The 244,366-nt window shown below is 44.7% G+C and overlaps 2 protein-coding genes across 4 annotated transcripts; one reads left to right on the forward strand and one right to left on the reverse strand.

Moving 5' to 3' along the window:
- Positions 1-25,678: 25,678 nt before the first annotated feature.
- RCN1 (reticulocalbin 1) lies at positions 25,679-38,276 on the forward strand. Its single transcript, XM_045808556.2, has 6 exons — positions 25,679-26,201; positions 30,281-30,474; positions 31,549-31,727; positions 33,415-33,475; positions 36,051-36,250; positions 37,134-38,276. The coding sequence occupies exons 1-6, from the start codon at positions 25,948-25,950 to the stop codon at positions 37,239-37,241; spliced, it is 996 nt and encodes a 331-aa protein (XP_045664512.1). The 5' UTR covers positions 25,679-25,947; the 3' UTR covers positions 37,242-38,276.
- Positions 38,277-43,281: 5,005 nt separating this feature from the next.
- LOC123799451 (uncharacterized) lies at positions 43,282-212,847 on the reverse strand. 3 transcript variants are annotated; one of them, XM_045808557.2, is made up of 4 exons: positions 212,671-212,847; positions 170,217-170,373; positions 131,168-131,413; positions 43,282-43,726 (listed from the first exon to the last, which is right to left on the reverse strand). In XM_045808557.2, the coding sequence occupies exons 2-4, from the start codon at positions 170,222-170,224 to the stop codon at positions 43,342-43,344; spliced, it is 639 nt and encodes a 212-aa protein (XP_045664513.2). In that variant the 5' UTR covers positions 170,225-170,373; positions 212,671-212,847; the 3' UTR covers positions 43,282-43,341. The 3 variants fall into 3 exon arrangements, with proteins under 3 accessions (XP_045664513.2, XP_045664515.2, XP_087711512.1); XM_045808559.2 differs by lacking the exon at positions 170,217-170,373 and having other exon boundaries at positions 212,671-212,846; XM_087855386.1 differs by lacking the exons at positions 170,217-170,373; positions 212,671-212,847 and adding an exon at positions 212,099-212,634.
- Between the last annotated feature and the right edge of the window lie 31,519 nt (positions 212,848-244,366).

The following is a 244,366-nucleotide window of genomic DNA, read 5'->3' on the forward strand; positions in this document are numbered from 1 at the left end:
CCCACATCCGCACTCGGAAGTTTCAAGGTCTCTCATGAGACACCAGGTTCCCCTGTGTTAGCTGGGAATAAAGATGCAGCTGAGAAGAAAACGAGTTCCTTAGGTATTTATCATTACGTCTACTTAATGCCATTTTCCCCTTCCCCTTCTCTGGCTCTTAATGAGATATTTCAAACTTCTTAATAAACCCCAAGTCTAATGACAGAGCCACAAACAGCAAACAAACCAGTGTTTCCTCGCGGTTACTTCATAAAATGACAGAGACTTAACCCAGCTGCAAAGAGGGGTGAGCTGGTTAAATTGGTTTTTTAACAAAAAGAGGAACCCTCTTGCATCCTGTTTTACTTCCAACAATGTTGAAGGCTATTTAATAACTTCATGCAAACCAGCCACGTCTGGTTCTCAAGTCGCTGCCTTCCCTAACGTGGACACTGGTTTGGGCTGTCGGCAGTTCGGCAGGATCGCTGGGCTGCCGGGTGTGCTCTGGAGAGAGAGAGAGTCTGCCTGGGTTTGAGCCCCACACTTGTTATGGGACCTGGGGCCAGTCACTCAGCCTCCGCGGTAGGCTGAAAAATGGCCCTCAAAGATATCCCTGGAACTTGGGAATGTTACTTACATGGTAAAAGTTTTGCAGGTGTGATTCAATTAAGAATTTTGCCATGAGAAGATTACGCTGGATTGGCTGGGTGGGCCTTGAATGCCATCACAAGCAGCCTGACAGGAGAGAAGCAGGAGTTGACGGCCACAAAGAGAGGGCAGCTGGTGAAGCGATGGTGGGGGCAGAGAGACAGATTGGAAGACGCCCTCGGCTGCCTTTGAAGATGAAGGGAGGGGCCGTGAGCGGAGGAAGACAGAGGGAGCGGGTTTTCCGCCAGCGCCTCAGGAGGGCAGGGAGGCCGGCCTGCACCTGCTTTCCATCCACTGGACTGCTGTTGGACCTCTGGCCTCCCGAACTGAGAGTACATTTCTGTTATTTTAAGCCAAGAGGCTTATGGCAATTTGTGATCGCAGCCCTAGCAAACTAACACAGCCTCTAGGGGTCGTGCAGGCATGACCGCCAGACCCCGGATGGGCTGGGCAAGGCGAGCCGGAGGTGCTGAAAAGTGAGATGGGGAAGCTGACTCCAAGAGCCCGGCGGCCGTTTTCGAGTCACACAGGGCAGCCATCGACACATCCGTTCAGAGCTTCTTGAGCATAGGGACCTCGCGTAACTCTACACAGATCCTAGTGATACGGCCTCCGCCGTCAGACGCTTGCTTTGCCTCGGGGTGACCTGGAGCAGGCTACTGAATCCCACGGGCTCCGTGACCTGAGCTGCAAAACGTGCTACAGGTGGTGACAGAACAAAGGACTTAGTGCCTTCCCTGGCACAGAGAAGGCAGCTCAGCAAGGCAGGTTTCCTTCTGGTCCTCCCAAAGAACCGAGAAGCAGGAGGGCCTTCTCCGATCCTCCTCTCCGCCCCTTCCAGCCGGACACCAGTAGCAGGAGAAATGGCCTGCACGGTGTGTATTCCTATGGCGGGCCACGAAGGCCAACCTGCAGACCGAGAATGATCCCTGCTGGAGTGCCCGGTGGCCCTTCGGTGTTTGCTGAACACGTCTGTTGAGCACCTCCTGGGTCAGGGCACAGCTCCCAGTGAAATGTTTTATTTATTTATTTTTGAGAAAGAGAGAGAGAGAGTGCACTCGAGTCAGAGGGCAGGGAGCAGCAGAGGGAGAGGGAGAAGCAGACTCCCGCAGAACAGGGACCCCCCCCCCAGGTGGGGCTCCATCCCAGGACCCTGAGATCATGACCTGAGCCGAAGGCAGACGCTTAACCGACTGAGCCCCCCAGGCACCCCTCCCAGGGAGATGTTTCCAAGTAGAACAGTAGAGCGCAGGACCACTGCCAGCTCCCACAGTGTTTTGTGAAGCCTAGAAATAGTTGCCATTTCCGAGCAGGCACAGCTCTGTGGGCACACAACTTAGCAAGTAGGAGGCCCTTTTGTGTAAAGAAAAAAGTGTCCCCTCATCCAAGTGGACACAGAGCAAGCAGGGCCCATGGTTTGGCCGAGTGAGGACTGGGTTGAGGCCCCGCGTGCCCTCCACCAGGGGGCCTGGCTGCGCATAAGTGTCCTGTCAGATGCAGCATCCACCCGGTCATGCTTTAAAAAAATTTTTTTTATTTGGATGGAGTTGGCACATGGTGTCCCTTTAGTTCCAGGTGCACAACATAGCGATTGAATTTCTCTATACGTGACGCTGTGCTCACCACCGACGCTATTACAATACCATTGACGCGATCCCCTACGCTGCGCCTTTTATTCCCCTGACTTGCGCATTCCATAACTCGAAGCCTGTGTCTCCCACTCCCCTTCACCCATTTTGCCCATTCCCCGGCCCCTTCCCTCGGCACCCACCAGTTTGTTCTCTGTATTTATAGGTCTGATTCTGCTTTTTGCTTTTTGTTTATTCATTTGTTTTTTAGATTCCACCTACGAGTGAAATCATACGGTATTTGTCTTCCTCAGTCTGACTCACTGCACTTAGCGTAACGCACTCCACCCACGTCGTTGCAAACGGAAAGAGCACGTCTTTTCATGGCTGTGTAATACTCCATGGCTCTACACCGCATCTCCTTACCTGCTCCTCTGTGGACGGACACGGGGTGGCTTCCCCATCTCGCCGCAGTAAGGATCGGAGCGCACATAGCTTTTCGAATTAGTGTTTTTGTTTTCTTTTGGCAAATACCCTGTGGTAGAATTGTTGGATCATAGGCTATTTGTATTTTTAATTTCTTGAGGAAGCTTCATATTGTTTTCCGTGGTGGCTGCACCAGTTGGCATTCCCACCCACGGTGTCGTGCTAAATGTGCTTTGGTCTAGGGCTCCTCTTTTATTCTCTCTTTCAGACATGTGAAAATGTCCTTTCATTTGTGAAATGATGGTAATAGTAGCCGGCAGTTGTTTGTTTTACCTCTTTTGTGACACGTTCAAACCTAACAAAATGAAGTTGGCAACTTTGTCGGTTCTGTTTGGGACATCTGTCTGGCCTGTAAAATACGTAACTTTGGAAATCCCTGCCCAGTGGGAGGTGCTGCATGGTAAGGAGCCCTCTGATCCAGCAAAGGAAACGTCGTTGCAAAACACAGAGCCGGGCAAGTTGTATATTCACGGCAGCGTCCCCGAGCCGCAGCGATCGGCATGACATCTCGGAGCTGCTGGGTTGCTATGGTTATCACTCTACCTATGTAATTACCTAGGAAGTTGCTGTCTGTGTGACATATGAAGCCCATGCCATGCGGATATTCAAAAAAGAAAGGATTTTTGTGTCTGAGAAACGTACATGCGAGCAACAAACGCCATTGCTGGAATGCAGCTGTATGCACACGTGCAAACATTCACGCACACGGGAGAACCACTGTCTCTTGCATGATTAGATGTGACAGATGTGAAGCCCACACAGCTGTGGGGGAGGCAGGCCTCGGTTCCAGAGATAAATCTTTCTCTCTTAGTCAGGATTCTTTCAATTGCTAGAAGCAGAAAACGGGTCTCGGTGAGAGGGGAGTGAATCGGCTCACCCAACTGAGAACAGAGTGCTTGTGTCAGGAATAGCTTGATCCAGGGGCTCAGGGACTGTAATAGGACTCGGCTTTCTCCCCGCCCCCCTGACATTCTGCTTTCCCCCCGTCATTACTGGGCACAGGCTTTCCCCTGTGACGGCCTCACCACGTGGTGAGTTGGCTGCCAAAGTTCTAGCCTTGGGTCCACCAGAAAAGAAAGAAAGCTTATCTTTCCCAACAGTTCAGACAAACAAAAGTTCTGCGCCTGGGTCTCATTAGCCTGAGTTAGATCATGTGTCCATCCCTGAACGTCTCACTGTAACCAGGGGCATGCCGGCCCTGGAGCTGGGTTGAGGGGGAGCCTTAGTTCTTTGGAATATGCTCAGGGTCAAGGGAGGTGGCCAGCCAAGCTTACTTTTACTCCCAAAAGGAGTAAGTTCTAAGAAGTTAGTCCCCAAAGCGACATCACCCAGGCAGCTCATTCTCCCTCTGCCTCTGCCTGCCACCTTCCTGCTCTGTTCTCCCCTCTCAGCTGCTGCCCTGTAGGGACTTCATCCCAAGGCCCCTTGTGGGCTGGGCCCTGATTGGATCAGGCAACAAGAGGCACAAGCAGGTGATCTGAGGGAGGGAGGGCGGGAGGGAGGAAAGAGAGGTGGGGGTATTTCTTCCCTGCTCCCTTCCTGCCCTAGTGCCTGCCAGGGTCCCATTCTCACTGGGACGCCAGTCATGCTTCCTCCTCTTGCCTGGTCAGCCTCCCACTGCTATAGTCTTCGGGCACATCAGTGCCCCTTGTTTGTTCCTTTGATCCTGCCCGTATAGGATCCTGTCCATATAAGGACCTGTACATGGTCCCTTAGGGTCTTTTCATTTATTTTTCTCTAAGATTTTATTTATTTATTTGACAGAGACAAAGAGAGAACAAGCAGGGGGAGCAGCAGACAGAGGAGAAGCAGACTCCCTGCTGAGTGGAGAGCCTGACGTGGGGCTTGATCCCAGGAGCCTGGGATCATGACCTGACCCCGAAGGCAGACGCTTAACCGACTGAGCCACGCAGGTGCCCCAAGTCCTTTCATTTAAACCAAGGGTAGCAAACTTTGGCCCACAAGCCAAATACCTCTGTCCCTGTCTCTTTGTGTAAAGACAGTCTTACTGAACAGAACTCAGCCACACCTGTCACCCATCACTTAGGTGCTCTGTGTGGCCACCTGCGACAGAGACTAGGCGACCCGCAACGCCAAAACATTAATATCTGGTCCTTCACAGAAAAAAAATGACCGACCCCTGGGCAAACCATCCCTGATGGATTTTGTTTCCTTCTGGGACCCTGCCTATTACATTTTCTTATAAAATTTAAGAAGAGAGTGCTAGTTTTGCTGTGAGATTTGTATGTAAATATTAATATAAAAGGTTAACCCTGCTGACCCAAGGGGAGACCTCATAGGGGACAGAGAGGTGTGGCAACCTTTTTTTTTTTTTTTAATCAGTGAGCCCTGTTCTCTCCCAGCCCTTGAGTTGAGGGGTCTAGGACAGAGGCTGCCTCCGGTGCTGGCCCCCCGGCCCGTGCTCGGCCGGAGAGCACACCTGCGTGCTCCCACTCCATCGGAGCGCGCCAGTGAACGGGAAAATCAATATGTAAAGAACCAAACCGAAATGCTGGAAGAAAAAGATGAACATTGCTAGGTTTAGAAAATAAAAATGTTCTAAACAGATAAACAGTAAGCATCACGCTTTGATTTGTACTGTTTTCCAGGCCATAAACCCCTAATATCCACCAGCGTTTCATTAAGAGCCTCCGTGGCACCCGGCGCCTGCTGCGGCTTGAACAGATTGCCGCAAAAATGTTATCCGAGCTGCAGACCCAATCTTTCGCAATGTTTTACATGGGTGCTAAATGGGGGAGAAGTCTGATCAATCATGAACACAGCTCTAGTTTAGGGGAAAAGTAAATGCTGGAGTTAAATGAACAGTATCTATCATTCTGCGCGGCCGTTCTTCCAGTCAATCAAAAAAAAAAAAAAAAAAAAACCACAGTAGGCAAAGAGCATTTATTGGAGTGAGGAGAAAAAACTAAAATAAAAACAGCAATGAATACATGCAACCGTATCCTTCGGCTTTCAGAAACAGGGAGGGTTTGTGTTGTGAATTATAACTTCTGTGAAATAAATCTTCAAATTATGTTGGAAAATTGTTCATTTGGACTCCTAGCCTTTTGCAATCTCCAAAGCTAATAATACTCCAGCTTATGAAATCCCTTACTAATCTATCAAAGCCCGATCCTCTGCTGTCTTACTCATCCCCCCCCCCCCCCCCCGCCCCCGGAGCCCCCTGGGGGCTTTCTGAATGATCAGCAGAATTGAAGGCACTAGATAGGAGGCTTTTCTTCGATGATCTCCATTCCGTGACTGCAAGGAAGAGGACAAAGCCCTAGATAAGAACCCTGGAGTGGATTCCAGGCTAAGCTGAGGAGCCTCCGACAAATTATTAAATCACTCTCTGAGCTTCAACTTCTTTATCTGTAAAATGGGACCAACTCCCTCTGCCTCCCACCACCTAGGTTCTTATAAATTCATCTATTTCCATTTGATGACTATTTACTAAGCACCCTTTACGTGTCAGGATGGTGCTGGGCGAGGAGGAAGATGCCGCCCCTGCCCCCTTGAAGCTCACACGCAGGGAAGAGAAGGCCAGTGACAGCGCGCTGTGATAAGCCCTAGCATAGCCAGAGACAGTTCTTTAAAAGCACCCAGAAGGCACCTGTGGGCGAGAAAGAGCCTCTGGAAGGAAGGGATCTCTAAATGAATTCTTGAAGAATAAGTCAGAGAGGAGGGGTGGAATGGAGGCTATCATCACCGCAAGGAAAATGAGAGGTACTGGAAACATCTTTGCGTGGCCACATCCTGCAATTCAAGGTGGGGAGGCAAGAGCCCTAGGAAGGAAGGAAAGCTAAGCAGGACCCAGCCATCAAGGGCCTCCTGGCTCTGCTGCAGAGTTTGGACTTAAACTTGAAGGCACTGGGGAGCCCACAGAAGGGGTTCTGTTGGGGGAGGCGACCTGATTAGCTGTGTTTTAGGAAGGCTCTCCCCATCCACAATGGCTGCCAGGTGGAGGACTTAGAGGAGACACTGGAGGCAGGGAGACCCGTAGGCCAGGGGAGGTGCTCAGCTGCGGAAGTAAGAGAGAGGGAGGGGGGAGGAGGGAGAACAGGCATGAAGGAGGCATGGAATTGACAGCAGCCTGATGGCTTGGTGCGGAAAGGAGAGGAATGTATCCAGAAGGATGCTAGGGTTCTGGGTTGGACAAAAGGGCAGAGGCTGTCTCTATTCACTGAGAGAGAGCATGCTTGACCGTGGTGACTGGCACAAGGTAAAGTACACAGTCGGTGCTCAGTAAGTGTTTGCTAACCCAAAGCAGAATCCTTATCCTCCTAGCTTCGTTCTCCTCCCACCTCTGTTACCCGCCTCCGGCTGCCCCCACCCACCCTACCGCATCCCGCACATCACTGCCTGGTAAATCTTCTTGAAACACCAATTTGTCTGTCATTTTAAATGGCTCATTGAAATGGCTCAGGATTTCCCCAGGCACCACTCAGAGCCCCTCCGCTCAGCCTCTCTAATCCAGCTCCCCGCACCAAGCAGCCTTGTTTCCGTTCCGCTTCGGCCAGGCTGTCCAGACAGTGGCCCCAGGACCTGCTGGCCTCTAGGTCCTTGTTCAGGCTGCGCTCCCCTCCCCGGAGCACCCACCTCGCCTCTCCTTTTTTTCTGCCACTGCAAATTCCAATCAGAGAATCACGGTGGAGACCAGGAAAAGAGAAAACAATTCTCTCTGTACTCCTGTGACTTCTGTTCATTCAAGACAGGCTTAGTTCTTTGACATCTAGGCGACTCAACAGGGTCTGTGGTTAAGGAAGTTACAAAAGAAGAGAAACGAGAGGTAAGTTTATCCAGATTATAAATAAATTGGCTAATCAGATGTGTCCTAATACATCCTCCTAGCACATTCCAGACTTTCAGAGTCGTTTTGATTTTTGAAATGGATTTTTAAAGCACGAGTGGATTATGATTGTCTGGGGGGGGGGCGGGGAGCAGTTTTCTCATAGGCCTTAAGCTGTAAAAACTGTTATTCCCGTTCTTCCCGCAAATGAACCCACTTTAGTATGTCCCGCTGGGAAATGAAGCCAATTGCTTTATGCCTGGGAATTACCAAAGATTTACTTGAAAGTGTTACCTCACACTCAGTGGGAAATAAGTCTAAATGAAAAGGAAGACAATTAGTCTGAATGTGCTAACTTTAACAGGGTTGGTTGGCTGGTTGGTTGATTCTGAAAGCCCTTTTTTTTAAATTTTATTTTTTATTTTTTAAAGATTTTATTTATTTATTTATTTGACAGAGAGAGACAGCCAGCGAGAGAGGGAACACAAGCAGGGGGAGTGGGAGAGGAAGAAGCAGGCTCCCAGTGGAAGAGCCTGACGTGGGGCTCAATCCCAGAACGCTGGGATCACGCCCTGAGCCGAAGGCAGGCGCTTAACGACTGTGCCACCCAAGCGCCCCAGAAAGCCCATTTTTATTTCTAGAATCAAAAGGTGCAAAAACAAACAACAAACAGCAAGACCCCCAGTAGTTGTATGGTCCACGGAGGAGAAGCCCCTGGGGCAAACGCAGACAGAGTGACTTTGAAGGGCGCCCATCTCTGTGTCTGAGCCCCTCCCAGAACCCTGGAAAGGGCTTCCCACTGAACAAATTGCAATCCCTCAGGCCAAGAAATCTACAGAGCTACCTGAAACAACCAGCAGACCCCAGTTCTGCTGTCTGTCCGCCAGGCTGCCCCGCTGCACAGGACACGCCTCCTGCCCCAAACTGGCTTTGCTCCCTTTGCAGCCACTGGGGCGGCCTTTCTCAACCTACGGTTGGAGAACCACCTCCCTTTGCATTAATGCATGCTCCCTAGCCTAGGCTTCCTGAGCCCAGATCTCTGAAGGTGGATTCACGCTCCAATACCATTTGTGTGCAGTCAGACTAGTAAGGCTCCTTTTTTCTCCCACGATATTGGCAATTTCCTTCCATCGTCATCCTTATCCAACTCAGGGTATCTGGGCCATCGTTTTATTCTAAGCATCCTTGCAATACTCCTGTGCCCTGCAACTCTACTCTGTTTCCCACCTCAATAATGTTGTTGGATCTCTTCTATTCTCTGCAAAATACAATTTCCTAATTACCAGTCCCACAACCTTGTAGCATTGGACTTCACTCCCTAATTCTCCAAGGCTAGAGGCTACCAAATGAGAATTCTCTCCTCCGTTAGATACCACACACACACACACACACACACACACACACACACACACACCTGTCTCCAGTGGCCCCATCCTTCACCTTGACTTTGGATCCCACCTTGCTGTCCTTCTCAGAACCTTTACACTTTCATATGCCTCCTCTCTCCTGTGTTTTTAGTCCCCTTCTCTTAACTGAACCTTCCCTTTGGCTTTCTTTTCCCATTGTAGAGCGTCGCTAGAGTAACAAATTAGTATGAGGATTCTCTCCAATGTCCCACTCGGGGAATAATTGCCTCGATAAAGACATATTCTATACTCAGATACCACACTTGAATGTTGTCCATAAATCCTTAATACAATGACGAATATGTTTTAATACAGCTTTTAACACTTGTGATTATAGAAATTTTCAAATATATTCAAAAGCAGAGAAACTAGTATAAGGAACTCTCACTTACCCATCACCCAGCCTCAGCAATTGTCACCAGCTTATGGATGTGTTTTAAAGCCAATCCCAGGTATCAGGCGATCGCAAGATGCAACTCCAGATGAAAGGAGTATTTCAAAAAAACATAACATCCATCCACTATTAGAGCTAAACACTGGGCAGCGATTCCTTAATACCATCTAATACCCAGTCTATATTACATTTTCTCAACTGTCTCAAGATGTTTTTATGAGTTGGGCTGTTCAAAATCAGGATTCAGTCAAGAGTCCCATATTGTATCTCATTGTTCTGTTCCATGTTGTTTTTATCCTGTAGTAGTTTCCTTGCCTTTATTTTTTTTTAAAGATTAATTTCTTGGGCCATTTGTTACATAGATCATCCCAAATTCTTGATTTGGCTGATCATATCCTTACAGTGTTGATAACTTGTGCCTCTATCCCTCACATTGCTGGTATACTGGTAATTACATCAAGAGATTTCATTAGATTTGGGTCCAGTCTTATTTTAGTAAGAGCGCTTTATAGGTCATACTTTTTAAACATGACATAGTAGAGACCACTTTTAGAAAACTCTCCTTCATGTCATATCTTCTTCCAACTATCGACTTTTCTATCTCCTCCCCATCCACAGTCAAACATTTCCCCAAAGCAGCTGTCTTCACTTGCCAAATTTTTTTTAGCTTCTACCCACTCTAACCCACTCAGATCTGGCTTCTGCCCCTGTTGCTCCTGAAACAGTAATGACCTCTGTAGCACCAAATCAGAGACTTTTTTTTTCAAGTCCTATCTTGTTCTAGTATAAAATTTAGAGCTTAAAATAAGAATTTATTTTTATCTCTCATGGTCCTGTGGATTGACTGAGAACAGCTGGGCAGTTCTCACTTGGAGTCTCTCAAAGAGCTGGAATCATCTTGACGTTCAAGATGGCTTCTTTCCTCACGTAACTGACACCTAGGCTTGAATAGCTAGATTAACTGGGGTCTGGCCAGGTATCTCTCTCTCTTCTTTGTTTCTCTCTCTCTCTCCCTGTCTCCTTCCATGAGGCATTTTCACAGTTAGTTTGGGCTTCTTCACAACGTGATGGTCTAAGGGCAAAAAGACTTCTTACATGGTGGCTGGCCTCCCTCTGAACAAGCATTTCAAGAGACCAAGGTGGACAGTGCAAGGATTCACATGACCTAACCTAAAAATCACATAGTGTCCCTTCTGTGCAGTTTATTGGTTGAACAGGGCCAACCTTCTTTCAACGTGAAGAATACTACACAAAGGTATGAATTTCAGGAGGCATCATTCATTGAGGGGCCATCTTTGGAGACTAGCTGTCATACTACTTTGACTTTTCAACAATTATTAGAGCCTTTGTGAACTATCCATTTTTTGAAATACTTTATTCCCTGTTCCCATAACACATCGAATTTCTGTTCTCTTTCTGCCTCTCTGACAAAAACCTATCCATAGTCTTTGCATGCCTCATCTTCTTCTGCCCTTGTCCTCCAGGCCTGGCCCTAAGCCTCTTCTCTTCTAGGTCTCTTCTCTCCCAAAGCTATTTCATTGTCCACAGTGTTTGCTAATTCCTAAAATGTGCATGATGAAAATATTAACAACTCCAGCCCCATCTATCCTCTGAGCACCGTACCCCCACTTTCTTGAAACCTCCCATTGAATATCCAAAAGTACAACCAACTTAGCATGTCCAAACTGAACTCTGAATGGACCTCTGCTGCCAACTGGGGCCTCTTCCAAAATTTTCTATATCATCTAATGACACCACCATTTCCTCTTTTTGCACAGAAACCCAAGGGTCATCCTCAATACCTCTCTCTCTCTCTCCTTTATTGGCTCTATTCATTCTTTCACGAAAACATTATTTCTAAAATATTTATGCCCCCTCTTCCCCACCTCCATCTCCACTATCAGCACCTTCTATCCAGGCTACCATCTCACGCATGTCACCTCTAGGGCTATCCTTTGCAAAGGGTGAGACCCAGGGCAATGCAAGGCAGCGCAGAGTTCTTAAAAAATGCTGGCCCTTGAAAGGAGGCCATTCTGCATCGGCATTTTTTATTGGCCCCCTTAGATCTTGTTAAAAACAGCAACATCAAATTGAATTTTAGGGACGCTTGGGTGGCTCAGGAGGTTAAGCGTCTGCCTTCACCTCAGGTCATGATCCCAGGGTCCCGGGCTCGAGTCCCGATCAGGCTCCCTGCTCAGGGGAAGCCTGCTTCTCCCCCTGCTTGTGCTCTCTCTTTCTCTGATGAATAAATAAGTAAAATCTTTTAAAAAATGGAATTTTAATGATGTTGATTAAATGGTGCTCATTCTGCAGCTTCCCACCTTGTGTAGGGCTCAACAAGGTTCTCCACATTCACTACCCAAGGGAGAGGCCTCCTAACTGGTTTCCTTGCACCCACTCTTGTCTCTTTAGAATTTCTCCATGCAGCAGCAAAAGTAACCTTTTGCAAAATGAAAATATGGATCATGCTCTCTGCTTAAAATTCTCTAATGACTTTCAATGGATCTTAGGATAAAGGTACAAAAAAAGAAGAATCCTTAACATAGCATCCAACATCAATAAGAGATATAGTCTATCCCTTCTTTCTTATTATGACATTTTGACCACAAGTAAGAGACACTCCAACTCAATCTGGCTTGAACAATAAGAATTTCAGGAATTACGTATCCCCTATAACAGGAGGTCCTGCGGTAGGGTGGCCTTCAGGGCACCTTGATTGAGCACCTCAGCCTTTCCATGTGTTCTTTCAAGGCAAAAGGTTCTTTCCACGTGTCTACTCCACCTTCCCTGATGCCAGCTCCAACTTCGGGAGGAGAAGAGGGCTGCCCCCCGCTGCCCCCCGCTTCCCATCCAGATTTGACAAAACTCAGAGAAACAATTAAGGACCATCTTTTCTTTTGAGTCACTCTTAGGAGCAAGGAAACTTTTCTTGGAAGTCCACGGGAAACTTTCCTTCTCTTAGTTGCAAGAATCAGGGCACAAGCTGAAAAGTAAACCAAATTGCTGGGAAAAGGATCACTCCCTTAAACTGGGAGTGAAGTTAGTGTCCCCTGAGGCAGAACACTGTGTTGGGGGATGTCTGGATTCCTGAACAAAATGGAGATTCTGTTGGGAAGGAAGAAAGGCGTAGGGGATGCTGGGCAGGCTCTCCAGTCCTATCGCACTCCAAGTTCCCCTGGTTCTCTCCACAGAAGCTACACGAATCTTCTTTCACGTTCTTGTCTGGACTTGCTTCCTTTTGTCAGAGTTTTCATACATGTTCTCACCTGCCCCAGGTGCTTCCCCGTGGTCAATCTAAAATATCCTTCCAATCTCGGCTAAAGCATTACTTGCCCTTGGAGTCATCCGTGCCCTCTGCAAGAAGATGAAATCTCCCTGTTACATAAATGCTCTGAGAACCACAGCCTTCTCCCTTGTAACCTTCACACTGCTGTGCTTCCACCTTGATTGCTGTGATCGCCCCATCAAGAGTTCTCCCCTGAAACATTTCAGACGGAAAGCAGGGAGTGAGTTAGATTTTGCTCACTACTGGGTTGCCAGTGCCTAGGACAGTGTCCGACACATAACAACCCCCCCAAAAAACCCCAAAACTCAAAACATCATGAGTTGCATGAAGGAAGGAGTTTGAAATCAAAGGGAATGATTTTAGTTAAGGTGACTTTTCCCTGGGCATTATAAAATCTCTAGTCCAAGATGGAAATCTTTCCAGAGTGAAAGAGGAGTTTGCTTAGTGGGTAAACCAATATGGTTCCATGAAAACCAGGATCTGTGTTTACCTTCTCTGTCCCTCCACATTGTCTAGATTCTTTCCAGTACTTCTGTTGTTGTTGTTGTTTGTGGGTGTTTCTTTTTCTTGGTTGTTTCAAGTTTTTCCAGTACTTCTTAAGGAAGGACTAGAACATGCATTTCCAAAGGACCACACTGGGGTACCTCTCTTGCAACTTCCAAGGTGAACTTATTTTTCCTGGTTTATGTCTATGAACCTTTGGGGCACATCATACAACTTCAGCACAGACCCCTAGAGTGTCCATAGTTTGCATAATATTTTTTCTATACATCATAGTCATAGGGGAATCTGCTCTGTCATTGCCGTTAATGGGAACGGAAACTGGTATGCCTTTTCCGGAGAGCAATTTGATAGTTTATCTTCAGAGTCTTCAGAAAAGGATTTACCTAGCAATTCTCCTAGGGGTTTGTTTCACAGAATAATCAGGTAACACTCAAAGATATTTGGGGGTTTTCTTTAGCAGCAAATATATATATTTTTTTTATTTAAATTCAATTAGCCACGGGGCGCCTGGGTGGCACAGCGGTTAAGCGTCTGCCTTCGGCTCAGGGCGTGATCCTGGCATTATGGGATCGAGCCCCACATCAGGCTCTTCCCCTGGGAGCCTGTTTCTTCCTCTCCCACTCTCCCTGCTTGTGTTCCCTCTCTCGCTGGCTGTCTCTATCTCTGTCGAATAAATAAATAAAATCTTTAAAAAAAAATAAAAAATAAATTCGATTAGCCAACATATAATACATCATTAATTTAGATGTAGTGTCAATAATTTGTTAGCTGCGTGTAACACTCAGTGCTCATCACATCACGTGCCTTCCTTAATGCCCATCACCCAATTATGCCGTCCTCCGACCCACCTCCCCTCCAGCAACCCTCAGTTTGTTTCCTATAGTTAAGAGTCTCGCATGGTTTGTCTTCCTCTGTGATGACTTCCAATTCCGTTTTCCCTCTCTTCCCCTATGATCCTCTGCACTGTTTCTTATATTCCACACATGACACTCAAAGATATTTGTATAAGAATTTACCGTAAAAAAAAAGTCCCCAATTCTTCACCCCTCCCTAGAACCACACCATTTGCCCATAATTGTGCCGAGCCATTCTACTCTGCACAGGTGGCCACATGGCTCGCTTTGGCCACCAGGATGTGAGCAAATATGCCACAAGCAGAGGCTTGCAAAAGTGCTTGCACATTTCTGCTTAGCTGTTGCTCCTCCGAATAGCCATGAGAACAGGCCGGGGCTAGCCTCCTGGAGGGTAACTCACCTGGAACAGACCAGAATTGCCTTGGTTGTCCCAGCCACGAGCATCCGAACGAAGCCAGTAGCCAGCCAGTCGCGGACACAGGAACAAGTCAAAATGAGGACTGCTCAGCCAACAGGCAGCTGACTGCAAAGCTGTAAGTGAGCCTGGACCAGCTGAACCCCTGCAATCTTGTAAACTGAACAAATGTTAATTCTTGGATGCCACTGCGATTCTGTGGCTGCTCCCTACGCAGCATTACTGTGTCGATGGCTTTCTGGAACAACTGCAGTAGATCCAACAATTGAGGAATGGCAGGATAGCACGGAGCCACTAGGAATGTTGTATAGATGTAGCCTGACTTGCAGTGTTCACAACGGACTGATAAATTACAGGAGGAGTGCGAAACATTGATATAATATGACACCATTTTCATAAAACATACATGTCGGCACCTGCAAATAGAAGTGTCCGGTGTGATATACAACACGACGCAGACATGGTTATCTCTGGATGGTAGAATCTGGGGTGCTTTTCATGTTTTGTTTATCTGCCTTTATAGTTATTCTATAAGAACATGTGTTACTTGCATAATTTTTCATGGGGAGAAAAGAATATTTGTTACGGAGTACGACATCTGTTCGAGTACCTTTTGGCTTAACTGTAATAATCCTGAATGTTTTTCAGGTACTTTTTGTGGATAAAGTCATGGGTACTTTATTTCTACATCTGGTGCAGGAAACTTAGAAACATCGCCTCTTCCGATTCACTAAGAAGTGCAGGCGGTAGGGGCGCCTGGGTGGCACAGCGGTTAAGCGTCTGCCTTCGGCTCAGGGCGTGATCCCGGCGTTATGGGATCGAGCCCCACATCAGGCTCTTCCGCTATGAGCCTGCTTCTTCCTCTCCCACTCCCCCTGCTTGTGTTCCCTCTCTCACTGGCTGTCTCTATCTCTGTCGAATAAATAAATAAAATCTTAAAAAAAAAAAAAAAAGTGCAGGCGGTAGAACAGGCTTTTCTAAGCCCCCATCAAGCCTGAGAAGAGAAGCTCTGTGGGTGGAGGTGGCTTTACAGCAGCCCCAAAGTTTCCGAAGAAGCCTGCTTCCAGCCCCCCCGCCCTTAGAGTCAGGATACCATAGAGCTCCCTCCCCCAGAGACGAGTGCTGGGGAAACTGGGATCAGACCAGAGAACCCTGGCAACTTCCTGCCTACAGGGCTTAGTTACAACCCTTGAACAAACAAAAGAAAACCTGTTCTCAATGCCTACTAACAGGGTATCAAATTTCATTTATTCAGAGTAAGAAATTCAATGCCCCAGGGCAGGCCACGCATACCTAACACTAACCACTAACTCTTCCTTCCTTCCTTCCTTCCTTCCTTCCTTCCTTCCTTCCTTCCTTCCTTCCTTCCTTCCTTCCCCCCTCCCTCCCTCCGTCTCTCTCTTCCCCCCTCTTTCTTTTCTTCCTGCCCTATCCAATATTTTGCAGTTAGATCCTCATTTAAAATCAGCCCTAGTTTATAGCAACTCTGTCCTCACACTCTCCTTGTCGATCCTCAATTTGTAATAAATCCCACATCCATTTTATTTCCGCCACAAGTGCTGCTGCTTGCACCCGCCTCACAGAGCTGGTGAGATCACACATCAGGCTGAGGGCCTCTACAGCAGCCATATAATAATAGCATTATTATATGTAATCCTCCCCCCCCAGCTGGCTGTCCCTAAAACCCTGGATTACTTTTTTCGCATTACTACTTATTTCCTCATTTTTTTCCCCTAATTTGAGTGGATCTTAACCTTTCTATGCCCCAGCACCTCTGCTCCTCCCTTCCTCATACTCCATGGAGACATTGACTTTTAACATGTGAAGTCCAAAGACTGGCCGTCCTCCTCCTCCAACTGTCTCCCTGCCTCCTTGTGTCCTGTTAACTAGCCCCCCGCCCCCACCCCCATCGCCCTCCAAAGTTCCTGTTCCCAGTCCAACAGGTTTCCCCAAGACGGACGGCAGTCCATAAGGCACTCCAGGTGATCCATGAATCTTCTGAAATTAATGCAGAATTTTGTCCTTATGTCACTTTTTAGGTGACAGTCCCTGGCCTTCATCTAATTTCCAAAGGGTTCTATTGATTGAGGACTTTGCTTCATCAGTTACCTACTTTTTCTTGCATTTTAAGGCTCTTCCCTTTTCTACTGGCATCCTCTTCCCTCTCTACAAATAATCTACGGTCAGGGACAAGCATAACGTATAATCGCCAGGTACATTAGTCTGTTCAGGCTGTCGTAACAAAATACCACAGGCTGGGTGGCTTTAGCAACAGAGATTTATTTTCCCACGTTTTGGATGTTGGACGTCCAAGGTCGGAGCACCAGCCTGGTTGGTTTCTGGCGAGCACTCTTCTAGGATTGTAGACAGCCACATTCTTGCTATATCCTACTAGGGCCTTTCTTTGGTGTGTGCATGAGGCAAGCGGTAAGGGGGAGATCTCTCTCTTCTTAAAATGCCATGAGTCCTATCAGATTAGGGCCCTACACTTATGCTCTCATGCAACCTTTATTACCCCCCTGCAGACCTCATCTCCAATTATTGTCACACTGGGAGTTAGGGCTTCCATGTATGATGGACGGAAGGTAGCAGGTGGGAAACAGTTCAGTTACTAGCACCAGGGATAAAAATAACTTGGTTTGAGGTATCAAAGTTGTACTCTTTGTTACATTGGCAATGGTTTCCCAACTTACCTCCTTGCTCTTTAATCTACACTTCCTGACACAGTCATCATGAACTGGAGCGATGGAGACTGGAAAGTGTCCTTCCTCCAGGGGGTATAAGGCTCTGGAAAGTCTTTTTCACTGGAGAGCAGTTGTTTGTAATGGAGAACACTCTGGGCATCATGGTTACTTATGGTTACTGGGTTCAGAATGGCTACTTTCCCCTCCTGCCTGCCAGAGACAGAAGGTGATTTTTCTCTTGACCCTTCACCATGAGACCTAGTGGGGTTCATAGAGGTAAAACCCAGAAAAGTCTGATCCCTGTCCTCACGACTTTAGCACCCAGGAGATTCTCACTCTCCCTGTAGTCGACACATTGCCTCCAGCAATTCATCAAAATTGCCATCTGAGCGCTCCTATCAGTTTCGGGTTCCAGCAGCTTCTGCTCTAGACAAGCTGACCTTGGCTATGGTTCTCTGCAGTCACCTATCTGTCCAGATTTGATGGTGCTGGTTTGCTCTGCAATCTCAGTTTTCTGGTGGGTGCAAAGAAAAGTCACCAAAGATTCTCAGTTTGTTTAGCTTTTTTTCTTGTTGTAAAGTCAGGAGTGACAACCTCTCAGCTCTTTATTTGTTGAAGCTAAAACTGGAAGTCATGAAACAGGCTAGCTTTTCATTGGCCAGTTTGGCTTTGACCATGAAATCCAACAGTTGGTAGTAACAGGCCCATCCCCCTGAAGGATACACTTTATATTACTTGAGTCCATTTAAACTTATTGAGACTTGTTTTATGGGCCAGAAAAACGTTCTTAGTAAATTTCGTGCACTTGAGAATAATGTGTATTCTGCTGTTGTTGGGTGGATGTTTTTTAAGACGTCAATCAGGTCAAGCATTGCTAGAGGTGTTCAAGTCTACTGTATTTCTGCTGACCTGCTATTTGTTCCATGAGCTATTGAGGGAGCATTTTCTAAAAATCTCTGGCTATAATTGTGTATTTGTCTATTTCCCTTTGCTATTTTTTTCTCCATTTATTTTCAAGTTTTGCTAGTAGGCGCATAAACATTTGAGATTGTTATGCTCGCTTGATTAAGTGACCACTATGTGATTGTGAAATGGCTTTCTTTACTCTTGGCAATATTCTTTGCTCTGAAATATACTTTATCTGATATTAATACAGTCACTCTAACATTGCTTTGGTTAGTGTCAGCATGCTCTATTTTTTCTATCCTTTTAACCTATTTGTATCTATATATTTAAGATGCATTTCCTGTACGCAGCATATCAGTAGGTATTGCTTTTTTACATAATTTGACGATCTCTGCCTTTTAAACTGGAGTGATTATACAAATTACCTTTTTTTTTTTAAGATTTTATTTATTTATTCAACAGAGATAGAGACAGCCAGCAAGAGAGGGAACACAAGCAGGGGGAGTGGGAGAGGAAGAAGCAGGCTCATAGCGGAGGAGCCTGATGTGGGGCTCGATCCCATAACGCCGGGATCACGCCCTGAGCCGAAGGCAGACGCTTAACCGCTATGCCACCCAGGCGCCCCTATACAAATTACCTTTAATATGACCATTAACAGGGTGAGGTTTGAGTCTACCATCTTGCTATTTGTTTCTATTTGTCTCTTCTGCTTTGGGTTCTCTTTTTTCTCTTCTATCAGCCTGCTTTGGGATTAACTGAGTACTTTTTATGACTCCGTTCTATGACCTTTGTTGGCTCATTTAACTCTTTGCTTTAATAGTTTTGTGTTGCTTTAGGGTTTAGAGTATCCTTCACATTGACAATGGAAGTTGAAGAGTCAATCGCTAAAGATTGAGACTCGGGGGACTCAAAAGGGCCATGCTTACAAAGCTATAGGAAAAGGATATACATAATCACCACAATAAATACATAACAACAGCTAAGTAAACACATGCATCACAACCAAAGGTTATCTCACAGTGGAGGGTCTGGAAGTGTCAGAAGGAGTCTTCTACTGTCTCCCTTTCTATAAGAGCCACAGCCAAACGCAATGTCTCTTTTGGACCGGGAATCACTGTTGTGTACACAGAGCACCTCAGAACCAAGTACCCCCACCTGGCGCCTTGTCCAGTCACGTAGTCGTGTTCTTGCTACCTGGCGATAGACTCCTCCAGCCGTCTCAATGAATGATGCTGGAAATTTGTAAAAATTGCCCCCAAGTTTCTTGGACCCTTGGTTTCAAGGCAATACTAGGAAAAGGTATGTTTCTTGCCTTTACTAGGAGTCATGCCTTTACTATGCAGACACTTTAGCAAAATGGCTCAGAGTAATTCCTAGCGCACTGGAATTGACCCTTCCAGCATACTCTTTAATATATCATGGTCTACCATCACGTGATAGTTCACCACTTCATGTGTAATATAAGAACATTAAAACAGCGGACATCCATTTCTCTCCTCACGGCCTGTATCCTATACAGAGTTGTCATTATGTGTTTTACTTACGCAATGTTATCAACCCCACAATACACTGTTACTAACCTTGTTTGAGAAGTCGATTACATTTTTTAATGTTTTTAAATCATAAGAAAAAAACGTCATATGTATTTACGCTTTCGGTGGCCATTTTTGGTGCCTTGGGTTTCTATGTGTTCAGCCAGATTTCCAGATGGTGATGTTTTCCTTCTGCCTTTTTTGTCTCTCTAGTCCTCCTTTACTTCTTTCTTTGGCATTAAGTGAATGTTTTCTATGTAGTATTTTCAGTTCCTTACTGGTTTTTTTTTTCACCGTATATTTTTTTAGTTGTTTCCTTAGTCCTTGGAACTTAGGCACCAACGGGTGCCTTAGTCCTTATGCTACACGTCTTAACTGTTAGAACCTACTTTACATTTAAGAACTTAACTGCAGTGAAATATAGAAATGTCCATTCTCTCTAACTATTCTCTTTTCCCCCTTGTGCTATTATTTTTACATGTATTGTATCTACAGATATGTCACAAACCCAACAATACATTGCTATATTAGTACTTTATGTAATTCTCCGTCTTTAAAAGGATCTGAGAAAAGAAAGTAAAGCAAATATATATTTATAGCTTTTGTCATATTTACCTTTTATTTGCCATTTCTGGTTCTTTTCATTTGTCCTGTGGCTTCGATTTTATTTGATTTATCATCTGGTCTCATACGGTCCAATATAGCTTTGCTCCTACCCACTTCCTTTCAACTGTTATTGCCAAATGTATTACAATACAACTAGATACATATTTTACATACACATTTTATTTTATTTTTTTTAAAGATTTTATTTACTTATTTGAGGGAGAAATGACAGAGTGAGTGAGAGAGAGAGAGAGAGAGCACGAGCAGAGGGAGAGGGAGAAGACTCCCTGCTGAGCAGGGAGCCCAATGTGGGGCTGGATCCCAGGACCCTGAGATCATGACCTGAGCTGAAGGCCGAAGCTTAACCGACGGAGCCCCCCAGGCGCCCCTACATACACATTTTAAAATCAGTTATGGGGAGAAGAAATAGGCATTTATATTGCCTTTTATAATTACGTTATTATCTTTACTGGTGATCGTGTGTGTGTGTGTGTGTGTGTGTGTGTGTGTGTGTGTTTGAATCGTTTTCTTAGGTCATTTGCTTTCTGCCTGAAGAAGTAGTGTACTTCTTCTAAGATGGGGCTCCGAGCAATGAATTCGCTGGTTTTGTTTATCTGGGAATGTCCTTATTGCATCTCTACTTTAGAAAGGTAGCTTTGCCATTTCCAGGATCCCTGGCTGGTTGGCTGTAGGATCTGGTTTCTCTCACTGGCACTTTCTGTTGCCTCTGTTTTTTTCCTGTATAGGAGTCATATTTTCATATCTCTTTGCATGTCTTGTCTTATTTGAGATAACACACCGTAACAACTCTAGGTACTGGCCTTCCCCCTCCAGGTCTCCTCGGCGTTGTCGGCTTGCTTCTGTGCGTAGGAGTCCAGCTCTCTCGGGGAAGTCTCTTCCCCACATGGTGAAGCTTCTGCCTTTGCTCCCTGGGAGGTGCTGCCTCAGACATGCTCGCGGTCCCCCTGGAATGGCAGAGGTCTAAGCACAGCTCCCTGAGTCTTTCCTAGGCCGCAACCAACTCCAGGCGCCACGAATTGCTGGCTAGTTAGTCTATAGTTTCAGATAATGTCCTGAGGCAAAGACGGCTCGCTGGTCTGATCCCATTAAACTCATAATCCTTTCCAGGGGTAGTTTCTTGAGATCCTGTGTGAGGTGAGCTCTGACCCCAGGAGAGCTCTTCTCAGTTGCTTTTTCCTGGTCGTCTCTAGTAAACTAGCTGGCCTGTGATTTCATGTGTGTTCTTATTACAAACTAGCACCCTTTCTTTTCAGCTCAAAGAGGACCCTTTAACATTTCTTGTAAGGGCAGTTTATCGGGGAACTCCTTTAGCTTTTGCGTTTCTGGAAAACACTTTATTTCTCCTTCACTTCTGAGTGATAACCTGGCCAGGTGGAGTGTTCTTGTTTGGAAGCTTTTCTCCTTTCAGCGCTTGGAGTGTATCATGCCACTCCCTTCTGGCCTGCAAAGTTCTTGCGGGAAAATCTGCTGATAATCTTAGGAAGATTCCCCTGCAGCACGTTTTTTTTCCCCCTCTTGCTGCTCTATTCTCTTCTTGTCTTGAACTTCTGACATTTTGATTGTGTCTTGGTGGGGGTCTCTTTGGGGTCTTCTTAATCGGAAACTCTCTGGGCTCCCTGGATCTCGATGTCTATTTCCTTCCCCCAAGTTAAGGAAGTTTCAACCATTATTTCTTCAAATATGATTTCTGCCCCCTTTCTCTCTCTTTTCTCTTTCTGGGAGACCAATGATGAGACTGTTAGCCCATTTCATGTTGTCTCTTAAGTGATCTCCACTCTTTCTCACTCTTTTTTTTTTTTCTCTTCGCTGCTGTTTGGGTGAGTTCATCTGCTCTTTGAGTTGACTGATCCTTTCTTCTGCTTCCTGTGGTCAGCTGTTGAACCCACTGGTGGGTATTTCAGTTCAGCTGCTGTATTCTTCAGCTCTGTGGCTGCTGTTTGGTACTTTCTTATTCTCCCATCTCTTTGTTGAAGTTCTCACTGTAATCACCCACTCTTCCCCCATGTGGCGAGCTTCCCCCACCTTTGTGACCATTACTTTGAACCCTTATCCGAGATAAGCATAAATTACTTATCTCCATTTCACTAAGGCTATTCTGAGATTTTATATTGGCCTTTCATTTGGAACATATTCCTCTGGTTTGTTGTTTTCATTTTGTTTGACTCTCTGTGTTGGTTTCTAGGTAGTAGATGAAACGGTCCCTTCTCCCAGTTTTGAAGGAGTGGCCTTGTGTAGGAGACGAACCCACACAGCCCTGCCTCAGCTCTTTGTTGTCTCTCAAACCAAGCAGTACCTAGTACAGGGTCAATGGCTCCCAGTAGTTGAGGGTGTGCCCAGACTTGATCTCAGCAGCTAAATTCAGCCTTACTGGAAGCCAGACCCTCAGGCATCAGTGTCTAAAAGTACGCAAATATATATAGTCCTGTGGGATCACAAGCGCAGGCCCCACGGGCCACCAGAGCCAAGCGATGGAAAGGTGTCCCCTGGCAGCAGCCACCCAAATGGGCACCCGACACGGGTACCCTCCAGGAGGGAGAGCCTAAAGCTAGAGCCTGCCCTCCGAGGTCTCCGGAGAGGGTCACAGTTAGCCCTCAGATGCATGTTTAATTAGAAGCCTGCTCCTCAGGTCTCAGTCTGATGATTAGCTGGTAGGCCTCTTTCACAGAAAGACTGAGCTCCTGGGGCTACTGCTTCTTGCTGTGCCCTGGGGGTGGCAGCTGTTTAAGAACTCTGTTGCCTTTGGCTATAGTCCTGTGGACCCACCGGAATAAGTCCTCCTGGCCACCAGAGCCAGGCGATGTAGAGGTGGCCCTGGCAGGAGCCACAGAAATCAGGGCACCAGATAGAACTATGAGCTCCTTTCTGGGGGACACCAATTATTACAGTCCCCGGGACAAGGATGGCAAGTGGCCTCCAGAGCCAAGGGAGCAAGAGACTCCCAGGCCACAAAAGCAAAACTCAGGGCACCATGTGTGTAAAAACCCGCTTCCGAGAGATACGGGTGCTCTGGCGGATGCCTTCATATGAAGAGCTGAACCTCCTTCACTCTTGGACTGGGTGCAATCGACCATCCCTGAGCTGGGCCCTGAAGCTGCTGAGTCTGAACCCTTGAGCCCTTTCACAGCGGTTCCTTAGCTCACTACAGGCCTGTGGGCCTTGGGATATGAGCCCCATCGGTTTTCAAAGTTAATGTTTTGCAGGCTTGTCTCTCAAGTGTATGTCCTAAAAGTTGGGATGCCTGATGTGGGGTCAATGTAGGTGTACTGTTTCGTTGGGTTTTTTACTTTAAATACATTGAATTTTTGAAATGGTAAAGAAAACCTAAATTCAAAATAAATAAGGTACTTTTAAAAAGTAGAGGGGGGATGGGAAGAATAGTTATTTTGACATTTTAGGTTCCATCAAAAGAAACAAAAACAGCTTATGCCATCCCAGGGGAAATCATATAAACTCTTCGGATTCACAGCAGTGCTGGAGTTCTCTGGTAATTCCCACAGGAGCCAAGACTACCTCTGGAACAATTTAACTATTGGAAACCACTGGTGTCTGGCAGAAAGCCAACTAGAACAGGGCAAAGGATATGCTGTCCTCAATCCTGAGAGTCTGGATCAACCCCAGGGGCCCAGGCCTGCCTGTGGCAAATCGGTGAACAAGCAAAGCAAAGACTGTCTCCAGTCTCCACCCACTTCCCTATTCCCTTTCTAATCCTCCTCCTCTTTAACCTTGATCTCTTCCTGTGCCTCCTCCCACTCCTCCTCTCCCCTACTCAATTCACATTCTGCTTGTGTGATGAGCACCGAATGTACAAAGCCACCTCCCTCGGGGCCCTCGCATTTTAATAGGGAGCTCCTCTAACCCGAGGTAGATAAGAGTACGTCATGTCTCTCTATCGCTAGAATTTGAAGCCTCTGTACTGACGACAGGAAGCGCGTCTGTTCTCAAGCACCACGCTGCCCGCCCCTGGAAAAGTCAGCTCAGGTTTGGTGAGGCACCGAGGACTACATCCCCGCATCTCACTGTGGGCAGCCTGGGATACACAGGGTCACAGGGATATGACCTCAAACTCCACCGCTCTGTGCCAGCTCACGCAGGACCTCGTCCTTCCGGCGTAGACCCACACCCCTGCGTCTGGCTTAGCTTGCTCTCCTGCAGTCTCAGTTTAGATGTCCCTTTCTTCGGGAGGCTTTCTCAGTGGATCCCAAATCTGGGTCTTGTCACTCCGATGTCCCCCCATAACACCAAAAGCCTTCCTCCCTCGGCACTTGTCACACTGATCTGCTACTCGGTAAACCAGTGCCCATCACAGTCTGGTCATATAGCACGGGCGTAGTTTATTGACTGATCTCTAAACACCAGAGCTCTGCAGAGACCACAACTGTCTTGTTCCCAATGTCTCCTCCTCATCCAGTCCAGTGCTTAGGCCATGATGGGCACACAATAATTATCCATTAAGTGAAAGACGTCTTCATAAAAAAGGTATTTGAATCTATGTTGATAATCCCTGGTATCCTTATTGCAAGATGCAGCTCTGTGACCTTTTCTAGATGGTCAGGATGGGGACAGAACAAAATAAAGGAAAAGCTCTGCGAGTGCAGCTGTCCGGGGCTGTGGGAGTGGGGTCCTCTCTTCAACCACGGCTTTAGTTTTCTAGGGATGCTTAATGGAGGCTCATCAGTAGGGCTGCAGAAAATCCATGAATCTTCTGCCACTTTTTTCAAACATTCATGCCAGTAGCTGCATGTGCATTCTTCTGGAAGGAGGCCCACGGTTTTCAACGAGTCTCAAAAGGCTGTGACACAGAATCATTGCCCTAGACCTGCACTGGCCAATATGATAGCCGCTAGCCACATGTAGCTATTTAAGTGTAAATTTAAATTAAATTTTCAAAGCCTTCCTAACATTAGCTACTTATCAAGTGCTCAATAACCGTGATCGGACAGCCCAGATGCAGAACATTTCCACGACTGCAGAAAGTTCTACAGAGCTTCTCTATGTTGGTAGCATTACTCTGCATTCAACGTACGGACAAGATTTATTTAAATCACGTAGTGTTTTGTAAAATGAGTTGCCATCGTTTGGAAGTGAGAACATTGGACATCTGAAATCTGATTTTTGGGGGGAAACGGAACTATCTACCTTGCGCTCCTGGCAGCTGGCATGCACAAGACTGCTCAGTTTAGCGGGCCCCACGTCCTACTGAAGCTGCTTGCTTGGCCCTCCTAGACATTTGAGTTTGCGACCCTCGCTTCTGGGGGACTTCAGCCACCCTGGTTTCTTCCCAGTCTCTTGTGTTTGTAACCAGACTCCAAGTTTGGAGAAGTGGGGTTGAATTTGGTTTAGGAGCGCATCTTGGGACGGGATCTAGGGCTGGGATTCGGGCGCCCCGCTGGAAGCTGGGGAGGGGCAGCTCCTCCCTCCCTCCCTCCCTCTTTTCAATTCTCCGGAACTGGAAGAAGAGAGAGGGAATTTTATCCCGAACATCTGTTGCTCGACAAAGAACTTCTTCCCCGTCTTCCTAAGAGCCCTCCAGTCCCCAGCCCAGTACGCCTGGGCCCGCCCCTCGCAGCGAGATCGCGGGGAGGGGCCGAGGCGAAACCCGAGCCCCGCGCCCACCACCCGGGCTGGCGACGTGGCTCGGCTGCCCCGGCCTCCCCCCTGCAGCCCGCCGGCCAATGGGCGCGTGAGCCGGGGCTGCCCGAAGCTTCCCTGCCCGCGGCCCGGGGCGCGCCCCTTCTCTCCGGCGCGGGGCGGGCCCGTCCCCTCCCCCGCCGCCGCCGCCGCCGCCGCCGCGCTGGGAGCCCCCACTCCGGAGTCGCCGTCCTCATCGCTCGCTCGGTGCCTCCCCGCGGGCCGCTCTCCTGCCCTGACGATGGCGCGTGGCGGCCGCGACCGCCTGCTGGGGCTCGCCGTGGGGCTGCTGCTGGCGCTGGCGCTGGCGCCCCGGGCGCTGCGGGCCAAGCCCACCGTGCGCAAGGAGCGCGTGGTGCGGCCCGACTCGGAGCTGGGCGAGCGGCCGCCCGAGGACAACCAGAGCTTCCAGTACGACCACGAGGCCTTCCTGGGCAAAGAGGACTCCAAGACCTTCGACCAGCTCACCTCGGAGGAGAGCAAGGAGAGGCTGGGGTGAGGCCGCGGTCCGGGCTGCGCTCGGGGGCGTCGCAGGTGCCCGCGGGGACAGCGGAGCGGCCGCCGCGCGGGACGCGCGCCGCAAAGCGAAAGCGAAATCGGGTGCGCGGTCGGAGGGCGGGGACCAGCGGGCACGGGCGCCGGGGCCGCGGCGTGGACACCGCCACCGCGCCCCGGCCGGGGTGGCTTCCCGCGGGGAGGCAAGAACGTGGCAGCGGCCGCGAGAGCCAAGGCGGCGAGGGCCCGCCCCCTCCCCTCGGTTGCATCAGAAGGGAGGGCAGAGGGTGTACAAAAGAAGAGTTTGTGCACAGTGGCATTTTAGTGATACGAGCTCTTCCCCACCCTCCCAGTTTCCTTGTTCTCCCCCCATTCCCGGAGTGGAGGGTTTGTGACACTGCTGAGAAGGTCTCCGGGATGAACATAAATGGATAGAAGATGAAGGGGCAGAGGAGGGAGAGGCTTGATTCCTGGCCCGAGTTCCTGGGCGGGGGCAGAGGTGTTCTTGCCTTCCGGCTGATAGCAGAAACAGGGATATAAAGATCCCGTCAAGAAGAGAGGGGCATCAGGGGATAGGGAATGGGAAGTGAGAATGGAAACTGGTCCCCCACTTTGTTTCCCGCAGATGTCTGCGGAGGCACCCAGTCCTTTGGCAAGGAGGGCAAAAAGCTGGAGGGTGTGGTGGCAGATGGTGAATTTCACTGGTGAAGGCAGTTGAATTAGGAGCCAAGCCTGGAAAAGGAAACTTTGGTACATCTCTGCACCCTCTCCAGGCCCCCTGGGGATACAGCTGGGCTTGTGCAAAGGTATCTGGGAACCCTTCCACAGAGCAGTCAGCAGCCAAGACCCGGTCCCAGGTGGAGGCTGGACTTGGCTGGCGTTTTGGGGGGAGGGGGTCCCAGTAGTTCTGCCTACTGGGCACCAGGCCTCCCGGAACCTGTTTCCTGGGGGTGGAAGATCTTCTTGTCCTGCTACATGAGAAAGAACACAGCCATCCCTGTGCTGCCGGGGGCTACCAAAGGCCAATGCGGTTGGTTAAAAGAGGAGGCGGAATTACACCTATTGTGTAGGTGCCCCGGCTGCCTGCTCGGATAAAACGATCTTTGAACTTCAAAGTCATCTCCAAACAATCACCTTTTATTTCGCAGAGAAGTACTTTTCTCTTCTTGTTCGGGACTTCACAATGGGGGCCATTGATGGGTTCGGCCTGTTGTATTGCTTTGAAGCACTTGGTCACTGATGTCTTCTGGGACCCTGAGAGAGAGCCATTTGCAGCACTGCCACCAGGGAGGAGGAGGAGAGGTCTTGGAATTTGGAGAAGGGAACTCTGCAGTTTGCAGTCCTAACAGCTTCCGGTTTTAATGCCTTTGTCATGACAGGCAAGCCTAGTGGAGAAACTAGTGCTGGTGGTTGGTCTGTGTTTGATCCTTGTATGACCACCTCCCCTTCATTCATTGAGTCATGCAGCAAACATCTGAATGGCTGCTGTGTGCCAGGCCCCGGGTTAGAGACCTGGCAGATACAGAGATAACACCTTATGCTCTAGGCCTCAAAATCCTTACACTCAAAAGTAGAGGAGAGCGACACAAGCAGACACTGTGCAGAGCGGCTATGATGGCGGCTCGTACAAACCACAGTGACCACACTCGGGAGAAGGAGCGCCTCGGGCTGCAGGTTGGAGAGAGGGGCTTAGGGGCTCGGGGACGCCACCTGTTCAGAACTGGTGGGATGGCTCAGGTTGCCAGGTGCACCAGCAGGGTGAGGCATTCCTGAAGAGAAAACCACCTGCTTGTAATGGGTATTGAGACCTGTTCTGGGGGGTGAGGAGTGTTGGGAGAGTAAAGGCACAGGGTAGGAGGGGAGGTGGGCGTGGAGGGGAAGCAAAGGGCAGACCAGAAAGGACCTCTGTGAGGTGCAGATTAGATGTTATCCTGTACACAGTCCAAATGTCATCATCCCCCAAATTTGCTAGGAACGTCAGACAGGCAGTAGGACAGAGAACATAACTGAGGCACGGATGGGGAGACCAGGGGGCAGGGGAGGGGCCATGAGTGCCTGAACCAGGCCCAGCTGGTCCCGAGGGCAGGAGAGGGTGAATTCAGACACATGTGGGAGGTAGAACCATCCGTACTTGCTCTTGACTCAGTGTGGGGGTGGGGAAGAGGAGGGAGGAACCCAGGGGGACATCCGGTCTCTGGCCTGAGCCACGGATGGGTAGTGGACACACCACTCACCTGTAAGGTAAATCCAGGTAAATCCAGGCTAGAGGTGGAGGCTTGGAAGCCGTGGGTGCCGTCTGGGACAGGATGGAGCGTGAACAGCCGCCTCTCTGTCCACAGCTCCTGGTGCAGCAGTCCCCCCACCCCAAGCTTGGGCAGCTGAGGGAGGAGTGTGGCTGGATCGTTAGATTCTGAAAAGATGACCATTCTAAGGCCTGTGGAGACACCTAGGCCAGGGGGCTGCCAAGTGGAGGCCCATAGGCCACAGGCAGTCACAGACATGCTGCATGTGAATTACCATCTGCGTGATGTCACATGCAGACCTGAGTTCTGGTTTCTCTTGACACGGTCGACTTCTGTTTCCACGTGGCAGTCACTGTCTGGAGCAGACATGCGCAGCCTTGCAGGCACTGGCCCCACATCTCCAGGTTTGCGCAAGGCCCTGCCGGGAGGCTCTGCTGGCTTCTGTTACTCACTGGGTGTCTGTTGAGTTCTCTGTCCGCCTGTGATCGAGATGACTGTCCTCAGTGAGGCCACGTACACATTCTCTCCTTGATTCACCACAACGCCCCTAGTAAAGCAGGTGTTCCTATTGATAGGGAAACTGAGACCCCGAGGAAGGCAGCCTCGAGGCTTGGTTTATTGGGCTTGAGACCTGGTAAAATGGCAAATGAGGGGACACCTTAAAGCTGTGGGGAGCGCTTACGCTGTTCTGAGCAAGAGAAGAAGCTTGGACACCCAGACTAGCTGGAGACTTTACACTCAGCCCCCATTTCTAGTTAATCAGAGAGTGACTGTCAATTAGAACTTCTGTTGACAGGAAGGAAGTTTTACTACTGAGTTGACAGACTGCAGCCCAAAGCAAAGAAACGAATCCCGAATTAGCCTGGGTGACGCCATCCCAGGTGAATGGACCACTAGAGCACAACTTTCTTAAAAGCATTAGAAATAGCTTGTGGGTGTCCTCGAAGTTCCCCACAGGGAGAGCATCCCTAGCTTGGGACCCTCGGGCCTCGAGGTGGACACCGGTGAGTTCCCACCCTGAAGTTTGCCCTGGACGAGGGTTTGGGGTTCCTCGGTAGCGTCTAGCGGGCAGTCGCTGGCCCCGGGGCCGGCTGTGGAACAGGAGACCCCCCCCCCCCTGCCGAGGACAGGGGTGCAGGCTCCTGCAGCTGCTCGGCTGGTCAAGTCCTTCAGTAGTTTCCGTGATGTGAAGACTTTCATCCCTGACATCTTATGCTTTGGCCAACAAGGTCTGGGCTCTTTCTGCTTTGCGTTTCAAGTCTTTGAGTCCAAAGATTTAAAAAAAAGAAGAAAAGAAGAATTCACTTATCTTTTGGTGTATCTAGAATTTTCCTTTTTTTCTTTTTTTTTTTTGCATTGGCCGTAGAGCCTGGAGGTATGGGTTCTTACCCTGGTCATAGCACATACGAGCTGTGTGATCTCGGAAAAGTCATCTCGTTTCCCTCAGCCTCGGTGCCATCGCTCTGAAACGAGGGAGGACTGCACCTGGAGAAGACTGCCAGGTTTCACCTTACAAATCAACTCGGACCAGTTGGGGGCGTCCACCTGCAGAGCGATGTGTTGAGAAGGATTCTGAAGCACATCTGGGTTTATCAGGACAGAGGGCCTGGCCCACACTGGTTGTGTCTGCCATTGGCACTGGGTGGGGAGAGGCATATTATCTTCAGAAGAGATAAACTTTAAGATCCTTCCTGGCATGATCGGATCATTGATTTTATTTCAGCTGTTTATGCATTTCAGATTCTGCTGTTTGATCTTTTTCTGGATCGGGATCACACAAGCCTTGATAATAGCCTTGTGCATTTTGTTTTTTTGTTTTTTGTTTTTTAACTACAGGAAGATTGTCGATCGAATTGACAGTGATGGGGACAGCTTTGTTACCACTGAGGAGCTGAAAACCTGGATCAAACGAGTGCAGAAAAGATACATCTACGATAATGTCGCCAAAGTCTGGAAGGATTATGATCGGGACAAAGATGATAAAATTTCCTGGGAAGAATACAAACAAGCCACCTATGGTTACTACCTAGGTAAGAGTGCCGCCCGAGTGCTTGCATAGCCGGGGCCCTCCTAACAGGCTCCTGGTGTGAGCCTCTCTTCTCTCTCGACACATCTCCTGCCTCGGGGAGATGTCACAACCCCCTAAGTCGAACCTGCTTGGGTAACGTCCCCTTACTAAGAATGTACAGAGCTGCTTACTCGGAGTGAAGCTGTAGGTGGTGAGTAGTGGGAGGGGTCCACGGTCCAATAAAAAGTGACTTAGCCTGGGTGGCTCCGTTGGTTAAGCATCTGATTCTTGATTTGGGCTCAGGCCATCATCTCAGGGTCGTGAGATGTGACTTAGGTTGCTGCCCAATCTGAGCTTACAATCTTGGAGGCACAAAGAGAACAGAGCAGAGATGAAGTGTGTACAGTTTCAAAATGCTGCCAGGTTTCAGACAGCAAAGACCCGAGTGGGCTGGAACAGTCAAAGAAGGCTTCCTGATGGAGGGTGGTCTGGGAGTTGGGCCTTGAAAAACGGATATATATTTGGAGAGATAGAGACAAGAGGGGAAGGTGGGTCAGCCGGAGAAGCAAAGGGGCAGGAGTGCATTCAGCAGTGGACAGGGTTTGGATAGAAGACATGCTTGTTAGTGGGGAATGATAGAGGGATGTGTGCAAAGCACAGGCTGTAGCCCCATTGGGTGCATGGGAGAGAGAGCTAGCACACAGGTCTAGCGCTCCTGGCTGGGTTAAGGGAGATCTTAAAAGCCAGGCAGAAACATTTAGGCGGAATGTTGTGGGTACTGGGGAGCCTGTGTATGTTCTAGATCAAAGAATGATATGAAAGCAGCGTTCTGCAAAGAAAAGTATGACCATGTGACCGAAAGCCAGCACTCTTAACCGCTTGCTATAATGCCCTCAATAAGCTGTTAGGGCCTGGATTGTGGGGGCGGGGGGAAATGAAGGGACAGATACTAAAGGCATTCTGAAATGTTTCAAAGAACTCAGTGGCTCAGGACCTTTTGTCCTGTGTGTAGCATTTGGGCATGAAGGATGAGTGATCTGGAAGGAAATGCTTTCTGCAGCAGCCCCATTCAGACATTTCTGCACACATCCTGCAGGAAACCCCGCAGAGTTTCAGGATACTTCGGATCATCACACCTTTAAAAAGATGCTGCCCCGCGACGAGAGAAGGTTCAAGGCTGCAGACCTCGACGGTGACCAGACGGCCACTCGGGAGGAGTTCACCGCCTTTCTGCATCCTGAGGAGTTTGAGCATATGAAGGAAATTGTGGTTTTGGTAAGATCATTCAAGAGCCTGAGCTGGGGAAGGACCAGAGCGAAATCTGTACGAAGTCTTGTCCCTTCTTGCAAAGAGAGAGCATTCTTCAGCCTGACGGGTATTGGAAAACTCACCCTGACAGGAAGTGGAGAACAAGAATACTTGTCTACCCAATAGATGGGTCAGGGCAGGCTAGCTGCTGTAACAAACAGCCCCAACCCCGGTCATGGGAAACAAAGCGGATTTTTGCTTTTACCAAGTCCAGTGCAGATGGTCCGAGTCAGGTGGGCCCTCTGGGCCCTTCTCCGAGTACTCTCAGGTACCCAGGCGACTTACAGCTTGTGCTGTACCATCTTGTGGCTTCCAGGTCATCCTGGCAACAACCAGCTGGGAGACAGAGGAAAAGAAAGGAATGAAGAGAAGGCAACAGTCTGCCCTTCCTGTTCTGGCCAAGAAATGAATCATCCCTTCCTCTACCTTCCACGGGCTCCTTCTAGATAGGACGAGGCTGGGAAATACAGTTTAGATGTGTGCCGAGAAAGAGCAGATGGGTTCAGTGACCCACTGTCCCATTTTGCAGCCTTGTGGGAACTAGAGAGAGACTCTGAAAGGGAATGTGTGATTGTTAAACCATAGGGGGACTTAAAGTAAAACTGACAGGAAGGACGCTCCTCTTAGGAAGGACGCTTGGGGGAGGGTGCCTGGGTCTGACTGAGGCTCTGAGGGATGGCTGTGCGTTCCATAGTGTCTGGTGGGGTCCCAAACGTCTTCATTTTCCATGACAGTAAAATAAATGCCATCATCTAGTTCCTGGGCAGGTGCCCCTGGCCAGTTCTAACTGCTTCCATGCTGGGAAACAAGTGGCTAAAGTTTTAGTTCATAATCAGCTCTGGACTATTGTAGCTGCCCCATTGGTGGATGGGGCCCACTCTTGCCTCATGCTTCACTGTTGTGATCACCGTGACACCGAGGACTGGGCAGTGGCTCTTAAGAATCCTTTCTTTTTACCACCCACCATCCATGTAGTGACGGCCGCTTTGCCAGAGGACGATGACGATGGGGCAATTGTCCACAAGTGCATTACATGCCTCTGGATTGGCTCTCTGCCCTCGGGTCGGCCTTGTGCTTCAGCCCAGGATCCTCTGAGTTGCTGTGACAAAGCAAATTCTTTAATTACTCACCCTAGCAAGAAACCTCATTAAGAAGTCAAATGCACTAAGTGCAGAACATATACGTCCAAAAGTCCGATATACTTTTATTTTTAATTGTCCATTGTTTTCATATTTCATATCATTAGTGTTCATCGTCCACTCCGCCCTGGAATCTATTTTTTGTGATTACCCAGTCCAGTGGTTCTCAAGCTGGGTTCCTCAGAGGTACCGCAGGGGATGATCTGGCTGGATGGTGGACATGGTTGGCCTGGCCGGCTTCTTGATAAAATCAGAGTCCCTCTGGGCTTTTACTGACATTTGCATTTGAAGAGAGTGTTCTGCTCTTAAAATTGGGGGAAGGGGGAGGAGGAACAGAAGCCACTGCCTATTTTTTTACAGATTAGAAACTAATGCCCAGAGAGGTAAGGAGATAAGCCAAAAGTTTCCAAGCATTTTTAGCCATAAAAGCCAGACAGAGGACAGTAGGTAAAATTCTCAGATTTACTTAGAGCATGGCGCCATCTTGCCTTCTCTATTTCCCCTTTGCTTCCTAGGAAACCCTGGAAGACATCGACAAGAATGGGGACGGGTTTGTGGATCAGGACGAGTATATTGGTGAGTGTGGCCTGGAGTCTTGCTAGGCCGCCCCCACGGGGCAACATTCCTCCACCCACTTGTCGAGCTCCTTTCCGCAGACGACTTTTAGCAACAGCTGCATGTCTGAAGTTGTCACTCCTATGCCCTCCCACTGGGGAGGGACTTGACCCCCCAGCCCCAGGGTACAGTATCAGGGAGGCACTGATGAGACCTCACACAGCGGCCAACAGGGGGCCCCATGGCTCTGAGAGGTGCCCCGCACCCCACTGTCTAGTTTTACCTTTGCGTAATGGGCCTCAAAGCACTGAACAGATGGAGCTGTGATGGACGCGACTGTTTACGTGCCCAGGCATCTGCAGAAAGGCCCTCCTTCTCAGAGAGGTGACTCCTTGGACAGAGCGCACTGTTTCCCAGTGATGAGCCGGTTTGTGCCTCTGCTTTTTGATGCTTTCACTGGGAGTACCGCACCTCACAGTGCGTTCTGATGGGCTCCACTCAAGCATCGAGAAGTGGGTTTTCAGTACCTGGTGGAGCGGGAGTCAGATTCGTGCAGCTGGGTCAGAAGCCGCCTTGCCAGTTAGAGCCCTTCCGAGCAGCCCGGTAGGCCTCGCAGCAGAAAGGACTGGGGCCGGCCACTTGGAAATTTCCGTTTGACCCTCACCGCGGTCACTCGGATGCTCTGGTACGTGGCTCCCAACAGCGGTGCCTTCTCCTGGCAGCGCGTCTGCTCCCAAGTGTCGATGAAGTAAAAGCTGGAAAGTCACTTGAGGGGTGGGGTGCATATACTTTCTGTACCACAGTTAATAGAGGCGGTTAATTACCTCCGTAAAACTGAAGCGCGCGTCGCCGTCGGTCGCTGGTCCGTGCTGCGTTCCCTTGCCAGCCCACGCCTGCGGTCACGAAGAGCAAAGTTTCTTCTCATCAGGGGAAATTATATTGGATCTGAAGGCCCGAGTGCCGTCTGTCTTCGGGTGTATGGTGACGGACAGGTAGCTCTCACCGTAGTAATTAAAGTGATCTCGGCGGCACTGCCTTCGGGAATAACATGCTGTCAGGCCCCTCGTCGGTGCGCGCCCCGTGTGCGTGCGAGGGACGGTCCAGAGCTGCGGACGCCTCACCTTGACAGTGGTGATGGAATTAGACCGAAAGCTGACGGACTGAAACAAGCCATGTAGCACTTTTGATTAAAAGTGTGTGCTCTTCTTGGCCCTCCTGAACTCTTGCACTGAAACGGTGCAAAGTCAAGGGCAAAACTCTGAGTGGCTTTGCCTTAAGGAAACACTCCGTTCTTTACACCACGGAGGGAGGGAGGTGCGGGGCATGGTGCTTGAGAATCCAGTTCCGAGCGGCTCGCCGTCAGAGAGGCTCGACGTGTGGACTTGTCCAGCAAGTGACCTCATTTACAGAGCGGCCGTCTTTTCTGCTGGGAGCGAGCGGAAAGCCAGTGGTGCTAAGTGCGGTGGGAAGAGCCCTGGACTTGGGAGTCCTGGCTTCTCCACTTACTAGCTGTGCGATCCTGTGGGAGTCACTCCATCATGATAAAAGCCTCAGTTTCCTCACCCGGAAAATGGGAATACACAGCACGCACACTTGCGGGATTCGATGAAGCCCAAGTTAGCTAATAAATGGGACAGGCCTTGCTTGAAACCAGTCTGCAAGTGTCAGGTGTGGCTCCGCCTTGTGGCGGAACCAAGGGTCTTGCCTCTCCTTTTCCTCCATTCACTACCCGCTCTCTCTACCACCTGGCATTTCCAAGCTGTGTTTCCATTAAAGAGAAAACTGCCCACAGGGTATCTGTCTTTTCCAAGGGGATCTAGTGACTTAGCAAACAGTGCATCTAAACTTTGCCAACTTTTTCCTGTCCCGGTCATTTTAAGATAAGGATAATAATTCATCTTACAGAGTTGTTATAACGATGAAATAAAATGATCTATGGGGAAGCCCTTCGGAAGTGATACAGAACAACTAGGAATAAGTGGTTACCAGGGCTAGAAGCAGAGTGGCCCTGTTCCCGTGCAGCCTCGAGCCCAAACTTGCTGTGGGTCCTTGGCCTAAGGCTATGCCTCAGTGTTTTCATCTATAAAATGGGACTACTAACAGTACCTACTTCTTGGGATTATTATGAAAGTTAAATGAAAAAAACTTATGTAAAGTATTTTATATATAACATCTGGACTGTAGGAAGTGCTTGATGTCGATCCTTATTACCGGTTTTTCACCTAGATAGTGCCGGTTTGGGTTGTAGTTTTTTTCACTAAGTATCCATTTAATCTTCATAATAACTCTGTGATTTATAAATTAGCACCTCCATGTTACAGACAAGACAATTTAAGATTTACTCACTGAATTAAGTAACATAATCCCAGTCACTGCACTAAGTCATGAGCTAGGACTCATCTTCTGGCTCCTGAGCTCCGTTCTTTCTGTTCCATGAGGCAGCCTGCAGAGTGGCTAAATCCCTGCGTCATTATCCACCAGACATTTGGGTTAGGGCTCCTGATGGGTCGTCATCTTTCCAGAAACTCAGGAAGTCAGGTTTTCCTTGACTTACCTTCCGCTTGTCTTCATAACCAAGAACCACCTTCCCTTCTAGCGGATATGTTTTCCCACGAGGAGAACGGCCCTGAGCCAGACTGGGTTTTGTCAGAACGGGAGCAGTTCACTGAGTTCCGGGACCTGAACAAGGACGGGAAGCTGGACAAAGATGAGATTCGCCACTGGATCCTCCCTCAAGACTATGACCACGCTCAGGCCGAGGCCAGGCACCTGGTGTATGAGTCAGACAAAAACAAGGTATTCACGTTCTCCTGGAATCGTTCCTTGAAGGGAGACAGTTTACACAAGATTGATTCTGTTTGCTGCTTTGGTGATAGCATTGGCCCGTGGCCCATGCGGCCGCGTCCTTATCGACGTCCCTCATTCTTGCCCTACAGTAGAGACTTGTGAACTAAGCCAATACCGTGGTAACCCACAGTGAACTCTGACTAGGGGCCCAGACATCCCTGCATGGTCCGCTAAGGGCCACACACTTAATTCCCTCCACCTCCTAGGATTGCAGAAACGGTAACTTTGCTGTGGGCCGGGCGTGGATTTCAGAGGAGTTGCCCCAGAACGGGTTTGTTCAGTCAGTCAGTCAGTCAGCAGGTACTTCTCAGATAGCTGTAATGTGTCAGGCACAGGGATGCCCATCCCACGACATCCCAGGCCTCCTCAGGCAAGCTCGTCCCGCTGGCTCGGATACCCGGTGCTTCAGTATCTGGTAAATATCCACATCAATAAACAAGAGTTAGAAAGAAGTCCTGCCTCTTCCCAGTTTGATCACTGCTCCACGTTCTTGGGAGACAGGAGAGTTTTGCAGTCAGGCCATCAAAGGGGACTGGAATTCTTCAGGGCCTGTTCTGGGGAAGCCAGCACTGCTTGTGGATATAACTGGATTCCAGCTTCGGGATCCCCTGAGGCCTTGCCTGATACGCTTTAGCGCAGCTTTTAAGCCGGGGGGCTGTGTGCTTTGGTTTTGCAGGGCAGTGATGGTAGAAGGGGGTGCCTCGCAGCTTCTTCATTAGGACGTTCGCTATTTCAGATGTTGAGAATCCACGAAGTGAAGGGAGCTTGACGCGGAACAGTTGCTCAGGGCTACCAGAATTTCTGTGACAGAGGCCTTTCCTCTCTCTTGCAGGATGAAAAGCTAACGAAAGAGGAGATACTGGAGAACTGGAACATGTTTGTCGGAAGCCAAGCTACCAATTACGGGGAAGATCTCACAAAAAATCACGATGAACTTTGATACCTCCTCCGCACGGTGCATACAGCAGGCTGTCACGGGCTTTCTTTTACTGTCTTGGATGGTTGCTACAGTTGTCTCATTTACAGCAGTTGTGGACCCCCAAAAAGCAAGTTTCTAACCTCGGATTGGGGTCAAAATTATTTTTCACTCACTGTTTACTGGAAGATAGTCGTCGCTATCGTTTCAGTAAGGCTTCTCTCCAAACACATTAAAATCTTGGTAAATCGCCACACTGTATGGGGATATATGCTAAAACATGATTTTTTAGCTTTTTCCATTAAACATAAACGAAAGGGGAAGAAAATGTGAAAGACCCCTATATTCAGAAGTTGGGGGGGCAGTATATGGAGCAACTGCTGTGTATTTTAACTGCACATTTTTTAGATTTGCCACTGTTGAATAGTCGGTGAGAGAAACGTCTGATGGAGCTACAGTGGTATCCTATGTAGGCTTATTCCAGAGCACATCTAATATTCCAGATTCTTCCTTCTTGACTTTATACTCTGTCACTGTAAATGCTATATAAAACCTCTGTGCATTTTTCTGTACAGACCTGCTAATGTGCACAACAAATCCCTATCTTTGTGTTTTTTGTTTTTACAATAAGAAGCAATCAAGAAAGACAATGTGAAAAAGAAAGGAATTTTAGAGGTAGGGAAGAAATGAATGTCAGGCATTCGAAGAACTCTAGGAAAATGATAAACACTTTATTATACTTGAGAACATTTTCTTGACATGTAAATGAGGTAGGTCTGATCTTTGAAAAAGTCAACAATAATAACAAGCCGTTTCCTCGCTGATCACCAATAGGAATGAGGCAGTGGGATCCTGGGGAAGCCGGTGGTGTGGAGCCCTGGAACCCGCTCCATCTGGTCCCGGGGAATCTGCGACCCTTGGACCTGCCCTGAGGACTGCTATACCGGAGAATTAGGACAAGGTGATGTTCAAGCCATTGGCTGAACTGGTAGAAACAACTCTTACGGGTTGAAATTTCACCTCACAAACAGTGAACAAAATAAAGGATCCCACTGCGGATTTTCTGCTGTGTCCTGTGGTGTTTGACCTCACATGTACTGTTCGTGACATTCTTGTTCAGATAGAATTAGCAGTGGGATGGGATTGCATGAGTAAGATGATAAAGGCTCTGGGCTTTTAATCCGGTTACTGAAATGTTTAGAATTTGCTCACACTTACCTACGTAACAAATGCATAACTTCTTTCTCTGCTATTAAGGGCATCTGCGAGTCCTTGTAACTCTTAAGTCTCTCGGAGACAGGTTTCAAGGCCTACAAGGCCCGACAGGACCTTTGTTCCCTTCCTGCGTCGGCATCTCCCTACCACTGTCCCCTCCACCTCCCAGAGCCATTGACTTTCTGGTCCTCCAACACACAAAGTTCATTCCCAGGTTGGGCCCTTTGCACTTGCTGCCCCTCAGATTCACAACCCGCATCTCCCACGTCCTCAGGGAACTCAGACGGTACCACCACAGTGGGGCCTTCCACACTCCCAACATTTACGGTGGTCCCATCTGAGTTCTGTTTATATTTTGTCTCATGTCCCTGTTTTATTCTCTTCTTGGTACATTTTAAGCCATTGTTTCCTGGGGTTGATGTACACATTACCACAAAGAGGGAGGCTTACAACAGCAGAAACTTAAGTCTTTCACAGTTCCTGAAATAAAGCTGTTGGCAGGGCTGCACTCCTCCGGAGCTCTAGGGAAGGATCCCTGCTGCTTCCAGATTCTGGTGGCCCCAAGTGTCCCTTGGCTGTGGCTCACAACTCCATTCTCTGCCTCTTTCCTTCCTCTCTGTGTGACTTACAAGGACCCTTGTCATTGGACTTAGGGCCCACCTTGATAATCCAGGATGATCCCATCTCGAGATCCTACTTAAGTCTGCAAAGACTATTTTTCCGAGGAAGGTCACATTCACAGGTTCCAGGGTTAGGCGGCACACCTGTCTTTGGGGCCACCCGCAGCCAGCCGAACCGCCTGATGTGCTCTTGTTGGACACCGTCCGTGCTGCCCAAGCTGCAGTGCGAGAGTAGCGGTCTGCTCGGTCCTATCTACCGCTGTTGCCCGGGACCGACAGCAGGACAGCCTGGTCTACAATAAGCACTCCGCAATTATCTGCTGAATGAATGGGAGTGGTTAGCTTTCATCAAAGAGAATGTTCTTCAGGGGGAAAAATTAAAAGGGTGTAAATAATTTAAAATAGCTCACATTTGCTGAATGAGAAATTAGGTAATTTGCCTGACTCCACAGTGATGAAATGGCAGGGCTGGAATCAAATCCAGGTGCTCCTGGCCCCAAATCTCTACTGGTAGCCCTGTTTTACTGCTCCAACCTTCAGATCTGATCTATGTTCCCTTTATTTCCTTGCTCAACCATGGTGTATGATTATTATGGTCAGGGAATGAGAATAACTCCTCTTACCCAGGAAGAGGCTCTTTTTCTTTTTAAGCAATGAAAACCTGTTTTTTGAAAAATGAGAAAATAATATCTTGTAACCTAATTAGGAGCATAACACTTGTAAAAGGTGCTAACATTATTCTTACTCCAAAAAAGGAATGCTGGTTGATTTACTAAGTTATGCATGGTAAGATGTTAAATGTATTTTGAGCACTAAATTTTTCCTTTCAAGTCAGTGCACATAAGAAGAGAACCCTCACAGAGACTAGTGCTTCTGGGGCTGAATTTAACACTATTTAAAGAAAGAAACCCTTAGCTAGGGGACATAACTGTTAACATGGTGATTTGTAAAGCCTTAGATTTCTAATAGGGTCTGACTGTTTCAAGGAAAACATATTTTGTTTCTAGGTAACATTTCAAGTCGGATTATGGACAAATGCTACAAAATTGATCTGTAATGGGAAATACTGTAATGTCACAAAGCATTATTTATATGCTTAATGTGACTGAAAGCATTAATTGCTAGGAGCCAAAATCTGTCCAAGCAAAACATGAACACACATTTCTTACCTCTTGTCTCTTACTATAGGTTTTTGAATGAATTCGAGTGTAACAAAAAATGTAGCTAGAAAATCAGCCACACCTGAAGGTTTTCTTCACCTGCTTGGATTACTGTAGTCGTGTCTTGTTAGCAAAGGCATGAATCCTCTCTGCTCAGAAGTGCTCAGCAAACGAGAGCGACGTGGCTCCTTGTTAGCTGCCCAGCAAAAACATCTTGTGAGTTAAGTGGTGGATGGCTGACTGGATGTTTTTAAAAGTTCTTCTAAATTGATTTTGCCACTTTTATAATAAAATCTGGCTTCCTCCCAAGTATATGCAACTAAGATTTGGCTCTCTCTGAAATCTTAAAACAAGTTTATAATGCTAGAATTTCCCACTAAAAACCAATGAGTGCTGTAATGTTCACCGCTTTGGCTCACCCTCAAGTATTAAAAACGTGGGCAGTGGAAAGATTCTGTCATCAGTACTTAAACTCCCACGATTTACATGAACTTGGAGCCCTTTGCACAGAATCCAACCGCACTCTCAATTCGGGTCCGTTCCAGAGTCTGAGGCTGGCTCAATGCACCCTAGGTATAAGGCATCCCACCATCCCCTGTGTTTTCAGTGCCTCTGTCATTTTTCTCATAGAAAATAGAAAACAGGGGCGCCTGGGTGGCTCAGTCGGTTAAGCATCAGACGTTTGACTTTGGCTCAGGTCATGATCTCAGGGTAGAGAGATCGAACCCCACGTGGGGCTCCGTGCTCAGTGGGGAGTCTGCTTGAGGAATCTCTCTCTCCCTCTGCCTCTGCTCCTTCCCCAACTCATGCTCTCTCTCAAGTAAATAAATAAATCTTAAAAAAAAAAAAAGGTAGAAAATAGTGTGCAACTCACCACTGAGGCACGGGAAAGAAAATGAATGTAAGGCTTGGTTACTTTCCTGTCTTGGAGGTGCTGGTGTCACGGGAGCACGTAGCATTTCTCTTCTCTTACGCTAATGGCCGCCAAGTTCTCACACACATTTCTCCCAGAACCCTCACGACAACCTGTGAGGTTGGTGCTCGTAGGGAAGAGGGATACACGAGTCTGTGCTGTGGGAACAAACAACCCGACCACCTCAGTGGTCTAAAGAGTCCACTCCAGGCCAGTCATCCACGGCAGCTGTGCTGTGGGCGTTCAGCAGTGTGGGGGTCAAACACAGGCTAGCCAGTGTGGTCACTCCTGACAGCGTCAGAGAGTGTTCTAGTTAGAAACGGCAGGGCCAGGATACAAATCCAGGTGTCTCGGATGGGGGACCCACCCTCTTAGTCACCCCACTATGTGGCCCCCTATTAAAGAGCCTCTTGGCGAATCCACCATTAATATTCCAACCATTTTAAACACTGGTGGCCATCCATGGTGTAATTTGAAAATTCAGGACCACTGGGATAAGATGCAGAGCTGGTGGTATGGAAAGACAGGTCCAAAGGCCTGGCTGGACTGAGCTCTAGCTCCACGACACAGAAGTTCTGTGATCTCCGTAGGTCACCTTCCTCCTGAAAGGCCTGTTCTTTTTTTTTTTTTTTAATTTTTTTATTATGTTATGTTAGTCACCATACAGTACATCCCTAGTTTTTGATGTAGTGTTCCATGATTCATTGTTTGCGTATAACACCCAGTGCACCATGCAATACGTGCCCTTCTTAATACCCATCACCGGCCTGTCCCAGTCCCCCACCCCCTCCCCTCTGAAGCCCTCAGTTTGTTTCCCAGAGTCCATAGTCTCTCGTGGTTCTGACGTGGATGATGATGATAATAATAATAATAATAGTACCCAGCTCTCAGAGTAGTCACAAATATGCATGAGGTAATGCACATGCAAGAACCACAGGACTGAAAAGTGACACCCAGAAAAGGAGTTTTTCCTAGGTTTTTCCTTTCTGAGCAGGTCACATGGCAGTGGCAGAGAGGCCAGGCCTGCAAACACCAGGCTGCTGGTTCATAGTCTTTCCTTCTTGTGTGAAGTGTTCTCAAAAGCTCCAGATGTATCTACTACTGGAGGAAACTGATGGGATGAAATGACAAAGGACTCGCTCTCAGCACTGTTTTATCGTGAGGACAGCATTCCAAAGCTCTGTGTGTATGTGGCAGGGATTTAGAACTCAATTCAAGAGCAGATCAAAAGAGCCTCTGTACTTTCAATAAAACATCCAGGGACCCAACTAAAAAAGGTCACTCGGGGTCTTGTTTTCAGAGGGGAAACTGAGGCTCAGAAAGAGTCAGCTTGTGGATTTCCCTTCCTCCAGACCGAGGCAGAGGTTAGACTAGAACTCCTTCCCCTACTCCAGCTGTTCACTTGGAAGCGTCAACGATCTCATCTGAAAAATGGCGACAGTAATCCCTACCTTCGAGGAGAGGAATAGGGATTGATCAAGGAAATGCCCACAGAGCATTTCATGAAGCCAGTGCGTAGCACACGGTGACCATTTTTATGAGTCTGCCAAAGCAGGGTCCTCACTCGGTTCAGCAACATTTATTTGTTTGTGGGTTTCTTCGTGCTCACTTTCAAGCTTCCACCCACGGCAGGAGCGAGTGAGCGGGGCTGTGGATCAGAAAATTGTCAGAGGCCTGTTTGTTGTTTTAAATACATGAAAGATGAGTTTTTTGTTTTTTGGGTTTTTTTTTAAGTTCACATCTTTAAAAAAAAAATAGAGGTCACATGGTTATTACCTGTAAGAAGTTGAGGAGATTTACCAAGTCCTAGCAGAAGGGATGATCCCAAACCAGGGAAGTGTGTGGCCGGGCTGCTAGGACATGAGCCATGAAGGTGCACGGAGAGAGCACACCCGGGTGACTGAGTCAGACGGACTCGCCAGCTGGGTGGCTCCAGGCCCACTGCTTCTACTCTGCAAGCCTCCTTTTCCACTTCTGAAAAAGGCAGTAAGAGCAGAACCTGCCCCACGGGGTGGCTGAGAGGCTCAGGGAGACGCTGTGTAAAGCTCTCTGCCCCTGGCCTGACGATCGGTAGAGTCAGAGAACTCAGTCATACAAGCTTTTAGAACTGACAGTCATTTTAAGGGTTAAAAGATATGCCAAGGAATCTAAACAAATCGTTTAGAAATTCATCTGAATTTTATTTTCTGACAGGCGAAATGCCACATACCCATGATTCACACAGAAGCTGGGCTCATTAGCCTCAGGAGGCCCTCCCTCAAGTCTTCTGGAAGGCCCGTTGGCTTGCTGGTGGCTGGATTCACAAAGACATGGACTGAAGACCCGGTGGTACAGGCTGAAGAGTCAAAATGGGCCAGCTTGGGGTGGCCAAAGAAAAAGCCATCACTGAGGTCCCAGTGATTTACAGAAGGCAGCTCCTTCGTGGCCTTAGGTGGGAACAGAGCCAGGCGGTAATGCACGCTGGAGTGACCCACTTTCTCCACAGCCAAAGCAGCCACTGGGACCTGAGGAAAGCTGATGGGCGCGTGGAAGGTACATCGATTGGTCACCATGAACCCCACCATGGGGGACGTCAGCAAGCCGGTTGTCAGGCCGCAGTATCTAGAAGGTTGAATCACAATGCTTATTCTAGGGCCCTAGGACCCTCTCTCCCAGCCCAAGGATGTGTGTTTCAGAGAAAAGGGCTCTAGCCTCAAAGGGCCACCACTCGCTAGCTGAGTTACCCAGGCAAGTCATTTCACTTCCCTGTACCTCAGTTTACACGACAATAGAATGTTCATAACCGTAATTCCCACCCTGGAGCCTAGCAGTGAGAATCAGTGATGCGCGTCATTTAACACAGCCCCACGCGCTACACGAATAGATCCTGGACATAGTAAGTGCTCATTAAACATGGGCTATTGTTAGCATGATCATTTCCATCTTATCCCTGCTTCTTACTGTGAATAGCCAGGAACTTTTGCATTAAATGGAAAATGAAAACTCACTTCTTATATAGATGGTTACTGTGTCTCTCATCTCTGCCATTAGATGATAATCTCTTTAAAGGAGAGTGGCTGTATCCTGTTTATTTTTTAAGTTGGTTGACTAGAAACGAGGTTGCACTTGAGATAAATGTGGAGGTTGAACAGGGTCAGAAATAAAAGCATAATGCTGAATTACAATCCCCACCACCACCTAACAGGCCCACTTACGACCTAAACATTTTCACGCACTGTCTTATTGTCTTCTTTTCTTGAGATAACTAACAGCAACTGTGAGAACCCACTGTAAGGAAACAGTCAGGGGTTGTATGAAGTCTTTACTACGAAGTCATTCACTGAAACTGTTCACGGAAACAAGCTACCAGCCTGAACCCAGGGAGACTGCCAGCCACCCTGGGCAGCTGTTGACGTCGTCCATCGTGACATGAGATAACGTGCATTTGCTGACATGGAAAGCTGTTCAGTGAGAAAGATCAGATACAGAACGGTATGTACCATTTGATCTCATTTTTCGTATAAGACCTTTTGGTCGATGGATGTACTTTTTGCCTAGAAAAAACTTTGAAAGGATAGACTCCAAAATGTTTTCAGTAGTCATCTAGCAGTAGAGTTTCTGGCTAACTTTTTTCTTCTTTTTGCTTGTATGAATTTTCCAGAATGAACATGATTTGTCTTTGAAATAAGAAAAAAAACGTTATTTTAAAAGATGTCTGAATACGAATGTTATTTTTTGAAAAAGCACTGGAGTGATGAGCAGCCTGGAAAAACAAAACTCCTTCTACCCATTAGGATCCTGCCCCTGGCTACCCTCGCTGCGAGGCTTCCCCAGGAATACCGGGGAGGGAGAAGGGAAACATGGGAAGAAGAGCCTTGGCCTCCAGCGTGACTCCGAGATCCAGTGAGAAGCTAATTCTTGTGTTTTCAATCGCATGCGTCTTTGTTGTGTTGCTTTCCTGTTTCTCTGCCACCATTTTTCTCATTCTTTTAGGACACTGACAGTAAAGAAACAGTGCCTCTTCCCACGGGGAGAGCGGTATTTCATGAGCTCCCCGTATCTCTGAGCCCAAACACCAAATCTTGAAATAACAGAACCGCAGAGGTACTTCGAAGCAATGTCCTCTAGGGGCACCTGGTCGTCAGGGCTGAGCAGCAAGGCAGGTCTCAGTGTCCCCATTTTACAGGAAAGAAAGTCAAGTGGAGAGGCTGAATAAATCCCCCACAGACCTGGGCGCAGTAAGCAGTGGCTCGGGCCCAAACTTCAGGCACTTAAGGGCCAACGTTCACACTTTCCCCTGCATTCTGGCTTACCAGATGGTGAAGCCCAAATCTCTATTTTAGTCCAGTGGATGAACTGCATTCTAAGTCTTTCTCTGACTTTCAGAATTACATTTTCTTCAAGTGTTGCTAGTCAGTTTCATCATATTTGGACAAGAGATCCCCTACTGGGCAAGTTCATAACCCAATCTGATTTCGCTGTGGTAACAAGAGGGTACTTGGTGTGAGATTGATCAATTGTTTCTTCTTTTTTTTTTTTAGATTTTAATTTTTATCAGACTTTATATACATGTACATACTCTAAAAAGTACATTGCTCAAGGCTTGTTACAAAAAAAAAAAAAAATAGCAGTTCTCTGACTTGTCCTGCTATGGGCTATAGTCCAGGTCAAGAAGTTCTTGGAATGACCTCCACGGCACACCTACTCTTTGTTAGAGACTGAGGACACAGCACTGAATAAGAGAATGCCTGCTCTCATAAGTGCTCAATTTTAGGAGATTGGGGTTGAGGGTGGGATGTGTCAGCTCTGGTCTTCCCTTAGGCAAGAAAGAGGTGCTAGTTGTGCTCCTTTCTGGTTCCCCTTCCACGCTTTCCTTCTTTTTCTCTCCCTTTCCTCAGCAAACTTTGTGCACTACTCTGTTCCAAGCATGTGCTAAGCGTGGAAGAGAGAGCAGGGAACGAGCCAGACCGTGACCATTCCTGCCCTTGCGGAGCCTTGGTCCAGAGAGCATGCAGTCATGCTGCTGTGTGGTGAGTGCTATGCCAGGGAAGGCCCAGGGGCTCTGCGAGCTCGTAGCAGGGGGCCTGACTTGATCTTGCGTATCAGGGAAGACTTTCTGAGGAAGTGACAGCTAAGTGGGACATGAAGAAAATGTAGCAACTATTCAAGTGAATAGTAAGGGGAAGAGTCCCCCAGGAGGAGGAATGGCATATGTGAGGACCCGGAGGCCAGAGACAGTAGGGCACATCCCAGAGATAACACAAGTCCCAGGTGGCTGGGACACGGAGAGCCAGAGGAGGCTGGGGAGGAGGCAGGAGCCAGACGGGGGAGGATCTTGCTGGGGAATCTATCCAGGGCCAACGGGAAGCCAATAAATGGGCTGCATGCAGGGCAGAGGCAAGACCCAGTTTGTTTAATGAGCTCCGTGGCTTTGAAATGAGCAATGGGTTAGACCAAAACAATAATGTCCGCAGGAGAATAATCTGGCAACTACCACAGTCCTGGCAAAGACGATGGTGGCGTGGGCTAGGATGGTGGCAGTGAGATGGAGAAAACGGAATGGAACCAAAAGAGATTTTTGCACAAGGTCTGATGTCAAGTCACATTGAGGGAGATGAAAGGGCCCAGGATGGCTCCCAGTCTTAGGCACTTTCTGGTGATTTCTTTTGTGGAAAGAGAGAACGGTGGAGAGGCTGGGGGTGAAGGTAAAGAAAGTGCTGAGTTCTGTTTTGAATACTGAGGTGGGGCTGAGCTGCCCACAAGACCCCGAGAGGAGGTGCACGGTTGGGATAATAATATCACTCATGTTTACCCGGCCCTGCACTACGGGCCAGGTCTTCCATTGAGTAGACAGCTGGATTCTGTCTCCAAGAGGCATGTGGCTATATGGGCCTGACGCTCAGAAAGAGGTTGGGGCTGGAGACAGGAGCTGAGATGCTGCATGAAATCGAAAATCGGGGTCTAGGCAGGGAAGGTAAAGCACTGACGCCGCACGGGCGTGGTGGGCCCGTGGTGAGCCAGAAAGTAAATACGTGGTCTGACTCCACACCATTCAGACTTTTAAAAAAATACTGGGCTGACTAAATAAAACTCATGGGTGGCTAGGCCAGGTTTGTCTTTCTGGTCCCCTGTTTGTGACCTCTGGGAGAGAGGTAATTAAGCCATGGGAGAAGGAGGGGTTGCCTAGGAGAGAAAGTAGAAGGGGGTGAAGTCACACATGAAAAACTGGCTTTGGGTAAGCTCCTGATTGGTGATTTCTTGGGGTGCAGCAAGCAGCTGATAAAGTGTCTGATTCTGACGCTGCCTGATCACTGTGTGAGGCAAATGCCTACCATCTGTGCTTTCTTACCGTCGACTGGGCAAACGTCAGAACACAGGGACATCAGGGAAGACCCCTTGTGTTCATCTAGTATGGGGGCTCTCCAACACTGGTGTGCATCAGAATCTCCTAGGGAACCTGGGAAACATCCAGATCCCCAGCATTCTCCCAGACCTCCTGAATCAGTCTGCAAGGAAGGGCCTGGCATCCTGATTCTGACAAGCTTCTAGGTGATTCTGATGCACACACCTAGCACAGCAGTGGCTCCTGTAGGCCCACCGCTTTGGGTGAGGAAACAGCTCAGAGAGACGAAGTAAGTTGCTCACCTGCATGCAGCTAGAAAGGAACATGGGCTGCCTACACTCAACTGGTCACTCCAGCCCGTTCAGTTGGGTCCATTAACCCTTCACACCCAGACTCAATCCCAGCCCAGGGGTAGGGACCAATGGGTCGCTGGTATCTTCATGGCTCAGGATCAGACCAGCCATGCTCATGTTCCTACCCTGACTTTGTACCCAACTCCAATAGCTGGATTCAGTCTTACCTCACTCCCCTCTTCCCAAGCTCCTGCTTCCTTCCTTGAGTCCATAACTAGGCTCTACTTGAGCCCTGTGCTGAAGCCCTGCATCGCTATCCCCCGGGCTCTGGGTGCCCCTGGAGCAGACGCGCGCACCTGAGATACACCATGCGTGCACCGTGGTGCTGCTGGGTCTGCGTCAGAAGCCCTGCTGCCATGCGAGGTCTGGAGAGAAGCATCTTTCCGATGCTAGGAGACCTTAGGCATATGGCACAGGCACACCATTCAAAGGGATGAGGCTATTTTTTGTCACTCACTATAAATAGCAGAATCGGCCTTCACTTGTGGTCAGTTACCTGGAGCGCCAGGGCAGGATTCTGGCAAAAAGTCTATCCCACACTCCCGAAACTAAGAATAAGCACAAGCTTGGCAGCATGACCTCATGACCATGCCAAGTCCTCAAGGAGTGTCACGTGGGCACCTGAAGGGGATGTCAGCTCTTGGGAATCTGCACAAGGAGGCCCCTGCCTGGGTGGCGTTGGGAGGTTCTGTGGTTACAAGGAGACACACAGACATTTAGAAATGTGGACTTGGGAGAAAATACCTTACATGGGAGCATGTATGAAGTTAAAAGATTAAGATGATGAAACTGACACTTAGGAATACACTGTGTGTCTCTCTATAAGTAATCTGTCTTCAGTCAAGCCTATTTTGGATATTGCCTTTACAGGACGATTTCGGACAGGGGCTAATTGAAATTAATCCAGAGCAAGTCCCCGTGTCAGCCATTCCTCCCCCTCCCCCTCCTCCGCAGCCTGCACATAGAAAACTGGGTAAGAGCTAACATCGTCGTGAGACCTGGGTTGGTATCGTGGCCCTGCCGCTGTATCACTGAGTCACTCAATGTCCCAGAACCTCGTTTTTTTCTCATCTCTAAAACAGAGATGAACACTCAGAACACAGTTCTGTGTTCTGAAAATTAAACAAGGCAATGCATATTTTATATGTCTTGGCTGATTTCTCGAACTTAAAATTTTTTGTTGTTATTGTTGCTTGTTTTGTTTTTAAACCTTTGTAAACAGTTTTGGCCTCTAGGGGAGGAAACTTACATTCGTCTTTGGGCCAAACTTTTCCTTTATTTTGAGAAGACTCCTTGTGTAAGGACCCAGTAACCAACCGGAGTATGGACACTGGCGATCTCCCAGGGGGACTATTGAGAAAGGGCTCTGCCTTGTTCCCTCCGGTGGTTTCAGGACAGGGGACGTGAGAACTAGACAAGCAGCAAAAGGGAAAGCATGGGCTGCATGAGGCCTGGCGGCTACAATTGAGGAACTTCTAGGAAGAGCCAAAGGATGCTTCGAAGGGGAGAGAGGATGGGTCCAGCAACTGAGTCAGAATAAGTCTGAGCCAGTGTAATTTGCATAGTAAATACTAGAACTGAACTGATGTTTACTGCGTTGTTATAACAGACAGGAATTGACTCGAGAGGCACAAAGTCTTGCCTGATCCCTTTAGGCAAGGATGCAAACACGCCCATAGCTCATTCTCCTCAGTGGAAACTGGTAAATCAATCTAGACTTCACCTTGAGTTTTTCTGACTTAACCACATCTCTGGGTTTGGTGCTGGTGATACAGCAGGGACAGGTTCTCTTCTCTAGTGGAGCTTACACTTAATCAAAGAGACACAGCAGTGACTATGTGGATACAAACCGAAGGTGGGCACTCAGCAGGAGGGGGATATGGCTGTATGAGATGCCGTCACAAAGGAGTCTCCCCCAGATGGAGGCAGGTGGGAGCGCAGGGCTGGAGGGGAGCATGGTGGCAGGTGACGTGGGAGACGAGGGTTGGGCCCAGTCGTGCACAAGCTGGATTTTAGCCCTAACAGAGTGAGGAGCCACTGTGGAGCTTTAGGGGGAAGCAGAGTCATGAAGACGTTTGCATTTCTAGTGAGCCCTCTAGGGAACAGACTGGTGAAGGCCAGAGTGGATGGAGAGGCACCGGTGAGGAGAAGAGGGGATGATGAGAAGTGGCCTGGGTGGCAGTGGTGAGATGAGATGTTGTGTCTCCAGAGGTACTCACGGAGGGGCTCAAAGGACCAAAGCCTGGGCCTTCCTGGCTGACTGGCTTCCGCCTCTCACAAAGGTCAGCATTTGATGGTAACAGCACCTACAGCAAAAGCGGGCCCTCCTCCAACTACCTTCTGGTCCTTGGGGCTATTTTCTCACTTTCTAGCCGAGTATAATTTTAGGTCCAGGTTTTCCAAGTTACTTCGAGAAGAATATTATTCCCAACCTAAAGGAAATGACCATGCAAATAAATTCCTTTGTAAACTTTTAAGCTGTTTTGTTTCCCAAATGGATGAAAGGGAGACTTTGAACAGGCATGACCTGAAGAATACGGAGTTTTGCCTTTGGTTAGTTTTCAGCTAAAATCCTGGCTTTATTTTAAAGGACAAATGATATCAAGAAAAAACAAGAAAGATCCCTTAGAACGAAGGTCCAGGAAGACATGAGCCTGAACAGATATCTAAGCAAGCCCTCACCCCATGCTATGTTTATCCTGTCACTTGGCAATACAAAAAAATAATAATAATAAAGATGATATTCTAAACCAGGTTGCCTGTCTCCAAATACAAGAAGCTGATGTAATGAGCTGGCGGTCGCTCACATTAGGAAAATGCCCAGACCCAGTGGGCTACAGATCATCACCCCTGCAATTTCCACAGCGTCTGCACTGGGTCCCCAAACTGAGCAAAACTAATGACGATCATCTGCTGTCAGAGCAGAACAATTTCTTCGCAACAGTGTTCTCGCACGAAGTTCATTCTGGTAAATCAGTGTCAAAATGACAAGAGAATCCAACATGTCTCAAGACGTGCAATATATAACAAGCAAAAATCTCTAAACCTGTGTTCAGAAACTGAACGTTAAAGGGTCTGATGAAGAATTCAAGACAAGAAAATGAAGGAAGTGTAATAAATTCATTAAAACATTTTGAATAAAAACAAGAAGACCGTGACATTATGCTCAATTAACAGGAAAACACAGTCTTAAGGGGTAAACATGGTAGATGATGATCTGATTTTTTCGGACATCCAGAAGCCGAATCAACCATTAGAGATGGTTCTTCAAGACAGACTAGGGTAGAGAGAAACTTCTAATCTACACACTAACGATATCATTACTGTCGTGCTTTTTGTCTTTGCTGGAGTTGCTCTTGGAGGGAGAGATTTCAAAGAAGGCATCTCGGAAAAGCGATTACTCCATCTTCCAAGCCCCCAAAGTCAGCAGGCCAGGGATGTAGTGGTCAGTCCTGCACCTGCTGAGAGCAGGTGAGAGTGGAAAGAGAAGGAGGGGCGTGATGCTTCCCACACGCACAGCACTCAGTGAGGGCCATACAATCGAGCATCTTACAATTAGTTAGGGAAAACTGCAGGAGACTGCGAGGGCAAGCAGTTGAAAAACCTCCCTCAAATGCACCAGGTAGCAGGAAACACTGAGGACACATGAAGAGCAGTCGAGAATACCAAGTACACCAGAAACGGCTCTAGCTTGAGAAGACTGAGTAGGAGACAGAGGATGGAGGATACAGAGTTTTTCTTTTTTAATCACCACAGGGTGATACTGGAAGTTGACAGAATGCCGAGCTTCTACCCGGAAGAGGTTACTGAAGAAGACGAGTACCCCAGCTTAGAGGGCCCCCATCAGTCCATGCACGTGCGTGGCTTTACAGCTTTTTTTGTCATTTGTTCCTTCACATTATTTAATAATTAAATTTATAGCACAATTAATGCATGCACAGCATAGAAAAAGTAGAAAACATAGATAAACACGAAGAAGAACATTTAAATTACCCTTTATTTCCTAACTCAGCAATGACCAGAATTGACATGTTGGTGCACATCGTTCCAGACTGTGCTTTAGAACAGGAGATGTTTGTTTTGTTTTGAATAAAACCAAGATCATACTGCAACTTGCTCTCTTCATTCAACTATATATCATGAACTTGTTTTCACATCAATAAATAAATTTCTTATCATTATTTTTAATCACTGCCACATATGACTTTGTATGGATATAACATTCATTGAATCAATCCCCAATTCTAAAACTTTTTTGTCTTAAAATACTTTCAAACTTTTTTAAAAAAGATTTTACCTATTTATTTATTTTGAAAGAGAGCGAGCACAAGCAGGGGGAGGGGCAAAGGGAGAGGGAGAAGCAGACTCCCCACTGAGCAGGGAGCCCGATGTGGGGCTTGATCCTAGGACCCTCAGATCACGCCCTGAGCCGAAGGCAGACGCTTAACTGACTGAGCCAGCCAGGTGCCCTGAAATACTTTCAAACTTAATGAAAAGTTTGCAAGAATAGTACAAAGGATGCCTGCATAGCTTTTTTTTTTTTTTTAAGATTTTATTTATTTATGTGACAGAGAGACAGCCAGTGAGAGAGGGAACACAGCAGGGGAGTGGGAGAGGAAGAAGCAGGCTCCCAGTAGAGGAGCCTGATGTGGGACTTGATCCCGGAACGCCGGGATCACGCCCTGAGCCGAAGGCAGACGCTTAACTGACTGAGCCACCCAGGCGCCCTGAAATACTTTCAAACTTAATGAAAGGTTTGCAAGAATAGTACAAAGGGTGCCTGCATAGCTTTTATACAGTCATTCATCTGTAACACTTGCCGCAGATGCTTTATCATTAACTTACATTACTTGTGAACTACGTGAGGTTGTACATATCATGGCACCTTCCCCCCAAACACACAATTCAGTGTATATTTCCTAAAAACAAGGAGAGTCTCTACCATAACCATAGTATAGTTATCACACTCAGGAAAAGCAATATATTTTATCTAATCTATAGTTTACATTCCAACTTTGCCAGCTGTCCCTATAAGGTGCTTTATTTAAAAAAAAAATTGAAAAAGGAGAAGAAAGAAATTTCTTTTTTTCTGGTGCAGGACCTGATCTAGGCTCATGTATGACATTTAGTTGTCATCCTTTAACCTGGAACAGTCCTTACCTTTTAAGACATTGATTTTTTTAAAAAGATTTTATTTATTTATGACAGAGAGAGAGACAGACACAGTGAGAGAAGGAACACAAGCAGGGGAGGTGGGGGAGGGAGAAGCAGGCTTCCCACTGAGCAGGGAGCCCAATGCGGGGCTCGATCCCAGGACCCTGGGATCATGACCCAAGCAGAAGGCAGACGCTTAACAACTGAGCAACCCATGCGCCCCATGATATTGATATTTTTCGAGGAATATGGGCAGTTATTGCATAACTTGACACCTATTTGGGTCTGTCTGGTGACTCCTCAGGGTTGGATTGAGGTTTTCATTTCTGCTGGAATGCTACGTGAGTGCTAATGGGCCTTTCTCAGGTATCACACCCACAGGCCCATGGTGTCCATTTGCCTTTGATCAATAATGTTAATTTTGACCCCTTGATTCAGGGGTCATTTATTTCTACTGTATAGTTTTTTCCCCTTGTCTATTTTTTTCCCGTGGTAAAATATACACAACACAAAATGTATCATTTTAACCATTTTTAAGTGTATAGTTCGGTGGCTGCAAATATATTCACGTTCTTGTATATCTACTCTGTAGTTTGGGTTTTTTTTTTTTTTAATTTATTTATTTGAGAGAGAGACAGTCTGCACACATGAGCAGGGGGCGAGGCAGAGGGAGAGGGAGAGACAGAATCCTCAAGCAGACTCCCCACTGAGCACAGAGCCTGACACGGGCTCGATCTCAAGACCCTGAGATCATGACCTGAGCTGGAATCAAGCTGGACGTTTAACTGACTGAGCCACCCAGCCACCCCTCCTCTAGTTTTTATTTTTCCTTTTAACAAGTATTTTTTGGGGCAATACTGAGGTTTTATTAGTCTCATTCTCAGATACTGTCCTTAATAATCTTTCCATCCACCTCTTACCTCCCTATTTAGTATCCACCAATGATCTATGCCAAGACAAACGAGTGAGGCCCTACGTTAACTCCAGCCCTTTCCCCTCTGCCTTTCCCTCCTTCTCGAGACAGGGGTAGAAAGTTTCTACAGTCACTGGCTCTGAATCTGGGTGAGGAAATGCTCACCTGGATGATTTCTAAGAGCCATTTCTTCACTGAACTGCTATAATTATTCTTCACAAAAATAGTCATCCCTCGTCCGGTACCATGTTTAGATCTTCAAATAATTCTTGGTTCTACTCTGAGCCAGACTCTATGCTGGATGTCAAGAAAAAAAAGTGCATAAAGCGACAGTGGCTCTTCTTGGGCTACTTGCCTTTTGAGGGGAGAGACACAAATGGTACTTTCAGTGCAATGTGGTTAAGGCCGCATGACACTCTGGGCATGGAGGTCGCTCCCAGAGTTCAGCAGGAACACAAAGAAGTAGGAAGTCTCACAGCTAGAGTCGAGGCGCATGGAGGTGAGCAAGATGTGTCTGTGGGGTTCGGGGAGTCTGGGGTAGGGAGGGAGTGTGTTCCTGCACATATAGTATCAGCAGGGAGCAGTGGGAGACGAGGCTAGAGCGGAAGCAGAGTCAGAGCGTGGAGTGCCTGGACGCGAGCTTAGACTTGACCTTGAAGATGATACAGTACAAGCAAAAGATAACCCGACCACCAAGGTTTGATGATTCACCCTACAGGGAGCAGAGAGGTCAGGCGGGAGGGCAGCAAATGCAGAGGCAGCAGACCAGTTGGTAGGATCCTGCAACAGTCTGCATGAGAAAACAGCCTGGCCTGATGAGGACACTGGGGGTGGAAGTCATGAGGAGACAATGGATTCAAGAAATATCTAGAAGTGCCTGAGTGTGACAATGACTGTGAAGGAAGAATCAAGGTTGACTTTCAATTTTCCAACATTTCAGAGAAAAAAAAAGTCATGAACGATAATTACTTATCTCAAGTTGATCACTAGAACCACGCTGTCCAATATGAGCCAGTAACTATGATACCCATTCTACAGATTATTAAACTGAGATACAGAGTCAGAATGACTTGTAAAAGGCCACACGACTGTTCAGTGGCACAGCAGAGATACCAAGTTCACATAGCACATGCACGAAGAGATGATATAAAATTATTCAAAACGCTGGAACTAGAGAACCATATGTAAAACAAAACAACGAACTTGGATCCGTACCTCACGTAATACACAAAAGTAAAAAATGGATCATAGATCAAAATTTAAGAGCTGAGGGGCGCCTGGGTGGTTCAGTCCTTAAGCGTCTGCCTTCAGCTCAGGGCGTGATCCTGGCGTTCTGGGATCGAGCCTGCTTCTTCCTCTCCCACTCCCCCTGCTTGTGTTCCCTCTCTCGCTGGCTGTCTCTGTCGAATGAATAAATAAAATCTTTAAAAAAAAAATTTAAGAGCTGAAATTTAAAAGACGTATAGAAGAAAACACAGGAGAAAATCTTAGTGGTTTTGGGTTTAGCAAAGTTATCTTCTGAAATAGGATGCAAAAATACAAGCTATCATGAAAAATATCAATAAACTGGACCTTACCTAAATCAGTATCTTTTGTTCTTCAAAACCCACTATTATAAATAATGAACAGGTAAGCCATAGACTAGGAGAAAATACTGGACAAACCTCTCCAACAAAGGACTTGGATCTAGACTATAAAGTATCCTTACAACTCGGTAATAAGACATATACTACACTTTCAAAATGTGCAGAAGATTTGAACAGATACTTCACCAAAGAAGACATATGACTGGCAATAAAAACACAAAAAGATGGTCAATATCATGAGTCATTAGGAAAATGATAATTACAACCCCAAGGAGATACCCATTGCACACCCACCAGAATGGCTAAATTAAAAAGATGGACTATACCAAGTGACAGGGATGTGGAGGATTGGAAATGTAAATCCTGATTGCTGATGGAAATGTAAAATGATACAACTGATTGGGAAAATACTTTGTCAGTTTCCTGAAACAAAGTGAATAAGGCACCTACCAGATGACCCAGCCATTCCACTCTTAGGTATTTACCCAAGGGAAATAAAAGTATACATGCACATTAATTCTTGTATATGAATATTTGCAGCAGCTTCATTTATAATAGCTGGAAACAACCCAGATGTCAGTGCATGAGTCCACAAAGTGCGGTACATCCACGCTATAGAATAGGAGCCATCAATTAAAAAGCAACGAACACATGACAATGTGGATGAAACTCAAAATAAATATATGCTGAGTGAAAGAAGCCAGACAAAAAAAAGTACATACCGTATGACTCCACTTACATACATTTTTGGAAAATGCACCTGAATCTCTAGTGAGAGAAAGTAGATCAGTGGATACCCGGGGGTGGGGGGGATCAGGAGAACGACCAAGGGGGCACCAGGAAACTCTGAAGTGACATTCATTATCTCCGTTGCAGTGATGGTTTCACAAGCGTGGAAATATGCCCCAAGTCATCAAATTGTACGCTTTCAGTATGCATAGTTGATTTTATGCCAGTGATATTGAGGTTGTTTTAAAAAAATAATACAATGTTAGGAGATAAATAAATATCTTAGTAATAGCAAATATACCAATATCTTTTTTTTATTATGTTGTTAGTCACCGTACAGTACATCCTTAGTTTTCGATGTAGTGTTCCATGATTCATTGCTTGCATATAACACCCAGTGCGTGCCCTCCTTAATACCCTTCACCAGGCTAGCCCATCCTCCCATGCTCCTTCCCTCTGAAACCCTCAGTTTGTTTCCCAGAGTCCATAGTTTTTCATGTAAATATACCAATATTTTAACAAAATCAGGCTCTGATCATGGGATTATGGGATTATTAATGATGATCCCTTTCTTTTTTTATCTTTTTCTGAATTTTCCAAATTGCCCAAAATGAGCATGTATATTACCAAAATAAAAAAAGCTCCTTTTGTGGGGCTGCCTGGGTGGTTCAGTCAGTTAAGTGGCTGGCTCTTGATCTTGGCTCAGGTCATGATCTCAGGGTCCTGGGATGGAGCCCTCTGGCGGGCTTCCTGCTCAGCAAGGAGACTACTTCTCACTCTGCCCCTCCCCCCCTTGTGCTCTCTCTCGCGTGCGCTCTTTCTCTCTCTCTCTCTCTCTCTCAAATAAATAAATAATATCTTAAAATAAGTAAATAAAAATACTTTTGTGGAAAAAGAAAGAATTAGGTGTACAGAGAAATTTGGAGAAAACAGTCTGTGCTTATGAATCTTAAGACCATCGGTGACAAAAATCAAAGACATGACACTTTTCAAACGGCAAAGATCCTCTATTCTTTCAAAAGCTATGGCAGGCCAGAGGGGACTATGAGAGGGTTTTACGTGTTCCACAAGAACAAAAATATCTAACTCTAAAGCAACCTACAGAGAAGGCACCACAGTAGCAAAATGTCTCATTCGGCTGGACTGTCCAGCTCAGATGTCTTCCGAACACATCAGTGGGAGACAGATGCAGGGGACATGGAAAAGAAGGAGACAGTGCCAGAGAGCAACAGAAGGTGAATTATTACATGATGTCATGACCCATCATTTCTTGGGTTCACCCAGGAGTATAAGGATTAAGGGATAATCCAACATAATGAGTGAGTGAACTGCATTGTATATCCTTAAAAAGAATACACGCTGCAAAGTGCAAGTTAGACCACGGAAAAATGCTATTCCACATCTCACCAAATATGGTGAAGAATCGTTTATCTGGGTTTCCACTCTTGGAAATACTTGCTAAATCTGTCTGTACTGGGCTTAGGATTCACTCTGGGTTTTTATTAATAGTGAAAATAACAACTTTTTAAAAAAGTTCTCAGGGAACATATTTCATATTTCACCTTCTTAGATGGTAAGCAATGTTTTAAAGCCCTCAGTGCACTAATTATTTAGATATCAAGTATTGAGTTTTATCAAGTAATTTTTTTATGTTCATTTACTCAACAAAAAGTCACTGTTAGCAACTGTGCTATGTCCTAGGATATAAAGAAGCAAATACAACCCGTGCCCTCTCGGAGCTCTTAATGTAAAGACTAAGAAATCTATGAACAGTTGCAGTACAAAGTGTCTATGGCTTGGGAGAATAAAAAAGAAGTCAGAGACACTATGGAGAGGATGTAACACTGAAGCAGGGTTTTGAAGGGTATGTAGGAGTTCTCTGCTTAGAAAAAGAGAGACGCTCTAGGCAGAGAGGACAGCACAAGGCAGGGATTACCAAGAACGCTGAATTATTTGGTAAATGGTAAGAGCTTTGGTGAGGATTAAGAAGAGGATCCTCTTGAAGGTGACAGGACGTGAAGACGGAGGCCCTTTGTCCCATGCTGGAGGAGTTCAGGCTTTATATTAGCAGGAACAAGGAAGCATGTTGCTTACAACTCTTCATTTTAACAGAAATGAATTCACTTGAGAGAGAGAGAGAGAGAGAGAGAGAGAGATGGTCATATGTCTTTAGAGACCCCAAGGGCCTCATGCAGTCAGGCTAGAAAAGGGCTGGAAGCTTTCCAGAGGAACTCTCCTCTACCTTTTGTCTTATTTTTCTTTCTCTTTTAACATCTATTTTATATTAGCCAGGATTCCTTTGGTCATAAGTGACAGAAATGTAACTCAAAACAGTTCAAGCCAAAAGAAGTCTACTGGCTCTCCAAAGCAGGAAGTCTAGGCATAGGTTACAACCTGATTGAATCTTGAAGACGTGGTAAGTGAAATAAACGGCTCACAAAAGGACGAGCATTGTGTGATTCCACTGACATGAGGTCCCTAGGGTTGCCAAATCCACAGGGACAGAGAGTAGAATGGTAATTGCCAGGGGCTGAGGGGAGGGGAGGGTGGGGAGTTGCTGTTTAACGGTTTCAGTTTGGGAAGATGAAAAAGGTCTGGGATGGATGGTGGTGCTGGCTGTACAACACTGTGAATGTGCTTAATGCCGCTGAACTATACACTTAGAAAGGGTTTAAATGGTAAATGTTGTGTTACATAGGTTAATACAATAAAAAAATGAGGGGAATCTAGGTTGAACACAACTTCAGGCACTGCTAGAAGCAGGGGTCAAGGGCCATCATCAGGATCCTAACACTCTATTCCACTTTACTTTCTCCTGTGTCAGCTTCATTTTCCAAAGGCCTATCCTTAATGTATAGGCAAAGATGGCCTCTCTCCATTGAAATCATCTGTAGAGCTAATGTTCGCAGCCAGAAGCAAGCCTCTTGTCTGAAAGTTCCAGCAGAAGTTCAGGGGATGACTGATTGGCCTGGTGTTGGGCCATGCACCACTTCTGAACCAATCACTATAGCCAAGGAGTGGAGGACCCTGGTTGGCCAAGCCTGGGTCATGTGTCCAAGCAAATATTGCCATCCCCAGCTCAAGTTACTCTTTCTCTCTAGTCAAGAACTTTTAGCTCCAATTCAAAGTCTCTGAGAGAATGTGACCAGTGCAGTTTGTCCAGTAAGTCGTGATGGTGAGAATGGGGATCGTCTTAGGGATAATATGGCAGCTATTGGCCCATTTTTGTGCATTTGGGGTAAGTTACAAGGGTTACCAGAGCAAGACAGATAGCTCAAGAATGTCTTTTACAACACATAATAGACAATTTTACAGGAAAGTGATGCGAGCAGTGTGTATGAACATAGTTCTGGAAGCTAGACATACGATAGGCTGGAGCAGGAGAATCTGATGACGACAGGATGAATCACAGGACTGATGCAAAAAGAGGACTCTGAAATTTCTAGCTTAGGAGAATGGAAATAGAGTTATACCATCCACCAAGAATGAAACTATAAAAGAAAGATCTGGTTTGGGGTGGGGTCGGAAGAAAAGGATGATGAGTGTGGCTTCAGAAGTATTTCCTTCAAGATGCCTGTGGAACAGCCTGGTGGGGAGAAAGAGAGCATAGCTGAGGCCAGAGCTTTGGGAATTGCTGGGAGACAGAGGGGTGTTGAAGTCATAAAGCATGTGGCAGGGCACGTGGAGAACACTGAGTGGAGGCAGAGAAGAGAAGAGAACAGAGGGCAAACCCTGACTTCAGGGGCCGTGGCGGATGCCCCCAGTGCTGTGCCCATTTCTGCTCAGTGCTCACTGTTTCCAAATGTGCTCATGGCATCTTGCTGACACTCTCCTCCCCAGGGCCTTCTCTCAGGTTGAGCTTGCTGCAGCCACAAATGCCCAGGCTAACAGCCCTCAGCCAATGACGGATGGGAGGTAGAGGGGAACAAGCTTAGCTTCCGCATTCCAGTGTGTCCCACACAACCTCCATCCAAGGATGGAGCCCCACCTGCCCACAGCAGTTACCTCCTTATTCATATCTGCTCTGGCTTCCTTCACCTCACTGCCTCAAGTGTCTACTCTACTTGCTTGTCCCAAGATCACCTCCTAAATAAACCACTTACACTCCAACCCTTGTTCCAAGGTCTGCTTCTAGGAGAACCCAACTTAAGACACAGGCACACAAAGAAGAAAGCTCCGAGAAGAATAAGACTGAGGGGTCCAAGTGGTGTGAGAATATCCAGGAGACAATGATTTCCTAGGAGCCAGGAAGGAGAGACTGAGAGAGGAGGTAGGGCTCCACTGGAAATACTTGAGTACTGATGGATCTCGGAGGAGGAAGTTGTTCCCAGACATCACAAGCCAAATGTATCCGAATCTCCTCTCAGGCCTGCCTGGGCACCTAATATGTCCCCACTTTATAGATGAGGAAACTGAGGCTTGTCTAGAGTCACATGACTAGCGACTGATAGCAATGAAACCCAAACATACGTGTATCTGACTCTAAAGTCCATCTCTCGAGACTACCTCACGAAGAAACATGTATTTGGTTCAGAAGAATGCAGGGAATTTGTGAAAGAGGATTGTTTTGGAAATGGGCTAGAAAAGGCTTGGCGAAATTCCAGATGGGTCAATTCTCAGGTGAAGGCCAGTCAGGCAGGCAAGCAGGCCCACGAGAAGGGAAGGGGAGTCTGTGATTGGGGCACAAGGGCAGGTCTGGAATTGAGATGCGGCTAAGGGCAAGCACGTGGACACAGAGGTGGGGACAGAGAACTTCCGGTGCCAGGGCTGCCACAGAAAGCACATTTCGTCTCATCAATGATGGTTCGTAATGATGAAGAAATTGTGAGCGCAAGCATCTATAATCCAATTAAATGGTTTTGTGATGGGAAATGGAGCATACTTTTCAAGTGGTATCCAGTCAGAGACTAACAGGAGGTGCCGGCCCATGGCTGCAAACAGTGCGGGAGGATCGTGAGGTCCGTGGCATCTGCGCAGATGCTACAGCTAGTGAGGTTAGCAAGGAAGCCGGCGGAAGGCGGCCTCCGAGCTCGTGCCTAGTCTCTGGAAGAGCAGAGAGACCGTCACGGCGGCAGCACCCTTCCTACACGGGGCCTTTTACGGACTCCAATAGCCAAAAGGCTCTGGCTGTGAAGTTTATCACTGGGACATAAACCTCGCCCAAGCACCTGACTGGAAGAAACTCAGCCCTGTTTTCCCCAAAGCTCTTTCAGTTACAAGTGATAGAAAGTCAGCTTAAAAGGCTTAAGCACAAAAGGAGAATTCATTGGCTCATGAAAGTCGGAAGTTTAAGACCAGCCTCAGGACCCTAGGGATTAAAGCAATGTTCTCAGAAATTAGCCCCGTCCTGCTGTCCTGTCTCTGCTTCTGCTTGCTCCTACGGACATGCCCCCTGCAGCAAGGCTGTATCGTCCCAGCTCAACACTCACCCAAAAGGGAGTGAGCTCCAGCCTGCCGATATCTGAATATGAACTCCCATTGGTCCGCGTCCAATCACGTGCCCATCTCTGGTCCAATCAGCGAGGCCAGGCAGATGGGAGTCGTGACCGCCCAGGCCTAGTTGGTACTGAATTTGCAGCTTTGTCAGAACCACATGGAAGAAAGCGGCACTTCTCCTCACCAAGTAAGGGGGTGCTGTTACCTAAAGGAGGAAGGGGGTGCTGGGTAAATAAAGGCTGAAGTCCCTTGATTAGCAGAACTTTCCAGGTGATGCTCAGACCCAGAGCAATGGCTAATATCAAGGCTATAATGATTAAGAGGCCAGGGCCTTCGTGTCTTGACAAGACAGTGAGGAGGGAAGAGTCAGCAATCACAGGATGTCGACTGTGTGAGAGTTCTTGTCGTGCGCACACGGCCTCATCTAGTTTTTGTAACTACATCAGCTTCATTTACGGATGAGGAAACAGGATCAGAAGGTAAAGTAATTGCCCGACGTCATCCAGCTAGTGAGTGTCGGACCTGGTAAATGGAGGTACAGGTCTCCACCCTCTGGAAGTGAGGAAAGTGTTGATTTCCCGTCCTTAGCAAGCTTCACTGTCAGAGCCCCACGAATATCTTTTGTGACCCTCCAACCAGATGTTCTTTGGGCTGTTTCCAAAACTCAAGGTGTGCAAGATGTCTCCTCTTTCATCTCTGATTGTAGGAGGATGAGATGTGCTATCACAATGTCCCTGAACAGACACAGAAAGAATTAAGAAAGTGGGGTGCGGTGGTGTTGCTTACACTACCAAAGTGGTCACAGGGTCTGTAACCAAATTAACCAGCACTCTGCCTGGCTCTTGAACTTCCCCGATTCCTATACATTGTGGGACAAATGCATGTTGCAGACCTAGCACATCAAATAGAAAGTAGGAGATTGGACTCAGTCCCAACTTGTCCCTAGTTCCTGCATCTGGTTGCTGCTGGCCATAGGACCTTTAACTAATTAGCCTCAGTTTCCGCATCTGGAAAATGGGAAGGATCACACCTGTTTTAAGGATGCATTATCCTCATTCCTGTGGTTTTGCCTACAACTTCTGTCCCTTCTGGCCACAGTGGACCAGGGACATATTTCTGACACAAGGGAAGAAAAATCACTAGCTGATAAGAAACCACTGATGTTCCACAGAGAATTTCAACTAAGAAGGGAAAGGCGGTTGCCAAGCCAGTGGTGGGTGCTTCAGGCAAAAGGCCCTCAGTGAATGAATGGGGTTAGCACAGCTCTTTGGGCCCAAGCACAAAAGAGATGAGCAGAGGAAGCCAGCCAAGAAAAAAAGAGAGCTTTGAGATAAACAGATAAGAAAGAGAGAAGGAGAATGAGAACAATGGCATAGCTCCTGAATGAGAAAAAGAGCATAGGACAGCCTGCCCTTGGCTCCTTTTTCCTTGACTTGAGTGACATCCCAGTCTTCATTCCATGTGAAGTTTCCACTCCTGTAACAAAACAGTACAGAACACAGCAGTGAGGGGAGCAAAGGAGTGTTGTGAGAGTTCTTGTTTCTGACACATAGTAGGTGCCCAATAAACGTAGTTCTACCCCTGAACTTAACTGAGGGAGCTAAAACTCATTCACACTAGCCCCATGTGACTACAGCTGGTCCGTATTTTGGGTCATCTTCCCTTCTGTTCCAGAAACGACGGGCAAACTAACTCTGCAAGATATACTGCACAATTAGCGTGCACCTCTTAGCCTTGGCTAATTACCTCTTTTATCAATTAAAAATATTTTCCCATTAAGCCCAGGAGTTGAGAGGGAGAAAGGAGTCTCCTCTATTTCTAAAGCCTCTGAAAAAATCCAGCAAGATAATGTCACTGATTTGGTTAATTTCAGGTGCACATCGGGCCATTCAACCTAGGTGAATTTAATGACTCAGGACAGGTTGGGCGATGAATGTCCCTGTAAATCATTTATAATTGCAAGCATAAAAATTAAAAATCAGTCTGAAGAGCAAGATAACGTAATGCTAATGACGGAGGGCAGTAATCTGAAGATAGAGGTTCCCAGCTTTAATCAGGCCCATTCGGATGACGGAGCACTAAGCCTCTAGGGGATTGTTCTGGAAACAAAAGGCTGGGAACCTACTTCAGTCTTTAATGACTCACCATGATAAAAGAAATTAACTGAATTTTCATATTATAATTATAAACTTAATAGGGAATTTTTTCCCCTTCATACTTTTTATTTTTCTCCTGGTCAAGATAAACCAACATACAGTCTATTCTCCTTACAAGGATGACTTTAAAAGGCCAGTTATGTTCAGCTACATCATGTTGAAAGTCCAGTTAATAAATTATGTCCAGGGAGAGGAACTGCCAATGCTATAATGGAGACAGTTTCTAGAGGCCTTAAGAAACTAGAAAATTCTTTGCCTTATTTTCCGTGTGTGTGTGTGTGTGTGTGTGTGTGTGTGTGTGTATAAACATACAGTAGCCCTCCAAGTCAGTCAGAATCAAGAACAGGATGAGGAACAAAACATCCAATTAGTCCCTTGGGATACTTTCAAATCACAAATTAAACACCCTCTTTCCCTCATCTTTTCTGACTGGTGGATACCTAATCATATTTCCAAGTCTTGAATTCAGGTGGAACTTTTTCCAGGAAGCCCTTTCTGACCACCACCCTTCATTCCCCTTTTCCTAGAACTTTCCTACTCTGAAGGTTCATCACTCTCTCTTCTGGGTTTCCTCTGAACCTTGTACACAAACCTAGTCCCGGACTTCTAACACTGCATTATATGACACAATGTAGTTGAGACTGCATTTCTCTCCTACAAAACTGTAAGTTCCTTGAGAGGAGACTATCTGGGAACTGTGACCAACTGACCCTCCAAACGCCGGGCCCATTGTAGGCATTCAATAAATATTTGTCAGCTGACTGAGATTTATCTTAACTATAGGCTAACCTAGGATAGACAAGTGAGAGAAAAGTCAAGAAAATGCCACGCCTTTAAGCATTGACGAATAAAAATTACAAAGAAGATGAGAGGGGAGGGGAGGGGAGGGGAAAAAGGTGGGTTTTTTTCAGTAGATAAGCTTCTGTAAGTAGACACACATGTCCACACACAAATTCTTGCTCTTGACAATAAGAAAAAAACACGGGTATTTTATCTGGAGCTTTTAAATATTTCCAAGAGTCCTTGATAAAATTACAGTCTTTTCCTGAGCAGCTGGGGTGACATTGCTCCATATAATTTCCTCTCTACATGGGTTGCATATAGTTACATTGTGAGATGAGGAAGTAGGGATGTTTGAGCTGCAAGCAAAAGAAATGGACTTCAATCAACTAAGGGGAAAAAAATAAGTCAGGGCATACTTTGTTATGAGGACATAGAAGTATCTCAGCAAAGCCAGGAGAAGGTCCATGGCCAGCTGGGCATTGGGAGGCATGGAATTGAGAACTGGGAAGTTATCCCATCCAGAGAAGCTCTCCCTTTCTCTCATGGATCATATTCCCTTGGTCACTTTCACCCTCTATACCAACTTAGTGTGGGTCAGAATCACCTGGAGGACTTGTTAAAATGCAGATTGCTGGGCTCCTCTCCAGAGCGTCCATAACAGTAGGTCTGAGGAGGGCCTGATAATTTGCATTTTTCACCAGTCCCCAGGCAATGCCGCTGCTGCTGCTCTGAGCACCAACAGAGAGAACCACTGTTCTCTACCTATCAGTGCACAGGGCAGGAAGATGGCCACCAGAGCCGCTATGTTTGCAGGTCACAGCTCTAGCCACCAGGAGAGACTCACTCTGGCGCCCCTGCCAACTTCCTGGGAGACAGAACTGACTGCCCTGGCTGCAGTAAGATATCTACCCTGGGCCGTCAGCTATGGCCAGACACACAGCTGATTGTGGACGTGTGGTCCAGTTCCTAGCAAGGAGGAGCTGGGCAGACAACTCAGTGTGACTGCCATGAGACATAAAGAAGTCTTTCGTTTTTACTGGACTAGTAGAAGCCCAGATGCCTTTATCACCAGGAAAGCTCAGGACTCAGGAAACCCACCCTCAACTGAAATAAAACTTGGAGTTGCTCCCACCTCGGCAAACAATAGCCCTATCAATGTAGAGAGGCAGGAAGGAAGTGAGCCTTGCATCAGATCGTGTGAGACACTCCAGCAGAGGGTGGAGAGCTTGGTCTAGAGCAGTGGCTCTAAACCAGGGAAGACCGTGCCACCCACGGACATCTGGAAATTTCTGGAGACAGTTTTGTTTTTCACAACTCTGGTTGCAGCAGTGGGGTGGGGGTGGTGGGGTGAGGTGCTTCTGACAGCTAATGGGTAGAGGCCAAAGATGCTGCTAAACATCCTATAAGGCACAGGACAGCCCCAACAAAAAAAGAATTTTCTGGATCAAAAATGTCAATAGTGTCAAGGTTGAGAAATTCTGGTCTAGAGCCTACAAGAGCCTCAAAAACAAACAAACTAACAAACACCTACAGCCTTCACATCCATAAAAGGGACAGCAGTGCTCCCTATGGTTGAGTCCCAGTCCCACCTGCTGAACTGGGATGCTCCATGGCCGCTTGCTGGCTGAGTGTTGCGGGGAAGCCACAACACCTCTGAGCCTCAGTTTCCACATATATAAAATGAGATAATAGTGGAGTTGGAGGGAATTCGATGAATTAATAGTTGTAAACAATTTAGCTCTATTCCTGGTACATAGTAAGTACTCATTATAGTTGTTACATACCAATATTTCTTATTCTTTTTCTTATTATTAATCTGTGAATGGAAATAAGACTATCAACAGATTTCTCAACAGAAAGTTTGCAGGCCAGGAGAAAGTGGGACGATATATTCAAAATACTAAAAGAAAAAAAAAATGTCAACCAAGAACACTATACCAGCAAAGCTCTCTTTCAGAAGTGGAGAAGGATTTTCCCCAAAAAACAGAAGCTGAGGGAGTTCATCACCACCAGACCTGCCTTACAAGAAATGCCACAGGGTGTTCTTTAAACTGAAATAAAAAGATTCTAATTAACAAAATACACGTGAATGTGTAAAACTCAAAGGTAATAGTAAATATATAGTCAAAGTCAGATTCTCTAAAGTTGTAATGGTGATGCATAATTTACTTACAACTGTTGTCTAAAAGTTTTAAAAAGTATCTTAAAAACTATGTTAAACATATTAAAAACAATTACAATAACTTGTTATTAGATACACAGTATAAAAAATGTAAATGTAATGCCAATAACTTAAAATATGAGGGGGAAGAAGTAAAAGTATAAAGTTTTTGTACTATGGAAGTTAAGATGTTATCAGCTTAAAATAGAATGTTATAAATATAAGATAATTTATGTAAGTGTCATGGTGACAACACCAACAGAAAAACCTTTGGCAGATACACAAAAGGTTATGCTAAAGAGGTTAAAACATACCACCGCCACACACACACAAATCAAAGCACAAAGGAAGGCAGCGAGAGAGAAAGAAAGGAGCAAGTAATCTACAAAACAGTCAGAAAACAATTAACAAAATGGCAATCATATATTCTTGCCTATTCATAACCACTTTAAAAGTAAATGGATTAAATTCTCCAATCAAAAGACACAGAACAGCTAAATGGGTAAAAAAAACCAAGATCCAGTAATAAGCTGCCTATAGAGATTCACATTAGCTTTTAAGGATATACAAAGACTGAGAGTGAAGAGATGAAAAAAGATATTCCAAGCAAATGGTAACCAAAAGAAATCAGCAATACCTACACTTATATCAGAAAAGACAGACTTTAAGCTAAAAATGATAAGAGACAAAAAAGTCATTCCGTAATAATAAAGGGGTCAATCTATCAAGAATATATAACAATTCTAAATATTTATGCATTCAGCATCAGTACATCTAAATATATAAAGCAAATACAGAACTAAAAGGAGAAATAAATAGCAATCCAGTAAAAGCTGAGGACTTTAATACCCCACTCTCAACAACAGAGAGATTATCCGAACAGTGAATCAGTAAGGAAACAGGGGATTTGAACAACACTATAGACTAAATGGACCTAACAAACATATACAGAACATTCCATCTAACAGCAGGAGAATATACATTCTTTTCAAGTATATATGGAACATCTTTTAGGATAGATGGTATTGTTAGGCTACAAAACAAGCTTCATCAAATTCAAGAAGATAAAAACTATATTGGGCACCTGGGTGGCTCAGTCATTAAGCATCTGCCTTCAGCTCAGGTCATGATCCCGGGGTCCTGGGATTGAGCCCCACATTGGGCTCCCTGCTCAGTGGGAAGCCTGCTTCTCCCTCTCGCACTCCCCCTGCTTGCGTACCCTTTCTCACTGTCTCTCTCTCTGTCAAACAAACAAACAAACAAACAAACAAACAAACTATATCAAGTATCTTTTCTGACCACATGATATGAAATTAGAACTCAGTAACAGGAGGAAAGTGGGAAAATTTGCAAATACATGGAAATTAAACACATTTCTGAAAAACCAATGGATCAAAGAAGAAATAAAAAGAGAAACAAAAAAAAATCTCAGACAAAAAAAAATGAAAACACATTATATCAAAATTTGTGGAATGTAACAAAAGCAGTTCCAAAAGGGAAGTTTAAATAAAAAGAAAGATCTCCAATAAAGAACTTTACATTTCTAAGAACCAGAAGAACAAGAACAAATTAGACCCTACATTAGCAGAAGGAACGAAATAAGAAAGATTAGAACAGAAGTAGATGAAATAGAGAATAGGAAAAAAGGGAGAAGATTAATGGCACAAATGAGAAATAATAAAGGAATTAAGTCAAGTTGCAAGATATAAGAATCAACATAGAAAATCAGTTGTCTTTGTATAAACTGACAAGAACTATCAGAAAAAGAAGTAAGGAAAGTGATCTCATTTACCATAGCATCAAAAACAATAAGACACTTAGGAACAAACTTAACCAAGAAGGTGAAAGACTGACACTGAAAATTATAAGCATTGATAAAATAAACTTTTTTTAAAGATTTATCCAGCCATTTGACAGAAAGAGAGAATAGAAGCAGAGCAAGAAGCAGGCAGAAGGAGAGGGAGAAGCAGGCTCCCCGTGTGGCAGGGAACCCGATGTGGGGCTTGATCCCAGGACCCTGAGATCATGACCTGAGCCAAAGGCAGACACTAAACCGACTGAGCCACCCAGGCGGCAATAAAATAAACCAACAGATAAATAGGAAAATATACTGTGGTCATGAATTGGAAGAGTTAATACTATTACAATGTCCGTATTACCCAAAGCCATCTCAATGCAATCCTTATGCAAATGATTTCATGGATATGACACCAAAAGTACAAGCCACAAAAGCAAATATAAACAAAGCAGGACTATATCAAACTAAAAAGCTACTGTATAACAAAAAAGAAAAAAATCAACAAAATGGGAGAATGGGAGAAAATATTTGCAAACTACACATCTAATAAGGAATTAACACCCAAATTATATGAAGAACTCCTACAACTCAATAGCAAAACAAAGGAAAAACAAACAAAAACCCAAACAATTGAAAAAAATGGCAAAGGATCTGAAAAACATTTTCCCAAAGAAGACATACAGATGGCCGTCAGGTACGTGAAAAGGTGCTCAATAACACTAATCATCAGGGAAATGCAAATCAAAACCACACTGAGACAGCGCCTTATTCCTGTTAGAATGGTTATTATAAAAAAGACAAGAAATAAGAAGTGCTGGTGAGGATGTGGAGGAAAAAACCCTTGTGTGCTTTTGGAGGAAATGCAAATTGGTGCAGCCACTAAGGAAAACAGTATGGAGGTTCCAAAAAAAAAAAAAAAAAATAGAACTACTATACGATCCAGCAACTCCACTTCAGGTGTTTACCTAAAGGCAACTAAAGCACTGACTTGAAACGATGAATGCATCCCCATGCTCACTGCATTATTTACAAGAGCCAAGATGGGAGACAACCTAAGCTATCCATCGACAAATGAAGGGATAGAGAAAATGTAGTATGTATGTGCCATGGAATATTATTCGGCCATAAAAAGAAGACATTTTGCTATTTGCAACAACATGGATGCACCTTGAGGGCATTATGCTAATTGAAATAAGTCAAAGAAAAACGAATACTATATGATCTCATCTACATATGAAATCTAAAAAAAACTGAAGTCCTAGAAACACAGAGCAGGTTGATGGTTGCCAGGGGAGGGAGGCAGGAGGAATTGGTGAAAGTGGTCCAAGGGTACAAACTTGTAATTGTAAAATGAGTAAGTTCTGGGATGTAATATACACAATCATGACTATATTTACAATACTATATATCTAAAAGTTGCTAAGACTGTAGATTTTAAAAGTTCTCACCACACACAAAAAATTCTAACTATGTGAGGTGATAGATGTGTTCCCTAATCTTATCGTGATAATCATTTAAGCAATATGTACAAATATCAAATCATCGCACTATATACTTTCAGGTTATACCATGTTACATGCCGATTCCATCTCAATAAAGCTGGAAAAATCTAATATTAAAAAAAGGAGGTGAAGCTTTTCTAAAAAAGAATAAATGAGGTGGGGGGGGCGCCTGGGTGGCTCAGTTGGTTAAGCATCTATCTTCGGCTCAGGTCATGATGCCAGGGTCCTGGGATCGAGCCCTGCATCAGGCTCCCTGCTCAGCAGGGAGTCTGCTTCTCCCTCTCTTGCTACCCCTGCTCATGTGCTCTCTCTCTCTCTCACTCTCTCTCTCTCAAATAAATAAATAAAATCTTAAAAAAAATAAATGTTTTAAAAAAAGAATAAACAGGGGGTCGGGGAAGGCTCTCGTTTTTCAGAAAGGAGACGCTAGTCCTTGCGCTCAGCGTCATTCTGTGTTCTCTCCCCATCTCATAGCGAAGTGTTCTTATGTTGGCACTTTTCATACTGAATTAGGGAAAGTGAATATTAATCTGAGCTGATACTAATAACCCATGACAGAAAATTCCCACTCTGATCAAACTTTCATAACATATTAGGAGTAAAAAGCCCTCTCCTGCCTCTCACAAGTCAATCTCCATGCTGCCTGTAAGTGTATCGTAATAACAAGCATCTGTCCTTCTGCAAAAGGCTCCTTAACACAGACCGGTGACAACGTGGAATTGAGACTGAAATCAAAATGGTAAATGGCCAAGTGACAGGCCAGTCTCCATCACAGTGGACAGCAGCATCCAGTGTTTCGATTCTCCAGGATGCCAGCATAGAGTTCTGCCCACCAAGATGCCACATTGGGAAAGCCTGACCTCTTGGAACTTCTGAGTTGAAAAGACTTTAGGTGTCTCCTAATCCAATTCTCTCACGTTTGAGCTATCCCTTCAGGAATTTATCTAACCCCAAGAGAGTAAATCCTCTGTAGGAACTAGACTCTAACGCAAGGCACAGGAATCATCTGAAAGTCTCCGCCTTCTAATGCAATTATGATAGCCAGCCCTTTAAAATGTGGGGCTTTGCGGTGTTTTATTTTTACTTAGTTTTGGTCCAGTCTGACAGTCTTTGCCATTTAGTGGGTTAGTTACATTTCTTGTGATTACTGAATTGTTTCTGCCTTTGTATTTTGTTTTTCCCAGTAGTTAATCCATTTTCCTGCCTTCTTATCTCCTCTCTTTTTCTGGCTTCTTTTAGATTGACAAAATGTTTAATAAGTCCTCTTGTTTACTCAGTTAGTTTATAAGCAACAGATTGGATTGCTATTCTTGTAATGGTCATCCTTACTATTTTAACCTACCCACTTCACTGTATATTTGCACAACAAAGTCACAAATTACTCAGTAGTTCTATCTTCTTCCCAAATGTGACACAGCTGTTAGCATGTGAAAATGACCATATGGCCCTGAAACCTGAAATACTTCCTATCTGGCCTTGTCAGAAAAAAATTTGCAGACCCCGGCTTTAGAATAATGGTTTCATGGGGTAGAAAAATTCTAGGTTGGCAGTTACTGCCCCTTTGAACATATTCGGTGTCTGCTGGCCTCTATTATTGCGTTTAAGAAATTATACCTTACGTATTGCAGTTTTACTATGATGTGTGTAGATACGAGTTTTTCTTTATATTTACTGCTTGGAATTTGGCATGCACTTTGGACCTAGGGAGGTCACGTCTTCAGTTTCTTTTCAGATACTATTTCTGTGCCATTTCCTATGTTGTGGTCCTTGATCTATCCTCCATGTCTGATAACTTTTTTTTAAACCTTGCTCTTTTATTTTATTAAAATGTCCTTCCTGCTAGTGCCACATTGTGAATTATCTCCTCAGTGCTATCTTCCAATTCATGAATTCTTCTACTGTGTATAATCTGGACTTTATCCTATTATTTTTTTTATTCAGTGATTATATTTTATTTCCAATATTTCTAATTTGTTATTTATTGATTGATTGCCTTTCATTGCTTGCTCAACTCCCCTTGTCTGACAGCTTGCAATGACCTCCATAGAGGCTACCTAAGTCAGATCTTTTAATGGTATTTCAGGGCCCCTGTCCCATGTATTATTGGGAAAACATGGATTCAGTCATGAGGGAGTGGGCAACTTGGTTAAGTTCTTACTTGGGAGACTCTATGTTCTCCAACCTCTATCATATTTATAGCCCCGTGATTTCAACCAGGGCTGATTCCTCCCCCTCCCAGGGCATATTTGGCAATGGCTGGGGCATTTCTGGTTGTCACAATAGGAGGTGATGTTTGCTATTACTAGCATGTGGTGGGTCAAGGCCAAGATGTTGTTAAACATCCTATTGTTACAGAATAACCCAGAATACTACAAAGAGCTGTCTGGTCCAAAGTGTTAACAGCTCTGAAGGTGAGAAATGCTGGCACAGCCCCAGGCAGTGGTCAGCACTTTTAGCCCCTTCCACAAAGGAGCTGTATCCTAGCTCCCAGCTTCAAGCAGCCCTGAACCTGGCCCCATGAACACTATTCATCTTTTTTACTTCTCACGAGTGGACCTCCTCATCACCCTTGTTGACTTCCAGATCCAGAGTCAAAAAGCCCAAGGACTCAGCCCCATTCATGTTGCATTTCTTGTCCACATAATTATCTTATATCTGAGCCTAGCCTTATATACCTTTTTGGTTTTCTACTTTAATATTTTATCTCTTATTACTGTGGATTTGGAGCAGAGATATTGGGCTGAAGCATGAACAACCCACTGAGCCAGCTTGATCCAGGCCAACTTCCTAATGGGGCAAGTCTACCCAAATCAACCATTTTTTTGCCCTATGTATGTATGTATGTATGTATGTATGTATGTATTTATGGATAAAAATATCAGATATCATGCAATATGCTCTGAAACAACTCATGGTATGAGATACTACCTCCCAGACAGAATCTTCTCAGTTCCTTCTTAGCAGCCAAAATAGGCCTTTCAATAGATCTCCATCTAAAAAGCTTGTAGCTGGCAGGTGTAAAAAAAATACCTGTGATGAATGCCTGCACCTTTTGCAGGAGCTTCTAGATTTATAAGCTACAAGGGACTTAGGGTGGAGATTTTTGAGAATTGCATTTCAAGAAACAGAGATGCCTCCCCTGCGACATATGTTCCCGCTTCCTTGTGTCTTGGCAATCCCGTGACAACTGCTGAATGGAAGAGGGAAAACTATGAAATACCCAAGGCAGAGGTCTCCATCTCAGATGAGATATTAGGAGCTGAGTGTGGAAAGGATTGACCCCTTTACCATCATATAGTGACTTTCTCTGCCTCTTTTCACAGGAGACCCTAAGGTTTTCTGACACTGGATGGAGCTCAGCTGTCATTGTCAGCCAACATCTTGCTCTTCCAAACCCACTGGGTCTGAGTGGTTTAGGGGCAAGACCAAGGCTCAGGTCCCCATAGCATGCCACACAGCTTTATCTGATTCAGATGCCACGCGTCCCTGACAGTGTTTCCCCTTTAAAGAATGTCCAGCCCAGGCAGAGGTATGTTTCCCAGAGATGTACAGCGTCTCCCCCCAGAACCCTATTTATCACGCATCTGCTTCTCACTCACTCTGTACACATCTGATCGCCTTCACGGGACACCTGGCCCAACTCACTTCTTTCTCTGAGGAAACTGAGTTTGGGTCATGAAGACATGGTCATTGACCTATGGGGAACCTAGCTAGAAGGTCATGTGGAAGACATTATGCTGGGTTCACTAAGATTAGATCATGTGGACATAGGGTCAAATGCATGAGAGCACCCGACTGGGGGGCAAGTGAGCCCCAAACTCAGCTTGCTATGCCGTGTGCCCGGACAGGGGCACTTTCTCCTGATTTGCGCAAAGTTGTCACGTGAGCTAGCGGTGGGTCTTCTGTGCAAGTGGATGAATGTGGGCAGACACCTGTGGTCTGCAAAGACAAGAACGTAGGAAATGGGCAGCAGTGATGAGAGACATGTAGCTCCAGGGAGAAGGAAAGAGGAAGATGTTGCCTGTGCTCTGAAAGTATCAGGTGCTTTGCTCCAGTCTCTGTAACAACCAGCTCCACTTCCTGCCCTAGGCTTGTAGGAGATGCCCCACTCTCCTTCTGAGAAGCTCCCTGAATTAGCTTCAATTAGTGGATTTCTGTTTCTTGCTGTTAAAAATATTGTTTAAATATATATATATATATATATAGAGAGAGAGAGAGAGAGAGAGAGAAATATATATATAATATATGTTATATATATGTCATATATATGTCATATATATATATATATATATCCTGTTATGATTAAGCTACAGGAGGGCAGGGGCTGTATCTCATTCATTACTGTATGCTCAGTGTCAGCACATAATAGCTGCTCAATAAAGATTTGCCAAATAATGAAACTATATATATTTTTAAAGTTTATTTATTTTTAAGTAATCTCTACACCCAACATAGGCCTCGAACTCATGACCCTGAGATCAAGAGTCACATGCTCCACCCACTGAGCCAGCCAGGTGCCCCAAAGATTTGCCAAATAAACGCCTGGATGAGAAAGTAGTGACATGAGCGGTTTAGGAAAGTGGCAGCATTTGAGACTCCTCACCAAGTGCACCTGGAACAACAGAAGGAGGAGGGTTTCTTGAGTGAAATTAAATCAGTAACATTTTTCACCTGAAGCCACTGCCAAAATTTCAACAGTCTGAAGAAAACACAGTGTGAGCCCCAATATTCAGAAGGCTGTGAGGCAAACAGAAAATTTACCTCTGTGGTAAAATAAAACCCTTGAAAATGTTTTGCAATTTAAAAAAAATCAATAAATAAATTGAAAAAAAAATTTTAATTCTTTCTGGAATCATAGATATTACAGTTGATATGATTTGCAAAAGATCAGTCCATCCAGCACTACTGTTTGAAGCAATAGCTCAGAGAGGTTCAAGAACTTGCACAAGGTCACACAGCAAGAACAGGGGAAGAGAGCCTAGATCCCATGTCTTTGGCCTCTTCGGGCAGTGTTTCTGCTATACCAAACTGTCCTTGGCAAAGGAGGTTCTTATCTTTTCTCATTTCTCTGCTACTACAATTAAAAAGACACCTCTTATGATCCCCATTGAAACAGTTCCCATTTACTACTTTCAGTTCTTTTAATCCCAATCAAATGGTTGGAGAAATGACTACATTTATACATTTATAAATTGAGCACACATTTAAGAAACAACAACCCATCAAATATGTCTGCTTCATTGCAGCTAAAGTTTTAAATGACCAGGTTACAAAAAAAAAAAAAAAGAGTGCAATTTTCTACTGTATTATTGCCTGTGAAATATTACAAGTGCAAAATGTAATTACCTTAATGCTATTTTTGATATCATATCAGCAAATTATGCTGGGTCCCCACTGTGACATTTCTATCAGGGTAAGCATTATCCTGTTGTGAGTGTCGATCCCTGGGGAAAATGAAGTCGCTCTCAGGGTTTGGAAGCTCCAGCAATTAGCCACCTCGAGACTGCCAGGAAGGGCTGATTCTGGGGCACTTACGGAATGTTTAACCTGTAAACATCTAGGACATTTACCTCCTGTTTGTTTTTTTCCCAGTGAAGCCCCAGAGAATCCTCTTGATGCAAGCAAAGGATCGTTTTACATAATAAGAACTTTAGTCCCTCTCTTTTCCTTCCTAATCAAGAGCAAATCCCCTTCTGCTATTAAAATGCACACCACGAAAACTGGAAAAAGAAGAAGTATATACCGTGCTGAAGACTAATACACAAACGCCATGAGGAGAAAAACACACACGATGAGATGTGTTGGAAGATTAGCTATCTTCACATTGAGCGAACAAAAATAATAACTTTCAGCAACCTCTGGAGGCCAGTGATTTGTTTTCTGAGGCTCAGAAGCTTTAACAGGAGATTAGAAAGATGCAAAACACACACACACACACACACACACACACACAGGCTTTGCAAAATAGCTTTTCGTTGACTTTGGGTGTAAATACACAGTGGGCTGAAGTCATATACAACTTAGAGTTTAAAAAAACTGGGCAAAAATGAGCCCGGGTGCACTTAATTTACCAATATCATGCAGACTTCTAAACAGTTTCTCTACCAAAGTGAAGGACTCTATCCTCACCTCACTGTCTCTGAGTTCTGTTAAAAATTAAACTGGAAACACCTTGTGATATAAATGCGATAGTAAGTTGTTAATATAATTCAGACTTGTGATTGAATTTGGTAAAAATTGAAGTTTTGAGGCTGGAGATTATTCATAAAGAACTATTTTCTCCGCAGTAAAAAAACCAACCCCTGAGAAAAGGAACAGTTGCTTCCAACTTGGCAGTCTTTCCAGGTGTAGTTGCAAAGATGAAAATATTAAGGTCGGTTACTAGATTTTGAGCATCTCTGCATTTGCGGTGTCTATTTTAGGTAGAAAATCACCCCTTAGGCTGCCATTCCATCTGGAAAATGTAATTAATAAATCATCAGCTCTCAGCTCTGCACACTGCCTTATAAAGTGACCAGAGGAGAGAAAGAAAGACTAAGATCCATTTATTATGTATCAGCCCCTGGTACTGCCTTGCAGACTCTAAGTACCCCTGGGTCTCTGGGAAAACAGGGTGCTTGGATTTACCTGGACAAACTCGGTCCTCTCCTCCAAGCATACAGAACCGTCCCTGCATTATCCTGTTATGAGCGTTCTCCAGGCACAGGCTTACCACCCATCTCAACCACACAGCCGGAAAGGGCAGCAGGAGGATGAAGTACCCCAGTGGGGCTCCAGGGCCAGCCCAAATGCCCTTCCTTTGATGACAGCCTCAAGAAAGCCCAGAGAGAAGGAAGAGACCTGGTTGAGAAGCTCCAGCAGCATCCTTAAATCAGAATCGGAATCAGATTGAACAGGTTCAAATGCAGGCTCTGTGTGGCTGTGAACTTGGGAAAGCGACTTCACCTTTCCAAACCTCAGTTCCGCTCCAGAGTAAGCACCTGACTCTCAGCTATTACTGTGATTTAAATGAACTTATTTAGAAAAGAAGCAACAGCATCTCGCGCTCGGGAAATAGCCCCTGGTGGGTTCTGATTCCTCAGGAAAAATCATCTCCGGATGCTTGGTAGAATTTGTTCCGCAATGCGAGCGAGTATTTTTATTTACATTTTTAAGAGGAAACTGATGCACAGAGATGTCAACAGCCAGGCCAAGGTCAAGGCGGTAGCTCAGCTCCCTGGTTTCAAGTCTGTCCAAGACCCCAGGGTCCCACCCTCACAAAGGCTTCCCTCTTTCCATCTAATCTGAATGAGTCTCTTGGCATCCTTAGGCCAGAAGAACTGGTTTAAAGCTACATTAAACCTAAAGCTGACCTTTTTTCCTGGTTCTTCTTAGCTTCAAATTTACAATATTTACCCACTCTGCATGCAGTACTGATTAATGTCTGAATTCGACCGTTGCGGTGTGTGTGTCTGTATATATTTACATACAATCCCAACCCTCCACAGCTAACCAGAGTGTGATCTTACTGGGCTTCTGGGTTTCTGTACCTCCCTGCTTTAGAGCTCCAGGTATTTGGGATTAAATCCAGCCTGAAATGTTATTTGCTCTGTTTAGTGCTTTTATGATGATTCTCTTATTATCTGCATGTGCTTCAGTGCTAATTGTACATCACAATGGTTGTAAGCAGGCTGCCTGCGAGCAAAACAGGATTGGGGGGGGGGTGGCTGGAACAAGCTGCCGTTCCATAGAATCCAGGCAAGAAAGGGCCAGAGGAAGAGACGCCAAAGGAAAAGAGAAAAGGGGGCAACCCGACCTTGCGGTTCTTTGAAAACACGGCCTTCTGATGTCCCCGAGGGCTAAATTAGCTGTTTTACAGGGGCATGTAGCAAAATGTTCCACCAAGAAAATATTTAAAAGATAAAAATGAGTGCTATTCCTAAAATCCTAGGAGGGTGCCCAAAATAAACCCGAATCTTCAGACTCTAGAATCCATATGGTTATATTCAAGGGATGTTTAAAAAGGGAAATATACCATTTAAATTATTAAAACAGAAGAAAGACTTCAATGATAGCTGGCATACCAACACAAGCATGAAGATTGAAACAGTCAAATAATAAAGTCCCATCCTGAGTTTGAAAAAGACATTTCTTTTTAAACATTTTTTAAAGAATTTTATTTATTTATTTTTTTGAGAGAGAAGGTGACCACGAGCAGGGAGGAGGGGCAGAGGGAGAGGGAGAAGCAGACTCCCCGCTGAGCAGGGAGCCTGATGGGGACTCCATCCCAGGACCCTGAGATCATGACCTGAGCCGAAGGCAGACGCTTAACTGACTGAGCCACCTAGGCACCCTTTTTAAAAAAAAAAAAAAAATTTTTTTAAAGATTTTTATTTATGAAAAGAAATTTCAAAATCGCCCTTCTGATATTTATGCTACTAAAAGAACTCACAGGAACAATTATGCTTCACCCTCTACAAAACTATTTCCAATAGCTGAGAAATCACAATGGGCCTCCAAGTCAGGATCTCTAGTGAAAAACTCCATTTATGTTACATGTAGCTTGCAAGTTATTTTAAAAGACCACATATGGCATTATAATGCATCTATGGAGTTTGATAAATTGCATATAGAAAACAAATTATGTAGTAGTTCTTGACATTTTTATTAGCTTAAAAATTATTTTAGCATTGACATTTTGCACAGTGTAATGAAACACAAATGATAATTAGAAAACATCTTGGTGTTCATTCTCAAATTCATCTTATGCAGTTCCCAGTTTTCTGACAACTGCTCAGCCACCGGAGATGAGGGACAACCATTACCAGCCTTAAACTGCGCTTCCCCACCCATCTCTAGGATTTCAGCTCCTTCCACATTTCATACTGATCTGGTCCGGACCACTTTACATGAGGCTCCTGAAGCCCCAGCTTCAGGCCCCTTCACTCACTGGGGTCCCTTTCAGGCCCTGGATCTAATTTCATATTCGACGTTTTGTGTTCTCTTTTGTAAATAGGTCTTCCCAAAAACATATATTTCAAGCCCCATAAAAACTGCCCCTTGGTAGAATGGATGAACTTTGTCAAAGCATCTCAGTCAAGTCACGGAGAGCAAAACGCCAGCCCCTTCCTTATCCCTTTGCAACCAGCGCGCGTGTGCCTGAAACTGTGTCACATACAGATACGTGCAGAGTGGCTGATACCATGAATGACAGGGTCGGTGGGTGACTCTCTTGTACAATGTAGGCCAACAGTATACAGGAAAAGATGGTTTTGTGAGGTATTTTTCTTTTGTGAATAGAAGCTTTTTCTCAACTAGCCCTTGTTTTTCATATGCAAGGAAAATGTACACATAACCTCTGGAGTGAACCTTAGCATTCCAAAGCCATGATTTTGGCCAATTTTGAGCAAGCATAGGTCTTTTAAAAATTTCAAACTTGCAAAATGGTATAGAGTTTGGCTTTTCATCTAAACATTTGAAAATTTCCTAAAAATTCCATTTCTAATTTTACTTTGATTTAAAATTTTAATTTATGCAAGCACAGCTCAATCCAAAAAATGTTTTGCAAAGTTCATAAAAATATCTAAAATATCTAGTCTCTTTTTCATTTTATTCAAAAGTTTGCAGATTTCACAAAATAATTATTTCTCTAAAGACTGTCTGGAGTCTTTTTAAATCCCTAGGTAATTACATTTCATCTTAGAACTTCTTATGAATACAGCGTTAAGAGAATGGGTTAGAAGATCCAGTTTTATTGATCACTTCACTTTTCCCAGGTATTTGCTAGTCTATAGCTAATGTAAGCCTCAGAATAACTTCACGAGGTAAATACAACTATCCTTATTTTACAGTACTGGAAAGCGAGGCTCAGGAAGGCAATGTAACTAGTTCAAATCAAGTCATGTAACTAACTAGTAACTGAACAGGTGTGGAGTCCAATCAATTCCATTACACTAGACAGCTAAGTATTTGAATACATACCAAACCATTTTCACAGTATGCATGAAGAGAATCACTAAGAAAAGTACAGAATTTGGGGCGCCTGGGTGGCACAGCGGTTAAGCGTCTGCCTTTGGCTCAGGGCGTGATCCCGGCGTTCTGGGATCGAGCCCCACATCAGGCTCCTCCGCTATGAGCCTGCTTTTTCCTCTCCCACTCCCCCTGCTTGTGTTCCCTCTCTCGCTGGCTGTCTCTGTCTCTGTCGAATAAATAAATAAAATCTTTAAAAAAAAAAAAAAAAGAAAAGTACAGAATTTGTCCCCAATCTATAGTTCTCAAAAACTAATATATACAGTTTGACAATTCCACCATGAAGAAGGTGAGGGTTTAGGGAGGATGGGAGCATCATCGAGGACGAAGAAGAGTGAAAAGTGAAGCCTCTCTATAGAGCAAATCTTTCCCAATTTTGTTTTAGAGAGAGAGAGATTCTTAAGCAGGCTCCACGCCCAGTGCAGAGCCCAATGTGGGGCTCAATCTCACGACCCTGAGACCATCACCTGAACCAAAATCAAGAGTTGTGGCTTAACTGACTGAGCCACCCAGGTGCTCCTTCCAATTCCGGTCACGTGTTACTAGCAGTGTGACGGGCAGAAATTGTGAAGAGTGGAAGACAAAGGATAATACGACATTTCCTTGAAAAACAAACAAATAAAAGTGCTGAAATTCTTGGGTTGCTGCTAAAAACTGATGAAGGTTACCAAGTCCTGCATCTGGAAATCATGCTTGATGCTTGAGATTTCAGAAAGAAACAGATACTTCACAGTAACCAAGACCAGAGGGTATGGGGGATCCCTCCTAGAGGCACTGGGCTTGGCACCAGACCCCACACTCTGAGCAGAAGAGAAGAGGTTGTCAGGATGGAATCAAGACAGGGGCGCCTGGGTGGCTCAGTCGGTTAAGCATCTGCCTTCAGCTCAAGTCATGATCCCATGGGGCTCCCTGTTTGGCAGGGAGCCTATTTTCCCTCTCCCTCTGCCTGCAGTTCCCCCTGCTTGTGCTCTCTCTCTTTCTCTCTCTCTCTCTCTCAAATAAACTCTTAAAAAAAAAATAAGGACGGAATCAAGACAGTATCTGTTTAGAAGTAAGTTAAGATTCTGAGGCTGTTAAGTCGAAGATCAGAAAACAAGGTCATTTATTCCAGAAAGAAATGTCATTGAGATCTCTCAGTGGGATTCAGTGGAGATGGAGGAGTGCCCACCCAGTTATAAAGCTAGAAACTGACAGACTGAATGAGAAATGGACAGAAGCCGAAACACCAAATCAAGGAAGATGGACAGTCTTTGGCAAGAGAAGAATGGAACTCTAAAATGAATTTGGGACACACGGTTGATTTTAGGTCTTTTGGCATCGATAAAAAATGACAGCAGCACTCAATTTGATCTTGAGAATCAATGCCAATTCCTTATTAAACTGTCAATCTTTCTTAGTGTCAACCTTAAAGATCTTGATTCTGTGACTGTACCAGTGAACCTGAAAGCTGCAAGTTTCAACAGCCCTCCTTGAAAAGTAAACACCAACCTCTTACCCAGAATTTCCGGAACTTCTGGTGCCATGTGGTGCCACTTTCTTACTGATTTTTCTAATAAGCTGCACTGAACTATTTACTTCATGAATAATTTGCAGAAAATGTCTAATCATAAAAACTACTTTTAAAATAAATAGCTGGTATTAATTTCCCTAGAGCCCCCAAACAACTAAAACCTATCACTTCCCAGCCCTCCACCGTGGAAAATTATGGGAATGGCCACACTGGCAGTTGGAAAATCTATAAGACCTTGATAAATATAAGTAACTTTGTCCAAATCATTTCTCCCTAAAAGATCTTTCCGTGTCATCAGCCTGCTTGAGCTCCTTTGGGGCTTTAGAGAAGTCAGAAAAAGGATTCAAATCTGATTTCTCTTTTGGGAGGAGAATATAAGGAATTCCTTAGCTTTGCAGCTCCCAAGAATATGTGGTGACTTGGGTCACTCACTGGTCTACATCGAACTTTAAATTAGGCCAGTTCAGATAACCCAGAGAGCGGGGGCGCCTGCTGGGGCTCAACGACAATTCCAACCTTGGTCGCCAGTCTACACCAGACACACAATTCTGAATTTGTCCCCTCATCATTCTCATTTCAAATCAGGGCAAGGCAGGTATATTTACATGCAGGGTCTCCTCACTTCTATCCCAGTGAGGCAGTGAGGCAGTACTTCTCCAGCAAGAAGGAAAGATCAAGAACATTAAGGACAATGTGGTCATTGATGCAGATGTACATGTAATGTAGAAATGCATGTGCTTTGTGCCAGACACTGTGCTAAGCACGTTACCTACACAGTCTTTGATCCCAGTGCCTGGCACTATCCACATACGTCTGCCCATATAAGCCTGTGGCCCTAAGCACCTACTTGCCTTCTTTTAAAAAAATATTACTTGAATGCCTGCTGTGTGTCACACATGGTGCTGTGGCCAGCAAGTATAGCGATGAGCCCTGCCCTTGGAAAGTACACAGTCTGGTAGAGAGGACAGGGCCATTAACAAATACACTAGCATATGATCACGCATACATCAAAGCAGACACTGCGTATAGGAAACATCCCTCTGTCCAGTGGGACGGGAAGTGACTCTAGAAGTGACTCCTGACACTGGGCCAATGGTTAGGCAAGTCCTGGAGGTCATTCAGCCAGGCAGCCTGAGCACACACATGTGGGGTACATCTTTCCTCATCACTGGATCACTTTTTTGTTTCATCGGGGTAGTCCTGCTAGGCATTACACCTCAGAGATGCGTTGCTTGAAAGCTAACTCCCATAAGCATCAGAGCTGCTTTTCGGAGGCTGTCTATGGACCAAGCATGCCCGCACTACAGAGGGGAAGCCCGTCTCGGGCTCCTCTTTCTACTGCGGCCATCCCACTCTGCTCTGCTGCTGTGACTGCCGTGGTTCAACCCAGCCCTGACCAGCAGACCCAACTCAACGGAGGCCAGAGTGCAGCGTGTAGATCGGGCTTTGCTCAAGGACAGTAACACAGAGTAACACAGCAGAGAATCTGGATTAGGAGAGTCAGCTTTCTTTCATTGCCAACCGTGTCCCTTAAACCCTTTCCCCACCTGCTTCCAGCCAGCCTTTGTGTAGCAGAAGCCACATTCCCTATCTCTACCCCAGAAGCATCTTCAGGCATATCTAGAACCCTCTTTGCCTAGATCCAAAGAGATGGGCTCCCTTCTCTAGCTTCCAAGGCTTCTTTCCCATCTGAGTCTCCTCGTTTCTGGACTTTCTAGAATGATCGCCTTTTTCAGCAGAGACTTTGCCTTTTACTCTCAGGTGTGTGACCTTACTCAGAATGTCACATTAGGATATATCTACAGAAAGGCCACCAACAAAGTGGCAACACAAGCTGTGAGCGTTTGCCGATGGCCACTCTCAAAGGCAGGTTTAAGTCATGATCTATTCACTTAAAAACAACACTGAGAACTCTTTCTGGCATACGAAGCAAATGAAATGTCTCTGACCTCGAGAGAGGCGCTGTCCAACAGAAACAGAATGTGAGCCACGTAGGTAAAGTTAAATTTTCCACATGAGTAGCCACATTAATAAAAGTAAAAAGAAATGAGTGAAATTAAAGTGAATAGTTTATTTTATTTAACCCAATATATCAAAACATTATGGTTTCAACATGTAATTAATACCAGTGATTATGAGATACTTTAGTTTTCTTCATACTATATCTTCAAAGTCCCACGAATAGTTTACATTTACAGCTCATCTCAATTCAAACTAGCCACGTTCCTCAGTGGCCACTGGTGGCTACTGGCCACTACCGGACAGTGCAGCTCTACACCTTACAGTCAAGTGGAGCTGAAAGCTGTTGCCATTCTCTACGTAACACAAAGTGATGTCTGAACTCAGAATTTGTCTCCCCCCTTAACCCAGGGATGGTGGCCCAGGACTTTCCAGCGTGAATTTCCTTAGGCTGCCCTTTAACGCTACTGCTCTATGGACTAACTGCTCTATTCCAGGCAATGGAACAGACCCAAAAAGGTGGGACACGGCCAGTGCCAGGCACTGTTAGCACCCCAGACTGCCCAACCCCCAACAGCATCACCCTCCTTGGGATTCCTGCTATGGCTACTTTCTATAAGGGGTAAAAAGAGCCTTATGATACTAACACAACTGAGCTATCCTACGCAAAAGCTTTCACAATTGCTTCTTTGGCTAAATTTCATTCTATTATTGATCTCTGACCAACTGATTCTAATATATACGACTTTGGTAATATTAGTAAAGTTAGCGGTTAGAACACTTCAGTTGCGGGGCGCCTGGGTGGCACGGCGGTTAAGCGTCTGCCTTTGGCTCAGGGCGTGATCCCGGCGTTATGGGATCTAGCCCCATATCAGGCTCTTCCTCTATGAGCCTGCTTCTTCCTCTCCCACTCCCCCTGCTTGTGTTCCCTCTCTCGCTGGCTGTCTCTCTCTCTGTCGAATAAATAAATAAAGTCTTTAAAAAAAAAAAAAAAAAAAGAACACTTTAGTTGCAAGTGACAGAAAAACCCATTCAAACTAATTCAAGCCAAAAATAGGAAAGGGCACGAGTGCTTTATCAATCCACGTAAGTAGAAGGCCCGGAGAGGGCGAGCTTTAAGGGAGGCGGCATCAATTTCGCCAAGACCAGAGTTCACAATCTCTCCACTCCGCGTTCCTCCGCACTGACACCATCTTCAAACCTTACTTAGTGGCTGCCAGCAGCTCCAAGAAACCACCTGCGTCGCAGGATGGCTTCGACAGCGGCAACCTCACCTCCAGCTGAAGAAAAACGGTCTCTTCCCTAGTTCCCCACCAATCCTCGGAGTCATTGTCTGCCATTGGCCAGAATCGGGTCACATGTCCAAGTCTGAACCAATAACTGCGAAGGACCCGTGGCCTACTTAACCAGCTTAGGCCAATCAGAGCCCATCCCGGGAGCCAGAGGCGGGATTCATCCCACGTGAACTCTACACTGAGAATAGAGGGGGACTCCCACAGGAAAAATCAAGGTCCCCGCGTGTGAGAAGCGGAAGGTAGACACTGGGAAGGCCCCTGACAAACATCCACTATAAATGTGTCCAAGGTTGTTACTTTATCCTGCCTGATGTGTGGGGATTCACCGGGAGAACTGCTGAATTCTCTGGTACCTTCAACTATGTCTCACTAAGTTGATTTCAGTCCTTCCAGAGAACGTTCGTAACTCCCGGCCGCCTTTAGATAGAGAAAGATCTCCCGAGCACAGAGCTTTTAAGAAAGCAAGCCCCCATTTTGGATGGGTTTTCTCCAGCGTGCTCTATTGAAATACTGAATATAATCCAGGGGTATTAAAGACATAAATGCCTCACAAGAGTTAAAAACCACAGAAATACTTTATGACCAAAGCTCAGGTGTTACCAGCTAGTACCCTCAGATTCCACGAGTAAGCCTGTGCAAGCACGAGGCTAGCGCATCTTTCAACAACTAGTAAAAAGATTTAAGGAAGCCCGTGATGTCAAATTTCTGTGATGGGCTCTTCAAATAAATTTTTTCTTAAGCTCAGAGCTTGCTGTGCTAGTTCCTTCTGGTGACAAGAAGGCACCATGCACGTAAGAGGGGGAGGGGGAACCCCAGAAGTAGGCAGCAAGGGATGGATGCACCTTGAGAAAGAATAACTCTTGACACTAAAGTATCCTTTAGTATATTTCTGCTCCAGAGGGTTTTAAACTATCACATTCATTTGCAAGATGGAATGCTCATCCTAAGTTTATAATCTATAGCAATTACTGTAATTAATAATCAGTGACATCCATATGGGCAGGAACTGCGTCTGTTCTGTTCACCGCCATGAACCCAAGTCCTGGAACACGATAGGCATTCAGTAAATATTTGATGCAATGAAATCAGATTGAATTTATTTGGAAGAAGCCAACCTATTTTAACACACAGCCCTGGCCTGAAGACTATTCCACTATTCTAATATAATTCCTCTAGGTGGCTGGGATTGAGGTGAGGCAGATGGTGACGGTGGTCAGGGAGCGGTCAAGAACGGAACGCTTAAAGGTGACCTAAAAGCAATCATTCCAACAATTCAACTCCAGATTGCTCGGTGTGGGGATCCAGAGATGGAAATGACACAAGTTCGTAGATGCTCGGGGCAAGAGGAACACCTGTGTAGCAATAACACAATGGGATATATAACAGAAGGAAGTGTGAAGTGTTACGAGCACAAAGATGAAGGGGCAACTGATTTTCCCCAGCAGGATCAGGGAGGATTACGAGAAAGAATTTTGGCTTATAATTGTTCTTACCAGCAGCCTCCACAAAGACAATATTTAAGGTCTCCAGAGACCCAGAGGAGTGGTGTGGGAGGTGGGAAGATCAGAGGGGCCGTGTAATCCCTAGAGCCTTTAAAAGTGTCTTCACAGATGAGTGATTCCCCCCTTTGCTGCCCTAAGAACCTTTGCATATGTACCCATCACAGGCCCAAGGAGTCCCAATCCGTTAGAACAAAGCCCCAGCCAGGAGACAGCCCAGTGTCCCAGGCACTGAAGAGTTTAGCAGGGACGGACAGAAAGTACTTGCTTTGAAAAGAGGCAGTGGGTTGTTTCTGCCATGCTATCTTGTTTCTAGTGAAATTTAATAAACAGTGGTTCAGAAGAAGGGACCACATCCTCTCTGCTAGATAGATCTGTTTTTGCCACATGGTTTTCAGTGTTCCTAATGAACTGTTAACAAGCTGTCAATTAAGTGCACAAATTAGGAGAGATGACACAGAGAGGTTTCCACAACAGAGCATGCTCCCGGGCTGCAAACTACAGACCCTTCCAGCAAGCCCAAGGGCCTTGCATTTGGGCTTTCCAACGAACACCTTTGACCTGAATGGGGGAATATGGCAGTTAGGTCCCATTTTGGGGTGGGGGCGGGGGGTTAAGACATGAATTAAAAGTAAAATTTTTTTTTTCTTCAAGTGCTGAAAAAACCTCTTGGCTTCTAGCAAATCAAACAGTTAATTCTCTGCTGCAACTTGTAGACCTGTTTTACTTAAATGGGTGCTGACAGAAGACTTTATTCTGTGTGACTTTTATTGTCATTTCTTTTCCAGCCAATTGGCTCTGTAGGCTTTCTGCTGTTTATCAGGCCCCTCTTCAGGGAAAGAACTCCACACAAAGGAAGAAAACCGCACAACTTTAAATGTAATTATCCCTGCTCTCTGCCTGATGCTCCTTCCCCAGAGAGTCTCCTACAAGTGCATCTTACTGGAGGAGCCCTAAATCTCCCCGGCCTGGTTTATTGCCCGAGATGGGATGTTAAGGGAATGGCTGAGGGCAGCGCTAGGAGTGCAGAGGAGAACGATGCAGCTTAACACATCCTGGGGGGCAGTGTGAAGCTCTCTCCCACAAAGGGACATGAAAGGTTTTCCGTAGACTCGAAAGAGAAAGGAAACAAAAATCAGAAATGCTTCCTCGGTGAGAATTGTTGGAAGGGTTCCTCACACAGAAATGGGATAACAAAAAGACCAGTTACTGGTTAACTCAAAGAAAGAGCTGGACACACTGGGGAGAGGGGCGGACTTCTTAATACAGTCAATGAAATGGCCCCACCAGCCCATTTGTCAAAGGAGTCAGTGGGAGGAATTCTGGAAAGGAGGTGGGGAGGGGGAGAGGCTGTCCTTAAACACATGGGGTTGACAGGAAAGGACTGTTCCCATTTCACACCCCAAAGTCAATCCTTTCCCCCAGAAAGACATGGGAGCCTCTGCTGGCTGGGCCCTAAGGCTTGTGGGGCTGATTCCCTACCAGCCTAGGCCCTCTGAAGACTCAGTTTCCCCACCCACTGAAGGCCTGGAATGATGCTGATAATCCCCAAATGAAAGGAGATGCCAGAGGCAGGACCTTTCTCCCTTCCAGAGCAGAGAGGCCAGGCTGGGAGGAGGGCTGAGGCCAGCCGCAGGCCCTCGGCCCTGGGAGGCCCCAGGGACCTTCTTCCCTTCCTGGGCCACTGCTGCCTCCTGCTGTCCTGCCTTTTAAATTGCAGATTTCTCCCTCAGTCTGGTTCATCATCACCACCCTCACACCCTCACCCCGTCAGCCTGCGCAAGCCATGACCCTCTTCCAGTCTGGTCTGAGGCCCTCACCCTACCCTGCTGTAGGGCAGGGGTCCTGAATTTGGAGTCTGAAGACCCAGGTTCAGGTCCTAACTTTGCCAATCCCTGAGTGACAAGGAAGACATTTCTGGGACTCCCCAATCTTTGCTTCCTTTTCTGAAAGCGGGTCACAGAGAAAGAAAGCTGTTATGAGATTCAAATGAGAAAGTGGAAAATTTTATAACCTAGAAGGCAATAAACTAGAAGTTTAAAAATTCTTCTCCCTCTTTCTTTCTCTTTTAGCAGCAGCACCCTCTGTTCCAAAAGGCATCTTCAGTGGAGCCCCAACATGTAAGAGAGATGAAAGGCAGAGCCCCACCCCCTCTGCCGCACCCTCTAGGTCTGTTCCCAACTTCATAATCTGAAAACCACTCCCCCCCACTAATAGTCACTATTAATAATTGCTAATCAAAAGCATTTTGAAAATAAAATCCATGCCCTTACGGATAACAGGAACGGAAGCTAGCCCACTATGGCCTCCAGGTGCTTATTCACATCAGTCCTAAAGAGGGGCAGACTCGCACCTCTTTGAGGATAAACCTCTTCTCACAACAACCTGGCATCCTCGTGATGCTGCTTATCTCATTCACCATATTGTCCTGCTCTCTCGTTGTCTTATACCCACGGTTATTTAGCCTTTAAAAGAGGTATCTTCTGTCCATTTAGTGACTCAGCCCTGTACACACATACGTGCACACACACACACACACACTAGCTAGATAAAAGTACAAATTTCTTAGAACCAGTCCAGGAAGAATGGGATACAGATTCATTAATAAGAATGCTTTGGAATCCCCTAATGATCCCTACCACCAGCCAGGTTTCCCAAAGTGACTACAAATAATTGTCCCCGGCTGACCAACGTCTCTATAGTCAAGGATGGAGTCCGTGGGACAGAGGAGGGGCTGGCGGGGTAGGACATGGCAGCAGAGCTCCCCTGATCAGCCTCACCTAGGCCCAGCTTTAATTCACAGCAAGTGTTCCTGCAGGACTCACCACTACCTCCCCCTCTTTGCACTCTGCCCATTTCATTAAGCAATTCTTCCCCCAGATCTAAATGCTAACTGTCTGGCAGGCTGCAAAGCCGCATTCCCTACCCCCAGCCCCTGAGAGGCCCAGAGGGAAAGTCAGCAGGCACAATTATAGCTTTCATGTGTCTTTCTGGAGAGAAGACTTAAGTGTTATTTTATATATTTTCTCTGCACCGTGTCAGTGATTTTTCTCGGGAAGCACAAGCCTCAGGCTTTCTCCCCCGCACCCCCCCATGAAAATTTCATAGAAAACTTATCCAGACTAAGAAAGGCAACATTTTTTTCTCCTGAGAGCTATGTGGGCTGCTTTCTGCCCCATGCTACTGTTATAAACAGAGTCACAAACAAACCGAAGAAGACAGAAGAGTGGTGTAAAATATGAACATGGAAGAGAAGAGGGGAATTACAGAAATCAAGAGAGAGCCCCTCATTTATAGGAAAAAAGAATAACAGATTGCTTTCTTTACAAATGAGAGAAACAGGCCTACAAGGGGCCTTGCTTCCATTCCCAAAACCAGCGCGCCAGCCCACGGGCATCTGTGGCTCTCTTGTGCCCTCTAGTGGACAAAGGTGGTCACTGTTTTTCCTTGAGTGACAGCCAGAGTCTCTTATGCACTTGTCGGCCTTCTTATTACATCATGAATTTTGATAAGCCCATTAGCCAGCCAGGCAGCCAGGAGGAGGATGTCTTTCTCACTTGATGACTACACAATGAGGAGTAATATATTTTAATTTAAACACCATAAACCTATTGAGTGCTTAATTAACTTTAACCGTCTTTAGGGGAATGAAGCCAATTTGAGGGGGTCAAAAGGAGTTGTTTCAATATCAAACAGTTTTACATAGTCAATCCATTCATTCGGCCTACAGCTACTGATTAACACACAAAATTAACATGTTAGTAAAAATTCATATTCAGGCCTCTAGGGAAATTAAGATGCGCATGCACGGGGCATGATTAGCACAGCTATTGTTTTCTCCCAACAATATAATTTAATGGGTTTTTAGAATTACAGAAAGAGAGACTTGGTGCTGGTTTGAATTGATTATTTACCACAATGCTTTGAAATATAGAAAGGAGAGAAAACATCTCAAGCCAAAAGGGCCAGCGAACAGAGGCTGATGGGCTCAGAGTGAGTGCATCTTCCCAAGGAGCTTGGCCAGGATGAACTCATGAGAGGCAGGCTGGGCACCACAACCAGACAGGAGCCAGGGCCAACGAGAGGAGTGGGGAGAGGCTTTTTGGCTGCATGAAAAAGCACAGGAAGAGCTGCCTTCCCAGGGAGGAGGAAGTTATTTCATTTAAGATTTAATCATATTATACACCCAGCCTATTTCCCAGATGTATCTCAGGTATGTACATTACTCAAACACACACAAACAGAATAAATTTAAAAAGACTTTTTGTTTTTTAAATAAGAAGTCAATGAGAAAGAGAACAGAGAGCAATAGCATAAAGTAGTTACCACCTTCACAAAGCAAATTTAGTTCTGAGCTTCCTGGTAGCCAAGGAAAAAGTGGTAAGGGCACTGGGATATCTAGTTCTCATCATTCTCTGATGTCCTTAAGGTAACATGCACGTTTGTCTGAATAGAACATGTTTCCTTCCTCGCCCTGATTTGAGAGATCGATTGTGAGATTGCTTACAGAAAGGTCATTGTGTAAGAGGGACTGTCAGTGTGTTTATGGCTTAGCAAAAGATATCAAAGTGTTCTTCAGAAAGTACTTCTTATGTGAACGCTCCATAATAGGCAAGGACAAAACTTTATATTGAAACTGGCAAAACCATTTCTGTAGGGTATGAAAATAATACAGTCTAGGTATATGCTTTCTGGTGACCTTTCTAGAATCCCCCTGGTAATAAAAGCTTTAGGACCCAGACAAGCAGGAAGCAAAAAGGACTTTTTCGTCACACACAATTTACAGGATCTTCATAAGAACCTCATAACTGACTTGATTGCCTTCAGCCTCTCCCTGTCTCTAAACCATCTCTACGTAGCCAAGAAACGAATCCTTCTAAAACATTTACTTTAATACACCCCCTTGCTCAGAATCCTCCGGGGCGTCCTTGCTGCCCACACGGGTCTACTTTCAGCCTCGTCTCTCAGCACCACCTCAGAGAGATCCTCCGGCCAACCAGGCTGGTCACTTACCAACCCTCACCATGCCCCCAAAGCCCTGCTCGCACCATTCCCCCTTTCCACCCCGCCTTGCCTTTCCTCACCTTCAAATCCTTCTTCCTCCACCAAACCTTTCTCTGCTCTCCTCAAAGACTAATTTTCCACACAATAAATAGTCAAGGCCCTTCATTAGCTGACCCCAACCTCCGCTCCTGCCGTTACCTTCTACGCATCCCAAGCTTCAGGCTACGAACACCTGCTTCTCCCCAAACTCACGACCAACGTCTTTGCCCACATCATCCTTCTGCCTTGCTGTCCATCCTCTGCTTTCGACCTGGCACACCTCCTTCCAGACGCGGCTCATCTGACACCCCTTCTGTGAGGTTCCCACCCGCTGGCAGGTCTCCTCCACCTGCCCGCAGCTCCGCCCTCACCTCTCCCACACCTTCCAGGCTACTGTGAATATTTAGGTGGGCTTCCATCTCCCCGGCCACCACTGGGAGCTCCTCCATGACAGGCTGGGCGTTCACGTGGCTTTTTCCTCTTCTTTTTAAATCTCCTGTGGTTAACAGTGCCTGGCCCTTAACAGGGTTAGTTGCATGAAATCACTAGGTAATCCTCCATCACAAGCACACGCACACGCACCAGACTCGAAGTTCCCGGGCGGCAGGGCGGCAGGGCGGCAGGGCTCTGCTTCTCTGTGTCCCTCGGGCTGCTCCTCCATGGTGGGAAAGCAGTCCTTCTCTCTGCTCGCTCTTGTAGGAAGACCCCCCACGGTCTGTCTGACCAGCTATCTATATATCTGTCTGCCTTCTTCTCTCCCTTATCTCTTCTCTCTCCTCTCAGGAGCTTTTATTCACCAAAGAAGCCTGACAGGGGCTCAGTTGGTGGAGCAGCTGACACTCGATTTTGGCTCAGGTCATGATCTCAGGGTTGTGAGATCGAGCCCCGAGTCGGGCTCTGTGCTCAGCAGGGAGTGTGCTTGAGATTCTCCTTCTCCCTCTCCCTTGGCCCTACCTCTCTCTTGAAAATAAATAAATAAAATCTTAAAAAAAAAAAAAAAAAAAAAAGGAAGAAGCAGCCTGGCTGGCAAAGAGGACAGATACAAGGAACCAGACAGAGAAAAAGATAGTGGTTGAGAGGACCCATGAGCACAGCCTCTTTCCTCTTTGACCCAGCTGACCTTGTTTCCCGGCAAAGTGAGCAGGCCAGCAGCAGTCGGGTCACTTTAACAGGCTGGGGGCAGGGCGACAGAGACAGGGACTGGCTTGGCCCCAGCACAGGAGACAGGACTGAGGCTTCTGTACAGGAGAGCTTGGGATCTGGGAACTGCGTGTGTGTCAGGTTCATGAGGCTCAGACCCGCAGGGCAGGAGGGAGAAACCTCATGGTGTGCTGACCGGGCTGGACTAGGCTGGCAGCCTGTCCCTGTCAAAGAGAAGATGGCATCTTAGTGTCTCAGGGACCCTGGTCTCCTTCCCCTCCTCCTAACTCTTATTCTCCATTAACCACTTGTGTTCACTGTTTTTCCACAAGTTTCAGAAGATGCAAACATTTCAAGCCAAATATGTTCACGGGGACATTTTCCCACTCTTGGATGAGGTGGCGAGGGGTGAGCCAAAGCTGCTCAGAGGCACACCCCCAATTCTCTGGCTTCAGTCTCTCTGTTGGGCTTATTTTGTTGGGTGCATCGCTTCCCCAAACCGTCTGACAGAAGAGGCCAATCCTATCCTGGCACGTGCTTTGGGGTCTCACACTCTGATCCCCCCCGCCCCGGCCCATCTCTACTGCGCTATTCCACAGAATAAGCGAATGCACACGTCATAGCCATCGGATAAATCGATAGGGGGTGCCGAAGCGGTTACAGAGCCACCAAAGGGCTCAGCTCTCCATCGCAGGTGCAAAGGCAAGGTGGCTGTCCTGGGCATCTGAACGGACCACCCCCGAGGGCACCCCTCAACCCTGACGGGGAGACTTCCAGAGGGGCAGTCTGGCATACTCATTTAAGTCTTAAAGAGGTGTGCGTTCTTAGGAGTCTCAGTTCATTTAGGAATTTATGCCAAATTAATCATCATGGATGTTGGTCAGAGATTAGCTCTACAGACATTCATTATGGTATTTTTTAGTGAAAGGCTGGAAGCACGCTCACTAATAGGTCGATTAGTTAATGAAATTGTGGCATCCATTCAATAAAATACCAGCAGTCTAAAGGAGCTTAATATTTATCAACAGAAAAAAACATTCGTCTTCTCTTATTAAATCAAAAAAGCATAGAATAAACGTTTCTTTAGCATAATCCCATTTAATTTGGAAATCTGTGTGTGTGAACAGACACAAAAAGTTCTGGAAGGATAGTTACCAAGATATTCACAGCAGTTATCACCATGAGATGGAGTCACATGTAATTTCAATTTTTTTTTTTTTTTGCTAATCTGCAACTTTAAATTTTCTAACAAACAAAATTGTGTTGCTTTTGTAAAAGGAAAAAGACACTAGGAGTTATTTGTCATTATTGTTTTAAAAGCTGATCATGCAGCTTTATAGCTGTTCCATTCCTTTATTACCAAATATGATCCTGGATTTTACAAAACTGTTACCTTACTTGGCTAAGACTGATTGCCACCTGGTATGCATTCTGCTCTTCTCTGGTAACAGAACCCCAGCGTTATCCCGGGTGACAATCACTCAGCTAAATGACTGCATTTTCCAGCCTCCCTTGCAGAGGCCGTGGCCTTGAGACTAAGTGCTGCCCAAAGAGATGAACACAAAAATGCTGTGTGGGTCTCCCAGAAAACTCTCCGAGGAAGCGGACTCCCCTGGAAGTTCTGCCCACCATCTGTCCTTCCTGTCTTCCTCCTACTTGTGGCCACAAGGGCTGAAGTTCCAACAAGATTTCTAAATCCACTTTTTTATATGAAAAAAAAATTTACGTTCTTGTTTAAGTCCCATTATTTTGCATTCTCTGCTCTGCACAGGCTTCCCTACTCCTCACTGCTACGGTGGGTCAACAGTTGGGGAAAAATGAAGGAGGAAAAGGACTTGAAAGTCTCAATTGGGGTGGCAGAGAAAGCCAGCAAATACTTCAGGGCTGGGCTTTCACGTGCCATTATTTAAAACTGTAAATGCTGACATTTATGCAACTGAGGGAGGAAATGCCATTATTGCCAGCATTAACCGCACAGAGCTATGGCAAGTTGTTTCATTTAGGTGATGTTGAACACGGGTACTGTGATTGTCACTTAATGGGTCAGGGAACCAAGAGAGACCTGCCTTTGTCTGTTAGAGCCTCCTCTCTGCAGATCACAAATATTTCCTTTTATGTTTAGGAAATGTAATTATGTCTCATGCAAATTACAAGCCAGAATCCCTCCACGATTCTTCTCGCTTTTGTGGGGCTTTCGTCTTTTCATTATTTCCAAACACTGCGGCCCCCAGAAGGCAAAGCGTAACTCAGGACCCTCTGGAGAACGTTTAATCATGCCCTTTGTGGAACCGGTCACTGAGCGTAACACTGACGCTGGACAAGGCTTCCAAGGGGACTTTTTAACCCTATCCTTCCTCAAACTGAAGCTTTCAGACACCTCCTTCTTGCCTTTTTCAGGTCCAGTGTCCCCTCCTGCAGGTAAAGCTCAGTTAGGGGCTTGTGTCTGGCATTCCCATAATCCCTGCGGCCAGCCTCTCATCATAATAGCTGCCACCTATTGAGTCCTTACTATGCACGGGCGCTGGGCTAATCGGGGCCTTATCTGGGCCATCACACGTAACCCTCAGAGCAGTCCTACGAGCTGGGGACATGTACATTTTATAAGTGAGGATACCAGGCTTAGAGAAGCTAATAACTCACCCTAGGTCTCACGGTATTTTTCAAGGATTATGAAGTAATGATTAAACCAATCCACCTGGTCCTGGACGCAAGGTCATACTGTCTTGTAAAGCAGTGGCAGCCTCTCCCTATGCTGTGTGCTTCCCATCCCCCACGGTGCTCAGCATCCAGCAGGCTCTCAGGAAATGTCAGCGGAATGACTGGTCCATGGTCAGTTCATTCCTATCCAACTCTACAGACTTGGGTTAAAAATCACCAGATGGAAATGACAATTAGTCCCCATGACTGGAAGAAATAACCTCAGAGAGATGTGGTTGAACAGAAGTCTATTTACAGGGAGCGTGGCCCGTAGTCGAGGACAGAACCTCCTTTCAAGATGCATCTTTATATTGCTGAGGGACGAGTGGCTGGGAAGAGATCCACATTTCTTCCTCACAATTCTTCACAGAAACAAAACAGAACCAACAGCAGCTTTGAAAGCCCATTAAGAAACAGCAACCTGGAAGCAGGCCCAGCCCTGTGCTCGGATTCCAGAAGACAATGGCTCCAAACTCAGAACAGGATTTAGAGGGCGTCCCTGAAGAGGCTCCCGAGACTCGCAGTGGAGATGCAGCTGGGGCTGAGGCCAGAAAGGGCCCCCCCAGTAAGGCTCCTCCTCAGCCTCATGATGAAGCTTGTCTGCGGCATTCCTATAAAGCTTAGTGCTAAACTCTTGTTTAGTGTTATGCCCCCTACCGAGGCCTCATTATGCACCAGGCACATGTTCCTGCCCTGGGAAGGATGTGCAGATTCGGGCGGAAGAGAGCCTTTACTTCCCCCCAGGACACTCTTAGAAACCAGGACGTGAAGCATCAGGCAAAATAGAGGGATTAGGTCTGTTGCCACTCCTTCCCTTTGAGCCCTCAGAGAGAGCTTTTTCACAGGACTTTCTGACCCCGGTTTCTCTCTCTGAGACCACCTCAGCAAGCCCTTCCATGCTTGACGATATAGTGCTCACCAGTGGGGAGACTGGGCCCTGTGGGGCCAAGCACAGGATGGCCGCCATGACAGGGGGTGAAGCCAAGTGGAAAGCACTATTTCTAGCAGCAGCACCTGGCCTCCTAGCAACTCCCCAGCCAGGCTTGGATTTGTGCCTGAGTTTTTTGTTTCTGATTTTTAACAACTCCCCCCACCCCGCTTCATTTTTTGTCCAAATAAGGTCCTCTTGACAGAGACCTCCTGTCGCTTTGTGAGGGGCCAGACAGCACCAGTCCTGAAAGGCTGCCCTCATTTGACTATGGAAGCTATGTCTGACTCCTTCGTCAACCACAAGGTAAAATCTACCCTTCTTGAAACTGCCACTTTGATTCCTGAAATGACAATGAAACCCCTTTTCCTCTGGCAGTCTACCAAGGCTGCTTTTGTCAAGGTAGTGCGCTTGTGGGCAGCTCTCCTGTTCAGCAACGGACACCGGGCAGCATCGGCATGGGTCTCAGCAGTGACCTCTGTGAGGCTTCAGCCTCCTGAAGAGGAACAAGGCAGACTGGCGACTCAGAGGCAGATCCTATCACCAGGTGAGGTCTGGGCCAGACACCCACCATCTCCCCAGTAGCCTTCCTCCTGTGTCACCAAGCGCTGTAAACGCCATGTCCCCAACAGCAACTTTATAGCCTCTTCTCCATGCCCAGCACCAGAAAGCCAGCCGTCAACATCTGTCTGGGCTGCCGTAAAGACTCCATCTTCCCTCCACCCTGCCTGCCTACGCAGTGTGATCGTGTCTCCCCCACCCTTCTACCACCACACCACAATATGGCCCACGTGAGATGTTCCATCCTCATCCTCACCCTTGACAATTCCTGTCCCGGCCCTACTCTTGTGCTGTGTCCCACTGACACCTACCTACCTGTTTGTGGTGGACCCCTGCCTAAGGCCATTCCTCACACTCTAGTTGTGCTCGTCATTCTTCACAATCCAGGTCACCACCACCCTCTCTGGGATGAAGACTGCCAGACTACACACTGCCCACTCCAGGCCGAATAAGTAACTCCCTCCCTCCGAGCTCCAGAACACCTTCACGCCTATTTTGTCTACCTCCAGAGGACTGTGAACTCTGCTGAGTCTAGAGCATGGTGGGAATTCATCTTTGCGTCTCCAGCACTGATATGGCATCTGTCTTACATAGGGACGCTCCATTGTTCCTCTGTCACCACAAATTCATCTTGATGGAAACCAAGCTCCTCATCTTCAGTTCCCGTCTTCACCTCTGACAGCTGATCAGTAACTGGGTTATGCTGTTCTCACCTCCACGGCCGTGCATACTCCTTCCCATCTCCCCTTCCCATTTCTACTTCCAGGGCTCTCAGGAGGACCACATCATCCTGTACCTGACCTGCAGAAGTGACCTCCTATGAGTTGATTCCTTTCCTAAAATACAAGGTGATTCTGTCACTCTCTTGCTCAAGATCCTTCAGTAGCTCCCCACTGCCTACAGAATAAAGTTCAAACACTCTCATTTGTCATTTAAGATCCTCTAATGATTTAGTCCCAACTACTTTTGTCATCTCATTTCTAAGCACCCATATACAAGGGTCTCGCCCTCCTTGCCAACAGAATTATCACTGATCCTTTCAATCCAGATAAAATATCCCCTTCTTTCCGGGTAAAATCAATCCTTCCATTCAAAGCATATCTGCAACACAGTTTACATGTTAACTGAGCTCTCCTTTATTCTGCCTCTTATTTCATTTGGTTGCTTTCATCGCAGATTGGCCTGCTAGACTGCAGGCTCTCAGGGGCAAGAATCCTGCCTCCACCATCTCTAATCCTCCATGTCGTCTTGAGCACAACAGATGCTCAGTGTATTTCCATTAACTGCAAAGGAAGCAAATGAATTGAAGTTATGAGTTGTGTTTAAATAGGTTCACGCGGGTTTGAAAAGCACTACGGTCAGGATCATGTTAAAAAGCAGTTCTGGATGAGAAAATGGCTCTTCAAGAGCTCAGAGTGTATTTGAGATAATACAGGTGACCATCCAGACATGAAAAGCCACAAAGCCATGTAGAGAAAAACAGTGTTCTTCAAGCATGCATGCAAAATGAAGCAGAGACTGCATACAATTGATGAAGCCCATGGAGGTGTTTTCATGCCTTGGTTCTGAATTATACCTCTAGGATTTAAAATTCTATCAGCTTTGTTTGGAGAAAAAAGATTCTCTGAAACATCATCATATTGTTGCACGTAACTGTTAGACTGTGTAATCACAATCAGTCCATACAGGACGCTCTCCTGGGGCAGCGCTGCCTATCGGTTAAGAGCCAGACCACCCGAGTTCAAATCCCAGCTCCACCGCTTACTCATTGGTGACTACTGGGCAATACCTTAACCTCTCTGCCTCAATCTTTTCCTCCTATAAATGGAGAGCATAATAAGTAACTACCTCATTGGCTCTTTTGGAGAACTGACTGAATTAATACATATAAAGTGCTGAGAACATAGTAAACCCTGTAACAACACTGACTATAATTTTTAAATAGACCAACTCTCCAGACAGGGATGGAGACCACCCAGCTAACAAGCATTTGTGTAATATCTAGTATTGAGGTACTATTCTTCCCTTCTCACTGATTTCAGAAACTACTTTTTAACAGGAAGTTTGTTTTTTTTAAGAGGTTACCATTCATTAAGGGTTGACTCTTTTCAAACAGTCTTTCAATTAATCATGTAGGAACACAAGATAGCAGCTAAGAGCTTGGACTAGGTAACCAGGGTGCCTGGATTACCTAGGCGTGTCTTCACCACGTGACTTAACCTTTCTGGTTCTTGGTTTGCTTGTTTACAAAAAGGGGATAGGAATAGTAATCTATCTCTTGCCATCCTTGTGAGGATTCATGAGTTGGGACAGGTAACAGCAATTTGGGATGTTGTTAGTGTTCAGTAAATGTAGCCATTTTTCTCCAAGCAACAGGTACTGAGCACCTGCTGTGTGCCAGGCACACTGTGCTAGCTGCTGGGGACCCAGCAGCAAAAAAAGACAAAGTCCCCACCCTCTAGAGATGTAGGTGCTATTACTATCATCATCAATCTTGAAATTGAGTCTTAGGGCACATTTAAATCTGCCTGAAGTTACTTGCTAGTAAGGAAACAGGCTGTGGTTTAAACCCAGCCTGGGCTTAGAGTACCATCCCCACAACACGGAGCCTTCAGTGGCCAGCATTCACTCTTTCATAACCCTAGAGACCCTGCTCACTGTCTACAGAGTTAAAATTTGGACTCCTTAGGCCAGATTCCAAACATGTCGACCATGGTACCATCTTCATACTCCTTACTGTGGGAAGCAGCCCAAGGCTGACCCCAAAGCAGTCCAACTGTAGGCTTCCCAAGACCCACGATGTGAGCAGCACAAAAACTCTGCTCAGTAGGGATAATGGTAACTACTGAAGCCAATCAGACTCAATGTCCCTCCAGGATGTGAACAGAAAACTTCAGAGAGAAGCAAGCCAACGGGAAAGAGGACCAGGAATAAGAAAACACTGAAAAAGATGCAGAGAACACATGGGGTGGCATCTCCCTTGTTGACAGAGGACAGAGGTGAAGACCTCAAGTTCCAGGTACTGAGGACGAGACCTTGGATACAGGACAACAGTGAATCCATGAGATCCCTACCCACCTACAGACCCCACATCCCGACAAGAAGCCCGTGCTTTCTGAGAGAGCTCTGAAAACTCTGTTCCCTCTAGCTGTGTGCAGCCATTCAAGACTCTCCAACCCCAACTTCCCTGTCCTGTTTTCTCCTCTACTTTTGCTCTACACATAACACTCCGGGGACCCAAACAGACCACGAGCACCCCTGCTCACTCTCTTCCAAGCCCTATGCCCACATCCTTCAGGGCCCAGCCACACTCCCCACCTGCCTGATTTCACCCTCAGCAGGTGTGGCTCACCACCTGTGACCTCTCCGACCTCCAGTTTCCTTCTTTGCCCACGAACACAAGTTCTGTCTCCCCAGCATGACTCCAATCATCCTGTGCGCCTAGTGCGTTCTAGCATGTCGCCTTGTGCACAGCGCTGTCAAACCCAATAAACATTTGATGGTTGGCTGGACTTCTGATAATGCGAAGTACCATAGGGCTAGAGAAGGAGTTCTCAACCTTCAGCCCCAGGGGGTGATTTGCATCCCCCCCATTCCAGAGGATATTTGGCATTGTCTGGAGACATTTTTGGTTGTCACTAGTGTGGGGATGTGCTAATGGCATATAGCAGGTAGAGGCCAGGGATGTGCTCAATGCCCTCCAATGCATGAGACAACAACGTCTCCACAATGAAGAATTACACGCCTGAAATGTCAGGAGAGTTGACATTGAGAGACTCTGGACTAGAGCCATAAGAAAATTAAAGAGAGGGGTGCCTGGGTGGCTCACTCGGTTAAGCATCTGCCTTTGGCTCAGGTCATGATCTCATAGTCCTGGGATCAAGCCCCACCTCGGACTCCCTGCTCATCAGGGGGGGTCTACTTCTGCCTCTGCCCCTCCCCCTGCTCGTGTGCTCTCTCTCTGAAATAAATAAAAATGTAAAAAAAGAAAATTGAGGAGAAACAAGATTTACAACAATGACACATTGTTAGAAATAGAATGTTTGGCTAGACTATATTCCTCTGAGTAGCGTTTATGATTTTAGATAAACTACAGTAAAACCCTGTGGTCCCAAGCACCCAGGATAATGCTAATTTGGATATTAGGCAATCAACAATCAGCAGCAAATTCACCCCAGCAATTCCATTCACCTCTCAATAAGCAATAACGTGACCCTACATTTTACAGGGTGGAGTTTTTGGACCCCACTGATAGCATCACGGCGGGGTCAGATTGCAGCTCCACGGTGTTCGCAGAGATCATGAGCAAGCCAACGCCATTCTGGCTGGCGTGACCATCTTTCATCCAATCTGTGGGCTTCACTGGGTTTGGTCCTATTTACCTTCTTTTTAACTTGAACCGCATTTCTCTCTTCGTGTCAGTCACACACACGGGTTTGGAGAAGACAGGCAGACTCCACCCCCAGTTTTGCCAGTAGCCCAAGCCTGCGCAGTCCCGAAGGGCAGGACTCCGCCTGTGCCTGTGGCCACTGCACGCTCAGTGTGCACGTTCAGTGCCTGCAGGGCGACGGTGCCTGGGAAACGCTCCATTCTCCAGCTATCACTAGAATAGCCACCCATTCTCTCTCCTCATTCAAACTCCGTTTCTTCACCTATAAGATGGGGGAAAATAGCACCTAGGACAGCAGTTGTTGCAAGAATTAAATTAAATGAGATCGTGTATATCAAGCTCCTGGAACAGAGTTGGACACACAGTTCAATTGATGGCTCTTATCCTTCCATCTTAAAACTAGAAAAAACCTGCTAACTCTTTCAGAATCCTGAGAGGTCCCACGATGTCCTCCCCAAACCCTCTGTTCTTCAAAGAGACACTATCAAGCCAGAGGAAGCTCTAAAGCGCCGGGAACGGACTAGGTTTATTTCTCTGAAACTAATTAAAAATCAAAAGTTCTGCCATGATTTCCAAGCCAAATTTATTCTCACATGCGGGCTTCGCATTTTAAATCGTAATTTGATTATGCACATCTCAGACTAGCAACAGGAATGGATCAGGGCCAGGGTTCTGTCTTTTTATATTTTCTCAGCATTACCTACCTAGCTGCAGGTGCCTAATAAACAGTAAATGAACAAAGGAAAGAACCACAAACTCAGGTTCTAGCTACCAGATCTCCTAAGGGTGAAGCCGAGTTATACAAACATGAAAGCTTCTCTGCTTGTACTCTGGTTCACAACTGGACATAAAGCCATCAGGATGAAAGAGTTTAATGGTAGCATCAATTTCAGATAAAACCTCGCAGACCACACAGCTGCTGAGAGAATTTCCATACGGCAGATCTGAGCACGCACAGACCGGAAAGGCTGCGTGGCAGAGCGGGCGCAGGGCTGGCTCCCCACCAGGCTGGGTCCAATCCCTGGCTCCACCACCACTTTCTCACTGCAGTTTCAAGTCTGCATTTCCCCCTCTGCAGAAGAGCGCCAATCCACCTGCCGCTCTGGGCTGAACTGTGTCCCCCACCCCACCCAAATTCGTATGCTGACACCCTAACGCCCAGTACCTCAGACTGTATGTAGCTTCACTTGGAGAAAGACTATGTACTCTAGTTTAAATGAGGTCATGACGGTGGGCTCTGCTCCAGTCTGACTGGTATCCTTCCAGAAAGGGGAAATTTGGAGACAGACAGGCGCATGTGGAGAATGCCATGTGAAGATGAAGCCAGAGATTGGGGGGATGTTTCTACAGGCCAAGGAACACCAAAGATCACCAGCAAACACCAGGAGCCGGGGGAGAGGCGTGAACAGACTCCCCCTTCCAAAGGCGCCAACCCTGCCAAGATCTTGATCTCAGACCACTAGCCTCCACGACCATGACACAACAAATCCCTGTCAGTTAAGCCACTCAGTGTTTGGTACTTTGTTACGGCAGCAAACTAACAGAGAGCCTTGCAGGGCAAAGTGGGCAGCTGTTGGTCTTACTGATCAGACTATCATGAGTGGAACATAACACAGCAGATGCACGTGTACGGTGAACACAGGAGACTGCATATTGTCTGCATATAAAGCAACTCCCTAACTGGCAATCTCCCATTTTTCTAATGAGAAAACCAGGAGGAAAGTCTTAGGGATAGAGAGGAAATAGCCAAATGTCTCCTGGAGATATTCAGTTTAACTTAGTTACACATACATAGGTAAAATCATATGTATAAGAAAATAATACGTTGATTTTAGAAATGCTTTTTCTAGTTTCATATTTCATGAAATAATTTTATTCTAACATCAGTCTTCATCATCCTTAAAATCTTTTTTTTTTTCTGAGTTGTTTTCAAGATAACTTCATCTTGGTTTCCATCTAAGTTGTTTGAAATGCAGCACTTTTGAACCTGTATGTGATGCTAACATGAAAATTTTGCCCTAATCCCCAAGTACTATTTTCACATACCATGATAACTATTGTTTTTTTTTTCACATATTCGTGCTTTTACGTATATTCGTGACCTTCGCCGTGTAACCACAGTGCTGTGTAGCATGGTTTCTAAAAGGTGCATTGAAGACAAATCGTAACAGTTGCCATTGTGAAGTCACACCTGAAGGAAGAATTCCTAAATCACTGCTGGGAGTGTCTGCAGGCATCGAAACTAACCTTGATTTAGGTCATTTCAGGCTGATGTGATTCTTCAAAATAAAACAATGGAAAGAGAATCCCATAACATGAGGGAAACTGCAAGACTTGAATATAAGACATCTTTTTCTTTTCTGAGGAGCAATTCTTGGGGGGAAATCCATTACTTTAGTTCAGACTATAAGAAGCTTATGCACAGTGGGTTTTATCAATCCTGATGCTTTTTTCTTATGTCCCACTGATTCTCATCCTTCAAGGCCAAGTTCAAATGTCCCTTCCTCTCACCCACAGAGTTGGAATAAGTCTCTCATTACTTCGTTCCCCACTGCACACCTCTTCCCCATAGTTTTCTCTAGTCCTGAGACTGAGCCTTTTTCTTAACCACTCACACACACACACCTTGGTTTGCAAATAAAAAGTACCTTTTGGGGGGTTCCTGGGGTGGTGACTGACTCTTGATTTCAGCTCAAGTCATGTTGTCAGTATTGTGAGACAGCCCCGCTCCGGGCTCCGCGCTGGGCATAGAACCTACTTGAGACTCCATCTCTACTCACCTCCTCAAAACAAAAGGTCCCTTTTTGTTTAATGAAGAGAGAAAATAACGATTATTTTCTTCTGATTATAAAAGTAGTACATATTTATTGTAAAAAAAAAAAAAGTCAGGGGCGCCTGGGTGGCACAGCGGTTAAGCGTCTGCCTTTGGCTCAGGGCGTGATCCTGGCGTTATGGGATCGAGCCCCACATCAGGCTCCTCCGCTATGAGCCTGCTTCTTCCTCTCCCACTCCCCCTGCTTGTGTTCCCTCTCTCGCTGGCTGTCTCTCTCTCTCTCAACTAAATAAATAAAATCTTAAAAAAAAAAAAAAGTCAAATTCTATAGATATTTTGAAAATAAAGTATGTCTGGGGCTCCTGGGTGGCACAGTCAGGTGAGCGCCCACTTGGTTTCGGCTGAGGTCATGATCTCAGGGTCGTCAAATAGGGCGGCCTCTCAGGCACTGTGCTGAGTGCGGGGTCTGTTTGTGTTTCTCTCTCCCTCTGCCCTTCCCCAACTCTCTCTGAAATAAATAAATAAGTCTAAAAAGAAAATAAAGTACGTCTTCCAAAACTCCCCCGCTGTTAAATTTTTGTGTATGTACTTCCAGAATTTTTACTATGTGTACACACACATGCTCATAGACGTGCATACGCACACATACACACAGACACGTTTTAAACAGAGGAGGACTCATGCCATAACATGCTGTTTTGTAACCTGTTCTTATCATTTAATAAATTATGTAATCTTCCTATGTAAAGAAATATAAATTTATATTATAATTTGCAATGGCAGCATAGTATTAGAATACCAAAATTTATTTAATCATTCCCTTACAGATGGATCTTTCAGTTGTTTCGCATTTTTTTAATCACAATGAAAAGCTTTGAAATTACAGCTTAGAAAAATGATCATTTCCTTAGGATAAATTCTGAAAAGTAGTATGCTGGTTCAAAAGGGTATACTTAATGTCAGTTTTAACTACTCCCAGTAACAGTGCAAAAGAGTGTTTCCCTGGGTCCTCACCAACATTAGTGCTACCATTGTTTTTAATCTTGGCCAAAACGAAAGGAAAAAAAAAATGTCATTGCTTTAATCCCCATTTTCATTACTAGTGAGTTTGAGCATCTTTTTGGTTAGTTCAATTATACAATTGTTTATTGTACAATACAATTATTTGTGTTATATTAAATATATGTGAGCACAGTACATTTATTGTATAGTGTGATTATTTTTTATATTATACTATATAATTATTAAGTTCTTTATGAATATTTGCACAATAATAACAGCTAAGACTGACACTGCAAGGCACTGTTCAGAGCACACCTCCACGTGGTCCCACCTCCTCTGGGCTGGCTGGGTGCACTCACCATTAACCTGGTGAAGCTTATCATTTAGTTTGAAAAGGAATCTACATTCGTATATTTGAAATATGATTGCGTTTGAAAGAATGTTAGTATTTGTTAAACATTTTACATACTTTTTCTTATTTTATTCCCCCAACAATCTCACAAGGTTGGCACTATTACAACTCTCACTTTACAGCGGAAGAAACTGAGGCATGATTCAAGGTGACTTGCTCAAGGACACAGATCTAAAAGAGATGGCCATGATTTGGACCCAAGTTTTCTGATCCCAAAGCTTCCATCCTTAACCACTATACCAAGCTGCTAGTGACAGAAACCCCTGGTAGGGACATTTACTGTCTCCCAACAGAAGTAGTGGCTAGTTCACAAGGTCCCTCAAGACGGTCTTGTCTCTAAGTCAAAAGGAACACTGAAGCCTTTAAAATAAAAACAGTAAGAGTCAGAGACAGACTGGAGCACAGGAAGCCTCCATGCTTGCACCCGGTGCTTCAATCTCTTCATCAGTTGCAGAAGAGTCCCCGAACCAGAGACTGGCTCAGGGCTGGAGACAGTCCCCGTGGGAGGTGGGTTCCCTGCAGACAGAGGTGGAGAGAGGGTTGGGTAGCCCAGCACCTGAACTGGTTGGGCCTTTCCACTCAGAAACTGGGACTAAGAAGTCCTATTAGTCAAGTAAAGAGACCAGGAGAGAGCAAAGTAACAGACAGCAAGAGTGAGGGAGAGAGGGAGATAAATAAGGTGACATTTTCTGAGTGCCTACCAGGCACCAAGCTCCATGCTATTTGTTTTTGGTTCTGTCTTATTACTTAGTCCTCCCAACTCCCTGTGAGGAAGGAATGAACACATCTAATGTGCAGATGATACTTGCACAAGGTCACACAATAGAAGGATGAGGATTCAAAGCCAGTTCTTCTGACTCCAGTCCAGGAAGGATCCTGAGGGTTCCATGGATGCCCTGGGTAGGGTGAAGGGCAGATTCATGGGGCAAGGCTCGGGGCCTGCCCCTCATGTCCACCAGGCTCTGTTTGAATCTGTTTTAGAAAGAGCAGCCCCAGCTAAGGGTTTACTGGAATGAAAGGATTCCACTGTTTAAAAAAGAATGTTTTTAAGCACTATACCAATCCATATCTGGTTCATGCCCACTCCAACCATCAATCGGTTGCATGAAGTAGGCACATATTCATCACCGACTGTGCGCAGTGCTCCCTGTGCTGGCAGTAGCGTTATGAAAACAAACCACACGTCAAGACATGGCCCTGACCTCACACCTTCCACCTTCTGGTAGAGAAGAGAAGTACTGCACCGAAGAGCAACCGTGCAAGGCAAGCACGGCAAAGCGGAGTGTAGGAGCCGGCTAACGTGACCAAGTGCACGCAACGGGGGAAGGTTTTGCTGCAGACGCAGGTGAGAGCGGGTCAGAGAATTTCTTTGTACTCAGGAGGAAAGGGAGACTTTGTGAAGGGGAAGGTGTCCTGAAGAGGATAAAAAGCCGTCCATATGTCATAAGCACAGAGAGGAACACTTGGAGTCAGAGGAGACAGACGAGGCTTTTTAGGGATGAGGAACCCCCCAGACCGGCAGTCAACGCTCTGGGAGCCTTTGTTCTCTTTGTCACATCCGTTTACGAAGCTAGAATCCTGAGGAGGAGACGCTGAGGAAAATGAACAGAAGCTCGAGTAAGGTTTGTAGCTCCCGGCCTCACTGAGTCTGCAATGCCTTTTCACGAGCCGGGTGAGACCACCACCTTCTCTACGGAAGACGAGGCCAGAAGAGCCTCAAAGTGAACAGAGCTCTTTATTTTTATTTATTTTTAATTTTTAATTTTTTTTAAAACAGTGAATGGGACTTGAGGCTATATATTAAGGTGTTTTTTTTTTTAAATAAAGATTTTATTTATTTATTTGACAGAGCCAGAGCCAGAGAGAGAATACTAGCAGGGGGAGAAGCAGAGGGAGAAGGAGAAGCACGCTCCTCACCAAGCAAGGAGCCGGATGCAGGACTTGATCCCAGGACCCTGGGATCGTGACCCGAGCCAAAGGCAGATGCTTAACCAACTGAGCCACCCGGGTACCCCTTATTTTTAATATACAATTTAAAATGTGCATTCCTTTTGACCTGAAAAATTCTCCTTGAGAAGAGACATCTGATTGCAGCAAATATTATAATAACATAAATGTCCAATAGCAGGGTGCATGGCAAATCTGTGAAGATATCACCTACCCTCACACACTGTCCAGCTGTTACAATTAGCACTGGGGGAAAAATACTAACATGAAAGATGTTCGTGATACTGTTAAGTAAAAGAAATTAAATTAGGAAGTAGTGTTATGGTATTATTCAATTCTTACAAAAGAGAAAAAATCACAGAGGCTACTGATTATTGATGAGTGTACAATTACTGGTGCTTTGGGCTTATCTACATTTTCTGACGTTTCTATAATAAGGATTTATTACTTTTGAAAAAAGAAAAAAAAACACCCAAGAAGTGAATTTTAAGTGTTCCTCCCAGCCAGGATCAAGACCAAGAACAACACATGGCAGGCTGAATTCCCTGGCTCTTCTTTCTGTGGCCAGGCTTATTCCAGGGCACAGAATTCAAGGCTGGGTAACCGTGATGTGAGTAACTTCTTTGCTGAACCAGAGTGCAATCACCCATTTATCTGTAGTCTGATTTCATCACACTGGTTAGACTGCAACCACAGGCTGGCTACAGATACAAGACCTCAGCAACACTCCACGAGAGCACTCTGTGATAATGAGACTTAAATAAAGTATGTTGCTTAGGTCAATATTATTTGTAAGTTGTGAGCTACACCTCTTTTATGTCAGTAAAATTTATAATAAACTTCTTTCTCCTGGATAGTCACTTGTTACACATTCAAAACCTACCACTGCACAGAGCTATGGACAACTTAGACAACTCCTTCAGTGATAAATTCTCATAATTGTACAGACTAGGGCCTAGTAGTCTCAATTACCTCCCAGGGAAGTGAGATCTCAGACCTGCCCTTTCCTGCAAACACAGGTCCCAGTTCCCAGCTTCTTCAAGTCATGTGAACTCTGGGCCCATCTTTCTAAGAGCTAACCACAGGTCAGTCAATAGAGAGAAACTCTCCCCTGGACCAGGAGCTAGAAACAAAACAAGCCTGGTGAAACAGGAAGCTTTCCTGAGCACCTTGAGAGAAGTTTACCACACTGTCTTCTTAGTTACACGTGAATATCTCATTGTCACATTTACCACGTGACATTGCTAGTCACTGATCTACATGCCAATCTCCTCTGCTAGACCTTGAGCTCCACGGAAACTGGGTTTTCTCTTGTCGAGGCGTTGCCCAGCAAATGGTCAATGTTCTTGAGCTCGTGTAGGAATGCCTGAGCAGACAGAAGTAGAGAGGAAAGGATCTCCTTTACAAACCTGGCATTGGCAGAATTAACACGTCTCACCGTGTTATTTAGGAATTTCTTTTATGATTCAAGAGCAATGTTTTGATTGTGAGGCTATATCCAAATGGAGGCAATAGCAAGTCAATTCAAAAAGTCATCCAAATTTTTCAAAATATGCTACATATATTTGTTATTCCTACTATACAAGGCACCTGAGCATCACAATTAATGAACAACATCCATGGAGTTCATACAAATAAACGCCTTTGCAGATATGGCTCCTAAATCCCCAAATGTATGGACAAAGGCACTGTACTAGACTCACCACTTCAAATTCCGTATTTGTAGAGAAGAATAAAGAACAACCTATCAGTGGTTGTGAGGCCGTGTGTAGTGGGAGCAGGTCTCACATGTATAATTTTATCCAGAGGGGATTATGTCTACCTTGTTTCAGAGTATCTGGGAACCCATGCCCAGGACACTTGGTGGACAGGAAACTGAGCTGCAGAGAGGTACCAGCCACTCTCCAGAGCACAACTGATCCTGACAGCAATCACAGGCAACACATATTCTTGACTTGGCTGCAAAACTATCCAGAGCTTAGACAGTTTTCTAAGTTGTGCCTGAAATTAAAAAAAGGGGGGGGGGCATGCCAAGCAATACACATGATATAATTAAGTCATTGTTTAATTCAATCACTAAAATAACAGACACCAAAATAGCACTAGAACTTTCTTTCAGGATCCATATAGATTTTGGTATTGGCCCACTTTCCTGACTTCCATGCTTTCCACAGTTTTTAATTTCTCCTTTCAATGACTGGAAACCAAATACACGATTTTATCCTTTGAAATTCTCTCTCGCTAGGAACTGGGAATTTTCTGACCTCTCAAGCTAATCAGAACACGTAACTACGGCAAGGATTGCCTTGCAGCTCACCTGGCATCTAGGGGTTAATCTCACACATCTCCTGTCCTCCCTTAAACAGGAATAATAGGAGCCAGGAATTGGCTTTCATGACAACCTTCCTAAGATGGTACTTCTTCAGAGCACAACAGTTAAAGAAAGAAAGAAGAAAGAAAGAAAGAAAGAGAGAAAGAAAGAAAGAAAGAAAGAAAGAAAGAAAGAAAGAAAGAAAGAGCCGTGCAAATGGAGATGAATGGTACGCAGGCCACCGAGGTAATTAAAAATGTATTTTCCATCTCCTAGTAATTGAATTGTGTACAAGCTGCAAGTTAATGAGGTCATCTACCCTCGAGCACTGACAGGAAAGCAGGAATAATTATCTTTCAATTTTTTCTTATGTAGCAATTAATTTTAACCATTCGCTTACACCCCACTTCCACTCCCCTCAATCCAGTCAGTCAAAGTCATGGCTAAACCGAATTGACAAGCAATTGATACGGTGGCGGCACGGGGCTGCCGAGGCGGGCAAGGTAATCAAGGGGCTGCAGCTGTTGAGGGCTAAGCGCTTCCAGGTGAACGTCGCCTGAGATTTCGCGTTCTGCCACTCGGAGGACACGGGACACACAGTGGTGGCTGAGAGAACATCTGGTGCCAGGTGGGCTGGGAAGAGGCACTGCTGACTTGGGAAGGCAACAGAAGGATGGACAAGGATTGATGGATGGACAAGACGTGGAAACAAAATGTCACTTATGAAAACTGTTATCCAAAAACGGGGGAGAAATGCTCAGCCACTCGTTAAACTTGTCCTGAGCTTATAGCAGCGTCGAGCTTCTGGGAGGGTTCTGGCTCCCCGTCAGGAGTGGGTCCTAATGGCTAATGCTTCCAGAAACTGGGAGCAGAAAAAGTTTCTTCACTCATTTAGCTCAACCATCGTCATTCTGAGCCCACGGTTCCGGTTCCGGCAGTGCTGGGAGCGATTTAGTCCAGTTGTGCTGCTATTGGATCGACTCAGCCCAGAATGTCTCATGGTAGAACAGCTAGTGGCTGGAGCTTGTCCATCTGTGACACTAGTGTGACCGATGCTTCGATCAAGCCCTAGTCACTCCACTCACTCCCACCACTTCTCTAACTGGTGCTCTTAATATGAAATATGGTGGCCAGATTGCCCAATTTATATCTGTTGTCCTGATGCTACTGTCAACAGCACCAACTTTCGTTCTTGAAATCATCCCATTATGGATGATAACTTACATGGCCACCTGGTCATGGGTGCCCTGGGGTGAAAGATGGGATATGGTGAGGTTACAAGCGGCCTCAATGTGAGAAGCCCTCCTGACTCCCTGAGAACAGGTTGCCCTGTCTTCTTCTTTTCTTCTGTATGTCTCCGTAATATCCAGCACGAACACGGCAGCCTTGTGCTAAATGCACGTCAATGACTTTGTGAATCCCACAGATTAGAAGTCAGTACAGGGAAGTGATGCCATCAGGCAACGTGGTTTTTCTATGCGTCTCTGTGCTGAAAACACAGATCAGAGATAAAGTTAGTTTCTCCATTCCCGAATCAAGTTAGGCTTTTTCAAGAATGTTGAGCCAGCAGAATACGTGGCTGGAAATCTCTACACATTCCCAGATACTTGCAAATAAGGAATTTCCTTTTGAAAGTATGGCCTGACAGTTCTGAATTAAAGAGAAGGATCATTTTGGAGCAAAGCAAAATTCCTCTAATGGTATCCATTAGGAAACCAAACAAAAGGAGTGTCTTCTCGTCAAGTGGAAGGGCAGGATGCAACATCTTTTTCCTGTGTTCCTGGGGCTTTGTTTTATCTGCATTCACATAATGTCTATGCCATCGCCCCAAGCAGACCACAGATGGGAGGGGACCTCAGATCTAGCCTTACTCTGATCAATGCAGCGGTGACCCTCTTGCTCAGCTGTGATAAGTCTTTAGTTCTATTTTGACCTTCAACAGATCGGACGAGGCCCACTTACATTATAGAGAGCAATCTGCTTTACTCAAAGTCCTCTGACTTACAGGAAATCTCATCCAAAACACCCTCACAGAAACATCCAGGATAATATTTGACCGAATATTTGGGCACCATGAACCAGCCATGTTGACATAAAATGAACCATTATAAGCACATGGGAGTGACCAAGCTGGTATCATTCCAGAACATCTCCTTGGCTAAGACCTAGAGGAGGTAAGACTTCTGTGCAGCTTCCCGCCTTTGCATCTTTTGTTTGTTTGTTTTCGGTTTTCTGTTTCCTACTCAGGAACTGAGTAGTGAAAGCATTTAGGATGTTCATTGGGAAAGACATATGCTAAAAGGTGATGGAAGAATGTTTTAAAGATCAGAGATAGTATCCACATTGCAGGAATGATCCACTGGAGATGCAGAGAGGTGTAATTCAGGAGGGATAGGCAATGGCCAAAGGAACCAAGACGAGGAGCTGCTGGTAGAATCATAGAACCCCAGAGCTAATGGGGACTTCTGAGTTCCCCACATCTTCTACCCACCAGAACAGCAAGGTTAACATAGGCAAGACTATTCATCCAGTTAATGGCAAAGGCAAGTCTTTTTAATGACTTGCTGTTTATTGAGCACTTACTATGTGCCAGGCATTTATTTTACATAGAAGAAAACTGAGGCTCAGAGAGGTGAGTTGTCCCAAGTTAGACACCTACCAGGGGCTGGAGCTGAGATTTGAACGTGAGAATGTCTGACTCAGAGAGTTGAATACTTACTCTCCACATCAGACAGCCACCCAGGTCAGGGATACCCTGCAGGGGTGAATCACTGGGACTCTGGAACTCCTCACCTGTAGCTACTTGCACCTTTTCAGGAAGAAACAGAGTGTCCTGACTCTTGGAAGACAAGGGATGATTCTGTCTATATCTGTGACATATAGCCACATGGCCTCTCAAAACAAGAGACAAGAGTAAGATCAGATGCTTGAGGGAGTCTGTCAAGACACCACACACATGTACACACACGTGGAGGTGTTCATGAACAGACGGCACCACTAAACGTGGCTCTGTGAAAAGGAGAAGGGGCCACCAGCGGGGAGCTCCATCATCACCTGCCAATGACAAGCTGTTCCGTCCCCGTGCCGAGCCCTGGAACCAGTGTGCACTCAGACACAAAGAAGCCTGGCTTCATTTTAGCAGCCAAATCGCCATCCAAAGAAAAGACTTCCCAGGACAACAGATTTCTCTGGGGGAGAACACAAAAGGGTGGGCAGGTGGTTTCCCATCGAAAAGCGTCACCCGTCACTTTCTCTCCAGGCTCCAGGCCGCCTGGTCAGGCCTGGAGAGGAAGACACAAGCTGGCTCCAAACAGAGACATTTTTTTTGGAATGCAAATGTACCTTTTGAGTTGTTTGGGCATTTTGCTTTAATAGATAAAAGACATTTCTTGGAAAAAAGTAAAATGGTGATGATGATAGCTACTACTGATTACACTTGATAAGAATGGTAGCGGCGATTTATTGAGCACTTACCACATGCCGGGAACCATGCTTCACCTGCCCTCTTAAACCCGATCTTCACAGCACCTCTGTGAAGGATATTCTATTCATATCACCATTTTCTAGAGGAGGAAGTGCACGTTCCGATAGGTTAATCCACTTCCCAAGGACACCTAGTGTGTATGTGCAGTCACTGAGGGTTAAACCCGAGTCCACCTGTTTCCAAAGCCTGTGCTCAGTGTGTGTGTGTGTGTGTGTGTGTGTGTGTAGATGACCTAACATAACATGTAAAGCACCCTGGCCATTAACAGCACGAGAAACAGGAAGGACACAGAATAAAGTCAAACTCTCTCCTCTCTTTCTCCACTAACAGGTCCACACGCTGCGAATATGCAGGCAAGTGCCCACAGCGCCCCTGTCCTCAAGGGGCAAAGGTGGAGGGGCCTCCTGCCCTACTGCATTTCCCCAGACTTTCTCAGTGTTCCAGATATTAGTAAGACACGGGTTCTCTGGTGCCCTCCCCAACTGCCCTCATGATGTCCACTCACCACCTCCTGACACAGCCCCCCGATATCTTCGATCCTACTTAGAATGAAACCCAGTACCCTTCCCTGGGCCAACAAAGGCCTGCGTGACCCGGCTCCGGTGCGGCCTCTACACTGCTGAGCTCCCCCCATCAGCCCCAGACCCTCCGCCTGACTGCTGGGTGAGAGGGAAATAAAGCTTTTACTTGGCTGAGGCACGGCACTTAGGAGACTCCTGTCAGAGCAACCTGGCCAATATAGTACTCCTACTCTTGGTCTCTGACCTGATGCTTAAAATTTCTCCACTCTCCTCAGATCTCGGACCTGCCCTACCCACGTGATCCCACAGAGTCAGCGGACGACTTGATCTATTTCAGACAGACAAGGAGGCCAGCATATAGGAACTGTCTCTCGGCTTCCACTACATAACCTTTTTACGCGACGTCTGCACCCAGCCTGCCCCTCCCCTGCCTGCTGGGACTCCATGGGGATGTCCCCCCTCCTGTCCTGGACAGGATTTCCATCAGGGCTTGGGTCCCATGTCTCCACTTGCCCCTCAGGGAATGCTCATTCTCAGTCGTCCCTTCTCTTTCATAATTCAACCTCTCCCTCTGAACTGTGTCCACAGCAGTATTTAAACATGCTCCTATCTTTCTCATCTTAATGATAAGATAGATAGATAGATAGATAGATAGATAGATAGATAGATAGATAGATAGATAGATCACACCGCCACTCCTTACTCTCAAACCATCTCTTAATCACGTCCCAGAAAACATCGTTTAAAAGAGCTGTCTAGGGCGCTTGTGTGGCTCCGTTGGTTAAGCGTCTGCCTTCTGCTCAGGTCATGATCCCAGGGTCTTGGAGGTTGAGTGCTGCATCATCGGGCTTCCTGCTCAGCGGGGAGCCTGCTTCTCCCTCTCCCTCTGCCCCTCCCCCACTCGTGCACGTGCACACGCTCCCTCTCTCTCTCAAATAAATAAATAAAATCTTTTAAAAAAGAGTTGTCTACGCTTTCTGTTCCTAATTCTTCAGCTGGCATTTACTCTTAAACCCCCAGCCTCCCTCCCATAAGTTACACCCCAACACTGCTCTAAGAGTCCTTGTTAACATTTCCAGTGACCTCATGTCAAGAAATCCATTCTTCATCCCATTGGCCTCATAGCAGTGTTCACCCTTGTTATTCCTTCCTTGAAACTTTCCTCCATGACACCATCCCCTCCTGATTTTGTTCCCACCTCTCTTACAATCCCTATCGTATTTAATTTTAAGCAAACCTATGAAGTAGGACTATTCTTCTCTCCATTCTAGAGATAAAGAAATGTAAATCTGAGACACTAAATAAATAGCCCAAAGTGATACAGAGAATTGAGAGATCTAGGATTGGAACCCAGCCTGCCTGACACCAGAATCAGTATTCTGAACCTCCACGTGATGGTATGTTCTAGACTCAAAGAGCTGGAAGCATACTGAGTTTGAAAATAGTGGATCATTTCTTTCCCTACAAAGCAAAAGTTAGCATGTAAAGAAGCAGCAAACTCTTTAGCAAGGGCATTTTGCCTATTCCAAGACTGAGTTTTCTAGAATAAACATGGTCAAAGCATGCGACCACATCAGAGGTTACCTCATTACAGTGCGGTGGCATGGCTCCCACCTTTGGAAACCCAAGTGGCAGAGTGGAAAGAGACTTGAACTCTGGTTTAGGTTCTGCAGTTAATTACCTATGTGACCCTGAATGCTACTTAACCTCTCTGGGCCTCAATTACCTCAAATGGAATGACAGTACCTGCCTTCTCACCTCAGGCAGTCTTTGTGAAGCTCAAGTGACCTCATACAATAAAAGATCTTTGACAAATGGAACACACCGCTCGCATGCAAAAAGAAGCAACGGGAAAGAGAAACTTGCAGAATCCCTAGTAATGCCTGAGTAATGAATTCCTGTCCCCACCTTGTGTCTCCTGGAGAAAGGAGAGCATTCCGAGTTCTGATCCACAGAGCCAACTGGCCTAGATCAGGTGGTGTCCTCAGCCACTCATTCTCTGATCTGTGGTTCCCCTTCCCCAAACCCAGGTACTTCTGTGGTATCCCACTCCCATTAGAGACTGAGCCATGCCCTTGAGGAGCCGGCTATCAGTCACTGGAAAGGCACCCCTCTCATAAAAGCACGGGAATTAGGGAACCTCGAAAGCCAGTGAGAAGAGGAGAGGAGTAACGCGTGACGGGAGAGGGGATGTGTGGGGCCATTCAAACTGCACCGGCAGGTGGCTGGTACCCTGTGCAGAGCAGAGTGAGAGTGCGAATAAGACAGCAACAGCAGCTGATACGTAGCCAGCCCGGTCTGTGGATGTACCGAGTGTTCTGTTAATGCTTTACCCAAGAATCCCCTAAGGTTAGTGTCATTATTACCCCCATTTTCAGCTGAGGAACCTGACACACGGGGAGGCTAAGTACTTCACCCTGTCCGCCATGATTCCAACCTACATGGTCCGCTCCAGCACTTGCACTGACGACTTCCATTACCCAACATGGCAAGAACAAGGATCTTTCCATTTCCCAGGGCTTCTCGCCCTTATCAGACTCCTTCTTCATAATTACAAAACTTACAAGGCATATCAGAAATGAAGCAAAACCTTCCACCACTTCTCATCCATGATGCTTCCCTTGCCGGTAACGGCAGGACAGGAAAAAGAGCTACAGAAGCAAAAAATAACCTCAGTGTTTTATTTTTTGTTCTCTTCCCATTTTCCTTTGCCAGACGAACTATTCTTCCCAAAGGGGCTCCTCAAAAGATTCTATTCGTGTACCTCTTACCCTTGACTTTACAACTCTTGGCGATTCAAGAACACAGTCAGAGACAGAGGGGGAGGAAGCGTGATCAAGGCTCCACACCCCCTGAGCGGCCAGCAGGCTGTGAGCCCTCCCATCAGCCTCACTGCTGAGTGGAAGGCTTTCACATGAAGCCATCGAGGGGACCTTGCTTTAAAAATCAGCCCTAGGGGCTAATGATGGAACAAAAATCCATTTCTAATGTGGAATGAAAATCTATTTCTTTTTTTTTTTTTTAAGATTTTATTTATCCATTTGACAGAGAGAGAGAGAGACAGCAAGAGAGGGAACACAAGCAGGAGGAGTAAGAGAGGGAGAAGCAGGCTTCTCACTGAGCAGGGAGCCCGACGAGGGGCTTGATCCCAGGACCCCGGGATCATGACCTGAGCCGAAGGCAGACACTTAACAACTGAGCCACGCAGGCGCCCCTGGAAATCTGTTTCTAATGCCAAGTAAGGGAAAAGCAAGTATGTTTTCTCTGTCCGTTATTTTAACGTAACACACAACCTGAGAAGAAGGTCTTCCCTAAATGGGCCTTACTGAAGAAGTCCATGTATAAATGCTTCCGAAGCCGTGAGCAGGTGAAGTGAATCATTCCCATGCTACCAAAGTGGTAAGTAGAGCTGCTCACGGCTGCTGTTTCGGACTAGCAAGTCACCTGCGTGCTTCCTTCCAGCTCTCCTCTGCTGTTTTATCACACAGTCATAAGCAAGTTTAGTTCCAGAGCTCTGGGGGATTTCAGGGCCGGGCAGAGAGGGAGGAGGCCCTGCAGCATTCACTACCACCAAAGCTAAAGTCTGCAAAGACAAGAGGATGGTTTCTGCGAGCCAAGCTAAGGCGCCCGTTCTGGTAAGTCTTCCAGAGCAACACAAACCCAGCCTGCACCTGAAAGCAGAGTGCGTCTCCCCCCCGGGGCACCTCTGCAAACCAGCCACGGAGTGGGTGCCTCTTATCTCTTGCTGCTGGGGCTGAACACAGGAGAGGCAGGAATCTCCCCTGCGGTGAGAGGGCTAAACTGAGTTCTCTTGCAAAATGGGGAAAGAAGCCCAGAAATACTGGCTGCTTCACTGCACCTGCAGAAAGTGTCATGGAATCATCAGGGCCTTTATTCCCGCTCCCTCCACCCCAACCAGGCACTACCACCATCATCATCACCGTAGTTACTACTCTTGTGGTTCCAACACATTTCCACGGCCCCCTCTGTAGTTAACAGAGAACCTTGAATACAGTAGTCCCCTTATCTGCAGTGTTGCTTTCCACAGTTTCCCTTACCTGCCGTCAACCGCGGTCCCGAAGCAGGGGTGGGGTCAGAAGGTCAGGAGGAGCCTCACGCTACATCATCGTGCCTACGTCACTCACCTCACTTCCTCTCATCACGTAGGCGTTTTATCATCTCACATCCTCACAACAAGAAGAGGGAGTACAAGAAGATAAGGGTACAGAACGATACGATAGAGAGAGAGAGACCCCATTCACATCACTTTTATGATAGTATATTGTTATAACCATTCTTTTTCTTATTAGTTATTGTTGTTCATCTCTGTGCCCAGCTTAGAAATTACACTTTAGCATCGGTGTGTATGTACAGGAAACAACACAGTATATATTAGGTTCAGCACTATCTGCAGTTTCAGGCACCCACCAGGGTCTTGTTGGTAAGGGGGGGCTGCTGCAGAGTAGCAGGGCCGGCTCAGGGCCTTAGTCGCCTCAGTGCTCCTTCCTCCTCACCAGGTCGGTCAGGTCCCACCTGGGTCCTCTCAGCAGGTAATGCTGTGAGGTCTTCCTCCGCACCCTCATGCTCACCTGCCCGGATGCCGCAGTTCAGTGGTTCTACTTTGCCTGACCCCTCGACCCCTGCACTTCAGTTTCATGACCATACAATGCAAGCAACAGATACATAATCTCATAGGGTTATTGTGAAGATTTAAGTGTAGTATATAGATACAGATACAGACATAGATATATATTATCATCAGGGTTTTGCACTGCAACCCGCAGAAATGAAGTCTGGCTAATTTAGAATGAAAAGGGATTTATCAAAAGGATTCTGGAGAGCCCACAGATCTCTAGAAAGGCCAGGAATAACACCCAAAATCACATCACAGAGCAAGTCCCTTGAAGAACCGTCTGCCGCAGCCACCATCCCCAGACACACTGTGGGTGTTGACACCAGAAACACGGTCATGGCTCCACCACCCTCAGCTGTCCCCACCCCAACACATCAGCAGCTTCCAGGTCTCAGCCTGGGGCAGATGCATTGGCAAAGCCTGGGTCACTCGCCAGTAGCTAGGATGCCACAAAGGAGGCTGGGAAAACAAGTATCTGGCATTTTCAGCTTCTGAAAGGTATGTGTTGTGGGGGAGGTGATTCCCGTAGTCATAGGAAGTGTGTTTAGTTTATCAGCCAAAAGGAATGACTAATATTCACTAAGCAAGTGAAATACTTAATCCAGTACCTGATGTGTTATCACCCAGTACCTTATCTCACTGTACCTTGTCTGTGTTGACAAGTCTGTCAGAGCACCACACTACAAAGATATTCACAACTCCCCCCACTCTTCCCCTGAACATGCCCACAAAACTTCCAGCCTGTAAAACCCATCTATTTCCACACATCGGTCTCTTTATTCTTCTCCCCAAGAAGTCACTGGTTGTCTGATAAACAAATCCCTGCTAAATGTTTGATAACCGAAGATGGGTTACTGCAATTTTCCCCCCGAATCTTTCATTTTCATAGGAGATTCCAGGAGCCATAAAGCTTCAAACCCAGCAGAATTTCAATGAAATGTACCGAGGGGAGTGTGGGGTCTGCAACGAAGTCTTTCGACTGAGGCAACTGCTCTTGAATAAAGAACCTTAGTAAACCAGTATCACCGACTCCCTAACAACCCCTTACCTGTAGGGAGAACTCACGTGCTTCCCCAGGCTTTACCTCACCCAATGTTCCCACCAAACCCATGTGATCTTCAAGGTAAGTGTTATTACCGTCATTTGATAAATGACATACCCTGAAAGGATGAATGAATCTCCCAAGGGACTAAATCTGGTAAACAGGGGAGCTGAGATAGGACGCGGGTTTCCTGACTCCTAATCAAGTGCTTTTCACTTTCTCCAGTCCCTGGCCATCCTTCTCCAGAACCACAGTAGTGTCAGTGAATAAGAGAACAAGGGCAATCCAAGAGACAGTCCCTGGGAGGCAGGAAAGGCCGTCAGGGGAGAAGAAACAAGCCCAAGATGATCCTCTTCCTAGAGCAATTCCATTCACTTTGATTTAACTGGGAGTGTTTTCAACTGGGTTCTGATTCCAAAACATTTACATTCACCAGGAGGACTGAATATAATTACTCCCTTTGTGTCTCAAACATTGCAAAACTTAGGGGATGTACAACAACCACAGAAGGAATCCAGGAGCCGAGGTGGGGGTAAGGGTGGAGGGAGGGAAGCCCAATCTGCAAAACCAGTGTGAGCCTTTCTAGCCGCAGCGATGGGGAAAGTGTGCTGTCTCTGAGCTCCATGATTAAAGCAACTGCAAATTAGTTTCTGCAAAGGTCTTTCCCCTTAAATTGAAAAGCACCGTGTAATGGAATTTCATAGACGCTGCTTTGGAAATGACTTCATACCTCACTCTGTTCAGAGCTGAGAGGTGGCTGCATGGCATGAATCATAAGAGGCTGAGGCTCTCGAGGGGCTGCCCAGCCTGCTCCCACTTGCACATCTACACCGTAGCGGGCTGCGCACCCCATCCCTTAGCCTGGGTCGGGAATCAGGAACTCAGACAGCTGGAGCCACACTGCTAGATGATTAGCAGTCTTCTCCTACCCCAAACCAGGCTATCTACCTGCAAACCACGCTTTCCGAGCGGAGTCAGGCTCCTGGGGTTGCTAGCTGCATGAACCTAGCCAGGGGACACGCATTTTAAATAAAAGGCTTTGGAGAACTATGGGGTTTCCAGGCTCTTTAAGATTTCCAGTAGAAGCCATGAAGTCAAGGTGACAAAGATTTAATGAATGCCACACCGTTTTTTTCACTGACCACCTGTGCTTTCTTCGGGGCACCCCTCAAAAACATAAAAATCAGATTTCCAAATTGTCAGCCGCTTTGCAGTGAATCAAACAGGTTGCGTTTCAGTGGCAAGCCTGATTGACTAATATTTCCAGACAGACCAAACCCTTAATGCACCCGTGCAAGAAAAATGTATTCAGACCTACTATGTGCCAGGCCTTGGGATTCCACAATGAACACCGCTATTAGTCACACAGCTCTTATGGTGCTTGCAATCAAACGATGGGGACAGGATGCTTTCAAATAATTATTCCAACAAATGAAAACACCACTCTGACAGTGCTACACGGCAGGCAGTGGGTGGTGCTGCGAGAGCCCAGGAGAGGGGAGTAGACCTAGTCAGCACATCGGGGAGGCGTCCCTGAGGAAGTGACCTTTCAGCTGAAAACTAAAAGGAAACGTTAACCAACAGAAGAGAGACAGGGAAAACCCTTGAGGCAGAGGGCCTGGCAGGGGCACAGCCGCACCCGGGTAGGGGTGTGCTGAGGACTGGGGAAAAGGCAGTACACATTCAGCTTGGTGAGCAAGGAGGAGCACAACACCAGAGGAGCCTGGAAAGGGACCAGACCCTGCGGGGCTTTGCAGGACAAGCAAAGGAGTTTTGTCTTTATTTGAAATGCAAATTGATGCCAAGGAGAAGTTGTAAGAGGGAGTGAGGGTTTAAGGACAGTATTGCGCCATTAGAAAACGTCTGTTTGGCTGCAGCCTGGAGGACATACTAGGAGGCGGGGCGGGGGACTGTGAGCTGTCCGCCAAACACCCATCGAGAGGTTGTTCAGAGCCTCATCCGCCATCGCGGAGACCTGACTCACCCACAACTCCAAGGGAAACGGCACAGCCAACTCAGGAATTCAGGGCACCAGGCTCCTTCCCCAAAACTCTTTCCACTGTAGCATTACCTAGTAGCACAATTTTTAAGGTATGCTGTCACCTGGGGGTAAGTTGGTAAACCAGGCAGCACATCCCTAGACCTCTCTGGAAAACCACCCAGCGACACAGACAGCAGCACTGACAGTAATAAGTAATCTCATAATCAAACAGTAAGGTACTAACTCCAATAATGGGAGAGCAGCACCCACCTGGTGGTCTCTTTCCAACTATCTCTGTCTGCATAGCCTATGGCTAAAAGAGAAGGTCAAGTGTGTGCTCTTAAAAATGATAATAATAAAAACAATTTAACTTCCAGTCACTATCTATGTGCTCATGCACTTGAGATGAGGGAGAGAGCTGGTCACCCAAAGGACCAAAGCGTCTGAGCACAGGCTCACCTTATGTAGAGACTGATGTATTTAAGAGTTAAAGCACAATGTGCTCGGTCTTAGTCTGGGCTGCTACAATACAGAATACCATAGACTGAGTGACTTACCGGATATTCACTTCTCACGGCTCTGGAGGCTTGAGGTCCACGGTCAAGGTGCTGGCAGATTTTGTTCTGATAAGGGCTTTCTTCCTGGTTTACAGTGGCCACTCTCCTGCTCTGTCATCTGTGCTCATGAGGGCTCCACTCTCATGACCTCATCCAAACCCAGTTACCTCCTAAAGGCCCTACCTCTTGATACCAACCCACTGAGAGTTAGGACTGCAACATAGGAATTTTGGAAGGACAAAACAAAGCATGTTCATTTTCTTTAATTATTTCTTATTTGCTTATCATTTAATAAAAAGATCTACCTAAGATAATGGTATTAATTTTTAAGCTGTCAATATTTTTTCTATTTATAAAATCCTGCTATAACACCGTGTTGCACAAGTAGAGCCCACCCAGGGCGCTGCCCCTTCCCCTCTGCCGATCTGCTAGAGTAGCTCACAAGCTCTCCCTCTGTTTCTGTTAAAAATTCATAATTATGCTCCTCGGAAGAGTTGCACATGAGCCCATCAGCTTCCTTTGACCGCATCAGCACGGATTAGATTATTTTATTAGTTAGAAATCAGGGCTCTGCACAAACGGTGGAAGGCAAGACAGATGAGCTTTGATAGGGAGGCAAAGGAAGGTGGACACACAAAAAAGCAGGCCTAGGTGGGTTCCCAGGTGGCAACCAGCAGTCTTGAGAGCCTCAGGTGCTAGTAAAGGGAGGTACCAAATCTCAGGTTCTGGTGTATCCTTGGTTTGTCCTTGAAGAAGGTCAGTGTGGCAGGATGCCTCATGTAGAACAAGCTCCATCTCCTTCTTCTCCTGGAGACACGTCTAGACTACATTTCCCTTTCGGTTAGGTGAGGTCACGTGATTTCTGCCTGGCAGAGTACAGGCGGAATTGATGTGCGCGACTTCCAGGCATGGCTTATAAAACCCTCTTGCAGAGCCCTCCCTGCTGTACTTGCCCACCTCCTTGATGAACATGGAAGGTTCCACAGATGTAGAGCAGTGGCTCTCAACTGGGGGCAATTTTGTCCCCCCCCCTCCAAGAACATGGGGCAATGTCTGGAGACATTTTTGGTTGTCACCCTGGGAGAATGTCCTACTGGCATCTAGTGGGAGAGCCAGGGACGCAGCTGAACATCCTACAACACATGACAGCCCTCCATCCACAAGGAACTAGCTGGCACCAAAACGTGAGAGTCCCGCTACTGTGAATTCTGAGCTAGAGGCGGCCAGAGCCACGAGGTGGGTTCTTGAATGACGGCATGGACACACTCATGTGCATGCGCGCGCACGCGCACACACACACACACACACACACACACACACACACACACACTGACCTGCGTTAGCGATTTTAACAAGAAATAAACATTCACTGTGTTATGTCACTGAGATTGGGGGTAATTACAGCAGCAAGCATCATCAACAAACACAAGTGACAGAGGTTTGTCTTTCTGTGGAGGACAAGTGTACCGTAGCAACAGAGTCATATCCCTTGACAGGTACCGTGAAGGTGTGTGGGGTAAGAAGTGAAGCGCAATGAATGCTGGTCCTACCCGTTAAGTCATTAGGCCTCACACCCCCACGGCAGTGAGTAAGGTCAAGAATGCAGTGGACTCTTCATAGCTCTTTCATTAATGACCGGGGGTGGTACCTTCGGGGAGAAACTCTTAGCAATGCAGCAGAGGAACACGGGAGGAACCCACACCTGTCCAGGAAAAACAGACGACCCGCCCAAAGCAGAAGCAGGGCTAACCTGTCTCATTTTCCTCTTTCCCTCATCCCTTTCTTGTGTGACAGACTAGCTGACGATAACCAGCAAGGTCCGTTTAGTGTATGGGCTGGTCTTGCTGTGACTAATAAGATGATTGGTTGTATATATCCTCTTTATGGTTGTTCATTATATCACCCTAACATAAAGTAATTTAATTTCAGTGGGATAATTAGGGTATTTCTAATCTAACTGATAGTCTGAATGAAATGAGATTCTCAGAGGGAGATTTGTGTATCAGGAGACTGGTGACCTCCGGCCCCAATTTTCACACAATGTATTAATCTGACAGCCCTACTTCCCAGGCATACTGTATCCGTACATTCCGAGCCCGTGGGTTATAGAACACACCCGCAAATGAGATTACTTTATTTATAATGAGATTTCCTTGGGCTCAAGGAGACAGATCATAGTATTTTAACTGAGGCCTTCAGACTGACAGAGGCTCCATCTGTTAATAGAAGCCCTGAGATGCAAATGTACTCAAGAGGGACTATGGCTTTGTCTGGGTCTGGGAGACGCCGCTCCGCAGGAGAAAGGACAACGAAGCCCCCCAGGATGCTCAAGGCCTCCCCAGCAGGGCAACTGCAGGACAGCTGTCCTCACCTGCCCCCAGGAGGAAGCAGCGCCGCGGAATCTGCTCATCGAGCCCGAGTTGGGGAATAAGGGACGAGACCATGGGATAGAGGAAGCAGTAGAGGCTGGTTGAGGGGTCAGCAAGGAGGGCAGCCGAAGAGACCTACGGGCTGCTCCTCAAGCCCCCAAACACACCCCCAGTGGCACACCCACTCACCTCCGTCCTCCACCCTGGCTCCAAGCCGTACCGGTAGAGTCCCTCTTTTATGCCAGTCATCGGCGGCACGATGCTGCCTCTTACAGACTCTGCTACTGAAAACACTTTCCATATTATGCTTTTACTCATCGAGCACCCAAGGCGCCAAGCACAGCTCAAGCCCCAAACAGACAAAACCCTTCTTTCCAGGCTATTTACATCCATATGATTTTATGGTTCAAGCCTGCTTGGGAAACTCCTTTGAATTCCTCTTAGAATTTAATTTGAGAGAAAAAAATTGTCCGTTTCTCTGGAAGAAATACCATGTTTTCTTCTCTCAGGTAATGACAATTGCGTGGCCATCTCATTCTCCTGTTTTCTTGGGTGCCAGGAAGCTCAGGGTTTAATGTCACGCTGAATAATCTCATAAAACACCAGCATTAGGATGATGTTTTAGGTCTTCTTCTTCCTTATCTCCAACTTCTTATTTTTTATTTCTAGTAAAAAGGAATGATTTATATGCATCTTATTTGGTAAGGAATTTCAAGTTCAATTTGGAAAGAATATACTTTATTTTCAAAAATAAGCAAAGATAACCTGAAATAATGTAACATTGTAGGCCAGCTATACTTTAATAATAAAAATCTTTTTAAAAAAGAAAACACATAGGAAAATTCTTCACATCCTCAAAGAAATGTATTTCCTCCCATTTTCTTGGAGACACGTGGCCCTACTGATTTGTCTTTTGCTTTTCCATTTTTTAACAGATACAATAAATGATAAAATAAAGACATATAATAAAACCAAAAAAATAAATAAGCAAAGATAGCCCATTGACTTACAAAAGGCCACTGTTAAAAATTCTTTAATATTTACTAAGTGCCTGTTAATAACTAGCATCCGCTGAACACATGACCTGGGCCCTTTTCTAGGCACTTTGAACCTCACAACAGCCTCTGCTCTAAGTTCTATGGTTGCCACTTTGGAGACGAGGGAATGAGGAACAGAGACACTAAAGAGTTTGCCTAGGTTACACATTCAGTAAGGAGCGGAACCAGGACTGAAACATGGGCAGTCTGACACCGAAGGCGTCCTCTTAGCCAGTGCTCCTCGGCACACACAGCTCCCGTGCTAGGCGACGGAAAATGTACGTTACACATGACAGACGCCTCTGCTGGGCTGCCTCATATCCCCTGAAGCTTCCTTTCTACTCCAGCCTAGCCGCAGCAACTGGCCATGCCAAGGAGTGACCTGACGGCCCTCGGCCTCGGTAGCATGAAGAGTCTCTTCTGCCCTGGGGGCCTCTGCCCCAACCTCATGGGAGGTGGCAGGAATCTGCTCAATGATTCTTTTTTTTTTTTTTTTCTTTTTAAAGATTTTATTTATTTATTCGACAGAGATAGAGACAGCCAGCAAGCGAGGGAACACAAGCAGGGGGAGTGGGAGAGGAAGAAGCAGGCTCACAACGGAGGAGCCTGATGTGGGTCTCGATTCCATAACACCAGGATCACGCCCTGAGCCGAAGGCAGACGCTTAACCGCTGCGCCACCCAGGCGCCCCTGCTCTATGATTCTGACCCCTGCAGAGACTTGGAAAAATCAGGGAGCTAACACCGTGGGGGCAAGCCTTGATCAACAAGGGATGGAACTGGGAGATAAGGGCTCCCCATTTCTGTCCTGTGGGCAGACAATTCTGAGGCCCGGTCTGCATGGCTCCTCAGGGATCTCCAGTGGAATTCAGTCACTATGCCCACACTGATGATTGGCTCACTCACGTTGGGCTGGCTTTCCTTCTTCTAGTTCATACTCTTAGGTCCCCACTCTTGCTCCTTGGGATCCATTTCTAAAGCAAACTGCTTGCAGGCAAGATCTTGTCTCAGCTCTGCTTTTGGAGGAAATCGAGGCTGAGACACTAAAGTTCCTACCTTGAGGGGTTCAGATTAGGGTGACAGGTCATTACAAGAGGAACAACTCAGTACTGGTAGATTAATAATCTATGCCCAAGTAGCCAGAACAATGACTCAAGCTACGAAAACACAAGAGCACAGAGAAAGTAGAGTCAGTAGGGAGCTACCATATTTTCGTGGACACAGCCACGTGTTCGTGCATATGCCGCCCAGGGCTGCTTTCCCACTACAACAGCAGAGCCGAGTAGGTGCAACCGAGACCCACGGCCAACCAAGCCTAACATACTTAGTAACTGGCTGTTTACTGAAAAGTTTGTGGATCTCTGACATAGAAAATGCAGGAGCCTGTGGGAACAGCGAGAATGGGCACAAATTCTACTTGACGGGGGGTGGTGGGATGGCCACCGAAAGCTGGGAAGCGTCAGAGCATGAAGAACAGGAGCAAGGGCACGCCAGGGGATGGCAACAGGTGGGCCAAAGGCACAGCTGAGCATCAGCAAGCTGCTTGCAAGCAATCGTAGGCAGCTTGCTGTTGCGCGAGAGGAAAGAACCGCGAGGGACGTGACGGGAGATGAGACTACAGGCAGATATTTCGTTAAGGAAGTCGTTGCTGGGTTATTTCTCTCATTTGGAGATTTTTCCTTCAAAAGGCAAAGACACTCTAACGAAGAGTGACTCCGGAGCCTGGTGTGTACCTCCCACTGAAGGGAGTTTACGTGAAGTTCGGAACGCTCATGCTCTTCTGATGAACGGTGGGAGCCCCCGCTCATCAAGCAGCCCGCTTTGCAGCTGGACATTCCTGACATTAGAGACCCACTGCTTTGCCCTCCTCAGGTGGCTTGCCTCGGAGCAGGCCAGCTGGGGCCTCCTGCTGCACACACAGCTGACCCATCACCATTACGGTCAGACCCCGCTGGGGGCTCCGACGGGTCTCCCCCACAGGCCTGCTTTGCAGTTTCCTGATAGGAGGACAAGGCAGTCACGAGGGACAAGCACAACCATGAGAGACAGACCTACTGCACAGCCCCAGGAGGGGTGCTTCTTCATACCGGTAGGAAGGAAAAAACCCCGGTGATCCAGCATGGTCGAACAATGAGTTATTTTGGGTAGCTCTTTCAGGGAACACTCACTGAGGACAAAATATGCGCCTGGCAAGGCAATATACTCGGTATATATAAATGACAAGGTACCGCCTGCCCTTGAGGCGCTCACAGTCTACTGGGGGAGATGGACATGCTCTCCCCAGGGCGGGAGTGTGGTCCAACTCCCCTCCGATGGGAGTGCAGCTCCTGAGAGGTAAAGCACGGGAGGATATTAAAAGCTTGATAAACAGCTTAAGGGAATATGCTCTAATGATTATTTTGGAATGAACTACGGTTACATCAACTGCTGACATGCAAAGATACACACGAAGTACTGAAAGATACTCCAAAAGTTTATTCCCCTTAAGAGCTCCACGATGTCCCTGACAATGCTTATTTGTACTCTTGACTGACGAGGTGAACCGTTTCTGAAAAGGCAATGCAAAGGTAAATTTCAGTCCCCAAAGGACAGAATTTTAACATAATTTGGAAAACAACCTGATAATACCAAGTTGCTGGCATGTAGCTACCCATTTTCAATTGTTCCAGATTTGGCTGTAAAGCCTAAGATGGAGAAAACCAGTGGTGAAGTTTTTTTTTTTTAAAGGAAGAACAGTTAACATTTACCGAGTATGTGCATCTTGTCAAGCACTGTGCTGAAGGCATATGCGTCATCTCCCTGCACCTTCCAACAATCCTCTGAGGTAGATTCTAGCCTCCATGTGACAGACGAAGCAACAGAGTCGCACAGAGTGAGTAACCCGTCCTCCAGCCATCCCTGGAAGAGGCAGGTGTCACCTGACAGTTTGCCCACCGGGGCCGCACCCTTCACCACCTCACCAACTGTCTCCCCTCACGGGCCAGGCCCCCGTTCCCGCCCGGGACGGCTTTTTTTATTCCGCCCCCCCCAGTAGTTTTGCCCTGAATAGGCTTCAGGATAAGTTCCTTCCTTGTGATAAGCAGGGCCCACGATCTCTGACAGCTGTTCCCCGCTCCTCATCATCCTCTGAAACAATCAGTAAGCATTAGAGAGCACTTTTCCCTTTACAAAGGTGATAATTAGATAACAAGCTGAGATTAAAGTAATTACAGTCAGACAGCTGGCGAGGCAGCACAGTCATGTTGAAATATTGTTGGTACTTCAGCATCTGGTTCTAATAACAGCACAGGCTAAAGGATTTTACATTAATTACAGAACATAATTTAATACAAACATATTTAATTACAATTGATGAGAGATAAACTGTTCAAGAATGACTTAACCCCTTCCGCGTGTCAAAGTGATGGGAACTTTGGGTAGGCTGCAGCCTCTTCTGCTGTCTCTCTCTGCGCCCCCCCACCATGCCTTCCACAACTCCCTGGTTCTCTCCTACAGAAAATCCCCCTCAAAGATGGAATGTTCTAGACGGGAATGTTGCTCATTGACTATCCCATGGGTGTTAGGTGCCCATCCAGCACTGCCCATCTGTAGAGAGCCAGGTGAAAGGTGAGTGTGCCAGCCAGGCTAGGATGTGTTGCTTCCACTGGACCAGCTGCCCTTCCTCATATTACCTCACATTGGTGAGACAAGGTTGGTTCTCCTCAGCTGGTCTTCCTCATGTTCTCACGCCTTTATGTGGTGCTGGCTTGGCTTCTGACAGTCAGTGAGCCACCTCTTAGACAATCCTCAAATCTCCAAGAAAAAGTATGTCATGACTAGGAAGTCCCTGGCCACGGTGGCCAGGGTTTTCATATTTTGGAGTAAATGTGTAATATCTGGAGACCCCTAAATGAGAAAGGACACTCTGTTCTGTCAGGAATTCTTCCTTACATGCTGCTAACCCTTATCCTTCCCCCTCCAAACTGGCAGAAACAGGTCTTGTGTGAAACAGTTTCAAACAAACTGGGACCACACAAACACAACCCTCAATCGATAAAGGACTCACTCGATCATCATTATCTACACATCGACTTCCCAGATTCATAAACGAAAGATATTCAAAAGCCACAGACATGCCATGTTATGGATGGCATGACTATATTCTCCCCAAAATTCATATTTTGAAATCATAACCCAGAATAGGGTGGTATTAGGAGATGGACCCTTTGGGAGGTAATTAGGTTTAGATGAGGTCAGGACGGTGGAGCCCCCATGATGAGATTATTCTTAAAACTCACACAAATCAATAGCAAAAAATCAAACACTCCATTTAAAAATGGGCAGAGGATCTGAATAGCTCCTTTTCCAAAATTGCCAACAGACCATGAAAAGATGCTCAATATCATTCATCATCAGGGAAATGTAAATCACAACCACAATGAGAGACCACCTCATACCTATCAGAATGGCTATTTCAAAAAGACGAAGAATAACAACTTTTGGCAAGGAGGTGGAAAAAAGGGAACCCTTGTGCACTGTTCGTAGGGATTTAAAATTGGTATAGCCACCATGGAAAACAGTATGGAAGTTCCTCAAAAGATTAAAAATGGGCATACCATATGATCCAGCAATTCCACCTCTGGGTTTTTATCCAAAGCAAATGAAAACACTAGTTTGAAAAGATATATGCATCCCTATGTTCACTGAACAATAACCAGGATATGGAAAAAACATAAGTATGCAATGATGGATGAATAGGTAAAGAAGATGAAGTATATATATATAGTATATATGTGTATATACTGTATATATGTGTATATATATTGTATATATGTATATATACACAATGGAATATTACTCAGCCATAAAAAATAATGACACCTTGCCATTTGTGACAACATGGATGGACCTTGAGGGTATTATCATGAGTGAAATTACGTCAGACAGAGAAAGACAAATACCATATGAACTCACTTACATGTGGAATCTAAAACCAAAATGAAACTCCTAGATACAGAGAACAGAGTGGTGGTGCCACAGGGGAGAGGAATGGAGGCTGAGAGAAATGAGTGAAGGGGGTCAAGAGGTACAAGCTTCCAGTTATTAAAAAAATAAGTCACAGGGATGTAATGTACAGCACGGTGACTAGTCAATAGTATTGTCGTGCATATTTCAAAGTTGCTGAAAGAGTAAATCTTAAAAGTTTTCATCACAAGAAAAAAAACAAGGCTTGTAACTTTGCATGGTGATGGACAGTAACAGACTTAGTGTGGTGACCACAGCATATACAAAATCGAATCATTACATTGCACACCCGAAACCAGTGCGATGTTACCTGTCAGTTATACCTCAATTTAAAAAGTCTGTATAAAATGCTTCACAGTGCTAGACACAGAGAAAGCTCTCTATAGATGTGAGTTATTTTTATAGAAGACTCAATATGGTTAAATAAGTTGATTAAAATTGCACAGCTAATGCAAAGTGGAGGCAGGTTTTACTCAGATCTGTCTATACAACACAACCTTTCTTTTTTTCTTTTTACAATACAATCTTTCACATAGAGAATTATACTAACTCAATATATACTAACCACCTTGCAATCACGCATCAAAAGGCAATCATGTCGTCACTGCATTCAGAGGCTATAACACATCTTTATATCCTTACTCACTCCTTCCCCCTCAGGTGCCCTGTTTGGGGGAAGCAGCTGCTTTTCTCACAAAAAGGCCCGAGGGCTGATGTTATTGTCTGCTCAAGTTTACATATATGTGGTTTTTTGTGTAGATGCTCATTTGAGATTCAAAGGCTGCACATTTGCTGCCAATTTAGTGCAAAGGACCAAGATATACGAACACCTGAGACTGCAGGAGCAGCAGGGCAACGCTTTCTCCCTCACATGTCGGTCTTCCTGTTCCCCTCTTGAACCATCTGACTTTCAGTGGGCTCAACAAAAGGGTGCCCTAGCAGAAGAAAATGGAAGGAATCTCTTCCCGTTATGCCCTGCATGAGCTCCCAGCAGAGGGCATGCCGGAGGAATGACAGGAGGACATGGGGCTCAGAAGCCAAGCCTACCTGATCAGGTAGTGGTTGATAATAGTGTCAAAGTAGCTGTAGTACACGGCATTGTTCACGTGGCCGTACTGGTCATTGTCCTGCCATCTCGTCTGGATGGGTAAGAAGTACCCATAGGCCTCATGGTGTCGATGACAATCCACAACTCTCTGGCTCTTTCGTGACGTGCCCAAGGAATGGACCTTCCTAGGAAGCAACCTCGAAACCCAACAGGTCATAGCTGGTGATTGCTGTCTTGGAGCAGACCTTCAAGAAGAAAGAAACAAAGGATAAGGATGGTGGCCGAAATCTTGATTTCAGGTTTACGGAAGCAATTTCATTCAATTTTGGCAATCAGTTTCAAAAGGAAATTCAATGTTTCTCCTAGGAAGTAAATCTTCCCTTATAATCCAAGTCCTTGTCACAAATCTATTTACTTTTTTAAAGGAATCCTTACTAAAAAGGCTTTTGCAAACACTGACAGAAACAAGTGAAGCCTCTGTTTGAATTTGACTAGTGGGAATTTTATTTGTATGGAGGTCTTCTGTTCCACAAAGTATTTTCAAGGCAAGTCCCTTTCTTTCTTTTTCTTTCTTTCTTTCTTTCTTTCTTTCTTTCTTTCTTTCTTTCTTTCTTTCTTTCTTTCTTTCTTTCTTTCTCTTTTTTTTTAAAGAGTTTTTATTTATTTGACAGAGATAGACAGCCAGCGAGAGAAGGAACACAAGCAGGTGGAGTGGGAGAGGGAGAAGCAGGCTTCCAGAGGAGGAGCCTGATGTGGGGCTCGATCCCAGAATGCCAGGATCACGCCCTGAGCCAAAGGCAGACGCTTAACGACTGAGCCACCCAGGCGCCCCATCTCTTTTTCTTTTTTTCTCTCTCTCTCTCCCTCCCTCCTTTTCCTTTCCTTTCTTCTTTCCTTCCAGATTGATTGATTGATTGATTGATTTGAGAAGGTGGGTAGGGGCAGAGGGAGAGAAAGTCTTAAGGAGACTCCACACTGAGCGTGGAGCCCGAGGCAGGGCTCAATCTCACGACCCTGAGATCTCGACCTGAGCCAAAACCAAGAGTCGGACACTTAACTGCACCACCCAGGAATCCCGAGGTGGGTACATTTCTGATGAAATCTGTAATACCACCAAAGGCATAAAGAGAGAACTCGGGCAACCAGCATAAAATAAAACGTTTGCCAGAAAATATCTTCAAGTGGGCCTACCAGCTATCAGGGCTTTTTTAAGTGTATCAATTTTTTTCTTGGAACAAAAGTAACTTTCCAAAACTGGAAAAAAATTTAAATATGCAGAACAAAGGGGGGATACCCAACAACCCAACCAGCTATATGCATTATTCCAGTCCTATATTTATGCATCTGTACGTGCATTCTTGAATTGGACCATACTGCACATGCTGGTGATTATTTCTGTGCTTAACAATAGACCATTATCATGTGGACATAGTCCACATCACTGCAATGCTGAATTCCATACTATTCCATTGTATTGAAGCACCACGATTCATCAAATCCTCTATTGTTGCATACTTAGGGTTCTGACTCCAATTTTATTGACTGGGATTAGAATCTTTGTAAATAAATCTTCCCACACATCTGCGATTATTTTCTTAAGATAAACACCTAGAAGCAGAATTGCTGAGTCCAAGGGCAAATGAATTGTTAAAGATTTTGATGCACATCAGTGCCCTCCAGAACGGTGGTACCAACGTCCACCCTCCCCAGCGGCGTATGAGCAGGCCAATTTCCTTGTCAATTTTAAAATGCTTTGTCGATTTGACTGTGTTCTCTCATTTCCATACAAATTCAATGAAATGTGCTAAGTGGAGAGACGACTCGTGTCACCAGCTATGAAAGAACAACCAGTATCAGAATAACCCCTCTGTTTGAGAACTGCTATCAAAGCTAGATCAAATGTAAAAGAAGAGCTGCTTGAAGCTAGCAGCAAATAATCGAGGCAGCAGGACTTTCCAGGCTGCAGCCGTGGGGACGCACTCAAGGGAGCCCGGCTCTTGCCACTGCGGCTTCTCATCCAGGTATTTGTGGGGAATAAGGCCCGCGAGACGGCAGCAGCCTACAGCTCCTGGTGGTCTTGTCATGTTGGAAGAGGGGTCAAAAAGTGACAGGCCAACATCCTGGAGCATGAGCTGCAGAGAAGTGAGCCTGGGGGTGCAGGTTCCCCTCGGGGCATCTGCCGTCTCCCACACAGCAGGCGCTCTGAGGAGACAGACAAGCCCGAGGAAAGCAATGGACTACAACGCTAAAAGCCTAAGGAGAAAATAGGAGTCTCACTGTGCTGGGGACACACAAATCAGCTTTCAGGGCTGCTGAGGAGGAGGGCAAAGACCCTAGACTTTCAAGTTCAACCCGAGAAGGACTACTCCCTTACAGGGAGGACAAACCTTGAATTGACCAGCCTTGATCAAGCTTATTTACCCAAACATCATCTGTCAGCCAGTGGGAAACAAAATCATCTCTAGAGGAAAATAACACCACCTACAGCCTCTGCAATGTTTCATACACAAAGTCTGGCATTTAGTCAAAACCAACCAGGCCTACCAGGAAAGAGGAACAAATGACCAAAACCCAAAATTATTTTTTAAAAAAAGACAATAAAGAGACTCAGAGACTCACACAAATTTTAAAATGACCATGATTACCAGAGTTCAGAGATAAAGGGCTAACATCCATCCCTAATACGTAAAGAACTCTAAAACTGAGGGGGTTAAGATTTTTAAGAACCCAACAGAAAAATATGTGAAAGTCGCAAAGAGATAATTCACAAATGTTTTTAAATGACCTTTAAACATATGAAAAGATGGACTTCAGTCATAAGAGAAACTATGACTATGCTGTGTTACTGTTTCTCAATGATTAAATTTGGTAAAAATACAAAGCTTGACAGCACATTCTCTTGACAGGACCATAAGGAAAGAAACACTCTTACACACAGCGGGTGGGAACGTCCCCCACATCTATGGGAGGAGAATCTCACAATATCTAATAAAATCACAAGTAAGTTTACCTTTTGACTCATATCTAAAAATTTTTACCTTGAAGGTCCATCTTCAAGAATACAAAAATACATATGAACAAGGAACATCACTACTTGTTATTGAAAAAATATTGGGATAAAACAAACATAGAAGACTGGTAGAGTAAACTATGGTACAGGCACACGGTGGTATACTATACAGCTGTAAATAAAAACTAAAGCTGTGATGAGGAGTGGTTTCTAGGATGTATTTGCAGTCAGTCAAAATAAGCAAAGTGCAAGAAAGCATATACAGTATGCTACTTTCGTATGAGAAAGAAGAGAAAATAAGCTCTTTTTTGGGAGATACTGGCTAGCTGAAGCAAGGCAGAGGGAGAGCAGCCAGATGGTATCCACAGCCCGTATTCCTTGAAAGCAGCTCTATAGGCCGCTAGATGTCTGCCAGACCCGAAGCCTGCTCCTCACACCGAAGCTCCAGGCCAGGCAAAAGGCCTATTTCACAGGACCGGGGGCGGGGGAGGGGGAGTGCTTCAATCTGCTTTCTGTGTAATGCCCTGGGGGTGGCACCCTGCCAAGAACTGCTTCTCTGACTGCCAGAGTCTCCTGGGACCCAGGAATGCAAGCCCCTACCCCATCCCTGGCTTCTGGAGCCAGGTGATCGCAGGGTGTCCTCCGGGCGGCAGCTGCAAAAACCCGGGGCACCAAACACGTAAAAGCTCCCTTCCAGGCACTGCTGGTGCTCTAGAGCGCGGCGAAGGGAGCGTGTGAAGCTGGCACCAGCCAGTCCCATCCCCAGAGAGTTTCCCAGCACACCGCTGGATGTGTTACATTAGATGCATATCTCTCAGGCTGACGCTTTAATAGGATACTTATTTATTTATATTTACAAAAGAACACTCAGGAAAGTTGAACCTGAAACTAATGAGGTGCATTAACAAGGTGGGTGGGGTGAAGAAGGGGAAGTAATACTCCTCTGAATATAGCTTTTTGTGTAATTTTGGATTTGGGGACCATGTTAATGTTCCATACTCACACAAGATAATGATGACGATGATGGTGATGATGATGGTGATGATGAAATTAACAATGATGGAAGGGAAAGAAATATAAAATGGAAGATAAACAGAAACAAATGAGTCCAACTATATTTCAAATGAATAACAATCACACTGAAGAGAAAAATAATTGCTTTTGAACACAGAGTTTTGACTATATACCCTGAGTCTAAAGACAAAAATCTTTTAACAAATACTAAACACTGGATAGTGCACATGTTTTTTATAGTGGTAGGGTTAGAAATTCTGAAACTGCTTTCCGTGAATCTAAGACTGGAAAAATGAGTAGATATGCGGACGATAACGTGAGACAGGTTTCTCACTTGGAGAAAGGATTTACAAATAGAAAGGGGAAAAACTAAAATGAACCTTCTGGTGTTAGATTAAATTTTGGAGTATCAATATGAACTCATAGATTAGAGACAGAAATAGAAATGTCTTACCCCCATTGAACCTAGACACGATGGCACTGCAGCAGCAAAATGATCCTCCTGAAGTGTCCAGATCTTAGGCTCTAAACACCTTTCTTCACTCAAAGAAAGGAGAATGCCTTAAAGAAATGACTGATTCCAATGTTGGAGCAGATAAAATAAGATGATCCCGGAACATCTTGTGCCAGCAAGTAAAGAAATGTTCAAAGAAGATGGCAAAAGTTCATAGAAGCCTGCCTAAGGGGGTCTGAAATGGCCAAAACTGGAATATTTGAGCATTAGATTTAAAAATGAAATCAATGAGGGGTGCCTGGGTGGTCAGTTGGTTGGTGTCTGACTCTTGATTTTGGCTCAGGTCATGATCTCAGGGTTGTGAGATCGAGCCCTGCAACAGGCTCCATGCTAGGTGTGGAGTCTGCTTGGGACTCTCTCTCTCCCTCTCCTCCTGCCCCTCCCCTCTCTAAAAAAATTAGATCAATGCATTATAACCTTCTCAATTAAATAATAATTCTTAAGTCTGCAAAATCAATAAATGGGATTGAAGGAAAAGTTACTCTTTACCTAAGTATGCCAAGTAATAAATGTAGAAAGGATAATAGATTTAGAAAACCATCATTTTGCTAATATCATAGTAATAATTAATTCAGTCAAGAATCATTGATGGATGCTAAAATATACTAGGTATAAGTTTGGCAAGGAACATAATATTTATATGGCCCCCAAATATTTCTCCCACACATTACTCACTCATTACAAATCAATAACAGTAACTTTATGGTTGATCACACACAAAGACAGTATGATTTTACCAAGTTATCCAAGTCAATAACACCAATAACAAACCAACAGACTAAGACACAATATCACTTCTGTGTTATTTCTGGCAACAATACATTATCTGAATCTAATCATGATGGAACACCAGAAAAAACAAAATTAAAGAACATTCTAGAAAGTAATTGTTCTATACTCTTAAAAATATCGAGATCATGAAGGACAAATAAGGGTGGAAGAATTATTTCAATTAAAAGAGACTAAATAGCCCTGACAACTAATCGTAATGCATGATCCTAGATCACTGGGGAAGAAAATGTATCTATAAGGGACATTACTGGAATAACCAATAAAAATTGAATTTAGATTGTAGATCACACAACAGTATTGTATCAATATTAAGCTTCCTAATTTTGATAGTTGTACTGCGGTTATGTAAGATAAATTCCTTGTTTTTAGTAAACACAACTGAATAATTTAGAAATAAAGAAGCATGACATCTGCAACATTCTCTCAAATGGTTCAGAAAGAAATAATGTGTGTGAACGTGGCAGGGGAGAACACCTGTGCATGGAGGAGAGGATGATAAAGCAAATGGGGAAAAAATGTAACACATTTGTGATTCTAGCTAGAAGATATACAGTAATGCTTTCCACCATTCTTACAAGTCTTCTGTAAATTTGAAATAAAAAAATTAAAGTTGTCCCCAAAAAACTATTATTCATATGTTCAAAAGACAGATTTTTTAAAAAAACTGACTATTTTTACCAGAGCACTGGAATCTATGAAATATAATCATTACATTATGAACTCAGTAGGTAGGTTAAACAATAGATTAGTCACAGTAGAAGAAAAAATTAATTAACTGGAACATAGATAGGTCAGTCTAAATATTCAGACTGAAACACAGATAAAAAGATTTAAAATACGAACAAGCATAACTAACACATATAGGACAGCACTTTGTTTTTAAAGTGATGTAATTGTTGTAATTAAAGTTCTAGATAAACAGGAGGCAGATAATGGGTAAGAAGCAATATCTGAAGAGATACTGACAGAAAATTTTCCCAAACTGAAAGACATGGAGCCACAGATCCAAGAATCATTGACTCTAAGTTGGTTAAATTAAAGAAAAGCAACCATAACACAACTGCTGCAAACCAAAGACAAAGACAAAGAGAATCTTGAAGAAAAGAAGAAAAGACGTTTTACTTTCAAAGCAACAATACTAAGCTGACTTATTCAATGGAAACAATGGAAAACAGAAGACAAAAGAATGGCACTGTTAAAGTTCTTAAGGTAAATAATTGCAAAGCTAGAATCCTACACCCAGAGAAAATATCCTTCAAAAACGAAATCTAAATAAATAGCCATTTTAACAAAACCTGAGAGAATTCATCCCAGCAGACCTACACTAAAAGAAATGCAGAAGGGTACTCTTTAAGCAGGAGGAAAATGATCCTCAATGGAAGCACGATAATGCAGAAAGAATGAAGAGCAGTGGAAAGGTAAATAAGTGGGTAAATTTAAATTAATACTGACTCCTTAAACAATAATATTAATAATGTCTTGTGGTATTTAAGATGTATATATAACACAAATATATAGATATAGATAGATATTTAAAATATTCCATAGCAGTAGCAAAGGGACAGTAGAGAAAATTCAGTAATAGTGTTTTAAGGTCCTTGCATTCTTCAGTAAGTGGTAACAATCCTAATTTAAGGTTGACTGTAAGTCCAGCATGCATGTTGTAGCCTCTAGGATAATTACAAAATAACAGAAAATGAATATTTAATTAACAAAAGGGAAACTAAGCAATGAAAAAATATTTTCAAATCCAAAAGAAGGAAATATGTAGGGTGAAATGACCAAAACACAGATGAGACAAACAAAAAACAAAGTAAGGTAGTAGACTTGAGAAAAAAATAACAATAATTACATTAGTTGTAACTAAATACTCCAAATAATAGACAAAGATTGTCAAAATGGATTTTTTGTAAACCCAGCTACACATTACTTACATTTGTAAGGACACAGAAAAGCTCAGAGGAAAAGAGATGGAAAACATATAAACGTTAATCCAAAAAAAGACTGGTGTAAATGTACTAAAAACAGACAATATAGATTTTAAGGCAAGAAGTATTGCTACAAATAAACAGAAATTTTTGGTAAAGATAGAAGGTCAATTCAACATGAAGATCTCATAACACAGTCTCAAATGTAGCAAAAGCTAACAAAACCAAAGAAGTAACAGACAAATTCCCAATCCCAGTGGACAGCTTTAACATACCTCTCTCAGTAGCTAAAAGAACAAGCAGAAAATAAATTAGCTAAAATATAGAAAATTAGAAAAACGTGATCAACAAACTTAACATAGCACCCAATGATTATAGGATATACTTTATTTTCAAGTATCTATGGAACAGTTACTAAAATAAAAATATACCAGGCCATAAAACAAGTCTCAACAAATTTCAAAGAATTAAAATCAGAGTATGCTCCCTCACCACAGGGGAATTAAAATAAAAACCAATAACAAGGAAAAAGCTTTGAAAATCCTCAAGTGCCTGGAAATCAATGAATAAAGTTGTAAATAACCTATGAGTTAAGAAATCACAATAGAAATAATAACACATTTTCAACAGAATAATAATGCAAATACAATATATAAAAACTTGTGGGATACAGCTCATCTGCACTTAGAGAAAATATAGTAATTAAATGAAAATCTAAGAATGAAAGATCAATGATCTAAGGATCCATCTCAAGAAGTGTGAAAAAGAACAGCAAATTAAACTCAAAGAAAGTATAAGAGCAATAATAAAAGATAAGGACAAAAATTAATTAAATAAGAAAAAAGTATAGTAGAGCACAGGTCAGTAAACTTTTTCCGTAAAGGGACAAAGGGTAAATATTTCAGACCTTGTGGACTACATGATCTGTCACAACTATTCAACTCTGCCACTGTAGTACAAAAGCAAGCACAGATGATACATAAATGAATGGATTTGGCTGTATTCCAATAAAACTATATTCACAAAAACAGATGATGGGTAGATCTGACCAGGAGCCATATTTTGCCAATGCCTATAATGGACGAATACAACAAAACCAAAAGTTGGCTCTTTAAATAAAAAAAAAAAAGAATTGATAAAATGCCAGTAATATTATAAAGGAAAAAAGAACATCGTTACAGATCTTATAGGCACTAAAAAGACAAGAGACATTATACATAACTTTATACCAATAAATCTGATAATTTTGATGAAATGGACAGATAACTTTTTTTAAATACTAACTTACCAAAAGTGACACAAGAAAAAATAGATAACTCAGACAGTCTTATGTCCATTAAAAATAAGAATCTGTAATTTAAAGTCTACTCATAAAGAAAACTTCAGGCCCAAATTGCTTCATCAGTGAACTCTTTAAACATCTCAAAAAGAACCAACACGAATCTTATATAAACTATTTCATAGAGTGGATTAAATAAAATCACTTCTGAACTCATTTTATGAGGCCCATACTAAAACTTACCAAAAAGTAATTATTACCAGAAAGGAAAAGTGTAAGCCAATCTCTCTCATGAACACAGATGAAAAAAATCTGACAAAATCAAATAAAAATATTAGCAGATCAAATCCTATGATACAGAAAAAGAAGATTTCAACCAAGTTAATTTATAACAGTAATACAAGGATAGTTTAACATTTGAAAATCAATCTATATAATTTACCCCATTAACTAAGTAAGAAAATTATACAGTCATTAAATAGATGCCCCCAAAAAAGCAGTTAATGAGATTCAATGCCTGTTCATGATGTTTAAAAATCCTGATTAACTAGAAATAGAAGGAAACTTCCTTTTCCCCTGAGATTGGGACTAAAACAGGGTATCTGAAATCATGACTTCTATTAAGCATTGTAATGTTTAATGTACTATTAAATGTTATCATCATTGTAATTCTATTAAGCATGGTGGTCCAAAGAAAAGAAATTAAAATTATTAAAATTATTTTTTTAAGTTTTAAAAGAAAACTGTGTCATTGATCACCGATGATATGATTATATACATAAAATATTCAAAATAATCCACAAATAAACTATTGATTAAAAAGTGAATTTAGAAGTCATGGGATATAGACATCATACTTTAAAATCAATTATATTTCTATATACTAACACTGAACAACTGGAAAATGAAATTTTAAAACAATATCATTCACATTACTATAATGTAAGCAATCTAAGAATCCCCAGCATCAAAAATACCAGATACCTAGGAACAAAGCTAACAAAAAATGTGTAAGACCCATACATTGAAAACTACAAGGCACTGCTGAAAGAAATTGAGGAAGAGCTACAAAAATGGAGGGATATACTATGTCCATGGATTAGAAGACTGAACATTGAAAAGATGTCAGTTTTCCCCATTGACCTTACCCAACCGAAACCTGAGCTGGCTTTTCTATAAAAATCAATAAACTGATCCTAAATTTTTACGTGGAAAGGCAAAAGAGCTAGAATAGTCAAAAAAAAAAAAAAAAAAAAAAAACCAAAAAACAAAAAACAAAACAACAACAAAAAACCATGAAAAAGAATAAAGTTAAAGAATTTACATTATCAAATATCAAGATGTATGATAAAGTGTAAGGTAACTAAAATAGTGATATTGACATAGGATAGACAAATAAATCAATGAAACAGAATAGAGGGTCTAGAAAGTAGACCATTCATATAAGACCACCTAATTTATGAAAAAAGTGCTACTCAATGCAATGGGGGAAAACTGACATTTTTTAATGAAACTTTAACCCACCTCAAAGCGTGCATACATATCAATTCCACATGAATTACAGATCTAAATGTAAAAGGAAGAACAATAAACCTTCTGGAAAGTAACACAGGCTATATTCCCAATGTAGGGGTGAGCGAAATAATTTCTGAATACAGGACATAAAAATCACTTACCATAAAAAGAAAAGATTAATAAATATAACTTCTTAAAAATTAAGAACTTATGTTTATCAAAAGACATCAGTAAGGTATGCAATACACATATCCAGCAAAGAATTCATATCCAAAATATACAGAGAACTTCTAAAAATCAATGAGAAAAAAATGGACAACTCAAACTTTTTTAAATAAGCGAAAGACTTAAATAGGCACATAATGAAAGAGGATATCCAAATGGCCAATAAACATAATAAAAGGTGCTAACCATCATTAGCCATCAAGGAAATGCAACGATAACCACAATGACTTCACTTTTAAACCCCTCAGAATGGCTAAACTTATATTTTGTTGCTGAGTATGTAAGAGCAACTAGAATTTAACACTCTCCCGGTGGGAGTGTGAATGGTAGCTACAACTCAGAAATCTATTTCCCAGCAGCTACTGAAATTGTACAAATACATATCCTGTGATCCAGAAATTCCACTCCTTTGCATATATCCAACAGAAATGCATACATATGTCACCAAAAGACACATACAAGAATATCTACAGCAGCATTGTTCACATAGCCCCAAATGGGAAACAAAATAGTAGGATGGATAAACAGTGGTAGATTCATGGGGTGGAGTACTACCCAACAATGAAAAATGACTTTCTGACACACATAATCACATTAATATATCTTACAGAAATAATTTTGAGAAAAAGAAGTGAAACACAAAAGAGTACTTGCTGTATGACTGCACTTGTATAAAGTTCCAAAACATCAGAAGTCAGCTACAATGACAGAAATCAGAATGATTACTACTTTTGATAATGACTGGGGAGAGGTATAAAGAATGCTTCCGAAGGGTTACTAATGTTCTACAACTTGGTCTGGATGGTGTTTACATGGGCATATTACTCTGTAGAAACTTATCGAGCCTCTTTCACTTATGAATGTGCTGTACTTCAATTAAAATGTTTTCCCAAAAAGTATGCTAGATGGACAGAAGTTATATGATTATATTAAATCTCTAGGGTCCAGAGCAGTTGATTTTTCACTTTCTTTATACAGAGAATTTATCTCTTGTTCATTTACCCTAATGCTAACTCAAAAAACTTGAGAAGTTAAGTTCTTCTTTATCCATATAAAGCCTTGTTTTGTGCATATGCACATACAGCCCCAAGCATAACTCTCACATAGTAAAAAAGAAAGTAATGTCCTAGAATCTTTGATGACCTGAAAATAACCTGCCATCTAGGTGACATTTACAAGGAGACGGTTCTTAAACTTGTACATTTCTACATTAAACTTTCCTGAGGAATCAACCTTCATTGCCTGTACCTTCGGGGAACACAGAGGCTACTAATATTCATTCACTTGAACACACACAAAAATCTCAAGACAAAAGAATGCTCTGCGTGATACTGAGTACCAGGTGGCATTTTGACCGACCACTAGGGGAAAGTAGAGGGAAATCCTTTCTTCAAACAATTTCGAAGAAGTGTATTGTGAAGTAGCAAAGAACACGAGCCCATCCAAAGGAAATCAATTTTGACACCTGCTTCACAGATACTCAGATTTTACGAATAATATTCAGGGCATTCCCAAACCTTTGGGAATGTGCCTTGACTTCACAAAGCCAGCTGCCACAAACGGGCACTTCCCTGAGGCCCAAGCCGGTGGGGAAGGAGGATCCTGCCATGCAAAGAAATTCTCAAGAAGCTGTGAATACATCAGCTATATTCCTAAATTTATTCCAAGCTGAAACATAATAGTACATTATAAATCTCTTTTGATTTTACTTAATCTAATGAAAAAATGTTCATCTTTTTGATAAGTGCTCATTAGCCACTTTTTTCTGACATAAACAGACAAGAAAGATGTTCTTGTGCTGCCTTTAAAACGCAACTCAGCTAATTACAGTGCAATGACGCAAAGAAGAAAATCAACGCACTGAAGTTTCTCACTTGAATTGTCTTTATAGTTGAATTAAAAATCTAACCAAAAAAAAAAAAAATGTTTTAAAGGGCCCCAGCAGTGTATTTTATACTCAGGTTGAATAATGTTTAAGTAAACAAAGGCCAAATTCTAGCACATGATACAAATTTTTTAAATTTTCTGGTGTCACTTACTCTCTAAAAATAGTCACTGAATTTATGAAAAGGGTACATTCTTGGAGGGGGAGCCGTGTGCTCTCCTTTTGGGAGGTGGTGATAAATTTGCATAAGCAATTCACCCTATTTTCCCCAGTCCCTGGTAAGACCAAAAGCCAACGTGTAGCTAATATCCAGTCCGGGTGGGAGCCAGGCCAGGCCATGAAATAGTGTAAAGCTAAGGGATTGTATAAGAATCAAACTTTCAGCCCAGGCTTATGCCCAGGCTTTTTAGGAATATCAGATGGTTTGGACTTTTTGAACCTCAGACTATTAATCGGCTGAAACCTGATCCTGAACAAGTCTAACAGAATTAATGCCTCTTCCCAAAATGCTTGATTCATGCTCCAGGAACAATTTCAACTACAGTAATCAACTACAGTAATCCTGTGGGTATCTTCAATCCAGCCTATTACCCAAATGATCATTTCATTGATTTTTTTAAGTTCATGTTTTATTATAAAATATATTTACCTGAAACGAGAAACTAAAAAATTATTTTAGCTCTATGACACATAAATTATGCATCCTGTACCCAAACTCACAGACAAAACATCACAAGACAAGTAAAATTGATATGTCACTTCTTCCTACCCTATGAAGTCAGTATTTAAATGAATATATGCAGTTTTTTTAAAGCTTGTTTTAATGAACAAACAGAAGAGCAAGAGAACAGTCTGTTGCTGAGCTCACCGGATGGGCGGTTGTCCGAGTCACCTTCACAAATGATTGTGCTATCATTTCATTGTCATTAGACACGGGATACTAAGAAAGAAAACACACATCTGTGTCTTACAGGAATTCAAACTGCTCTAATGCATGTTAAGAAAATGGTTCTCCAGGGGCGCCTGGGTGGCACAGCGGTTAAGCGTCTGTCTTCGGCTCAGGGCGTGATCCCGGCGTTATGGGATCGAGCCCCACATCAGGCTCCTCTGCTATGAGCCTGCTTCTTCCTCTCCCACTCCCCCTGCTTGTGTTCCCTCTCTCACTGGCTGTCTCTATCTCTGTCGAATAAATAAATAAAATCTTTAAAAAAAAAAAAAGAAAAAAAAGAAAATGGTTCTCCTTCATTAACAAGAAAGAAGCACAGTCCAGCTGTATCGTGGAGCAAAAATGCAATTACTAATTCAGGGTGAAAGAGACAGAGATTCAAGTCCCAACTCCACCATTTGTGCTTCAAGGGAACCATAGACAAGATTCTTCACTTCTCTAACCCTCATAAATGAATAAATAATAGGGGAAATAACACCTACATTGCTGTTACGCAATTCAGTGGAGATGATCAGTGGAAAGCACTTAGCACAGGGCCTGACACACCAAGATGCAAATTTTAGCTGAGCTAAAATGAACCACCAATAGGGCATGAGTTTCAAGGACCTTTCCAGGAGCGAGGAGCCGTCCTTCCTCCTATCCATCCTATGTCATTTTCAACATTCCAGGGCTGTCTAGAATGAAAAGGCAAGCCCTTTCCCTGCATGGCACTAATTGGTCGGTTTCAGGCATCACATTATAACCTTGACATTGTTATTATCATCCCAACCTAACCACCTCTCTTTCTTACATTGCACCCCGAAGTGTCAGCATGGAAGAGGAACACAGTACCTGGTGCGTTCAGTCCTAGGGGTCACTAGAACAACCGTATCTTTTCTGTTATTCTACTGCTGAGTTAATATTTCCATCAATACTGTTTAGCACAAAGGAAATGTTTACCAACTTATTAAGTAATGGAATGGGTCATGTTCATTTTACTCTGCTTTTGAGTAAAGACAGTGAAACATCAATGTGTCTCAACCCTGTACATGCTTATCATGACCCATGACCTAAACACCTCATTCTGCCCCATGAATATAAGGAATGAATAGTCCGTCGACCCACTCTCAAATGTTTACTAAGTTCCCGTAAGTAATAATAAGTAACTATAGAGAATGTTATAAGGTGATAAGTGGCATAAAAAAAGATACAGTAGGGTAATGCCTACTGTAACATCTCCTGTATGGGGGGAAGGCTGTTTCCAATAGGCATTGCCATTAAAAGCAGTGGTCAGAGTAGAGCCCATTAAAAAAGTAACAAAGACACACAGAAGGTGAGGTCCTCTGAACATTTTGTACTACCTCTTTCCATACACTATTCTGCAGTTTCTCATTTGCATTTCAGTCTTCCTCATTAAGCTGGGAGCTCCCCAGGGGCAGGGACTAAGTGAATTATCTTTTTCTCCCCAGCGTATAATACAGCACTTGGCAGGAATTGCTCAACGTATTGTTTGTTGAATGAACAAATGAAAGAAACAAACTCTTCACCTGCTCCACAGAGAATCAGTCACTTCTACCCCTACATTTTTAAAATGATGCTTTACTCTGTTTGCCTTTCGTATCCCCAAACAATCTTCCTGTCCTGTAGTCCAGTGATCTCCAAAGTGTGGGATATGTATCAAGCATCTGTCCAGGATGATCCAATGACGAGACGCATGGGGAGGCAGGAAGAAAACGTGAGAACTTTCATTTGTGTTTATTTTTTTATATCAAGACTAAAGGATAAATTAAGCATATTATATGGGTTGATGCTGACACCCTCACTCACAGTGGGACCTGAGATGTCCTAAGGAAAAGTAGGATTCCACTCCAGAATGGCACTCTTCCTTGGACTGGGCCAAGAATAAGTAGATTTACACATCATACATTGCTATAGACTGAATGTTTCTGTCCCCCCAAAATTCATATGGTGAAATCCAATCCACAACATGATGGTATCTGGAGGTTGGGAGCTTGGGAGGTGCTTAGGTCGTGAGGGTGGAGTCTAATGAAATGGGATTAGTGTCCTTATACAAGAGACTCCAGAGCACTTCCTCACCCCTTCCACCACTTACACAGTGAGAAGACAGTTGTCTATAAACCAGGAAGCCACCCCTAGCCAGACACCAACCTGCTGGCAACTTCATCTTGGACTTCTCAACCTCCACAACTGTGAGAAGTAAATGCTTGTATAAGCCAACAATCCATCTTCTCTAGTTTTTATTTTAAAATCTTTTGATTATAAAAGTGACATATCCACTTGATTAAAACATTCCAGCTCTACAAGAGCATTAAATGAAAAATATCAACCCATTGCCTTTATAAATAGTTACTGCCACATTATTCAACATCTTGTTCCCTACCACCCTCCCACACTGGTTCTTCACTCCCATCCCGCCCCCAACCCACATCTGAATGTCCACATTCATGGATGGGATTACTGGAATTGTCACGTAACCACTAGATTAACTGAGGTCTCTCTGTCCATTCTCTTTGAGATCATTTGCCACTTTTATAATTATAATATTATTACTGTGATTCTTTAATATCAGTCTCCTCCTCTAGACAGAGATTCTTTGAAGGCAGGGACCCATTGCTGTTGCTTTCTTAGTTTGTCCTGATTCTAGAAAGCACTCAACAAATATATGATGAATGAATGAACATTGACAAGTATTACAAATAGTAAAAGTTCTGAAGAACTGAACCAAAGCTTCTCTTTGCACCCCAGTGACCCCTGGTAAGGGCTGAGAAAAACACAGATGTCAGAGATAAAAAGGGCTATACTCATTATTTAAGTCAAGATGCTCCTATTCCCTGAGTCACCCTAGCTGAGAAACAGCAGTCCTGGTCTATCTGAGCTTACAGGAGACAGAAAAACGATTTCTTCTTTGCAATGTGACCTATCCAAAGGAAGAATCTTTTTCATCAGACCCTTTCTTACCTCCCAAAGTTTTTTTCTTCATAAACAAAAGGTCCTGATATCTGAGAGACTCTCATGTTGAGTGAGACTTATCCAGCCTGAAGTGGAGTGTAAAGGGCCACCCATGAACCAACTCTCTGTCTTGATGGAAAATAAATGATGGGCACCATGAGCTCCTGCAGTATACCTTTGTAACACAACAAAACCTCACCGCTTGACTTCAACACCCTGAACATGGCCAAGCCACACTGGTTATTAGACAAGGGGAGCCAAAGTGCTGCCCTGTGGAACAGGCCTACCACACTCACCCCCAAACCTTCTCTAGGGAGAACTAAGCAAGGGTGTGCCAAGAGCAGCCAGTGATGACTGGGCCGTTGAGTTCTGATCAAACCGTGTAGGGTTTCTTCCTTCTTCCCCCTTCCTCCAGGGGCTGGAGACCTAGCACCTGAAGATGACAGGGCAAGGCAGGCAATCATTTTAGCATAATGACGGTATGGGGGACACCCAATATGGGTTGTTTGTCCTATTTTACAAATACTCTCCACCCAGAGAAGATATTGTGAAGATCCCCTCAAACCCCATCATTCAGTGCTCTGCTACCATCTGGTCATGAACACATGGAATCAACCACAGAAAGAGGCATAGCTCTGAGGACTGGGAGCAAACAAATAAAAATGAAGAAGCAAGAGAAAAAAGGCAGGAGCACAAGACAAGGAAGACTTACTTAGCTTCCTTGGACCTGCATCTGCATCTATGAAATGGTAGTAATGAATGCAAAGTCCTGAATTTAGGTGTAAAACGTCACCTGCACTAATCTGAGGGGACTCTCTGATGAGAACCAGGGGGTTTATTTGACTAAAGGTCAATATGACATACATGTGATATATGCGATTGTTTTTAAATACAGTCTCCAGCTGCATGAATAGAAGTAAAATTGTTTGCAATATAAAAAGAAAGTACAAGTCTATTTTTTCTGCATGAATTTGAGGTACAGCATTCAGTTTTCAGGGGAATTATCAAGTTCCAGAGGAAGACGAGCGCCATGGCAAAGGCCTGGAAGTTGCGCTCCCCAGGACGATTGCAGGGATGGCTCCCACAGCACATGGAAAGCCCACCCCTGCTCATCATCTTGGCTCATGCCTCCCCACCTAGTCTGTGAATCTGGCAATCATTAGCCTCCTTCTGATGATGACACCACCCTTTCTTTATCTATCTCAGCAGACAACAAAGGATTTCATTAAACAGGTCAATTCAATCTAATATTTTATGTGTATATATGTGTGTCTGTATAAATATATAAGCATTTATTTATATCCTGCCTCATTCTAAAAGGGATTCAAAGTGGTTTACAGTGATATATACAAAAAATGCAAAACAGCATACAGTGGAGAATAGATAAGAAAGATAAATATTATTTTATTCTACCTCTCCTCCTCTCCCAATCCCATTTTTGCCTTGGGTTCCCAAGTCACAAATGCCACCCAATTTGACCCAGCACCTGCTCTGAATGAGTGTGCTTCAGCAGCGGCAGTCTGAGTCAAATCTATGTACCCAGCTTCGTCTTCCCCAGCCAGCCCTCTCCTTCAGATCAATCTTAACACTGTCGGCTAGGCACCAGAAACACGGTGGTGGCAAAACAAGGCCTCTGCCCCCAAAGAGTTACCAGTGTAGCGACCCACCTTCTCCCCAGTAGGTAGAAAGCTTAAGAAATTGGCAACGTTGACTTAGAAAGTGCAAATTTAGGCACAATGGGATTGCAGCCTCCAAGAATCTGAAGGGTTCTCACATGATTTCTCTTTTTCTTCCAGCTTAAACTATGCTATTTTATGTGCACCTTTGTTTGAAGAGGCCCCAGATTCCTTTTGGATCTAAGGAAGTGAGAAATGAGTAAAGACAGGCCAGCAACATAGCAGAGCAGTTAAATACAAGGATATGGGGGTCAGCTGACTTGGTTTCAATCCAGGCTCGGCTGTTAGCGACGTTAGATTATTTTAGATTCCTTAGACTTTGGGCAACTTACTTAGCATCTCCTTGCTTCAATTTTCTCACCTTTAAAATAAGAATATTGATATGTTGGGAAGATTAAACGGCATGACGTATGTAAAGCGCTTAGCCCAGGAACTAGCTATGGTAGCTAGCGATCATTAAATATAAGCACACTTGGAAATATATACATAAATAAACATTAAATATATGTAAGCCGACTTGAAGACGTACTATGTAGAGACGGACATCATGATACCAGTGAGCTGAATTGTGATTTTATTTTCATCACTTCTTGAAACAAAGTCTGGGTTTCCTTAGATGGAGATTTCTACTCATGAGTTTAAAGAATAAGTTTCTAACATCTACAGTGTTTTAAAACTCACAAAATTAAAGACTGCAACAATGCAGGAATAAATTCTCTGTTGTTACAAATGGATAAGCAGCATGACCCCTCCATCATGGCTGCCACTGGGAGGGAGCTGAGCTACGTGTCTATAAATTCCCCTCCTACCGCAAGATGCTGAATTTGAATTAAAATATACTGTACAGTGAGAACAAAAGAATCATACAGCCCCAGGATGGCCCCTCTGTCAGCTTGACCTCAGAAGACGAGACCAGAAGAATTGAAGGCAGTTTTATGAAGCACAGCAAAGATAAGGGATTCCTGGACCTGAGAAGACTCAGATGGCCAGAGGCCAAAACATAGTGTGCTGGATTATTCTGCTTGGCTCCTGGAAACCAAATGCAAATCTAATCGACAATCAATCAATATTTATTGTATCCAGGATTATGAAAAGCTCCACACATGGTACCAGAAATAAGACCGAGCCATGGGAACAAGCTGAAGGATCTTTAAGGATGATGAGGGCCATGAGCCTTACTTTCTCTCAGGAGCTGCACTGTGTCCCCTGAGGCACAGGTCAAATGTCAGTCTTTTCAGGTACAAGCTGCTGGGCCTGGGTGTCACTTGGAGATACCATTCCCCAGTCCCTGTCCTACACAGTGAGGTCCATGCTTTGAAGAGCTGCGGCATGTAATTCTGAGACACTGCCACCTAAGGCTGGTGGTGATCTGCCCAAACATGGTTCTTGACAAAATATTCGTCAGAAGCATGATAGATAGTAAGGAGGAAGAGAGGAGCCCCCGAATGAAAGTTTTTAAAGTTTGCATTTGAGTTCCTAGAAGAAAGGTACATCATGGCCAAATAAATGAGAACATCTGAAAAATACCTGCCCTAATCAGATAATTTTAAAATAAGTTGTTAATTTTCAAGCTGCTCCCTGGTTCCTTGCAGATCGAGTGTTAACTTCTGTTCCCCATCAAAAGCTTTTTTATGCATTTACTCCCAAGTTGTCATGCTGCCTACAAAATCTGCAACAGAGCAATTAGAAGCCGTAGAGTAAACAAAATGTGTTCAGTAGAATGGCAGGCTGAGGAAGCAGATCAGAAAGATTCACACACTGTCTGTCGGGGTGTTTTCTGGCTTTTTCTCTGTTTTATTCATTTATACTAATGTGTGGACAAGAGGGTTGAAAACATTTTGCTAAGAATGAAACCCTGAGATTTATATGTAATTCCTAAGCTTATCCTTGGGAAAGAAGCCACAATCTGTTTTCAGACAAGAATAAAACACTTGCAATTCCCTTTGAAAACAACATCCAATCTTCCCTTAAATTGAGATGCCAGAGCCGCTAGATTGCGATTTAAATCAGAGAACAAAATTAGTCCAGGTACACCAGGGTGGAAGGAGAAGCAGAGCCGACACTGGTAAATAGCCTATGAATTCAAAATGTAGAGTCTTCCCCCTGCCCCCAGCCAATTCTGACTCCCAACAAATTAGAGAAATAAATCGGCAGTTCACCCACGACTTGCTGGTAAACAAACATTTTTCACCAGCCACTTCATGACTGTCTTTTTTGCTGTGCCTTCTTAAATTCCATAAAGAAACTGGGATGGAACGATAACTCTCAGAGTTCACAATAATCGCTGGCAGGGCTCTAATGAAAAACAAAATCTCCACCTCATTCCAACAATTTACCATAGTAACAGAAGCCTTCCTATTATGAATATTAGCATGGCCGGGGCGGGGGGGGGGGTGGGGGGGTGGAGCTGGAACCTCAGTGAGGGGCAGGGACTGGCAACAGCAGCGAAAGTACTGCATCCCCCGGCTAAACCCGATGAGACTGGGGTTTCAAGTTGGGTAGCAAAAAGCACAAACACGGACCAATGTCAAGGATGGACTTGGCCGAACACCTTCCTGAGCGGCAGAGACGGAACCGACCGTCCTGGCTGGACAGAGCCTCGGCGTGCTATTTCTCTGCGCTCTGGGTGCACAGATCCATTTGTTGGTTCTTCTTACAAACTGGAATAAAGGTTTGGCCCCCATCTTCCCACAAAACTGAGTATACCTGGGGATAACCAAAACCCCAGATTCATCCACGGTTCTCTTTGGGTTCTGTAATCAACAGAGACCTCTGCTGGCAGAGAATGGTGGGGGCAAGGGAGGGAACACACTCTGACGGGAAGGGTTTCTAATTCCACAGAGGCACCTTTATCTCTGCAAATGTGTCCCCCTGGCAGGTTGGCTGGAACCAGACCTCTCTCTCTAAGGCAAGGGCATTTCAGGACTCAGCCCAAGGCAGTATCCCAAACCTTACCTTCAATAGAGAACACCATCTGCCTAGCAGGCTTCGTCTGCCCCCCACCTTTCCCCTGAGAAAGGCAGTGGTCTCAGGTGAGGGGACATGAAATGCCAGAGCCTTCTACAAAATAATTTTTGCCAAGATTCAGGTAGGGATAAAGGGTTGGGGGGGGGGGTTGCATTAATCTAACGTGCTAGCATTAAATTCTGTCCAAGTGGGCTTTTGTCAAAACGTATACCAAATACTGGGAGACGATCATCAACTGAAAGTAAAGGGGTCCTTCCTTACAGAAAGGTTTCAAATTCACCATCTTTTTTCATGGAAGAGGTAGGTCGGGAGGTGGGGAGGAGGGTCTTTAAAAGACACAGCAGATCTAACACTGCCGATGACCTCTCATCCCAGATGGCAAGGAGACACTGGGATTTAAGGCACCTAGACACTTGCCAACAGAATATGAAAATATAAGGAAAAACAAACAAATAAGAATCCTTAAATTGCATGCTTTAAAAGGCACGCAGGTCTAAAGGCAATCTAAAGGACGATTTTCAGAATCATAAGCATCTAAACCTCAGAGTAAGAAATTCCAAAGGCAGGGAATGGGAATGCTGACTAAATTCAAATCCGTTCAGAGACTTTATTCCAGGGCACGAGGCTGAGTTGCTGCAATGTACACAAGTGGGGTGTAAAGTCAATGGGATTACATTTTCCTAATTATCTTCTGCTTGAGCTTTACAGCACATACACAAAATGAGATCAGCCGGGACTTGCCTCGCTAACAAATCACTCAGATTTAAACATTGCTCACACAAACAAAGCGGGGTGGGGTGGGAGAGAGAGGCACAAGGCTGGGAAAAGACAGAGAAGGGCTTCTTCAATCACAGTTGCAAGGAACAAAAACCTGGAGGGGGGAAAGAGTTGCTGGACCGCCACCAAATCTCCCCCACTGGAGACAAGAGCCCATCTGCTGAGCTCGGCAACTTCGCTTTAACTACCATTCAGCTCGCGTCTCTGCAGAGATCTGTCTGCAGAACTGGCAGATGGACCCCTGCTTCCCCGAGTCGCTGTGTTATTTGTTTAATAAATTTAATTAATATCCATACTGCATTGGATTGCTCCCAGAAAAGGGGCCGAAGTGCTCCCTTTCCCCAATAGCTACATGATGAGTGATTTCCCAGAAAAGAGCAGATAACAGTGCCCCGGGGCCACCGAGAAATTAAAAGTACCATGTGCTTACATTACTTCCCATGTATTAATTCTTTGTAGTACACAAATATACTTTTTTGAGGGGTATTTTAACTTTATGAAAGTATGTAATTCCAAAAAAGGCAATCCAAAGATCACCTCCTCTCTCAGATGATAGGTTTACTGGAATGGTTTTAAAAGAATCCAATTTAACCATATATTCAACATTTTCATCTATTTTCCCCAAATGAAGCATCATGAATGGTAAGGAGGTTTCTTCTGGCAAACAGCTAGCTCCAAGACCATTGTGAACAAATTGAAAAACCTTGCTGGTCATACTGAACTTGTATTATGTCCTAAGCTAAACAATGTGGCCAGTGCAAATACGGAGAATAGAAAGGGTCTGGACAAAACTGAGGCAGTACATGCTTCCTCTTCATTAAGTAGAGAGCCAAGCTGCTTGGTGACAGAGTCCCTGCAATCAACAAGTATGAATTAAAGCACTGTTTTACTTGCCTTGTTATCCAATGTCATCCTGTCCTTCTGCACAGCCTATTTCATCTTAACCTAGATTTTCCACAGTGTGTTCCCAGAAAGAACAGTCCCTTAAGGATATAAAGGTCTATGAAACATTGTATCAAAGAAGGTTAAACAGGTTTCTTCACTGCAGGACTTCTCAGAGCCTTTAATGTGCTAACAGGCATTGTGAATATTTCTGCAGAGGGGGGGATGGGGTTCAATAGAAAAGGCAGCATTTCCCAAAACCCAGGCATGCATGGCTTACCACTGTATCCCAGGGCTTAATAAAGGGCCTACCAAATACTAAGTACTCATTAATATTTGTCAAATGAACCGATCAGTGAACAAATGAATGAAGGAGCAAAGAAGTGAACCCCCAATGGTTTTGCTTAGGGATAATCTGTGGACACTTGAACAAGACCACGGATAAGGTTTTATTTAAAAACAAAATCACTTCCACACTAAAGAAGAATTGAAGGGACTTGAGTCAACTGTCGACTTTGTTGGGTTTCACTTTCAAGCTGCTATTTCCTTATATTAGGTTTACTTTGAATTTTAAACTCTTCTTCACTGCTAAGTATCCTAAACTATCCCCACCTACCCCCATTCCTTCACATGTCATGAAAACCTGATCTTGGAGAACTCTGTACACTTCTCAGCTCCTTGGCAATACCACAATTGTTTTGTCTTTGATATGCTTAATACCTTCCTAGAAACTGAGTAATGAATTCAATTCAATCATAGGCATTGAGCTGAGATGAAAAATTACTCCTTTCAAAGGAGCTATTTTAAATGCAACAGCTTACAAAGGCAGAATTATTTTGAGAACCTGTTGATAGTTGCAATGTTAAACTTGTTAAATTGAAATTAAAGTTTATTTAACAGGAAAAATTAAAATTTATTGCAGTGTAGATTAACCCTTGTTAACCCTTGTGCCTTTTGTCTAAAACAACCCCCTATTGTTCATTTTCCTTACGTAATTTTCCTACAATACTCCATCCTGTTGATATAGCACTGAGTTCTCTTGTTTTCCCCCCACCCCGAGTTTCAGACAACTACAGCCCTTCCTGCTAAATTGATACGCATACAGAACACACAAAACAGCACTCGTTCCCACACAGACACAATAATGACATGATACATATCTCCCCTCTAGCTCAGCTGGCTCCTAATTTCTAAACTTAAAGACAAAATCTTCTGTTATCTAGTGATTTCAAGCTATTTAGGTTGAAAGCTCTCAGAAAGCTCTGCTAACAATAAAACCTTTAGGAATAAAAGGAGAAAGCAGAGAGGCTTTAAGCGAGCAGTGTGCCTTTTTAAGATTTCCTGCATCAAAATATTTCTTGAATTAGAGAATATATAATCAATAAATAGAATTCAAAAAATATGGGCTAGATTCGAGAAAGTAGAGGAAAAACAGACAGGGCAGGAAATTGATACTTACTGCACGCCTACTATGTGCCAGCCATGGTGTTCAGTACTTGTAATAATAATAAAAATAACTGACAGCTACCGTTCACATATATGACAAACACTGCGGTAAATCTTTACATGGATTGCTATTCCTCTCAGTGGATACCATTATGATTTTAAAGTTGAGGACACTGAGGCTCAGATATGTTAAACAATGTGCCAAACGTCACCAGACTAGTGAGTAGAATGGGGGAGCTCAGAATCTCAGAGCCCTGCCCATCTGACTCCAAGGCCCATGCTCCCAACTACGATGCTTTCCCACCCCATGTGTATCATCTTAGTTCAGAGGCTATATACAATAATACTGGGATTCTCTCAGTCCCTGCAGAATGGAAAAGAACATGATGAAAATATTCTGCACTAACAAAATATGGCAGTGGCAGGAAACTGTTAGAGGACTATCCCTCAACTTAAATCTGTTAACCTCATCAAAATCCAAGTCCATCTAAACTTGTTTTGCTGTCTTTTCTGCTGCCAGATTTTCTGGCCCGTATTTCAATGTGATTTCCTTCTGCAGCTATTACTTTTAATATTCTACCTCCTGTGATGTGCTGTAATTGTTTATATCCCCCTCCATTCCCTCCTCACTTTAGGAACAGTAATTAATATAGAAATATGCACTTAACAATAAACCCAGATAAAAGATACAGAAGTACCCCTCTACAATTGTCTGCCTTCTCCCCAAAAGACCTCATTTTCCTGTAAGGCAACATGAGAATATTAATTCCTAGAATAATTTAACAGCTTTTTGGGTTGTCTATCACTTACTAATATCAATAAGTATCAATAAGGTACTGGGCACCTCCCAAGTGCTCTCTCTCTACCACTAGATGCTGGCTAGGATACACTCTGTTATCCCTACCTCACACAGATAATGCCTTAGTTATGTACTGTAGTGTGACAATTGACCCCAAAACTTCGCAGCTTAAAAACAACAAATATTTATTACCTCGATGTCTCTGGGTGGGGAATCTGGGCACAGTTTAGCTGCTTGATTCTAGCTCAAGTTCTCTCAAGAAGCTGCATCCAAACTGTCAAATGGGGCTGCGGTCTCATCTGAAGACTCAAGTCAAGTGGGGAGGGATCCACTTCCAACCACATTCACCTGGTTGTTGGCAAGATCTAGTTCCTCGAGAGCTGTTAGACTAAAGGTTTCCATTCCTTCTTGGCTGTTATCCAAAGCCCTCCCTCAGTTCCTTGCTACATGGGTCTCTCCACGGGGCAGCTCATCCTGTAGCAGCCAGCTTCCCTCAGAGACAGAAAATGACAGGGGAGAGAGAGAGAAGTTGCAGTATATATGTCACCTGATCGCAGAAATGACCTTTCATCACTTTTGCCATATTCTGTTCATTACCCGTGAGTCACCATCAGGTCCAGCCTACACTCAGGCAGAAGGGAATTACACAAAGGTTTGAAAACCAGGAGGCAAGGATCACTTAGGGCCACCTTAGAGGATGCCTGTCTCTAATGTTGCACTTCTGTCCCCCAAGGGACACACATGTGCGCCTGTGCGTGCGCACACACATGCGCACGCGCACACACACACACACACATCTACAAAATAATTCTTATTTCCCAACATTTCTGTTTTAAAACTAAGTGAACTCATTTAGGAAAATGCTCATGTACAACAAACACTTTAATTCTTTCAACAAATATTTCAGAGTGCTGAATAGGACCGGACCCTCAGTGCTCTGGAACTTTTCTTTAAAAGAAGTAACTGAAATTGTATCATAAAAATTCACCAAGACCATGACCAAGCTCCTCTTCCCACAAGCAGAGATGCAGGAGAATAAAGATTAAGACAACCACTGTTCTTTTCTAATTAAAACTACCTCAGCATTAGCTGTTAGCAACTATTTTAAGAATGCGTTCTCAGGCTAGAGCTGCGATGAGCAAATCCACTTGCCCACAAATATAAAACGCGTTCTCTAACATCAGCTTTAATAATGATAGTGGTGCTATTTCAGTCGCCCTATGCCTTCTTTTGTCTTACAGCTCAACTGACCAGAATTTGGGAGGGGAAGAGGAGCATTATTTATTGATTCCCTTCAAAACTCAACATACATGAAGTAGAGGCCATCGGTGATAAACAGCACAAACTGGACATCTCATCCCTGACGTGAAGAAAACACTTAAGCTCCTCCAGAATTTTAATTGCCTTAAGGGGAAGAAAAGAAGGGTGAGAGGAAATCATTTAGGGAGAAATTCATGGGCTGGCTTTGGTTCAGCTATAGAGAAATAGCATTCCATCTCTCTGTACACCTAAGTTTTTGTAAAGACACTCTTTACATATGTAAATACATATATTACAACCTGTAATAAGTGCCAAGAAGGAAAGAGAAAAGTGATAGACAATAAAGACAGTTGCTTAGTCAAAGAAGGTCTCTCTAAAGAGGTGATATTTAAGCTGAGAAGCGAAGAAAAAGGTTCCAGGCATGTGAAAGAAAGAAAGAAAGAAAGAAAGAAAGAAAGAAAGAAAGAAAGAAAGAAAGAAAGAAAGAAAGAAAGAAAAAAAGAAAGAAAGAAAGAAAGAAAGAAAGAAAGAAAGAAAAGAAAAGAAAAGAAAAGAAAAGAAAAGAAAAGAAAAGAAAAGAAAAGAAAAGAAAAGAAAAGAAAAGAAAGAAACGTTCCAGATAGAGGGACTAGCATGTTTCCTGACAAGAGGAAGAGCTTGGCATGCTATAGGAATCAAGGAGGCCACTACTGGGGCAGAGAGTGGAATCAAATGAGCTCTCACTGGCTGTTGTGTGGGAAGTGGATAGGGCAGGACTGGCAGCAGGGAGATCAGTTATGAGGCTGCTGCAGTCATTTAGGGAAAAGGTGATGGTGGTCTGATCTGGGGCATTGTCAATAGACACAGAAGTCAGAGGCAAGAAATATTTAGGAAGTAGAAATGACAGGTGAGATTGGATGGGAGTGGTGATAAAGAGGTGGGGAGAGAAAATGAGAGAGAGAGAAAGAGAGAGGGAAATGACTTCTACATGGATGACTTCTGTGTATCTGGATTAACAACCTGGTGAGCAGTGTACTTCCATGTGACCCATCTCTCTGGCTTTGAGAAAGCAGCTTCCCAGTTGCCTTGAGAAAAATTCTGCAGAACTCAATTCTCACTTTTCATCCTGTCAGCCATGGGTGAAATCCCCTATTAACTGGGAAGTCAGACAGGAAACAGACTAAAATGCCCACAGAAAGAGGACTGAGAAGTTATAGAGTATGCATACAATCAAGAAAAGGTCTTTATTGATCATCTGTTGCAACCACTTTACTTTAACAGATGAGAAAAGCGTGACTCAGAGATGGTGAGGAGCCAAGACCAAAGTTAAAGAGCCAGTTAATGACAGAACCGAGGCTAGAATCCAGTTCTCCTGACAGGACAAAATATGAACGAAGCAGCAATGACAAATGGGTACAATGATGACATGTACTTAATAGCCATGTATTTACATTTTCCTTTCCTCCCTCCTCCAATTCTTGATAGAGAGGTTCAGCATTTGAATGCAAACTGGTTATGGAGGGGCATAAAATTTTGCATCCTGTTTTGAAGAGAGCCTGCTAAACATATGCTATGGGATACGAAACGGTAGGGCTCTAAATATTACTGCAGAGAAGGAAGGGAAGGAGGGGGAGGGAAAGGGCTGGAAGGGAAGACAGGGAAAGAAGGGAAGGAAAGGTAGGAAGGAAAGACGGCAAGCAGGCAGGCAGATTGGAGGAGAGAGAGAAGAAAAGCTCAAAATTTTGCCTCAACTATGTTGTTGAAAATATACAAATTTGGACCTTATATGAATCTGTGATGCCTCTTTTGTTTTACTAAGCTATAAATGATAATGAAATCTGTGTGAAAATTTTTAATATTTTAATTTCCTAAGTCTAAGGATAGATTTTATTGGATTTTATATTTTTCTAGTAGCCCAGTTCTAGTTCTTTTCCAATATGAAGAAAGGAACAGACTGTGAATTCTGAAAGAGGTAACAAATGAAAAGAGAGAAGATGATAAATACAAAATATCGTTATTTTAGCTGGAATATTCCCTTGCCATATGACATTTCAACACTAGAGGCTTTCCATTTTGCTCCTCAATCTACTGGCATTTACTTTTAACTCTCCTTTACAAACCCATTCTGATACAAAATTCAGAGAGAAATCTATGTAAAATATTTCAAATTGTGACTCATCTCACAGCAACATGTTTGACTAAATTCAAGTTCTCAGGAGGACAACTTTGAGTGAAGTCTTTCATGCAGACTTACATCTCCAAGCTTTAAAAAAAAATGCTTATGTCAACAGATCCAATTTTACATGAGAAACAAATAGCTTTCATATACATTTACACCCACCAACAGAGAAAACAATCTAGCCTGAAGCTACCCACTTTTCCTGAAATTATGGACAGCCTATGCAAGTTGAAAATGTCTGTATGAAAGCTTTAAAGCCAGAATTAATTTTGCTTAAGATATCCACCAATTTTTTTTCCCTCTTAACAGGAAAGTTAGTTCTTAGGGCCTGGGCACATTGCAGATTTGAAGTTTAGAAAGATCAATTGCTCCTCTTTCTTTATTTCATGCTCTCCACTCAAAATGGCTGCCTCAATTTAGGTAACACTTTTCCCCAAACTCTCATTACACCCCTCATTGTAAAGTACAATGTGACTGCTCAGAAAGTAATGAGTCATGGAAAAGAGGAGGTTATAAAGCCTTTCTCCTCTAAACTAAATAAAAGCATTTATTGCCAACCTCAGGAGAGAAAGTCAAATCAGTCTTCCTGAAAGCGAGTAAATCAGTTCTATAAACTCCCACAAGATTCTTCTCAAATAATTTGCAAAAGGAATTAGTGTGGTCTTCACCAAAGGAGTTAAAAACAAATCCCATTGTGTTTCTGTAATTCCGTGATGAATATATGACTTGCTAATTTTCTTGTCAATGAAAAGATCCAACTTAACCCTCTTCCAATTCAGTTCTGTATTTAAGTGATACCTTGAAGTTCAAATAATAAACTTTAACCAAGTGACAAAACAAAGCAAACCCTGGCATTTTAAGTATGTCATAAACAAAGAGGGCTGTCACAAATTCAACTCCACCACATCCCCAAACTCTCTCAGGACCTACATATAGTGGCTCTGTCCACACCCAAGGGATTCGTGGACCTCCAACACCATCGGGCTGGGCAGAAAAGGGAAAGGGAGACAAGGAAAGGTCCAAGCCTGCTATTTCTCCCATGCCTTTCTCCAGCGTGTTCAATTCTTCTGCCAAGAAAGCAAAGGAGTTTTTAAAATATTCTCATCATAGTGGTCTACTATTTACAGGGACCCAAAAGAGCGTAAGAGTCCATCATGATCTTTAAAATAGAGAAATAAATACTATTACTGATTACAACTAGGTGAATATCCCTTCCATGGACTCACTGGACCCATCCATCAACCCCACCAGTCCGCCCCACTGCCGAGATCAGAACTGGTAGGCGTGCACTGATCTGACACGTAATGTACCCCACCAGGCAAGTAGTCCATCAGGTGGCCAATCACGGGCCGTCCTCCAGCAATGCTGGAGCCCACGAGGTCGGCTCCTCACAAGGACACGAATCATGGTTAGTAATAGAGGCTGGTGCCCAACTTCCGCTACACTAACTCACCTGTGTCCTCCTCCATCTTTTCCACTTGTCACACATGTGGGAAAGGGACGAGTAGAGGTGCTGGGGCCTGCAGGGAGGGGGTGTGGGCCTGTTCCATCTGAAACATGATGCCTGACATTGACAAATCAAATTCCAGAAATCTTAGACCTAGCTGATGTCCTCACCAAGAGTCATCCAATCCTTAGGAAAACCCTTAAACCACAACAAAATATTAGGGATAGATGAGTTGGTGCAAAAGAAGAGGCTACCCTTTCCCTTGCCCAGGCCCATGTCTTCCTCCCAAGCTCTAAAGAGAATTTTATTACCCATGTTTTATTAATACTTACATGCTCAACGCTGCCATAACTGTGAGTCTTCAAAGAATCTTTAGGCAAATGACAACTTTCTACGGTATTGCAGGGTTACGCAGACGTTATTGGCCCCTATGGCACCCTAGGATTTTGCACATACATATTCCTTTTGTTTAGCATTGCATTCAGTTTTGAAAAGCTTATCTACCTGAGGCCCAAGCGTGGATTCCTTCCTCTAACTAGAACAAGTAATAGAAGTAGTAAATGTGTATGTGTGTGCGCCTGTGTGTAGAAACAGTTATTAAATATGAGAATTGCAAAGTGACAATTTGGGGGTAGAACAGTGGGTCAATCAACATGGCCCCCAGGCCTAGGTTAAGAAATATCTTAAGTCTGAATGGCACTTTATAAGCACACCTTTATAATTTATAAGCACATGTGTTTCATTTCCGGGAGCCTCATTCAGTCTGAAAGTACCAAGATGTGCCACAATTTTCTACAACTTGACACAGAATCCTGTACCCAAGTACCGTGTTTCTTCAGGAAGTCTGTACTAGCTGTGAGTAGATATATTATCCTCGACATTCACAAATGTGGGAGAAGTCTTATGACCCTAAAAATTCTTGAAGTCTTGAAGCCAAAATAAACAGGCCAAGTGTGCTAACCATCTGACAGATGTGGAAGGCTGGGAGAACTTCACTTAGAGTTTTATGAAGATATTCTAAAGCTCACTTTCCTGCAAGTAGGATTTTCAACATCTAAATTTCACTAAAGCACAAACTGAATAGAATCATGTCAGTATAATCCTCACATATTTTTGCCAGCTGGGATCCTGGATGTTGAGATGTGACCGCCTCTCCATGGGCCTGAAACCACCAATCTGTTTCCCACGGGTCACTGCACAGCCATCAGATGGAGACACTATGTGGTCACTACCCTAAGGAACAGATCCAAACCACCTACGTCGAGGGAAAAAGCTACAGCTCGCATTTCCAATCTCCCGAGCCACCCCAGTCCCTCTGCAACGGAGTATCAATAGAGAGACTAGATGAATTGTTTACTTAATTGTGCTGTGCAAGGTGAATAATTGCACGCTTTCCAGAAAGGCTTTGTAACCAATGAGATGGCACTGGATCTGCCAAAACCTTTACCTTGACGCCAACATCCTTTCTTTCTACCGTCTCTCTCCCATCACAAATAATGGCAACTCTGGTATTATTTCCAGAGGAGGCAAAATCATGGCAGAAACATCAAAAGACATGTCTTTCAAAATGGAAAAAAATCTCCATTAAGGTGCACCCGCTGGGAACTGCTATCTCCCTATATGCCAATGTGAAACCTTTAGTTACCAACCCCGATTTAATCCATTACACACTGAAACAGCCAACCAACGGCACAACAATCTACCTTTTTGGTGAGTAAAATGGTCCATTAATAGAATGACCATATTTTAAGAGGATGAGAGAAATGTCATGACAATAAGGTGGGTTGGGAGCTATTTTCCAAATATCAAATATTGTGCAAGAAGACTAGAAAGATGGAAAATGGAGTGTTATTTATGTGTTGGATCTTTAGCATGATAAAAATCAACAAATACCAAGACAGAAAATACGGAGATAAGATGTGTTGAGTGGGAAAAACTCCCTTAAGGGTAGCAACAATGGAAATTTTAGCCAAAGAAAGCCCAGTATTACTTAACAAGTCAAGAGAATAAGGCTAAGGGAGATGTCTTTATAATTCATTCACCAAAATTTGCTTGAAGCATTAAAAAACAGTGGAAGTTATCAAAACAAAACGCTTGCTCCTGGTAAAGGGACTCCTTGTAGCACTTCACTTCTTCTGTTGTTTTCATTTCGTTATTTTGGTAAGGCTTCAAAGACATGGCTCAAAATTGAAAAGTGTCCCTCCTACCTAAATCTCCAGCCAGCCATCCCTCTTTCCAGAGGAATCTACTATCACCAATTTCTTACGTTTTCTCCCAGACCAGAGACCTAAATATTCTTTAAACTCTAATTTCATAAAAATTTTCCTCCTCTATGTGCTTGCCCTTGTTTGTTTGTTGTTGTTTTATTTTTGTGCAACAGTTTTTAATTAATAATAATCAGGGTCTTTTCTCCTTGGTAGGTCCGTGTTCATAATTCATAGTTTGAGATTTTCCAGTGGGCTGTTTCTTCTCAGAGGCCATAATCCCCAGTCTAATCGACAGGTGTCACAGGATTAGGACTTTAAAAGGAACAGTATGCATCAGAATCTGACAAGAATGCAGAGATGCTATTTTTACCCAAATAACCTTTAAAAAACCAAGATATTTAAGACAAGAGAAAATACAATGCATAGCCATCACCAAACCAAAGTTCTAAGAGTGTTTGAGTCTTGACCTGACAATGTTGTCCTGATTCACATGCCAGCTAGCTTGGATTTTAGGACATTCACCTCATCTGATTTTTCAGGTGTAGACTGGCCCTGAGCAATATTGGCCTCTGAATGTAGTTGGGAGTAAAAAAGAGAGAATGGGTGTTTTATTGGGGGGAAAGATAAGGAAGGTGCCATACATGGTCGGAGAGGCCTCCCAAAGACTCCTTGCTATGACCATACCCAAAAGGAAGGTAATATGCAGATTTCAAACATATCAGGTCAAATTTTTTTCCATCCCATACCCAACTGAGGCTATGGACAGTTAGGGAGGTGGAAAAGACCCAAGTTCTAGTCCGAGTTTTGTCACAAACTTATAAAATGAGGTCTTTGGCCTTGATAAACTCCAAAGTCCTTTTTTTTTTTTAAGATTTTTTATTTATTTATTTGTCAGAGACAGAGAGAGAGAGAAAGCGTGCGTGCACAAGCAGGGGGAGAGGCAGGCAGAGGGAGAAGCAGCCTCCCCACTGAGAGGGAGCCCAACATGGGGATCAATCCCAGGACACCAGGATCATGACCTGAGCCAAAGGCAGATGCTTAACCACTGAGCCACCCAGGCGCCCCTCCAAGTCCTTTTTACCTTCAACTTTCTCAGTCCAATATGCAATTTTTCTCCATATATTGACTTACATACCTGTTACATGGACATAAAATTCCTTTGATTTATCACAAATTTATTTGCCATGAAATAACAAACTGTATACTTTAAATGTTTTTAAATCCTTATCAAGAAAGAGAAGTGACTGGTGGACAGGTGTCATTTTGAAGATGTCCGTCGTTCATTCCTCCTCCACCCTGATTTCTTTTGGTGGTAGTATCTGTGTACAATTTTGGGGGGACAAGTTCCAGTATTTGCTTCCCCAACTACAGAAGCTTAAGAGGACACTGGAAGTCCCTTCTGCCCACTTCTTTCATTAATCAATCCACCCATAGGACGGACACGTGACCCATCAAATTTCCCCCTCCGCGCTCTGAATCTTGAGCAGAACAACACGAGAACAGAAGAAACAGCTAGAGTTCATTCACTCTATAAGTGATACCCAGGCAAGACTACTGAGTAATTTCCTGCTACAAGGATTTCTTCAACCTTACAAACAACCCATATCCTTCCAATATATTCTCCTTCTACTGGTTAGTGGTATGCTGTGTAACAATCTACTCCCAACACTTTTAATGCCGTAAAATAACAACCAATTATGTACTCACAATTCTGTGGATGAGCAATCTGGGTAGGGCTCAGCTGGGATGCTGTGTCTCTGCTCTGTGTCAGCTGGGACTGGAACTGATCTCCAGTCAGTAGGAAGATCTGGGCTGACTGATCGCAGACTGCCTCACTCACTCACCTCCTTGGAAAATGGCTGGAGCTGTCAGCTAGAACACCTAGATCTCCGTGTTTTCTCTCCTGTTCCAGTAGGCTAACTGGGCTTCTTTAAATGATGGAGAAATGTTCCAGAAGGTGTAACTTCTCTTCCAACACGTTCTACTGATTAAAGGTAGTTTAAAACCAGCCCAAATTCAAGGGGTGGGAGAATATACTTCATTTGTTAATGGGAAGAGTGGCAAAGACACCCTGCCAAGAAAGGTGGCTGCAGGGAGACAGGATTCACTGGGGACCAGTACTGTAGTAATCTACTGTGTTGGAGTGAGTCTCTGTTGCTTGCAACCCATGAACAATAACTAATCCACCAATCAGTGATATCTGACATGGGACACATTAGATTTTGGGGGACTCTACATTTAGGACATTTTTCCTATTTATACCTCACATATTAATGACATTATCTGGAGAGAATATAGGTGTCATATTCGTGGGGCTGTAAAAAGCAATGAATTTAAAGGGAAATTCTCATGGTTCAAGTCCTGCCAGTTATTCAGCTATGTAATTTGGAACCTGCATGATCTCTGTGACTTTCATTTGTAGTCATTCATTCTGTGACACCTCATTTAGAGAATGAATGAATGAATGAATGAATGAATAGAAGAAATGGGGGTGATAATATTTGCCTAAGTTGTAAAATTGCTGTGGATATTAGAGTGTAACTGTGAACTACAGGCAGTCCTCACTGTAGCACAGGACCATTAAAGTAAGCACACAGGTTGACTGTGCAAGACTGTGTACAGAAAACATTACACTTGTCCCATGACCTCTAAAAATTTTTGTCAAAAATTTTCTCACTATTGGTTATAAATATACAGGAAAATGGGGGGAAATGTTCCTTACTTAGTATGCTACAATACTAGAAATATTGAAAATAAAGTGGTTTATTTATTTGTAAAAAAAAAAAAAACACAACTTATCAAGATTAGTTTGAACAGTGCTTGGCTTCCTGTCATCATATAACTCATACTATGGAGTGAGCATCTTTTCTGTGACACGGCAAATTGTCACCTTACTTTCTAAGTCTGCATCTGCTGACAACCTTTTATCCCTTGCTTGTATTTTCAATGTCATGAAGTATCTCCAAGAGCTCCTTTTATGTGACGTTTTCGCTGGTGTCACCTCCTCCGGGACATTTTTATCCTTTCATCACAACTACTTTCCTCCTTTATGTCAGTAAATTTGCCTTCTCTAAGTTCCTCTGACTGCATGTCTTTCAAAAGGCAGCAGTGTCAACATGCCCACAATCCACCACTCCTTCTCTGCTCCATTTACGTTTGATTCCAGCTTCACTGGCAGTATTATCACTTTTGCTGCTTTGCTGCGCTTGCACTTGTGTTGGCCAGTTCTCTTTTTGATTATCCCTATTCGTAAAATGTCACATGGGTTTATCACCGGGGAACAAGGAGGAAACACAAATACATACTTTGCTGTTTCTGAGCTGAATAACACGTGCACGGTGACACATCACTGACAGACTAGAAGTGGTGACATGATTGGTCACTGATTATGACGTGCATCTGTCACTTACACAGTGATTTGTGGGCTAAGGAGATAGCCTCACAGTTTTTTGTGCATTATGCAACTTCTCAGTTACTATATTTGGTAACTGAAATTTGAACAGTATCGTTAGGAGACTGGTGTTATGCAAACTGGGGTAACTAAAATTTGTGCGTATCAGAGCTATCCAAGCAAGCTCTGTGTTAAAGATTATGTCAAATTTAATTACTGCCACAGTTCTATAAAGAAGCAAAGGCTAGACCTCACTCTTAACTGTATTTAAAAAGGGGTTGGGAGGGGGGCGCCTGGGTGGCACAGCGGTTAAGCGTCTGCCTTCAGCTCAAGGCGTGATCCTGGCGTTCTGGGATCGAGCCCCACATCGGGCTCCTCCGCTATGAGCCTGCTTCTTCCTCTCCCACTCCCCCTGCTTGTGATCCCTCTCTCGCTGGCTGTCTCTATCTCTGTCGAATAAATAAATAAAATCTTTAAAAAAAAAAAGGGGGTTGGGAGGGACACCTGGGTGGCTCAGTCAGTTGAGTGTCCGACTCTTGACTTCAGCTCAGGTTATGATCTCAGGGTCGTGGGACTGAGCCCTGTGTCAGGCTCTGTGCTCAGCATGGAGTCTGCTTGAGATCCTCTCTTCCTCTCCCTCTGCCCCTGCCCCCACTTTAATTCGAACATGTCCTGTGCTCCAACAGTTTTCATCTTTGCCACCCTACAGTCTGCAAATTAATGCTAAATTAGGCAGGCAGGAGGGGAGGAGGAAGGAGTGCAAAAATAAATGCATCATGACGTTCCACAAAGGCCTTCAGGAAAATTCCTGGAGAGGAAAATGAGTATTCCAAACCCAAAGGCCATCCAAAAGTGTCCAAAGATATTGTCCAAATTAAGTAGATTTTTTCATTACTTTTTACTTCCACGGCCAGAACGAAAATATTTCAATATAGCTTTCCATGAATGGGGTTAGGGGTCTCCAAAATATCCATTTTCCTTTATTAGTAGCAGAATCCCAATTTTTGGCTGGTTATGCTGCTACCCAGAATGAAGGTCTATTTCCCAACTTCCCTGGAGGTTAATTATGCCCACATGATTCAACACTATCCAGTGAAATAGAAATGAAAGATTGTGGGGACTTGGGGGAATGCTTTAAAAGGAGCTTATATGATTGGAAAAAGCAACCCTTTGTCCCTCCTACCATCTGGAATGTGATAAGATATTAGAAAGCACAGTCTTAGACTAGAAGGCAATGTTGGCAGCAGAAGCCAGACATTGGGGTGGTAGAACATAAATACAGAAGATGCCTGAGCCCTTAATGTCTTTATGCAAACATCATACCAGCTCTAGGCTGGCTCTCTCCACATGACTCTATGTGTAGTTAAGCCATTCTTTTAGCTTCTTTCTTACCCACAGATCTGAATGCTGCTCCTAATTGATCAAATGAATACTCTTATCTAGTCAGTGGGCTATTTCAATGGCCCAAGTGTCAATAACTGAATTTTCCATCATTCTACACAACAGAGGTCGCAAATGAGGCAGAAACATATGGGCAAAACAATACCCTTCACATGGTGCTGGATATTTAGGAAAGGAAAGCTTATGGTTGTTTGCAAAATCCTAGTACAGATTCAAATAATCAAAACTTAAATACAGACCTGGCTTAAGAACTGTTTGGACCCAAAAAATAAATAAATAAATAAATTAATTAATTAATTTTAAAAAGTTGGGAGGAAAGAAAGTACTAGGTCACAGCAAGCGTACTATAAATCAGAAACTGTAGGTGGAAAACAGAAGACCCAAAATATAATTCAGTGTAGGGCTGTACTCATATTAAACATCTAGAGGAAAACAAAGGAGGTGCCAACTCAGTACTGGTCCCATATCAAAGGAACACTTAACAAACAGAAATTGCGGTGGTCTGGATATCACCATTTTATGAAGGATATGAGAAGAAACTGGAGTTATGTAGCTGGGAGCAAAGAAGACAAGAGTACAGATATGACTGATGTTTCAAATATCTGAAGTGTTACCTTGTGGAAGAGGGGCTTTACTTTAATCTGCATGGTTTCAAGCAGAAGTGGGACCGATGAATGAAATAAATATAAAACCTATTTCAACTCAGTAGAAGACAAAACCTTCTGAGAATTAGAACTTTCCAAATTGGAATGCACTACTTTGTAAGATAGTAAGCTATCTTGCATGGTGAATTGGGTGTACTTTTTAAAGTAAAGACCATAATGGAATTCAGGACTTATTTTGAAACTCAGAATAGAAAACAAAAACCCTGGGGTGCCTGGGTGGCACAGCGGTTGAGCGTCTGCCTTCGGCTCAGGGCGTGATCCCGGCGTTATGGGATGGAGCCCCACGTCAGGCTCCTCCACTATGAGCCTGCTTCTTCCTCTCCCACTCCCCCTGCTTGTGTTCCCTCTCTCGCTGGCTGTCTCTATCTCTGTCAAATAAATAAATAAAATCTTTAAAAAAAAGAAAAGAAAACAAAAACCCTAATGTATCTTGAAATCCTTGAAAAAATGAAGGGATTTTGATTCTAGGGTGACTATCAATGAAGGATCCTGAGAAAGGGACTTCTGCACTGGGCAGAAAGCTGGCAGGTGACCCTGCTAATTTTATACTGTTCTATTCACACTATATTTTCCTATTGTATGTGAACAGATTAATATGCAGTGATCCAGGTGTTGAACAAACGCTCCTTGAGGAAAATGACGATGACTGTATTGGCCAGAACTCCTCCCACTGTAAGTGGATGAAACCGACTCAGAATATTTTGAGGGGGGAAATAAATTCAGTAGTAAGGCGTAAATATCACTTCAGGCATGGGTAGTCAAACAATATGACCAGAAATCTTGCTCCATCTCATGGGTCAATTTTCTCTGAGCTGGCTTCGGTCTCGGGAGACTCTCACCATGCAGGAGCCGAGATCACCTCTGCCAGTTCCCGCATTTCTAGCCAGCACTTTCAACGGGCAGAGAACTCCTTTTATTCTAAGTCTTGTAACTGACTTGGACTAACTTGGGGACTTCAATTGGCCAGGCTTGGGTCACATGAACTGAGAATAGGGCAAGGGTGGTTTCTACAAGGAAAAGAAGGCTTCTGAGGTAAGGGATGCTGTGGAGATAAAAAATACTTAACGTTCACTACAATGACGATGAATGTGGTAAATTTTTAATGGCAACCTTAATGGAATTCTGGGGCTATCTGAATTTCAAAATAGGAAACGGAAACACTATTATATCTTAAAATCCGTGAGAAAATGAAGTGAATTTGATTCTAGGCCTTAATCTGAAATTCTAATACTCAGGCAAATAACAATTTTAACATGTCTGTCTTTTCACCAATTCCCCCCCCCCACCTTTTTTTTTCTTAAGATGCCTCTGTTCACAGACAGCCTCATCAGACAAAGTAATAGCAAATGAAGGAAAAAGCATAAAATGTTTATTGAAGTGGATGAAGGCATGGCATGTAAAGAAAAAATTCTTCATTAATAGCTGAAAAAATCTTTCTCTATATTTAATATTTAGGTGACATATTTCTATTTCAAGAGAAGTAAACATTACAGTCATGAATAGCAAACAGAAACACAAACTCCATTTATTTGTAAAATAAACTCATTTTCTTTTCATATCAATGCAAAAAATGACCCAATGCCATATGTTCCATTTGCCATGATTCTAAGACAGCAAAGCTATACAATTTCTAGATCATTAACTTGTCTTCCTATTTTTCCACGTCTTACAGTTCTGCTAGGTAAGCGTTCGTTCATTCACTTTGATAATGCTACCTTTTATAGGTTTGGTATTTCATTTGCTCAATTACTCCATGCAAAACTACAGCAGCCAGTGGGTGGGGGTGTGGGGAAGAAAAGGGCCCACCCCACAGTTTCTCTAAAAGAACAAGAACTCAAAACTACACTTCCAATGGTTTCAAACAAAAGGGGGTTTTGTCTTTCGCTAGTCTCAAGTTTGAAAAAGGCATACATACCCCCTCATTTCATGTCATTGGAGCCAGGCTGAATGCCACATACTCAGGATAGCACAATGGTACAACACAGCAGCATGTCAGCTCTGTAAGTAGTGGGTGGCAAGAGGGGCAAGAGGGAAGTATCCCTGCAGTCATATAGGAATCATGGAGGGGGTCCCTGGAAGAGAAGAGGAGCAATTGTGGGTGTAAGGTTATCTGCATGAAATCAGAGAAGCAGAATCTGCAAATATATCCCAAAATTAGACCTGAAAAATATAATCCAGGGTCATTGCAATGATGCCAGAGAGAAATACCCTGAGGATAAAGCAGCCATGTATCATCCCCGTGTTTTCCATTTTTATTACGTTGCCTAGCTATCCATAGAGAGATTTTTCTGGCCAGCTTGATCCATTCAAAATGGCTGCATGGGATTGAGGCCGTTATGAAAACAAATGTACTCAACTTCTGAAACAAGCTATACAGTTCACACTAACTAGCCTAGTCTATGTGACTGAGAATATAAAGTCATCAGTAGATGCTTGCCCAAGAAATCAAACAGGAACCAGTAAACATATTAACAGGATGCAGGAGCAAAGCAGTAATAGGAGACATAAGAGAGTACAGCAACTCATGACAGATGCATGCTTACACTATGAAAACTGACTACTTTTTTGGAGATGAACTCAGGAGTTTAAAAAATGAACAGACGTAATAATAACTATGAGAACACCATCCTGATTTATCGAGCTTGAATAAATCATTTAATAAATCCAGCATGGAGGACCTCACTGAATCCTTTTTTTTTTTTAATTTAAATTCAAGTTGGTTAACAGACAGTGCAGCGCTAGCTTCAGAAGCACAATCCAGCGATTCATCACCCACTGCTCATCCCAACAAGTGCCCTCCTTAATACCCATCACCTCTTTAGTGCCATCCCCCCACCCACTGCCCCTCCAGGAACCCTCAGTTTTTCTCTACATTTAAGTCTTTTATGGTTTGCCTCCTCTCTGCTTTGATCTTATTTCATTTTTCCTTCCCTTCCCCTATGTTCATTTGTTTTGTTCTTAAACTCCACATATGCGTGAAATCATATACTTGTCTTTCTCTGACTGACTTATTTTGCTTAGCATAATACCCTCTAGTTCCATCCATTTCATTGCAAATGGCAAGATTTCACTCTTTTTGATGGCTGAGTAATAGTCCATTACACACACAGGAGCGCGTGCACACACCCCACATCTTTTTTATCCTTTCATCAGTCAATGGACATTCGGTCTCTTTCCATAATTCGGCTATTGTGGACATTGCTGCTATAAACATTTGGTGCAGGTGCCCCTTTGAATCAGCATTTTTGTATCCTTTAGATAAATACCTAGCAGTGCAATGGCTGGCTCATAGGGTAGCTCTATTTTGAACTTTTGAGGACTCTCCACACTGTTTTCCAGAGCAGCTGCACCAGTTTGCATTCCCACCAACAGGGTGCGGGGGGAGGGGGGGTCCCCTTTCTCCATATCCTCGCCAACACCTGTTGTTTCCTAGGTTGTTAGTTTCAGCCGCTCTGACAGGTATGATGTGGTATCTCATTGTGGTTTTGATTTGCATCTTCCTGATGGTGAGTGATGCGGAGCGTCTTCTCATGTATCTGTTAGCCCACCTGGATGTCTTCTTTGGAAAAGTGTCTATTCATGTCTTTCTATAGGTGGGTACTAATAATGTCTCCATTTTATAGACAAAAAAGGTGGATCTCAGATAATTTTGTGTAATTTCTCTAAAGCCACACAGCCAGCAAAGGCAGAGCCAGGATTTTAACTCAACCAGTCTGAGTCCAATTCTGTGCTCTTAATTACCAGTGCTTTTTTCCTTAAGCACTTTGCATGAACTTGCTCATTCCACTTGATTCTCATAACAAGCCTAAGAAAATAGAAACAATTATCTCTATTTTTCTAACCAGTAAATCAAGAAGATAAATCATTTGTTCTATGTCCCACTGATGGTGATTGGCAGAGCCAAGATTGGAACTCCTGCCTGTCTGACTGTAGAGCCCACCATCATAAATAATATGTCACAGACAGCTACTTGCCCATCAAAATCTATTCTCCCCTTCTACCAAGGCACATGTCTGCCTCACCAAAAACTACACTGCTAAGCTTCCTTTGCACTTAGGTGTGGCCACTTGACAAAGTTCTTGTCAAAGGAATATGAGTGGAAGTAACGTGTACAACTTCTGAGTCAAAAAGAACTCCCTGACCCCAGACTTCCTCTCTCTCTTTCTCATGAACCGGAACTCACAATGGCAAGGATCAAGCTTCAATCACACAGACAGTGGCTATATCCTAAGGGATGACAGATTTAAAAGCTTGGAAGAGCCCGAGTTCCTGAACGACTGCAGAGAGCAGAGCTGTCCCATCTATCTGGACCACCCTGGATATGAGAGGAAAGTCAGTTTCTACATTATTTAAACCACTGTACTTTTAGAGGATCTTTGTTACGGCAGCTCAACTGATCTCTACTTAATACAGCCAACAAGTGTCACATGAATGAGGAAAAGATGCTACAGACTTGGGTAAGAAGGCAGGCATGAGGGTGTGAGAGAATCAGGGAGACTGATATTCTAATTACTGCATCCTTTCTATGAAATCAGCACTGTAATACATTCTTGATTCCTAAACACAATAAAGTAGTCTCTACAAAAGATATCTGCAAACTTCCTCTAATGAAAAAAGCAAAACAACAAAAACCAACCACCTGGGATGTAACAGACATCAGATACCAGGATTTTTCATTTCTTGTTTTTACTTTGCTTTAGATACTTAAACAGACAAAGAATCTTTTTGAAATGGATTGGCTCTTGGTAGAATTCATTAGAACAACCAACCAGGAATCCACTAGACCATACCAAAACAAAGTCTCCTTTAAAACAGGTGTACTGGGGCACCTGGCTGGCTCAGTCCGTGTAGCAGGAGACTCTTGATCTCGGGGGTGTGGGTTCAAGCCCCATGCTGGGTGTGGAGATTACTTAAAAAGAAAATCTTTAAAACGGGTGTACTGAAATGAGCCCAAATCACAATACTGTGACACACAATTATCCTCGTTTCATCCCTACACTGTATGTTGCCTCTCTTGGACATGTTGTTGTGGGTCATGCAATGCAATCTCTCTTGTCATTTCTTTGAAAAATATTAGGAGAGACTGTAGGGACACATCTTCAATTATACACTCACCCCCGAGTCTGTGGTTACCCAAAGAACCCATGGGATCTTCCAACTGAATCTGAGAAACCGTAAGTTTTAATTTTTTAATGTAAAAAAAAAAAATGCATTCCTATCTAAAGTAATTTTCTGAACCACTACAGTGATAACTTTCGACACCCTAACTCTGGGTTAGAAATGACAAAAAGTATTTTAAGGAGATGATAAGAAAGTATTATATTTGCAAAGATGTTCACTAAAGCATTTTTGAAGAAGGAAAAACCTATAAACAAAACATAAAATAGCAGAGAAAAGAGTTAAGTGATGATCCATCCCTCGGGGAAATACAAGACTGATATTTAAAAACGAATACAAAAAGCCAAAGGAAAAGCACTGAGAAACAAATTTAATCTTTTTGGGTATCTCTCAAAGAGATTTAATAAAGGAGATTTGCTTTTTGCATGACCCAGAACAACATCTCGAAGAGAGGCGACCTACAGTGTAGGAATTAAAAAAACAGGTTCTGCAAGTCAAGTAATATCAGGAGGAGCAGACAGACAAACCCCAGTTGGGGACTTCAACAGGACAGTTGACCGGGCTTTTTCAGTTACTGGCATTTTTTAAAAAGATGAGTCTGCTATAGATGAAAATAAAGTTAAGAAATGTAACAACCATGGCAATATAGAGATCATTATTTGCTCCCTGATGTGTATGAATCAAGATTTAAAAATTACATTTTGGGGACAATCAAGAGAATCTGAATATGATTAGGTTACATATCATGAGATCAATGGATCATGAGACTTAGAGCACATTTCCAAAAGCAAAATAAAATAAAAATCTTAGGAATATCAAAAAATTACTGCTAATTTTGTTAGGTATCAGTATGGGACTACAGTTCCATAAGAAAATATCCATGCTTTCTAGAAATGCATAATGAAGTACGTAGGGGTGAAATGACAAAAGGACTAGGACTGACTTCAACACACTGCAGTCACAGCTAACAACCAACCACAACAAAACACACGCATGCCTATAGGAGTACAAGCCCTGTATGAGCTTGTCTACCTGATAGTTCCTATTTTGAGCCAACACCGACTAGCTCTGCTAAGGCAAGTTACTGACTTCGCAATGCCGCAATGCCTCTGTTTCTCCTTTGTTTACTAGTGACAACAACCCCATCTATCATCTCAGGTTATTGTGAGGATCAAATGAGATGAGCTCTGGAAAGGACTCAGCACAGCATGTCAGCTGTAATTATTATGAACCAAACCCCAGTCACCAAGCCACATAAGCCCTCGAAATCTCTCTTCTGTCTTGCTCTCCAGTTCTTGGTTCCATCCCATTTCCTCTCTTGCTAGCCCGTTTCCTTCTTAAGCATCTGTTTTAATTGTTAACAATGAATTAACACCTCATTAATTTTTTTAAATGACTTTTTAAATTTTTTTAATTTAATTTTCCTTAAATTCAATAGCATAGTGTATTATTAGTTTCAGAGGTAGAGGTCAGTGACTCATCAGTTGCATGTAACACCCAGTGCTCATTACATCACATGCCCTCCTTAATGCCCATCACCCCATTACCCCATTTCCCCACTCACCACCCCTCCAGCAACACTCAGTTTTTTTCCTGTAGTTAAGAGTTTCTTATGATTTGTCTCCCTCTCTAATTTCATTATTTTCTTTTTAAAAAACTTAATTGGAGGGGCGCCTGCGTGGCACAGCGCTTAAGCGACTGCCTTCGGCTCAGGGCGTGATCCCGGCGTTATGGTATCGAGCCCCACATCAGGCTCCTCCGCTATGGGCCTGCTTCTTCCTCTCCCACTCCCCCTGCTTGTGTTCCCTCTCTCGCTGGCTCTCTCTATTTCTGTCAAATAAATAAAATCTTTAAAAAAAAAAAAACTTAATTGGGAAAACCATGGAACAACATGGAAATAAGGAGAATACAAAAGTAGGGGGTATAATTACACTCATATGAACATGGAGAAGGATCAAAGGAAAAGTGGAATATATAAACGGAGGCATTCTGAATGAAAGCAGAACCTTATACCTAATGATTTCTGTTATTAGGTTCAAGCAAAGAAAAGAAAAAAAAAGTGAACTCAACAGACTTAAGGGACCCAAGAACAACTGAATAATAAGTACGGGTGTGCGTGTTTCAATGAAGGGCATGTTTGGCTATTCCTGGAGCATAAAACCTAGAGCACAAAAAGGAAACAGAAGACACAAACTAATAGGAGTAATACTAATACTACTTATCTCATTGATTCCATGGCTTCATGGGGTGTAACCTATGCAGACACACAGTGTCCTGTGCTCAGAGGGCCCCACACTTGGTTTTACATTCTGCGATCACCATTTTGAAATTCTTAATAATTTCTTTAAAAAGGGCCCCACATTTTCCTTTGCACTGGGCCCTACAAGTTATCAGTCCTAATTCTACCTTATGAGATTGGCACTATTATTATTCCTATTTTAGAGAAGAGGAAGCTGGGGCTTTAAGAGGTTAAAGGACTTGCCTAAGGTCACACAGCTAGCAAGTGATAGGATTTGAACACTGGCTCTCTCCATAGGAGACTATGGAAAGAACCGAAAGAGGAAAACAGAGAAGAGGAAAAGGGAGAACAAACAGAAAGCTGAGTAAGCCAGGAAACTAGGCCATTTTATCTACCTGGGCACCAGTTCCTGAGTAATACAATCAAGGCCATGGATTTAGTCTGAGAGTTAATGCAGCCCCATGAAGGAGTCTGTTCTGTAGCTGATGCCAGACTCCGTATCACAAGACTGTGTAAGTAGAACACGGAAAGGGTGTAAGCACCCCTTCACCCTCCTCGAAACTTGATCTGCAGGAAGGAAGGGCCAGAATCATTTTCCCATGTAAACTAGCTAACTCCTTGGAGGCTCCTGTGTTCCCTGGAGAACTAAAGCACTCAAGGATTAGGATGGTCCTGTTCCTCTGTTAAAGTGAAACTTCAAAAACTATGTTTTAACATAATGCTCCCTAGCTTACGCAGCACAGAACATTGTTGGTCCATCCCTGTCCTAACAACCACTTCCGGAAGCCACAGAGCTCGGCGGGCAACAAAGGGCCAACAGGAGGCGCCGCTGGACTAGATAATTACCCACATCCTCCTTCAGACCCACCCTTGGGTTCCTTCCGCCTGACTCTGGAACAACCTAGATGAGGAAGATCATCTTGACGTTAGCAAAACACAGAGTCACACAAAGTCTTCAGGGTTCTACTCCAAGAGGTTTAGCAGCTGTGACTGTGCTTTTAAATGGATCATGAGACTTAGAGCACATTTCCAAAAACAAAATAAAATAAAAATCTTAGGAATCAGGGAACCAGTTCACAGGTTAGCAATAAGAAACCAGTCCCCCAGCTCCCCTGTGTGTCTCACTTCGGAGGACGTGCAATGGATTGTATTCTGTTGCGCTTGTTTCATTCAAGCCAGAGTGATGGAAAGAGTTGTGAAGACTCCTAATGGCAATTAATGGGAATGAGAGAGATTTTCAGATAGGAAGCTAGTCTGCAGGGGGTACCTGAGATGGGGAGGAAGCTCTTGTTCTTCCCTGGGATCCTCTTCCCGTATCTGGATCTGCTTCTTGCCTTATCTTGGGGGAAAATACCCTCTTCCACAGAAGGTAGCCACATAGTAAAGACAGAGTGGTGCCCAGAAAACCAGATGGCCGAATTCACAGATTTCCAAATAAGGTCACAGATCGTAATCCTCCGGAGCAGCTTTTTGATATACAGATTCCATGACCTACTCTAGGGCCACTGATCCCACAGTGTTACAGGTCGTTACCTACAGGTCATTATTGAAGCTGTTGATGCAGCTGGCTGAGAAGACTCAATTAAATGAACTTATTCTCTCCAGGACACATGAAATATAATGTGGATTATTTATGCTGAGGATTGGCTTGTTTTAGGTAAGATAGACTTATTGTGAATTCATTCTCTTTCATTGATTTGACTCATTAGTTACCACCAGGAACAAGCCTTTTAGTTCCTTATGCTGACTCAGCAGTTGCTAGACTGGTTTTGATAGGCAAAAGTTAGGAAGAAGAGAAATAGAGGTCTGATAAATGAGGTCATTAGCAATGCCTAATTCTTACCATGTTGGTTTTTGGCCATGTCTGACTGACTAGTAATAGGTAATGACCAGTAATACATAATGACCTATAACATTCTGAATGCTTACCCAGGAGATGTGAAGACCCACAGTTGCAAGAGACTGAACGGAGCCTGCTAAACTATGTTTATTGACATAGAAGGTACTTGCAATGAAATTAACTGATAAAGGATCTGTTTCCAGAAAAGATTTAACAACAATAACAACACCAGAAACGAGAAACTTCCTATGAATCAATAAGAAAGTCAAAGACTATCCAGTAGAAAAATAGGCAAAGGATATTAATTATGACTAAGCATTCCACAAAAAGGAAATCTGAATGACCTACACAACTATTCAATGATGCTCTGGGAAACAGAAATCAAAAATGAGACACCATTTGATACACACTAGATAACATGAGCTGTAGCGAGATGTGGGAAAACAGAAACTGCAGTAGAGTGCTGTCGGGGGTAAACAGGGACAACCACTTCGAAGAGTATTTTGAACAGGAAAGCGGAAGACGTGCATTTCCATTCCCCAGTGTCTGCCCTACAGAAGCGCATGCACCTGTGGACAAGGAGACTGTTCCAAGATGTTCTCTACAGCATTGTTTGTAACAGCAAAAGAAGTAAAACAACTTAACGGCTCATCAGTTAGATGTATACATGTCAAAATGAATAAATCTCAAAAAATACAGTGTTGAAGGGCAAAAGCAAGGTGCAAAAGCATATTGATGGTAAATGCAACCTGTAAAACTCAAAATAATACTAAGTATTATTTATGGATACACACAGATGTAGTAAATATACAAAACCATGCATGGGGATAGGACATGCCATCTTTAAGCTGGGAAAGAAGTAAAAGAGAGGGGGCAGAGCTTCAACTCTCATTTTTCTATTTTCATTTTTAAAATGAGGGACAAAAGAAATCTGAAGCAATTACGGCACAGTACAAATCTGTATTGTGGGCACATGGGTTTCTAGAAAATGATTTTCTTTTCTGGTTGTTTTAAACATTCAGTAATTAAAATTTTTATTTCAAATGAACTTAAAAATAAGAATGCACATTAGAGAATTCATGTTTCCATGTATATTTCAAGAAACTGGAAATTCAGACCTTAATTATTGACACTCCATACCTTCACTGATTTAACTCAACAGATGACTGGGTGAGTGGTAGGTAGAGAGAAGGAGGCAGGGACAGATGGGTGGGTGGATGGATGGATGGATGGATGGGTGGATGGGTGGATGGATGAATGGGTGGATGGATGGATGGGTGGATGGATGGATGGGTGGATGGATGGATGGGTGGATGGATGGACAGATGGGTGGATGGGTGGATGGATGAATGGGTGGATGGATGGGTGGATGGATGGATGGGTGGGTGGATGGGTGGGTGGATGGATGGCTGGATGGGTGGATGGGTGGATGGATGGACGGATGGATGGATGGACAGATGAGTGGATGGGTGGATGGATGAATGGGTGGATGATGGGTGGATGGATGGATGGGTGGGTGGATGGGTGGGTGGATGGATGGGTGGATGGGTGGGTGGATGGATGGATGGATGGATGGATGGATGGGTGGATGGATGGATGAACAGGTGGCTGGACAGACTCACACTGGGACACAGAGATAGAGATAGAAGAAACAAAGTAGTTAGGGAACCGAAACATTTTAATAAAGTCATATAAAATGAAGTGCTCAGGTTTGGGAGTCTGAAATTCCAGCTCTGCCACCCCCTTGACTGCTACCTCGGGTAGGGCCACCACGTGAACTATACAGACAACCATGTGAATGGTGCCCTCTGGAGTTGTGCGGTGCCCCGGCCCTGATGGATAAATGCCTTCGCTCTGAGTCCTCACTTCTTTATCTGTAAAATGAACCCAATCATAACCTGCCTCACCTCCTCATTTGGGAAAACTACATGGGACAATGTATGTGAAGTGCTGAGCACAGAGCCCAACACGCAGTAAGAACTGGGAATATGGTAATTATTACCCAGGTAGTACTAGGAAGATGGACACGAAGTCCAACATTCAAGGATAGGTTCATGTGCAACAGCAGCCCTAGCAGCTGTCTCCTTAGAACTGAAAAAATCACCCACTTACAGTAGAAAAGTAACATACGTACTTTACATCTACCTAGTCGGTTTGGCTGATCTTGACGACTATGAGTTTCCAGCAGGCACTGGAGTGTGCTAAGCCAGCGGCCTTCCCATCCACTATCCTTCCCATCCGCCCTGCCGCAAGGGCGTGGGGTTAGGCTGGGCTCTTGAATCCTCCCTCTGCTGCCATCAGAGCAGATGGGCCTTTCCGTGCCCTTAGATACAGGGATCTCTTAGCAACATAAGAGATGTAAGGCTTTATAAACAAATCCGATTTTATGTAAAGCTCTCCACAAAGCATCTATACAATGTTCACGGTGTAGAAACACACACAACAAGCTCAGTCATGACGTGGTGTGGCACGCGGGGAGGAGCGGGCAGGACGGGCAGGGGGAGGCAGTAACGTGGGGCCACTGGAAGCCGTCTCTTCTGCGTTTGCACTGTCAAAGCGCAGAAACTGATTTCATCATTAAAAATAAGCTGGCTTACACACACACAGAGGACTTAGCATAAGATTTTCCTGAAGGGCACCTCTTTCCACCATCTATTTCTATTTCTAGTTCAGTCATCTACGTAAGCCCAAAATTTAGTGGCTTAAAATCGCAAGAATTGACGATTTCTCTTGATTCTGCACTTTGCTGGGTGGTTCCTTTGCTTTTCTGGTAGGCTCGCTCATCCTCCTGCCGTCAGCTGGGGAACCACCTGGACGGGAAGGGCCGAGACGCTTCCTCACGCGCCCAGCGCTCAGTACCGGATGTGAGCTAGGTGGCCTCGGTTCTCATCCCCGTTGCCTCTCCTCCTCTGGCAGAGTGGAGCGGCTTCTTCCCCCGGTGGTCTGAGGGTAAGGGCCCAAGAGGACAGAAGGGGCAGTTTCCTCACCCGGTTGTCTCAGGGCAAGGGCCCGTGAAGACGCACGTGGGAGCCGCGAGGCCTCTCGAAGCTGGGGGTGGGACCTGGTCAGCGCTGCTACCTCCACATCCCCCCCCGTCGGTCCAAGGGGAGGAGAAGCAGATGGCAGCCCGTGATGGGAGAAGCAGCAGAGCCCTACTGTAAAAGATGTCAGCGGCACTGGTTTCAGCTGTCTTGGAAAACAATCGGCCACAGAGCTCTCTGAAGTCAGGCATGGACTGCTCTGGGCTTCTGCGTGTGATTTATTTAAAAAAAAAAAAAAAAGTCCACGGTTACAAAGAAAAGTTTGAAAACCACTCCGTTAAAGCCAAAGACCAGAAAATAAAAATTAAGAGTGAGCAGCAATTTTTTTTCTCCTGAAGAAAAGTCTTCCTGGTGGGAGCAACAGGGTTCCTGAGGAAGCGAGATTTCTCCTCCACTGAGCAGACAGTGAAAGTCATATCGATGTGACCAATGAAGATGGTGAACAAGTGACTGGGGGGAGGAGAGGAGTGGGGCGCCCACTGGAGCAGCTACCTGAGACTCGTCCTCGCGGAGCACTGACGACAGAGTGTGATGCTCGCGTGGAGACAGGCCAGGCCGCCCAGTGAGAGAGAGGTGGAGCCAGGTGAGCCCGGGCGGTGGGGGCGGGAGCGAATGGCACGGAAGGAAGCAAGTGCAGGGACAGCAGCAGCTGCTCAGACACCGCGATGCCCTTCACCGGAGGGACAGAAGGCTGAAAGGCGACCCTCCGGCGTTCCTCCCTTCCTCTTCTGGAGAGTGAAGAGGAAAAACAAGAAGGAGGCTTTGTCAAAATAGCAGAGCCATATTAATATAATAATTGAACACTAAGTAAATGAGGGGAGAATCTATAATGGCAACTCAAAAGCAGAAGACAAAGAGGAGAAAAGAAGAGAACAGAACAACACTGAGCTTTAGACAATGAGCAAGCCATCCCCCCCTGAGAAACACTTTCCCGCTCCCTCTGTGCGGGCAGGTGGGCACATAGAGTCACACTTGTGTACGTGGGCTTATAATTGGTTTCATTTTATTCCATAGTAAATTGGGTTAATAGTGCGTCCATATTGTGACAACATTCTCTAGCAAATGTCCTAATTAGGAACCCTAACTAGCTTTCCATTATTTCAAAACTGTCCAAATCTGGGTAGACCCCAAAGACCATCTGGAACTTGGACATATGCCCGGGCAGCAAGGGACTGTCCTTCATTAGACCTCTCCGTGCCCAACCTATGTGAAAGAGAGAAAGAGTGATGGAGAGTTACATGGCGAATACTCTGGAAAATAGCATTCCCTGCTCAGACATTTGGTTTCATGATTTTATCCTCTTTGCAATTGACCATGTTCATAAAACTTCAAAGGAGATTTTTCTGGTGCTTTGGCTATTTAAAATTAAGTGGGACAAGCATTTATTTAAGTATGCATTGATGTCTGCATACTTATGCAGAACACTCATCCGAGAAACAGCAGAAAGTACTGCTATTCTTTATTTTATCTTTTAACTATTTTAGTTTGAAAGGGAAGCTTTTAAAAAATCAAGAATAACTTCAAAATCCAGAGGGAGGAATTGCCAATAAAGTAAAACCACTCCCGGTGATTTATCATTGTATTTCTGCAACCATTGCTTGCTTCAGTAGCTTGTCACTGGAGTGGGGGGGGGGTGGTATTCATCTGGATCTCACGTCGCATATAAAAATCTAATATGGATTTTAAAATTCAATCATAAAGCTCCCCCAAGTGGATAATTTTTAAACTACACCAAGAAACCAGCCACGGCATCTAGGATTGCAATCAAGACTGAGGCCCCAAATACGCTTTTAATGGGCAGCACGGACCTGACTTATCCATCATTTTGTACATAATTTAATAAGATCAGCATCTTGGGAAAAGAATTCTATAAATGTTAAAATGGAATCTGCAAAAACGCTCCCCCTGGCTTCCTGGGAACTTAACAGGGGCTAGAAGCTGCCTGTGGCTATGCAAGATCTTACCTGGACTCAAAGGATGCAGTATACAGTGACTTACAGCTGCTCAGGGGTAGAAAATCCCCTTGTGGCCTCTCTGGAAAAGCTCCCTGGTCCATTTAATTGTGTTCCTTATTCCACTATCTGGGCTGATTATACTGAATTACTTGGCACCCCTGTTAAGCCTGTCACTTAGATTCCAGAACAAATTAAGTTTGTTGAAGGCTTTGCTCTTTCACTCTATTAAAATATTCATATCTACTCTAACAACCTGATAAAAACTGGCTAAAAGCCTTGATGGTATCCCCAACAGGGAGTGCCATTTTTAATGAACACGCAAGCATCATAAATAAAAAATAAGGGGTCTTAATAAAGAATTGATAGAGCAGTGCTGGCCCTAGATAGGTGTCAATATGGAAGCTACACACAGCCTTGGGAGACCCAGTGCAGCCAGTGAGTCTCCCAGAGCCTGAAGGCATCCAAACAGCAAACTTCAAACACAGGCAGAATCAACAAAATTCCTGAATAATTTTCCATAAAATCATTGAATCTCGTGGGTCTCAATGGCGGTGGATGGTAGAGGGTGTCAAGGAGGCCCCTCCAAGGGACAATAAGAAAGTGGGGGGAGGGGCGCCTGGGTGGCGCAGTCAGTTAAGCAGCCAACTCTTGGTTTCTGCTCGAGTTGTGATCTCAGGGTCATGAGATCAAGCCCCCTGTGGGGCTTCACGCCCAGCACAGAGTCTGCTTAAGACACTCTCCCTCTCTCTCTGCCCTCCGTGAAATAAATAAGTAAATAAATCTTAAAAAAAAGGAAAAGAAAAAAGAAAGCGTCAGGGGAGTATGAAAGGGCATCCATAGGTGGTGATAACAGTAACAGCTAACGTTTCTGAGCATTTACCATGTACCAAATATTACCATCCCAACAACTCTGCCGAATGGGCAGTATTACCCCCTTCTCACAAATAAAAGCAAATGGAGTATATATAAGTAGCCCAAGGTCTGAACTCCAATCTAGTTCTGACCCTAATCCTGAGGCCCTAACCACAAAAGGCTTTAGAAACACTGCTTGAAACTCTCAACTCATTCCTATTAGTTTTTGGTAAAAGATGGGACATGAAGTCAGCAATCACGGAATCCTGGCCTCCTTCCGACTAGGCTAGCAGACCGCTCGCTCCAACCCCACGCCATGGTCCCACAAGAGTGCACGGGACTTAGATTCATAGGCTCCAGAAAATTAACTAAATATATACTCACACGGCCTCTGGAATCAGAGCAGAACTGCAGCCCTGGCTCTGTCATCTGGGGATTGGGAAACACATTATTTCATCTCTCTGTGCCTGCAAACATGTCCATTCAACAGGGATGACTGTCTTAACTGTTCACACCAGCTCTATTCCAAAAGGGTTTCGGGCAGCTAATAACACCTACTTCACTGAGTGGTGGTCAGAATAAAATAGAACTGTATCAGCTATTTATGACTACAGCACTTGTTACAACACAATCTCCAAGAAGAGCCCAGCACAGTGCCTGGCTCACAGCCGGCTGGCGGTTAACGTTGTCCTCCTGCCCCCATGCCCTGGACCACTCACAGATCGTCCATCTCCCCAAAAAGGCCCTTCCAAGGGCTCCCATGCCTGAGCTACCACCCCACCCTCCTAAGGCTCCCAGTGCACAGCTCTCATTCCTCTCACGACCTGGTGTCTCAAGATGGCGAGATCAAGAAAAAGGAGTTGAAACAATCCTAGCTTCTTCTCATTCCTCAAGTGCATTCCCAGAAAAAGTGCTTCATTAGTCAAAAGTGTATAGTTGGAGTGGTGTCCCGTGCAGGAGAGGTTTACCTCACCTAATTCTAGACCCTCCTTTCCAAGCAGTAGGGGCAGGACAGAGGGAGCCCTCCCCTGAGGTAGCCCAGTGTGTGACATCCAACAAAAAACAGAAAGAGCCTTTCAGTCAGGGAGTGGCACAGGCAGTCCAGACAAGCAAACCTTCTTTCTTCAATCATACTGTTTTCCTGTTTTGTTTTATTATAAGTTTTAGACAAGTACCATTTTCTGGAATGCTAGCACAGCCAGACTGCATGTCCAAGCCAAGATGTGTAACCTCAGCTTCCTTATCCATAACACTGGGATCGTGATTAATCATCCCTCGTAAGATGGCTGTGAGGATGAAATGAAATAATGCACGTAAAAGACTGGAGGGCACCTGACATACAGTGAGTGCTCCACAATATTTAGTTTTTATTATTGGAGCAAAAATATAAAATAGATTGCGCTAGCCTTGGCACCTCGCTGCCAGTTAGAGCACCACTGTGGATAAGGGAGCGTACGTTCTAAGGTACAAATCATGGATTCGCAGTGAACTCTTTAAGATTTTATTTATTCATTTGAGAAAAAGAGAGAGACAGAGACAGAGAGAATGAGTGGGAGAGGGGCAGAGGGACAAGCAGACTCCCCACTGAGTGAGGAGCCAGACGCGGGGCTCCATCCCAGGACTCTGAGATCATGACCTGAGCCGAAGTCAGATGCCCAACGAAACGAGCCACCCCGGTGCCCCTACAATGAAGTCTTGACAGTTTCTGTTGTTATGAAAATAAGAAGTTACCACTGAATTCTTAATCAGCGGGCTGTTAGAAAAAGATTGCCTTTTTTAAATCAATGCCAACATGTGGGTCATGTATCAAAGACAGTGTTGCAACGCGCATGATCTTTTCCTTCAGCCAGTGAGTCCAATGTGATCAATGCTTAAAAAAGAAAGTATGCCTCTCACAGCACATGTCAAAATTTCTTAGGTTCAAGGTATAAGAGAACCTTCCACCCCCAACCCACACCCAAGGCCATACTGGAAGTCTAAGTGGCATCAGGGATGTTCATTCAGCGACTGCTAACAGCAACATTGCTAAAAGTTAAATATGTTTCTCAACAGACTGCTGGGGTCAGACAGAAGAGCATTTCTTCCATTTACCACATAGGTCAGAACCTTCACAGGAATGCAGCCAAGAGGCACAACCCTGGTCTTACCTCAGGTGGGAAGGGGAAAGGTCAGGGTTCTTCTTGCTCAAAAATATCTCCCCCATAATCCTACCATTGGTTTCACTGAGTCTACCAAATTCTCCTCTTAAAAGTGAATACTGCATAAGAAAGAAATCTAAGAGGAGATGCTCCGTAGTGGAACACTGGTTTCCCCAGGTGGTGGCATTGTGGGTGATTTGGGTTTTCCACTTTTTTGTTTATCTGTATTTTCTAGGTTTTTTTTTTTACAGTAAACAATTAAAAGTTAATTTTGATTTTAAAAAGACCTTTTGTAGGGGCGCCTGGGTGGCTCAGTCATTAAAGCATCTGCCTTCGGCTCAGGGCGTGATCCCAGGGTTCTGGGATCGAGCCCCACATCAGGCTCCCTGCTCTACTGGGAGCCTGCTTCTTCCTCTCCCACTCCCCCTGCTTGTGTTCCCTCTCTCGCTGGCTGTCTCTCTCTGTCAAATAAATAAATAAAATCTTTAAAATAAATATATATATAATATATATATATATTATATATATATATGTAGAGAGAGAGAGAGAGGGAGAGAGATATCTTTTGTAGATGGATTAAATAAATTATCTTTGACAGGAATCCCCTTTAAAAAGGAAGAAAGGAAACCACAATGAGATATCACTCCACACTCACTCGAATGGCTGTTTTTGTTATGGCAAAATTACAAGCGTTTACAAGGACAAGGAGAAACTGGAACCCTCCTATCCTGCTGGCAGGAATGTAAAATGGCGCAGCCACTTTGAAAAACAGTCCAAGTTTGACATTAAGTAACCGTCTGGCCTACAACACCCTACCTAGGTATATATTTAAGAGAAATGAAAACACATAGCTACATAAAAATCTATACACCAATGTTCACACAGCATCATTCATAATAGCCAAAAAGTGGAAACAACCCAAATGTCCACCAGTGGATAAAGAGATCAACAAGATGTAGGCTAGCCATACAATGGAATATTACTGGACCATCAAAAGCAATGAAGTGCTGATACTCACTACTGCACGGATGAACCCTGGAAACATGCTAAGTGAAAGTGTCACAAAAGGCCACATAGTCTCTGACTCTGTTTATACATCACGTCTAGAAGAAGCAAATCTGTTGGGACAGAAAGCGGATCAGTGGTTGCAGTGCTGGGGGATGTGGCAGGCCATGCAGGACTGGGGGCCAGAGGCACAGGGTTTCTTTGAAAAGAGATGACTGCACCTATTTGTGAATATGCTAAATCCACTGTGCTACCCACTCTAAGTGGGTGAATTGTATGAAATGTCAGTGATATCTCAATAAAACGGTGACCCCAAAATGAAAGAAAGCAATCCGAGTAGGATGGGATTATTGACTTCTATGAGGAGGGAGCTGCACTGGGTCAGGGGCACACGCGGGAGGTCAGAAGTCCCCAGAAAGAGGGCACCAAAGACAGAGTGTGCTATGCAGCCAAATGATCAGCCTGCTCAGACGGGAAAAATCATCCCCGGTCCTTGGTACAGGCCTGGGCGTCCTCTCCTACACACCGACCACTCCATAACCCAGATCATTCCCCGCGGCTCACCCTGAGCACGACACAAAACTACTGGAGGGAGAAGGGCAGAGCCAGGAATCAGAAACTGACTCGCCAACATCACAACGTCAGCCGACCTAGCAGTGATTCCCAGACCTGGCTGTGCATCAGGATCACACGGGAAGTTTGTTTGACTCTCTGCTTGTTCTGAAACACAGACTGCCGGGCCTTACAGCGCAGATACTCTAATTCCACAGGTCTGGGAGATACCTAGGGATCCTGGACCTTTTCAATGTTTCTGACCTTTCTCCATGTTTCTGACCATAAACCACACATAGGAACTTCTGGACAGGATGACAACCCCTCAAGATATTTTTTAAGAAAATAAGAATAAAAACACTTTTAAATTTTAATAAAAAGCCTTTAGCTTCCATGCAAAGGCAATACATAGAAACTGTCTAATAATATGTTTTTCTTAATCCCTGGGTCAGCTACAAAACAAATTTCTCAAAGAATAAAAATATTCATGTCTCCACAACTCAGCAAGTCTCAGTTTTAGTGAAGTGTTCCAGTCGATTCTTCTACATTGTTCCTAAACTACCGCTTAAACATCAGAATTTAAAAAGCTGAAGGAGACTTGGATACGGCCTCAGATCTCTCATCTTAGACAAGAAGAAACATCGGCCACAGAGATGAAGGATCTTTCCCACCCGGCAAGCTGCCCCGGATTAGGACCCAGGCAGGGGTGCTCACAGTCCTGCCCTCTCTCTGACGTTGCGGGACGCTCTGCAAGGATAGCTCACACTGAGGTCTTCGGTTGCAGTACAATTAGTCTCTGTGGATGTGAAGGGATGGCATTTAAGCAATAACTCAAAACTATGGAATCCGAGGTGCATTCTAATGAGAAGGAACCTGCAGGTCACAGGACCAGAATCTACAAAGTACAGGTGACCTGGTTCCACAAACCACAATGAACCAACAAGAAATGCTGCTGGAGGATACGGACTTGAGTCGGAGCCTTCTGAGACAGATGAGTGTTATACTCTCAGACCCAAACGTGATGTCCGCTGTGAACTACACGGGTAGTGGTTAGGGGGCATCCCTGGAACTGCTGCTGTCCCTGCAAAGATTGAATCACACTCACTGTCCAAGCTGATGTTGCCTGTGCGTTTTCCCAAGGCAGCCACAAAGCAGCAAGGAGCCCTCCCCCGAACGCCAATGGAATGGAATACTGGGTTTGGGTTTTCAGGATTTATCACAGTCATGATTGTATCGCCCCTGCCAAAGCCCTGTTAACTTCTCCCCTGCCTGCCTGCCTGCCCCTGAAACGAGGACACAGAGGTGCCCCTGCCGGTGCTCACGTCAGGGCCCCGGTGGCTGGTGGTGCTCTGATTCCTAAGAGCAAGGATAGTTCACTTACAGAAGCGAGGGGACACTCTTGGCGTAAGAGCGGAGCTGTGGCACGAGAACAGCACAAGACTTCAATCAGAAGATCGAATCTGTGTGCCGACTTGTCTTTTATTCACTTTAGGAATCTGGTCAAATCCCTTAGCTGCTCCAGTTTTTGCTTCCTTCCCTACACAATAGAAGGGACACTTGTCCCACTTACCTTCCAGCTCAGTTGAACTCCTAGTTGTCAGGAAACACAGAAACTTTGCTAAACTCCGTACTCCATGCACGTAAGTTGTTAATGGTTACTACAGGGTTCAGTGTCGGGGGGAAAGGTGATGGTTACCAGAAAAACGACAATGTCCGCCAGGTAATCACAAGAGCTTGTGAACACCTCCCAAGAGCTTGGCCAAGTTCTTTACATTCCTCCACCCCAGAATCTTGTAAAAAAGGCACATTATTGCTCTGTTTGCCCTGGGCCCCACAGCGAGCCAGCTGCAGAGCCAGATCTGGAATTTCGGCAGTCCGAGTCTGCCACTCTTCTTTTACTTTTTTTTTTTTTTAAGATTTTATTTATTTATTTAACAGAGATAGAGACAGCCAGTGAGAGAGGGAACACAAGCACGGAGAGTGGGAGAGGAAGAAGCAGGCTCATAGCGGAGGAGCCTGATGTGGGGCTCGATCCCATAACGCCAGGATCACGCCCTGAGCCGAAGGCAGACGCTTAACGACTGTGCCACCCAGGCGCCCCTCTTCTTTTACTTTTTAACTCCTCAAATGGACAGGTATCGAATGCAAAGCTTAAAATGAACAGTGCTGGTGGAACTCTTTTTAAGTTTGGGGGTGTGTTTTTTGGGGTGCAGGGGGGCTTCTCTTTACTGCAGTTTCAAAGGGCAGTGTGTGACTCACTGCAAGAGGCCACCTGTCCAGATGCTCCCTCCCCTCTCTTCGTAATGGAGCTAACTAGAAACCCACGCCCAGCCCTGGGTGCCTGGCTCACACTGAGTCTCCTGTGCTCCAACGCTGTACTTTCACCAGATTGGCAGGGGCTTCCCCAGATCTGCTTGTTAGGCGGGAACAGGCTGCTCGTGTCTACACCCAGCAGAAGGATCAAGCAGCTTGTCTCTAGAATGGCACTTGCACAGTCTGTGCAAATTAGCTACAAAGTGAAGAATTTCTGCAAGAAGAAACACGCCCATGGTTTTTAATCCACAGAAATATCTCCTGAGATTGTGCTTCCTTGTCCAAGCACAAAACTCAAATGGAAGAGTCAGCTTTCACCAAAAAAAAAGGGGGGGGGGATTTGTGAGTCAGCATCTGAGACCACAGTGGGGCCCATGCTAGGCACAGTCATTGGTCCTCCGCCGGCCCCCGGCTAAAGGGTCAAGGACATTTATCATTAGAGCCTCAAGGGGGCCTTCAAGTGACCAAATTCAGGAAGATTCCCTCACAGGAAAACCCCAACAGGAACTGAGCTGTTGGAGGAGGGCAAGTACATCCCAAAGCCTCCATCCTTCCCACAGTTCTGATCTCAAAGCTTTCTTCTCTTTTTATTTTATTGTATTTATTTATTTGAGAGAGAGTGTGAGAGAGGGGTGAGGGACAGAGGGAGAAGCAGACTCCCTGCTGAGCAGGGAGCCTGATGTGGGGCTGGATCCCAGGACTCGGATCATGACCTGAGCCCAAGGCAGATGCTTAACCGACTGAGCCACCCTCCTTTTTTTTTTTTTTTTATTAAAGGAAAGGTTTTTGTTTGTTTGTTCTTTTAAGACTCCATTTTTAAGTAATCTCTACACCAAACGTGGGGTTCGAACTCACAATCCTGAGGTCAAGAGTCACATGCTCTTCTGACTGAGCCAGCCAGGCGCCCCTTAACCATTGCCTGCTTCCAGTGGGCAGCAGGCGTAGCAAACTCTTCAGTCCTTGGCAAGGCCTCTGAGGCCCCTTCAAGGGACAGTCCTGCTCACCAACGTCTCACTCCCCTTCCCTCAACGCACTGCAGCCTGACCAAGCAACTATCTGTCCTGATCACCTGTCAGTGCCAGGCACAGGGGGGCGCCACAAGGATCTTGTGCTGTGTCCGTGAGTACTTGCATTTCCCTAAATGAACCATGTTCTTTTCCTTCTCCAGGTCCTAGTTCAAGCTACCCTCTCTGATTGAGTTGTCTTTCCCATTCCTCTAACTTCCTCTCTGTTTACAAGAATCAGCTTTAGAGTTCTGCTCACTTGGGAAATCACCATTGACCCTGTCCCTGAGCCTAGTTAGGGACGCCAATTACCAAAAAGCTGTGTGTGATGAATGGAACTGGGTTTTACTTTAACAAGCACACCCCAATTTACATTCCAGATGAGTGCTGCTCCCTTTAAAGAAGTTATTTAGTCCACTTTAAGAGATCAACTGAGTTTCTGATGTTAGTAACTCCCATTTCAAAGGCTAAGGAATACATTAAATTTCCCAGAACATCAGGCCACTAAGGGTAGCTTCACTTCTCCCACCTCTCAGAATTCTGAATGAGTCAAAAACTCAGGGCCAGGTGGTAACTTGGAGGGCAACTCAACTCCTCGTTTTACAGATGTGGAAACTGAGGTCCAGGGAAAGTTGAGGTCATTCCGGAGATCAGATAGGAGGTGAGTGGCGGAGTTTGGACAAGACCTCAGCTTATCTTTAAGCCCAGCACACACTTATGACTTTCACCTTTTTTCATCTCACACTCAGAAGAAAAATGCCCCCCAATACCTGCTTTGAATCACATTCCACACTTTGTTTTGCTTTTTGCTTCACAAGTTAAAGAATAACATTATGCTGAAAATTTAAATCGAAGGCGGAATATTGTAAGAGCTCCGGATGGTTTCGACATAAGACATATACTACGTCAAGAAACGGGCCATCCCCAGTGAACAAAAGCTAATCACAACGTTCTAAAGAGTCTTTAGTCCATTGTTCTTTAAACATCATTAATTCACATATCATTCTCTCAACTTCTGTCAGATCTGACCACTACCTTTACTGTTATTCACTTATTTCTTTTCTTTGACTCACTTTTCCAAACATAAATATCTAATTTAACCTCAGCCTAAGCAAAATAAACATTAAATAATCCAAGAAATCACGTGTTTTGTAAGTTACCCTGTTTTCCTAGCACATTTAAGATAAATACGTAACTATTAAGAGAAAAAATATCCACGTGCCACTTGAAATCACGCTGCAAACTACCCCCGGCATGCATATGACGCTAGAGGAGATCTGCTCGTCCTCCAGAACACAGCCGATTCCATCCGAAGCGAAACCGTTTACTGGTACTCTCCATATTCAGTCTTCTGTACACGCCTATTTTATCTGAAATGCCAATCAGTAGTAGCCAATGCAGATACCAAACGAAAGCTTATCTTTACGCTAATAGCTTTTCTTATCAACTAGATCACTAGGCCTTCCACACATTTGATCTGTCACTTTGTTTGAAATAATCCTTTACCCTAATGTTCTTCACTGACTATTAATAAATTATGAACAAACAGCAAAAATAATTACCCTTTCACCTAGGAAAACACTGGTGACTACGACTTAATGGTCTATCAGTGACATACGGCTTTACCGGGCGTAATGGATGCAAATGTGTAACAGGATATGGGTAAGTTATTTTCACACAAGCTGTCACTTGTCATACAAATTACACGGGCTTCTTAGCTGTTTAATTCACAGATTTAAAAAAAAAAAAAAAAAACAAATTCCGCTCACAATACCTGCATCATTCCTAAGCTCCTGGGGAAAGCAGAACCAACCCACGAAACCACCAAAGAATAAAAGCCTTTGGCAGCAGGACATTTTCTGTATGTATGAAAATTTGGTTGTGAGTGGCGGAAGTAATGTCGGTCAGAGTCATCGAACGATTCAAGAGTCTTCGGGACAGGAGAGGGAGACCCCCGATTAGGTGCCAAGCCCAAATCCGGTTGCCGTATCAGAACAGGAACTCATTGAGCCAGTCGAGTGGTTTATGGATCTGCCAAGCCTGGACAAGGTGAGGCTGGTGGGGTGCTGCTGGCGCCACACAGAGGCAACGCTAAGGTCGGCTGCTTTCCATCATCAATCTACAGCAGACAGAGCCCTCAGAACGGTGCTCTCCACACACATTCCACAGGAGCAGTGACTGGGGACCAAAGGCTGAGCAGTCTGTGTTGCCAGGGGGCCCTGGGGCCTGAGGCTGCAGCTGTCTGGCCAGCTTTGGCCTAGGGCTCTGTTACCATTTTAGGAAACTAGTAGATGCTTTTGCAAACTGACCTGGTTTTAGGCACAGCTCTTACATCTGAGAGTGGGCACATTTTACTTTGGGCCTCCTTATAATAAATAATGATAATAATAATAATAGCCAATACCGATCCAGTCCTTAGAGTGTACCAGGCACTGTTCTAAGCAGTTTGCATGTATCCAGACATGTAGAATCATAAAAGTCTGACCTGGAAGGAGCCTTAGCTATTGTGGTGAAAGGAGCCCTGGACTGATGCCAGAAGAAATGAGGGCTTTGATACCTATTAACTGGGAGATTCTGAGCCAGTCCTGCCCCTCCCCGGGCCTCAGTTTTCTCATCTGGTAAGGTGGTCAGAGGCATGAGAGGTGATGAATAGGTTTCTAAAGGAATGCCAGCTCTGAGCCAACTGACCTGTTTGGGACACTATGTTGAGTGGGATTCTGAGCCACGATCCATCAGCCGTGTGTGCTACCATGGGCACGGGAGCAGGGAGCAAGCACGTCATCTGTGTGCCACTCCGACGAAAGCATCTCTAAAATCCCTTCCTGCTCACATAACTTGAATTCATAGTTCCAGCCCAACTGTGTCACTATGTGCAGTCTCCTTATAAATTAAAAAGAGAAAGAATTCACTTTGGGTCCTAGATGCCTCACTTCTGTCACAGAGCACGCGACCTTTACAAGTAATTTCATCTCTATCTGTTTATTCACCTACAAAGCAAGGATGCATCGCTATCTCAAGGATGAAAGAAAGGTGTAAAGCACGCAGCACAGGGCCTCGCACACAGCTGACGTTCAGTGAAGTAGAAGCTGCGACTGGCATTTTCCTTCTCGTCCTCCTCCTCCTCCTCACCAGTCTACCAGCCCCAAACTGGATTTACAACATGTTCGGACCCATGATTTGTAATTTAAGGAACATATGCTTACAACGAAAACTGATCACTGTAATTTTCCTTGAGAAATAAACTTCAGCTCCTTCCCAAGGAAAAATCATTTAGATATTTCATTATGGAAAATACCACACATACACAAAAATAGAAGATATTATAACGAACCCCCATGGACCATCACTAAGCTTCAAGAATTATCAATTCATGGCTACTCTTGTTTCATCTATATTCCCACCCACTCTTTCAGACAACCTGTATTTTTTTAAGCAGATCCCAGATATTTCATCTGTAAATATTTCAGTATCTATCTCTAAACAATAGAAATTGTTCGTTCTTCGTAATTTTAAAAGTATTTGTTAACTGAATGGCATGGCAACTGCAAGGCATAATTAGGAACTTATTTCCTCACATCTCTAATAATATTCCATAAAAGTCACTAACAAGTGTATGCATTGAAAAAATAATAATAAGGGGCTGGCTCACGAGGCCACGTGGGAACTGTGGTATGCGTGATTTATTACAGCTACATGAAGTGAGTTATTTCATTCTTTCAAATATTTATGACACCGCTAAAACACTGAATACATCAACATCAGAATTAATCATGAATAATATTTAATTAGTGCTTGACAAGGATCAATTTGGCAACTCTTTTTGTTCTTTCTCCTTCCCCCAAATAGAAAAATAGTCATAAACTAAAGTGTTTTATTTTTTCCATCTGCTTCTGGTAAAGCGCATCCCTGAATTGCAAACTTAGTTGAGATCTCCTGAACTTTCATATACCCAGGTAATTAGACTCAGATGCTGTCCGGACTGGGATTATAAATCAAGTCTGTATATGTAAGCAGAAAACAGACTGCTCACACCAAAGTGGGTGTTGCTGTTTCTCACGGACCTGCCTGTGGAGCCGACAGGCCCCACGTCAGAGCAGAGCAGAAAGACTTTCATGTAGAGCTCCCATGTCAATGGACGACCCCTTCTTTCACCTCTGCAACCCCCAGAAAGCACTGATTATAAACTGAATTCTTTATTTACGAAAGAAAAAAATCCTTTGGGACACTCAAGCAAAAATTCCGCCCAGAGTTTTGTTAGTAGGTATAAGCCAGGGGACCAAGGCGCACAGAAAGTACGCGCCATGACCCCTTCCCAACCAGACTGTTACCATCCGAAGCACTTGGCACCCCGAAGAACTTCGGCGGCACTGTGTACGCTTCCCAATCGGGGAGTTGTGTTCTCCTACGGAATGATTAGGAGAACTTTCGATCCATTGTTCTGTAACAATATACGCATTCATTTAATTTTAAAAGAACAGCAATATCTGTTTCAGTTGAGTTAGTATTTTAAATTGTGGAGCCTAAGGCTCCCGGGTTTTTGAAGATATCTGAAAGAAAGCATTAAATGGTTGTTTTTAACTTGGGGTGGGGGCAGTGTCATTCTAACAGATCCCTTTTTCTTTATCTCTGACTCACATCAAGTAAAACTAGGGTTGAAATGCCTACTGGAGACAATACACAGCGTCTTAGAAGACCTGGAGAATGGGAAATCGGCTAACACGTGCTAAGTTCCGTGTGCCAAGCACGGTACATCCTGTATCTAACAGAACACAGCAGCCCTGGGGTGGAGGGATGTGCTCATCAACTTACACAGAACACAAAGGCTCATGTGCTTATAAGAGCCTCCAGAGTCACTGAGCTAATACCGATGAGCTAGGAGTCCAAACTCAGGCCCTTCTGACTCCACAGTGCAGGTCTGTACCACGCAAACTGATCCCCCATAATGGATCTTCCAGCCTCATAACTGCAACAACTAACATTATTGAGCACAATGTGCTAAGTGCTTTATGTGAGTCACCTCATTTATTCCTCACCTGTGTTACTCTTATTCCCATTTTACGGGTGAAAAAAATAAAGCTTAGAAAAGAAATGTGAGGTGCCCACCATCACACAGGGAAGTCACCTGACTGCAGGGCCCTCTCTCTTCACATTTTGCTACATCTACCTGGAAAGCAAACTGGGTCACAATACTGATTATGTGCCAGATACGACACTGAAGTTCTGAGTTCCCAGAGATTTGTAAATACTGCTGACTGCCTGGGCAGGTGCCCAATGCATTTCACACTGTGTCAGGGCATAAATAATTAAGAATTCGAAGCCCTCCAACAGAGAACGTTCAACATACACACACAGAGTGTAAGGACACAAACAAAAAATAGGTACAAACTACAGTTGAGTGATTTTCACAAGGGGGAGGAATGGTAAGAAGGGAAATGGCCAGAAATTATCATAAAAAGCTAGGCTCTTAGAAGATATGATGGAGATAAAAATTCTATCTGGTTCGACCCTCCCTGTGCCAAATGTTGAAATCCCCTCCCCCGTGGCTTGGGAGATGAGGTCAGTGATCTCGTTCCTGCTCCACTGACTTTTCCACACGCAACCTGATAGCTTCTGGAAACAAACCAATGATTACGAGATCATTAAAGTATGTTATTTTAATTAAAGGAGGGTCCTGTGTAGAGGGGAGAGCGGGGAGGGGCAGTAAACCTGTTAGTGGTCAACCCAAACGCCAGGTGAGAATCTACTCACCCGAGCCTATCTCGCCATCCCTCCCTCCCAGTCTACCTCTGCATCACAGCCTGACTGGGCCCAGTTCTGCCTTTGCACCCCCATCAAACTGGGTCAGCCCACTTAGAACCTCACATGTGATATTTTCCAGATATGCCTTGAGAGGTGAAAAGTTAGTGCATTAAAGCAGTAATCACCACAAGAGCTAAGAGAGAGGCTTGAAATTCAATAGGACTTTGAAAAAGAAAAGAAAAAAGAACGAAAGTCTAGACTGCCAAAAAAATAAATTGGCATTGTTGTAAAATTGTGTTGCACAGCGAGAATACAAATATTATTCATGTTAAGGAAAGGGCTGACCTAAGATGTGATTTATAGGCACTTCAAATGCAGTACAGGAAGTAAACGGAAAAATTAGGGTGCAAGGTCACCGAGTAGGCAAGAGTCAACTTAAGGGTAAAGTTAAAAACTTTAGGAAGAGAGCACACAGTTCAGCTTGCCATATAAATTAAGATCTGTCCTCACTTTGAAGAGATGGAGAAACTGAATATTAAAATGGCTATGTTACTAAAGGCGTTTTCTTCTTAACACACAAGAAAACAGGAATACTTGTTAGAGGGTGAGAAATGCCAAAGGAATATTTCATACAGAAACAGAGAGGAGGTGGACACAATCCCAGAACCGACCCTGTTATCTGTCAGTAATGTAAACATATGACAAGTAAAAGGGCTTTCGAGGCACTGTCCTGAGCAAGACCGAGGAATCCAAAAAGACTTTTGTATCAGGGATGTGTTGCTTCATTTTTTATTAAAACAGTCTACATGGATTTGGACGGCTCCTAAACTTATCAATGGCCAGGGAGTGACATTGAAGCAGAAAGGGGTTTTCAACTGCGGAGCCGCAGGGACCCTGCTCTCTCAAGTCTTCTTGCTCTCTGGCCGATCTGTTTTAAATACAGCTAGCATTAAGCGCGGGCTTTTCTTCTTCTTCTTCTTCTTCTTCTTCTTCTTCTTCTTCTTCTTCTTCTTCTTTTCCCTTTTCTCTCTCTGTTTTAAAGAGATTGTGAATGTTTCCCAAAGAACCACTAGAGGGCAGAGTTTTGTAATGTTTCGAAATTCCTAATTGCTAAACCAGCCCAGACCTCCGAAGAGCGCGTTCCTCCTGGTAGGAGAAAACAGGGCTATGGCAGGGCGGAGCTTCAGGAACCGCCTGGTACAGAGTAGCCCAGAAGGGGGCGCTCCAAGCTGAAACGGATCAAGACGGAGCACAGGCTCGGGGACGTCCAATCGGACCGCATCGTCCACTGTCTCTGAAACAAACCGCACACTCCACCCCCGCACCTGAGGCTACTTTCACTGCAGTCCTTTCCTCGACCAAGCCCCTGATTCATTTTATTATGATTTCATCGGCATATAAAATACTGGGTGAGGGGCGCCTGGCTGACTCCGGAGGTAGAGCATGAGACTCTTGGTCTCAGGGTCGTGAGTTCAAGCCCCACAGGTGGCGGGGAGCTTGCTTAAAAAAAAAAAAAAATACTGGGTGAGAAGAGGCGGCAAATCAACTCTGGGCCTAAAGCATCCCTTATTTTCAACCCCCATTTAAAACTCTGACTGTCTTTTGCTGGGCTGTTAGCCTGCAGCAACAAGAGTCAAAGATGAAGGGAGGAGCACCCTTAGAGCTGCTCTGATGCAGAGAAAAGGGGCCAGGAGAAATCCCCGGGGCAACCCTGAATCAGTCTTGGCTGCCACTGAGGGCTCCCGCAAAACCCAGTCCCTTTGGCCTCTGAGAGGCTTTCTCAGGCTGGAAGACAAGAGCATGCCTTTGCCGGGCCCTAAGTCCCTTCATGGCCCCTGTCCCGTGCCTGAGGACCCGAACACAAGCGCCTGAGCAAATTAGTCCTCATCACCCACTCCTGTGGGAAGGGTCGTCATTTTAACCCATGTCCAGTGTGTCTAACAGACAGAAGTCTGATCGCAGCCAAGGGTGTGGGAAGAAGGAATGGGAATTTCTCTTTCTTTCAAACTGAGTTAGAGACCCAGTAATAATTTTTGCCATTTGAAAGCAGGAACCTGGGCAACTTTTTAAATTGTCTTATTAAGATACTCTTACGGAAAGAGCAAGGCCTTTGAGGCCACACTAGGGCTCTGGAATTATCAGTGGATTTCAGTGGTAATCCAGGGTGGGCTCTTTCATTTGCCAGCCATTACCCTCCACACCCCACCCCCAACAAAGAGAGAGAGAGAGAGAGAGAGAGAGAGAGAGAGAGAGAGAGAGAAGTCTCAGAGCTTTCCATCAGAGTGGAATAAGCCTTGAAATCTATCCAGTGCTGGCTCTGGTGTTTACTACCTGTAGGACCCTGGGCAAGTCAGTGGGACTATCAAAAATCTACTTCAGTAGGAAGGTTGTAAAGATCAAATGAGAAAATACAGGAAGAAGACAACTTAAAAATTCACAAGTACAATGATAAGGATCCCTCCCCCACTGCACACATAAAAGCAGCCCCCAATAAAAAGACACGCTATAGGATATAGTAGAGGGTATTTGGTTAAGGGACAGCCTGGTGAGGGAATTGAAATAAGCTATTTGTAAAGTAGCATTTGTTATTCATCCTAGTCTAACTGAAATCTAGGTTTAATGACTAATGGCCACATCATGACCAAGCTCCAAACCGTACACCATTTTCCTCTTTGCTGCCTCCAACAGGCACGAACACCAAACCCGGTCCGCCGCTGACTGGTTTTTACTGTTGGGGCTGTATGAGGCCAAGTTCTCTGCTGGGATCTGCCGGGACGGAGGAAAGCCGTGGCAGCCCCCTCTGTCAGTGATCACCGGTCATGGGTTCTCTCCTGGCGGCTGAGAGCACGCCCCATGGAGAGGACATCAGCGGGTGAGGCCTCCCCACGGCCAGGAAGGCGGGGGATCGCATACCACGGTTGCTAGCACTGGCTCAACAACCATCAGTGCTCAGATGCGACCCCTAACACCGAGCAAAGAGGGTCTTCAGAAAGAGCCCAGGGTAGTACTAGGTTTCTTTGAGATCTCCTCCCAGGGCCACCCTTATAATAACCCAGGCAGTGGTTTCTGTAAAAGCCGGATTAGATCATCGTGCCCGGCCTTTAGAAGTTTCCACAACAGATGGAGGGACACAGCTTTAGAGGAAAGCCGGGCGCACATCCGTCTACATTCATTATTGGCCCTGTTCTCCGAAATACTATATGTTATCTTGAGCCTGTTTGTTTTTATCTGTCAGAGTGGTTTATTGTTAGGGAAATGTGGTGTCGGCTGTCTCTTCCCCACCATCAAAGCCGCTTCATTAAAGTTAATAGTGTTTGACTTGCAGAGATCTCTTAGCGAGGTAACCCAAGAAAGCCCCTGCTGGCTGTTATTTTTCCGGCAGTAAAGGCACCAAATGGATGCAATAATTGCATTAATCTTTTAAGAAGAAGGAGAAATTTTTTAAAAACCTACCGCAGGACTCTAGTAGCTGCTTAATAAATGCACCTTGAATTCGAGAGGCTAATGCCACCCTTCAGTTCAGGAAAGGGCACAGAATTAAATGGCCTATGTCCTGACTCTGCCGCTCAAGGCTCTGTGGCCTGCGGCTTGTCACTCCCCCAGTCTGAACTTTAATTTATTAATCACAGAATTAAGAGGGTTAGATTATAAAGGCGCTTTTTCTTTAAACTGGGGAACCCTCTGGACAAAAGTAATCTTGCACTGAAGCCTGAAGTATAAAGCAGATAAAAGCAACCTTTTTCTAGCTAAAGGGAGGAAAACCAGAAGTCCCACCTTCTCAGCGTATCTACCTCCCTCTGTACTCCTTCCATCTACACCCATCCGGGGTCCTGCGCAACCTCTGTAGGCTGCCACCCCCACCCCGGACTTCCTGGAACGGCATCTGAAATCTACTAGCCTAGAAGGAATTATCTCTAAGGTCTTATCTGCTCGGAGTCTGGATTCTGTGATTAAGCAACTGGAGTCAAACCACATGAGGACAGTTTCTAATTAATGTAATAACTTCATGAAAGTCTCTGCTCAGTGCCGCACAACACTGAACGGTTTGGGTTTGGCTTTGTTTTCTGTCTCTATCTTCTAATCACTGCTTTCTATTGTGTGCTGTCAAACTTCCCTTCACATTGGAGTAGTGGGTCTCAAGCAAGCTCGGTCACCTCTGGGTCACTGTCACTTAGTGCTATAGTTCAGTTTCAGATGTCAGTGTGACAGTTTAAATCTCATCACCTCCCTCCCCTGCAGGGCACGCTGCCACTGGGAGTGTGAGTCTTCAGCATGCTTCCTCGCCCAATGGGCCACGCTTTGGGGCCGGAAAACCAGCACGAGAGTCAAACTCAACCGCCCTGCACCATAGCGTGCACCTGACCACGATCAACTCGGGCATCCTTGCTACATCACCCCACGCACGTGCAGGCTGCCTGGCCGCCAGCCCCACAGCCTCCTGCCATCCTTCTCCGCTCCTCTCCCCCACTAAGCAGGCCAGGGGACAAATCTGGAAGGCTGCCGCTACCTAAGCAGATGTCCAACAGGGCACCTAAAGCCAGTCTTCCCTTCTTGCAAGCAAGACCGAATTTCTCCCCTCATTTAATTTGTTGAAAGAATTACCCCCCAGCCTCTTCCCCGTCCTTCATGGAAAGGGGGGCGGTAATGAACACTGTTGTTCCAAAAGGCTACAGCCAACGAGACTCTGTCCTCTCTTCCTTCCCCCAGAACCTCCATGAAAGGCCTTCAAGATGAGACAGAAGGCCTGAGTCAATGACTGGAGGTAGGAGGACATAGTAGGCTGCCCCATAGTATGGGGAAAGGTAAGGGATGGAGAAGAAAGGAGAAGGGGGCGCGTTGTCATTGGCTTTCTTTAAAACGTTGCATCTGCAACTACACTTCTAGCTGCCAAATCCAATACCACAGAAAGAAATCCCACCAAACATCCTGCACACATGTAAGACTAGGATATCTACCAGACTCTGTTTGTATTTATACATGTGGTTCAGACTTGGATGGGTACCAGCACAGTGCACCTGTGTAAAACTCTAAAGAATCCCAAACCACACATTTAGTTTTATTTTTTTGGCCCAAGTCTCTGACAGAGAGAATAAAACAAAAGCAAAGAGACCTGTTCCCCTTCCTTCCTTCCGCTCTGTCTATGGAGCCTTTCCTTATACCAGGAGGTGCTAGGCACTTGCTTGAGGCCATGGCAAATAAAATCTGTCCCTGCATGGCCATGGTTACTCAAAACCACAGCAATTTTTCCACTTGTATAACACTTTAGCATTACTTTTCCAGAAGCTTTTACACCCAATAGTTCATTAGGATCCTCGCAATAACCACAAAATTGTTCTGGTAGATATAATCACCGTTTACAACGGAGCAAATAGAAATAAAGCAAAGTTAAGGGACTTGTCTAGTCCCACAGTTAGTTAAGTGCCTCTGACTTCTGGTCCCTGGCTCTTTCTGTTTGACCAAATTGTACCCAAATGTATCCTGTGATTTCCTTACAACCGTCATTACAATGACTACACATCCCAGATTTTCCAGGATCCTTTCAATTTTAAATATTCTGTTCCTTTGTCTTCCAAATTTTGCTTGTCAGACCCTTGAATTAGTTCTGAAAATATAGTCACTTATACCGACTTTAGGTTTGAAAAATATAGCCATCATGAGCTCTCTTTTTTACTTTAAACATTCTGAAGTGAGATTTAGACTTTTATAATAAGCATTAAGACCATGCAAGAGTCACAGTTTTTCAGTTTTTCAATCAAATCATCCTTTGGTGTAGAAAATTATTTCAGTACACACATTATTTAAGCTATTTTGAAAACTACTCTGACATTCTTTTTATTAATCTTTTTCCTGTTTCAAATCCTTCCATCAGGCATTTCTGTCAGGCTTCTGAAGGGTCCCATATGCACACTTCCAGTGCAGAAATGTGTTCTTTTTTGGTTCACTGGAATCTTTCAGAATGTCTGGCACTGAAACAGATTGGCTTTAATTAAAAGGCTATGATTTCTGTGAATTCCCATTAAGCTAGTGAAAGAAATCTGCATTAAAAAATACAGTTAACACATTAAGGCACACTTGGACTGAAAAATGCTTCATGTTTAAAAAACTACTTAAGGAGATGAAACTAAACTGCCTGTAATAAAAATATGCTCATTTTTAGTAAAATCCTTCACTTCTGAAGAGAGGGGTTAGTTTAGTACATATGTGCCCAATTAGCCATAAAAACTCAACTAGACATGAACCATGCAATCCGCCAATCTGCCTGTTGATGTTAAAACATAGATCCTATTAACAGGAATGTAATTTAAATGGTTAAAAAGTGATGAAGTACACAACTATAATCTGATAGGGTTTGAAATATGACACTGCTGGACACTGATGACAAACCAGTTTTGAATTATGACTCCAGCACAGTCTGAAACAGCTCAAGCATGTTAATTAGTGATCCACAAATCCAAGAACTGCATTATGTTATATATTCTATTCAGTCACACCCACCAGCAAAAGCATCTCCTCTAATAGAGAGGAAAGCCAGGTGAAGCTTTTTGAATTCTACATCCTGGATACCCCAGGAACACCTGACATAACTTTCCCTCATTCAACTTACTTATCTTTCAAATGTGACCTAACTCAAGATAGTTTCTCCAGGAACAATATTCCAGAGGACCCATGAAGTGCAGAGAAGTTAAGAGTTACCGGGAAAATGCACGAAGAGCAATCAATATGATCACTTCTTTCCACATCATTGAGCCCTGAACTGTGTAAGGGACACTCCCACGTAAGCATGGGAAAGCCCGTGCTGAGCAAGAACTGGGAGGAAGAGATCTGAATCATTTGTTATTAGCTTTATTAGAGATAAATGTGAGCTGATGTACCTTACTTTTTATTATAAAATAACACCCTATACATTTATGGGATACGCGTGAGCCCACCAAGAAGATCCTGATGGCTCACCACTGAACTTGTGACCTTGCTTTGAGAATCACTGCACTGGGTGCTTATAATATTAAAGGCAGGATTTCTCTGCTAACCATTTAGAAATAAAATAAAATAGATCATTTTGGAAGGCAAACAAAACCCCCATCATCTCGCTTGACTGTCTCATCTTTTTAAATGTCCACAAAATAGTGCGCTGAAGCCCCCTTGATCGTGCAATTCCAGTTATCTCCAGTTATCTCCCAGCCTTAGAATCAGCTCCTCGGGCCTAACCCAAACCCCGTTTGCTCAGAATTCAACGAATTCCTTCTGCTTTCATATTCATTGCAAAAGAGAAACACATTGTAACACCATTCTCAAATACCATGCCATGATTACAAATTTAGCAAATGGCTTGGAATAGTACGCCCTACCAGAGGACCTGAGCTCTGTCAAAATTACCAAATGAGAGGCTGAATAATGTGTTCTAGCTGGTGTCCCTAAAATAACTAGTTTCTTGGAGGAGAAGGAGGAAATCAGCATGTGAACACTGGCAAATCAATCTGTCTAGTTCACATACGACTAAATGGTATGAACCACTGGGTATGAAGACCAGCATTCAAAGTTCACCAAACGTTACTGTGGCTTTACATCAGTAATAAAACTGTGAATTCAAGAAAGAGATTCTGTCATTGCCGCCTTCCTAACCAAGCTCAGATTCATGTCTCCTTTCTACTTTCTGCTGCACCTCTTCTGAGCGGCATTGCACATTGCCTGGACTGGTGCAGTAGCCTCTCATCTTTCACACTACTGAAAAGTTAATCTTCCAAAAGTCCAGCTCTGATAAAATTGTTCCCCTGATCAAAAAACTTGAGTCACTGGTTACCATTGCCTGTCAGCAGAATTAAGGTCACATTCCTTAGCCTGGGATTTGAGGCACTCACCTCTTTCTGGTGTCCCTTCCCACTTTACTCAGAGCAATCTGCAAGGCCCAGCCCTCTCTGTACAGACTCTCCTGCATTTACTTCTTCAGCTCCCCTACCTTGGGTACCATCCCCTGCCTTCATTCCATCTCCTCATCACCCCTCTGCGTAGAAATCCTTCCCTTGGGTAAAGCCTAGAAGAGAGAAATTCCATCTTCGCTATAAAAAGTGCAAAGAGCGGTGCCTGGCTTAAAAGCACTCATTAAACGTTTTCTGTTATTATTGTGGTTACCACTGCCCCGTGAGTGTACCATGAAGTCCTTAATCTTCAGAGACAGACAACCCCTTGCTCCTACAGGATGTTTAACTGCAGCTCTCTTATGATGTACCTAATTACTTTTTCTTTCCTCCCATAGTTATTTAACTATACATTTCTTCTCCTCTTATGGGGTGTGAGTTTCTAAAACAGATCTGATTTCATTCACTTCTCTATCTTCCATGTCAGAATACAAGGCCTTCCCGGCAAATCTTTGAAGAAAAATGTTAATATCACATCGAGCCACAAGGGGGCATGATTGAGCCACTCCAACAGTGGAATTCTCTTAGCTTTAGTAATAAATTAGGTTTTAAAATTGAGAGGCTTTTTTTCCTTGAAAGTCTATTTGTAAATCTGTTTAAAGTAAATATATATGCATTATATATGATTACAAATCTATTCATGTTGACATGAAAAGATAGCTGTGGTATAGTGAATTTTAAAAAGGAATAAGCAAAATAGAATGTCTATGACCCAATTTTTGTATAACATCTAATCGTATATATACGCGAGAGAAATAAGTCTGGAAGAATATCCACCAAAATGTTAACAGCGGATATCTCTGGGAAGGGGTAGAGGAATAGAGAGTGGAAATATGGAGGTTTTATTTTCTATTTTGTACCTTTCTGGATTTTTAAAAATAATACATATTAAATTTTATAATCAGAAAAATTGAGCCATTCACTTCAAGAAATCTCCAAGCAACGTGCTTATTTTATTTCTCTTGTTACCTCACCTCCAGCCCCATATTTGATATGTTTAAAAGTAAATATTTTGGGAATTCTCTGATAAATTAAAGCAAAGAATCCCAAATTCTCTTGGTACATGGTGCCCTTAGCGTCTCAGTCATTTTTTTTATGGCACCCCTTAGATGAAAGAAATACTTAACAGTTCCATTTATTAAGTGTCAAAGTCCAAACAACTTACGAAGTATTTATGTCCTAACAATTCCGTGGCCATTTGAAAGAATAATACACATAAACTGAAAAAATACATTTTTTATTTCATTCTTAAATGGTCACAAGTACTTATTAATGGACTGTGTATACCTCTTGGGCACCATACAACCTCTTAACCTTTGGAACCAGACCGGCCACTGCCACTCTCATCTCCTACTCCACACGGATTTTCATGAGGTACTCGGTGTTTATCACAGCTTCCAACCACCAAAAACCCAGCTTCACAAAGATATGACACCACTGGAAGGAATGCAGCGCGACCTAATGTTGAGACTATGAGCACCTCGAGCTAGCAGTTCTCGGGCAACCCACAACTGTCAAGTATAGTTGTGTTTCCCTTAAAAATGTAGTATATCTTATGGTACCCCCGCGTTTTTACTGCAGCGCCCCGAGGCGCCGTGGCGCACAATTTGGGAACCAGTAAATTCAAATGATAAAACTGATTCCCTGTAAGACTGGCAAAGGAGAAGAAACTCATTAAACTAGACTTGAAATTATTCCAACCTAATAACTCAGTCAAAACTATTTTGTTTTCGCTAAACCAAAGTCTTCAGGGAAGGAGAAAAGGATGGTGTGGGAAGCTGGGCTGAGCGCTGGATTCTAGTGGTTTCCCTATAGCCCCGTCCCACCAAATTCCTCTGCCATTGATGCCTCTACTCAAAACTAAGACTCAACAGCAGCTTCCAAAGCAGCATGTTCCTGGGAAACCCCCGAATTCTTTTCCGTGGTGTCTAGGAGCTCCAACCAACCCACTCACTTTTCCGCCCCTCCACCCCAAGGTTTGAGGCTTTACAAAGATGTAGGAGAGCACAGCAGGCCCCCACGCTGAACTGCGAACTGAGCTGGCCCTCATCCTTCCCTGGGGAGCTCCTGGGACCAAGCCCCCCCAGGCAAGTACAGAACGGGTGCCATCCAAATCTACTTGAAGTCTGGATTAAAAAGTGTATTTTCTCTAAAGTTTAATGCGCTCAATTTCTCATCCTGATTTAGTGAGATGGCTTGTGATTTTCTACTATCAACTCACACATAATGAAAACAAACTCAAAAGGCATCTCCGACTTGTGGGGAGTGAAGGTCCATGCAGGGACCACTTAGAGAAGTTCATCAAGATCACAGAGAGATGGAAACAACACAAAGGTCCATTTGCACATAAATGAATAGATAAGTGTGGTCTATCCATCCGCACAATGGCATACTGTTCAGCTTTAAAAAGAAAGGAAATTCTGACCCATGCTACAACATGGACGAACCTTGAAGACATTATGCTAAGTGAAGAAAGCTAGCCACAGAAGGACAGTACTATGTGATTGCACTTATACAAGGTCTCTAGAGTAGTCAAATTCATAGAGAGAAAACAGAACGGTGGTCACCAGGGACCGGTGGGGAGTGAGGAATGCAGAGTTACCGTTTAGTGGATATGGGGTTTCAGTTTGGGAAGATGAAAAAGTTCTGGAGATGGATGATGGTGAATGGTTGTATAACAATGTCAATGTACTTAAGGCCACTGAATTGTATACTTAAAAGTTAAAATGTAAGCTTTATGTTAGGTATATAATTTGATTTTTTTTTTTTTAAATCACAGTGATGGCCTTCTGCTAAGGGAAGCCTTTGAATCATGCCCTTCAATGTCCCTTGAACAGCTTGTAGCAGACCTAGAGATAAGTCCATTTGGATGACCTGTTAAATGCACACATGTTTCAAAACCCAAGGACCTGTTCTAAGGAAACAATGTCTAAAGGAGAGCGGTAGCAGAGCGCGGATAATAGCAAAGAGCTTCCACCTCCTCCAGGCCTTTTTCCTAAGAAAATGCAAAATTCCCCAGTTTCCCAACCCTTCAGGCACAAGCACGAAATCCTCACTCCTCTTCCTGTCAAAGTTGATAATGCACTTTCCCTATGCTGTAAATCAGAGGCATGACGAAATAGGACCTAGAAGAACTGCTTGAAGAGATAGGCAAATGCAAACTGGCCCGGGTTCCAGAACACAGAGTCCTGGGAGTAAGGCTTTCTTCGAGATGTTTCCTTGCTATCATGTAGGACTGATGTTGTTAAAGGTCCGAGGCACTAGGCTTGCTCCTTACTTGAAGTCTGGGGAGGAGGAGAGCGGGTCTCTGTGGACAACCTGGGAAATGCTGGAGCATACCTTCTATCTAAAGGCTCAGAGGAGTTCTGTAAGACAGAAATTTGAATTCGGCAGATCCTCACCCATTGATCATTTTCAAAATATGCTTTACTCCTCCTCCTCTTGACTTCTCTATTTTGTAAGTGGGATCCAATTTCAAATCTTTAGAATCTTTTTTATTTCTCCTTTTGTCAACATATTCCATCAGTCATCGAACTATGAATTCAACTCCAACCATACCTCTTCCATCAACCTGTTTTTCCCTGTCCCCTGCCATCATACTAGTTTATGTCCTTATGACTATCTTCACTGGTCTTCATATTTCTATTTTCTTCCCTCATAACAGCCAGCATCAGAAGAATGTTCCAGATCACAGTTCTGAGCATGTCACAACTATGCCTAGAAACGTTCGGTGGCTCCCCATTGCCCACTGGATAAAGAAGACCAGACCCCTTAGTCTGGCATGTGAGATTCTTTGTGGTTCTCACTCCAACCTACCCTCCTAGCTGTATCTCCCACCACCGGGAACCTAACCCCATAGTCACGTCAACTATTTTCCATTCCCTGAACGGACCTCAAGGTTTCCCATCACACCCAGCCCTCCCTCTCCACCAGCCACTTGCTCATCCTCAATCAGTTTTGAACCCCTCCTTTTCTCCTTGTCTTTTTTTAAAAAACGATTATTTATTTATTTATTTAAGCAGTGGAGGAGGGGGGCACTCTAGAGCTGGGGGAGGGGCAGAGGGAGAAGGAGAGAGAGAATCTCAAGCAAACTCCCAGCTGAGCAGAGAGCCCGACTTGGGGCTCCATCCCACAACCCTGAGATCATAGCCTAAACTGAAACCAAGAGTCCCACGCTCAACCGACTGAGCCACTCCGGCACCCCTCTCCTTGTCTTCATCCATCTTTGAAGTCCAGCTCAAATGCTGGGGCTTTGTAAAATCATTGATCTTTTCTTTGAATTCTCCCAAACACTTCAATAGTAGGAATCTCATAGTTCATAGTACACTCAGCTTGGTTTAGTGTCGTAAGTTTCCAAAACAGTCAACAGTACAGTTGACCCTTAAACAGCACAGGGATTAGGGGTACCAACCCCTGCACTGTTGAAAATCTACATAAGCTTTACTAGTTTATGAACAGGTATTTTGTATGGTATATGTATTATATACTGTATTCTTACATTAGAAAAAGCTAGAGAAAGCATTATCAAGAAAAGCACAAGCAGGGGGTGCCTGGATAGCACAGTACGTTGAGCTCCGCCTCTTGGTTTCAGCTCAGGTCGAGATCTCAGGGTCGTGGGATCAAACCTTGGGCCAGGCTCCACACTCAGCCCAGAGTCTGCTTGTGGTTCTCTCTCCCTCTGCCCCTCCCCCCCACGTGCTTGTGAGCATGCGTGCACTCTTTTTCTCTCTCCCTCTCTTGCTCAAATAAATAAATCCTTAAAAGAAATCTTAAGGAAGAGAAAATACATTTACAATACTATAATATTAAAAATACATTTACAATACTGTAATATTAAAAAATATCCACATTTAAGTGAACCCACACAGTTCAAACCTGTACATTCCAAAAGTCAACTATATGAAGTATTACATATTGAAGGACTACAAACAAGTTTGAATATAAAACTGTGCAATCATCTTTTAGTTTCCCCAAATGCCTAACACGATGCCTTATACATAAAAGCATTTAATAAATGTCTGTTGAATAACATTTAACACACACCATCAAATTCCCAAACCTCAGTTATATCCTTAAGCCAGTGATAGTATTCTTTTTTCTTTCTTGCATTACAGACGTTTTTTCTGTGTTTTCAATATATGTTTTTCTGATGTTTTTCAATATATGTTTTATAGGAAGATTTTATATGTGTTCTATATACAGAGAAAAGCACATATAAGTGGCATCTCATTTTATATACATTTATTTTATATTAAAATTTACAGTATTTCTTATTATTAAGTGAACTTTGAGACTAGTAGGCTGTTTCAATGAATACAAGACCTGAAGCAGAGGGCTAGGAGTGGTGATTTGCACTCAGCCATTTCCGTATCCAGCTGATTTCTGTGTTCTGATTGGTGTCACATGATTCAGAAAATCCTGATTCACACGACTATGTCCCGGTGTGCAATTTTATGTGAGTGGACATTGGCAGGGTAACGCATTGTTTTAAAGTTCAGATACAACCTGTTATATCAATGACACATTAAGAAAGCCATGCACAGCAATTACGAACCCAGAGTCTGATTTAAATCCTGGCTCTCCTCTGTGTAACAACACAGACCTTAAGCAAATTATTCAGCCTCAGTTTCTGCATCTGTAAACTGGAAATAATCATAGTTCTTCCCTCATAAGGTTGTACAAGAACAAGACAGGCTGCACAAATTAACGCCTCAATAGTCTTCAGTGTGTTAAAATGCAGTACAGAATACACTGAGGTGTGCAGTTTTAATGGTTTATTATATACTGAGCCGTTATTAAAACATTCATATGTGTAAAGCATAAAGAAGAGCAGTATAATGAAACCCATGTTCCCAACTGGCAATTACTGTGAAATTCCCAGTGTGCCCCTCCCTGATCCCATTCCCTGTCCTCCCCCCCCCCCGGGGGAACTGTTATGTTTGCCATACTTTATTTTTAATTTTTGTTTAGCCCTTACCCTATTGCTATGTGCCAGGTTCTGTTCTAAGTGCTTTCCAAAACGTCCACATCTCACGCTCCCCACAACCCCACGAGGCGGAGAGCATTATTGTCTGCAGCCTACGGATGCAGAGCGTGGGCCACAGGGAACTATAACAGAGGCTCACAGACCGTTTGTACACGGGGCTGCCAGGATTTGAACCCAGGCAGTGGGCCTCCAGAGTCTATGTTCTCTGACACACCCAGGCTTCAAACACAGCCTTGAGGGCACTCTCACACTCCCTACGGGAATGAACACGCACTTAACACCCACCGTGCGCCAGGCACCGTGCTGGCCACAGCAGAGCATAAGGAAAAGCTTCTTCCTCTCTGACACCTGACAGCTCCCAGAACATTGGTTCCTCCGGCAGGGGCTGACTCCAGCTCTCTCATAGGCCCAGGCAGCCTTAAGCGCCCGGGAGCTGTGTGTGGCCTTGAGGAAAGGCAAGCAACTTCACCTTGGTGTTGGCCAGGGTAGTTCCCTACAACAATCAATCCCCAAGGAACCACGGGAAATTCCAAACTTTCTGCCCCCAGTTCCAGCCTCTTCCTCATCAAGGCTTCCTCTGAGAAGTGAACCACGTAGGACTGTGCAGGAATCCACAGCCTTTGCCAGCAAGCAGGCCAGTTGCAGCCTCGTGGCCCAGCCCACAAGGAAAGACCTCAACTTTAACGCATGTCACTCCCCTAATGATTCCCTGTGCCTGGAGTCCAACAATAACAGAGCGTTTTTCACAAGCAGCTCCCACCACGAACCTTGCAGCCTCACGCATGCAGCCAGGCACTGAGAAGTGCTAAAGGGTCAGAGGGTTTGTGCGGCCAAGCAGTCCCAGGCCTCTGGGGGAGAATCCCGGCCACTTTCTAGTCCAAAATCTGGCCCCAGAAAAACTGCCTGAGGCCCCAGCTGCCTCCAGGGCCTACTTCCTGGGGCTGGCTGGGGGTCACTGTGGGTGGGGCCCTAAGAAGGCCGGGCAGATCGGAAAGCAGCTGCACCCAAGCCACCAAGGGAAAGCAGGGGTGGGGGCCAGGAGGCTAAAGAAAGATGTTTCCTCCAGGGTCACATTCAGGAAGTGCTCCCCAGGCTACACTATACTGCAAAGATTGGTTTTTTAGTAAATGTATTTACTAAATACCAGTCCTGGCAGATACTGGGAGTGGGGGGTATGGTTCTAGGATATAACAGCAAGTAAAACAGCAAAGTCCGCTACATTATTGAGGTGGGGGGACAGCAATAATCAAATTAATATTTTCGGATCGTGATTAGTGCTTTGAAAAAAATAAAATATCATTGTCCCATGGGGGTGGACAGGGAAATGAATATGACCTAAGATCTACATAAGGAGGAGGTAGCAAAGCAAAGGCAAGGGAAAAGCATTCCAGGCAGAGAGAACAGAAGTGCAAGACCCTGAGGCCTCTGATTAAATGCTGATTAAGGTTTTTAAAAATGTCTGATGAAAAAGTAGTGCTCTCCAAGTTGTAGTACATGGTAGAGTTATTTCCTTAAGAGCATAAAGATCAAAGTGCTATGTTGGAAAGAAAATTTGTCCTTGGCTTTAAATGATGATGCAAAAAGAATGTCTGTGAATATATATTTACATTTATATGTCTCACAAGGATCTTTTTAAAAAGCCTTTCATGTCCTTTATCCTTTAAACTTTTGTAATATAGGTTGAAAGCATGATACAATCTTTAACTTCCAGCTCATGCACTGAAAGATCTTTCTCCTAGAACTAATGAAGACATCCGCTCTGTCCGGATGTAATTTACCTCCCTTGTTCCAGAATTTGAAATAAGAATACCATGTACCTCTAACTGCAACTATGTTAAAAAAAAAAAAAAAAAAACCCGTGTGCACATGGATTAAGGCGATGGGAGACTAGGAAGGGGTGGCAGTTGTTTTTCAATATTCCTTTGTTGTTATTAAAACAGGGAAGAAAAGAATACATTGTGCATAACTGTGCAATTTTCTTGTCTCCAAAGTTAATAAAAGTGTTTGTAACTGCTATTTATATCCCATTTCCAACATCACTGCCACCTACCACCTCTCCCCGCTACAGATAAAGTTGAAAAGTGCATGAGGTCTTCACAAACCTTCGTACAGTGAGTGCGTCGGATCACGGACAGTCCACGTGCACCCTTCCTTTTCTCTGGACGGAATTTCTTGGGGATCCTTGGGGATCCTTTGGGATCCCGGCAGTATTTCTCCCCAGGCTCTTATTAAAACCAGGTGCGCGGGAGGCGGGCGTTTTGCACAGAAAAGGCTTCGCTTCGCCCAAAGCTCCCCCTTCCGGTGTGTTTTCTAGAACGGATTCGGGGGCTGACCAAAGAGAAAGCTGGCCACCCGTCCGGGCCGGGCAAACGGGGTGTACTTGTCAAGACAGACGCGCGGCCTGGCTGCGCGAGGGCCAAGCGTGCAAGGGCGGAAAGTGAGGCCGGGGCGTACAGGGCCGGGGACGAGGCCCCCGCGCCTCTGCCCCCCGGAGTGTGGGCCGCGCGCCGCGAAGCCCCACAACCACAGCTCGGCCCGCGGCGGCAGACAAGGAGCGCAAGGGCCGCCGCAGGGCTGCCGCGGGTCGGAGCTTGAAAGGCGGGCGCGCGGCGGAGCCGGCAGAGCCCCCGACCTGCCGAACTTCTAGAACTTGCGCGGGTCGCGCGGCGCTTACCGTCGGCGGCTGGTGGCGCTCGCGTCTCCAGGGACCGGGGCGGGCCGGGCGCGGGGGCAGGTGGCGCGTGACGCAGCGGCCCGCGCGCTCAGAGCTCGGGTCGCGGGACTCCGGGCCGCGCGGCGCGGGGTGCCTGTGGGCCTCTCCGCCCGCGACCTTTGACCCGCAGTCAGGACTGGGCGGGCGGAGACCGCGCCCCCTCCCGAGCGCGCGGGGAAACTGGTGAGAGAGCTGGGAGAGCTTCGCCAGGCTCCACCTGAACCCCAACTCCAGGCCCAGCCTCTGGGGTGAGGGCGCTGGCTGCTTGTGCGGGTCAGAGATCTGAGCGTAGGCGCTTAAGTCAGACTCCAGAGCTATTCAGAGTAGAGACCACCGCACTAGAAGAAAGAGGAGCAGTGTTAGGTTACAAACAGTTAAGAGGCAGAGAACAGAGAACCCCAAAAATATGGTTCCACATCTTAAGGGGCCACTTCCTATTCCTTGGACCAAGCAGCAAGCCAACTGATTATTTTTTTCCTTTTCTCTAATTACTGTTTTTAAGAGCCCTTTATAAGCTCTGTATACCTTCCGTTCCGACAGCCTTGCATGAATTTTAAGCAACCCCAGGAAACAGCCAGACAAGACGGTGAGAAGGCCTCCCCATCCCTGGGGCGCCTGGGTGGCTCAGTCATTAAGTGTCTGCCTTCCGCTGGGGGAGTGATCCCGGGGTCGTGGAATCGAGCCCCACATCAGGCTCCTCTGCTGGGAGCCTGCTTTTTCCTCTCCCATTCCCCCTGCTTGTGTTCCCTCTCTCTGGCTGCCTCTCTCTCTGTCAACTAAATAAATAAAATCTTCAAAAAAAAGAAGAAGAAGGCCTCCCATCCCAAATGTTTGCGTGCACACTCAGCTCCATGAAAACCACTCCAAACTGGGCCACCCCAGCATATCTTCTGGGCTTGGTTCCCTGTTTGATGGGAAAAAGTGTTCTCAGCCCCAACCCCAAGATCCTGTGACAGCCAACAAAGAGAATTCTAGAGATGTTTCCAGATTCAAGCAACCCTAGTAATTTCTGGCAAAACATTGTCTAAAGCCAGATTCTCAAATCGTGGTCCAGGGACCACCAACTCAGATATCCTGGGATCCTTGGTATAGACTTAGGATTTAGGGCCTACACCATAGCTGATGAGTTAGATTAAGAATGATAAGGCCCAGAAATCTGTATTTTAACAAGCTTGCCTTGTGAAGTTTCTGCTCAGTATGGTTTGAGAATTACTAGACTTGGCCTTTTATTTGACATTGCTGAAACGGTGTTTGTTTTTCCTTCTGGAGCACTCCCTCAAAACTCTCCACGGTGTCAAACATTCTCCTCCTCCTCCCCCTCCTCCTCCTCCTCCTCCTTCTTCTTCTTTTAGTGTCGGCTACAAAATTTGGCTTCCAAAGAAACTATGCTTTATTTCATGAATTTTTAAAAGAAAATCATGCCAAAGCATTACTTTCCACTGTATAGGGCTCTAAAGACATCCTGATGATTAAAAAAAAAAAAAAAAAGTAGGTGGATTATGCTGAGTGCCTTCAACTAATGATGGGCTGTTTGTCATTCTGAGCCAGACCTACTCCTGCCCTGATGCTATTGACTGAAAGTTTGTGTCCCCCAAAATTCACGTGGAGCGCTCATCTGCAGTGTGATGGTATTTGGAGGTGGGGCTCACAAAAGCAGAACCTACTGGGATTAGTGTCTTTATGAGAGGCTTGGGAAAGCTTCCTTACCCTCCTGCCGTGTAAGACACAGTGAGTGGATGACTGTCTGAACCAGGAAATGGGCTCTCACCAGACACCAAACCTGCCAGTGTCTTCATAGCCTAGCCTCCAGAACCGTGAGGAATTTCTGTGGTTTGTAAGCCACCGAGTCAGTGGTATTCTGTCATAGCAAGCCCAAATGGACTAAGACACCTGCTGGCTTTTCTTCTACTCAGGCCTCAATCAGAGCAGCTTTCCTGGGTAAAATGGAAGCCGAGTCTGTGATCATGGCCGTTGGCAAACTGCACTGTACGACAAAATCATCTGTGGAGCTTTTTTAAACTACTGACCCACACAGAATGTGTGGGATTCAAACACACTTGTTTGCAGAAAATTTATTTCACAAAACTTCTCATGGAATTAATGGGCTAGCAAAAGTGGTACTGTCCGAAGGAGCAGTGAATTGAAGTTGAGGAAATAATCAAGGGTGAAACAGAATTTTTGCAACAAAAATGTTTTAACACGTTCTTGCTTGCAATATAAAGAATCTGGAAATAACCCAAATTTGTCCAGCAGTAGAAAGTTGGTTAAATAAATTATGGTACATTTATATGAAGGAATACAAGACGACTATTAACATAGTTCAGAGAACATTTATTGACCTGGAAAGATGTTCTTGGTGAGTAAAGTGGAAAGAGCAACATGAACAATTGCTCCCTTCTTGTTAAAAAAAAAAAAAAAAAGAAAGAAAGAAAAGTCTAATGGTAACGGACAGAAGACCCACAAGAGCAAACTAACAGGTGAGAGTGAACGCAGAAAAGAATCCCTATTTCAACTGCAGAACTGGGAAACCGAGCAGAAAACAGCTTTAGTTTGACATCTTTTGAAGAATCAATTAGATACCCTCTCCAAGTCATTACAGCCGGGTGACTGCCCCCCACGGCAGCAAAACACTGAAGGCTTCTTCTCTGGAGAGGGCGAGTACATTAAAAACAAGAGGATTCAACGAAAATTCAAATACTGCCCAAGCCCTCTCCCCCCGCAGGCTGGGAGCCTGACATACATCCTCCAGAGAGGAGACGGCAAGATTTCTTGTCTGTGGCGTGAAGGGTTCCTGATGAGCCGCCCTCTGGTGAAGCCCATCGTTGACAAACCCCGTCCACACACACGGAGCTTCTAATCAGCCTTTTTCTGCCCACTTGGCAGATACCAAGAATCACCAGATGTTAGAAAGAGGATTCTAATGTCAAAGATGTGGTAAGAGCAAACAGGAAAAAAAAAAAAAAAGACTATCAAAAAGAAGAAAAACCATTTTTTAAAATTACTGTTCTCAGAGAGAGAAAAGAAGATATAAATCCACGAAACAAGAACAGTCTGTTTAAAAAAAAAAGAGGAACTAAGAACAAGCAGAGCTCTTCAACATTATATATATGAAAATATAAGGCATAAAATATATAGGGGAAAACATATGAAAATAAAGGAAAGACGAGATCAACTAAATGATAGGTATTCCAGGAAGAGAGGACCAAAAAAAATAGAGGGGAGGTTATCATTAATTAATTAATTAATTAATTAATAGGATCCCCCCCCCCATTGAAAGCCATGAGTTTCCTAAAAGGACCTCTTGAGTGCTCAGAAAAATGGTTTTGTTTTGTTTTTTTTAAAGATTTTATTTATTTATGTGACAGAGAGACAGCCAGCGAGAGAGGGAACACAGCAGGGGGAGTGGGAGAGGAAGAAGCAGGCTCATAGCGGAAGAGCCTGATGTGGGACTCGATCCCGGATCGCCAGGATCACGCCCTGAGCCGAAGGCAGACGCTTTAACGACTGCGCTACCCAGGCGCCCCAGAAAAATGGTTTTAAACAGATCTACACAAAGGAACATCACTGTGAAATTTTAGAGTATTGGTACACATAGATTTTAACCACCTCTAAAGAAAAAAAAAAAAAGGAGTGACCTAGAAAGGATCAAGAGTCAAAAACAGCTTCAGACTTGATGACAACACTAGAAGTTGGAGGCAATGATAGCTAATATTTTAGACTAGACTTTAACTCTGTTGAACTATATAGTAAGTGCTTTACGATTCATCCTCACCACAACCCCGTGAAACAGGCGCTCTTCTTACCTCCGTTTTGCAGGTGAGAAATCTGAGGTACGAAGGAGCGAAATACGAACTTGCCCAAATGACCTAGGTAATAAATGGTAAGAGCTGGGGTTGAAACCAGGCAGGGTGGCTCCAGACTCCGTGATCTAGCCGGTATATCATACTGAAACAGTGCTTGCAAAACTGAACGTGAGAAGTGCATCCAACACAGAACCATACATCCGGCCAGATTATCGGTACGTGAGAAATAAAGGTATTTTTAGACATGCATGTACTCAAAAAATCTACCTTTCACATACCCTTTCTTAAGGACAAATATATGATTCCAGCTATATGAGGTACCAAGAACAGCCAAATGCATAGAGACAGAAAGTAGAACGTTGGCTACCAGGGTGTGTGGAGAGGTGAGAACAAGGAGTGGTTTAATGCGGACAGAATTTCACCTTGGGGAGATGGAAAGAGTCCTGGAGCTGGATGGTGGTCATGGTTGCACAGTAATGTGACTATGCTTAATGCCGTTGAATTATACACTTAGAAATGGGTAGAATGGTCAAATTTGGTCAAATTTGGTCAAAGCTACTAGAGGAGGTATGTCACCCAAATGAGAGAGTGGAACAAGAAAGAGGAAAGTTGGGATATGGGCAGCAAGAAATCTAACTCAGAGCAAGGCAAAAGGATCCCCGGGATAATGATGGAGGGAGGTCCAAGGATATCAGCTGTCCAGGAGGCACGGAGAACAACGTTCCAGAATGGAGCAAGTCAGAAGGTTCCCGGAGTGACATCTCCAAAAAGAGGGATTCGATGAAAAACGTAATGTCTTTTGAACTTATTGAGAACATATATAGCCAACTGGGAGATAATTGGAGGCTACGTTAATAATGACATGAAAACCTAAGCAAACAAACAAAATGATCGTGGTTTCTGGGAAAACCTCAAATTGGCATAGAAATTAAAAAATAATCCTGGTACTCTTTGATACTGTGTGGCTCAGCAGTGAATTGCATGTATCTCGTCATAAGAATGTGACCACGAAACATTGATCCAACCAAAATTATGATAGAATTGCATCGAGAAGATGAGTGGTGTGGACCAGGGTGGGCAAACGATCATGAAAGCCAAATTCTTAAGAATCAGTAGATAATGCCTCCAAGAGAAAAACCAAGAAGTGGCTTAGACATGTGTGTTAAGAACCAAAATAAACAACTAAAAGATTTAAAAGCAGTTGTCTCTAAAGAAGCAGAAAATTGAGGAGGCGGAGTGGTTTGGAAACTGCTATTTTTTGTGATAAGCCTTGTTGAACTATGTAACGCTTCAAACCACATGGATGTGCAAATTTGGTAAAAATTAAAACAAACAAACCAAAAAAAGACAAACACAATTCTGAAACTCCTCCAGGTGATCCAGAAAAGTCTGTTTCTCCTTGCTTTCTCAAATCGAGCTCACTTTTTTTCAAGCAGCAGTTTTCTGCATGACTCTTCTCTTATTCTCTGCCATTGTATACACATTTTCACAAAATAAACTTTTGTGAGCTTGCCTGGGAGCTCAACTATTTCTTTTTTTTTTTTTTTAAGGTTTTATTTATTTATTCGACAGAGACAGCCAGCGAGAGAGGGAACACAGCAGGGGGAGTGGGAGAGGAAGAAGCAGGCTCATAGCGGAGGAGCCTGATGTGGGGCTCGATCCCACAATGCCGGGATCACGCCCTGAGCGGAAGGCAGAAGCTTAACCACTGTGCCACCCAGGTGCCCCTCAACCATTTCTTATTTCTCCGTAGATGTGTAGCTTCTAACAACTTCCAAAAAAACTTTCAGAACTTCTCTTTATTTACTGGGGACTGTATTATCCATTCCCATAAGATTTTACAATACAGCTAAAAAGGCATTTGAAAAATCATTCAATTTTGTGATTGCGTTCAACACCATGCCAATTGTTTGGTAGAGTCGGTGAGTGGTGTGGTTCCTGGAAAGAGTAATGGGCAGGGGGCAGTCCCTAGGGAAGGCTTCATCAAAGAGGCTCAATTCAAGCTGAATCTGCATATGGATTGTAGCTTGTGTAAACGGTGGTATCGATCAGGACTCTTGATGCAAGCGACAGATACCCAAGCCAAACTAGCTAAGGCGGAAGTAGAATTTTTTGGTCCACCTAACTGGGGCATCCCAAGAGATCTGGCTTCAGGCAAAGATGGATCCTGGGTCCAGAAGTGGTGCTAAGCTCTCTCCATCTCCATTGCTCCCCTCTTCAGCTCCAGTCTTACCCTTCCAGCTTTGCAACGTAGGGTGCTGATAGGGTTGGGTAGATGACTTTATTAGCTATCCATCAGAATCCCAGGGGAAGACCCTGATTGGTCTCCGAACGCTTCAGGTGAATGGATCCTATGATGGGCCAGGCCTGAATCAGCTGCCAGAAAAGGGAAGATGGGGAATAAACTGCTGGGGATGCCAGAAACAAAACCTATTACATCCCTGTGTAATTGCACATACCAAATATGCTCTAGTGGAGATTTATTAGCGCCTAGGCCAACTGGCAGTATAAGTAAAAATGCCTCATAAATGCTAAAGCACCATGAAATGTTGGTTGTGAGTCAGTACCAAATGTAAGGCTACATCGGCCCTGCCCAGCCAAACTGCAATTACTCCTGGATCTTTAGCTCTCTGAATGTTTTAAGTTTTTCTTTCCTCCTAGCAGATTCATTTGTCACAGGTTCCCCAAATATTGGCCTCTTTCTTCTCACAGAGTCTGCTTCCAACTGCAGTGAAAAATTTGTTCATGTCATTTTTCAAAGGAAGTCAGAAGGGAAAAAAAAGTCCAAAGTTGGAATAGTTTGAAACTGAAAACATAATGGATGTATGCGTATGTAATCAGATTGTTCTCAGCATCTTTCACTCTACCGTTTCCCTAATCTATTGAGTCACTTTCTTGGCCTCGTTGCTCTAGTCCTTAAATAAGCCAAAAATATTTTGCTGATACTGCTGCAATTTATTGAGTGATAGGGTATTTGTAACGTACTTTGAGACTGAGCTTGTAGCCCCAAAGATTAGGCAATTAATTAGCAGAGAAATATTTTTGCCATCTAGAGAAAAAACTAATTTCAGAGTAATTAACAGTCTATATTGGAATTTCCCGTTTTTATAAGGCTACTTTAGACACCTGATTTTTAATTCGGTGTGTGTTCGTTTACCACTGGCACTGCGAAGTTGGCTGCTGCCTAAATTTGCTTCTGATAAACCTCTCAGTGCTGTCAACACTTGAATACCTAAGGGTACATTGAGTTTTGTATTTGAAGGTGGTATGGATGAAAGCTAACTACCTACGAGTCTGAGTTTTACTAAAAAGATCTGAAGCCAGATCCTGATAATATTCTCTGTAATGGACACCAGCAAAATCATAGGACATGGCCTCTACTTCGTTAGCACAAAATTGCCCAAACAAGACATTATTGAATGACTACTCAAGGCCATTCTCAATCCACTTCTTCCTCACCAGCCTCCCACTACAGAGACTGAAAATTCTGGGTATTTATTTTCCCAGCCTCCTCTGCAGCTAGATGGTCATACGATCCAGTTAAGGCCAGTGAGATGGAAGAGAAAGATGGTTAGGGGATTTGGGGAAAGAGTTTCCTACCTCAGTAAAAGACAAGAGGCATGGGGAGGGAGCCCTTTTGTGTCCATCCTTCCTGCTTCCTTCTTGTTTGGGTCACATCTGAGAGCGTACTACTTGGAGCTCTAGCAGCCATTGGTAACCACTGCTGAAACACTGAGTATGACAAAGCAGAAACAGCCCAGGTCCCTGGGGCCATCATTGAGTCACTACAACAATCGGAATGGCCCACCTTCACATTTCATACTAAATGTGACTAATAATCTCCTACATTTCAGCCATTGGGTATTCTATCACTTTTAACCAAAGACATGATTATCGTTTGTTTTGTTTTGTTTTGTTTTGAGAGACAGAGAGAGAGAGGTGAGGGGCCAAGCAGAGGGAGAGGAAGAGGGAGAATCTTAAGCAGCCTCCACGTCCAGTGCAGAGCCCAACATGGGATTCGACTCGGGGCTCAATCTCACAACCATGAAATCATGACCTGAGCCGAAATCAAGAGTCAGATGCTTAACCAACTGACCATCCAGGCTCCCCATTATCTTTAAATAATTCAGGGACATAAATTATTTACCCACTAATCATTCTCTGCTCCCCCCTTCCTGACTCTACCCAGATTTTTATTTGGGTATCCAGTCTTCCTATGTATTTTATGTAGCCAGTGGATACAGATTCTGCCCCCACTTCCGGAGGTGATCACTGGTTGACTTAAGTGAGTCAACAAATTCCACTCCCCTGGCCTTGAGTGGTGATTGATTCAAGGATTAGCTGCAACTTAAGTTGTCTAACCAGGGTGAACTTTGGATCTGTGTTTGGAATGCTAGCAAAGAAGTGCTCTCTCACCTTCTCTACTACTCACATATGAAGCCTGGAATGCAAACAGGAGGCAGAACAGAAAGACGGAAAGAAACTGGGTCCGTGATACCGTCATTGAGGTGCTGGATCACCCTGGTTTCGCCATTACATGAGCTCATAAATCTCCTTTATTAAAGTCCGTTTGAGTTGCATTTTCTGTTCTTTGCAACTTCAGAATGCATTCTGATTTGATACACCTCCTATCTGGACTGGTGGGCATCAAAGAGGAAACACCAAATGGCAGCCTTTCAAGAAGCGAAAGTGAAAATGTCCCTCCATGTCTCCACCATATTAGGTAGGCATATAGTCATTCATCCTTTTTATTCCGTCACCAAAGCTGGAGAAAAATATGACGCGTCAAGCTGTCACATGTAATGTCACATGCCACTTACTCTGTTGGGCTTCGAGCAAGTTAATTAGCCTTGTCTATGCCTTGGCTTCTGTGTAGGTAAAATGGAGACGATACTCATCTCATAGGGAAGCTCTGAGATTAAATGAGATAATGCATGTCAAGTGCCTCTGACAGGGCCTGTTCCTAGTAAACACTCGGTAGATGTTGGTTATTATGAAGGTCAGGAATCCCCTGTCAACTAGGGATTGCACTGGGGAGACCAGTATCTCCTGCCAAATCTTCCCCATGATCTGTGTACAAGATATCATCTTGCTGTTGAAGAGCTCACTCCTCTTCTTTCAGTCAAAAGAGAGCAAAATAAGATTCCTCCAGATTTCTAAAAAGGCCCCACAACTCCTTAGCTCACACACAGATCTCTTACTCAGAAGGACCTGGAGCACTTGAATGCTATTGATTCTCCCCCTCCATATCCTCCAGCCCCAGGAGCCCAGAACTAGCCGTCTTCCTGACCGCACAGCAGCACCCCACCCAGCATGAGAAGAAAGCCCAGCCTGGGGCGTGTTTATATTTGGCAATTGCCACCTCACCCCTTAGTCCCCTGGGAACGACCAGGATGGATTCGTAGACCCAGAGGGAAAGGGAGAAACCTGGAGACTGAGCAGCAGCCTCTGTAAACAGGGTTCCTGGAACGGCTGCCCTGGTGACTTCATCCCCGGTCAGGGATGCCATAAAAAAGAGAAATATTCAGTGATCCCCATTTCGCATCGCTGTGAAAGACTTAGAATCAGGGCCCAGAAAGCTTGGGTTCCAACAACATTCTGCTTTGACAGGACCTTAACATGCCTTCTGGAGTCCAGTCAGGGAGAAAAATTCTTAAGGTAACTGAGTGCAGCAAATAACCAAGTATGAAGAATTCACGCTAATGGCCAAAAAGGAATATGGCCAAGGCTCCTCAGGAAGGGGGAAAGTGAAAAAGAAAGCAGAAACATTATGATAAGAAGAGAAGGGATGTTCATTTTCAAACAGGAGATAAGATATGGATTAAAGTTCATCCTCGGAATAGTGTAGCAAGAAACTTTATAGCCAAACTGACTCCCAACCGGAAAGGTCCCTGTTTCTCGGATCTCTTTGAATTATAGGGAAAACTAATTGGATCTTCATGTTTACCATGGAGGAAACCAAGTGTTACTCAGGATGTAAATCCTGGGGGTACTTTAAAAGGACAACGTTGACCTTTACAAGCCTCTGAACTTATAGATCTGTAAGGAGAAAAAAATTGATTTCCTGACCTTTGACTGGTTCCTTGTCATTTTTTTTTTTTTTCTCTTCACAGGGGCCCTTATTCCCCTTACTCTCTCCCTGGTGTTATTTTTTCTGACTGTGCCCTCTGTCCCTGGTCAGACCCATTGGAAGGGAATAGGCCCATTTCCCAGTCCAGCCCTGGGAGAGGCCAGCATGGACTGAGGTGTGATTCCTCCATACAAGGACACTGGGTGAAGCCTGCCACCCCTCAGGGGCCTCCACTGTCTCTAGAAGCTGCCTCACCTTTTCAGCAATCCCATGACAATAAGAGTGGCTACCATATTGGGCAGCTACCGCGTGCTGAGTATTGTGGGAAGACATTTTCAGACAATACCTTAATTAATCCTCACGACAACCTGTGCGTTTGGGCCTCTAACTGGCTACACACAACTCTCTCATTTCACAGATCAGGAAACTCCTGTTGTCCTCACCCCGTCCTTTGTCCTTCTTCCTCCTTTCTTCAGCCCACCTTCCCGCAAACAGAGAGGTGAGGTAAATGGAGGGCAGATCGTTGGAACTCAGATTTTCAGGGCTGGTGGGACAGCTGCTGCTAAGAAAGGAAACTGAGGCCTAGAGACAGAACAACTTGCCGTACAAGGCTCATCCAGCTCCCGGGAGGCAGGCCCAGGGGCTCCACACCAGCATTGTCTCACTATGGCACACAGCAGGTTTTTCATTCACCCGGGCCTGATCAAGGAGGCCACAGTGAGTCACCATTCTTCAATGTGAGGTAATTCCCTGTGAGTTTTCTGCCATCTTTAGTGTCAGAATCTATAGAAAGAAGAGAGAGGAATTTGGAGGCCATTGCAGGATTGGAGGGAGAAGTAGGGAGTGAGGCGGCAGGGGAACAGAGGAGCACATTGAGGAGAAGCCAGACTGTGGGGATGGCAGGATCATGGGGCAGGGAGTGGACGATGCTAAGTGATTCATCAATTTATCCCCAGTCCTCAACCAAAGATGACCCTTCTCAAAATAGGGAAGGGGCTAGACAGTGTGATCTGAGATATGTTCACCTCAGGGACCTGCATGGGGGCCCCAAATCATTGCTCTTTGCAATGGTTTACAGCAACATCTCTTGCTTTAAGGCATTTGCTTACCATCGTGAAGATTTTTGTCATATTTGTGAACCATCTGCAATATTATTTGTTTAACAATTTAGATCTATTTTTAAAAATAGGTACGTTTTAGGGAAAAGTTTGCATCAGTAGTGTAAATGGAAAGTCAGTGTCATTTGCCAAAAAAAGAGGCATAATAATAAATACAATGAAAACAAAACAATGTTATTCCATGCTAGCTAGTGGTCGGTCAAAGGCTCTGAGCCTCAGCTTTGTTCTTCTTTTGTTAAAAAGAGAGATTACCAAGTGTTAGGAGTTAAAGACGGGGCCAAATGGAGAATTGTCTCCTTGACCTAAACCAGGATTGACAGAGAAGTTAAAAGCTGTTGAACATTACCTAAATCATCTTAGGAACCCCCGACGGTCTTCATCCCAGACTCTGGGGAATTCTGTGGGTCCCTTTCATGTTTCTCCAAAAACCAACACAGCTGTACACAAGAAGTGATGCAATTCATCAGAGACCTACTATCCAACTCTGTGAGTTGGGGTGACTCAGTTCTCTGGGCTTCAGTTTTCCTCATCCACAAAATGGGAGAGAGACCAGACCACGCCTCCTGGTCTTTTCCAGCTCTAGAGAACACTTCCTGTATTATCTAAGGAAACAAATATCAGATCTGGAATGTAGGACAGCGTGGATGTAACAGGCAGCCAGATGGTAACCTGAAAGGTGACACAGAAGGGGTCTGAATGTTGGGGAAGGGGTGGGGTGTGGAAGTATCACAGATAAAAGTCATCCTGTTCCCAGACTTGCCTGGGGCCACTGAAATAACATGTTCAGCCCCAAAATGCTCAAATGGTAAAAATATAAAACTCTGATCTTTTCGTATTTAACACTCGGATCTCAGAACTGAATTGCAAAATTTGTAGTGAGAAAATTTGATTTCATTTTCCTTTAAAAAAAAATCATTACTATGTTCTGATAGGAAGCATCCCGAATAGACTAGTTTCTGTTTACTTGAGAGGTGGTCTGGGCAGTGGTTAGAAACGTGGCCTGACCTCCTTTACTTACTAAGGGTATAACTTGAGTCAGTCAGTCCCCATCTTAAAAGGGGGTTAATAACGCGATACCCAATGTGGTACCCATTTGTGGTGCATACCACTATTAAATTGCAGTGATTGGGTAAGCAAATATGGGTAAAGTGTTTAGCACAGTGTCTAGCAAACAGTAAATGTATAAACAAAAATATTAGCTCGTCGTGTTTTCTGCTCATCTTGGCCCTTCTATTTGCTGTCCCAATAGAGACCCCTTCCCCGCAGCGCCCACCCCACTCTAGTCCTTCCTTCCGGTCTTGGTGATCACTTTTCTCATGCTCCAGCTGGTACCTCTTTGTATGCCTGTCTCATGCCCTTTGCCAGACGCAGTCAGCACTCAATAAATCTGTTGAATTGTGCAGAGCCCCTTTTGAAAATAATGGAAGCACCCATTCGCTGAAAACAGGAAAGATTTTACATGGACATTTTTATACTGCCTTCCGATTGGCTGCTGATAAACCTCACCCCAAAGTGTGTTACACGCAAGGCCTATCTGTGCGGCCTGTGCAACCTTTATAGGACTTGGTGGAAATGACTCCTAGTTTGCTAAATCAAGGCGGGGAAGAGAACATCATCTCCCACTTCTGTTTCATTTCACCCCAGGATAAGGAAGAGGAGAGGATGCAAGTTTCCTCACTGTCCTGGTTTTCTTCTTGGATTCATCTAAGTGTGTTTACAAAATACAGTCCGTGGATTCCTTAGTAACACGCTCATGATTAGCCCCTTCTGATATCTGAAAGATACATGAATTGCTGAGCTGCTGATGAGAAAGATCCTTGAAGAGTTTTTTTAATTGGTTTAGTAAGATTATTTCCAGTCAACAATTCCCTAGTTTAGTGGCAGAAGATAGATCTGTTTTCCATTAAAGTTAGATGCCAGACTTTTGAATCACTCCAAATAAAAACTATTCCCTTAAAGAGCCACTTGCTATCGTTTGTTTTACTGTGAAAAATAAAAGTCGAGTTAGAAACTATTATCACAGAATGGCATGCCGAAGAGGCACTGGGGATGATAAGAACACAAACAGCTCCTATGCCAGTACTCAATTTGCAACTACGGTGGCAGGATCCTCTGTGCTTCGTTGGAAACAAATAAACAAACATAAGCCAACTCGCCCTCATTTGTTTCCATCAGCTCAATAAAAATGCAGTCTCCTACTTGAGAGTTAGGAAAATGCTTTCTTGTCTAATTTTTATTGGGTCCTCAGGACATCCCTGGGAGGCAACTAAGCTGGTAGGAGAGATAACATCAAAACAGCCCCCATGTCCATCAGCTGATGAATGGATAAGGGCAATGCAGTACAACCATACAATGGAATATTATTGAGCAGTAAAAAAGGATCGAAGGACTGAACCATGCTACGATATAGATGAACCTTGACAGCGTTAGACTAAGTAAAAGAAGCCAGTCACAAAGGACCATCTAGGGTACGACTCCCTTCCTGTGAAATGTCCAGAAGAGGCGAATCTATGGAGACAGAGAGGAGATGGGTGGTTGCCGAGGGCTGAGAGAGTGTGGTGGGGTTGGGGTGGTAGGGAGTCAAAGTGGATGGGGTTTCTTTTGGAGGGTAATGAAAATATTCCAAAACAGAGTGTGCTGATGGTTCCAGAACTCTGTAACTACACTAAAAGTCAGTGCATTTTGGACAATAAATAGAGCCATTGTGTGGTTTCTTCTATCTCAATAGAGATGTCTTTAAAAAGAGAGGTAACATCATGGAGTCTATTTTTGGCATGGATGTGGGTTCCGTCCCAGCTCCACCACTCAGTTACTGTAGGACTTTAGCCACATTACTTCAACCTTCTGAATCACGAGCGACCTCTCAGAAATGATACTGCCTCCCTGGCAGGGTGGGGCGGAGGATCCCATCAGCCCTCGCCCACGCGGTGCCTGGCCGCGTGCTGGGGGCGTGCCTCGCCACGTGCTGGGGGCGTGCCTCGTACCTGATCCATGGTGGCTCTGCTGATGGCCATTCTTTTTTTTTTTTTTTTTTCTTTTTTTTTCTTTTTTAATAATGATTTTTTATTATATTATGTTAGTCACCATACAGTACATCCCCGGTTTTCGATGTAAGGCTCAATGATTCATTAAGGAGGGCACATATTGCATGGTGCACTGGGTGTTATGCTGATGGCCATTCTGACGTTGAGCTCACTGAGGCTCAGAGGCTGAAAAGCCTTGGCGACGGGTGGGAAACGGGCCCGCCCGGCCTGCTGACGCGTGGCACAGTTCTGCCTTCTCCACTGCCTTCTCTGAGGCCGAACAGAACATCAGAGGAGTAAAAGAACATCCGATTTGGAAGCAGAAGAGGCAGGCTCTTCCCCCTCCCATGTGCTAGCCCTGTGCTGGAGGTGAGGGCGCAGTGCAGGGCTCGGGGTCCCTGTCCTTATGGGGTGCAAGAGGAATGACGAGGAGAACCGGTTCCGGAGCTGTGTTGACCAGAACTAGACCAGAGGCACTAACGCTGATGGGCTTCAGAACCCTGGGCAGGCTATTTAACTTGTCTAAGAGTCAGCATCTGCAATTGTCACGTAACACATGGTCTGTGTGTCAACCATATTCAAAAAACTTTTTTTTCTTTTGCTGTGAAGGTGTTTTTATTTATTTTTTTATAAGTTTTTTTTTAGTCCCAGTGTTGTTAGCATATAGTGATATATTGGTTTCAGGCACACAATACAGTGATGTAACAATTCTATTTGTTACTCAGGGCTCATCACGATCAGTGTACTCTTAATCCCCTATTTCACTCCCCCAAAATTTTAACAGTAATGCATCATCTATGATATTGGTGTGACAATTTAATCAGATGATCTGTATGAAGTATTAAATGACACATATTAAACACTAAAGAAATCACTATTACTACCATTTTATTTATTAGTATCACTAAGAATAGTATTGTATCTCTGGCCAGAGGACCATCTTTTCAACTTCTATTAGCTTATTTCCTTATTTATGAACTGGAGATATTTATGATGATCTCTAGCTTTTTATGTAAGCCAGACAAGAAAATTTGTGTACAAAGAATTTTGACTTGGGATTATTATTTAATCCCAGGAAAGTAGCACCACTCAGAGCCCCGAGTGAACCAAAGTACGGCTTTGTTTTGCCTCAAACAGCAAGCCCTTCTAAATTACAACCCTGGGAAATCAAGATGATAGTAAATTATCTGGGCCATCCCCTGGCCTGGGGGACTTAGGGTTAGGGTTCAGGTAGTAAGTCCTAGAGTAAGTGGACATGTAGCCAGGCTGCAGATTGATGAGGGCTGAGAGGAGCTGGTTATTTGATCCCCAGGAAATGTTTCTGTGCTGGGGTCACTGTTGCCAGCTTTTGAATCAATAAGGCGGCACCTTTCAGACCAGAAAGTTCAATTCTATTTATCAAGTCAAGAGAAGTGAGAGAAGGAGAGGCATTGATGAAAGCAGGGCACTGGCTAAGCTGTGGTGGAGGCCAAAACTTTACCCCTCCTCGAAGAGGGCGGGACCGAGGCAGAGCGGCTCCCAGTTTGCACGGGCTTCCAGGGGCTCCTGGCCGGGGCGGGGGGGGGGGGTTCTGTCTTCAAGAACTCCACCACCTTTCTAACCTCTCCAGAGAAACAATCACCAGACACCAACTCATCCCAAACACCTTTACTGAACATGTACCAGGGGCCAGGCACCATTCTCGGCACACCTAACATTCATTCGTGCATTCGTACAACGGTAAATATTGAGCACTTGCTCTGGGCCAGACACTGGGATAAATGGAATGATGAATGAGACATGGCTACTCACCGAGTTTCCAGCTTCGTAGGGGAGCGGAGGAAGTCAGCCATTGCAGAGTGATAAACAGTAGGAGCAAGGACGGAGCAGGGTGCTATCAAAGCACATAGGAGGGAAACCAGACCTGGAGGAATCTAGGGTGGCTTCCCAGAGGAGGTGACACTTCTGTCAGGCACTGAAGGATGAGTAGAAGTTACCCACAGGAAAAGGAGAAAGAGACTGCAAGCAGAGGGAGTAATATATCCAAAGGTCTAGGTATGAAACCCAGGGTGTTTTTGCAGAATAGAAAATGTTCCATTTGGCTGTAGTAAGAAGAGTACGTGATGGAGACAGGCCAGAAACACAGCTAAAAAGAGGTTGACCGAAGCCACGTATCACCTACCTGCTCACACTATTCCGTAGTGTTCCTGACCTGGCCGAAGCTCTCCCAAGAATCCTGGCATGTGGCTCGACAGAGGCCAAGAGGAATTGTTTGAAAGAGTAACAGTCCCTTGCCACGTGTGCTACCATCTGGGGACTGGGAAACAACACGGGCTCCTCCCTCAATGCCCACTGCTAGCTAGTGATGGGGTTACTGTTGGCAGGTGGCTCTGGGCCCTCGCCGTGTGGGCCTCTCCAGAGGGCTCCTTACATATCCTACTGCTTCGCCTGAGACGGAAACCACAGTCTTTTTACGCATAACCCCAGAAGTGACATGCCATCACATCCACTGTAGTCTGTTTGTCAGAAGGCCACACAGAAGGTGACAGGGATGAAACTCCACCTCTTGAGAGGAAGAGAACTGACACATGTGACCATATTTGTAAAGCCATCACAGACATCATTGGTGCTGGGCCTTAGCCCACACCGAACAGTCTCCGGAGGCATATGGACTGGAAAGTCACTTAACCTCTCAGTACCTCGTCTGTAAAATGGAAGTAATGATGGAACCCATCACGTAGGGGTTTTGCCTTATGTAAGGAGGCACAGAAACCGCTCAGCACAGTACCCAGCGGGTGGAAGTGCTCGATTAATGGTAACCATTGTGATTATTATCCATAGTGTTGTCACTTGAGAGGCTGACCTGTCTCCCAATTCCCCGGGGAGATCCAGGCTCTGCTCTCTAGCTCCTTGGTCCCCGCGCTGCTCAGTGCACGTTGCCTTCTGTCCCCTGAAGCAACAAGGCGAGTCCTGAATGTGCCAGAATCCCAGACCTTCTCCCCGGCGTCCAGCCTCCTGCACAGGGAATGCTGGGTGGGATGGAGGGGAGCGATGCCTAGAGAGCATGAAACCAATGTCAGGGATGCAGTGCACATAGTCACAGGGTGGTCACGGGTCAGTGCTAAGGGTCGTCTTAGAACTAGACCCGCTGAATCAGAATCTCCGGGTAACCTGCTTTTATAACACCCTCCGTAGGAGAATTCCTATGTACGCTGGAGTGTGAGAGGCACTGCACACAGATGCAAGAGATTTATTTATTCACCTACCCCCCCCCCCCCAGATCCCAAAGGAACGGGAAGGCTTGACTGTGAGTTTCTGAGAACAATAATGAGCTGTCCTCCTGGGGCCTTGTCTGAGGCCAGAGCTGGACTGGCCCTGGGGTTGACCTGCTGCAGAACTTCTGTCCTGGTGACTAATGATCCAGCAGGGCCCAGCCTGGCTGCGGTTTGTCTACAGGCCCCATGACAGGCCCATCCACCCAGATAACCGCAATCTTGCTTTGTGGGATCCAATACTGGCTCAGGATTTATGAGTCCAAGAAACGACAAGGCTGCGCTAGAGAGGGGGCGGCGGAGGGCAGGGGGCGGCCTCGTCTCCCTCCAGAGCCTTGGCTGCCCTACCTAGCTCCGGGCTGCAGGGCAGGCCGAGGGGACAGGCTGCGGACCGTCTTGGGTCGGAACAGGGTCAGGGTGCCAACAGATAGCCTAGCAGCTGCTTCATGTCTGCGCTCGACCCCTTCCGCTGTGTTAAAGGGTGAAATCATTGCATGGTACACGCTGGTGCATTTTGTCATCCTAAAACTGAAGACGAGGTAAAAATTTTAAAAAGCAGCATTCTCCCATTCTGTAATCAGGGAATGGAAAAGATGTTTGTCTTTGTTATCCCCTCCACAACGGGAATTAACGGCTCGTGGAGGGCTGAGAGGCTGCAGGCCTGAGTTAGGAATTCCAATAGGCATCTTTCTAGCTTGGTTCCTCCTTTAGGAACTCGGGCCCGTGTCTCACACGGCTTTGGAAAGTTAGGAAGTGGGGGCAAACGCCAACCTGCGTGTCCAGGTGTTTGGTTCTCACCGATGACAGCAGGGCAGCGTTCATGCCCCGACTTATCGATTTATTCGTTCATTTAAATGATTTGGTTAAATGCTCTTTGCCAGACACTTTCTTAGGCAACTGCAGACACACCAAGACTGATGATGGAGCTTCCATTCTGGGGGTGCCCATGGAGACAGACAGTAAACGAGGAAACGTACAAATTAAGGTAATTCCTGCGTGTGGTGATGCAGGGCTGGAGGTGGCTAGGAGCATTTCCAACAATCGTTAACCTGTGCTGTGGTTGGAGAAAGCAGAGAATTAGAAATTGATTTGCAATCTAGGCTTCCAGTTCTTTTCTTGCTCCTCTTCTAAAATGGTTACCTGACGAAGGACTCCTTGTGGTCCTCTCTTCAATTCCCGTTTTGTTCGGCTAGAACATCGCGCAGCCTTACGGCACAGGGACCCCATGAATAGCATGGTTGTTACCGAGGAGATTTGTCCAGGTCAGATCTTATTGTTTTTGGCTCGAGGCTGCTGCAAAATTTACGGAGCAAGGAGAGGTACAATGTGGTCTACTGAGCAAGTTACTGAGTGCGAGTGAGTTTCTACGCTTGAAGGTACTCAGCATTTAAAGGCAATTTCATAAAGTCACCATTAGACTAACAGGTCACAATAGCAATTCTACAACGATGTCTGAAGGTTTAACTGTGATTTTGGGAGCAGCCAGAACAGAAAAGCCTTGAACGTAGGATTGGGGTGATTTTGCTTATACGTTTTGGGGGTGATAGAACTCTCTGAGACCTACGGAACACTGTGAACCCGACAATGCACACATCTGCATTCACATAACATTTCAGGGCCCATGAACTCTTGAAGTCCATCCACGGATCTCCCAGGGGATCCATGGACCCTGGTTTCCTGCTCTAAAATTTATATTCATGGAAAGATGTCCAAGATATTTTTAAGTTAAAAAAAAAATAAGTTGCAGACAGTATATATAGAATGATTCCATTTTTCTTTTAAATGTTATGTATAAATGAATATTTCATACCTGCAGGGAGTGGGATCAAGTGAAAAGTTTACTTTTTACCTTTCGTTTTACATACCTCATTTTGAATTATTTCATATCGCAAACATATTACTTTGGTAATAATCTTCTTAAAAATTAAGCCTTCAAAAAATAGAAATCATAGCCATGAGTCAGACAGTGCAAATATCCTTTCTGAGAAATTGATCCTGACTGAAACCAGTACTTCCAGAAGGCTCTAGTGTGGACCAGAATGTAAGGAGCCGAATACAAGGTTATGCGGAAGGTCTATCTCAGGCAGGGCACTTTAGATGTAGGGTTGCTGGACTTTGAGATTCAACTGGGTAGCAATGGAATACTTTAGAGATGTATTTCTTTTTTTTTAAGATTTTATTTATTTATTTATTTATTTGACAGGAGAGAAAGAGCACAAGCAGAGGGACAGAGGGAGAGGAGAAGCAGACTCCCCGCTGAGCAGGGAGCCCAGTGCTGACCCTGGGATCATGACCTGAGCTGAAGGCAGACCCTTAACTGACTGAGCCACCCAGGCGCCCCGGAAATGTTTCTCTGAAAGAATATGCCTCCAATGAGGAAAGAGCAAATTAGTCTGGAACGGTCTCCTCAGATCATTTTAGGTTACACTGGAGAGGTCAACCAAGTAGAGCACTAGGATCAAAGATCCCTGCTCTTAGAAATTGGTGCCAATCTTTGCGGAGTCCTCATCAGAAAGGAGCAGAGCTGAAATAAGCAAGGAGAGTGATAAACTCGACTCCCCCACTTCCATACCTGGGCACAGATCACAGGGAAGGCTTACATTTGGGGGTATTTGATCACGCACACATGGATCCCAATAGGGGGGTATAGAAATTCAGTCTATCATGCTTTTTTTTTTTAAGATTCTATTTATTTATTTGACAGAGAGACAGCCAGCGAGAAAGGGAACACAGCAGGGGAGTGGGAGAGGAAGAAGCAGGCTCATAGCGGAGGAGCCTGATGTGGGGCTCGATCCCGGAACGCCGGGATCACGCCCTGAGCCGAAGGCAGACGCTTAACGACTGCGCTACCCAGGCGCCCCTATCATGTTTTAAACCATGACTCTCTTCCCATCTGTACTCCCTGGAATCATTTAACGCTCTAAGGGCAGATTTTTGCAAAACCATAGAGCTTAGCACGTCACATGGTATACTACAGGGGGCTCAGCCATGCAGGGAAGAAAGAGACCAAGCCCTCCTCTGAATTAAGTCCTGGCCTATCTTTGCTGCTTTCCTCCCCCCATGAAACCACAGGCTGTGGAGAACAGGCTTGGGCCAGCTTCTGCTCCATTTCCCCTGGCCTTGGGGAACGGAGGCCAGTTACATTTACTAGAGGCACTCCATCTTCTGTGACCTTGGCCAGTCCCCTTGAGCTTGTGCTGGACGGTTAATCGCCACACTGGTTCTCCCAGGGGAGGTAGGAGAAGGCAGCGATTAGGTTAGCTATTATTAATATGATTTCCTGATATAGGCAGAGCTGCTACAAGACAGACACTGGCCCTGCGAAGACCTACTTGGCGTCTATGGGTGAAGGTGACACTTCTGTCCCACCTCCAGGAAGTAAAAGCATGTACGGGATCATTCTGACCACTCCTATCTTTCATTCCCAGGTCCTCCTTGAGACCAAGGCCATCAGAGGGTACCAGGACGGTCCATGACATCAATAGCTCACATGACTTCATTATTAGCCGCTGCAACTGCCATCATCTCATATTCACAGAGTGCTTTCTGGTCATGCAACACAGCCACATGAATTAGTTACCTATTTCGATCCTTACGGTATACCAGCGAGGCCCCGAGCAGTGGCCCCACTTGACAGATGAGACAAGTGAGGCTTGTAGCAGATGAGGAATTCTTCCCAGGTCTGCTCATCTCAATAGCAGAAGAGAAGGTGCTGGCAGCCAGGTCTTCAGACCCCAAGTCCAGTGTTCTTTCCCCTCCACTAGCTGAGATTAGGACACAAACCACAAAGCACAGTCCAGCATTGAACCAGTGAGCATCCCAGGGCATGAGCTGCGTTTGTCTTGGACCCAGCAAAGGAAGCAATCCTTTACCCCCCAAAACAAAAATAATAATAACTAGCTGCCATGTTCTCAGCTCTCACTCTATGTCAGACACTTCGCAGCTACTCTCTCCTGGTTCTCACAACGGCCCTACCTGGAAGGTACCATTATTCATGTTATGAATGAAGAAACTGAGGCTCGCGGGCATCCGATGTCTTGTCACAGACAGAAAGTGGTCATGCCAAGACTTCATCCAGGCTACGGCACTGCGGGGGTCCGGATCCTCAGCCACCGCACTTGCCTCCTTCCCCCAGCGGGCTTGTTCCTCGACGCATTTATCAGCCCCCCCACCCCGGACTCCAGAACCTTTGCTTGGTAGCCGGTTAGTTGATTGGCTCAAGCCGAATACTTCCACCTCGTCTGTTAGCACCCCTTCAGCGATGGCACATTAGGGGCCTAAGAGCCCTTAAACCAGCAACAGAAAATCCCCTCTTTCTGCAAAATTGCTCTTTCAGATGGCGGTCGAACTCCACGAGGACGCGGAGACAGATTCCTCAAACAGAGTCTCACTCGGCAGCATAATTAATACATGTCCTGAAGAGGGTCAGGGGGAGAGATTTGCTGCCGTTTTGCTGGGCATCTGGGGAGTGAAACGCAAGCAATTCAAATACATTTTTTATTTCCACTTATTGCCTTTGTCAAGAACCTCCATGTTCCATAGGCCAGATGGATGGGGGTGGGCTTTTGTTTTTTTTTAAGCAGTTCCATGTTTACGTGAAAGAAGTCTCCCCTCCCACCTCCGCTGAATAAAAAAGAAAAACTACATACAAAGAAAGAGAAAAGGCAAAAACCTAAGCCTCAGTTGTTGACAAATGCAGGAAGAAATGTGGAAGAAAACGTTCTTTTTATCCAATTAAGGCTTTTTCTCATGTTCCAGCAATTTTTTTTCCCTAATGCAACTCAGCGCAAAGTGAATACAATTGGGTGGAGAGAAATAAACTTGCAACCGATTGCCCCCACAAAAATGCGCTGATACAGACGGCGGGATTTAAGATTTGGGAGGTTTGTGCCAGAAAGGGAAAGCGAGCCCGGTTGCCTGTGACCTGGAAGTCTCAGCCCGTCAAGTCTCAGAGTTCAGCTTTGGGTTCTGGTGTTCTCCTCGGAGACCCCGATTGATAGCTGGTGTCTCTGCGGATACAACTTGAACTAATTCCCAGGATAACGACCCGGCCTCGCATGATTTACTAACCTCACCGCTGTGCAGCCGCCCCGACCAGGGCCTGTTAATCCTTTAATGGTCCCTGCAGTGCGTCCTGGGGCTGCTCCGAAAATTCCACAGCCCTCCCTGGAACACTGAGAGGCATTGAATGCCCTCTCCCCTCCCCTCCCCCTCTCTCCACCCCACCCCTTATCTTATCAGGTGGCTAATTCCCACAAATTATTGTGTGATTCAGGGAGGAAAAAAAATGAAATTGCTCTCAAATCATAAATTTGTCACTTTCTGGATAGCTGCTAAGTCAAGAAAATCTTGACCAAGTGGGGCTTAGTCACTGTTCTGAACAATTAAGACCTGTAAGTGCATTCGGTTCTCTCTCAAGCAATGTTTATTGATGGGAAGGAAGAAAACAGTTTATAGGGAGATTTAACACGCTATCCACTCTTAAGTGGAGTGTAATCCTTCCTTGGGGGTCATGTGACTCACAACACACTGTCCCAGGCAAAATGTCTCTGCGGCCCTTAGCACCCCATTCCCTGGGCTCATCCTCAGGCTCAGTACTTGCCTTAAGATGGAGAACATCCAGGCTTCCTAAATCCAGTCCTACTCAGAGCTGAGAGTAATCACAAGGGCCGTAGGCGGTATAGACCACACAGTGTCCCATGAGCACTGAGCCTGAGAGAGGACATGGAGGCACTTTTCTTTTAAATTATATATCCAGACTCTCCCCACTTCCCACCACCTCCACCACTACCAGCCTGTCCAAGCCGCCATCATGCCTCAGTTGGATTACGGCAAGAACCATGCCGCTTGCCTTTGTCCTCACCCACTTCAGCCTATTCCCACACAGCAGCCTGAAGGATCCTTCTATTTATTTACTGAGGTAAAATTCATAGAGCATAAAATTAAATATTTTAAAGTATACAATCCAGTGGATTTTAGTCCATTCCAAATGTTGTGTAACCACCACCTCTACCTAGATCCAACACGTTTCCATCATCCCAAAGGAAGCCGGTACCCCTTAAGCCACCACTGCCCACTCTCCACCCTTCCTCGCCCCAACCACGAATCTGCTTTCTGTCTCTATGGATTTGCCCATAGAGACTCATACGATGGACTCATACACTGCGGGACCATTTTCATCTGGCTTCTCTCACCATGTTTTGGTATCTCACTCATGTTATAACACATATCAGTACTTCATTCTTTTTCATGGTTGAATAATATTCCATTGTGTGGCTATACCACGGTTAACTTATTGTTATTGGTGGATGGACATTTGGTTGTTTCCACCTTTTGACTATTATGAATCATGCTGCTGTGAACATTCTCATACAAGTTTTTGTTTGGATACCGGTTTTCAATACTTGCGGTATACACCTAGGATTGGACTTGCTGGGTCATGATCTTTCTCATCTTTAAGTCGGATCAAGTCACTCTTCTGCTCAAAACCCTCCAACGGTCTCCCACCCCAGAATAAAAACAAGAGTCTTTACCCTTCCCTACAAGGCAGATCCTGCAACCTCTCTGACGTCACCTATGACTTCCGCATTGGCCCCAACACGCCAGCCTCCTATTGTCCTCCTACACGGAGATGCCCCACCTTGGGCTCCTGCACTTGACTCTTGTACCTGGACCACTCACTCTTCCTTCCTCTCCGACTTCCTTTGGGTCTCTAACCATATAATGACCCTATTTAAAATGGAGTTCCCATCCCCTTTATCCCTGTGTATTGTCCTTCACCTGACCTGATAAATATTCATTTGGTTTTGTTGTTACTGTTTTTGTCTGTTTCCCCCCAAATGAATGGAAGCTCCCTGGGAGCAGAATTTTTGTTTCATCCATTGACAGAGCTTGCACTGGCTAATAACAACTAGCACTTACGCGAGCTCCCGAGCTGCTGGAGGGGCGCTTTTATAGGCAGATATCAACTCTGTGTCTCCAGTTACAGCAAGGGACAGTAGCTCAATCTGTCTTCATATATCAGGTTTTTTTAAAAAAAGTTCAACACAAAGTAAATTAGGCATCACACCCAAACAGAAGTACTCTATACATATTCACTCAAATAATCTTGATGAGAGACTATGGGTTAGTTTAACTCACGGGCTTCTGGTAAAGAGGTTAAGTGAGCTGCCCAAGGGTCACAACTAGCAGGTGACCGAGCAAGGAACTTAAACCCAGCACAGTGCTTGCCCTGAAGCGCTATGTGATCTTACTATTTGAACGCATTGAATGAATGGACACACAAAAATAGAAGCCTCAGAGATCCAAACTTTCATTTCAAAAATCAAGATGGACTTAAAACACTTGCTGTGGTATGGGCTATTAAAATATATTTTTCTTCCACAGCCAAGAAAAAGCTTTGAGTCATGGTAGGGCAGGCACTAAGGTAACAGAGTTGACTTTTGCAGGTATGGATATATGCGGTGGGTTGGGGTTGCAATCCACACCCAAGAGCATGAGAACTAATATAACTTGATTTTCCTAGAATGGAACTTAATTCCTATGTCAAAGTCCCACGTCACTGGGGTCTAATCTTGGCTAATGTTAAAAGAGATAGTGCAAGTTTCAGGAGACTCACTGCCAAAGCCTGGAATATTGTCTTTCTGGTGTTCCAGCAATCCTTGCACACAGGTATTCACTGAGACACTTCCCCTGTCTGCCTGGAGGGCACTAGACATTTAGCCGGGCCATCTATGGTGCTGACCCGGCCTACCCAAGACATATCACTTAGCCACCTCCCGCTGGAGTCTTGCCATCTCCCTTCCCAAGCCCCTGGTCCTGCCTAAAGGAATGTTTTACTGATCTTCAGAAGAAATCCTTCTTTCTTTTAAATTGTGCTGATTTCTTCTTCAGAGTCATTCCCTCCATGATTTTTTTCACCCTGTGGCAAATACAAATACAAAAATACATAAAAACTCAAAGAAGGTACCAGCTGACCATCTTTTCCTATTGTACCTACTCCCCGAGGAAAGAAACTGAGGGACTAGCTGCTAGAGTAGGGAGAGGGAGAGCAGAATGCTAGGAGAAAAATAAAGAGGAGAATATTTCCAAAGCAATATCCCCAGCCAACGTATTATTGAGCACACACTATGGGACCGTCATTGTTCTGGGTACTCGGGATATAGAGAAGGACAAAGTCTACATAGAGAACCTATTAGTTTTCCACTGCAGCTATAACGAATGCCCACAAGCTTGGTGGCTTAACACAACGAAAATGTATTATATTACAATCCTGAAGATCAGCAAAGTGGTTCTCAGTAAGCTAAAATCAGGGTACATCATCAGAGCTGCATTCCTACGAAGCTCTAGGGGAAAATCTGTGTTCATCATGCTTTTCCCAGCTTCTGGAGGCTGCCTGCATTCCCTGGATCACGACCCTAACCACTCTGAGCTCTACTTCCTTTATTACATCTCCTTCTCTGATTCTGACTCTCCTCTCTTGGTTGTTACAATAATCCAGAGAGAGATGATGGGGGTGGGCGCCTGGAGACAAGTAGAGGCAGTGTAGAGAGATTTAGATTGAAGACTCTCAGGGCCTGGAGATTGATTGGATGTTGGGTGAAGGCGTAAGGAAGAAGGAGACCAGGATGACTCCCAGGTTTCTGGCTGGAGCCACTGAGAGGGAGGAGGAGGAGGCTTGGGGAAAAAGATGATGGGTTCCGTTTTGAACGTGCTGACTTGTTGGTACTTGTGGGAGATCCAAGCGGAGATGGCCGGGAAGCAGCTGGCTGTGGCTATGTCACTGGGTTCGTGTGATGATTAAACGGAATGTCCATGGAATGCATTTAGCCCAGCGGCTGGCACATAGTACGTGCTTAGTAAATGTGGGGGATTAGTATTACTAATTGTGCATTCAGGTCTGGGCTTGCTTCTGTAAACCAGGCCCTGAGAGTCATTGCGGGTAGGGGATGGGGACAAAAGGAAGACAAATAAATGAGGGGAGAGCAAGGAAAAGGGTGATTCTGTAGTTGCATTCCTGTCCGCACTCCCATTCTGAGTCCCACAGATTAAGAGAGAAAAGGTGGACAGCTTGCCCGCTGAAGTGGGGGCATCAATTAGCATGAACCAAATACAGAGAAAACAAAACTACCCTGAGTGCACAATGTTCCCTGGAGGAGTCCGGAGGGACACTCAGGTTGATTACTGATATGAACTCCAGGCTGGTTGGTTTCGAATGGGAAGCTGGGTGGGGGTGAGCAACAGGACAGGCCTTCCTCACAGCATCAACAACAGCAGCAGTGAGTTGATTCTTCTCTTAGCTCTGATTTCAACCTAGTATCGCCATCAAAGAGAGTTCTCTGGGGCACCTGGGTGGCTCAGTCGTTAAGCGTCTGCCTTCGGCCCAGGGCATGACCCTGCCGTTCTGGATCGAGCCCCACATCAGGCTCCTCCGCTGGAAGCCTGCTTCTTCCTCTCCCACTCCCCCTGCTTGTGTTCCCTCTCTTGCTGGCTGTCTCTGTCTCTGTCGAATAAATAAATAAAATCTAAAAAAAAAAGAGAGAGAGAGAGAGTTCTCTGTCTGCACATCTGGGCACACAGGCACTTGTAAGAAGACTGAGGCAATTTCTCCTGGTAGTTTAATATTCATACTTGCCCCTCAGAGAGAGGAAATAATTAGTACTTGCCCCTCAGAGAGAGGAAATAATTTTTCTGCGCAAAAGTACCATTTGGTACAAGGAAAAATTGTATGATTTATGAGGCACCAGAGGCAATTTATTTCCTTTAAGTATTATCATTATGAACCTAGCAACTTCATAAGAGAAAAATGGAATTCAAGGAACATTAACCTCTAAATAGTTACAGCATTTCAAGTTCCTGGCCTGTCCTCCTTGTCAATAGGGTAACTTTGGAAGCTGTGAGCACGAAGTCAGACAATGCAATGAGAAATATCCAGAATCCGGTTGGTTGTTGTTTTAGTGGATTTTATGTGTTGTTGGACCCCAAGACTGGAAAAATATTCAAAGAATGAAGGATTCTACCAAGTTTAAAGGTCTTTAAAACTAGAGCAGAGACATTTAAATATCTCAAGAATCAAAGAAATGCAAAATCCAGTCAAGCAAAGTAACAGGCTGGGAGGGATGCTGGCTTCTGCGAGTAGAGAGAACAGTTGGGAGTTGTGACTTGCCTCCGGGGGAGACTGAGATACAGGACCACAGAGAAAGCTCAGCGAGTCCCACCAGTCCGGTGGACAGTTTTGTAGTCAGTATCCAGACTCCATCAACCCTACCAAAGGTAACCCCAAAAATGTTTGGGATAATTAAATTGTTTCTTCAGAGGATAAAATTGTCCTCAATTCTGAAACCTGGAGGATTTTTTTTTTTTTTTTACATAAGCATAAAGATGGCAAGGGAACCAAACAAAAAAAAAATATTAACATTTTTGTGTTAAGACATCAGTACATGTTTGGGACTTTAAGTGTCATATTTAAGAGAATTTGGTCTTTTAGAGTTGACAGGTCGGTTTTGCAATTTTATTTTAAGGTGCTGTGTGAATAGATCTTGCCAGGGGATCTAATCTCTATGAAACGGAGATTGTAGCAAGAGACATCTTTGTCCGCTTTTATTTTCAAGAAGAATTGCTTGGGTCCTTCTACACTAAGTATGGTTTGGTTTTGCATTTAATTTTTTAAAAACTTTTTCTTATGGAAATTTTCAACATGCACAAAGGTAGAGAGAAAAGGATACTAAACCATCACGTGCTCAACACCCAAGCTGAACAATTTTTAACATTTTTCTATTTTTGTTTTATTTACCGACTCTACTGCAAACATTCTTTTCTCTTCCTCGTCCTCATGGATAATGAGGCAGACTTGAGTACTTTTTTTAACAGGGGTAAAATCAATGAGATGTATAGATTTTTAAGTGAAAAATTTGATGATTTTTGATGAATGTATACAACCAAGTAATCAAAACCCCAACATTTCCACCACTCTAGAAAATTCCCTTATGCCCTCTCCAGCCAATGTCCTCTCTCTGTAGATAACCACTGTTCTGGTTTCTATCACCATTGAGTTACTGCTTTTTCTTGAACTTCATATAAAAGGAATCATTCAGTATGTTCTCTTTTGTGTCTGGTTTCTTTCATTCAAACTGTTTTTGAGATTTTTCCAGATTGCTGCATTGATTAGTCAGTCATGCCTTTTTATTGCTGACTAGTATTCCGTTACATGAATTTGACACTATTTATTTATCCATTTTCCTGTCGGTGGACATTTGGGTTGTTTGTCATTTTTAACTATTGTGATTACAGGTGATATAAACATTCTGGTATAATTCTTATTGGTGACGTATGTTTCCATCTCTTTTGAGTTGACACTAAGGGGTGGAATTGTTGGGTTCTAGGATAGGTATATATTTGACTTTATAAGGAACTGCCAAAACGTTTTCCAAAATGACTTTAGCATTTTAAACTCTTATTAGCAGTGTATGAGAATTCCAGATGTTCCACATCTCTGTCAGTATTTGGCGTTGTTAGTCGTTTTCACTGTTGCCATTCTAGCAAATGTGAAATGGCATCTCAATCGTTTGAGATTAATTTGCAAGTGTTTAAGTATGTGAGTGTGTGTATGTGTGTGTGTGTCAAGAAATTCTTCCTATCAAATTTTTATGTCTGACCAAAGAAAATGATCGACTCTTTATTAAGGCATTTGGATTTATGAAGATAATTATTTTCCTTGTTAAATAGGAAACCATTAATAGTTTCTACAAATTACATATTCCATTCCCAGAATAAACCTCGTATTACCATAATGGACAATTCTTTTAAGATGTGCTATTTATTCTCATGGACACAATTTGATATACAGCTTTTGCATCTTTTCCCATGTAAAATTAGTTGAAATTATTTGGTGGTGCGGGAGCAGGGTCCAGGTGGAGCTGTGTGTGTCCTTCTCCGATGTAAGGATCAAAACCAAATTCAGTTCATACAGTAGCCTCAGGTAACGGGCCCACCCCTCATATTTTGGGAGAATTTGTGTAGTAAAAGGATTATTTATGGTGCCATGGAAGGAGCAGCGACTTGGATGCAAACAGAACAGCTCCAAGTATCACGGGCTGCTCACCTGCAGTATGACCTGGCAAATTACTCCATCTCGCTCTGTTTCAGCATCTCCCTCATCACAGAGCAAATGCATGGATAGAGGACAGTCGCCTAGTGAATCCTGATGGCAAGACTGATGATTTGAGGTAAAATTTTCTGTGAAATGTGACAAGCAACCACAGGCATACATCAGGCACAGAATCTCCTGACACATAGACTCACTGGACATTCATCTATGAACACGGTATTAAGTTTCCCACAACCGAGTGGCTTAAAACTACAGAAATTTATCTCACAGTTCAGGAGCCCAGAGATCTGAAATAAAGGTCCCAGAGGGACTGGGTCCTTCCTGGGGGCTCAGAGGGAGAATCTGTTCATGCCATTCTCCTAGCTTCTGGCGGATGCCAGCAATGTTTGACATCCTTTGGTTTGTCGTTACTCCAATCTCTGTTCTCGCTTCATGTGACATTCTCCCCTGTGTCTCTGTCTCTGTCTCCAGCTTTTTTTCTCTTCTTTTTTTTCCCCCCTCTCTTCTTATAAGGACGCAAGTCCTATTGGATTCAGGACCCACCCTCCTCCAGTATAACCTCATCTTAGCAAATTACATCTGCCATGAAGCTCTTTCCAAATTAAGTCACATTCTGAGGTTCCAGGGAGGACAGGACTTTTGGGCGGACACTATTCAAGCCCATACACACCCCTATATTGACACATCTTCGAAAACTCAATTTCAGGTTATAAGACATAGGCCTCATGCGACGCATGCCCCTTGCAGACAGTGTGATGCCCTCAGAAGACCTAGATTCCAGTCACTGTCCTGCCTCGAGCTGAATGACCTGGGGAAATCGACTCCCCCTTGCTGCGCCTCATCTCGAACATGATGTCGGGACAGGTGGCCTCTCAAGTCCCTTTTAAAGTAGCCATCCACAAGATATGGGGACCCAATGAAGCGGCTTGCACGCAGGGAAAGGAGGGACAGAAGCAGCAGGAAGCCATGCCAGAGGCGGGAGAGGGTATAATGGACACACGCGGGTGGCCCTACTGGGGAGACCCCAGCGTCACCGTACATCTTGGTGGACGGTGACAGGTGCGGCCCTAGTCCAGGGCGCCCCGGCTGCAGGTACCCAGAAAGCGGCTTTAAAGGTGCTGCTGCTAGTCCGCACCGTTCGAAGCCTCTGGCTCCGGGCTGCTTTCGGCCGGAGCCCCCACACGACGTGCGGGCCGTTCTTCCGAACTGGCTTCTCACCGCGCCACGGAGCTTGTTACCGCATAAATCGAAGGCCTTGGGACGCGTTCGGGGAAGTGGGGATGGATGCCCCCGGCAGGAATGAAGAGAACAGAGTCCATCACTAGACGCTCCCAGGCATGGTGAGAAGGACCCTCCGCGGCCTCTCTCACTCAGTCCCTCAAAAACCTCTCGGAACGTGTGTGCCGGTGAGGCAGCGTGTGGCCGCCCAGCTCCACACTCACCCTTCGGCGCGTGCTCTGCAATGACTACCCGACTCGGAGCGCTGCCCACCGTGTGCAGCTCCGTCAGTAGAGGGCAATGGAGGAACGTGAGAGGAGGAAGAAGCTTCTCTTCCTGCTTGTGGTGTGCTCTCTGGCTTCTGCTTGCTCCTGCTGCTCCAATCATTACCACTCCCCCTACCGTGTGGGGGGCCCCCCAGGGGTGCTCTGCTCCACCCAGGGTACCCCGCTCCTTAGCAACCTCACAGCCCTGCTCAGAGCCCAGTACCACCTCGCTGTGTCTTTCCTGCGGCACACACTTCAGGCCTCCCCTCAGGCTCCGCAGCTCCCCCCGTGCACCTGTCCACCAGCCTTGGCTTCCCTGACCCCTGGAGCACTGTTTCTCATGGCCCTCCCAACATCAACGCCACAAATCCTAGGCCAAGCGCCACCTGCCAGGAAGCAGCCTCCCAACACCCTACTTCCCCTTACCCACCCACCTGGGCTCCCCTGTCCCTGGACTGCTTCCTCCTGCCTCACCACTGTATACCAGCTCTGGGCCAAACAACCCAGCAAACGTCTCTGCCATCTGGTGGGCTACGATCTCCAATCAAGTCTGAACCCCAGCTTCAGGGAAGGCCTCCCCACCCCAAGTTTGTCCTTCCCTTGGGTACCTTCCCTCAGCTCTGGTGTACCCTTTAGAATTCTCTTCATGTCTTTCGAGTTACTGATAGCTCCAAGCTTAATACTTCCTTAGATTAAACCATCTCTGTTCAAATCACTGTGTGGTTTCTGCCTCCTGCTTGGACCCCGGCAGACACAGGCAAGTACCACTATTATTTCCTTTTTAGAGATAAGAGAATGTGAT

This window comes from Ursus americanus, chromosome 24 (assembly GCF_024610735.1).
Source record: "Ursus americanus isolate L20-20 chromosome 24, mUrsAme1.1.p, whole genome shotgun sequence".
In the NCBI taxonomy this organism is placed as follows: Eukaryota; Metazoa; Chordata; class Mammalia; order Carnivora; family Ursidae; genus Ursus; species Ursus americanus.

Coding starts and splice junctions, on each gene's coding strand:
- RCN1 (XM_045808556.2), top strand. CDS start 25,948: ATGGCGCGTGGCGGCCGCGACCGCCTGCTGGGGCTCGCCGTGGGGCTG. Junction 30,475..31,548: donor CACCTATGGTTACTACCTAG/GTAAGAGTGCCG, acceptor CACATCCTGCAG/GAAACCCCGCAGAGTTTCAG. Junction 33,476..36,050: donor GGATCAGGACGAGTATATTG/GTGAGTGTGGCC, acceptor CTTCCCTTCTAG/CGGATATGTTTTCCCACGAG.
- LOC123799451 (XM_045808557.2), bottom strand. Junction 43,727..131,167: donor ATCAACCACTACCTGATCAG/GTAGGCTTGGCT, acceptor TCAACCTTCTAG/ATACTGCGGCCTGACAACCG.